This window comes from Prionailurus bengalensis, chromosome C1 (assembly GCF_016509475.1).
Source record: "Prionailurus bengalensis isolate Pbe53 chromosome C1, Fcat_Pben_1.1_paternal_pri, whole genome shotgun sequence".
Lineage (NCBI taxonomy): Eukaryota > Metazoa > Chordata > Mammalia > Carnivora > Felidae > Prionailurus > Prionailurus bengalensis.
Window position 1 is genome coordinate 99114231 of NC_057345.1, and position 288358 is coordinate 99402588.

The window sequence follows — 288358 nt, forward strand, 5'->3', positions numbered from 1 at the left end:
CGCCCAGGCCACATCTCCTGTCTATTAAATCGGAAGCTCTAGATACGGCCCCCGGGGCATCAGTGCCTTAGAAAACTCCCCAGGAGACTCCAGTGTGCAGCTAAGTTTGCAAGCCATTATGTTGGTCCCTATACCTCCATTTTCTCATCAAATGCTCCCAGGAATCTTTTGCTGGGAATATTCTCATCCCCTTTTCTACTCAACGGGCTTCGGTAAGTTCAGTGCCTTGCCTGGGATCCGAAGCTCTGCTCGGCTGTAAGGTGCCTGATGCTGTTTGCCTGGTGTCCGGCCTCGTGCCCGCATCCAGGATGGGCGTAACCCATGACGGGGTTCATGGCTGCACAGCCAGGATGTGATGGAGGCCTGGTGCGGACCGGGAGAGGAGCAGAGGTGTAGCCGAAGATGGCTGTGAGGGTCGGGCAGGGTGAGGAGGGAATAGGCGGGCATATGCCGGGCAGTAGGGAAACACTTGTTTTGGGCCACGGCCTCTGGGAGGTTCCTCTGTCTGCTCTGTGCCCTCACACAGGTGTGGAGCTCCCCCCGCATACTTGCCTGACCCCCAGCACTGGCTCTCCCTGCTTTGGGGACAAAGAACAAAGATCGCGTTCACAACACCATCGCTCTTGGGTTTGCTAAGGACTGGGACAGAGGGAGGGGCAGCTGTGTGGACGTATGATGCAGAATGACAAACCACACACCCTGAGCAATGTCCACAGATGTCAGCATGCAGGGGATGATGCCATCTGTCTGCCATTGGTGGGGCTCCTAAGTGTGGAGGTCTTTACACAACCACAGGTGGGAAGTTTGCAGAAAGCCAGCCCCGTGCCCCCCTCCAGCCCCTTGGGGACCAACGCTACGGCGGTAGGCTGTGCGTCAGAGACGTGCTCGCAGTTCACGGGAGCCAGCCCCGGGCTCAGTCTCTGCACCCCTGAGCTGGCCAGCCCTGCTTCGGGTGCCCTGCAGAATTCGTGAAGCCAGGGTCTCACCTGGCAGATCGCCCTCTCCCCCCGGTCCCACCCCACAGAGCCGTTCGCACACACAGCCTAAAGTACCACCACCTAAAGACTCGAAACACCGGAAATCGGAGCAACATTTCCACTTTACACAGGGGGAAACTGAGGCTTAGAGAATGGAGGCTGTTCAAGATGGCTTAGAATCAAGAACCCAGAATGCAGCCCGTCTGATTCAAGTCCTGGGAGCTCTCCACCTTACCACGTGCAGTTGTAGCGTCCAGGGACATAGCTTCCCACACCCTGGTATGGGTCCACCTGCACACAGCAGACGCACACAGCACTACTAGGGTCGCAGAGGTGGAACCTGACAGGTAAATGCTCTTCTCCCCTCCCACCCCTTGGGCTGTCTGCAGGGGATGTGTCCCTGGAGGCAGAGGCAGCATCATCTGAAGACACTGAAGCCGTCCCTCTTCAAAGGAGGTCCCTCTTCAAGGGAGGAGTTTAATAAACTCCATTTATTAAAAAGGCTGAGTCACTGAACTGGGTTGAACGAGACCCAGGCAAACCTCCCGCTTCTAGAATCGTAGCCTTTTGGGGTCCTGGGGCTCCCCTAGGGCAGCATTCTTGCAGACAGGAGACCTCTGCAGCGTCCCTAGTCCCTATGCATAGCCAAGAACATGAGCCCGGGATGGGGACGCTGGCCCCCCGCCTTGTTTCCCCATAGATTCTCAGAGTTCCTGTGCCCTGCCTGGCTTTATTTCCCCACCGCAAAAGGAAGGGTCAGGGTCAGAATCCTTTTCAGCTCTGACATGCTGAGGCCCATGACATTAAGTGGGCACCCCCTTCAGTACGGTAGCAACTAGCCACACATGACTGTTTACATTGACATTTAAATTAAACCAAAGGTTGCACTAGCCACAGTTCAAATGCTCAGAGGTCACAAGTGGCTAATGGCCACTGCATCGGGCAGCGCAGATACAGAACATTTCCATGACTGCAGAAGTTTGGTTGGATAAAACTGGATTCCAGACAATAGAAGACCCATGATTAAGAGGTCCCTGAATAGGCCAAAGGGAAAACAAGGAAATAGAAAGGGCCTTCTTCTCTAGAAGCACTTTTGGGTAGGAAGTAAGGGATCTGGCCTCTTAAAAAAAAAGTGCCGGTGACTAGTTAGGTCCCAGAGGCAGACAGAAGGGGGGCTGACCAAGGCCTCACTATGGCAAAGAGGGCTGGCATGCTACAGTGCCCTGCTCAGTGGGTGACAGAAGAGAGTCTGCCTAGCAAAGGGGCTTTCTCCTAAGCTGGCCTGGCCACTCACCATGTCACCCCCTACCCCCTAGCAACTGTGCTCAGGCCTATACCCCAGTACACACACACACACACACACACACACGTAGACACACACTCACCACCTGATCCCACCTTGGTGCTACCTTTGTGCCAGGCCTTCACCTCTTCACTCCTAGGGCAAACACAGACTCTCCCCATCACCAGACCTCTAATGCCCCCAGCAAAGTGGTAGGCTCAGGGACACCTGCTTGCCCACCGCCTGCCCCCAGACTCAGGACAGAGGGGAGGCTTTAAGAACTACTTAAAGAGGGGTGCTTGGGTGGCTCAGTCCGGTGAGCTTCTGGCCTCTGCTCAGGTCTTGATCTTGCAGTTTGTGAGTTCGAGCCCCGCATCGGGCTCTGTGCTGACAGCTTAGAGCCTGGAGCCTGCTTCGAATTCTGTGTCTCCCTCTATCTCTGCTCCTCCCCCACTCATGCTCTGTCTCTCTCTCTCCTTCAAAAATAAATAAAAACATTTGAAAAAAAAATTTTTTTTAAAGAATTACTTAATGACCCAAACTCAGTCTTGCTCAAACTCCTGGCCCAAGGAATGTCCAAACACTCCCATGCCCCAGAATGCTCGGTGGCTCCCCTCCTGCCCCCATCACCCTATGAGCCTGTGGATGTTGGGGGCTGAGCCCCTGAGGCTCCCTGCAGGAATGGGCCTTTGAGGTGCAACAGGGTCCCCTGGAAGAGCCTTTCCCAGGGGTCCCCAGACTAAGGGAGGGAGCAGGGACTCAGTGGGCGTGACTGAGCTGACCTCTAGGAGGGGCGGATCTCCAGGCTCTAGGAAGCCTGGGGCACCAGAAGGGCTGTCCCCCACCCTGTCCTGCCTCAGCCTGCCTCCAGGGCCCCCAGCCTGGGAGGAGGGAAGAGGCCACCTCACTTACTGCTCCCGGAGAGACCTCCGGGGGACCTAGTGGGGGCGGGTCTTAGGTGACCTGCTCCAGCGTCACCCTAGCCCAGAGCTCCAGGTAGTGCGGGTCCCCAAGGGTGACAGGGGCTGCTGGCTCACCCTCGAGGCTCACGGGAGAGGACTGGAGGGAGGTGTTTCCGCCCACTGCTGTCTCAGGCTTTTAGCAAATCAAGAGCTGCAGCCACCCTGGAAGCCTGAGCAAGTTCTGGCCAAGAGAGAGCAGGGCTGGCGATGTGCACCTGTCCCTGTACCCTTCCGGGCGTCCCAGGGGAGCATGGGTCCTGAGCGGGAAGAGGTTTGCACGGGTGGTTTGTGTATGTGTTTCTCTCTCCACCTCTCCTGTTCACTGAGTGGAGGCTCCTGTGCACCTGCCCCCTGTCACCCGCTCTGCGGGTGGACCCATGCCAGGGGCCCTGCGGGGCCCAGAAGCGCATAACTGGCCATCTCAGAAACCTGAGGAGACAGGAAGCTTTGAGGGAGCCCCCACACTCTCCTCAGACGCACACTGCCGCCCCTTCTCCAACCCATGGTGGAGAAGCCTCCAGGCCCAGACTTGTCCCAGCTGGGCCTCGATGCCCCACTGGAATTCTATTAGCACCTGGCCTCTGCCCGGGGTGGAGCCTTCCCCTCAGCTGCAGCCCCCAGGGGCACCCTCCCCGCTCCCAGCTGGGCACCTTCTCCTGCACACAGATGTGGGCCGACTGACTCTCCAGATGACCTACCTTCAGAGAAAAGACACCCTCAGCAGTTCACCAGCCCCTGGGATTGCCTGTGAGGAGGTAAAGATTCACTAGCTTTCAACCTGCCAATGCTTTTGTTGTTTCCCAGGGATTACTATTCAAGCAACCGGCAGAGGTGAAGGCAGCTTGAGTGTTGAAGCCTCGGCAGAGGTTGAGGGGCTCCAGAAAGGAGGCAGAGGACAAGGGGCCCTGGATGATAGGGTCCTTATCAAGGCCCTCCCTCTCTGAGTGGTCAGTCCTCCAACCACCCTCTGCTCTCCCAGAAAACTTCTCCAGAGCTGTTTTTTCCTCTTCACACAGCCCCTTCCCTCTCTCCTGGGACCTTGGATAATGCCTCCAGGAGACATTGAAAATAGAATCCTGGGGATCTCCTTCTGGGGAGACCCTGGTGGCTTGGAGCAGGTTGAGGGGAGACAGCAGGGGGAGCGTCCTCTAGCTTCCCTGGCAGCGGAGGTTGGGAGGGGGTGTGGCCTGCCCCTGGTGCCTGCTGGGTTGGAGACCTGAGCCTCAGGCAGCGGCTCCCAGGGTGCAGATGGGCCCTTTGGTGGGGAGGGGAGGGAGGAAGTGGGAGATCTGAGAGCTGGGCAATTTTGCCACCTTCCTCTGTCCTGAGCCCTGGGGGGATAGCTGCAGGCAGGGCCTGGAACTGAGTTTTCTCCCATTTGTGCCTCACTCAGTCCAGGACAGACTATGGGACTCCGGACTTGGCCATATTTCCCACTTTAGCCAATGGCACGACGGGAAATATGGCACAAAAAGAGGTGTGGAATGTGCTTGTGCTTTGGGGCTCGCTTACTTCCTGCTCTTTGCCTCCCTGAGGCTGCCATGTGAAAGAGTCCAAACTAGGCTGCCGGATGATGGAGCTAGGTGAGTCATCTCGGCTGAGACCCCCTGAAACCCCCAGACCAATCTAACATGGGAGTGAGGCCATCTGAAATCATCCAGCCCTGTCAAAGCTGTCCACACAAGAAGAATATCCCAGCCAACCTACAATCGTGAAGAAAAAATAAATGTTTTTTGCTTAAATAAGAAGAAGGAGGGGCGCCCGGGTGCCTCAGTGGGTTAGTCTGACTTTGGCTCAGGTCATGATCTCATGGCTAGTGGGTTCGAGCCCCGCATTGGACTCTGTGCTGATGGTTCAGAGACTGGAGCCTGCTTCGAATTCTGTATCTCCCTCTCTCTCTCTATCCCTTCCCCACTTGCACTCTGTTTGTCTCTCTCTCTCAAAAATAAACATTTTTGAAAATTAAAAAAAAAAAAGGAGGAAGAGGAGGGGGAACAGGAGGAGGAGAAGGAGAAGAAGGGGAAAAAGAAGAAAAAGAAGAAAGAAAAGAGACAGAGGAAGCAAGGAAGGAAAAAAGGAAGGATGGAAGGAAGGAAGGAAGGAACGTGGAAAGGAAGAAGGAAGAAAAGAAAGAAGGAAAATAGGATGCTAAGACCTTTGGTGTCTGGTCCAGAACATAAGGAGCTTGGAAGTCATTACTCCTGTTCACACCACAAAGAAAAAAATAAAAAAGATGAACAAATGGAAAAATCAACAACTTTTCTTAGACCCAAAAGAGAACTGAGGCCACAGTGCAAACCACTGCCTCCAAAATTAGAGAGACAAGACAAACAGGGAATCATAACTTACCGGAGCAGAAGCCTCCATGGGCACCAGTCCACGGCAGGGAAACCTGAACTGTAATTGACAAATTGCTGGAGGCTCAGTGTGGTGAACATGTTCGAAAATTAAAAACTACGGAGAGACCCAGCCTTGGCGAGGGAGGGGAGGCGGTGGTGCACACGCGTTTATGTTTTACCTCCAGGAGCTCTATCATGTTCTCACAGGGAAAATCAGGGAAAAATCTTCTTGTGCTTCCAGCAGTGGGAGAGCAAGATAGACGTTTGAAACACTACCAGAGGACTCTGTTCTTAACAAGGTCTGTACCAGAGCCTAACCACATGGGGTTTTACCAGAGCTTAATGGACCTGGGAGGAGGGACCTGGGAGAAGGGAAACACGGTTTCACCTAAGAAATCAGGACATGAGCATGAGCTAGGGTAGTGAGAAGGACTGAAAAAACACTTGCAAAGGTCACAGTCCAGGGACACAGGGTCACCAGGGACTAAGACCTAATCAGAGGACCACAGGAAACGTCCCCTCCCCCTACATCTTACCATCATTCACTAAAGACCTATTTACCTCATTCCCCTTCCCCAGTACATCACATCCAGTTTTCAGTAGAAAAATCACAGAGCAAACTAAAAGACAACAGAGTTTGAAGAGACGGAGCAAAGAGCAGAACCAGACTCAGAATCAGACTCCAAGGATTTTGGAGTCATCGGCCTGGGAATTTAAAATAATGATAATTAATAGGTTAATGACTCTAATGGGGAAAAGTAGACAGCATGCAAGAACAAATGGGTGATGTAGGTAACAATGGAAATTCTAAGAGAAAGTCAAAAGGAAATGAAGAATGCCTTTGATAGGCTCATTAGTAGACTGGACACAAGCCAAGGAAAGAATCCGTGGACCCGAAGAAAGTATCCAATCTGAAGAACAGAGAGGAAAGAGATATTATAAAATTAATAGAGCTCCGATCACCTGTGAGACAGCATAAAGGGTATAATATATGTGTCATTGGTATGGCAGATTGAAAGGATAATGAAACCAGGGCAAGTATATATAATATTTATGGATATTTTTATTTCTGTAATGCATGTAGAGAAATGTTTAAAGAAACATGTAAAAATGATGTTTCTAACTATAGTATTTGCTCAGCATGAGAACAGTGTTATATACATGAATAGAGGTGCAGAACATTCTATAATAAGTCCAGGTAAGATACATGGACTCCTAGAAATAGTTGTCTAAATACAACGCCGGCGGGGGGGGGGGGGGGGGGGGGGGGGTTGGCTGGCTTAGTCAGTGGAGCATGTAACTCTTGACCTCAGGGTTGTGAGCTTAAGCCCCACATTGGGTGTGGAGATTACTTAAAAATAAAATCCTTAACAAAAAATAAATGCAATGTCAGGTATATCTCCATGATTTTATATTTTATGTGTGTGTGTATACATATAATATTATATATATTATATATCTCTATTATATTTCTCTGTATATCTCTATATTATATATATTATATATATCTAACATATATAATATATATACATGTATATACTATATATAATATAATGTAGGTATATAATACAGAGATATATAATTGAGATATAATATAGATAGATATATAGTATAATATAGATATATATATCCTCTTGGTTCTATTTCTCTGGAATAGAGGAGAACTTCCTCAACTTGATAAGAACGTCTACAAAAACTCTACACAATACCTAATGGTGAAAAATTAGGTGCTTTCTCTTTAAGATCAGAAACAAGGTAAGGATATCCACTCTCATCACTCCTATTTCAGCATTATACTGGAAGTCCTAGCTAAGGCAATAAAACAAGACAAGAAAATAAAAGGTATACAGATTGGGAAGGAAGAAATAAAACCCTTTATTTGCAGAGGACATGATTATCTATGTAGAAAAAACCCAAAGTCAAGGAAAAAATCCTCCCAGAACTAACAAGTGTTAATTAGTTATAAGTCAATTAGTCTTATAGCAAGGTTGAAAGATATGAAGTTAATGCAAACCAGTAAAAAATGTACAAAAGTCACTGCCTTCCTATATACCAGCAACAAACAATTGGAATTTGAAATTAAAAACACAATACCATTGACATAATTGCCAAAAGAAAGAAAAGGAAGGAAGGAAGGAAGGAAGGAGAAAGACAGAAAAAAGAAAAAAAATAACAATATATGACGAGATCTACATGAAGAAAATCACAAATTCCGATGAAAGAAATCAAAGATCCTGGGCCATCTGGATAGCTCGGTTGGTTAAGCACCCAGCTCGTGGTTTCGACTTAGGTTTGTGAGTGTAAGGCCTGCATTGGGTTCTGAGCTGACAGTATGGAGGCTGCTTGGGATTCTCCCTCTCTCTGTCTCTCTCTCTGCCCCTTCCCTGCTTGCTCTCTCTCTCTCTCTCTCTCTCAAAATAAATAAATTGCTTATAAAAAGTTTTAAAAAAAGAAATCAAAGATCTAAATAAATGCAGAGATATTCCATGTTTATAGATAAGAAGACTCAATACTGTTAAGATGTTGGTTCTTCCCAATATGTTCTATATATTCAATGCAATATCAATCAAATTCTCAACACAATATTTTGTGAGATTTTGACAAACTGATTAAAAATTTATATGGAAAGTCGAAAGATTCAGAAGAGCCAACACAATATTGAAGAACAAGGTTGGACAACTGACACTATCCAACTTCAAGATTTACTATAAAGTGGCAGAAATCAAAGACAGTGTGGTACTGATGACAGAATAGACAAATAGGTGAATAAGCCAGATTAGAGAACCCAAACACAGACCCATACAACATAGTCACCTGACATTTGGTAAAGAAGCAAAGTCGATTCAACGGAGGAAGGATAGTCTTTTCACTAAGTGATGTTGAGTCAACTGGACATCCCCATGCAAATAAATAAATAAATAAATAAATAAAAGAAAACCATCAAAGCACAGACCTTATACCTTTCACAAAAATCATTTCAGAATGGATCATAGACTTAAATGTAAAACATAAAACTACATAACTCCTGGGGTGCCTGGGTGGCTGAGTCGGTTGAGCGTCCGACTTCAGCTCAGGTCACGATCTCACGGACCATGAGTTCGAGCCCCGCGTCGGACTCTGGGCTGATGGCTCAGAGCCTGGAGCCTGCTTCCAGTTCTGTGTCTTCCTCTCTCTCTGCCCCTCCCCTGTTCATGCTCTGTCTCTCTCTGTCTCAAAAATAAATAAAAGTTAAAAAAAATTAAAAAAAAACTACATAACTCCTAAAAGGTAAAAAAATGGGAAAAAATGAAAAAAAATGGAAAAAAATCTAGGTGATCTTGGTTTGGTGATGACTTTTTTGTTAAAACATCAAAAGCATAATCTATGAAAGAAAAATTTGATAAAATGGGCTTCAGTAAAATTTCTCTGCCAAGGACACTGTTAAGAGGATGAAAAGAAAAGCCACAGACTGACAGAAAAACCTTTACAAACTCCACGTCTGTTAAAGGGCTATAACACAAAATACACAAAGAACTCAAACAATCAAGTTATCCTTCATACAAAAGAATGAAACAGGACCACTTTCTTACACTGTACACAAAAATAAACTCAAAATGGATTAAAGACTTATTGAGACACGAAACCTAAAACTCCTAGAAGAAAACATAGGTAGTAATTTCTCTGACATCACTCATGCAATATTTTCCTAGATATGTCTCCTCAGGCAATGGAAATGAAATAAAGAAATAAACTATCGGGACTACACCAAAATAAAAAGCTTTTATTTTTTTATTTTTTATTTTTTATTTTAATTCACTACACAGTGAAGGAGACCAGCAACAAAATGAAAAACTTAATGGGAGAAGATATTCACAAATGATATATCCAATAAGGGGTTAATATATCCAAACTAGGTTTGGATGCAATTAACACTGAAAGAACCATCAATCCAATTAAAAAATGGGCAGAGTACCTGAATAGAGATTTTTCCAAAGCAGATACACAGACAGCTAATAGACACGTGAAAAGATGTTCAACATCAGTCATCATCAGAGAAATGCAAATTAAAACCACAATGAAATTCCACCTTACAGCCGTTAGAATGGCTAACGTCAAAATGGATGGCAAGGATGTGCAGAAAAAGGAACGCGGGTGCATTACTGGTAGGGATGTAAATTGGTGCAGCCACTGTGGGAAAATAGTAGGGAGGTTCCTCAAAAAATTAAAACTAGAAATACCATACGATCTAGTAATTCCATTATCAGGTATTTACCCAAAGAAAATGAAAACACTAATTCAAAAGATATATGCACCCTGTGCTTATCACAGCATCGTTTACAATAGCCAAACTCTGGAAGTGGCCCAAGTGTCCGTCAGTAGGCGAATGGATAAAGAAGCATATACAATGGAATACTACTCTGCTATAAAAAAGGATGAGATCTTGCCATTTGCAGCAACATGGATAGACCTAGAGAGTGTTATACTAAGTAAAATAACTCGGAGAAAGACAAATACCATCTGATTTCCCTTGTAAGTACAATCTAAAAAACAAAACAAAGGCAGAAACAGACTCATAAATACAAAAAATAAACTGATGTTTGCCAGAGAGGAGAGAGGTGGGGGTATGGGTGAAATGGGTGAAAGGGAGTGGGAGATACAGTCTTATGAAATGAATAAGCCATGGGGATAGAAGGAACAAGCAGAGGGAATATAGATAATAATATAATAGTGTTGTCAAATCACCATGGTTTACACCTGAAACTAACGTAACATTGTGTCGACTATACTTCAAGTTTTAAAAATGTAAAAGAAAAAAAATACAGGAAAAAAATGTCCTTCAATAAGCGAACAGGTAAACTGTGGTAGATCCATACAATGAATCGGTGCTAAAAAAAAAAAATTAAGTGTGAAGCCATGAAGAGACACGGAGGAAACTTAAATGCATATTGCTTAGTGAAAGAAGTAATCTGAAAAAGTTATATACTGGGTGATTCCAAATATATAATTCCATAAGATGCAAAACTGTAGAGACGGTGAAATGAAAAAAATCAGTGGTCACCAGGTATGCCTTTGGGGCAGGAAGAGGAGTACGTGGAACAGGGGAGGTTTAAGGCAGCGAAACTATTTGGTATGATGCTATAATGGTGGTTGGTTACATGTCCTTGTACGTTTACCAAAACCCATAAACTGCAGACTCTGGTTAATAATGATGTATCAATGTCGGCTAATTTATTGTAACCAATGCACCATTCTGGTGGGGTTGTTGATGGTGGAGGAGGCTGAAGGGGGTGGTGTGTGGGAAGTCTCTGTACTTGCCACTCTGAACCTAAAACTGTGATAAAACATAAAGTATATTAATTTAAAAAACTTAGAAATACCTCTCTGCTCTTCTTTTTTTATTATTATTATTTTAATAGGGAGATCTAGAGAAGATTGGACCCAACGCTTGGTACTCCCTGTCTGCTGCAATGTTGGGACCAGGGGGGCAATGAGTTCATGTAATGAATGAAGTCAGAGATAGTTAATTGCTTATTTCTAAGCTTAATAGTGTTAAAGATTATAACAGTCAGTTCTAGTTATGTGCAGCAGTTATGCTCTAGAAAGCCACCGTGAACATCAAATTTGTGAATTCTGAATCATTGCTCCTAGGAGAAATCTATATATGTGAACTATAATTTATGTGAGATATGAATACACATGCACATAAACATACATACACGCATATATCGCACATAGATTATAATCTTCAATCCTAAAACAACTCATCCTGGTAGATTCTATTTTCTTTATTTTACAAAAGAGAAGACAAGGTTCAGAGGTTTTCGGTGACTTGCCTGAGGCTACCAGTTTGGTTTCTTCTGACATCAAGCATGTCGTTCCAACACCAACCAATTCTCTAATTCTCCAATACCAACAAGTGTCTAACAATCAATTCACTTCTGACGCTAACTTCACTGAGTTAGCACAGACCCCAGGCCCCACAAATTAAGGATTAACTAAGAGTATAAGTATTATATAAGGATAATTCTTAAGAATTGGCCCCACTGCAGATGGCAGCTACAAATGGGGACCCCAGGAGGTCTACATTTCCGCCTGGATAACAACAAATTCGGGGATTCCCATGACCACCCCACTCAAGTTTGATAATTTGCTAGAATAACTCACTAACCCAGGAAAGCATTAGACTTAAAACTGTAACTTTATTACAGTTATCTCAGGAATGGGCTGAGATGCATAGGGCAAGTTTTGGGGGACGTGCAGAGCTTCCACACCCTCCCAGTACATCGATGAATTCATCAACCCAGAAGCGCCCCAAACTTTGTTGTTCAAGATGTTTTGTGTTGTTTTGTTTTTAAGTGGGCTTCATGCCCAGCATGGAGCCCAATGTGGGGCTTGAACTCACAGCTCTGAGTCAAGACCTGAGCTGAGATCAGGAGTTGGATGCTTAATTGACTGAGCCACCAGGCACCCCTGTTGTTTAAGGATTTTTACTGAAGTTTCATTATGTGGGCATGGCTGATTAAATCACTGCTGTTGGATGATTAGACTCAATCTCCAGCCCCTCTCCCGTCTGCAAGGGACTTGGGGCTGAAAGTTCCAATTCTATTCTCATGGTTGGTTCCTCTGGTGACCAGCCCCCATCTTGAAACTATCTAAAGGACTGCCAGGAGTCACTTCCTAGCATAAACTCAGGTGTGCTCAAAGGGACTTGTAACCAATAACAAAAGACACTCTATTACTCGGGAAATTCCGAGAGTTTAGGAGCTCTGTGCCAGGAATCTGGGTACGAAGACTAAATATTATATTATTATCATACCACACAGCCCTGCTAATAGATTCTGCCAGAGCTGGGATTCAAACCCCCTTCTAGCTGGCGCCAGAGATGGATTTTCTTGTTCCACGCTGCACTGAGAGCTGAAACAAGATGGCAGAGCGTTGCATTATTCAACTTCAGCTAGGTTTTCCTGTGTTGAGTGACACAAACTTTTTGCCAGTATGTGCATATCCACAAATGACCAGGAAAGCACCATGAATACTGATTGGATATTACAAACACATTATTAGCAAACGGGAGAGTTCGTAAATATGAGATCTGCGGAAAATGAGGGTTGAATGTATATATGTGTTTGTGTGTATTACGTCTGTGTGCATTTGTAGTCACCAAAATTTGAAAACCAAGGGATATCACATACAAATCTGGATTTCAACTTCTCTTGAGGTTGGCCTTTGGAGGCAATTGATTGGAATAGAGCACAACTACTCGCTATGGATGAGCCAGATTATGTTGTCCTACAGCTCCCCAGTTATAGTCTACGAAAAGGGGACCAAGTATTCACTACGCCAAACGATATGCCTTTACCTTTTGTTTTTCTTGCAGTAGAGTTGAAATAAATGTGGACTATGTCCTGTAACCACGTATCTACCAAAGGTGGAAAAAGCCTGAGAGAATGAGTGATTTTAAGAAAAATATTTTCTTACGTCTAGCTAGAGTCTCTCTTTTAGAGTCTGGCCCCTGTAGGCATTTGACTTTGCAATCCCTGAGTTAAGGAGCTGAAACACCTGGCTGACTCCACAGAGACTCTATCTCAGCTTCTCCCATCATTGCCCCCTGCCCTTTGCCGCACCATCGGCTGGGAAATCCAGAGGAGCTGAGCCATCACTCAATCTTGGGAAGCAATTTCGGTGCTCATGCCGGCTTCGGGGCTGGAGCAGCAAATGCCCTTTGCTCATTTGGCCACCCTCCAAAATCACTGGGCAGTCATCCACAATCATCCAGGGATGAAATCAGGGAGCCCTGGATCCCTATGGGACATATCGCAGGTCACAGATCGGAATGAATCCCGGCTCCGGTACTCAACTAAGTAAGTGATCTGGGGCAAGTTACTCGACCTTCCCATACCTCACTTTCCTCACCTGTAAAATGGGGGTGACAAGAGTCCCCACCACTTAAGGTTGTCATGAGGATTGTGTATTGATATTTGCACGGTGCGTCTAACACAGCACGACACTGTTCTAAGCACAGTAAGCACAGTGTTGGTGGTGGTTAAAACGCGGCTCCCTCAAGTGAAGTCCAAGGCCCCACCACCCCACCATCACCTGGAAACATTCAAGAGGCAAAGTCATGGGTCCTACCCATGAGTCAGGAAGTCTGGGGTTGGGGCTCAGGAATCTGTTTTAGCAAATGCTCCAGGTGATTCTGGTACATGCTAGCTTGAGCAGCATTGTTAGACACAGTTTTAAAAACAATGTTCTGTGTGGGGAATAGATTTTAAGGAGAATATAAGGCAAAAAAATGAGGTATCGTAAAACATGCCTTAAACTAAACTGGAGGTGCGCTGTATTTGTGTAGCATATCAGTCCTGTATAATAAAGTGTTTCTTAGGAAATGTATAATGAATAATGCAATTTTAGAGGGCAATGTATAATAGAGCACACTCATGTCCCATTCATGACCTAGGAAAGGCAACAATGTTTTTAGGTAAATAACTAAAAGAGCATTACATATAAAATACATATAAAAATATATGTATATGTGTGCATATATGTGTATATATACATATGTATATGTGTGTATGTGTATATATATATATATATATAAGTGTATATACATATACACACACATATACAGTTGGCCCTTGAACAAGGCCAGCGTTAAGAGCGCCACCCCTCCCCATGCAGTCAAAAATCTACACACAACTTTTGATTCCACCCAAACTTAACGAGCAACGGCCTCCTGTTGACTGGAAGCCTTCCCGATAACACAAACAGCCAATTAACACATATTTTGTATGTTATGTATATTATATATCGTATTCTTACAATAAAGTAAGCTAGAGAAAAGAAAATGCTATTAAGAAAATCACAAAGGGGGCACCTGGGTGGCTCAGCCGGTCGAGCGTCCGACTTTAGGTCATGATCTCATGGTTCGTGGGTTTGGGCCCTGTGTTGGGCTCTGTGCTGACAGCTCAGAGCCTGGAGCCTGCTTCGGATTCTGTGTCTCCCTCTCGCTGCCCCTCCCCTGCTTGTGCTCTGTTGCTCTCTTTCTTAAAAATAAACATGAAAAAAAATCGTAAGGAAGAGAGAATACATGCACAGTAATGTACTGTATACAAAAAAAATCTGCATGTAAGTGGGCCTGCACAGTTTAAACCCATGTTGTTCAAGGAGCGACTGTATATATGTTTCATCGGATTCCATCCTAAAGATCAGACAAGACTATACTCTCTTACCCCTTCACTTCCGAAGGGCACAGTTCCCTGGGGGCTGGTGTGAGACCCGGGACAGGGCACTGGAGTGAGCAGAGAGGCATATACCTAACTTTAGGAACATTGGCCCCCTCCCACCTAGGTCAGGAGAAAACAAGAGACCCCAGCTTGCTCTGGACTTTGAGCTGTCGCCCGGGCCCCCTCCTCATCCCCCAGGGGCCTAGAGGGAGAGTGTCCTAGGAAGCAGGAGGCTCAGCCCACTGGGGCAGGAGGGGTGTGTACCAGTGGGCAGACACGACTGAGGGGAAAAGGTTAGGAAGGAAGTATAGTCCTGAAGTCAAGGGCAGCAATTTCATGACAAACCAAGCCTAGGCTGAAGCTATGAATTAACCAGTCCTGAAAAGAAAATCTTCCTCTCTCGAACTCCAGATAATAATCTTCCTCTCTTGAACTTCTTCAACCATCGGGGACACAGATGGCACCCCGCTCTGCAGTGCCCTCCCTTCCCTGCTGGGTCCCACCTCACAGGCACAGTACCTTTCTTTTTCTTCCTTGATCTGGTCTCACATAAGCATTCATAAGAGGGGAAAGTCCCAGGGGGAAAAGCTATGGCCACTGGTACCTTTGATGCCTAGGTGTAAGCATAGGGTCCTGAATCTCTGGGGTGATGCCTTCGAGGCCCTGGATTCCCCCAAATCCGGTGTCTAAGACAAGGCATGGAGGGGTGCTTTCCCTACATGGAGGGTCACTGGCTCAGAGTACAGCTCTATGGGGCGTCTTCAGGTGCCTATGCTCTCCCCTTTCCCCTCTCCTAACCAACCCTCTCCTGGCCCCTCTGACCTTCTCCCACCCTCAGAAGCACACACCCGAAGTCCCTTTCTATCCAGAATGAGTCACCAGCCACTTCCTCTTCTAATCAGTCAACCATCTGCTGGTTTGGGATTGAAGGAGTTTTCACTCTCACATCTCGTCATCCAAAATATCTAGATGCAGATAAAGGCAGAGATAAATTCCAGTCACTGCAGCTTGACGAATGACTCAGACTCAGAGATCTTCACCACACAGGCCACCACCAGACTTTGGCCATGGTCTTCTTCTATGCCGAAGCTTTGGAGTTGCCAGTGTAGGCTAGGGAGAGGAGGCTTAGATCAATTTCCCAATTAATACCTCTGAGCATCGATATCGGCATTATACTCTTACCAACAAGGCCAGTGTGATACCACACCTGAACAAAGAGTCCTACTCAGTCATTAGCAATCAGTTTAGTCCATCATCATGTTACATGACCACAATGTCTCCCAGAGCAAGGCCACTCTGGTTTGCAGGCTTCCATTTGACCTTGGCAGGTTTGCAAAGCAAGAGTGGTCCCCGCAATACATAGCCTCTCGCCCTACCAGGAATCTGGGATAAACGAGCTAAGATATAATACCATTTCTTGCTCTGAGTCCCCTTTTTTTTTTTTTTTAAGTTTATTTTTGAGAGACAGAGAGAGGCGGAGTATGAGCAGGGGAGGGGCAGAGAGAGAGGGAGACACAGAATCCGAAGCAGGCTCCAGGCTCTGAGCTGTCAGCACAGAGCCCGACGCGGGGCCCGAACCCACAAACCGCGAGATCATGACCTGAGCTGAAGTCAGACGCTCAACCGACTGAGCCACCCAGGCGCCCCGCTCTGAGTCCCTTTTAAAGCATTAATGGAATATTGGATCTACCTCAATTGCCTACCCATTTACTCATTCCTTTACCCTCAACTACCATTCTTCTGTCTCTCTCTATTTGTACCCAAACTTCTCTATCCTTTTGATGGGCCGTAGGTCTGGCCTCTGTCCTGGTCTAGTTTGTTGGCAGAAATACTAGTCTAGCATATGCCTCCTTAATCCATCAGACGTGGGCTCAAGATTCCCCAGACCACCCTCACTTTTGACCAGCTGGCTCCAGACTGTCCCATACAGAGATCCCTCTTTCCTTCCCCACTCCTTGAGGCACACTGCCTGGCCATACCTGGATACCCTAAACCACAAAGTGTACAGTGGGATCCTTCCTTCCTTCTGGCCCCCTTGTCTGGGATTATGTGCTCGGGACTTTGCCTCCTATAAGCACAAATTCCTTATAGGAATTCACTGAGATGCCTGATAAATGCTCCCTTAACCCTTGAGGTTATATTTTCCATAAGATGCCCCAAAATATCCTTGCTCCGTACAAATGGAAAAATGTGAAGCCAACATTACTCTTGGTTATTTTCAGTTGCACTTTGATGGAAAAATAAGTTATTCTTTACATTAGGCCTTAACCTACAGCTATTCCGATTACATTTCTGAGAAACAGAGGGTTTGTGTGTGTGTGTGTGTGTGTGTGTGTGTGTTTTCATAGGCCCATTTTGTGTTTCCTTTTCTTTATCCTTAGACTAATATGACTGCCATATACATTTTAGGTTTCCAAGTTGTTTATAAGAACTGAAACTTTTTCCAGGAAAAAACACAAAGGTCTTTATGACTTGGCCCCTGCACTACAGCTCTCCCTGCCCCGCCCCACCCCCCCGCCCCGCTCCCCACCAACCTGTTCCTCTATTTACATTCCACAAGCTTCCTGTGTTCTCTTCCAGCTCCCCACCAGGCCTTCTGGCATCATGTTTGGGAACTCAAAGCCAGGGGAGAATGGACTCAGGTTTAAATTCTGATACTGTCACATATGGGCCAGGTGACCTTGGGTAAGTTTGTCAGCTTCTGTTCCTCATCTGAAAAAATGCAGATAATAACTGTACCCATCTCATCACAGTGCACCATCACTTCATATCCATTAGGATGGTTATTAGCAACAAATTTGAAAACAGCAAGACTTTGCAAGGACGTGGAGAAATTGAAACTTTTGTGCGTCGCTGGTGGGAATGTAAAATAATACAGCCTCGGTGAAATACAGTATGGCAGGTCTTCAAAAACATTAGAAATTGGTGTCCACATTTTTGCAGGTAATGCCAGAAATGCCACACGATCTCGCAATTCCGCTTCTGGGTATAAACAAAGGGAACCGGAAGCACAGATTCGAATAGATATTTGTACACGCGTGTTCGTGGCAACATCATTCACGATGACCAAGTGCTAGAAGTAACCCAGACAATCATCGCTGGACAAACACACACACACAATGGGGCATAGACACACAACGGAATATTACTCACCTTAATAGAAGATCAAAACCCTAACATATGGCAACGTAGATGGACCTTGAAGATATGCAAAGTGAAATAAGCCAGTTACAATAGGGCCAATATTGTATGGTTACACTCGTATGAGGTCCTGGAGTAGTCGTGTTCATGGAGACAGAAAGTGGAATGGTGACTGCCAGGGGCTGGAGAGACACGATAGGGAGGGTTACTGTTTAATAGGTGCACAGTGCCAGGCTGGGAAGATTGATAAGTTCAGGAAACAGACAATGGGGCCAGCTGTACAATAACGTGAATGTCCTTAATGGCTGACCTGCACACTTAAAAATGGTTAAAATTATAAATTTTATAGTATATGGCTTTTACTACGATAAAATTGTAAACTCTAGTAGCCATCTCAGAAGGTCACCATAAAGACGTAAAGCTGCAGAATATATTTGGCACGATGCTGGCATATCGCAGGTGCTCACAAACTGTTAGCGCTTCCTTCTTCTTTCTGGAAAGCCCTTATATCACTGTCAGGATAACTCCCACTCAAGTTCAGACTTTTAGAGCCCGTTTCAACTTTCACTGACTTTGTCATTTCGTGCTGAGTTAGTGTCCATCTCGAGCTCCAAAGCATATGCTTCCACGACTGCCCTGGCTCTCCTGTGGTTCATCCTTGATTTCTTTATCTGCTTTCCCCTCGAGATTCAGAGCTCCTTGAGGACAGCGTGTGCTGTTCTTTTCTTGTCATGGTACCTGTTTATCCCTCATACAAGTAAGAGAATGGTTGGGGGAATTGACAATATTTAAAGAGACCATTGCTGCCCCACTCCTTTAAAATAGAGGCTTTACGGGGCACCTGGGTGGCTCAGTCGGTTAAGCGTCCGACTTCGGCTCAGGTCATGATCTCGAGGTCCGTGAGTTTGAGCCCCGCGTCGGGCTCTGTGCTGACAGCTCAGAGCCTGGAGCCCATTTCAGATTCTGTGTCTCCCTCTCTCTCTGCCCCTCCCCTGTTCATACTCTGTCTCTCTCTGTCTCAAAAATAAAATAAAATGTTAAAAAAAAATTTTTTTTTTTTAATAAAATAGAGGCTTTACTTAACAGAACACCAGGGGGGAAGGGAAGGGGGGAAAAAAAGTTACAGAGAGGGAAAGAGGCAAACCGTAAGAGACTCTTAAATACCGAGAACACACTGAGGGTTGATGTGGGACGGAGGGGAAAGTGGGTGATGGGCACTGAGGAGGGCACCTGTTGGGACGAGCACGGGGTGTTGTATGGAAACCAATTTGACACTAGATTTCATATTAATAATAATAATAATAAATAAAATAAGATAAAATAGAGGCTTTACTTAAGTGTGAGGACTTCTTTTTTGAAATCAAACTGTTTCACGGATTCACTTCTGAACCACTAGTTAAATTTTTAATATTTGAGGGTGAATATTTTATCATGACCTGATACAATACAGTCTTATAAATAAGTACCTTTAAAACTGAACGGAGCCAACCCACAAAGTTTGGTGCGCACACAGATTTGAAAGGGCAGTGACTGCAGCTCCTGGCCTGTGGGGAGTGGGAGCAGGAGGGGGGCGGTCTGGGGCACGCCTGCGGGCAACCATGCCTCTAAAGGATGTGGCATTTTTCGAGAGAGTTGATGACTTTTAGAGTTTACGATTAAACCCTAAAGATGAATTTTAAAAAGAATATGATAAAGTGTTTCTGGCTTATCCTAAATGTGGGCATAAGAAATGAAGCCCATGAGAGTTGCTGGAGTCTTTGTCGAAGGAAACATCGTCGGATTCAGGCAATCCCAGAGCTCAAGGTCAGGGGTTGGAAGGCTTATCTGTCAAGCTGGGATCTGCTGAGAAAAAGAAAGCAAAACCCCATGGGGCGCCTGGGTGGCCCAGTCTGTTGAGCGTCCGACGTCGGCTCTGGTCATGATCTCGTGGTTCGTGGGTTTGAGCCCTGAGTCGGGCTCCATGCTCGTGGTGCAGAGCCTGCTTGGGATTCTCTCTCTCCCTCTCTCTCTGCACCCCACCCCCCTGCCACTCACTTGTGTTCTCTCTCTCTCTGTCTCTGTCTCTCTCTCTCTAAATAAATGAATGAACTTAAAAAAAATTTTTTTTTAAAGAAAGCAAAACCTTAGACTCTTATGAGCTCAAGTAAGTGCCCCCCTGGGAACGCAAATGGCCCCTTGGGAGATGGTCGATGCCAGCAAAGAAAGTCTATGTGGGAAAACTTGTCCACGTGTGCATTAATTTTCTCAGGCAGCAGCAGCAAAGTGCCACAAACAGAATGGCTTAAACAACTGAAATGTATCGTCTCAGGGTTCTGGGGGCGGAAGTACAAGACGGAGGTATGCGCAGGGGTGGTTGCTTCCGAGGGCGAGAGTGAGGCTGTGTTCCAGGCGCACCCTCGCCTCTGGTGGTTTTCTGGCAATCTTTGCCATTCTTTGGCTTCTGCCCCGCCGCCAGCCTCACTGCCTTCGTCTTCACATGGTGTTTTCCCTGTGTCTTTACCCATTTTTCTCTTTTTATAAGGACCCCAAGTCATACTGAATAAGAGGCCCGCCTGAATGACTTCTCCTTCTGCTCCTAATTACATCTGCGATGACCCTCTTTTTAAACAGTCACATTCTAGGTACTCGGGGGGCGAGGACTGCAACGTCTGAATGTTGGGGGTATACACTTAAACCGTTAACAATGTGTTGCTGGTTTAATAAACAAGAGTCCTCGGGAGACACTGCATTAGAGGTCCCTTGGGCATACATTCCTATCTCTTAGCAGCACCTGCTATCGCTTTTTTTATGAGATATCACATAATATTACTTTCCCAAGAATGATCTGGGAGAGCTGTAAGCATATGCAAAATAAGCATAAAGAGTAGATAATACATGTAGAGTAGAATCAGGCTTCTCCAGCAATCCAAATAGTCCCTGACAGACCAGCAGCATGTGAGTGGCAGAGAGGGGTGTGACGCAAGGACGTAGGAACTGTTTCCGCAAAGGGCAAGATAGTAAATATTTTAGGTTATGCAGGTTATAATGATCTTTGTTACAATTACTCAACTCCATTGCTGCAGCACCAAAGCAGCCATAACCGATCTGTAAGTGAATGAAAACTTCCAATAAAGCTTTACTTGCAAAATCAGAGAGCCAAGCCAGATTTGGCCCATGAGCCTTTGGTCAAGACCATTGCTTCCCCAACTGAATCCTCTGTCTTTTTGCTATTATCCCTTGTTGTCATTCCCCACGTCAGGCCACGCCCTCTCCCACTTTCTCCCCCCGCCTAACCCTCAGGGTTTTTCTTCTCCTCCATGCAACTTATCACGAAGGGTCTTCTGTCCTCACGGTGAACCCCCCTTTCAGTGCAAACTTCCATTTCCTTTCATCCCTCCCCCACTATGCAGGCTCATCCCTATAAAAGCATTTATTCTCCATCCCAATTCTAGCAGAAACCGACTCAGGCTCCCCACCGGACGCCATGCCCACAGAAGAAATAACACCAGCCTCCCGCAGGGCGATTTGGTACTGGGCTCGGGCCATGCAGTGTCTACATAGCCATATGCGCGCAGTATACGTGCAAAATCCTTTCAGATCATCCATCGTAATTTATGAACCTCGTTGGCGGCCTTTGTTCTGCTCTCACATGAGGCTCTGCCAAGTTTACAAATACTTGCTCTGAATGACAATAAATTAGGTCTCCCCTAATCTCTCACTCGGTAGATAAAATCTCATTGAGGCAACACTAGCGCTAATCCTTAAAGTTAACTGTTTTCTTGCTTGTTCTTCACACTCCAACCAAATGGATGTTGGCGTCCTCCTATTCATGGTTCATGGCAGCTCAACGCTAGAATTTTTGCCTCCCTGTGTCTTGAAAGTTGGAGGTCAACTCACTTGGATGCCTGCCTCTCACACTGCTCTCTTCTGTGAAGTCAAGACCACTGATAAAATCCAGACCGTTTACAGAGGGGCCTAAAGGAGGTCATTTCTCTGGACACTTGGCCGTACCTTCTTCAACAGAAGATGAATTTACCAGATGCAACAGAAGTGGTTCTTTTTCTCATGGAAGACACGATTGCTCTTTGTTTTGACGAGCCCTGAAGAACTTTTATATAAGGGACGTGTTAACAGTATATCATCTCATATTTGCTATTTCTCTGACTTCTTCCCTCTTTATTCTCTTCTGTAACCTACCAATTGCTTAATACGGTCTCAGGTACACAGGGGACAATTTTTCAATGTGTCTGCCTGTCGTCACTGCTTGTCACCAACCCATTTTTTCTTCTAAACCTAGGCAGCTACCCGATACTCACTCAACCGCTTCATAAATTTTGAGAAACTGGTCAGTCTGGGCTAGAATTATCTTAATAATTTTATGTTGTTGCTTGAATTGATAAGTGCCTAAGCAATCATTGTTTGTAATGGAGGGAAATGACCATGCAGTTAACAGGCTGACAATAAGATGTGCGGTGAGGGAGAATCACCTTTGAATTCTATTTTTTTCCCTCTTCATTTTCAAATATGTGTAGAGAGAAAAAAATAGGGGGATACAAAGGATAAATAGGAAAGAATAAGCAAGAAAGGATTCAGGGGGAAGACACAGGTGCCCAAGCAGGCCCCGTGCAGACAAGCAGTCTTTTTGTTCCATTTTCATTTTTCTTTCTCTTTTGTCACTCCTTTGTGTCTGTTTCCTCTTTCTCTCTTTCTCGTTCTTTTCATTCTCCTCTAATTTCAATTTTTTTTTTCAACGTTTATTTGTTTTTGGGACAGAGAGAGACAGAGCATGAACGGGGGAGGGGCAGAGAGAGAGGGAGACACAGAATCGGAAACAGGCTCCAGGCTCCGAGCCATCAGCCCAGAGCCTGACGCGGGGCTCGAACTCCCGGACCACGAGATCGTGACCTGGCTGAAGTCGGACGCTTAACCGACTGGGCCACCCAGGCGCCCCTCCCCTAATTTCAAATAAGTTAGGAAATGGAAGTGAATGGTTATGCTTTCTTTTCCAAAGATTATTCTAACCACTGGAATAACACCGACTTGTGATCTTCATCTTGAGGTTTGTACGATTCAATTACTAATAAATAAGTATTTCAGATACTTATTTGAGAATAGGATCTAGTTCTTGGATCCTTTAGCCTGCTGATTCCATGTACCTTAAGAGGTATAATACTAGGGGTGCTGGGTCGCTCAGTTGGCTGAGCGTCTGACTCTTGATTTCGGCATAGGTCATGATCTCAGGGTCATGGGATGGAGCCCTGTGTCGTGGGGTCCCAAGCCCTGCTCGGGATTTTCTCTCTCTCTCTCTCTTTCTCTCTCTCTCTTTTGCTCTGCCCCCTCCCCATTCATGCTCTCTGTCTCTCAAATTTAAAAAAAAGGTATAGTTCTAAATGGAAAATAAAAAGGTCTTCATTGTCAGAACAGAAGAAAGCAACGATGATTTAGATTATTTTGTTTCTTCCCTCTTTTTCCTCCCTCTCTCCCTTTCTCTGGTTACTCATACTCAGCTGTGTCACTCTGGTGACCAATGAGCAAGGTGCTCCCTTTGGGTGCCTCCTGGGGGAAATAACTTGTGGAAGTCACCTGTAACTTTCCCTGCGACGGGGCTCAGGCCAGGGCCTTGTATACAGCATGCTGTTCTCCCCATGAAGAGTGTTGATGGACTGAGACACCAGATGGCTGACAGCCTGGCCCCAGCAAATGTGTAGGAAAGATGCCCCCAGCCATGCCCACCGTCAGGTGCATGGACTTTGCACTTCAGAAGCTCTGGATTCAAACCCTGCCTCCAGCTGTTGAACCTAATGATCGAGAGAGCTTGGGCTTCTTGCTTCACATATCTGATTCCCAGTGTTAATGTGGCCTCTCTCTCAGGCTTCCTGTAAGCATCCATGAGATAATACCTATATGTAAGGCACTTAGCACAGCACAGGGTACATGAGAAAGAGTAAAGGGAATGGAGGGAGGGAAGAAGAGGACAAAGGGCAGCATCTAGGAGTCAATTTGGGGGCTGTATGGGGGAAATGATCCAAACCCGGCGCCACATATAAAGGCCCCAGAGGGAAAGTTGGGATTCGGTGCTTGAGCGAGGCTGTTTCCGAACTTGCTAACTACACAGCGCCATCTAGGGGCCGAGCACGCTCTGAGCAAATGGTGGTCCTGGCAAGGTCCTCTGACCCAACGGAATCCCCTGGTGCCTTTTAGCCCTTTCTCCCGCCCGCCCCCCACCCCGCCTGCCTCTCTCGGCCTCTCTCTTCTCTCCCACCCATGTCCTTTCCCACCCCTCCCTGTTTTCTTCCTCTCTCTCCTCTTCCTGGTACACTGTTTTTCACAGTGGGGTCCTCAGGGCTTTGGACAAGATGATGAATCTGTGGGAAGACGGGTAATGACCATTCCCAAACTTCTCTCATCCCTCCTCCTGTGCTCCATGTCCTTCACCCTTCTGGATGGCACCGGAAGCTCCTGATCGTGTTGCCATGCTGTTCCGGAGGCTGTGACGAGAGGCCACAGTGGTGCCATGGACAACAGGGTTTTTGGCTTCTACCACTGCAGGCATAAGGCTGACGCTTCACATCTGCGTCCCTTGGGCCTGCTTTCTCCAGGGCGAATCCCACTAGGATTTTTTTCTTGTTCTCTAAAAAGAGCAAGGACCCTGCCCAAAGAGCTTGCAGGCTGAAGGCAACAGAGTTTTCACTAACGATGAAAAAAAGAAAAAAAAAAAAAAAAAACAACATTCAAAAAGTGAAAGACTATTTTGGCCAACATTCAAAAAGTGAAAGACTATTTGCATATTATAAGACGTGCCAATTTCTATTCCTCATTCTAGAAGGCATGATTTAAAAACAATGCTGAATTATTTTTTTTTCGGAATACATTTATAAAGAGATTTTGGATTCAGTTCAGCATTCTCTCCACACCTCCTTAAATCTCTCTCATTCTTCTTAAGAGCTAAGATTTGCTTTCAAATCCCAACAAGTTGTGCTGGAAATAGCATCGAGTTTGTTCAACGTAAAGTGTTTTTGAAAGCTCAATAGGAACATTGTAACATGATAATGAATTTCCTGAAATGTCATTAGAATTCATCACTGCCACAAACATACCTGTTCTTGTGTTTCCCAGCTAATTACGAATGCCGACTTGAGCCTGGAGTGGGGAAGAACATTGAATATAAACTAATCGTGGAGTTTATTTTCCCACAACCAAATGTTATTAAGTGCACACTTCTGCTCGGATTGTGGCCATCAGTAAACTAAAATTTGTTTGGATTTTGCAAGTTGTCTAGTTCATGTAAGGAAGTTCGATGTAGCAAATCCTTTAAAATTCCAACAGTTCTGATTAAGGCAAAAATGCCTGAGGAAATGATCACCTGTGTAGACTGAGGACTAAAGAGAAATATAATACATATATTTCCTTCTTATTTTTCTCTTGCTGGTGATCATCTATTACACGTGCAATAAAACTACTCACCCATGTGATTTCTCTATCCAAAGCACCCTCTCCTTCCAATGTCTGACTAGAAAATACCTAATCATTTTTCATATCTCAGCCAAATACCACTACTAGGTAAAACCATCTCTTAATTCTGTGGAGCAGCCTTATGGAGCTCCTTCTCAGCATGCCCAGATAACTTAGGTATATTTAATTTCATTAAGGCAATGACATTATTATATGATAGTTTTTGGTATTAATGCCAATCTTCTCCCCGGTGGCAACTTCCTTTGTCCTCAATGCAGTAATAGCTATCACGCTGCACCAGTCTTCTGAGACCTTGGCATATATTATTAATTCATTTAAAACCCTTAGGGTAGTTTCTTGAAAGGGGATCCATGGAACCCTAGCAAGGTTGCTACAGGTTTCATACTGTATCTTGCCCACCTGTGTGTAAGTAAGGAAATAGGCAGACAGAATTTGACCCCAGCTGCAGGTGCTACAGTGGCCCATGAACCTACTGGGTTCTGCCTCTCCTGGTATAGTCCAGAAGCCCCTGGAAAACACTGTGTCAGACAATCACCCGTGGATGAGAAAACCTATGTGGAAGTTCTGGTTTCCAGAGGAAAAGTTCCAGCACTCTGTTGGAGTAGACAGATGATAGATGATAGATAGATAGATAGATAGATACATAGATAGATAGATTTGGGCACATTGGAGTGGAGAAGAGGAAAGTATGACTTTACCCTCACTACTCTTCCCCCATGGTGGCACAGCTGAGGAGCAGGAGAGACCCTCTCAGCCTGTGATTGATCCTGTGGGGAAAAGGAGAGTACATGGGCACCCAGCTTCCCCAGCTGTGCATACACTGCCAAAGGGGGTCATTTCTCTATCACCCCACCCAGGTACTGAATTGTGAGCTATATGAGTAGGAAGCAGGAAGAGGCAGAGAGAGCAGCAGATGGGACCCTCTGGGGATATTAAAGGGACACAGCTCCTGCTACTACAAATGGACTGCATCAACAGGCCCACCACCACCTGCTGAGAATGTCCCACTTGCAATCCCCCCCACTCTGGCCCAGTGGCCCCCCAGCACTCAGCATGCCTCACCCACACATTCGCTCAGCCTGTAACAGGCTCTCTGTGTATGCTACCCGCACAGACAGATATATAGGGAGCACATACAGAAAGCTGGCCCAAATCTGCAGGCCAGGGAGAGACCACAAATTTGAGCCTCAGTGCCATCTTTGGGAAGACAAAAGATAGACCATTAGCCCTCAGCCTCGTGTGTTGCAGAATTCAGAGAAGGCATAGAAGCCTAATAATTCTGAAACAAAGGGGAGCAAGAAGTCTGGAGGAGGTGTATCCATAGAAGGTATGAGACAGCCTCAGGATCCCTAGCAGGGCTGAAGAAAGATATACCTCTCCCAAAGGCAGTTAGTATAGACTGGAGGAGGCTATGCTACTTCAACTGTGGAAACAGCAACACAACACTCCAAGGAACATGAAAAGTCAGGGTAAAATGACATCGAAGGATCACAATGATCTTCCATTAACTGAACCTAAAGACATGGAAATCAAGATTTCTCTGATAAAGAATTCAAAATAGCTGCTTTAAAGAAACTCAATGAGCTACAAGGAAATACAGTAAGATAGTTCATCGACATAGGAAAACAATCCACAAACCAAATGAGAAGTTTAACAATGAGACAGAAATCATAAAAAAGAACCTCACAAAAATCCTGGAGCGAAAGAATACAATGAAAGAAACAACCAAACAAACAAAATCAACAGTGTCACCAGCAAGAATGGATCAAGCAGAAGAAAGAATATGTGAGATAGAAGACCAAAACCTTGGAACTATCCAGTCAGAGAACAAAGAAAACATAATGAAAAAGAGCAAAGAAAGCCTATGTGACCTATGGAATACCATCAAGAAGACCAATTTGCAAATTATTGCCTTTCCAGAAAGAGAAGAGCATGAGAAGGGGGCAGAAAGCTTATTTAAAGAAATGGTGGCTGGAAGTTTCCCAAATCTGAAGAGATTTGGATGTTCAAGTTCATGAAACTCATGGGTCACCGAACAAACTCAGCTTAAAGAGATTCTCTCCAAGACACATTATTTAAAACCTCAAAATTCAAAGACAGACTCTTCAAAGGCAGCAAGAGAGAGAGAAAAAAAGCTTATAATTTACAAGGGAACTCCCATAAGGCTATCCGTGGATTTCTCAGCAGAATCCTGGCAGCCCAGGAGAGAGTGGGATGATAGATTCAAAGTGCTGAAAGAAAAAATCTGGCAATCAAGAATACTTGACTCAGTAAAGCTGTCCTTCAGAAATGAAGGGAGAGAAGGCTTTCCAGACAAACAAAAGCTGAGGAAATCAACACTAGATCTGCCTTACAAGAAATGCTGAAAGGATTTTTTCAAATTCAAATGAAACCACACTAATTAGTAACATGAACACATTTGAAAATATTCAACACATTAGTAAAGTTAAACATATAGTCAAATTCAGAAAATTCTAAAACTGCAATATAGAGGAGTGTTAAGTATTTAACTCTAGTGTAAAACTTAAAGGAAAAGAGTATTAAAAATAAGTACAGCTCCAATCATTGTTAAGGAATACACAATATAGAGAGGTAAGTTGTGATATCACAAACATAAGAGGGGGGCACGTAAAAGAGTAGGGTTTTTTTTTATATGTAGTCGCAGTTAAGTTCATATCAACATAAAATAGGGTGTTATATCTATACGATGTTTTATGTAAGCCTCATGGTAACCACAAAGCAAAACGCTGCTGAAGATTTGCAAAAAATAAAGAGAAGGGAATCAAAGCATACCACTACAGAAAATCATCAGTTCACACAGGAAGGCAGCAAGAAAGGAAGAAAGGAACAAGAGAACTACAAAACATCCAGAAAACATTTGATAAGAAAGCATTAGTAAGGTCTTAATATCAATAACTACTCTAACTGTAGATTAACTGAATTCTCCAATCTAAATGCACAGAGTGGCTGGATGATTAAAAAAAAAAACAAAAAAACAAGATGCAACTATATGTTGTCTACACCAGACTCACTGCAGCTTTAAAGACACACATAGACTAAAAGTGAGGGATGGAATAAGATATTCTACGCAAGCAGAAGCCAAAAGAGAGCAGGGGTAGCTATACTTACATCAGACGAAATAGACTTTAAGACAAAAAAGTAACAGAGATTAAACAAAAGGTCATCATATAATGATCAAGGGGTCATTTCACCAAGAACATATAACAATTAAATATATATGCACTTAGTATCAGAGCACCTGATCTGAAGAGACAGTAATAGCAGGGAAGGAAAATTTTTCCCTCCATTCATAATAGTTCTTAGCTTTTCTCCACTCATCTTAGGCTGGGCTCTGTGTAAAAGACAGGTTAACAAGAGAAAATCAGACAAATTTATTAATATGTGTATCACACATGTAACATATGAGGGTAACCAGAGATGGTAACTCAAAGAAGTAGCTTAGAATTCAAGTTTATAGACTATCCTCAAAAGAACAATAAATGTGTAGAGAAATGATAGGACAAGGAAAGAGGTTTTTGGATTTCCAAGGGCGGCAAACTGTGGGAAGGTAAATATCTAGGTATTTAATGGTAGATAAAGGCTAGTTAGTAAAGTTTGTTATGTAGATCCCTCTGGTGCTTTCTTTAGGCTGATAAATTGTCCTTGGTGATTAGCTCTTGTCCTTCCTGATAAAGAGGGGAGAAGGGACACCTTTGAAAACTTATGTCCTGGGGCGCCTGGGTGGCGCAGTCGGTTAAGCGTCCAACTTTAGCCAGGTCACGATCTCGCGGTCCGTGAGTTCGAGCCCTGCGTCGGGCTCTGGGCTGATGGCTTGGAGCCTGTTTCCGATTCTGTGTCTCCCTCTCTCTCTGCCCCTCCCCCACTCATGCTCTGTCTCTCTCTGTCCCAAAAATAAATAAACGTTGAAAAAAAAAATTAAAAAAAAAAAAAAAGAAAAGAAAACTTATGTCCTGCTTTTAGGCAAATAGAGGAAGGACAGAGAGGTTTTTTTTTGTATCTATGTCTCAATTACCTTCGGCTCAAAATAATCCTTATGCCAAAGTGGCATATTTTAGGGTAACATGTTCTGGTTTCTTTCACTGCCAATAGCATAACTGCTTCTTTGAGCCCTGACTGTCACATACCATGATGATCACCCAGAGAGATAGAAAAGGCTCTAAGATCATCCCACTTTTGCAGACAAAAGAGCTAATCTCCTGAGCACGTGTAGGCAATGCCTGAGCAAGTCAGAACTACTTGGGAGGTTGTGAACGGAGTTTGTCTTCCCGAAAAGCAGGAAGCAACAGGACCAGAGAAACACCGATCGTCAATGTTAATGTTGCACCTGAGCTAGTGGACCTGACTGTGTGAATGATGTGAGCAGGGTTGTAGCACCTCATGCAGTTCAGGTTTCAGGTGTCTCTCCAAAGATGGAAAACACACAAAGCTTTTGTTTACCTTACAGAACACTGGACCACGTCCTGGGACACACCGTGTAAGTGTTGGTTGCTTTCGTGTAGCTCCTGTGTCATATGCACGGACATATTTCACCTAAGTAAGCCTACTGTGTCTGCAGCACCACATTTGATGATTTGAAGGAGACCCTGCAGGCCGCCCTCCTGTCTGAAGAACATGCTTCCCAATCAACACGTTGCCAACCCAAGCTTCCTTGCCTGAGCCTTGCTCCTCAGTCTGTGCCTTTCTCAGTCCTTGGGTCTGAGCCTGTGTGTCTCCACTTCCTCTGTCCTGTCTCATTTTCATCTCCCTGCTTCTGCTCTTTTGTTTGAGTAAGCAAATAAGCCCAGAAAGTAATGTTTAAGAGGCAAAAATTCTAAAAACAACCAAACAAAACTCCAGCTGCTGCAGTTTAAAGCTCATTAATGCTTCAGGGGAAGATTGCTGAGTGTAAAATGTATGCTGGGAACATTATTGGAGGGGAATTTGGTGATATCTATCAACATTTAAAATTTGTACACCCTGGGGCGCCTGGGTGGCTCAGTCAGTTGAGCGGCCGACTTCAGCTCAGGTCGTGATCTCACGGTTTGTGAGTTCGAGCCCCGCGTCGGGCTCTGTGCTGACAGCTCAGAGCCTGGAGCCTGTTTCAGGTTCTGTGTCTCCCTCTCCCTCTGCCCCTCCCCCGCTCATGTTCTGTCTCTCTCTCTCTCTCAAAAATAAACATTCCAAAAAATTTTTTTTCAATTTGTACACCCTTTGATGTCACAATTCCACTTGGGAGATTTATTCTGCAGATAAACCTGCACGAACGCGTATGGCTGTGTACAAAGACACGTCATCGTACCAACTTTACAAAAAATGTTGAAAGCAGCACTGGCGGAATGGCAAGTCAGCAACAACCGAAATGCCCATCAACAGGGCCTGTTAAAATAAATCAAAACGCATTCATCTATTAGATTACCACATAACCATGAAAATGAGGAGGTAAATCTGTATCTACTGATTTAGAAAGATAACTAAGATATATTGAGGATATTTTTTTAAATCAAGTTACAGAAGAATATCGTATATTCCTTTTGAGGTAAAAAAATTAAGGGTGTGTGTGCGTGCGTGTGTGTGTGTGTGTGTGCACGCTCATGTGCATATACCAACGTTTATTCAATGAACTCAAGAATTGTTCATAGTTGTTGTCTCCGGGAGTCAGACTGTAGGGTTGGGGATGATGGGGGTGAAGACTTGTTTTTCCACTTATACTCACCTGTGCTATTAGAAAATCTCCTCCCTTATGGGCATAATTTACATGTATAATTAAAAATACATGTACATACAAAATGTATAATTAATTCAGCAAAGTTGTGTAAATCATCTTCCACACCCCCACCCATTGGTGTCCATCAGCATGCTTAGTTACTCATAGTCAACCCACTCTTGGCAGTTTGAGCAGGAGGGATTTATTACGAGACCCCGGATGACTCTCAGAATTGTTGAGAGGGCTGCAGCATTGGGTTTCACATAGACTTCCAAGAAGGACACCTGGTGACACCGAATTGTGATGGGAGACCCACAGCCACCACTGTCCCAGGCCAGTGTTAAGCCCTATGCCTAGTCAGTCTCATGGAACTCATGCCAACCCGACTCTTGTTCCAAGCCGGACAACTCTGACTTCTGGGACCTACGTCACATGTCTGTCCTCTAGCAGCAAAGAAGCTAAGAAATATGAGAAATCAACAAAAGGTCTTCCTTGGGGAGACCGAATTCACAATATGGGAAATACCAGAATCTGGAGAGGTGCTATTTAAAAGATAGGGACAGTTTTGGGGGCGCCTGGGTGGCGCCGTCGGTTAGGCATCCGACTTCAGCCAGGTCACGATCTCGCGGTCCGTGAGTTCGAGCCCCGCGTCGGGCTCTGGGCTGATGGCTCAGAGCCTGGAGCCTGTTTCCGATTCTGTGTCTCCCTCTCTCTCTGCCCCTCCCCCGTTCATGCTCTGTCTCTCTCCCAAAAATAAATAAACGTTGAAAAAAAAATTGAAAGATAGGGACAGTTTTTAGGGCGCCTGGGTGGCTCAGTCAGTTAAGTGTCCGACTGTTGATTTCAGTTCAGGTCGTGATCTCGTGGTTGGTGAGATCGAACCCCACATGGGGCTCTGTGCTGACAGTGCAGAGCCCGCTGGGGATTCTCTCTCTCCCTCTCTCTCTCTGCCCCTCCCCTGCTATCTCTCTCTTGCTCAAAATAAATAAATAAAAATTAAAATTAAAAAGTAAATGATAGGGACAGTGGTGGATGACCCACGTCTGTGACACCATTCTGTAGGCTACCTCCACTGGGATCCAAGTCAATTAAACATATTTTATCAAAGGAAAAAACTTATTCTAAAATTGTGCTGTGTCAGATTGGAAGGGAATGATAGCAGTGAACTGGAAAATCTCTTAGTTGATCATTTACCAATTAAGTGTAGGGAGACCTGACAGAAATAACCAGGATTTCAAAGACCGCCAAATCCAAGTAAATCTTGGATTTAGATGGTTTTCTCTGAATTCTTGAATAGTAATAATAGCTACCATTCAATTAATGTTCATTGTATTTTAGGCACCATACCAGGGTCTTCATACAGAAGAAGGAAAGAAAAATTATTGTGAAAAATGTTGTGGCCTCCAACCTTACACCTTACCGTATCATTCAGGGTTTAGCCTGAGAAATAGAACCAACCACAGGTATATATTGAGAGGTTTATTACAAGAAATTGGCTCACACAATTGTCGGAGCTGGCGAGGCAAGTCTAAAACCCAGAAGGCAGGCCATTGGGAAGGGCAGCCTAGAACTCTCGGGCATGTGCCAAAGCTGCTATCCATGGGTGGGTGGGATTTCATCTTCAGACAAGCTTCAGTTCTGCTCTTAAACCTTTCAAATGATTGAGTCATAGCCACCTAGATTAGCGATAGGATTATCTCCCCTGCAATATCAGCTGATTATGGACTTTAATCACATCTACCAAATACCTTCACAACAACACCTACCTTAGTGTTTGAATAACTGGGGATTATAGCCAAGATAAATGCATGCCTGCTGCCAACCATTCAGCAAAAGACAGGGAACTTTTTATTTTGCAAAGATTGTTAATGGGTTTTTTTTTTAGCTATGCAAAGCATGCCGTTTGGTGCTAAGCTAGAATGGGAATCACTGGGAGAAGAAAGCTTTGTATTCATTTAATTCATTCAATTCACTCATTCATCCAATGAGTAGTTAGTGAATGCCTTATTGCACATTTTCCTTCTTGGTGCTTGGCATATATCTGGGAAATAAAAAAGACCAACATTCCTGTCCCCATGGAATTTATATTCTTCGTATAATAGAGGACTGGCGGTTTGGAACTTTCTTTTGGCAGTTGGAAGGGATTGAAATTTAGGGGCCTGACGTCCGAGAAAAGAACGAAGGAAGACAGATTCGGGGAGACGATGGGCTCCAAAACAGCAGCAGGTTGGGATCAAGGAAACGCTGACCCGTGAGAAATCCTTTTGTGCTGCTCACAGATGGCTGTTAAAAGACAGTGATCTCGAGTTTCCTGCTCTGTTGTATTTCCTAGAGAAAGATGATCATCAGAGCTTCTGTTAAAGTTAATGACATACCCCACCTTGGATTAGTGAAGCTCATTCATGGAGCAAACCGGTGCAGAGTAAGGCAGCAGCCACAGGGAGCAAGAGAGCTGGCAAGAGAACCAGAACCTGTAGGATATATATGTATATATCTACTTGTTTGTTTCAAGGAATTGGCATATGTGATTATGAGAACGCAATAGTTTGCTCCTTGGCGAATCACAGATAGAAACTACACTAGGTGGGCTTCTCACACAAAACTTTCTTTGCAGCCAATAAGATCACCAGGGAAAACTTCCAAAGCCATGACTCATCGAGCAAGGGTAAATGAGTTCCTCTTATTTAGGGTTAGGATTTAGACAGGGAAACTGAAGGGACCCCATGAAAACCAGCTTTGTTCACTCCTTTCCCTGCCTCTGTTCTTGCTAGGACCTGTACTCCCACCTTACACATGCCTCGTAGAACGCATAGTGTATGTCCTCCTTGCCAAGGTCAAGGCTTTAATGAACTCTTTGGAGTCTTCTAGCACAATAAGTAACATCTGAGGAGTGACCACACTCAGCAAGATCCCTGGCTCCTGGCATAAGCGACACATGGAGGGTACCCAAACACTCCTCTTTGTGTCCGGATTGCTGAGAAGACACATGTGCCAGACCGCCATCCTCAATAAAAACCCCGGGTCCCAAGCAAAGATGAGACTCACGCTCCTTTCCTTTCTGAGTCTCCCAGACATTCTGTCCATATCTCCACTCTCTCTATATCTTTAATAAACTGCTGTCACTTCCTCTCAGCTTGTACTTGATTTCTATCCTACACAAAGCAAAGGACCCTCTTGGTTGGTCCTGCAGGACCCTCTCTGGGTCCTTGGACCCGGGCCACTTGCATCATGATGAATTTTAGAAAGGGGGCCTTGTTACGGTATATAGAGGTAGGTCTAAGGTCACATATGCACCTTAAAGAAACATGCCTAGACATACATTGTATGATAGAAAAAAATAGGATTCAGTAGGCAGAGAAGGAAAGGTTAGGACCTGAGGTCCCTGAATGGGCAAAAACACATATTTTGGAACAATGCTGGGAGTGTCTGACCACAGCAAACCTTGCGGTTAAGGTTCCTCTTAAGAATGTAACAGACCCCACCTACTCCCCATCAGGTTTCCCTCAGGAATTTGACAAAAGACCTAACTAAAAATAAGTAGACCATAAACTGTATGACCCACAAGGAATGATGTGGCCACAGACCACCCCTTATACAATGGAAACGAGCCAATCAGGAATGGACAAGCCAGCACCTAGAGTTATCAAGCCAATAAGGGTAGGACCTGAGAAGGATCACAGGGGAAGGGAAGGAGGGGTGACCAGAACCTTATAAACCAAAGACCCTTGCCTATTGTCACAGGCATTCACTTTCGAATGTCTCCTCTCTGTAAAGAGAGCTTTCCTCCTGGTCTTACTTTCTGATCTTCTACTCTAATAAACTTTTGCCTGTTGCTCATTTTGTATCCACCTCTTCATTCTTCGAAGCTGCGAAGCTGCGAGACAACAACGAATCCCTCCCGGGTATTCTGGTGAAAAAAAGTCCTCCAACAATTGTATGTTCTGTAAATGAGGCTTGCGCTCCTCCTTGGACAGAGATTTTCGTATGACAATGAGGTAAAGATGACTGCCAGTCACTCCATGGGTCTCTCCAGGGTCCATTTGCGCAGGTGTGAATTGGGGGTTAAGGTAAAACTGGTCTGGGTGGTCTGGGCCACTGGAGCTCTTTGTCCGGGCAGTCATTATTGCTTGAGGGCAGTTTCGGTTTCTTTCTTGAAATGTGATGCCCCTCGGGTCTTTGTCTGAGTCAAGAGAGGAGCTGGAAAGAGGAGCTTAAGGAAAAAATGTGGGACAAAGATCAGAGGAGCTTAAGGAAAAATGTGGGACAAAGATCAGTGGGTACAAGCAGGTGAGCTGGAAAGGCCAGGTCTTGGGGTTCAGCCCGTAACAGGGGCTGACAAGTCCAAAACATGCTGAGCAGACCAGCGAACTGGGAACTCTCGGGACGGAGCTAAAGCTGCAGTTTTGAAGCAGAATTTCTTGCTCTTAAGGCTTTCAACTGATTGGATCAGGCCCAACCATATTATCCAGTTAATTCCCTTCACAGAAAGTCAATTGACTGTAGATGTCAACCACATCTAGAAAACACCATCATAGCAACACCTAGGTTCACATTTGATTGAATGACAGAGCACCATCACCTGGCCACGTTTGCATATAAAGCACACCGTCACAGGCAGGAAATCAAAGCGACCAGAAGAAGAATCCAAGGGCCCGGGAATCCTAGGGCAATTGAGAATGGACCTGGACCCTTGTGGAAGCTAGAGACAGCTTGTTGGTCTGTTAAAGCATTAAGGGGGGAAGAACCAACAACTTGGAAATGAACAACAAGATGACTGCGATGTCCTGACAGTGTCCTCCTGGAGCACCACGGAGCAGCAGCCCCACCCAAGCATTATCTCGTTCTCTGGAGGCATGTGAGTGACTCATCATTTCCTATGCATTAGGAGATTGTACAACTCTGGAAGGGTGGGTGTTACCGTGTTGAGAACGTGTCTCATTTTTTTTGCCCAGGCTTTTCCTCATTACATTTTATTGTCTCTCTCACAACTACTCACCTCCCTGGACTTTTGTGTCTAATATGAACCCCACGTCAGTTACATCACATAAGGGGTTCCAGAAGACATCGCCTCAAAATGTGCCTCTCTGATGTATGGATTACTCTGAGCTGGAGGCCACTGAGAGCCAGCAGGTGTAGGAAAAGCTGTAAAAAGAGGGCGCAAGTTTTCGTTTTGTAAAGGAGAGCTGCGTTTATAAAGGAAGTTTCAATTTTTCTGAAGGTGTCTCCCTATCAGATGAGGACAAAGTAGTAAATGACTTCACTGAAAGACCTTTTTTTACCATACCTCCCCTGCCCCTTCCCATAACTTGCCTCCCACTTCACTCACTTAACTGTCCTGAACCCCAAACCCCTTTTCCTTTGTTTTATCCTACGATGATAAATAAACCCGAGTTCTAACCACCCCTCTGAGTTACACATCTCTGTGTACTCCCATAGGCCACGCCCTGCACATGCGAATGAACTTCTGGGCTTATCTTGTTGATCTGTCTTTTGTCAATCTCATTTACAGGGTCTCGGCTGCATAATCTCAACTGAGTAGACAGAAAAAAAAATCCTTCCTCCTCTACACACAGAAATGAAAATGATTGCCACCCTGAGGAAAGATAATCCCTGAAGTTTACAGGGATTCATTAGCCAGTTGTCACTAATTTAGCAATCTTCTTCAAGTAGTCTTTCCTTCAGTGGCTATAAAAAGTCCTGTCTCTACTCCTTTGAAGAAGCTTCACCGTTGTGGTACTTCCCTCATCAATGTGTTCATTGGTCTTTCACATGTGCACATTCTAAATTATTTAATGTTTGTTTATTATTTTGAGAGAGAGAGATAGAGCACGAGTGGGGAAAGGACAGAGAGAGAGAGAGGGAGACACAGAATCCAAAGCAGGCTCCAGGCTCTGAGCCATCAGCACAGAGCCTGATGCAGGGCTCAAACTCACAAACCGCGAGATCATGACCTGAGCCGAAGTCGGACACTCAACTGACTGAGCCACCCAGCGGCCCCCGTGTGTGCACATTGTATATCTGGAGGAGAGTCTGAATATCTTGAGGGTATTTGGGGGATACTTCATCTTAGATAATTTTCACAGAAACCCAGAAGTTTAATGTTATTATTGCTATTTTAATAGATGAAACAAGAGCGATTCTCCAAGGTTGAAACTTTGCCCAGTACTGCGTAATAATATGTGGCGGAGTTGGGGTCTCCATTTTACTCTTCATGATGCTGTGTTATCCACCACTGAAAGGCAAGTGGAAGGGATTCCAGAACTCTGGGTCTTTACACTGCCTAAATCCCGTCTGTAAGATCCTTGGTAAGTAGTTGCTCCTTTCCATCCAACGGGACCATAGTAATTCACTTTGCTATGCTTTCTTTTCTTTTCTGGCCCGTCCTCAGTGTTGTCACTCGTTCCTCAAAACATCCCGGACTTCACATCCTAGACCCTGGACCTTCATCAGTTAGTGACTGTCGCTCTTCAGGAGTGGCAATCTTGAATTGCACATCATGATACACACACGTCATAGTAACCGGGGCGGTAAAGGAAACGTGGAGAACTATCAATCATCTTCCTTGTTACATAGAAAACATCCTTGTATTATTCGGCCTAAGACTGCATAAGCCTTCTTGGGAGTCTCCATAACTGATATGGATATTAATTTTGTATGCAAACAAAACGCTCCTATGCTTTTTCTGATTATTTGAATTTTTTCGTATTATTTACTTCACTACTTCTTATTTTCTCGTGTGGTTTGTTTGTTTGCTTGGCTGAGATGAAACAGAAATACGTGGCCCAGATCTCAGAAATCCACGAGAGGAGGGGAGCGGCTCGAAGCAGTATCTGTATTTATTTTAATTTAAAGAAAAAAGAGTATCTTCTTTTGCAGAGGAGCTAGGCTGAGGCGGCCAGCTGCAGAAGTTCCTAGAGGACAAAAGATATGGAAAAAAACAGACACCGACATTGGAGGGACATAGTCTAGGACATATATTAACGCAGACAAGAGCCGTTTGAAACTTTCCAACTGAATTTCTGCACCTTCCAAATAAAATATTGCAATGGCACAAGAAATAAAGCTGTATTTTTGAAAACAAACAAAACCGAATTTTGAAAAGAAGTCATCTGTGTTTGGTTTCACGAGGAATTGAATTGCACGGGGAGCTCCTTGCTGTGACAGCTGGAGGCGAATGATTGTAGGAGGACATGTAAATGTGACAGCATCATCTTTTTATACCAAGTACAGCCTGGAGCATCGAGCTGAGTCTATTAGACATCTTCTGGCTGCAGATGACAGAAACCTGTTCAAATGGGTCCGGTAGACAGAAGTTTCGTGAACCCGCAGGTAGAGCCCAGGGCGGCCCCTGACTTTCTCTCGGATTCTGGAGTGTCTCTCCCGCTGAGAATGGCTCCTTCTGCACTGTGGGTGGCACGATCAACCCACAGGCTCACATCCCTACCCCCAGAGAACTGAGACCCTCATGCCAATCCAGGGAAGGGCTCTCATTGGCTCCTCTTAGGCTCAGTTCCTATCTATCTCTGAACCACCTGTTTGTGGCCGGGGAAAGAGGGATCAAACAATTGGCCTGGCTCAGGTTACATGGTGACTTCTGAAACAACCAGTCTGGCCAGTGGGGTGGGATCTAAAAGAAAATGGCAGATTCTGTTCTTTTCTGGGGAGAACGAGTGTGTCTAGAACAAGGTAGGGAGCTGTTCTCTTAGGCATTCTGAATCACAGATATTCACTGGGCAGGGGCAACCAGTAGTCTGGAATATCATTTTTTTACTCATTAAAGAACACCAAATTGTTTTTATTTCAGAGTGAAAGCACTATTTATTTCAAACAATGATTCCATGTATCCTGTATGCCTAGTGAAGAGGTGTTAGCATATAGTCTTCAAGCACCTGTAGGAATAGAAAGGACTCATTGCTGTTTAGTAACATATCTACCTTTCACACCTCCAAGAGCTCTTGCTTCTTGGCAACCTCTGATTAAATTCAAGGTGATTGGACTGTCATATACATTAATCATACTCGGAGAGACTCATTTCCCCAACCCCCCCCCCCACTCCATTCCTTTGATCATGTACTTTCATTCACTCAACAAATATTTAATGACTGCCTGTTGTGTTCCAGTTGTCTAGATATAGGAAGATATATGGAGACAAATACAGCATGGTCCCTGCCCTTAAGGGCCACATCAAAAAGGGAATATTGGACAAGTCAACAGCCTGCTATCATACAATATGACAAGTGCTGTGATGGGCTACTTTTCACTAGCCTCTAGACCACAAGGAACAACCTGTCCCTTTGCACCTCAAAATACTTAATTCATGCTACTTACTGATGTCTACGTTTTTTAAAGCAGTGGCTAACTTTCATTTACAAATACAGAGAAGGATTTAAATGCAAAGGCCCGTGAGAACTGTTTTAAATTCCCACTGAGGTAAAATGACTAATCTTTATGTTCTTGCCTATAAGTGGGATAACCATGTAATTAATATTTTGGCCAGATCATTTCTAAGGGTGAAAGGGGGTGGGACCCAGGTGAGACACCAGGATGGCAGGCATAAGCTAGGAGGATTCTAGGCAAAGTGGGATGAGTGGGAATACGGAGGCCTTCATCGGAGCTGGGAGGAGCAGGGGAGAAACACATGGAGGAGGGGAGCCAAAGATCAAATCCCCCTACTTCACATTGTCTCTAATGGCCAATGGCAGAACCAGAAGGCTATTTAGGATGGCGGAGGCTGGTTTAACTTGGACCCATGTAGAAGCTCACCTGTTGACCATGAGTGGCTGAGCATCTGAGATGTAGACAGACCACAGGCCAAGACTGTGGATGATTTGGAAGTTGCCTGTGTGAAGAAGGTCATGTTAAGCCATCCCAGTCATTCACATTTGGAGGTTTATCTTCATGGAATCTGGTGGAGAGCAGTCTGTAACAGGGTGTGAGCCACTCAGGATAAGCCCGGGGCCTCAAGCTCTGGGCAGGCCCCATACCCAGGACATGCTTGCAGAAGGGAGACAGAAGATGGGGGAAAACAGAAGGGCTTGGGGCCCTGGAGAGAGCAGAAAAGCAGGACCAAGAGAGTAGGTGAGGAGTTCTGCAGACAAATTTCACTTATGTCCTCAATTTGCCCAAAGGGAGAAATCCACAGAAAAAAGAGAAGGGGTGTGGGGTGGGAGGCATGATGGAAACTTTGTTGACAGTGAAAACAGATAAGAGAGGCCTAAGTAGAAAATTTACGCTTTTATGAAACACCACAATATTCTGCTCCCTGGAAGTTAAGGAATCCGTGCTCTTTGCTGTCTAGCAAGTGAGAACAGAGAGTTTGTATCCCCACAGCTTCTGAGTAAGGCTGGGACACTGGTCAACAGGGATACTCCACGGAAGCCATGATTCTGTAAGCTCCTTACAGGTGGTCCCTTCAATGGCTGAGAAATGAGCTTTGGCTCATGAAGATAAATTATTGGAAGCAGGCTCTACTTAAACAATTTAACCGCATGCACTGCGTAAGATTCCAGGCTTTTATTAGCCAACAGGAAATATTCCTCACAGACGTTTCAACTGATACAATGTTCTGTTGCATCCAGACATGAGCTCTGTGACAGACACTTGGTATTTCAGAAGAGAGTAATTGTTCAGGGCAATCCGGGTGTCTTTTCCTGAAATCAGAGGGCTCCAGACCCACGTGCATTTCTCTTTTTTTCCACTCTGCTTGCCGATTGCATGAAGTGAAATTTGGAGCTCCCTGGCACCATGTGAACGCCTTGTTAAACATCGTCTGTTTTTTAAAACAGAAATTTTTTCTTACATTTATTCATTTTGGAGAGACAGAGCGCAAGTGGGGAAGGGGCAGAGAGAGAGGGAGACACAGAATCAGAAGCAGGCTCCAGGCTCCGAGGTGTCAGCACAGAGCCCGATGTGGGGCTCGAACCCACGAACCGTGAGATCATGACCTGGGCCAAGTCAGACTCATAACCAACTGAGCCACCCAGGCGCCCCTCATTTTTTTTTTTTTTTGATGTTTATTTATTTTTGAGAGAGAGAGAGAGAGAGCAAGCAGGGGAGGGGCAGAGAGAGAGGGAGACACAGAATCTGAAGCAGGCCCCAGGCTCCCAGCTATCAGCACAGAGCCCGATGGGGGGCTTGAACTCACAAACCGCAAGAGCATGACCTGAGCCAAAGTCGGATGTGCAACCAATTGAGCCACCCAGGCACCCCAACATCATCTGTTTTCCTCCGGCTAATAGCAACCACCGAGCTCTCCTTCACTGTGGAAATATGAAGTAGCACATTTCCTGCCCTTGTTTTTACGAGTCCTTTGGCTCTTCTAGGCTTTTCTTTGCTTCAGCTCAGCCCACAAACCAAAGTGAGTATCTGTTAATATCTCCCCAGACTGTTATTCAAGAAAAAGAACCACTTGGTATTAATCATGATGGCAGAACTCCCTGACTGACAGTCTTTGGTTCATTCTCGACGCTTTGGTGCCTGCACCACACTGCTCTGCCAGCTTTGTTAGTCCCAGAAATTCCCCGAGGACTTCGTTAGCAGTGCCAAGTCCAAAGTCAAATTCCACCAAAGATTCTTTTTTTTTAAAAGATTTTTTTTTTCAAAGTTTATTTATTTTTGGGACAGAGAGAGACAGAGCATGAACGGGGGAGGGGCAGAGAGAGAGGGAGACACAGAATCGGAAACAGGCTCCAGGCTCTGAGCCATCAGTCCAGAGCCTGACGCGGGGCTCGAACTCGCAGACCGCGAGATCATGACCTGGCTGAAGTCGGATGCTTAACCGACTGCGCCACCCAGGCGCCCCTGATTCCACTAAAGATTCTGATGAAGTGGGTTTGAGGTAGGACTCACACATTTGCCCTGGCCGATTCTAAAGTAGGTAAGGCACAGCTGAGCAGCAACCTTCAAAAAACCTTACAACAGAGGTGTCTCTTTCTTTCTTTCTTTCTTTCTTAGTGAAGGGGTTGGCTCATGGGGTAAATTCACTCATTCGTTCACTCATTCCTTTTTGTTACCAAGCACTTACTATGTGCCTCCTAACTTGATTTTCCATTTCCGAAGACTTTTCATTTCAATTCCATCGTCAGGTTTTACTTTTCTCCGGAGAACGGCCAAGGGCGAGGCTCATAAGAAACACAGTGAAGTTGGCCGCAAGAGTGATCACCCAGCTGTAGGCCAGGAGGTGGGAGGGATGACATCCAGGCAGTGGAAACCATCTGGGAGGGAACCAAACCCGATGATGCGCCTCCCCTAGGGATCTTGGCTGTTTGTCTAAGCCTCTGGAGGGAGGTCTCCCTGCCCCATCATGGGCTGCAGCCATTTCAAGCATCAGGAGGGAGTGGAGGCTTCCACGTGTGTGACCGGGAAGCTGAATAAGACCTTTGTCTGGAAAGCCAGTGGACCCCCTTCCATTTTCTTTACTGGGGTGCTGTGACCAACAATTGAGTACGTGACATTTGCTGTAACTCAAAAACTGTGGCGCGTGTGGAATGGGGTCTTGTAGATACTCCACATGAAGGCAGCCCCCCCACACGCTCAGGTCTCTCTGAGTGTTTCTGGGGAGTCACAATCCCTCAGTATAAGCACGAGCTCCATTTTAGGGCTGAGTTGGATGGAGACTCTGAGGGGGAGACCTCAGCCACCCCATGCTTGGGGCTTGCAAGCGAGCAGTCTTGAGATTTTGGTTGATTGGTTTCATATTTTAGGGTTCTTTTGCGGGGGGGGGGGGTGAGGGGGGTAGAATTTCATGAAGATTTGGTGGGGGTCGCTGGGGAGAGAGATGTCCCAGGGAGGAGGAATACTGTACCCCGACATCACCCTCTGACCTGTATTAGCACACTGGGCTGCCGTAATAAAACCTCATAGACTGGGTAACTTACAGACAGCGGAAATTCTCATTTCCCACAATCTGGAGGCAGGAAGTCCAAAACGACAGTGCCAGAATGCTCAGGTGAGGACCCTGTTCTGGGTCACAGGCTTCATGATGTGTCCCCACATGGCAGAAGGGGCAAGGGCGCTCTCTCTCGGGCATCTTCTATAAGGCATCGGTCTCATTCATGAGGACAGAGCCAAAGGTCTCACAGTCAAATTCCATCACGTTGGGCATTAGGATTTCCACATATGAATTTTAACATTCAGAGGACAACATGACCTCACATTTTTTAATGGTCCGTGACTTGTCTCCAAAGCAGACTTGGGCTAAGTCACATTCGTGTGTGTGTGTGTGTGTGTGTGCGCGCGCGCGTGTGTGTCAATCCTATGTGTTTGCTGGGGAAGGCAGTATATGAGTGACCGGGGTACACAGCATCCCCAAATCTGCAATCGGGTACCCAGTCACTCATCCGTGCCTTTTGTTTGGTTTGCCCCATAGGTGTGGAATTTTCAGGGTCCTGATCCTTGGAGTATATGGAGAAAAATGATTTCAGCTGGGATGAATAGTGATGCCAGACGATGAAAACCCAGGCAGGAGAGAGAAATCTCATGGCTGCTCTGGTCCCCCTCAGCAGCATAGCCTGTGCTCACCTACCCCACTGTGACAGGTGAGGATGTCCACGAGGACAGGCCACTCACATAACATGACATGCACAACAGGTGCGGTCCTGGGCACTGCGGGCTGACACCCAGGCTCTGCCTTCCAAGAAGTCTTGGCCATGAGTACCCATTCCAACCCTCCACTCATTGCCATCCCAAGTATGAACAGCGGCTCAGGAGGTTCTCCTGCTCCCCGAGGCGCTCTCTGGCAGGCAGGCTTACTGCCAGCTTTTTTTTTTGTTTAAGATTTATTTATTTTTGAGAGAGAGACAGAGTATGAGTCGGGGGGGGGGGGACAGGGAGAGAGGGAGACACAGGATCTGAAGCAGGATCCAGGCTCTGAGCCATCAGCACAGAGCCCCACGTGGGGCTCGAACTCATGGACCGCGAGATTGTGACCTGAGCTGAAATCGGACGCTTAACCAACTGAGCCACCCAGGCGCCCCTTACTGCCAGCTTTAATAGCACTATGGACTTGCAGGGCAGGACTCCCTTCTTGGGCATGTGACCAGTGCTGTCACTGGGGCCTTGGATGTACAAAGAAGGGCCCCAGCTTGGTTCAATGCTCTATCGTCACCATCTTGAAATTCATAGTGATGTTTGACAACAGGCCTGGAGATCACATTACCAGCCATGCTTTCAGGGCCAGGAGGATGCTTCTGGCTCTGCGGGAGTCAGGACAGGGTGGCTCCTACAACAGAGTGGCCTGTGACTCTCTCATAGGTCTGATATTCATCATTTGCCTCCTCCTAACTCCATCCAAGAAAAGGACAGAGGGGAGACAGCGCTGGTGTAAGTTATTACCCTCTCTGGTAGGTGATGGTGAATGTTGGGAATGAATGCACCTTGATTAGGAGAAGGGACAAGAATGAACCTCAAACAGGCATCAGGCCTAGGGGCAAGTGCTGCTCAAGGGGCAGAGGTCAGCTCCCAGCTTTCCATGACTGGCTCTATCAGTAGATTCTCTGTCCCCCGGCCTGGATCCTGGGGAGGCCTCACGTGGCTCATCCTCACCGGGCTTGCCTTGGGTTTGAGGTGCTACTGAGGACACAGCCTCTGCCTGCCACAGCTGCCTGCTGTGCCCTCACATCACCTGGCCTCATCATCCCAGGAAGGAGCAAGCTCATCAAACTCGAGTATGCTTTGGGTCTTTGCTGGTAACCAGTACTGGCTGCCATTTACTGAGCATTTAATACCTATCAGGCAGTGGGACTTGCTCCCATTTAATCCTCAACATGGTGCTGTCAGATAAGTTACACTCTTCTCCCAGTTCATGGATGAGGAAATTGATGTTCAGGGCACCATGTAACTTTCTAAGGTTGAGAAAGCTCCTATTTGATTCCAGGTTTTTCAGACAACAGACACCAGGCTTTTTCTCATTATATTTTATTGTCTCTCTAACATCTACTCACCTCACTGGACTTTTGTGTCTAGTATAAACCCTACATCAGTTACAGGTACATACACATGTGTGTTGGTCCAGTGGCACACCCAGGTGGATGATAAAAGAGGCCCACGGGTTATTATTCTCCTGTAAACCTGAAGAATCAGGATAAGAGAGTCTCCCGTCTCTTTCCATGATGTATTTACGCCTTGCTCAACCGTCTTGCTTATACCTGCTCAGTGAGGACCCTTGGTGGTGAGAGCCGTGATGGCAGCTACATCTTGAGTGCTCTTCCCTAGTGCTTCCCCAATTAAAACTCACAAGAACCCTGGGAAGTAGTCATTGTCATTGTTTCCACTTTCCAATGGTGAAATCTTGGAGAGATTAAGTGCCAAGTTCATACAACTAAACATGGCGGTCATTTATTGATTCATTTCAACAAACATTCTTTTTTTTATTATTTTTTTTTAATTTTTTTTTTTCAACGTTTATTTATTTTTGGGACAGGGAGAGACAGAGCATGAACGGGGGAGGGGCAGAGAGAGAGGGAGACACAGAATCGGAAACAGGCTCCAGGCTCTGAGCCATCAGCTCAGAGCCTGACGCGGGGCTCGAACTCCCGGACCGCGAGATCATGACCTGGCTGAAGTCGGACGCTTAACCGACTGCGCCACCCAGGCGCCCCCCAACAAACATTCTTAAAACACCTGCCGTGTGCCAGACCCCATGCCAGACACAAAAGTGAGCAGAAAGCAGCACAGAGCCCATCCTTACATGAGTCAGGATGGTCAGAGAAGGCTGATCTCAGGAGATCCCAGGTATGAACAGGAGTTGACTGGGTCAAGCAGGTATGGGACATGGAGGAAAGTTTCAGCTGAAGGACCACTGTGTGCAAAGCTTGTGGTAAGACACAGCACGATCTATTCAAGGAATTGAAAGAAGGTCAATGGGGCCGAAGTGGACAGAAGGAGAGGGTCATGGAGCGAGAAGAACCTAAAGAAGAAGGGGGCCAGGCCTTGCAATGCCTTTGAGAACTTTGATCTTTACCCTAAGATCAGTGGAAAGCCAGTGATGAGCTTTAAGGAAAGTGACAGGATACAGACTATAGCTTAAGAAAAGCAGGCTGAGTGGTGGCGAGCAGAGAACAGGCTGAAGAGAGCTAGAATGGAGACACATGGCCAGATGGTTGGCTATTTTAGAAGTCCAGGAGAAAGACAATGGGTTTGGAAGCAGTGGTGGAGATAGAAAAGTTTGAGAGAGAGTAAAGAGGTAAAATCATCGGAGTTGACTATGATTGGATGGGGAAGGTGAGGAAGAGAGAGCTTCCAAGGATTTGAATTCGGCTCTGTTAGTCTCCAAAGACTATACTTTTTTTTTTAACCACCAGCCCTTAAGCATTTGGTTGCTCAGGATTAAGTTCAGCTAGATATAACCAAAATCCCCAAAACCAATAGTTTCAATGAGATAAGCATTTATTTTTCACTCACATAAAGAAGTTTGGAGGCAATCCATCCATGACGAGTTTAGGGTTCTGCCATGTTAAGAATCCAGGCATCTCGTATTTGCTTGCTCGGCTTTCCTTAGCACACGGCTTCTACTTATTGGTCCAAATGGCATCTTGAATTCAGCCAGACCATCTGCATTCCAGCCAGTGGGAAAGAGGAAGAGGAGAAAGGGAATGTCTCTTCCCTGTCAGGTCATTTCTTGGAAGTCACATGCCAAACTTCTGATTACATCTCATTTACCAGAACTCAGTCAATAACCATGCTAGCTGCATAAAAGGCTAAGAATTAGCACCTTTATTTTGGGTAGTGACGGGCCAGCTTAAATTAAAGGGGTCAACTACTAAGAAGGAGGGGAGAATGGATGGCAGGCTCTACTACAACCACAAGCCCTGAGTCTGTGCAATACCAAACCCTGTGCTAAATGATGAAAAGTCAAAAGCAGAGACTCAAATATACTGAAGTAAATTCCCCTAGGTCTCAATTTTATGCATACTTCCATGTTCCATTTTTGTCCAGTTGTCGGACTGCTTACTGGTTTCAAAATGCCCATCTCGAATGAAAATGGTACAGCCGCTGTGGAAAACAGTTTGGCAAGACCCTCAAAAAGTTAAACATAGAATTACCCTACCACCCTATAATTCCACTGCTAGGTTTACCCCCAAGAGAACTGGAAATATATATTCATGCAAAAATGTATACACAAATGTTCATGACAACATTTAGAGCGGCCAGAAAGTGGAGACATCCCGAATGGCCACCAGTTAATGAATGGATAAACAGAAATGTTTATGTGTGTGTGTGTGTGTGTGTGTGTGTGTGTATACATATAAACATATATATATGTGTATATATATGTGTGTGTGTATATACACACACACACATAAGCCAAATACTTGTGCTTTTTTTGCCTGAATTTTACAATTTTTCTGAAGGTGCCCGTCATCACACATCACTGAATGCTGCTGTGTATTAGTTATCTAATGCTGGGTAACAAATGACACCATGTCTCAGCAGCTTAAAACAATGATAATTGAGGACCTCACAGCTTCTGTGGGTCAGGTATCCAGGAGCAGTTTAGCTGAGTGGTTCTGGCTTGGGGTTTCCAGAAGGGTCTCAGTCAAGCTGCCAGCCAGAGCTGCTGTCCTGGACACAAGACCGGGGCTGCGGGATGTGCTTCCAAGCGCTCCACTGGCAGTGGACTTCACCGTGAGCCTCTTCACGGGGCTGCTCACAATATAGCCTCCCCCCAGAATGAGTGATGAGAAAGAGAGAGAGAGACAGACAGAAACATGCCACCATGTCTTTTTAACTTAATCTCAGAATTGACATTAAGCACTTCTGCCGTATTCTATTGATCACACAGACCAACCCGGCACAGCGTGAGAGGGGACACACGGGGGGTGAATACCAGGAGGCAGGGTCACTGGGGCTCTCTGGGGGGCTGGCTGCTCCAGGGAGACAGCAGTACTCAGGCTGGACAGACCCAGATATCGGAAGTGACTCGACCAGAGAGGTTGAGTGATGTGAAGTGAAGTCCATGCTCCTCAGTCAGAGTGACACAGAGGAGGTCCAGCTGTGAGCGCTGCTCTGGGAGCTGCTCCTGAGGACAACATGTCCGAGGGCAAAGGGCACCAGACCCGGAATGAGGCCTCTCTGAGTCTGCTGCCCCTTCCACCCTCCATGAGCTTGGACAGACCACTGTCCCCTCTCCGGGCCTCTGCTTCCTCATTTGTAGAATGGACAGTGTGATCAGATCAGTGTTTTCCCATTAGGCTCTCTCTGCCCCCAGGGATCCAAGGATGTGCTGTCAGAGGAGTTCTGGGTGTGTTAGGCCCCCGTGTAAGGCTTCATGGGGGGAAAAAATAAAGGTATGTCACTGATTAAAGGTAATACAAAGAACAAAATGAGCTTGAAAGCCACTGTACTGTGTGATGCTCAAACTCCCCCACGTCTTCACTTTTGAATGTCTAGGTCTGAGACTCAGCTAAGCCCCTGCTACGGGATGGCTCTCAGTCACGCTGTAGGTATGCGAAGAATGTGCAGTTATGTTCCATCCTGTGCTTGGCTAACCAGAGGGAAATTGCCCTTGTATCAGATGCCACAATAATTGTCATTCAATCATTTTCTTATTGCCTGGAAGGGGAGTAATCATAAAGGAAGGGTGGTGTCGGCCCGGTTGACACGAGGCCAACAGATCCGGGTGGAAAGAGAAAGATCAGTCATCGGGACTTGTGGCTCAAGCAGAGAAGCAGGGAAGGAGTGTGGGGAGAGGCCTGGCTCTGAGAAAGGGCTTGCCAGAAGTCCTCAGTTCTTTTCTCCTCGCCTGGGATCACCTCCAGGATGGCCAAGATGAGCCAAGGAGGTCCTGGCTCACTTGGGGAATGTATGGAAATGACAGTGCCTTGGCCCCCGAGGCTGAAATACACTAGGGGTGGTGGCACTGGAGGGGACAGGGAGGGAAAGTCCCTGGAATGGGGGCAGCCTCCGCTGACTGCCTCTCCCACACAGGAATGTGGGCCCAGGGTTACCAGGCCTTCTCGTTTTTCAGGAGAAGCCAGAAATCCAGGTTTTTATGTGCATATAACGTAAAATGTCCCAATTTTTAAAATACTGTGAAGGCCAAACAAAACTTGTCACCGGGCCAGACCTGATCCAACGGCCACCAGTGTGCGACCCTGAATTCCAAATGAGTGACTCCGTTTTAACCAAAACACCAAGAAAATTAAATAAAAATTTCCATTCTGCTTCTGAGAACTTGGTCCCCTGGACTCATGTTAGTTGTACAACTATTCAGTGCCTACTGTGTGCCAGGCACAGAAAGGATTCTAGAATGTTCCCGTTTTCTCAACTCCTCTCTGACCACAGAGCCCCCCTTTCTCCCTTGCTCCATCTATTAGGTTCTCTGTATGTGGGAAAGTGGGAAGAAAGGAAATAGAAGGGAAGAACATCGGCCAGGAAGAAGTTTGCCATGTGTCTTATTCCACGAGTGGAAGGTAAAATTATGCCCCCAAGCCGCCATCTTTGTACCCTCATCAACTAGCCCAGAACTCATTACTATTTATTGAAAGACCCAATAACAATCACAGCATATATCCATTGATCACCTATATGCACGTATCCCAGTGGTAGTATTATCATCTTATTGGGCCATGAATTTTAGTCCTCACGACGTTTCCATGATGCAGAGACAGCTTTGAGAAAACTGAAGCCTACAGAGGCTAAGTAACCTGCCGGAGTTCATAGAGCTCTCAAGAGGTGGGGCTAGATTTGCAACGACGTGGATGGAGCTAGAATATGTTATACTAAGCGAAATAAGTCAATCAGAGAAAGACAAATATCATATGATTTCACTCATATGTGGAATTTAAGAAACAAAACAGATGAGCATATGGGAAGGGCGGGGGTGGGGGAAGAGGAAAGAGAGAAGAAAACCCCAAGAGACTCTTAGAGAACAAACTGAGGGTTGATGGAGGGAGGTGGGTGGGGGATGGGTTAGATGGGTGATGGGTGTTAAGGAGGGCACTTATGATGAGCACTGGGTGTTGTATGTAAATGAAGTAAATGAATTCTACTCCTGAAACCAATATTGCACTGTATGTTAACTAAAACTTAAATAATAATAAAAAAAGAAAAACAAAGATGTTAGTTGGGGAAAAAAAGGAGGTAGCCTAGAATTTGAAGCCAGGTAGATGAGCCTGACTCCAGAGCACACATTCTTCACATTGTACTGAATGAATCAATGAATGAGTGAATGAATGACTGAGTGAATAAGTGAGCTGAGATCCTGCTCGCCCTCTCCCTCATCCAGCAACCCCCAGCCCTACCCTGCCCTCCAACTCAGGGGCTGGTCCTGAGGCATAAAGACCTCAAGAGTCAAGAGACCAAGAAGAGTTACAATTGTGCTGATTTCCCAAAGGAATCTTGGGCCATCACTCTCCTTAGAGGTTCAGGCTTCTCCTTTTTGTCATGGGCCTCCCGGGAGCTGTCAGTGTTTAGACCTGCACTTAGCTCCCCTCCCCCATCCCATTGATACACTCCGACTCATTTGCCTTTCAAACACGCTGGAGAAGGGGAAAGCTTCAAGGAAGCTATAGGGTTTTTTTTCTGCATCAAGGAGGACTATTTACCAGCGCACTAGTTTGTTATTTTTTTCTGTACCCCGAGTGTGTAATCAGAGCTCATAATAGTGCTACTGTGTGGGAGGTCTAAGTTTCCTCCCGATTAAGCATCCCCAGATGTTGTAGATCCTGACACTTCATGCCTCCCTGCCTGCTTCCGTTCACCTTCCAGCCTCACTCTTCCTTTTTGCTCCAGCCAGGAGCTCAGCACCGCCCGCCTGCCCTGCGGTTGGCTAATCAGTCAACATTCCCCAACGCGGCAACTCAATGTCTGCCCCAAAGTCTGCTTCCTCCTTGATGTGGTCGAGTGTCTACGGTCTGCTCTGATTCAGAAATCTCTCTTTCATGTGAACCTGATTCCCAACTGCAGTTGGATCTCCTTGCTGCTTTTGGAAATCGCCAACAGCACTCCCCTGGTGCAATCAGAGAAGTCCCTGTGTGGTGCGTGCTGACCCGATGGCCAGACCAAGCATTTCTCCACATTGCAGTTAGTGAACTTGGGATTTCAGATGTCTGGATGAAGCCAGAAAACACTACGGTTCTCCAGATAGGTGCAATGTTTATTTTTGCAAAGTATCATGCTCAAAGGATACTAAGGAGAATCCAAATAGGGACCTCTCCCCCACCCCCAATCCACCCAGGACCAGTTCTGTGAGTTTAATGGCTCTGTGTCCTGAGGACTTTGGCCTTAATTACCCAGAAAAGGATACTGGGGGATCTTAGAATAACAAAAGACTTTGGAATCTGCAGAATGTGGGGTGTGGGGGGGGGGCACTACACGGTGGGGGGGCTACATTCTCACTCCGCCAAGGGCTACTTCTGGGATCCAAAGAAAAGTCACTGAATTTGGGGGCTTCATTTTCCTCACCCACAAAAATAGGAATAATAAGAACAAAAATTGCCTCACAAAATTATCGCGATAATTGAATAAATTAGCATATGCACGTGGATGTCCTTGGGACCAGTAGACCTTCATGAACTATCCTTTATAAGATTTGGAACCTTGCACAAATTTCTTCATGCCCTACAGCTCAGTTTCCTCATCTATACAATTAGGATTAATAAGAAAACCCCATAGTTTCAATGTGACAGTTAAGTGAGATAATCTATATAAATCAATTAGCAAAATACCCCACAGTAGTAAATGCTTAATAAATATTTGCTCTATTATTATCATCTTTACGTTAGGGAAATAATTGCTTCTGAGGTGGTTGGAAGTCCTTTAAATATATATATATATATATATATATATACACATATATATATGTGTGTGTATATATATATATATACATATATATATATATGTATATGGAATATTCTCCCTGAAATATTTTTTATTAATTGTGATACTTTTTACTAATTATCTTCACTGTTATCTGGATTCATTTGCAGAGTTAAAAGTGAGTGTATAGCCTAGGGAAAGTTCATTCCAGCCCCTGGCATAGTTATCAAAACTTCCCAGAAGAAAAGAGGAGCTGAATTAATGAGATGATCCTGTCCTGTTGGAGGTCCCAAAGTCAGGTGGCTGGGGGATGTCCTCTTTCATTCCAGTAACCAAGGGCGGAGGTGGGAAGGTTGCCACTGGCTAAGGCTTCAGGCAGTTTCCTGAGTCAGAAGCTGGATGACCAAGACACACATTTACCAGCACCCCAGAGCCCCACTAACTGTTTTCACTTCTGCTTCCCAGCACATTTCAGAGAGAGTTCTTTCTTTTGCTGGTCGGAAAGGGCATGGGGATACAAAGGTATTGAAATATTGGTGCAAGCAACACCGTGGACACTTCAGGATGCTTAAATAAGGCAGAGTTTACTCGAAGACTAACCACAAATCATTTCTGAGCTGGCCACAGATTTAGAGGATCCAGGTGAGGGATACCCACCTTCAGCAAGAAAACCGACTCTAGAATGCTGAAAGCCTGTCTTGGTCACCGAAAGCTGATGAAACAATATTACAAACTTGGTCGACAAACCACTAATTGGTTCAGGTTCTTCTGTTAATACCCGTTTACCTGAATGAACATTTACATTTGGACCCAATCCAGCCGTTCCTGCTACCAGATGGTTTATAGATGCGTGCTGAGACACATCTGAAAAGTAACATCTGGAAATCTTTGAATCACATTCTTCTTGCTAAAAGATCCCTAGGGGAACGGGGGCCTCAAAAAGAGAAAGATCCAAACTTGTAATGGATATTGCAAAGGTTAGGAGATAGTAAAGTTTTTCTGTCTTAATTAAAACTTGGAGAGCACAAAACAGAAATTGACCTGAAATTCTGATTGAAAAAGCATTAATGCCATATAAGAAAGAGTGTCACCTTTTGAATTGTATTGTGAAGATGTCATTTATGAGAGTGCCATCTTTAATCCAAGTTTATGAAAATGCCCCATCCCTCATTAGGTCAGTGCTCAAAACCATTTGTCCAACAGTGGTGACAGATTTGCACAGAACTTCTACACACGTGTTTGCTCCGAGGGGCCTGGAGCAATCAACCTTCCTGGGTCGTTTCAAGGTTTAATGAGATAATGTCCCTGAAAGTGCTTTGTAAAACGAAGGACACTTTATAAACTGTAAACAGCTACATTAACACATGATTAGTTCCTGTTGCAGACAAACTGTTTGACCAAAAGCATAATACAGCAAATAATTAAGGAGCAAAGAAAAGAGCAAAGGAAAATAGCTCCTGCAGGTACAAAACCACAGCTCAGTCTTTATTTTCAGACCAGTGATCAAACCACCAGATTTGAAGGATCGGTTTGCATTACAGACCTGGGGTGCGGGTAGGGAGGCGGTTCCAGTTTTTTTCTAACTTTGAAAATACACTATATAGAATAGCGTCTCAGTTTGGAACTTTCTTCCCTATTTGTGAGTCGCAGACTTTCTGGGGCCATGGGTTATTCCAAAGGGTCCATGAATCCTCATGCAGAGCCAGCCCTGAGGGTGGTCTGAACAATGTGCATATAGTAGGCCCTGGGAAATACTTCTTGAATGAATGAATAATCCATGTGATTCATATATATATATTAGTAGATTTCAAATTTTGTAAATATCATTGTGTTTTGATTATCTATTGCTGCCTAACGAACTACTCTGAAATTTAACAGCTTAAAACAACACTGATTTGTTATTTCTCGCGATTCTGCTCCTGGGCCGGCTGATGCTGCTGGTTTTGCCTGGGATCACACATGTGGTTGCATTCAGCTGGTGGCTGGGCTGATAACTCAGTTGGGGCAGTCAGGCCTCTCTCTGTCCCGTTATGGTCTTTTATGCTCAAGGAGGCTAGCCTAGCTTCCTCGCATGATGGCAGTCAGGTGCCAAGACGGCAAACTCAGAGGGTAAGTGAGCACTTACCAAGCTGATGCTGGTGTCTAGACCGCTGAGGTCTCTCTGGCCACAGCAGGCCACGCCATCCAAGTTCAGAGTCATTGTAGCAGGAAACTGAACCAGGAGGCTTGACCTTTGCCAACCGACAGTGTGACGGCGTACAACGCCATCATTAACTAATTATAAACTCATTTAAAAGGGTTACATAAAAGCTGTCGGTCATAATGCTTTGGTCCGTCATCAGAATGCTCATTAAAACTTCAGATACAACTCGGAGCCTCCACTAAGTTGTTTGACACGTTAAAGGGATCCTCACAGTTAAAAGAGATGGGACCCTCTTCTCTAAATAAATATACCATCTGCCAAAAATTTACAATATTTGGTCTTACTGGGGCACCGAGGTGGTTCAGTCCGTTAAGCGTCCGACTTCGACTCAGGTCGTGATCTCGTGGTTCCTGAGTTCAAGCCCCAGGTTGGGCTCTGTGCTGACAGCTCGGAGCCTGGAGCCTGCTTTGGACTCTGTGTCTCCCTCTCCCTCTGCCCCTCCCCCGTTCACACTCTGTCTCTCTCTCAAAAATGAATGAGCGTTAAAAAAAGAAAGAAAGAGGGGCACGTGGGTGACTCAGTCGGTTAAGTGCCCGACTTCAGCTCAGGTAGTGATCTCGCGGTTCGCGAGTTCGAGCCCCGCATCGGGCTCTGTGCTAACAGCTCAGAGCCTGGAGCCTGCTTCCGATTCTGTGTCTCCCTCTCTCTCTCTGCCCCTCCCCCGTTCATGCTCTGTCTCTCTCTATCCCAAAAATAAATAAACGTTGAAAAAAAAAAGTGAATTTATTACTGTACCTTTGCTAGAGGAATAAGATGGGGTGTTTGTTCTTTCTCATCCGGGACGGACCATATCGGCCTGAGGTATTCAGGTATTCAGCCTAGGGCTCCTATGGCTTTAATGTGGCAGAAATCAAGGATAAGCACCACAGGATGAATACAAAACCAAGGACAGATACCAGGTCAAAAGAAAAAAAATGCAACAAATCTTTCCCAAAAATGCAACACTGTAAAGCTGGCGATGGCTAGATATAAAACCTCTACATATTTTGAGATATAACTGACATACATTATATTAGTTTTAGGTATACAACATAATGATTTGATATTTGTATATACAAATACATATATTGATATTTGTGAAATGCTCGCTATAATAAATCTAATTAATGTCTGTCACCATACACGGTTACAGAATTTTTTTCTTGTGATAAGAACTTTTAAGACTTTCTCTCCGAGCAACTCTCAAATATGCAATACGGCATGATTAACTATAGTCTCCATGTTGTACAAGACATCCTCAGAATTTACTTATTTTTTTTTTATTTTTTTTTTTACATTTATTTATTTTTGAGACAGAGAGAGACAGAGCATGAACGGGGGAGGGTCAGAGAGAGAAGGACACACAGAATCTGAAACAGGCTCCAGGCTCTGAGCTGTCAGCACAGAGCCCGATGCGGGGCTCGAACTCACGGACCGCGAGATCATGACCTGAGCCGAAGTCGGATGCCCAACCGACTGAGCCACCCAGGCGCCCCAGAATTTACTTATTTTATAATTAGACGTTTGTATCTTTTTCTCCCTTCGCTCATTTGCCCACCCCACGCCGCTCTGGCAACCGTCAATCTGTTCTCTGTACCTATCAGCTTAGTTGTTTTTGGTTTTGTTTTTTGCTCTGCCTCATTTTTTTGGTTTTTACATTCTACATCTAAGTGGGATCACATGGTATTTGTCTTTCTTTGACTTATTTCACTTTGTCTTCACTTATTTCAGCATGATACCCTCAAGTTCCATCTGTGTTATCTGGCACTGCAGAGCTAATATTTAAATGGCAAGATTTCATTCTTTTTATATGGGTGAGTTTATTCATTTACCTATCGATGGACACTTGGGCCGCTTCTACATCTTGGCTATTGTTAATCACGCTGTAATGAACATGGGTGCAGACATCTTCTTGAGTTAGCATTTTCCTTTTCTTAAGATAAATACCAAGAAGTGGAATTGCTTTTTCTTCACTTCCTCGACAACATTTGTTATTTCTTGTCTTCTGATGTGGACCATTCTGACAGGTGTGAGGTGATACCTCATTGTGGGTTTGATTCACAGTTCCCTGATGTTCACTCATGCTGAGCATCTTTTTGTGCACCTGGCTCTCTGCGTGTCTTTGGAAAAATGGATATTTGGATCCTCTGCCCATTTTTAATCCGATCGTTTGGCTTTCTGCTCGTGGGTTGCACGAGTTCTTTATATAATTTGGATATTAACCCTTTATCATATGATTTGCAAATAATTTCTACGATTGCATAGGTTGCGTTTTCATTTTGTTGGTGGTTTCCTTTGCTCTGCGGAAACTTTTTAGCTTGCTATAGTCCCGCTTGTTTATTTTTGCTTTAGTTGCCTTTGCTTTTGGTGTCAGATCCAAAAAAGTCATTGCCGAGACCGATGTAAAGGAGCTTACTCCTAAATTCTGGGAATTTAATGCTTTCAGGTCTTACATTCAAGTCTTTAATCCATTTTGAGCTAGTTTTTGTGTATGGTGTAAGATAGGGGTCTAGTTTCGTTCTTCTGCATGTAGCTGTCCAGTTTTCCCAACACCCTTTGTTGAAGAGACTGTCCTTTTTTGTTTGACTCGGGGTGTTTTTCATTTCACTTTTGATTTCTTCATTGATGCGTTGGTTGTTTGGTGGCTTGTTGTTTCTTCTCCACATACTTGTGAGTTTTCCAGTTTTCTTCTTGTAATTGATTTCTAGCTTCATACCATTTGGGCCAGAAAAAATATGCTTGATATGATTTCGGTCTTTTTAAATTTGTTAAGACTTGTCTCGTAACCTAACATACGATCTATCTTGGGGAATATTCCATGTGCACTTGAGAAGTATTCTGTTACGTTTGAATGGAATGCTCTGAATGTCTCTGCTAAGTCCATCTGGTCTAATGTTAAAACTTCCTCTTTTAAATATTAGCTCTGTAGTGCCAGATAATGACTATACAGTGAGAAAGGCATCAACCAGGAACAGGAGAGCCAGCAGGGAAAACAGTTGGGTGAGTATATGTGCACACTGACCTAGAGAAGCTAGTGGTTATCCAACTCAAAAGAGTGAAATCAGAAGTGGAAATGTGAGTTTCCTGATGAACTGGTTATTTTTATTGATGGTCTGAGTCCGTGCTCTCTTTGAGCAATCAATTAGCCGGCTATATAGGCAGACCCAGATCCTTTCCCAAGGAGCCTCCCTATAAGGATGCTCACTATACATGTGGTCAGAAGGCAATGCTCTGGCTTATGGCCCGGCTGCAGATAGCATTGGTCCGGACTGCGAGAGGTTGCCTTTGGGCACGCCGCCACCAGAACGGAGCGAGCCGTTGTGCACACCTATCCATAGTGGCAGCTCCCTGGAGGGCCTCCCCGTCCCAGTCCACGGTTTTCTATGCCGTCCTGATGTTCCCCTTCAGATATTTCCAGCAGACCATTGTCTCAGTTTCCTTCTGTAGCCTAGAACTCCTTTCTAGTCTCTTCATTTCATCATTCTTTTCCTTATATACTCACTGTGTACGGAGTGGCACTGAGTGCAAGGCTCTATGCTGATCGGGGCTACACCGTAGAAATGTGGTTGGTTAGGGAAGCAGCTTTCCCAAATAGCCTCCACAAAGGTAGGAAGTGATAATCAATGTCACAAGTGATAGAATAAAGGATCAGATGAAGGAACTGTTCCAAAGCTCTCCTATTTCCACTGCTTGCCAGCTTTCTTAAGGGCTCTCTTCCCTCTTTGCTGGAACTCACTTCCCACCCTCTTGTCTTCACAGTCTCTGAGCCACACAACCACCCCTCTGGCTTTTTTTTTTTTTTAAATGTTTATTTATTTTTGAGAGAGAGACAGAGACAGAGCACGAGTGGGGGAGGAGCAGAGAGAGAGGGAGACACAGAATCCGAAGCAGGCTCCAGGCTCTGAGCTGTCAGCACAGAGCCCGACATGGGGCTCGAACTCACCTGCCATGAGATCATGACCTAAGCTGAAGTTGGACGCCCAACCGACCAAGCCACCCAGGCACCCCTACCCCTCTGGCTTTGGTACCTCACTCCCAGCCCTGACCACTCTCCTTCACTCCCAACCAGATTTTCAACTGTCCCTTAGATGTTGTTGTTGAAGCCTTCCAGGCTTCTCTCACGAAGCGTGTCTAAAACTGAACTCATTCTTCTGGAATCTACTGCCCCTCCCATATTCCCAGACTCCAACAATGGCTTCAAGGCAGTCATCTTGGATAATTGTGGATGCATCCTGCCTCTGGATTTCTGACTCTAATACCTGGCCAGGTGTCAGTTGCTTTACCCTGGAGATGCCTCATCCTCTCCTCTTCTTCTTGACTATTGAATAACCTGGTTGTCTTCTCCCAGTACCATCACACTGCCCTCCTAACTGAACCCCTGTTTCCATCTCTTTCTTCTCCAAATGAGCTTCTGCTGATTGGTGTTTTTAATATACAAACGTATGTATTTTAAATATATTAAAATTATATGAATAATTCTTAACATATCATTTAACATATATTACATTAAATAGATATTAATCATATCTCTCTTCATATATTAATTATTGTATTAATTATTGATTATATTATTTCTTGATTATATTAATATATAATTATATGTAATATATTAATTATATATAAAATATAATTATATTAATTCTTAATTGTGTAATAATTAAATATAGTTGTATCTATCTTCATATATATTATATATAAAGTTATATAATATGTAAAATATTTATTAAAGTTATATAGCATGTAAAAAATATATTTTTAAATATATTAAAATTATATGAATAATTCTTAGCACATCATTAATATATATTAAATTAAATAGATATTAATCACATCTATCTTCATATATTAATGATTGTATTAATTATTTATTACATTAATTCTTGATTATATTAATATATAATTATATATAATATATCAATTATATATAATGTAATTATACTAATTCTTAATTATGTAATAAATATAGATAATTCTATCTTAATATATATATTATATATAAAGTTATATAATATATAAAATATATATTAAAGTTATATAACATGTAAAAATATATATTATATATAAGGTTATATAATTTATATGAAGTTTTATCATATATAACATATATATTATATGTAAATAGTATACGTGATCATGTCACTTCCCTGCTTCAAAACCTTGTTATTGTGCAGAGCAAAGTCTGGATTTTGTGGATGACACAGAAGGCTGTCACAATTCGGTCTCACGGCTGATACATGAATACCTCCTTGCCTGGCCCCCTTGCACATCCCCCACCCACACAGATGGATACTCTGTAACTCCTCTACAAAACCTCCCTGCTTCCCAGGGGGGAAAAATATGTCAAGGACTCAAAACTGAGGAAAATTATTATTAGGAACACCTTTTAGGCAACGCTGGCCTCGTCTAGTGGGACCGTCTAGCTCTACAGGGGTTGCGTACCCTTGACTGCCTTTGACAGATTCGGCTACTTCACAGCTCTGTGGAATTCAGGGTTAAGTTGTAGAAAACTGATGCCATGCACATGTTTTCTTCTACAACAATGGGAATGGTCCCTGTCCATAACTGAGCAAATGAGTTTTGTTCCAGGGAGACTGTAAGTTACTGTATGTCAAATCTTGATTTAAACTGGTTTTCACATCCCACCGGTTCCCTCTTTAGTTAAAGAGTTCTATAATCTTTGATAAGGGTCCAATTAAAATTTCTGTCAGAGTCATGGATCTGCCATTTTGAAAGTAATGTTTCCGGGGTTTTGGTGATCATCCCCAAGCTACTACAGTGTGCTCTCCTCAGGGGGCAGGTAAGCTGCTTATAACACAGTGTGCCCCTCCTACACCTGGGGACCTACCAAATCTCTGGGATAACCCAAAGGGCTCCTGGGAAGTGGCAACAATTTGTTATTTTGCCTTGAAAACAGAAGGGGATGTTCAAAATAGTTAGGTTTGTTTGGCATGCTCCGTATTTCCTCACTAGTTCAACATTATTGTAAGAGCTGCATAAGAAGAATTATCAAATCATTAAAAAAAAACAAACCACTTAGCCTTCCTGAATTAAATTAGAACAGGTAAACTATTATGAATATAAATATTTTTTAAATTGTATGCTTTATGTGAAGACCCTGGAAATTTTTCACTGCATTCACTCTCAGAGGAAAACATTGATCAAATCCATGCAAAATGTACCCCATTTTTATTATCTTATATTCTGCTATTATCGGTCACTGTAATGATTGACCTCAGCCTTTCCATCTTTGTCATCTACAAATAATTTTTGTTTCACTTGGATGCTTGCCTGACATCTCTCTAAGAAGCTAGAGTTTGTGTCTTCATCTATACGATCTGAAGAGAAACCAGAGTATATGTGTGTCTTCATCTAAGAAGGAGTCAGGGACTTTGAACTATTGACACTTCAAAAAGTAGCCGGGTGGGTACAAGCTTCCAAGCTGACACTTCCTCGACAACTTCAACGTTTATTTATTTTTGGGACAGAGAGAGACAGAGCATGAACGGGGGAGGGGCAGAGAGAGAGGGAGACACAGAATCGGAAACAGTCTCCAGGCTCTGAGCCATCAGCCCAGAGCCTGACGCGGGGCTCGAACTCACGGACCGCGAGATCGTGACCTGGTTGAAGCCGGACGCTTAACCGACTGCGCCACCCAGGCGCCCTGACAACTTCAGACCACACCAGTCGACTAAGTGGGATTTCCAAGACTTGCTCTAGTCTGGAAGCAAACGGCTTCACGAAGACAAACTACAGACTGAAATCTCAGCAGCAGCAGGATTCTTGACATGGGGCACCTGGGTGGCTCAGTTCTTTGAGCGTCCGACTTCGGCTCAGGTCATGATCTTACGGTTCGTGAGTTCGAGCCCCACATGGAGCTCTCCGCTGTCAGCACAGAGCCTGCTTCAGATCCTCTGTATCCCTCTGTCTCTCCTCCTCCCCTGCTCTCACTCTCTCTCAAAAATAAATAAACATTAAAAAAAAAAGAATTATTGACATTATTATGTTAGATTGAGTGACCTTGACAAGGTATGCTTAATTGGAGCTTTCGGTTTAGAGTGTTGTTCATGCTGGTTTTATGTAATTTTTTTCAATGGATCTATCAGGAAACACTTTCTCTTCCTTCTTAAGCTTTCTCTAACCCTTAGTTTAGTAGACTCTGCTTTGAAACAAATTGTATTCAATTCTTATGGGTGCTCTCCTCACCCACCAACTCAGAAACTCATAGGGAGTCTCCTAATTTTTTTTATGAACGCAATATAGTTATTGCATAGGTTCAATAAAATCTGGCTTTTTTTTTTCACCAGCATATAATTGTGAATGCCAACCGTACAACCAAGGCCATGTCTGGTATGCCATATTTGAGAAAGATTCTCATTTAATCAGACATGGGAAAAGGGACATGTGGCATTAGTCCTACAAAGCTCTCTGTTAGCGAAATTGGGAAACACTTTGAAAGGAACAAAGAAGAGACACCTGGGTGGCTCAGTAGGTTGAGTGTCTGACTCTTGATTTTGGCTCAGGTCATGATCCCAGGGTCGTGGGATCAAGCCCCATATCAGGCTCCACACTGAGTGCAGAACCTACTTAAGATTCTCTCTCTCTCTCTCTCTCTCTCTCTCTTTCTGCCCCTTTCCCCTGTTCTTGTGCTCACTCTCTCTCTCTAAAAAAACAAATTAGAAAAGGTCAAAGAAGATGGCATGGTGTCCTCTCTAGTACTCGTGCTAGGTTATCTCCATTGTCATTATCTTTGAGCTATTTTACAACTCTGTATGTTGTAGAAATTAAGAATATATTGGATTCTTGTCCATGGAAAAGCAAATTGTAGTTGGTGAAGGTGAAATTGATGATTGCCCTGTGACTATCGGGTGGTTTCATGTAATTAAGCAAATTTATTTTGACATTCAAAGTGGTTGTAATGTCCTGAGCTTTCTCACATCAATAAGTCAGTTAAACAAGGGTCGCCTGGGTGGCTCAGTCGGTTAAGCGTCCAACTTCAGCTCAGGTCATGATCTCAGAGTTCGTGGGTTAGAGTCCCGCGTCAGACTCTGTGCTGACAGCTCAGAGCCTGGAGCCTGCTTTGGATTCTGTGTCTCCCTCTCTCTCTGTCCCTCCCCTGCTCATGCTGTCTCTCTCTGTCTCAAAAATAAATGAAAACATTAAAAAATAAAATAGATAAGTCAGTTAAACAACATGTTTCGCATGTGTTTATTTTATGTTTGTGTGAGTTGTGATTTTGTTTTTTGTTAAAAAAAAATCATCTTTTCACAGTTTTGGAGATTATCTAAGTCACATACTGGATTCACCAGACAGAACCCAGTAAATATCACCTCCGGAAGAGTATAGTGCACGGGGGACTCAGACCTGGGTGTATCTTTTCTCACTGACTGTTGGCCAACAGCCTTCTTCAGTTTCCAATTACGGGCCCTTTCCATAGAGCAGGTCACATCCAGGCAGCCACCCTCTCAGAGCGAGTGAGCCATAGAGGGGGAGAGAGCATCCGAGAGGGAAGTCACAGTCTTTCTGTAACCTCACATCAGGGTGACACCCCATCACTTCTGTCATACTGTCTTCATTAGAAGCAAGTCAGTAAGTCCAGCCCACACTCAAGGAGAGGAGGCTACACAAAGGCATGACTACCAGGAGACAGGATCACTAGTGATCCTCACAGAGACTATCCCAAGGACCTTTTATATAAGTGGGTTATAACTGTCAATTCTATCCAGATTAGAAACTGATACTGAGAATTTTTAAGACATTTATTGATTGGTTCATTTAAAGATAAGCAATGATAGGGGCGCTTGGGTGGTTCAGGTGGTTAAGTGTCCAACTCCAGCTCAGGTCGTGATCTCGAAGTTCATGAGTTCAAGCCCCGCGTCGGGCTCTGTGCTGACAGTGTGGAACCTAGAGCCAGCTTCTGATTCTGTGTCTCCCTCTCTCTGTTCCTCCCCCACTCACACTCTGTCTCTCTCTCTCAAAAATAGATAAACATTAAATAATTAAAAAAAAATAAAGATAAGCAATGACAAATGCATTGCATGTTAACAAAAATAACATCTTGGTATTATGATTAAAATAGTTTCCACCTCATGGACCCTTGAGAGAGAACTACCATCCTGATGGAGAAGAATCAGTTTGTTCCAGAATACAAAAAAGTTTAACAAAGGACAAAGCTTGGAAAGTTAAATGTATTTGTCTTGGTTTACCCACATCTGAAAAAACAAGCAAACACCAAAGCCATAAAATGTGTTAAAATTACAGCAAAGTTCATTCCACATTGACAGGCTTACTTTTCAGTTTACCGATTAATGAATCTGCCTATGAAAGACTATTCTCTACCTTCTTTATAATTTACCTATATAATAGAGATTCTGGGTCTTACCAGAATAATTTTCTGAATTCCATATTGACTTCATTAGGACCTCTATCATTTAAGGAAAAAAAACACGAGGATCTCCACTTACAAAAGAACTAAGATTCTCTTCAATCCCATATCACTTAAGTTTACTTCTAAATGTTTTGTCATTTTGACAGAACAGGGAACTAATACTAATTCTCAGTCAACCCATGATCCTACCTTAGACAACATTCCAAACCTCCTCTTACAAGTTTTTGGTTTTTTAAAAAAATTTTGCCTGATCAAAATTGGATCCCACATATAGGAAAAAATAAAACTTTCACTATCTTTCATACACCTAAAATTTCCTGGAAATTCATAACGATTTATTTTTTTACTTTACAAAAAGAGAAGTATTAGAAATAATTTGAGGGGCACCTGGGTGGCTCAGTCAGTTAAGTGTCTGACTTCGGCTCAGGTCATGATCTCAAAGTTCGTGGGTTCAAGCCCCGCGTCGGGCTCTGTGCTGACAGCTCAGAGCCTGGAGCCTGTTTCAGATTCTGTGTCTCCCTCTCTCTCTCTGCCCCGCCTCCACTCGTGCTCTGTCTCTCTCTGTTTTTCAATAATGAATAAATGGTAAAAAAAAATTTTTTTAGGAATAATTTGATTTGATATGCTTCTACTACAACAGTTGTATGGAAAGTTGTCACATCAGAAAAGTGACTTGGGGCGCCTGGGTGGCGCAGTCGGTTAAGCGTCCGACTTCAGCCAGGTCACGATCTCGCAGTCCGTGAGTTCGAGCCCCGCGTCGGGCTCTGGGCTGATGGCTCAGAGCCTGGAGCCTGTTTCCGATTCTGTGTCTCCCTCTCTCTCTGCTCCTCCCCCATTCATGCTCTGTCTCTCTCTGTCCCAAAAATAAATAAACGTTGAAAAAAAAAATTAAAAAAAAAAAAAAAGAAAAGTGACTTGACTCTCCCTGTATTAAATTTGCATAGGCAAAATGTTATTAATATAAATATTTTAGGAATTATAGGTTTTTGTGGGAAAACCCTGGGTATTTGGCAGTGCTCTGGCTGCCATAATGTTTTTTCTCTCTGGGATAACACTCATCAAAAACTCTGATGAAATAGTCTGTTGCATTTTCGTATACTTGTCAGAGTCCTAGAGGTGCTTTGCCTGAAAACAATAGTATCATATGGATAATGATTTTGCCGATCATTAAAATGTTTAATTGGCCACTTCTTTAATTTGCATAAAGCATATTCTAGGCCAGTGACTCTTAAGTTGGGATGCAGACTTATTCATGGGGTTTAAAAAAAAATACAAATATCTAGGCCCAAATCCATACTTATTATATCTCTTTACTTAATATTCTAAGGGGAAAAAATGTCTTGGCATTTGTTATATGTTAACCTCAAGATTTTCCAACCTTTATTTTTTATGCCATTGAAACAAACAAATTTCCTTGACAATTACATCTTCAACTTTATTAACATGCCATCGGATCTTTCACACTTGACAGTAATCAGTCATAAAATAACCACAGCCCTTAGGTCTGTGTTGTGGAAATAAACAGAAACCACCCAAATAGGAAGCAGCAAAGGCTATTCTGAGCTTGCTACAGCAGAGAAGGCATCCACAGTCACTTACGTGTTAGCTGAGACTCAAAGGCAGGCAGAGTGGGAAATCTCTATAAGCAGGAAAGAGGCAAGACCTTAGATGTGCCCTGATTCGAAGCTGTTGGCTCGGGGAAGCTGTGGATGAACTAACGAGAGCTAACCATGTGGGCATCCTGTGTGATTGATCATATTTAGGGCATCATGTCTGGCTTTCTCTAGTTGGCCCAAAGTTGGAAGTAGGGGCAAAATTTAGGGAAGCTTTCAGTAATTAATCACGTCTTGGCCATCTGGGGCCAATTGCTATAAAAGTTACCCTTCGGCTCCTTGAACAAGTTACTACCTATACAGTAGGTTGGCTCCCTGGGCTGGTTGCTGCAGGTTGTGGGTCAGTTCCACTTTTATCTGTGGTCTGCCTCTCATCTGTTAGGACATTTAGTCTCTCACTGTCATTTACAGGTGGCTTTAGTCTCACTCAGTTGCTTGCTTGAAGTCTCTTCTGTAAGCTACCGTCCAGCATTCGTGTCTTCGGCAAAGGACCGTCTCTGAGCCCAGATTGCAGGAAAGACTGTACCATGTACTATAAACTACTGACACTTCAAAGACCGGCTCTAGGCCCAGGCTTCTGTGCAGCATTGATCAGACAACTTTCAGGCCACAGTAGTGGACTGAGCCAGGATTTCCAGGATTCGTTTTAGTCCAGACACAGACGGCTTCATGAAAGCAGACTCCTAACCCAGGATCCAGCAGAATAAGAATGAATGACATAAGACCAAATAAACTGACTGAAAGGGCGGGCCTACGCCGGCTGACTCCATCTTGTTCTGTGTCCTTCACCTTGACCACACCTCCTCCCCTTGAGTAACCCCCCCCCCCCACCTGCCTAACAGGACTCGGACCCTTCCCCAGCCAATTGGCTGAGGCCACAGCCATTACCTCACCAACTGCCCCTAGGCCCCAATAAAACCTTTGTCCTTTTGAAACTCTCTCTCTCTCAGGTATCTCACCACTGCATCGGTGCAGGTAGGGGATTGAGCTCGAGCTAGCTCGAATAAAGGCTCTTTTGCTTTTGCATCGGACTCGGCTCCCTGGCAGTATTTGGGGATCACGAATTCTGGGCATAACACTGACGAGGGACATTTTTACGGTTATTTTATTTTTAATATCATCGGTATCATTTTAATGGTCTATCTTCCCTACAGATAAGAAAAGTCCTTTCTCTTTCTTCCTAAGCTTTCTGTCATCCCAATCAATTTAATAAACGACTTTGGTAAACTGAAATAAAACATGTAAAAACGTTGTCTGATTATCCTTGAACCCCAAACCAGAAGTTCTGAATTCTAAGTTTCCTTATCGTCTGTGGTGATATATTTGTGTAAGTTCCTGCCAGGAAAGATTGTACAGGCGAGACCTTAGCAGGAGTGGCACGTTTGAGAATAATCCTCACTGAATTAGGTGTGACCAGCCACTTTTAAGGAACAAGGGTTGACTTTACTTGTGGACCTAATGCCTACAAAGTCCTCCTGGGAATAGGAGTTTGGCTCCTGTTCTCACAGGTGGTAAAGAAGGTCACTTCCTGGAAAGCCCGGGACCTTAGCAAATTTGGGGGACCTTGAGAAGAAAAAGAGATTTACTTAAGTTCATAGGTACCACAGGTGGCCTAGTAGATAGAGCTTCTTGGGTTTGGCTTTCCAGCTTGCTGTCCACCCCCTCTAAACTTTCTACATCCACTTCTCCAACAGAAGGCTTCCTGCACCAAACCCTAACATTCTTCCAGGCCCAGCTCAAACACTTCCTCCTCCAGGAAGCCTTCCCAGTTCCTCCTTCCAGGCAGAAGAATCCTCCCTCCAACGTCCTCAAAGCACTTGCATGGTTTCACGATCTTGGCAGACCCAGGGCAAAGCATAGCACGAGGCACCACATAGAAGATGAAAATATAGCAAATGAAGAGAAGCGGTAACTCACAGCTAGGAAGAGATAGTGTGTCTGCACTGAGAATTCAAGAGATTAGATTTTAAAATCAGAGGTGGGAGGTCAGGTTTAAGTGTTTGATGCCTAAATGCTACTTCCTAGCAATACTGACCCATTTTGGGGGGGTCGGCTGCCAGACCCTGCCTTCCCTTCCTCCCTTCTCGGAACGAGGACATGAAACCCTCATGTTAAAAGCTTAGGAGACAGATCTGGTCTGGAATTCTCATCCTTTACTCCTAGGATTGCCAGCAAGTTCCTAACCTCTGTTAGCCCTCAATTTCCTTATCTCTGGAGTGAAAAACAACAACAACAACAACAATACCCATAGTGCAGGGTGGCTGATAATGTCTGTAAAACATGTAGCTGCAGCTCCTGGCAAGAAGTAAATGGTAGCTATTGTACCGTTATCATCCCTCCCTCCCTCAGGGATTCCCACTGCCTGTTATATTAGCAAGTTAATAAGCAGCCTGACCCAATTGTTCGCCCTTATCTTATTTGTAATCCTTAGTGGCTGCTTCTACTTGCCAAGGCTTTTACTTTGGGGGGCCAGGGTCTGCCTTTGTCATTGTTGCCCAGCTGGGTGTGTGTTTCTGGGACTCAAGCTCCGATGCCCCAGGTGACTGCCCCCAGCCTGGGAGTCGGTGCCTGGAGCCACATGCGCAGTGTCTCTTGTGTGTGTGTGGGGGGGGGGGGGGGGGGGGGGGGGAGGGGGTTGGCAGCTGCTGCTGAGGCAGGAGAGGCTGGCCTGTGAGGTGCGGCCCCTCCTGGGTAGATTGCAGCTGTGTGTTAGAGAGGGGCCAGCCCACCCACTTGCAGGAAGCAGGGGTTGGGGGGGCGGGCTGGGTAGTCCCAGGCCCTGGGCCTTCACAAACCTCTTCACAGCCAGACCAGAGTTTCCCCTCCTAATTCTAGGGAGGGGATGCAGGCTAGGACTCACCTCCACCTGCACCCGCATCATTTTAGGTACTCTGTGACCCTCTGGAGCAGGGCCCTTCACCATCTGAAGAAAGGCCCAGCCTGCTTCCATTTCTTGAAGCTTCCACTCTCTTTTAAAGAAATGGGTAGGGGCGCCTGGGTGGCGCAGTCAGTTAAGCGTCCGACTTCAGCCAGGTCACGATCTCGCGGTCCGTGAGTTCGAGCCCCGCGTCAGGCTCTGGGCTGATGGCTCAGAGCCTGGAGCCTGTTTCCGATTCTGTGTCTCCCTCTCTCTCTGCCCCTCGCCCGTTCATGCTCTGTCTCTCTCTGTACCAAAAATAAATAAACGTTGAAAAAAAAAATTTAAAAAAAAAAAATAAAGAAATGGGTAAAAGCCAAAATGGGATAAGAAGGGCTCTTTATAAAATTTTCATTAATGCTTTTTAATAAAGAAGCGTTAACGGAATGACTACATTAGGAAATAATATTGGGGTCACATTTCAGGTTTCCGGAGCAGGGGACACTCAGGCCCTCCCAGTTCTGCCTCCTCATGCCTTGCTCTCCTGTGCGTTTCTTTCCAGGCCGGCCGGTAGCAGTGGGCGGTGTGTGGTGTGCATCAGAGGGGCGTGCGCTGGTCGTAGAAACATAGGCTGATGCTGGGTCTTGTGGGAGACAGTTTCTTCCTGATCTGGGTGTGAGCAACGGACTCCAGTCCTTCCTTCATCGGCCTATGTGGCCTCGAAGCCAAACCAGCCCAATCCAGCCCAGTCCCCTGTTAATTGGTAAACGGTCATTTCTTTGCCCCTGGGATCACAGACTAGCCCCTCGCTGCAGGAGCAGACCCCGTCTGAGCCCCGAGCCCCGGGAACACTGCCGGGCTCGCCTGGCCTCGCAGACACTCACCGTGGCCCCGAGAACCTGAAGAGCAAGACTGAGGAGTGTGAGGGCACCAGGGGCAGGGAGGATGGAAAAAACAACCTCAAAGGCAATCAGGTAGGAACCAAGGCTCCCACTTCTGAAAAGCAGAAGTGAGGCCCCTTGGGCTGTGTGTTAAAAGGACGGCTTGGGGACAACGATGGGCCCAGCCCAGAGTCTGACTGGTCCCCAGAGCTAACCTATTGCCTGTCAGTCCCTGTAGCTGTCCTTGGTCTAGAGAAGGCAGCAAGAGAGCCCTTGTGCTGGTCCCGGGCCCCAGCGATCAGACTGTTGGTTCAGCTCCAAGCCACTGGGCCCAGCTATGAGAGAAGTTTCTGGAAGTCCCTCTGGACTGCTAAGCATATAGTGAGGACATGGAGAGCCAAGAGACCCTTTGCCCTGGATCCCCCTGACCACACCCAGGCTAATACGGAGGCACACAGTATCTCTTTGAACCCACACAAAATCTAGAAGACACGTGTTGCATGGAACATTGTTCCATGTTAGGCATTAAGAAACTTGCCCGAAGTGTCTACGGTGGAGTATGCTGTAGGGGTGGGCACAGCCCCCTCTAGCTCCAAAAGTCCTTGCTTGTCCCACTGCATCATGATGAACTTGCAAAGGGCTGAACTTTCCGTGTGTGTCTTCCATGGTCCCAGCTCCTTCTAGCTGCTTATTCTCTTCCAGTCCCACCAGGATCCTGTTCTGCCTTCTCCTCTCTGCTCTCTGCTTCAGGCTGAACTTCGCACCTGCATCAAAGGAGGCCTCTGCCTTCTGGCTTCCCACTGGGTTTGACCAAAGGGAGGCCCCAGTAGAGATCCCGGGGAGTAGAGACGGGAGGAAGCAGGGAGCAGAGATCCAAAGAAGGGGAGGTTGGGACATTTGCTCCCCTGGTTCCCTCCAGTCCTCCTACAGCCCCCCCCCCCCCCCCCCCCCCGCCTGAAGCCTTAGCTCTTATGCTAGACTCCAGTAATTGCCCCTCAGCTGCCCTTAGCCCCGGGGATGGTAATGGCTCACTTCCCCATGTTGCTGGCACTATTGTGGTCCTCAGCTCTCGCTGGTTTTCCATGAGCCTATAATCCCTTGTCATTGCTCCGTCATGAAACTCTCCTCCGTTACTCTCTTCAGGTGTGTCTTCTCCCCCACCCCCCACGGTCCCTGACTGAACCCTCCCTGGTTTGCTCCCATTCCTCCATTTGTGACACTCGTGCCTTCCCTTTCCAGGTGCCCAGTGCCGCCCCACCCCCTCCCTGGGTCTCCCATTCCTTCACAGTCCCCCTCCACCAATACTCCTCTGACACAGGAAGTGCAGCGGCCTCTCTGGCCATCGGGTCCAGAAGATGAGAACACGGAATGCCAGGCTGAGGCTTGTGGCTTTGAACAGGCGTGTTTGGGGATCTCACAGTTGGCCACACACAGACTGGAGGTCAAGGAGCCCAGAGGGGGTGGGGTCGGGGGGGGGCAGTGCAAGTCAAACACTGTGGAAACGACTCAAGGGCGAGGCACAGAGGGTCTAGGGTGAAGGCAGGAGGATGCTAGGGTGGTTCCTCATTCTGTTAGAGGCTTTCGAGACTCTGTGAGCCTACAGACAGAATGTGGGGCAGCAGGAGTGGGTGTTTTTGAGCCAGGATGTCAGAGACAACAGTGGAATTAACAGCTCTCAGCGATATCTCCTTCCCTACCTGTAACTTTAGCCTCTCCTGGGCAGACCTTTCATGGGCGATGGACAGTGTCAGGGCAGATACTCCAGTCAGATTGCTGCCTCTACCTTTCCTTCACTGTGAAGAAGTCCTGGCCGAAATCCTTTCACAGAATTTCTTGTAAAAAGTCCAGAGGAGCCTCTAACCGGCCCTTTTCCATTCTGGCTGAGGAAGCGTCATAACTGGAGATTTAGTGTGTGTTTGGTGCCATCTAGTGACCTAGGAGCCATCAGCCACCCTGCCAGAAACCACTCTCCTGTGAAGTCAGTTTGCCTTCTCGCTCTGCAGAGATGTTCTCAGACCCGGCGTGCGTGAAAATCACCCAGATGCTTGCTAAGCATGAGGGCCCCGGGGATCCAGGCCCTGAGGTTTGAATTTAGTTTGTGTGGGCGGAATCCAGGAATCTGTCATTCTAACTAGCACCTCAGGTGTTTGTGAGGCAAGACTCTGGCCCACACTTTGGGAACAACTTTCATGATGGACTGCATCTTCTAAATATCCTGTTTTGCATGGATAGTTATGTACATTCGCATGGTTTTAAGAATTGTGCTGACGACCCCTAAATCTGTATCTTCAGCAAAATTTCCCAGGTTTCAAGCTGGTATTTTTTGACTGGTTTGCATTATAAACAGATACACAGATTCAACATGGTCATCTCTGAATCCTTAATCTCTGCACCTTATCTCAACCTCCTCTTATTTGGGAGAGGATCAGTTGGTTTTGCTCGATTCAGGCCTTCAACTGATTGAATGAGGCCCACCTACAGCAGGGAGAGCAATCGGCTTTACTCAGCCCTGTTGATTTAAATGTTACACTCATCCATCTCGATTTCAGGGTTGTGAGTTCAAACGCCACTTTAGGTGTGGAGCTTACTCATAATAAATAACAACAAAGGTGCTAAATTTTAAAAAAATTCTTAAAAAAACCAATTCGGTCCAACATAAATGTTAAACTCATCCGAAACACACCTACATAGAAAGATCCAGAGTGTTTGACCAAACATCTGGGCACCTCAGGACCCAGAAAGATTGACACAAAAAAATCAACCATCGCGAGTCCAACCCTTGTCAAGTTGGCCTATCGCCTCACCTTAAACTATATTTGATCTCCAAATAAAGAAAATTAGAAAGCCATAATGCTACCTCACATGAGGCAAATATCCTACATTTTGTGTACAATTGAAAATACACTAAGTCCTTCCTTAGAAGAGGGGATAAAGTCCTTGAGTTATGTTTATTTTTCTCCCTGATATCATGTAAGTTAAATGCATGATATGAAATTGACAATACTTAGTTCCCCTCATCTCAAAGACGGCAGAGGAGTACAGGAACCCTATGCTTGCCTTGGCCCTCGCACACAGCTAGATAATATCAAATCATTCTGCACACCCAAGAAATTCATCTGAGCACTGCAGAACTAGCTGCACAACTAAAGGGAGAAAAGAGGCCACGTTGAGGAGGGTAGGAAGTATGGAGACATAATTGGGGGGGAGAAAAGAGTCACAGGTACTGAGGGAAGGGAGCCCCGATCACAGAGGTGGCGGGGAGAGAGAGAGAGAAAGAGCAGCACACAGGGGTTCACACAAGAAACACACTTCCTTCAAAATCATTGGGAAAACGAGAGTGGCTGATCATCGTGAGTTTTTGCAACCAGTGGAGCGCAAAGACTGAAGTTTTAGAAGTCCATGCAGTGGCAGGTGTAGAGTCCAGCGGGCATAGCGATGCTCCGGTGGGGAAGGAGGACAGAGGCCTGGGAGTGGAGAGCGTGGTCTGAGAATCCCCTGGGTCACATTGGGAGAGAAGTTCCCCCTCTTGGAGTGCATTTGGGAGAGACGGCAATGCCTCTCCGGGGACAAAAGGGCTGGCGGGCTCCACTGAGCTGTCCTTTTCATTAGCACAGGGGCAGAGACACCCACTGAGGGTAGCAAACCTGGATGCCAGCTTTTTGCTGCGCTTGACTCTAAACACCAAGCACCCGCATGTTCGTGTCTTTCTAGGACAAATCAGTAGCAGCCACAACATGGTGAGATCAGCACAGGTCCGTGCCACACCAGGTCCTTAAAATTTGGAGTTTTGTGGGGCGCCTGGGTGGCGCAGTTGGTTGAGCGTCCGACTTCAGCCAGGTCACGATCTCGCGGTCCATGAGTTCGAGCCCCGCGTCAGGCTCTGGGCTGATGGCTCGGAGCCTGGAGCCTGTTTCCGATTCCGTGTCTCCCTCTCTCTCTGCCCCTCCCCCATTCATGCTCTGTCTCTCTCTGTCCCAAAAATAAATAAACGTTGAAAAATAAATAAATAAATAAATAAAATTTGGAGTTTTGAAACTCAGCTGGAGTGCTTGAGATAAAACACAGGTGCCCTACACTGCCAGGTGGGCAACAGCTCAGATACAAACAAGGTGAAGGCAGGGATCTAAGGAAGGCCTGGGACACATGAAGGGAGATTGCTCATTCTTGTTTGAGGGCTTCCTGAACAGCGGTGGTGCAAACTCTCCCCTGTAGGGGTGAGACAGCTAGCTGATGCCATTTTTACCCCTACCCATCAGCACGGATGGACTTCAGTGAACAGCACAGTGCCCACAGTGGAGGCTTGAGCCGCTTACACCAAGAACCACCTCTCCTGCACTCTACAGGTGCTATTTACTAGGGCAAGTATGCTTGAGAACCAATGCAGCAGGCCCCTCTCCCACAAGACCAGCACAAATTCCCACATGCAAAGCTTCAGCTCTGGGGGAAATACAATCAGGCTTATTTTAACAAGCAGACCAAAGCACACCTAGTTAAAACCCCCCACACAGTGGACGTGGTTCAAACACTCTCCACTGCAGGCAACAAGAAGCTCTGCAGAGGACCAGCCTGAGGGAAAGAACAGCCAAAACACAACCGCAGAGTTCACACAATATACACCAGAAATACTTCTTGAGGTTAGCCCCTGGACTGCATATGACGTCTTCTTAATATAGCCACTCCTCTCAGGAGCAGGAAACAATGGGCTTTCCTAACACAGAGAAGAAGACAGAGACCTAGACAAAATGCCCTGATGGAGGAATTCATCCCAAAAGAAAGAACAAGCTCAGGTCATGGACAGGGGTCCAATGGAAACAGATACAAGTCATATACCTGATCCAGAATTTAAAACAACAATCATAAGGATACTAGCTAGGCTTGAGAAAAGCATAGAAGACACCAAATTAAAGGGGGGGGGGGGACCATGGCAAATATTTTTTTAATAATAAGCACATACTTTAACTACATGGTATGCCCCCCAGAATTGACAACAGTTAGAAAATAACAATTTTCTAGTTATGACCTCAACACTGACCCAAGAAGAGATAGGACCCTGGAAGAGAAGTTGAATCAGGAATTTTGATTCTCATGGGATCTCAAAGGAGGATCTCTACACACATGCTCCAAAAACTGGGTAGAAAAATAAGGGGAACAAATAGGATTACTCTTAACCCACACCTATACCGAAAGACCATTTACTTACAAGTGGGCAATGAAGCTTTACAAGGAGCAAAGCAGAGCCAGCTTCGGAGCCCTCTCTGGAGTAGAGAATTCAGCGGGGATTTCATGAAAAAGGCACAACAGGATTCGAGCAGGAACAGAAGGAAAATAGCCTCCACCAGAAAGTAACACCAGGAGAACCTTCTGTCCTGAGTGGGGAAATACCGATGGTAAGTTTGAGACCAAGTAGGGTCTCAAGGTCCTGAGCCTTGAGGACCTTAGGGAGAGGGGCATCCCTTAGAGGCTTGATAGTGAAAGGAAAGGAGAGGAAACATCTGAATTTCAGTGTCCTCGGAAACAGTATCACAAAATCAGAAGCCACACACCCTTCATTAAGAAGCTGAACTTCATTGTGCCAACTGAAGAGGGCACTGTTGAATTAAGAAACACAGCAAACTGCGCTCAGTCTGGGTGCCCACAAAAGCAGAGTCTGAGACCAGGTTTTGCGTGCAGGTAATCTGAGAAGATCTCAAGTAACAGGAGTGGAGCGTGAGGGCCAAGGTTACGTTATGGAGCTGATTCTTGCTGTGTGCTGGGCCCAGTCTTGCTGGGAACCCTCTGTGGAGCCCTGTAGAATGCAGAATCATCTGCCCTGGAGATGGAAGAGGGGAGTATTTATTTAATCCACTGGTTGAAATTTAATTGAATCTCATTGGTTCATGTTGCAGCCACGGAGATGTGTTGGTCAACGTCCTTTCGAGATTTCCAGGCACTCTGGGCTGGCAATGCGGAACCTGCTTGGGATTCTCTCTCTCTCCCTCTCTCTCTCTCTGCCCCACCCCACTTTTGCACACGTGCTCTCTCAAAATAAATAAATAAAACTTAAAAAAAAAAAAAGGATTTGGCATGCAGCTGTAAGGAGTGAGTACACTTAGCCAAAAGTCTCAGCTGCAGGGCCTCCGGGATCGGCCTCAGCTTCTGAGCCAGTCCTGCCTTTCTGGAGCAGCACCCAATTCACCAGTGAGCATGGTGGGGGTCCTAGGATCTTGCCATTTCTGCCCAACATGGGAGTCCTCTGCTGGGCAGCATTTGTTCCAGATCTCTCTGTGGGCCCAACGCTTTATCAGATCTGCCTCACCAACCGAGGCTCTCCCTGTCCAATCCGGCTTCCTCCACTTTCCTTTCACAGGTGTCTGATCTGCGGGTGGCATCTAGGGGCATTTCCTACCAAATTCTCCCCCTGCCCTCATTTTATCTTTCGGTAAGCCCATGCACCCCTCACTCTGTCTCGGCATCTGTTTCTTGGAGGGCTCAGCTGAACTGCCCCGTGGATGTTAACTCCCTTGGACTTCAAGCTTGTCACATGTCGGAGGACGGCCCAGCGCGCTCTTGCGGGCGCATCACAGGGCAGCAGCGGAGAAATCCCGGAGGAAACAGCTGGAGGTATTCAATGCAGCTGAGGCCAGGTGCCGTCAGTTGATGCCTGCGCCCAGGTGGCTGCCTCAAGGAATGACCAGAGCGACACAGGTGACCTGAGAAGATGGGAAGCCAGACGTCAAAGGTGCCTGATACAACCAGTCGCTCTTGGCACACTCACATGCATCCCGGACACACCGAACGACACAGCCTTCGTGTGCGGCCAGACTTCATACAGAAGATGTAGCAAAACAGAGTGCATGTTGCTGTGACTTCAGTGGGTCTAGGTTGCTTGCCTGGTGTGATGCTTCAAGACCCTCATCCTCGGGGGGTCGGGTTCCTGCTGGGCCATGGAAAGGCAGTCCGCGGGCCTCCAGAAGTACTTCTGTGCGGCAGGAACCTGCCTCCAGACCACCATGGCAGCTATAGGGCCAATCATCCCTCCCAATATATTTTTTTTTATGAAATTGATTGTCAAATCGGTTTCCATACAACACCCAGGGCTCGTCCCAACCGGTGCCCTCCTCAATGCCCATCAGCCACTTTCCCCTCCCCCCACCCCCCATCAACCCTCAGTTTATTCTCAGTACTCAAGAGTCTCTTATGTTTTGCCTCCGTCCCTCTCTGTGACATTTTTCCCGTTCCCCTCCCCCCCCCCCCCCGGTCTTCTGTTGAGTTTCTCAGGATCCCCATATGAGTGAAAACATAGTATCTGTCTTGCTCTGCCTGACGTATCCCACTTAGCACAATATCCTCCAGTTCCATCCACGTTGCTGCAAATGGCCAGATGTCATCCTTCCTCGTTGCCAAGTAGTATTCCATTGCATATGTAAACCACATCTTCTTTATCCCTTCGTCAGTTGATGGACATTTTGTCTCTTTCCATAATTTGGCTATTGTTCATCCCTCCCAATCTTGCAACTCCCTTCTTGGCCTGCTGCTCCGCTGCGAGAAGGAGCCCGACATGACCAGGTAGCAGCTATAGTTTTGTTTTATTGGAATCCTTACTGTGTCCTCTGGTGGAATGTGTATAATGCACCCTCCCCCCCTCCCCACTAAGTGAACAGCTGGCCAGGATGGGAGAAGGTTAGTCCCCCACTGAGCTTCCCCCATTTTCTAAGGGCAGCATTTTGGGGCTGCTCATATTTGGCTTGAAGGTAAGGGATTCCCCCCCACATGGGGGAGAGGAGAAAAAACTATAGCGTTCTCCACTCCTCCATCCCTTTCAGAATTTCCTGCCTTCCTCACTGATTTAATGCTTTCTCTTGATGGGCCCAACGTGGGCAAGAAACCTCTGGGCCAGCTCAGCTACTCCTTAGCACGTCCTGTGGGGATGGGTCCAGGGCCTCTCTCTAGAATCCAATGGTATGCATCATCCACTGCTTTTAGCTGTGAGGCTTCAGCAGAAATTCTGAGACCCCCATCAAATGTCCAATTCAAGATGAAAGTACAGTCAACCTCATAGAAATGGAAATCAAAGCAACAATGAAATATCACTCTTGACATACAGGGTTGGCAGAAATTATTACAAATAATCACAGGGGTGCCTGGGTGGCTCAGTTGGTTAAGCATCTGACTTCGGCTCACGTCATGATCTCACAGTTCGTGAGTTCAAGCCCCGCATCGGGCTCTGTGCTGACAACTCAGAGCCTGGAGCCTGCTTCAGATTCTGTGTCTCCCTCTCCCTCTCCCTCTGCCCCTCCCCTGCTCATTCTCTGTCTCTCTCTGTCTCTCAAAAATAAACATTAAAAATTTTTTTAAAAATAGAAAGAATAATCACAACCAATGTCAGACAGGACCTGGAGACACCCTGCAGGCTGCTGATGAGAATTTGGTTATCGATTTTTCTTTCCTTTTTGTGGTACAGGGAAAGAGGCTTTTGTACCTGGATGACACTAATTATAGTTCACTGTGTGTGTGTGTGTATGTGTGTGTGTGTGAGTGTGTGTGTGTTTAATCTAATATGCAATATATTAAAGTTTTAATTTTTAAAACCTAGTTTATCCTAAACCTCCAAATTCAACCTACAAATCATCCTGTTCTATTTACAAATTCAACAATTAAAAAGGATTTTCAAAAATCATTTCTACTGGCTTTTTGATCAATGCTCAACTAGCAAGTTTCACAGGTTAAATCCTTCTTAAACATTTACTCCCCCTTATTTTTTAATTAATCCTATTTCCTTAGACATTTGAAAATACAATCACAATTTAACATGTTGGATTCTTTTTTTTTTTAATTTTTTTTTTTTTTTGCAACGTTTATTTATTTTTGGGACAGAGAGAGACAGAGCATGAACGGGGGAGGGGCAGAGAGAGAGGGAGACACAGAATCGGAAACAGGCTCCAGGCTCTGAGCCATCAGCTCAGAGCCTGACGCGGGGCTCGAACTCACGGACCGCGAGATCGTGACCTGGCTGAAGTCGGACGCTTAACCGACTGCACCACCCAGGCGCCCCTTAACATGTTGGATTCTTCCAGGCAATTGAGACTCTTGTCATGGCAGACTTAACAAGGAAAATTATTCTCAGCAATTATTCTACTATCATAAATTAATAAATCGGTCTTGCAAATGTGGCATTTCAGATTCTCTTACCCATTTCAAACATCATAAAAACAGAAAAGGAGACAAAGCATATACAAGGCAGCAGAATGATTTCAAGAATTATTACAAATCCCACACAATATCACCAACCGGAGGGAATTTGGCGTCCATTTTTCCATTTTCTGTATACTTATTTGTAGAGCCGTCCAGGGTTAGAGATTGCTCCTTCAACCAAGGGAAACAAAATTACAGCCTCAGCTGAACGATCCTGTTCACGATGCAGATTGAAAAGTTGACCGATCTTACTACCTGGTGGGAGATGGGTCTCTCTTCCACGGCACTTGCTTACTTGCCTCATCGCCCACTTTTTCGGGAGTGCCGTGTTGACACAGGTGTAGGTGTTGAGCCGACAGGGGGTGGTCCCACAAGATAAAGGAACCTCATTCGTAACTCCAGGGTGGTGAGTCTGCACATCTCACACTTAGAGTCTGATCTCTCCTCCATGCCAGAATGAATGGAAAGTGCCATGCAAGCCCACCCCTCTAGAATGCATTCTTCCCATTTAAATCAAGCAGCTTCAATGGGGCGCCTGGGTGGCTCAGTCGGTAAGTGGCCAACTTCGGCTCAGGTCATGATCTCGCGGTCCATGAGTTTGAGCCCTGCGTCGGGCTCTGTGCTGACAGCTCAGAGCCTGGAGCCTGTTTCGGATTCTGTGTCTCCCTCTCTCTGACTCTCCCCCGTTCATGCTCTGTCTCTCTCTGTCTCAAAAAAATAAATAAACGTTAAAAAAATTTTTTTTTAAATCAAGCAGCTTCCACAACAGGCTTTCCTCTTTGTAAAAATGTGATTCTTGGTTCAGATAGTTCTCTCATATTCAGCCGGGGGAGTAGCAGCACAGTGGCAACACTCTTATTAATGAATCTTTCGGAAACAAAGCCCTTTCGTTTCAGAATTCGCCATGGTTGAAACACGCATACGTATACGCACACCTCATAAGTTACGTTGGCATGTTATATAGTTTAGCAAATTGTCCACTTAGCCCTTCCCTGTTCGTCCAGGTGGAGTCACAGACACACTCTTTGTGCCTTCACTTCTTTCTAGTTTCTCAACTTCCATGCCTGTCGTTCAGGGGACTGGACCCAATACTTGGCCACCAGGGGTGAGCCTGCACGGGCTCAATTAGCAGCCTCATCCTGCTGCTGCCTTGCTGGTCTGTACCCAGCCCCAGACTTCAGTGTCCGCGGTTTGCAGAACATTCCTCTAAAACACCAGAAGCCTCCCCTCGTCCCCAGCCTCCTTGGCCTGGACCCTCCCCTCCTCTATCAGTGTTTCCTCAAGGGTGGCCCACGATCACTCAACACAGAATCACGTGCAGTGCTTGCTCAACTGCCAAACCCCAGGCCACATCCCAGACATACTGGATCTCTGAGGACAGACACAGCAGTCTGCAAGTTTGAAAGATGACCCCATGTGCTGCAGAGTTTGAGAACCATGCCCTTGATCATTCTTGTCTATGCCTTCCTTGGACCAATGGAGATGGCATGCTGTTCCCTCCGGTGAACGACCTTAGAGTGAAGGCTCTATTGGCCCTCTGCCTGCGGGCATCACCTCTTACCGGCATGACCTTTGCAATGAGCTCTTTATTGGGGGTAATATTCAGTCAGTTTACCCAAATCCCAGCATGCCCTGTCCCATGGCTTGACTTCTATTCTTGCTTAATTTGACTTGACTCCTTTTGTTTTTTAATCTAATGATAATTTATTCCATGAGTGCCCCACTTTTAACAACTTGAAATGCTAATGACCCTGTGAAACTTCGCTCTGGGCTAAGTGAAGATTCCACAGCATCGGGATATTCTCTGAGAGGTTGCTCGTCACAGACTGATGGGTCTCAGGCCAAAGAACTACTTCTTTCCGTGAATCATAGAGCTGGAAGCCTGTAATGAATTATACAGCGGCAGTGTGATGCCCTTCCAGGCAGGGGACAGCCTCCTTTAGGAAAGGCGGTCAATTCTCTTAGGAAGATGAGGCTCTTCCTAAGGTTTGAGCTGCAAAATGAACAGTCCACTCAGCTGTTGTGCCGGCCAGGCTCCTAGAGAGCGAGTGTGGGCAGCTGGCTTCGCAAGGCTGCAGGTAGAACAGGGAAGCCCAACCTTTGCCCCCTTCCACTGATGAACAGAACCCCACGTCCATCCGGGTGGGCCCTCGCTCCCACTCTACCCAGCTGTAACACCTGCCTTGTGGGTTTTCACCATCCTATCCTCCCTGGCTTCCCCGAGCAGACAACTGCTAGATGGACCCACACCAGTTATTAATAGTTTGCTGTGTTACCTCGTTTTCGAATCTATCTGTCTCGTTATTCTTACCCTCTAGCTCGTCTCTGTGAGGTACCCACAGAATCTTAGAATGTCAGACCTTAGATCATCTGGCCCAGCTCCTTCTTCATGAACAAAGAAATGGGATGGAAGTCAGGGAATCGCCTGTAGAGGCACACACAGTGGTAGCCTGTGGGAGCCCTGCCCTCATTTCCAGAATCTTCTCTATACCCTCCTACGGCCATATCTGGATGGGAAGAAAAAGGAACAGTCCCCAAACACTGCCCTACCTCTCCTTGTCTATCGCCGTCTCCAGACTTACCCTCGCCTCTGCATGCCAGACCCTCATGTCCGTCTGTCCGCTTGACAGCTCCTCTTGTATATCCAACCAAACATGTCCAAAACTAACCTCTCCAAAGTTCCTATTTCAGGAACTGGCATGTCTGTTCTTGCAGTTGCTTGAGTCAAGACAACTTGGGGGGTCACCCTTGCTCTCCGTCTCTCATAGCATATCCTAGGCATCAGTACCTTCACTTTCTATTCAGAACCTGACTTTGCACTGCCTGCACAGTTAGGTCAAAGCCCCAGCCATCATTTCCTTGTATTGCAATGGCATCCTAGACAGCCTCCCTACATCTACACCTTTCCCCTGCCCGCAGTCTACGCTCTACGCAGCACCTGGGGTATGAGTGCGTCTATGGCTCTCCTCTCCTTCAGGCTTCCCATGGCTCCCATCAGGTACAAGCCATGGTTCCCAGCATGGCCCATGAGACCTGCCTGCCATGACACCCCCCGCTGCCCCACCTCTCCCATGGCTCCCTACTTCCAGGGAGCCACTCTGGCCTCCCTCTTCTCCCTCCCACTTGCCCAGCATGCTGCAGGCTCTAGACGGCTGTTCATTCTTCCCTGCTCTGCTGACTACCTCCCCACCCCCCAGCTTAGGCACTCACTCCCTCACTTCCTTCAGGCCCTGCTCAAATCTCTCCTCATGAAAGAGGCCTTCTGAACACCCTATACAGAATTTAATAGTGACCCTTCCCCCATGATCCCCTTCCCCTTGTTGTATTACTCCCCAAAGCACTTACTAACTGAAATACTTTACATTCACTTGTTATTTTTTATTGCCCTGCACATGGGCTCCATGACGGTGGGGGATCTGTCTGTTGCTGCTAATTCGCCAGTGTGTAGAGGGGTGCCTTTCATTGGTAGCTGCTCAATAAACATTTGGTGAGTGAATGGACAAACGGATGATTCTTGTGGTGGATGCTCGGTGGGGCACTTGACGTCCATTATCTCATTTCATCGTCTTGACAAACCCGTAGGGCAGGTATCGTTATGTCATTATCCTCCCTTTACCCTCGAGGAAATGGATTCTCAGAGGGTTAAGAACTAAAACCAAAGTGTTCACAGGGCTCATTGCTGGCAACTGGTAGAGTCAGGATTTGAACTCCGTTCTAATGGATTCAAGGCCCATGCTATTAACTTAAAATTGAACCAAAGGAATCAAACAGACTACCTACCCTTCTTAGAAAGATTAGCATTTTAAAGACTTGGGATGGAGAACACGGTACACTATTGAATCACTGATGGTGGGACTCCATACAGTCTGGCACTAGACCTTCCCGAGCCCTCAGCATTCATGGAGGGGCCTCTGCTCATCCTGTTTGCAGCATGGGGAGCCTCACCCACTGCCCGTCCGTATACAGCCAGCCTGGAAGAGGATTCTCACCACGAGCTGTCATTGTTACCCTGCTGGGCTAATTCTGTCTCGTCAGTGGCTGGACACCTGCATCTTACCAAGACATTAGCGCTGACAGATGAGGCACATCTCCAGGGATATTCCGAAACCACAATAACATTAGCAATCCCATGTTTGCCTGCCCCTCCTGCCCTTTGAGCACCCTCTGAGTTGTCTCCCACAAGTAGGCGAGTGTCTCTGCATCGTGGATGGATGGGGAGCAGGATGGGTGTGCCTGGGAGAGCACAGCTGTGAAGGTCAGTGGGGAAAACAGTGGAGAGCACAGGGCAAGGCATTCATCTGGACCCTGAATGCAGTGGAGATGCTCTCGTCACACCATCTCAGTGCCCCTTCACCCTGGATGGGGCAGTTCTTGGCCAGTGGGGCTTCGGCAAGCCACCGCGTCAGGCTTTTTGTTCTTCGTTGATCACTGGATTCTTGCCTCTGACCGAGGTGTAAACCACCTGTGACCCTCACTCCCTGGACAACTCCTATTCACCATGTGCTCTCACCTCCCAGGACCCTCAGCCTTTCTGCCTGTCCCATCCCAAGGAAGACCTCATACACTTCTCCTAGCTGGAGAGTCCCAGGCTCATCACCTACCCACGGAGGACCATAATCTCTCCAAGAGCTCAGTTTTCCACGCGTAACATGGGAGACTGACCTCTTCTGGCCATTGAGAAATAAAATGAATCTGATGATAAGAGAATGAGGCTTCCTTCCAGGATGAAGAAAGCTGGCAAGATTGTTGTCCTCACGCTGACAATGAGGAAAAGCTGGGTAAGCTACAAGATGATAACTTCTATGGAGCCCATGAGAAGTCTGCGTTCACGAGGCAACCAAGTAAACCAAACTCCAAAGAGGGACAGAGGCAAAGTGGTACACGCAGTGTCTCCCTTCGGCAGAGCATGGGAGACAGATGTGGCTGCCGAAGAAACGGGTAGGAAGTGAACTGAAATGTTAGCAAATTCTTAGAGGCCACAGGTGGGTCAGCGTGTCCGTTTGGAATCGCTGGGGGCCCTAGAAACTAGGAAAGCTGCTTCTCTGGCAAACTCTTCCTCATGAGTCTTCACTGGGCGCTCACAAGAAATATTGGGGGCAGGGAAGAAGACTGCCAGAGGCTCCTCTCGGACACAGGAGGGAAGAAGGTAACACATGGCTGAGGGAACAGGCACAGAGCCCTCCTTGCTTTCCCCTCCTTGCTTCCTCCTTGCTTCCTCAGCATTAAGCCACTGAGGGAGGGTTAGTGAACCTCTAGACCCAGGGCTTCTCAGAGAAGGTAGAAAAGCCTCCCCAGGACATAGGCAACGAACCGTTGCTGCTGGAAAAAAGAGTACAAGTCAAAACCCTCTACCCCCAGGGGACAGCAAGAAATACCCAGGGTCCAGACTTCTACACTGATTCCAAGAAGAAGCCTATCATACTGGGATAGAGCAGATCAACGAACAGAAGCGCAAGGGCAGAAGCAGACCCATGTGAATGCAGTCAACTCTATTTGACCAAGTACAAGAGCAACACGACGGACTCTTCAGGGAGTGGTGCCCGCACAACCGCACGTCCACGTGCCAACAGCTTGCTTACCGAGCTCAAAATGTAAAGATTTTAAGCCCAGAACTTAAAGCCTTTTGTAATGAAAAGGAGGAATTTTATTCGATCCTGGAATTTATGATTTATTTGACTTTCAGATTCTCACCAAGGCGAGAAAGAAACACAAAGAACACTGCAGAGGAATTCTTTTTTTTTTTTTTTTTTTTTTTTTTAAGGGAAAGGTAGGAAAAAAGAAAAGTGGTAGAGGATGGGGTGGGAAGCAATCGTTAATCAGAGACGGGAAGAGGGAATAAAGAAACAACAGAAAGAAATCTGTCTTAGCTATCTGTGACCAGCAAGAAATTCCTGACTGGGAACCAGAAGGCCTGGGTTTAGCCTCAGTCTTGTGATCGTGGGAAATGTCACTTCACATACCTGAGCTTCTGTAAAATATCTGCTTTAGAGGATTGCCAGGAAAATACCTTTAAATAATAGATTTAAAATTTTTGCGATGCCTGAGATGTAATTGAAGAAGACAACAAATCTTAATTTCTCCTCTCGGCCTGGTCGTTTATATGCTTCACAAATCAGCAAAGTTTCCATAGAAACTCTGTTTTAAAATTCAGGTTTTACTATGATTCAGGTGTGATAAGGCCAACGGATCAGGAGACAGTTGCCTTTGAAAAAAACAGTTCCTGGGGCGCCTGAGTGGTGCAGTCGGTTAAGCGTCCGACTTCAGCCAGGTCATGATCTCGCGGTCCGTGAGTTCAAGCCCCGCGCCAGGCTCTGGGCTGATGGCTCAGAGCCTGGAACCTGTTTCCGATTCTGTGTCTCCCTCTCTCTCTGCCCCTCCCCCGTTCATGCTCTGTCTCTCTCTGTCCCAAAAATAAATAAACGTTGAAAAAAAAAATTAAAAAAAAAAAAGAAAAAACAGTTCCTAAGAGGAGAGGACACACGGCACTGTGCAGGGTCCCATGGGGAGGTACAGGGTCACTTAGGGGGCAGAGGGATGGACAGAGAACAAGGCCCAGAGCCTCTATGGCTGTTTCACATGAGAAGGAGTGAGGCGGGGCTAGCAGGCTTAGGACTGGCTACCTTGAATAATGTCAGCAGGTTCTGGGAGGAAGGTCTGTCTCTACTTGACTGGTACCTGGTCCTGGGGTGATTAGGGCTGGTAGACAGTGGCCCAGAGCGTGAAAGCCTGATAAAGGGGGTGGATGGGGTTTGGGGTCTGGATTGGTGCTTTGCATGGGAAGAGCAGGGTCGCAGGGGGGTCTGCCAGCTCCAAGAATTAGCTAATCCTGGGGACGGGCAGTTCCCCAGGGTCAGCAAAGCCCCAGAGGTCAGAGCCTCGGAAGTACAGAAAACAGAAAGGCATGATTAATACAAACCCCAATCACGAATGTGGATTCACGGTGGTATCCTGCCATATGCCCAGACTTGCCCCCCCACCCACCCCGCCGCAGCACCCATAAAGACCGCTTATGAGACACGGGTAAGCAGTTCTGAGTGTGGGCCAGAAGCTAGGGCCTTCCTTCCGTGCCGAGTCGGCTCCACAGCCGGGAGGAGCCTGAGCTCAAGCCAGCAGTGCCAGAGGCTGGTTCAGGCTCCGGAAATAATGCCACCTGCTGTTAGTCTAAGTAATTAGCTTAACGCGGCAGGCAGGGTGTTATTCAAGTGTTTCTCATAAATAGGTAATGAATTACTGATGATGACTCCCTAGATTAAAAAACAACACTGAAGGAGAAACTTCCAGGCCCCAGAAGGTATTATTAGCCAGTTCAGCCCTGCCCACGACGGGCCCTGAGGACGACCCTCTGCACAGCCCCGGCAAGTGGAATCACTTCCGGGAACACCCAGAAGCACCGAGAAGGCCCTGTGCGCTGGCTGGGGTCTTCATCAGGCACTCTGCCCTGGCTCTGTCCTTTCACTGATAACAAAGCTGCCGAAGCAGTGCAAGGGGTGACTGTAGGCTTGGCAGGATCCTGCTTCTGAGATCAGAGCCCTCCCCGGCATTTAGTTCCCTCCCAGCCCCCGAGGTAATGATAGCCGTTGGGCCTGGGCGTGGGTCTACCTGCCCAGACTGGCACGGGCACCTGTCCCTGGCCCGGCTGCAGAGCCCGCAGGGCACTTGATCCGAGGCCACGGCTGCTTGTTTAGGCTCCCGTGGGCCCGGTGGCTTTACATGGAGCTCATCTGCTTTCTGGTCCACAGACTACACGCCCACGCCCAACAAAGCTACTTGGTAGAAAATCCCACCATTGCAACTACTTTTTCACGTTTCCATTGGCTGTCCTACCCTCACCTCGAACTCAGCTCATCGAAGACAACAATTCTTAGACACAGAAGAGACTTTAGAGAGCATTATGTCTGGGGTCTCCCTAAGGCCTTCAGGGTATGTGAGCCCACAGAAATCATTTGAAAAAATGAGGGAATGTGCATTTTTCTGTGGCTTCGACCCCAGCGGCAATCAGCTTCTCAAAGGCCCCTGAGGAGCCGTCCATACACCTCCTCTCCCAGCCTCCCAGGTTCTGTGAGAGCATCTTGCCTCCTCCTTCACGGAGAATACGGAGATGCCCTTGACCTCTTACACCCACCCTGTCTGATCACCTGTCTCCACCTACGCAAGACCTGTCCTTCCACCGGTCTTCCAAGTTACCTTTCCTTTCTTAATTTCGAAATGGAAGATTTCTTCTCCCTGGTCTATAAACAGGCTCCAAGGGCTTCCTCCGTCAGAACACAGTAACAACAACACCTGTCTCACCTCCGCCTGTCCCTGTCTTATCTCTTTGCTTCCCACAGTCTGCATCTCTCTACCCATTTCTTGCTCCTTTATCCACTGCACTGTCAACTGCACATAATCTCCAAAAACTTGATGCGTTGTCAGCAGCCTGTCTCCTCCCGGTTCTAAACCCACACTGCTTAAAAGCAGGGTAGCTTAGAGATTAAAGACGGGGCACCTTGGGGCGCATGGGTGGCTCAAAGGGTTAAGCAACCGACTCCGGCTCAGGTCATGATCTCACGGTTCATGGGTTCGAGCCCTGTATCGGGCTGTGTGCTGACAGCTCAGAGTCTGGAGCCTGCTTCGGATTCTGTGTCCCCCTCTCTCTCTCTCTGCCCCTTCCCCACCCACACTCCGTCTCTGTTTCTCAAAAATAATAAATACAGGGGCGCCTGGGTGGCGCGGTCGGTTGAGCGTCCGACTTCAGCCAGGTCACGATCTCGCGGTCCGTGAGTTCGAGCCCCGCGTCGGGCTCTGGGCTGATGGCTCAGAGCCTGGAGCCTGTTTCCGATTCTGTGTCTCCCTCTCTCTCTGCCCCTCCCCCGTTCATGCTCTGTCTCTCTCTGTCCCAAAAAAATAATAAATAAACGTTGAAAAAAAAATAATAAATACATGTTAAAAAAAATATTTTAAAGATCAGGCATCTGTGGCCAGCCAGTCTGGGTTCAGAGCCCGGCCCCGCCTGTGAGCGGCTGGGTGACCTGCAGCTTTCTTCACTTTCCTATGCCCGAGTCTTCTCTGTAAAATGTAGACGATACGATACTTTACAACGGTGAGGAAAAAATAAGACCTGTAAAATGCTAAGTGCGGTGCCTCGTATATAACGAATGCTCAGTGTGCTCTACTAACGTCTGCACCTACACACCCCAAAGGTACTGACATTTCAACAGGCCTAAAACTGAACGTACCTTTTTTCCTTGCACTTCTTCCTCCAGGCTCGGCATCTGCCTGGGATGACGGCATCTGTCACTTGGGTTCCCTGTGTCTCCCCAGCCTCCCGTTGGGTCTTCCTGCCTTCACTCTTTCTTCCCCAAACCACTCTGCACACCTCAACTCAGCTCAGTCCTATTCCTCTCCACGAAAACCCTCCAATAGCTCCCGACTGCCCACCAGATAAAGGCCAACTTCCAGGTTCCACCCCGTAAAGCCTTCGGAATTCTGCCCCCTCTTCCAGGCTGTGCCCACCCCCTCTCTCACTCACCCCAGCCCTGCTTCCTCCCTTATGTTCACTCCTTGCGGAACTGCTCGCAGGTGCACGCTGCCTTCCTGTCCTCCCCCCATGACACCACCGGCATCGGAGCGCCTCAACCCTCCAGATCTGAGTTCCACGCTGCCTCCTGCATAACCCCCTGCCCCACTCTCCAGCTCGTCGGCGCTGCACGCTGCCATCTGATACGGCCTCCTGGACATGCTCTGTCACACTTCTGTGCCTCGGCCCAGAATGTTGCCTCCCTCATTATCTGCCAAATACTCATCCATCCAGTTCTGCTCCCAGGGTCATGGCCAGGTGAAGCCATGCAGGCTGAGCTCCCGTCCTGGGACTGGCTCAGTCACAGCGCTCTCAGATGGGTTGCAAGGCTGTAAGCAGTAGCCTCATCCAGCAGCCTGGGCTCCTGCAGGACAGTGAGGTTGCGCATGCCCACCCACATCCCTTCTCTCTCTTCCTGCTATGTTTTCTCAGTAGTGCTTGTCATCATCTGACCCCAATACACATGTTGCTCCTTTGTCCATCTCTGTCTCCCCTCTAGAATATGTATTTTACCAGGGCAGAAGCTCGCGTCTGTTATGATGTATCCCCAGAGCCTAGAATAGTGACTGGCACATAGTAAGTGCTCAGTAAATATTTGTTGACTCACTGATCAGTTACATTACCTATCTTTGTATCCTTAATAGTTAATACATCGCCTGCCTTGTGGTAGATACTAAGTGTACATTTTTGAATGAATGGATGGATGAATGAATACTTTATGGTGTTGTTGCTAGCCTGTTTAAAAAAGTTCAAACACTGGAGTTAGATTCAAAGTTCTCTCTACCTTCTAATCCCGCCACTCAATATCAAATGTGCTGTGTTTAGCATGAGTGCTTATCTGCTACTGCCCTTGACTGTATCCCAGACACTCGTCTCTTCACACCCCTGTCCACACTCTAAACAGAAATACTATTTACACATTTATTCAACTCATATTTATTAAGCACTTGAGATAAGCCAGTCACCATTCCAGCCACTGTCATCTACCTTTGCCTATCCTACTTCTTTCTTTCCTTAAAGTAAGGACAAGTTGACCCTGACTGACCATCCAGGTCCCTGTCACTTCTCTCCTTAGACACTAATAGCCCATAGGTTAGCACCTCATCACTGGCATTATTAACCTAGATAAGATGTGGCTTTTTACATATGGGCCTTTTTCACAGAAAACATCTCTGTAAAGAATCGGCACTTTATGACATTTCAAACATTTTGGATGGAAATCTTTCAAAAAAATTCTTTTTACATTTTTTCCTGTCTTTTTTTTTAATTTTTTTTAACATTTATTTATTTTTGAGACAGAGAGAGAGAGAGAGAGAGAGAGAGAGAGAGAGAGAGAGAGCATGAACAGGGGAGGGTCAGAGAAAGAGGGAGACATAGAATCTGAAACAGCCTCCAGGCTCTGAGCTGTTAGCACAGAGCCCGACGCGGGGCTCGAACCCACGGACCGCGAGATCATGACCTGAGCCGAAGTCGGACGTTCAACCGACTGAGCCACCCAGGCGCCCCTCCTGTCTTCTTAGAGTACTGTATACAGAATATCCATCTAATCTTTATAACTCAGGTTCATCACTATTATTCTGTGATGTGACAGCGTGCCAAGAGAGGTAACTGGCAAAAGGGCAGGAATTTGGGAATTAAACAAGCTTCATAATGACCTTTGCAGACCCTGAGGTCTCCTGAGGTCATCCCCTGTTCTGCTTTGATAAGTATCTTATCTACGGTGGGTTTAGAAATCAGATGATGAAGTTTATCAGAAATGTTTGCAAACTAAGTATAGACAGTATCTAAGGGAGGATATGAGAGATTCTCCTACTCATAAAGTCTACCCACTTTAAAGCATGGGTTTTATACAGTCTATTGTGTTAATCAGAGGACTTTCTCCTGTAACTGCTGTTTCTCAGGTGTATTCAGAATTCTTGAGGCTGGATAAGGGACTTTTAAAAATTATGCCTTTGGTGCATTTAGCATTTTATGTACTGTATTCTCTTCTGTTGTTGACTATCTTTATGTACATGTCATAACTTTTCAATTAGATTGTTCCCTGGTTAGATTATAAACTTCTCAGGGTGTCTAGGTGCCTCAGTCAGTTAAGCATCCGACTCTTGATTTGGCTGAGGTCATGATGTCATGGTTCGTGAGATCGAGCCCCACGAAGGGCTCTGCGCTGACAGCACGGAGCCTGCTTGGGATTCTCTCTCCCTCTCTCTCTGCCCCTCCTCCCCACATAAATAAACAAATACTTAAAAAAAAGATTGTAAACTTCTCAAGGGCAAGTGGTATTTTATAGTCACTCATTTATTTGCTAAGCTTTTTTTTTTTTAAGCAACTACTATGTGGAAAGATCTTGGATGAAAATAAAGGTAAGACATGGTAGCTGCACATTATTAGGGAGCGAAATGCAAATAACCAATAGAAGCTAAGAAGGTAAGTGAAAAAATCCAGAGTGCTGTGTGAATCCAAATAGGGGGGAGGAATGTTTCCTGGTTGTGAGAACCGGAAAAGGCTTTGGTAAGAGGTAGCCTTTGAGCTGGATCTTGGCAGACAGGGAGAATTTCAGTGAGCAGCATTCTAGGCTTTGGGGATACCATGAGCATGGTCAGGAAGGGAGAAATACACACATGAGTTGGTGAAACATACAGTCATGCAGGAGTCTTGAGAGCACCCAACACGTTGTACCCCACGCCCCTACTTGAGTTTGGCACAAATGGAGAATTGAAACAATGGAGTGGCCGTTGGAACCCACAATTTTACCTTCACTACTAATTCAGGTTAAGTTGGAGGATTCAACGTTAGGCAAGAGCTAAATAGGCCTGATCCTCTTTAGGATAGAAAACAGAAGCCAGGGCAAGCCTCTAGGTTACACAGACCACCATTCAGCTCCTGACAAGTTTTCCAACTCTTACCTTCTACACTTGGATACTTGAGATTATTGAATTAAAACATAGAGTGGGGGCGCCTGGGTGGTGCAGTCGGTTAAGCGTCCGACTTCGGCCAGGTCACGATCTCGCGGTCCGTGGGTTCGAGCCCCGCGTCAGGCTCTGGGCTGATGGCTCAGAGCCTGGACCCTGTTTCCGATTCTGTGTCTCCCTCTCTCTCTGCCCCTCCCCCATTCATGCTCTGTCTCTCTCTGTCCCAAAAATAAATAAACGTTGAAAAAAAACAAAAAAAATTAAAAAACATAGAGTGGATAGCACTTAAATGCAAATTTATTACCTTAAAATAGAGTTTATTTTACACTGTTCCCCTTCCCCCCGAAAGCACATAGTAACGGTACCTAGATTTAATAAACTATAGTGAATTATAATCACTTCCCAGGAAAATTTAGTGAGGATTTGTGTATTTCATGGGGGCTATCCAGGAGCATCATAACTAGGAATGGAAATCCCTGGCCTGTTCTAACATTGAAGAGTCTATGTTTTAAAGATGAAAGACACATTTTTTTTAATGTTTATTCATTTTTGAAAGACAGAGAGAGACAGAGCATAAGCAGGGGTGGGGCAGAGAGAGAGGGGGACACAGAATCTGAAGCAGGCTCCAGGCTCTGAGCTGTTGGCACAGAGCACGACACGGGGGTCGAACTCACAAACCGCCAGATGATGATCTGAGCCGAAGTTGGATGCTCAACCGACTCAGCCACCCAGGCACCGCAAAAGACACGTTTTTATAAAGCTCTACATTTCTGCACCTGAGCACAGTGGATAGACAACTGGTTTTACCCATAAGAAGGTGGCTACCCGCGTCAGCAGCACCTGCCCTCTGGAGACAGGTGACAGGTTGGTGAGGGTGGGCAGATGTCCTGGGGTGGCAGGCTGGGGGTGGGGTTCAAGGTTGGCACTTTGAGCATATGATGTCCTTTGAAGAAGTGTGACATGTGGGAGAGACAATGAGGACGAGAGGGATGGGGCAAGAGGTGGTGAGGGGACAGTGTGGGCTTTGGAGCTGAAGTTCCCCCCCTCCCCCAAAGCTAGCTTAGGGTGGGCGTGTGTTTCCCCACACCAACTGCCCAGAGTGCTTCATTAGACATGCCTCTACACGAGAGCTTGTCACGTGAGCAACTTTGGGTTCCAGCCGGATTCCAGACTCTCCACAGGGATGCTCAGCCCTACCCACGCGACACAACTAAGTAAGAAGAATGCAGATATTCAAATAAACAGATGACAACTGTTCAGCACCTGCCTGGGCACCAGCCACTTTCCATCATCCTCCCCTGACGCTGCAAGGTTGGCATTCCCATCCTCTCACTTTCTGGACTGAGCCCCCCACCCCGGGGGCTGTGTGCCTTCAGAGGTGTGCTCTTCCAGCAGTTTCCAGAAAACTGGCTGGGGTGGGGATGGGGGGGGGGCAGTGACTGCTCTGTCAGAGGAGAAGGGAGAGGGTTGGCTGTGGGGGTGTGGGGGTGTATGGTTATTTGTGGGCTCATTTCCTGGGCTGTGTGTGAACTTAAGTGTGAGTAACGTGTATTGGTTGGGCGTATATGGACATTTGCAGCTCAGTACTTGGGATGTGTGTACATGAGTGTGTGTGTGTGGGGGGGGGATTGGGGTCAGTCCCCGGTCTGTGTGAATGTATGCGGGGCCCCGGTCAGGGCAAATAGGCTTGGATTTTATGCATGATTGTGAATATGTGTGTGTGTGCGTGCGAGTGTTCAAGGGTGCAAGTATGTTGGGGTGCGGGGTGGGGTCGAGGCCGGGACATGCGTTAACGATGTATGAATGAGTGAGTGAGCGAATGATTGAGTGAATGTGTGTGGTCAGTCCTTGGGGCCTGTGTGTGCATGCGCGTGTGTGAGAGTGTGCGAGCTTCGGGTGTGGAGCGACCGCGGGCGGGGAGGGGCCGGGAGACGCCGGCCGGTCCCGCCCTCCGCTGCAGGTGGGCCGGGCCCGCGGCGGGGCCGGCCGCGCTCGCTGCTCTTGGCTCGCGGCCGCGCCGGGCTCGCAGGGCTGGGCTCGGGCTGCGGGGCGGCGCCGGGACAGGAAGCGGAAAGCGGCAGCGCAGCGGCGGCGGCGGCGGCGGGGCTCTGCCTCTACGGGAGCCCAGCGCAGGCCGCAGAGCCGGGGCCGCTGTGAGCCGAGAGCGCGGGCGGGGGAGCCCGCACGGCCGGCGCGGAGGTGAGTCCCGCGGGAGGTCGGGCGCGGGGCGCAGAGCCGCTCCCCGCCGCGGGACCCCGCGCCCCGACCCCGGACTGGGACCCCGGGTCCCCGCCCTCCTCGCCTCCCGCCCGGGAGCCCGCTCCCCGCCTGCGCACCGCACCCGGATCGTGCCTCCGGGGTCCCACTCCTCTCCCGAGCCCGCGAGGTGCGCCCCTCCTGCCCCGGCCCCTGCCCCGCCGCCCCGGCGCTCCCTCCCCACGCCTCGGACGCCGCCTTCTGCCCCGGCCGCACTTTGGGGTGCGCCCCGGGGTGCGCGTTCCGGCCAGCCGGCGGGGAGTGGCCGACCTTCCCGGGGCACCCGGGCGGCTGTACCGGCCCAGCGGGGCGGGGGGGCGGGCCGCCCTGCGCTCCCTGGGAGTCGGGCGCGCACCGCGGTTCCCACCCTGCCGCGGGGCTCGACCCTGGAGCTGCCGGCCCCGGGCCAGAAACCGGCACAGAGCCGGCCTGTGTTCGCACCTCGCTTGCAAAACTGAGCCGGCCCCGGAGGCCTGGGGGGGGGGGGGGGCGAGTCCGGTTGCGCCCGGGAGAGCGCAACAGGCAGGTAGGAGTTTACTTTCAAAAACGCCGGGGTGGAGCAGAAGGCGTCCGGCAAGTCCCCGCCCGAGGTGTCCCCGTTGGAGGAAATCTCACCGCACCGGGGCAGCCTTCGCCACGGGCAGGACCTCCCTTCCTCCTGCAGCCTTTGAACTGCCCCAAGCAACGCGCCCAGAGAAGTGTGAAGCTTTATAAAAATTTAAACGCGTCGCCGGCGGAGGCAGGCGGGGGGCGGAGCCGTGGCCTGGCGGCCGGGAGGTGAGCGGCTGAGCCTCGGAGCTGAGAAATCTCTTGCTCAGTTTTCGCGTCTTCAAACCAGGTCATCAAGGCCCAGCCGAGGAGGTGTCGTGAGCCCGTTTAGCTCCTCGTTAAGAGATGTCAGAGCGCTTAATATTCTGATGATTGCGTGGCTGGCGCGTGCGTTCTGTTGAGCCCTTTGGACCAGGCTGTGGTTGGAAGTGCATATATTTTTAGACCTTTATGCCAAAAGCCCGCAAGCTGTAAAGAATCTGGCCGTTTTCACTGATATGTTTATGAATTTTACAGAGTTGCTGGAAAATATTATAGCTTGTGTCACCCATCAACAATGCTAATTAGCATTCTTCCTCCTCCGGGTGGGTTGATTACACAGCTCCTAGGCTTTTTAAAGTGACATGGCAGAAACTGCCTAAAACCAGGGAAAAGTAATTAGTCATTTTATGTAACTACTAATTAGAGTTTTTAGAGCTGAATTAAATCAGTGTGATCTAGCTGGGGCTTTGATTTGTGGGAGGAAACTGTTTTATTCTGCAGTTCAGAGAAAAGGACACTCTTCACCTATCCATGAGCCTTTAGAATTCCCAAACATTGGTGTCTGTCAAGGTAATTAGTGAAATTATTTGGTTGCAACTTAATTTGTAAGTAAAATGGCAGTATTTTGAGACGGCATATTTGCAAGGACTGCTTGCCAAGCAGTACATTTTTATTGTCTTACGTGTTTGAGCACCAGGACAGAACCATAAAGGAAAGTTTCCTTACCAAGCACCATTTCCGTGTCACCTTAGTCTATTGAAGAATTAACAGGCATTGAGTGAGGAAGTTATTCTCCCCTCCATCCCCCGATACACACAAACACCCTGTTTGTCACCCTAGACCTCAGCGGCATTTTTGGGTTACATGGGTGCTTATCCCATTGTATTTTAATAAGCAGTTTCTACCTTTGGACCTGCAGCTATTTCAGATTTTTTTCTTCCGGACTCTCTACAACGCTTGGGACACCGGGCCTGTGAGCAGGAGTTGAAATTGCAAAATTCTTTGTGGGTTATGTGTGGTTTGGGACAATTTATGATGGTTGCCTGCCCTCCAATGTGTAAATAAACAGTTCTGGTAATTGCTGTATTGCTATTCGTTTTCCATAGCTAAGTGCACAGGTTCTGGAATTAGATTCTCAGAGTTCAAGCCCTGGCTCCTTCACTTACTGTGACCTTGCTTTCCTTAACGGTAGCATGACATTAATATCTGATGTCCTTTACATTGTTGTTCTCAGGATTAAGTGGGATATTGCATGCAAATGATTTAAATGGTCCGCAACACATAGTAAGCACACAAGTAACTGTAGTCTGTTAAATTGTTATTGTCATGTGCTCTCTGTAAGGTAACTAGCTGTGGTTAGGGGACTAGCTGTGTGTGGGCATGTGATGTGGGCATCGTGCTATGCCATTTTCCAGAAGGTGGACAAGACAGGTTTAAATGGACCATGTTTCTGCCAGCGGCTTTGGTCTCGCCTGCAGCCTGATGAAAAGGTGCATGCTGCTGTCCCCATTAGTGCCTTTCTAAATGCCATTTATTGGACAGCAATCATTGGATTAGGCACCATGGGATTTACAGAAGAGGTAGTACTCATAAAAATCTGTTTTTTTTTTAATTTAATGTTTATTTTTTTAGAGATAGAGAGACAACATGAATGGGGCAGGGACAGAGAGAGAGGGAGACACAGAATCCGAAGCAGGCTCCAGGCTCTGAACTGTCAGCACAGAGCCCGATGCAGGGCTCAAACTCACGAACCGAGAGATCATGACCTGAGCCGAAGTCGGACGCTTAACCGACTTAGCCACCCAGGTGCCCCTAAAATCTATTTTTTGTAGCTGAAAAATCTAGCAGGGGATAAGGGGGTCACTTGAAAACAGATACCCATCATAGAACCCCAGACATGTTAACCATTCACAGCTCTTCAGAAATCCACACCCTGCTGCTGGGGGGTGTTCCAGGGGTAATTAGCCACTGGAGCCAAGAGCAGTTATTCGAGAAAGGTGAGTTGAAATCTTTGGCAAAAAGGGTAAAAAAAAAAAAAAAAATGAGGTTAACATTTTCTTTGCTTGTGTATAGTGGCCCAGAATTTATCAGAAGTCTGTTGTAATGAAAATATCAATTGGGTTTGTCACAAATGCCACAGGCCTTCTGACCCCCCCCATCAGCGACCTGGAGGGTGTTTTATGGTTTAGAGAGCACAAGTTCACAAGTTCAGCAAAATGTTTTGCAGGGCTTTGCCATACCCTTCCCACCCTCTCATACTTACAACCCCAAGGCCCTCCAGAGAAACCCACTGGAACACACAGTTTTTTCTCTGATCCCTTTGATAGTCACTTCCAACCTGGGACTAGTAAAAGGAGGCCCAAGGAACAGAATGGATGTCACTAAATTACTTAGCTACAGTTAACGGTGTTAGTTCGAGGTAGAGTAGCACTGGCCAAAAAATGTACACATAGTGTAATGCAATTGGTAGGGAAGTCTTGTGCCATACTAAGGTATTCCTCCTAAGGAAGAAGGTATTCCTTCCTTGGGGCGGGCTCTGTGCTGACAACTTGGAGCCTGGAGCCTGCTTCGGATTCTGTGCCTCCCTCTCTCTCTGCCCCTCGCCCGCTCACACTCTGTGAGCTTGAAAAAAATAAACTTAAAAAAAAAGATCTTAAAAAAAAAGTTAGGGGCGCCTGGGTGGTGCAGTCGGTTAAGCGTCCGACTTCAGCTCAGGTCACGATCTCGAGGTCCGTGAGTTCGAGCCCCGCGTCGGGCTCTGGGCTGATGGCTCGGAGCCTGGACCCTGTTTCCGATTCTGTGTCTCCCTCTCTGCCCCTCCCCCGTTCATGCTCTGTCTCTCTCTGTCCCAAAAAATAAATTAAAAAACGTTGAAAAAAAAAAAAGTTAATGGAGTAAACCCTTTAGCATGCTATGTATGATAAAAAGTAATATGCACAGTATGGATAAACACGATTGCACCAGAAACTTCTTTCCCTTGGATTTACTGCAGAAGGAGCAGAGTGGCTCTTTAAATACAGTGTGTGTCTCCATACCCCTCACAAGATAACTTTCTACCCTCCAAACCAGAGTTCCCGTAATTACTTCATAGCTGTAGGCAGAGCCGTTGATGTTTTTATAATTTCCTTTTCGTCCAGGTTAACTTATGTTTACCACTGTCATTACCGTAACATATTATTTCCCTCATATGATTTTCTGAACACTGTGTTTTTCTTTTAAGTAGTAGTCAGGTATATTTTATGTGGGTGAACTTGACTTTAGGGAAAGATCCTCTCTGAGGCCAGCGACCTTCAATTTGTTTTTAATAAAGCATGGCGAAGGGGGTTCTCTCTGACATTTGTGCCTGGGAATCCCAGAATTTAAGATGCTGCCATGCAGTCAAAAGTGCCCTGTGCACCTGTCCCAGTGTTGCCCTCCTGGCCTTCATGAGATGTCACTTGACCAGCCCTCACCCTGTCCTGGTGTTTGCCTCCGTCTCCCACCCAAGCAGTGCCTATAGCTGGTACTACAGGGGTGAAAGGCAGGAGGGCAGTGGGGGGGGGGGGGGGCGGGGAGAGGGGGTAGTCAGGGTGTTTGTGGGAAGCAGCTGAACGAGACTGCTGCTGATTTTTACTTACTGTGTCTGCAGTGAGATTGTTGTGTGAGCAAAAAGTTGGTGGTTCTGACATCACCACTAACCTAATCTCTGCGTTACTTTCCTCTTCTGTAAAACTGAGAATGTAAACTAGACAATGGCTAGGGTTTCTTCCACAGTGGATCTGTGGCCTCCACGGCCTGAGGTCTGCCACAGAAACCCTTACTCAGCACACATTTATTGATTGCCTGGTATATTTCAGGAGCTGAACAGACAGTAATGAATGTGGTCCCTGCCCTGGTGGTGCTTACAGTCTCCACTGGAGCCAGACATTAAGTAATCGTGCAATGTATGATTAGAAATTGTGACATAAAGGAAAAGTATAGGATTCTGTGAGGGGCCTCATGTAGACTGGAGGGTCCAGAAGGGCCTCTTGAAAGAAGCAGTATTTATTTATTTTTGAATTTTTTTTTCATGTTTGTTTTTGGAGAGAGAGAGCGTGAGCAGGGGAGGAGCGGAGAAAGAGGGGGGCAGAGGATCCAAAGCGGGCTCTGTGCTGACAGCAGAGAGCCGGATGGGGGACTCGAACTCACAGTCTGTGAGATCATGACCTGAGCCAAAGTTGGAGAGCCTGGTGCCTTGAAGGGCCTGGAGCTGGAGAAGGAAGAGTGCGGCCTGGGAGGTGGGCAGGGCCCACACACCAAATGAAGGATTTTGGTTTATGCCAACTGTCATGGGACACCATCCATGTGCTGGTTTCAAGCAGAGAAATGACCTCCACGTTGTGATATGAAAGATCACTCTGGGTGCTGTGCACCTGCCAGTGTGGGTCATCTCTGGGGCCAGGATGATAGAGGGACAGTTCCAGATTCCAGGATCCATATTTATATATATATATTTTTTTTATTTTGAGAGAGAGAGCGCGGGCATAGGCGCGTGCACAGATGTGCAAGTGAAGGGGGGGCAGAGAGAGAGGGGGAGACAGAGGATCCGAAGCAGGCTCTGCACTGTGAGCATGGAGCCTGATGCAGGGCTCGATCCCATGAACTGTGAGATCATGACCTGTGCTGAAACCAAGAGTCTGATGCTTAACTGACTGAGCCACCCAGACACCCCTATGTTTACACGTTTATATGACTGTCCTATTCAGGCCAGCGTAGCAGCCTATGAGTTTATTACCCCAGGAACCTGATTCCTTTTCATTACTTTATTATTTTCCTGATAAGGCATCCCTCTGACCTTATTTGAATCCTGCTACTTTCTTGTGCATAGAGGCAAACTGTCTCCGAAACGTACCATTGCAGTGATAAGCTTCGCCATGGGTGTTCCTGTGGGCTATATCGAAGCTCTTTCGTTGGCCCTTAAAATGAGTCCACCCGGGATTTTGTCCGTTTGCCTGCTGTTGCTCGTGCTTAATTCTTACTCAGATCTTGGACAAGAGTAGATCGCTGAAATAGAGACAGCATGATTTAGGAGAAAAGGCCCGAGCTCTGTGTAGACTGCATTCTGTGGGGAGACCTGCAGGCTTCGTAATACACGAGCCCTCTGTCCACAGAGCCTGGGGGAAGTGGGTGGCTGAGCACCAGGAGAATGACGGAGGCTCCTGAGGACTGACGTCAGCACTTAGTGACAGCAGGATGTGTGCGAGTCACAGGAAAGAGACTGTCAGAAGTGGCACCGGGCTGGACGAACAGCGTTGGTGCAGTGAATGTAGGAGATGTGCCCTGGGGATTCTTTCAGTATTTGTTGAGTACCTACCATGTTCAGAGTATCTTGGTGTAGGCAAATCATAGCTCCTGACTCCAAGGAGCTTATGCGAGAATAAATCCGTGGACAAAGAAGAAGAAAGGGCGAGTTTTGAGACTGAAGGGATAACCCGATGGGGGGAGAGGGAAGGCGCGTTGGAGAAATGGTAGCACCAGTACCATCAAGTCAGAGGCTGACGGGCAACAGAGAGCTCTGGGACGACAGGCTGGGGGCCGTGTGCGTGTGCTTTTGTCATTGCTGTGTCCCAGCAGCGCTTACCGGGGTCTCCTGTGGCTGCTTGCTAAATGCAGAGGTAGATGAATGCAGAAATGGGGTCAGAAGGTCTAGGGAAAGGAGGACGAGGCTGTGACCTTTGGGTTTGACCCACTTAGAGCTAGTTCAGTGGAGTGTCGAGGGAGGAGGATTGGGGTGACCGTCGAGAGGGAGGGAGTGGCAGCAGATACAGACCACCCCTTTGATGAGTACAGGCAGGACTTGTGGGAGAACGTGGACGTGGGTGCCGGTAGAGTCAGGTAAAGCCCTTCCCCAGAGGGCACTCGGGAGCCCAGGATTTCCTTTGAGGGACGGGCCTGGAGTTGTCCTAATAGATGGCTGGAGGTTTTAATGAGGACTTGGAATGACATCCTTGCGCGGAGGGAGGAGGGGAATGAAGCCTGGGTTGCCATGTGCCTTCCGCAGGGAGCCTGGTTTAATGCTCTCACCAACCTTAGGAGGAGCTCATGTGAAGTGGCCTCATTTTATGGGCGGTGGGTGAATAGTGGCTCAGAGATGTCATGACTGGGAAGCATGTACAGGACCAGCCCAGGTCTCAGGGCCTGGGTCACCTGCCTCTGAGACAGGCCAGCAGCATTTAGCCAGAATTAGCTAATTAGCTCCTGGTACTGAGAGGTTTAGTAATTTGAGGTTTCATAACCAATAAGGGAGTAAAGCCTGGGATTGGAACCCAGCTCCCGATACCGTATCTGTTGCCATTTTCAGATCACCCCTGGGAGAACAGTGGCTGGCTGATTTATCCCAGTTTGACAGATGAGGAAACTGAGGCCGACTTCAAGGCAAGCGGCCCCTCCCAGGGCATCCTGGACAGTGAAGAGGTCTGGCTAGAACCCATGTCCCCCCACTGCTCGCCTTGGGCTCTTGATGGCAGAGGAGAAATGATGAGTCCGGACACCCAGGCCCAGGGAGGTTCGCCCAGGGTCACAGCCCCTGGAAGTGAACGTGCCTCACTTAGAGCGAATGCTGAGGGCAGACTCATCCTAAGCGGTGTTTGAGGCTGAGGGCCTCTAGGTTTACAGGTTGTTGGCAGGGTCATTGTGGGGGGCGGGGAGGGCATTGGCATTTGCAGCTCCTTTGTTTTCTCTCCACACTTATCTCACTGGCTTTGTTTGCACTGGAAGGAGGGGCCCTGAATGGGCGGAGACCAGCTCTGGGGTGAGGGATACAGGGGCAGACAGACTTGTGGTTCTCAGGCTTCTAGAAGTCAAGGTTGAGCATGTGGGGCTCAGGAATGTACTTGGAAATGTTTCCCATTTATTTCTATTGCAATGCAATATCTAATGAATTTGGGGAAACACCCAGGAGCCGGCAACAAATAAATCACCTACTTCCATTTTCTGATGTTCCCTCTTAATCATCTTTACATAAGCCTTTTATATGATTGTAACTGTAACCCAGATTCAGGATGTATCTATAATCCTGCAGTGTGCCTTTTATTTATTTATTTTTTATTTAAAAAATTTTTTTTTGGGGCGCCTGGGTGGCGCAGTCGGTTAGGTGTCCGACTTCAGCCAGGTCACGATCTCGCGGTCCGTGAGTTCGAGCCCCGCGTCGGGCTCTGGGCTGATGGCTCAGAGCCTGGAGCCTGTTTCCGATTCTGTGTCTCCCTCTCTCTCTGCCCCTCCCCCGTTCATGCTCTGTCTCTCTCTGTCCCAAAAATAAATAAACGTTGAAAAAAAAAATTTTTTTTTAAAAATTTTTTTACATCTATTTATTTTTGAGAGAGAGGGAGAGAGAGCGCGAGCAAGGGAGGGGCAGAGAGAGAGAGGGAGACACAGAATCCGAAGCAGGCTCCAAGCTCTGAGCTGTCTGCACAGAGCCTGACATGGGGCTCAAACCCACAAACCGTGAGATCGTAACCTGAGCTGAAGTTGGACGCTTAACCAGCTGAACCACCCAGGTGCCCCTGTAGTCTGCCTTTTAAATTTACCATTATATTGTAAAACTTTTCATACTTCGTAATTATTTTAAACAGCTCTATGATTTTTCTTTGGGTGAATGAATCATGTTTTCCTTACCTATTCCTCTGCTTTGGGGGCATTTAGATGATTTCTCACCTTCCACTGTTACAGACGATACAGTAGTAGTTTTTCTTTAAAAAAAAAAAAAAATTCGTTCCCTAGGATAAATTCTCAGGTGTTTGGATTCCTGGATTAAAGAGACAAAAAACTTTTTCTCTCTTTTCTTTCTTTCTTTTTTTTTTCATTGGTTTTCAGCAACTGCAAGCAACATCCCTTAAAAGCTGCTTCCCTGTGTATTGTTCTTGGGACCAGCAAACTGGCAGTGGGGGCTGGGCACTGTCTAGGCTGTGGGATGGGAAGTCACTTCCTCCAGCCTGAACCCATGCAGCGAGGCTGTGGCCAGGAAATGGCCAAGGGCCAGGTCTCTCCCGGCTCTGGTTTGCCTGCTGCTGTGGAAGGGGTTTGGCCTGCCCTGCACCTGCCTCCCAGACACCCCGGGGAAGCTCATTGCTGCCTGGGCGGTGCATTTAACACTCAGACACTTCTTCCTTGCTCACTCTGTTCCGTAACGGAGACCCCAGAGGAGGTGGTTGCCGTCATTTATCTTCCAAGATCTTTGGGTTGCCTTTGACAGTAAATCTCTTTTTTTCTCTCCACTTTTCCTAGAATTTGTTCCTGTCGAAGAGCGGCTCCTGGATCTCCAGACCCTTTGCAGTCTTAGGAGGCGAGTAGGTGAAATTCCCTACCTCTGAGGAGAAACACTGCCCGCTCCTTCAAGAGCAAGCTCCCCATTGCTATGGATACCGAATCCACATACTCTGGATATTCTTACTATTCAAGTCATTCGAAAAAATCTCACAGACAAGGGTATGTAAGCTCTGGGTTGTTCCACATTTCCTTCTGGGGACACTGGCAGGTGGGTCCAGATTTCAAGACTCACTTTTCAAATGGCAAAGCCAGGTTGCAGGGCTGCTGATGGCTGGAGGTTCAGCCCACGGTGCGTGAGAAGCTGCTGGACGTTAAGGGCATTTAACTCGCATTGGGAGTAACTATACCACCAATGTATATTTTACAGCTGCCATTACGGTTGACGACCTTAAGTGTTCACAACTGATTTTAAATTAAAGTTTCTCCCTGCAGTGGAAACGTTTTCCATTTCTAAGTGCTTCTCATAGATGACAGTTCTCCCAAAGCTTTACCGAGAATGTAAATGAAAGTTTAAAAAAAAAAAAAGTGTTAATTTGTTGCTTTTTACCCAAAACTGCTGACTCATTGTCCACTAGGCATTTGCTGTGAGGTTAATGCACGAGGTGGTGGGATTGGCCTGGTGCCATATCTCTCTCTGACTAGTTTTCCCAGTGAACAGGCCCAGGTTATGAAAAAACGCCATCCGAGGTGATGGGGCCCTGTTGCCCTCCTCTGTGCAAAATGCACAGCTCTGCACTGGTGTTCCTAGAGCCTGCGGTATTCCAGACCTGCAGAATGTTTGGTGAGGAAAGGAACAAGGGAAGGTAGGAAGGAAGAAAGGAAGGAAGGGAGGGAGGGAGGGAGGGGTGCTACTGTAACTGGTTAAGAATACAGATGGTAAAGTTGTAGTGCTGTGTGCTGCCTCTTACTTAGACTCCTCACCTGTGAAATGGGTATAGCAGTACCCTACTTACAGGGCCAGTGAGAGGATTAAATTAGATTGTGCATGTAAAGCGTTTAACACAGCACAAGGTGGGAGGTCACTATCCCGTGGCCGTATCAATGCTGTTAATGGCCTTGGCATGTCAGCATTACATTCAAAGGTCCCAACTGGCCACAGCCCAGAGGTCCAGCTGTGGTCACAGCCCAGTGTGGGCTGGGAACGGTAGTGGAGGTGGTGTTTCCCTGACCAAGCAGTTCCTCATACAAGCAGCTGAATGCAGAGTGGGATTTTGTTTTGTACAACGGCAGTAAGATGTGTCTGTCTAATTGACTTACTCGTTTGTGAGCCCATTTGGATTTACACAGGCAGCGGGAGGTCTGGGAGGATATTCTCCAAGCTGCCCGCAGCGGTCACCCACAGGAAAGGGTCCAGACACGAGATGGTGACTGATGGCAGTTTTGTTTACGCTTTATCTTTCTGTACCCATTCAGTCTTCCCTAAGGGTGTGTTTCATAATTAAGAATATGAACGGAATGAAAGAATATAAAACAAAAATCTCCGAAGATTGTTTAATGACCCGAGACAATGTTTATGAATCTGTGTTATAAAAAAACAGAGGAGTCAAAACTTTGCACGTTACAATAGTTACATATTCTTATGAGAAAATGAATGGTAACATTGACGATGCTTGTCCTGTTTCTGAGTATAGGGTTATTAAGATTTTGATTGTTGTTGTTGTTGTTTTTGAAACCTCCATTATTTTCTAAATGTTCATGTGTTGGTCTTTTAATCCTAAAAATGTGGCGCAGGGATGTGAATGAGCTTGCCCCAGACCCTGGGTAAGCCTTTCTGGCAGCATGTGGAACAGAAGCCTGCTGAGTGAGGCTTCAAGTACCATAGATGAGCCCAGATCCCGAGAAAGTCAGAAACACTCTGGTGATCAGAGATTCATCACAAGTTTCAACCGCTGGGTACATGTACCAGACGAGTTCTAAAACACCAGAAACAGCTGTTTGGAAACATCAGATCTTTGGCTCTAACTGGAGAAAGCCATTCCCTTGTCAGTGTGCCAAGCTTCCCTTTTCCACATGGTGGTGACAGAAGTAGGAATTTAGGGTTCTGTTGGTGCTTGGAGATGAATCGGGGAAGACGTGTTCTGAGTAGGAACCATCTCTGGCCTCCCCTGCCTGTATGTGTGTCCCAACTGTCACACTTCAAGGCCCCAGGCTGTGCTCTGCTGTTTCCTCCGGCCTCTCAGGGGCCCCCCACAAATTGATACAGCAGTGCTCTCGTGGTGACTTTAAGAGACAATAACTTCCAATTAAAACAGCCTGCGGAATTCTTAGTGCCTTTTCGGACCCGTGCGGAAAGTCCTTGGCGAATGATAGCACAAGCTGAGGCTTTTAATAAAGCAATCAAGGAATGTTCCTGAATACCTATTTAGAAAAGCTCTGGGTGAAGGGATGGGGAAAAACAGCACCCACATGCGGTGAGTTCTCTGAGAGCCCTGGAGGGTGTGGTAATTGACGATGGGACCGAGCCTGTAGTCTGTGGATGGTGGATGCCAGGGAGTTCTTTGTCCGGGCGTAAAGAATATTAAGTGGTAATAATACCCCTCACTGGCGCATAAGCAAGCCCTAGACCCAGCCAAGGGTATTGTGTCCCCCAGGAGTGTCCCCGTGAAGGCTGCTCTGCTCAGGGATTTGTCAGAAATTTGAATGAAAAGTAGGAAAGGGGAGGGACCTTGGTTTTTGGTAATTTTAGTAGGCCCCTAACTCAGGAATAATGAAGTGTACCAAACTTGATATGCCCAGTGACTCGGCGATCATCTTTGGGGGACTGGCTGGGTTCCAAACAGATGACAAGTGACTCCTTTTTAACAAAGAGGTCAGTGGTCTGGTTTTGTGATGTCTGCTGTCTCCAGAGGGTGTCCAGTTAACTTGCTGGGAAAACGGTGCGGACTTCAGCCGACCTTGCCTTACCTTTTGCGTTCCTGGAGTTACATGTTACAGCTATAACAGTGATGCTAATGAACCCTTGGCAGGTACCTGCTAGGACCCTCAGGCTAGGACCCTCGTGTGCTGAAGTGCATTGTTCAAAAGAGGGCTGCCTGAGTGGTGAGGGAACTGGTGCTTTTGTTCCCAGGCCGCCCCAGAGTCGGTTTGCCAGGTGCCCAGCCCTCCCACCCGACTCCATGCCGACCGGAAGCGGCCAGCCAGCCCCACAGTCAGCAGAGAAAGGACAGGTAGTGGGTGGTGGTAGAGAAGGAAAGGGAGGAGTGACTGGTGGGGCCGGCTTTCCCCAAATAGAAATAGACCAACAACAGACACAGAGCTGAATAGTCTTCCCAGGAAATGCCGACTGTGGTGGGAACGGAACAGGAATTGATGGGGGTTCTGGCTGGAGCAAGGGCGTTTTACAGCAGCCCCCAAGGGCTCAGCTCTAGAGCCGCCTGAGTAAATGCGTTTGCACACACATACACACACGCAGGTACAGACACGTGCTGGGGCCTCCTGCATGCCGTTGCTGGTTTCTCCACCCTCTCGCCCGCACGCACACGGGACAGTTACACTGATCTGGACTCTGATGGGCAGATGCTGCATAGAGACCGACTCACAGGTGAAGACACCGGTTCCTGTGGCTGACACAGCTGCCCGGCACACCAGTGATCCACACCACTGAGGCGGAGCCGGAGACCCTCTCTGGCGTGCATGGCTTTGTCACAGCCCTCTTGTGGCATGGTGGCCTTACCCAGCCCCCTGCTTCAGTCTCCTGTTTCCACTCTTAGATCCCGCAAACAGCGGGGAGCCCTCTCCCGGAGTGCACTCGACACGGCATTTGGAGCCGTAGAGATGGACATGTGAGCACCCACTGTAGTGAGGCGGCCATCCTGCGGCTCGAAGCTCTGCACTCTGGACAGCACCAAACGGCAGTAATTTTGTTGGACTTCTCCATTTAGGACTGGCTCCGACACCTTCCCGGAGCGGTAACTCACAACCGGTGATTTTTGTAAAAGCCGTGTGACCACAGGCACCGGCCCGGTGTTGACGGACCCCGCTGCTGATGCTGTGTCCTGACACAACACACGCTGGCCTGAGCCTTGTCCCCAGCCTCATCCGCTTAACGCTATTTTAATAAAGAAGCCACGCTACGCCGCAACATCGCGCAGCCAGGCGTTACACTCACGGCTCCCATTATTGAGCCCCTGTTGTATACAGGCATGTCACAAACAGCCAGGCTGCCAGGCAGTCACCCCCAACAACCCTCCTCCTCAGAGCATTTGGGGGGAAGCACCTTGGGGCAAGTTTCCCTGGACCCCCGCATCTTAATCACCGGGGGTGCTGGTGACAAATGCAGATTCCCATTGTCTGCCTGCCAGAATTCCCTAGGGGTGGGGCCAGCGAATGTACTTAAATCCCATCCTGGTGCAGGTGTGGGAAGCACTGGTTTAGGGTATCTGGCTCTGGGGGATGAGAAACCTTCCCGGGGTTATCAGATAGTAGGCTCCTGTCTGGTTTACCTCAGATGTCGCCAGGGGAATGGTTAGGCTGTCACTTCTCCTTTGGGTGCTGCGGGGCCCTTTAAGAGCCGTGGGGGGTGGAGGTGGTCAGGTTGATGCCTGGCCCTAGAGAGGCTGTTTCCATCCCTGGGTGCCTCCCCACTTGCTCTCTGCCTTGGCAACGTTCAGGCTCAGCACTTGGCACTCAGTGAAAGAATTTTGATTTCCAGTGGAATTTGTGCTGTCACAGGATTTGACCCCTGGGACTAGTGAATAGATAGACGGGTTGGGGGAGCATGTGACTTGGCTGACGGCGGAAAGAGTGATGGATGGGAAAGCGGTTGGGGATGGTGGAAACACAGGGTGGAAGGGGAGGCTCCTGGGTCTGGCTGATGGAGGCCCTGGGGAGCGGGGGTTCTAGGCTTCGTCCACACTCTTCATCCTGAAGACTGCACAGGTGCGTGGGAAGGCTCTCCCAACTTGTTTTTTGTTTCGCACACCACTGGGTCCTTTTGAAGTGAGTGTCTTCGGCAGCCCAGAGTGTTGGACCCATCGCTTCGTGCTGTCCAAGTTCACAGTGCCTTTGTGGCCGCCAGAAGTAGCTCCACAGGCAGATTTCATGGCTCCGGTAGTTCATCCAACAGAGGGTGTCAGGATGAGCATTAGGAATGTTCGTGCCACCAGATCTGCAGATCAGCGCAGCGTAGCGGGTATGAGACGCGGTGGTGGGAGCAGACCTGGGTTCACATCCTGCTCTGCCGCTCACTACGACTTTGGGAAGTCAGTTAACCTCCATGACCCTCAGTTTCCTCATCTGTAAAACAGGGACAAGGCCACCAGCCTCAGACAGTCACTGTTAGGATTGAATGAAGTTAATGAATTGAAGCGCACCGTGAGGTGCTCTCTAACTTGGAGTGGGAGTGGAATGATTGGCACTGATGGATGCATCTCTAGGTAAACAGATTCTCTGCTGTTGCCCTCGTTACCTGGTTAAAATAAAACACCCAAGTTGACCAGAGCACGTGTATTTCTAGACTCTAATTTAGCAATAGATTGGGATGATAAGTTATGCTCTAGCAGTTGGAGATGCTGTCACTGAGAACTTCTGGGACCAAGAAAGCCTCCCTGCTCTTTGAAGGAAATAACCAATGATTATCCTAGGGAGGTACTGATAAGGTAGGAGTTTGCCCCCAGGAAGTCTGCATGTGATTTTGTTTGGTAAATGGTAGGTTAACAGGACACTGTGGAGAAGGAGTTGGACTGTGTATTAATAGCTCCTTTTATATCTCCTTCTTCGAGGCCCCTGTACTGAAATCTGCATACGTTATCTGTGGGGTATGATCATTATCCCCATGTCAACAGATAAGGAAACTGAGGTTTTCAGAAGTTAAATAATTTGTGCAAATCGAATAGGGGCAGACCTGAGATCTGACTGATGTCCCCAGAGTCTATGTGTGCAGTGCTCTGCCCTGCCTGGGGGGCCTTGGGAATGAGGGCAAGTGTTTGAGGGAGGACCGATGTCAAGGAGGCCCTAAAAGACCGGAGGTTGAGGGAGCTTACTCTTGGCCACCGAGGGGCTCCTTTGCGGGGGGCTCCTGAACTGAGTGTTCACAGACGGGGGTGGGAGTCCCAGTTTCTGTAGGTGGTTAATGGCCAGGTTGTGACCACACTCAGCTTCACACAGTAGTTGATCCCTGTTGTAATGTCAACATTGACCCGAGGCGGGGTGCTCTCACGGTTGCCCTGGAAGACCACCCAGGAAGTGCATCTGGGGTAAAATGAGGCAGCAGCCTGTTTTCCGTAGGAAGCCTGAACATACACACACATAGACAGTTGCACCCCTTGGCGTCATTTGTACTAGCTTTTTGTGTTCCTCTGGGTCCTTTGGACTCAGCCAGAGCCTACGGGAATGACTTTCAGTTTGAATTTCTAGGAATGAGAAGTAAATGCTTCTCTGTGCTGGTTTAGAATTTCCTTTCTTCTTGTGTTATGCGAAGGTGTAGGGTGACAGTGTGTCCCAGATTTTTTTGGACAGACCAAAGTGTAAACATTTTGCAGTGTTGCCCCCACAAGAAAGTCCTAGAAAATGAATTTAGGCAGATTGTAAGCAAATCAAGTCAGCTACAGAAATTCTAAAATTCACAGCGTGAGGCTTTGAAAAGGTGTATTTTCAATTCCACTGTTGAGGGTGGAGTGACAGTCTCTGTTTCGGGTCTTTGGATGGCGGGAGGAAAATACTAAGTTGGGAGTAAAAATGAGCTTATTCCTTGTAGGCGGGTGGCGTGGGTGGGTATTGGCTGCGTGCGTGTGTATATGTGTGTGTGTAGAATTTTTCTAAGCTCAAAATCAAATCTGCAATGTATTTTGATGAGAAGTGATTCACGTGGTATAAACGTGCTAGCTGATGATCAGTCATTTTTGTTTTTTTCAGGGAGAGAAATAGAGAGAGACACAAATCACCCCGGAATAAAGATGGCAGAGGGTCAGAAAAATCTGTCACCATTCAAGCTCCCACTGGAGAGCCCCTGTTGGCAAACGATTCCACTCGGACAGAGGAAGTTCAGGTAAGGATCAAAGGCAGTCTGTAAGCACACTGCCACTGCATCAAGACTCTTTTCAGTAAATGTTTTCCTAAGTCTTGTTGCAGTAGGTTCTCTTGGGTTTTTATCTTTATTTTTCTAGCATGATAATTAGTTTATCTATGTCTCGTGGTTTCTTGTTGGTCTAAGGACAGCCTGTCCTGCCATTGGCTGCCTTGGGGATTGTTCTGAAATGCGATTGGTTGGCCTGCTTTGACTATGGTGTTGAAAAGAAGCCAGCCGGGCTGATGACAGGGCAGAGAAAGGGAAAGTTACAGGCTGTCGTCTCCAGAGACTCGTTCCAAAGTGGAACAGTACGGGAGGGAAGGAAATGTCCTCTCTAGCAGCCCTGAGTGGCATGGAGAAGAAGAGGTTCAGAGAGCCCAGACTGACCGCTAAGAGATATATGAGATAAATCGGGGGCTGGACACTTAGATGCCCGGTAGGAAAACCTGGAAGAATGAAATAGGCCCTCAGTCACAGAGAAGGGACACACACATATCAGGCAGGCTGGGGGCTGAGCAGCAAACTGTGGGGCACCTCAGCGTCCGGACAGAGGTGTGGAGCGTTGGGGTCTGTGGCAAACTAGAGAATGCATTTCCTCTGTCAAAGGAGCAGCAGCTCCCCAGTTCTGGACACGTCTTACTGCTCAGGGGTGCAGGAATTCTGTGTTTCTGGGTGTACTGGTACTTAAGAAGAGCTGGAAATCAGGATTTTATGTGAAGTCACCCAGTTTTAAAATATTGGCAGTGGATTAAAAGACACCGTGTGGGTTCTTCTCTCTGGGTCCTGACTATCTGGCAGCCCGCCTGATTTAAATAAACATCTGAGCTGTACTGAGAAACACGCTTGCATACCTTCCACAGCTCTTGAAATACATGCATGTACAGCTTGGCCCCGAATAGACCGATGTCTGCTCACACCTGCAGCTGCACACATACGTGCATCTTTAAGCAGACAGAGGTGCTAAAATTGGGATTCCTCAGAGCACACGAGGTGCTCTCAGAACCCAACGCTCAGCTGTGGGATGAAGGTGGAGTTTGGCCAGTGATGAGTAAATGTCGTTAGTAGGAACGTTGCACTGTCTGCCACGGCTCTGGGAGGGCCAGAGGGGTGGCCTTGGCTGGCTGACCCTGAGATTGGACGCCCTTGAAGTGCTGCAGGGCGGCAGTTTCCTTCCGCATGTGGATTCCGCAGTGCTGGCGGCCCGCTGGGAGGACATTTCTTCTTTGCCGCTTCTCTACACCTTGGAGCTCACCGGGAAGCTGTTCGTGTTCACGCTAAGTTGATGTGATGGGAAAGGCCCTGACATGGGTTTTTGGAGGCGGTACTTCTCAGCAGCTCTGTGACCAAGGGCAGTCATGACCTTTGTGGGCCTCAGGCTCTTCAGATATCACATTTAGAGGATCTTAGATCCTTTCTGTTCTAAGAACCCCAAGCTTCGGAGGACGCTTCGGACAGCTACGCTCTTTAGGCACAAGGTGTACATCCATTCAGGGGATTTAGTTAGAAACGCTGGCTAAACCATAGCAGTGTGGTGGTCAACAAAATGACCACGAGACACTAGGAATAATTACTTCCACACTGATTATCAACTGAATATTAGGCCCAGTACACAACATGGAATCCAGTATTTACGTTTCACTCTTTCTAGGTGTTATAAAGTAAGTTATTTTGTGTAGGCTGTGAACTCACCTTATATTACAAGTTGTTGATTTTTTTTTTTAATGTTTGTTTATTTTTGAGAGAGAGAGAGACAGACAGAGTGCGAGCAGGGGAGGGGCACAGAGAGAGGGAGACACAGAATCCAAAGCAGGCTCCAGGCCCTGAGCTGTCAGCGCAGAGCCCAAGGTGGGACTCGAACTCACAAACCCACGAGATCATGACCTGAGCCGAAGTCGGATGCTTAACCGAATGAGCTACCCAGGCTCCCCACAAGTTGTTGATTTTTGACGTTGTGGCTATTTTTTCCTCTATATCAGTGATTTTTTTTTTCATTGAAGGAAATTTACCCACAGAAATGAACAGATTTCAAGTGTAGGGTTTGAGAATTTCAAACAGCTGAATAAACCCAGAGAACTTATACTATCAATACATACGTTTTTATTCCTCTACAAAGTTCTCATGTTCTCCCCAGTCAATTCCTGTCCCTACCCCCACCTCTCCAAGACAGACCCTATTTTGATTTCCACCGCCATAGATTAGTTTTGCCTGCTTTAGAATTTAATGTAATTGGGATCGTACTCTTTTGTTTGAGACGTTTTTTAGTCAGCGTAATGATTTTGAGATTTACCAAGTTCTGGTGTGTTTTAGCAATTCATCCTTTTTTATTTTCGCTGAGTAGTATTCTGTCGTCTGAATACACTACAGTTTGTTACCCATCCTTCTTGTGATAGATAACATTTGAGGTGTGCCATTTGGGGCTACTGTGAAGAAAGCTGTTAAGAACATTCTGGCACGGGTCTTCTTGCGGATGTGTATTTTCATTGATTTTGGATAAAACCGTGGGAGTGGCATTGTTGGATCATACAGTTCAACATATAGTGAAATTTGTATGACACTACCAGACCCGTTTTCAAGAGTGCTTGGACCATTTGGTGCTTCCCTCAGACATGTGTGAGAGAGTCTTGGTGGCTTTTGGCGTTGTCCTAGAGAGTTTGTGGTATGGGATACTTGTAACCTTCCAAGCCGAAGACCTGTTTGTTCATCGGTCAAGACCATTGCCACCGCCCACCAGTCCTTGTCATAGCCTATCTGTTCATAGATCGTGATTCTGATCATTTCTAGATCTAAGGTTCTTGTTCAGTTATGAGATCCCAATTCTTGCTGATTCAGCTGTCAACTTAAACTAGATTTTTCAAAGTTGGTGTCTTACGCATGAATTTCACCCAGCTTGTCCCTACATCAGACTGTTTTCTCCAAGTTAAATCATGTACACAAATCTCTGAGGCAAAAACCTCTTTGGAACCCCTGTGGCTTTTCATTGCCTTTGTCGTGAAGTCAGGTTTGCTTGCCAGCGAAATAGCAGAATTGTTTGAAAATCTTAACAAGTGGATCTTGGTAAAGGAAGAGACTGCTTGCTCCAACTGGAAGCTACCTCAGACTTTAAAAAGAGAGAGGAAAGCACAAAAGTCAGAGACACTGCAATAGTCTGGTAGTTCTGTACCCTTGATATTCCATGTGTCAGTGAGAATGTGTGTTTAGGGAGGAAGTTTTTTGGTTTTTTTTTTTTAATTTTTTTTCAATGTGTATTTTTGAGTGACAGAGACAGAGTGTGAGCAGGGGAGGGACAGAGAGAGAAGGAGACGCAGAATCTGAAGCAGGCTCCAGGCTCTGAGCTGTCAGCACAGAGCCCGATGTGGGGCTTGAACTCACGAACCATGAGATCATGACCTGAGCTGAAGTCGGATACTTAACCGACTGAGCCACCCAGGCGTAGGGAGGAAGTTTTGAGTTGTCCTGGCCATCCGTACTTGAATTTGCTTAGGTTGCTCGCTGAGAAACATTGTCACGGAGTGCTTGACACTGATACTTCTTGAAGAAAAAAAAAAATAGTTACAGGTTAGCTGTGATTTGTACATAGCAGTGAAGGTCGCTGGCTCTTCAGAGCTGCTGGGGGGTATTATAATACCTCACTTCCGGAAGTTGGACTTTGTCGGCCTTCGTAACCCAGCCATGAACTGAGGCGAGAACACAGAGTTTTCTTATGTTACGGGTGAGCCCTCACATGTCAGTCTCACAGCGGGATTGCTTATTGGGCCAAAAAGCCTCTCCGCAGATTCCAGCACGGGGGATGATAATCAACATGATAAGAATGAATCCCCCAACAAACACACCAAAAGGGTAGACTGCGTTTTCTCTGTTTGGAAAGGTCAGTATATGACCCCCTTGGAAAAATGCCAGTGAAAACCGTTCAGGTCAAAACTTCCTGTATTTGAAGACTTAAGCCTCCGTTTTCTGGGATGCCCGTGGGTGTGGGCTGGTTCAGAGAGGAGGGCCCTCCGTGGGCGCCGCGTGTCCAAATGCTTGCTTCGTGGCTTTTACCAGTGACCTGCCGCCTGTGGCTCTTCACGCTCCCTGTTTGTGTTCCCCGTCAGGATGACAACTGGGGAGAGACCACCACGGCCATCACAGGCACCTCAGAGCACAGCATATCACAGGAGGACATTGCCAGGATCAGCAAGGATATGGAAGACAGCGTGAGGCTGGATTGCAGGCGCTACCTGGGCCTCACCGTGGCCTCGGTCCTTGGACTGCTGGTGTTCCTCACCCCCATTGCCTTCATCCTGTTACCCCCCATCCTGTGGAGGGACGAGCTGGAGCCTTGTGGCACAATTTGTGAGGGACTCTTCATTTCCGTGGCGTTCAAACTCCTCATCCTGCTCATCGGGACCTGGGCGCTCTTCTTCCGCAAGCAGAGAGCTGACGTGCCGCGCGTCTTCGTGTTCCGTGCCCTTCTGTTGGTCCTCATCTTTTTTTTTGTGGTTTCCTATTGGCTGTTTTATGGGGTCCGCATTTTGGACTCTCGGGACCGCAACTACCAGGGTATCGTGCAGTACGCGGTGTCCCTCGTGGACGCCCTCCTCTTCATCCACTACCTGGCCATCGTCCTGCTGGAGCTGAGGCAGCTGCAGCCCATGTTCACGCTGCAGGTGGTCCGCTCCACCGACGGCGAGTCCCGGTTCTACAGCCTGGGACACCTGAGGTAAGGGCTGCTGACTGACATCTTTCTAGGAGGCCGCACGTGAGGGGTGAGGACAGGTGCCAGGACCAGAGTCTGACTCCTTCCCTGAGGTTCTGGGAAGACGTGTGTGTGTGCGCGTGTGTGGGGGGGGGGGGGGTGGGGGTGTCCCTGTCCGTGGACTTTCCTGACTGCCGGGTGGGGTGACACAAATGCTGCCTGTCATCCAGGCTGGAGTTTTGTTGGGTGAGCTCTCAAACATGGCAGCTCCCAACAGAGCTAGAGGAAGGATGCCTAGTGATGGCTGCTGGCCTTGCCTCTGAAATTGGCCTGTGGGCAGTGGACAGAGTGGCCAGCACCTCCAGGCTGCTCAGAATCGCTTATTGTTCCTTTATTTTCCACGCCCAGAGGCGTCCTGGTCTAGGCACTAAATTATACGGCCACCCTAGTGACCCTCCAGTAACGAATCAGGTGCAGGTTGGAGACCCTGAACTTGTGAGAGTTGAGTGTTTTGAAAATGTATGTATGTGGGACAAAGTTAGAAATACATTGAGATGTCATACTTTAAATCTGCGTATATAATCTACTTGGTGGTCAACTAAAAAAGCGGTGGTCGCATTTTATCTCATTTATTTTATTTTTATTTATCCCGAGGTAAGCGCTTCGTGTAGATTGTCACGTTTAGCCCTCACAGAACCCTTTGCTATAGGTACTCTTCATCCCATTTTTTTTTTAAATTTTTTTTTAACGTTTATTTATTTTTGAGACAGAGAGAGACAGAACATGAACGGGGGAGGGGCAGAGAGAGGGAGACACAGAATCTGAAACAGGCTCCGGGCTCCGAGCTGTCAGCACAGAGCCCGACGCAGGGCTCGAACTCACGGACCGTGAGATCGTGACCTGAGCCGAAGTCGGCCGCTTAACCGACTGAGCCACCCAGGCGCCCCTCTTCATCCCAGTATTACAGATGAGGGGGATTAGGACACTTAAACAATGTGTAGAAACTAGTAACGGCTGGCCTTCGTTCGCAGTCACCTAGTTGTCGTGAAGCTGGGCCTAGGTTAATGCCCTCATCATGGTATGTCTCACTTTGTGTGTATGGGACTATTTGTCTGTTTTCTCCCACCAACTGAGGAAGGGGCTGAGGACAGGGGCCGTGTCTCCCTCTCATTGCACCCCCAGTGTCTGGCCCCAGAGCGTAGCATACAGCTGGCACTCACAGGGCTCCCGGTGAATGGATAGCCTGGGATGACCGACTTGGCCGTCTCGTCGGGCTCTCCTGCCTCCTCGGGCGATATATGTTGAGGTGTGTAACCTGCCTGGCACCTGGTGAGCCCTTAGTTAATTGTGGCCATTATGGCCTCTGATCGTGCAGCTGGCAAAGCGGCCAGTATCGGCAGGCGCACCTTAGTGGATCTCAGAACAATGGGCTTTGTCGTAGTTCTGGCTGGGACACAGGAAGGTGGCCCAGCCCTGGTTTGCAGCTGGGCCAAACCGGCTCAGTGTTGGCACACACCCTCTTTCGTTCCTCTGGCTTCACCTGGGCCACCCCAGGCCTGGGCGGTGGGGGGGGGGGGGGGGGGGGGTAGCATTGGAAGCTGCTGCCATCCTGACCGGTCCTTGGAGGGAATTGGTGTCTGAGTCACACGCCCTGCACAGCAGAATCCTGTGTTTCGAGTCCTTCGCAGATGCCCGTGGGGCTCTGAAGGCAAGTAAGCCGCTGCTGCTTGTTCATCTCTGCTTTCTTTCCCCCTGTTTTGCGGTGGAGAATGACCAGCAGACTTGCATTAGACACCTGTCAGGTGCGCAGCCCAGCACTGGGGCTCCTGATGCGCGATGGCTACCTTCAGGGCTCTGTTGCGATGCTCCTGGGGCCCACGGACCCTTCCCAGTTGTTCTCACCATGACTGACAGCTGCCCAGCCTCTCCCTGCCAACCCTGAAGCCACTAACCCCAGCCCCAGGGAAACCCGAGCGTAGCACCTTGCCAGCGGCCCCGGGGCGGGGAGCGTACTGAGGGGGTGCCCTGGTCTTCCTGGTGGCTTCTCTCCGGGCCCTGTGTTTTCCTCCTCTTCCTGCCTTCAGTAAGGCCCTCTTTGTCCTCAGGTGGAGACCCTGCTTCTGGGGTGGAAAGGTGGCTGGGGAAGGGGAGATGCCTTTTCTACACGAATGCCTGGCTGCCCCGTGACAGCCGATCTGTGTGAGCTGGAGCGGGCTTGGCACCTCTCCTGCTGGCACCGTGTGGGCTCAGTCACCCGCCGACTCTTGGGCTAAATCTGGTCTGCGCCCAGCGGTGGCCGGAAGAGTCACGGGGCCAGAAATAGAACTTCTAAACCCTTTCGTAAAGTGTGGAAACGGGAGGGGTGGGGGAACCAGGGAGACAAAGAGCGAGGCTGGGAATCAGATCAGCTGATGTGCGCGGCCCTTCTCCCTTCCCTTTATGTAAAGCCTTCCCCGTGGCAATGACCTGATGGGCTTAGGTGCAGGGCCACGGTGAGTTCTTAGTCCTTGTTTTGTCCTCAAAGATGATTTTCTTGAATCGACTGAGCTATTTTTGACAGTTGTCAAAAGAATGCCTGTTCTTTCGTTTCTCGGAGCAACTATGCTCCTCGTTAGCCCTCACAAAAGGCACAGTGGCCCTGTTTGTTGGCAAGAATGGAATTATGGGCTTATTTGAAAACTTCCAGAAAAATAAAAGATTATTGTGGTACAAAGTGAGACGTTGTCAATAGACTAAGATATTACTAACGTTTGTCCAGTGCCTTGGGGATGACAGGGGGCTTTTTAGATGTCTGCTGTCATTTCCCTCTCTTGCCCTGCCAGGGTGGGGCAGGTGGTATGGGGCTGCCGCCCTCTGCAGAGAACCCAGGGTGCCTAGGTGGCTCAGTCGGTCTGACTCAGGTCACGATCTCATGGTTCGTGAGTTCGAGCCCCACATCAGGCTCTGTGCTGACAGCTCAGAGCCTGGAGCCTGCCTCACGTGTGTGTGTGTGTGTGTGTGTGTGTGTGTGTGTGTGTGTGTATGTCTCTCTCTCTCTCTCTCTGCCCCTCCCCTGCTTGTGCGCTCGCTTATGCTCACTCTCTCTCTCAAAAATGAATAAATATTGGGGCGCCTGGGTGGCGCAGTTGGTTAAGCGTCCGACTTCAGCCAGGTCACGATCTCGCGGTCGGCGAGTTCGAGCCCCGCGTCGGGCTCTGGGCTGATGGCTCAGAGCCTGGAGCCTGTTTCTGATTCTGTGTCTCCCTCTCTCTCTGCCCATCCCCCGTTCATGCTCTGTCTCTCTCTGTCCCAAAAATAAATAAAGGTTGAAAAAAAAAATTAAAAAAAAAAAATGAATAAATATTAAAAAAAAATTAGAGGGGAGCCCAAGCTGCAGGATCAGGGACCTGTGTGCCCTCCTGGGGGTCCCACCCCTCCCCTGCAGCACCCTGGGTCTCAGCACATCTGCTTTGTAATTATGCATGCACACCTCCCTGGTCACTTGTTTTGACCCCATTCTCACAACGAGCTGCTGACTTTTCCAGGATGTCACCAAATATTGGTAAGTTTTGATCTGACCACATTTGGGGAGAAATCCAGAAGAGAGACAAATGGCATTTGATATCACAATTAATATATTTCTCAGTTTTGAGCTCTTTTTTTTTTTTTTTTTTTTTAATTTTTTTTTTTCAACGTTTATTTATTTTTGGGACAGAGAGAGATAGAGCATGAATGGGGGAGGGGCAGAGAGAGAGGGAGACACAGAATCACAAACAGGCTCCAGGCTCCGAGCCATCAGCCCAGAGCCTGACGCGGGGCTCGAACTCACGGACTGCGAGATCGTGACCTGGCTGAAGTCGGACGCTTAACCGACTGCGCCACCCAGGCGCCCCAGTTTTGAGCTCTTTAAAGCCAAATACTGTGAATGTTGGAGCGTAGAAGCCAGTCGAATTGACTGAATCTGAGATGTAGGACAGCAGTTTACAGTGAAACCCTAAGGTAACAATCACCTGGTCCTTACCATGTGCCGAGCTCCTTCTGCGCTCCTAACAGAACTCATTTAATCTGAACAGTCCTGGGGGAGGCACCATCATCCTCATCTTCAGAGGAAGGAACTGCGGCACAGAAGAGTTAAGCCGGTTGTCTGCTTGTGATTGTGGGAGCCAGAGTTTGAGATCAGGCTGTCTGGTTCCAGAATGTTCTTAACCTTTGGATAGATGTGTCCATGTTCACATCACTGCTTTAAGAACACATGAACGAACTCATCAGCAATTTGGAGTTGCTCACCGTGGGCCAGGCTGGGTGCTGGCGATTTTTTTTAAAATACGTGATTCTACTGAACTCTCAGCTGCAGGGCTGGAAAGGAGAGAATGCAGAGAGGATTGCCAGAGATGTCCGGCTTGCGCTCTGCAGCCATTCCGTAGCCCATTGGTTCTTTTTGTTCAGTCAGTCAGCACTCAAAACCTGGACCTTGAAACCATAGCGGTAGGCAGCCGACTCCCCCAGCCACCTCGGGCTCCCATTCTCAGAGTCTGCTTGTTCTTACTTTGCATATAATTCTAATGTTTACTTACCGACTTCTGTACCTCAAACAAGTCCACAAGTAACACATTTCAAGGGAGAGCTGCTATAGGGAGGCATGTGAACATCAAGGAAAAGTGGTAGCCGGGAGTCATCAGCAGAGAGACTGGAACCACAAAAGCAGGTAGAACTCTTGCCTGTTGACAGTGACCCGTGTTCTGTGAGATATTCATCTGGCCGAAGCTCCGTTGGGCCTAATTCAGCGAGCAGGCTTTGACTGTGTGGGTTTCTAGGCATGCTTCATTCACTGACGTGGAGAGTATCTTATAAATTGGTGCCGACCCTGCACCTTTTTATCAAGGGTCTGGTTACTGACCATGGAACCACCTGTGCTTTAGAAGAAAGGATTCGCGGATTGCTTTTCAAACAGTGCAGGTTTATGGTCATGCATGATCGTAGCATTGCTGTGTTGAAAGGGGCGGTCGTGTCCCACCCCCCAAATTCATAGGTGGAAATGAGAAACATGTCACTGGGGAGTGGTGAAGAGACCATTTTTGTTATAAAGTGGCAAGGAACTTGGCTGAACTGTGTTCATGTTCTGGTGTTCTGTGGCAGGGAGAACTTGTGAATGATGGAATTGGATTTCTAGCTGAGGAATTTTTTTAATAGTTCTTTTTTTTAATGTTTATCTACTTAGCATGCATGCCAGAGTGTAAGCAGGGGAGGGCAGAGAGAGAGAGAGGGAGAGAGAGGATCCCAAGCAGATGCTGCACTGTCAGTGCAGAGCCCGACCTGGGGCTCGATCTCATGAACTGTGAGATCATGACCTGAGCAGAAATGAAGAGTCAGGTGCTTCGACTGAGCCACCCAGGAGCCCCGGTGTTTAGCTGAGAAATTTCTAAGCAAGGTGTTGAGGATGCAACTTGGGTCCTCCTTAACTGCTTATAGTAAAATGTGACAAGGAGATGTGTTGCAGAAGGGAAAGGTCGTTAAGCAAAAGGGAATCCAAACTTGAAGGTTTGGAAAATTTTCAGCTTACCCATATAGCAAAAAATGATGAAGTGGATACTAAAGAGAACAACATCAAGGGTGTGGTCACACAACTGCTTGATGTTTTCTAAAGTTTGTTTGTCTGTTTATGAAATCTCTACACCCAATGTGGGGCTCGAACTCATGGCCCTGAGATCTAGAGTTGCGTGCTCTACCAACTGAGCCAGCCAAGCTCTGTTTGATTTAATCAGGATTTGATCAGCCATTCCAGCAGAAGCCAAGAATAAAGATGGGAAGATGGGTTTGTCCCAGTAGTAACACTGTCACCTGGGACTAACGGATACAGAGAAGGGGGTGTAGAATGAAGAAAGGCTGAGAACATGTGTTATCCTCACGAATAGGGAGGAATGACCCCAAAGGTGATCCAGAGATCATCGGGCTGCCACTCCCACTACAGGCCCCAGGGCCAGGTTCCTTTTCCATTGGCTTCAGAGGTTGGGTCCCCCACTTGGGGCCACTGCCGAGAGCTGCTTGGGCAGGGCCAGCCCTGAGCCCCGAGGACACCGTGTTGAACCAAAGAGGATTGATTACCCTTAAGATCAAGACCTTAGGATCTAATGGAATTGGCCTTGCTAGGTTTTGGACTTGTCTGGGACCCATCAACCCTTTCCTCCAGTTTCTCCCTTTTGGAATGAGAATGCCTATCCTATCCCTATCTCATTAATATATTGGAAGCACATAAGTTGTCTGGTTCCACGGGTTCACAGCTGGAGTGGGATCTTTGCTTCACTGTAGGTTATACTTTGAGTCTCAGCACTTAGATGAGACTTTGCTCTTAGTGCTGGTGCCGGAATGAGTCAAGACCTTCTGGGCTGTTGGGATGCAATTGGCATATTTTGCATGGGAGAAAAACATCAATTTTAGGGGCCAGGGGTGGAATGTTATCGATTGAATTGTATCACCCAGAATTTATAGGTTGCAACTCTAAACCCTGTGTGGCTTTATTTAGAGATGGGGTATCTGAAGAAGTCATTAAGGTTCAGTGAGGTCATAGATCTGATAAAACGCATGCTCTTATAAGAAGAGACACCAGAGAGCTTGCACACACACACACACACACACAGAGACACACACACACGTGCTCTCTCTCTCTCTCTCTCTCTCTCTCTCTCTCTCTCTCACCCCTGTGCTCACGGATCGAGGAACGGCCATGTGTAGATATCATGAGAAGGTTGTCATCTGTAAGCCAGGAAGAGAGCTCTCACCAGAAACTGAATCAGCCAAACCTTGGTCTTGGACATCTGGGCTTCTGAACTCTAAGAAAATAAGTTTCTGTTGTTTAAGCCACTCAGTCTATGGTATTTTGTTATGGCAGCCCGAGCTAAGACGGGAACATGACACCGTGGTGACTCTTGAGCCCAGAGCCCCAGGAAACCATGGGATCAATGAGCACAGTTCAACCCTGATGAAACAGAGCTCATATTGTCCCTTCTCCGGCTCACGCCTGCGTCCTCACAGCTCGAGTGGGAGCCTTGCTTCTCTCGAATGCACTTGGGTTTTCTAGTTAGAAGTGAGAAAGCGAGAGTCTCTGGGGGAGATTAAGGTTATTCCAGTAATTCCAGGGCAGATCTACCTCCCCTTGAAATCCTAGGTCTGTGATCCTGGGTCAAGCGATATCCAAGCTGGTAATTACACCGCCAATCAGATTTGACCATCCCGCTGAGCTGTGGGCCCTCCCTCTCACATTCAAGACTGGCATCAACGGGTTTGGTTAGGACCCAGCACCATTGGCTGCAAAGCTGGGGAGTGTTTTTAAATGACCGCCGGGGGTTTTGGCTCATGTCATTTATGATCAAGGTTTCGTACACAGTTTTCATTTTTAGAGAGGTGTGTTTTGTTTAACTGCTTTTCATCGAAGACGTTTGCCAGTCCCCTAAAAAAGCAAAGGATAAAAATGAGTAAAAGCTGAGGAGCAGAGTGGAAAGGTTTTTGCTCAGATCTGTGTTGCTGTGGGAGAATTTGCCGTTTGCGGTTTGGCCCGGGGGTGCCTATTCGAAGTGGCTGTAATGAGGGTGTGAGACGCTGGACACTGCAGCCCTGTGTTTGGACAGCTGCCTCTTGGCAGTGGCCACAGCTGGGAAGGCTTCCCTCGCACAGTGTCTGCCCATAAGCCCTGCTCCAAGCCCCCGAGGGGCCAACCCTCACAGAGCGCAGCCACCGAATGGCCAAGGAGCCCGTGGATGCAGAACTGGTCTAGATGGCCTTCCCGTGGGGCCACAGGTGGCTAGGACATGCCAACACACAAGAAGGCGGATGGACAGGTGTCTGCGTTCCCTGTCCTGCAGAGCCACTGCCCGGCTCCGCTCTGTGCCCGTTTTGGCTCCGTCTCTGCCGGCAGAGGTCTAGTGGGCCAGGCTGATGGCCCTCAGAATTCCCGACTTTTCATGCTCTGCTCCCGTGGTCCTTCCCAAGGCCAGAGGTACTGAGGCTGAGAAATGGGAGGCTGGCTAAGAGAATGCCAGTCCGGCATCCCAGGTGGGTCTGAAGGTACCATAGTTCCTATCTAAATCTCTGTCTTAGCCCCAAGCAGGCAGTTGTCTTTGATGTTTATCTGGTGTGATTCAGCTCAGTAATTTGAAACGTTGAGAAAGCTGAATTTCCATCCCAGGCAGGGCCGGCAGGTGCGGCCCAAATTGGACCATGCAGGGAGGTGGCGGTGTGATGGGGTCGGTGCCCTGTCCCGGAAACAGGGCTGCGGACTCTTCGGGTAGACCATGGCAATAGCCAAACCTGCCGCTTACAGGGAGGCGTGTCTCAGGTTTGCCAGCATTTCTGCTGCGGGAAGGACCGCCAAGGGGACAGCCCGCCATGACAGGATCACCTCCGAAGGAGGTCTCAAGTGTTGATGCCACACTCAGAACCGCCCGCCCCGTGGATCATGGCATCATGACCTAAAAGGGAAACACGCGGGACAGCATTTTGTTGTCTGGCTCCTGAGACCAGAAGAACCAGGCCGGTGTATGTAGCCGTGAGCTACCTCTCGTCCTCCTAGACTCCTCCCAGGGAGGCAGAGCGTGGTCTCTGCACATGTTCCCGGTGTGGTCTGCCTGACATTCGGGAGGGTATTTTCCAGGGTGATCGTTTGTTAAGAGGGGGGACGTAAAGTGCAGAGAGAAGGGCCCCGGTGCTCCCCCAGACTGCACTTTGGAGGCCATTCCTTGGTGACCAGCTCCCTTTGAGCTGCTCCTGGCCTCTAGTGTCTCTGCCTCCTGATGGGGAGCCCCTGCAGGGCTTGCGTGCAGCCCCATTTGGTGCCTATGCCAGGGACACTTTCCAACCCATAAATATTGATTCAGAGAACTAGGTTTCTGCAGCTTCCGTGTGGCTGGGGAGCCCGCACCCTGGAAGGGAGCCTCCCTGGGCCGCGCCAGCGGGACAGGGCCCCAGCTGTGGGGCCTCTGTCAAGGTCGGCAGTCTGCCTCCCATCCCAGGATCTCAGGCAGCAATGTGTGTCGCACCTGGCCCATTGTGACAGAGTCCCTGAAAATCCAGGCTTGTGCCCAACTCTTTCTACCGTCCAGTCCAGGTCTGTCAGTAAACACAAGCCGTTTCCCATTTTCGCCCCTCCCTGTCCTCAAGTTCCAAGGTGATCATTGCCTGTTCCCTGTGTGGGATTCGTGTAAGCCACATCCCCAAAGGCAGTCTCGAGACAAACATTTTAATTAAAAGGCAGGAGGGCCCAGAGATGCAAACGCTTGTGTGCGCGGTTCCCAGGAGAGGTGGCAGCGGCACTGAGGGGCTAATTATACTCGCGTCTCTGGGACTCGGCATGAATATTGCTGCACACTGTCCTGACTCCTGGTCACTCCAGAGTCACTTCATCTCTACGTCCAGGCCAACAGCGAAGGCCACGCATCCAGGCTGCGGCCTTGCTGACTCTTGTGGGGAGAAGTTAGTCAGATAGAACTGAGCCCATCTGCCGGCTCGCCCACACTGGGAGTTGTCACAAAAAGTCGAACCATTTTAGCGTTTTCTCAAAGACCCCGGGTTCAGGCCTAAAAAGCCGTCACCGGATCAGGTACGCCTCTAAGAGTAGTAGGAGAGAGGGAGGCCTTGGTACCCAGGCAGCCTTTACTGTTAGCATCCTCTGGATCTTCCTGGCCGGCTCTCCCTCTCTCCTACCCACACACTCCCTCTCTGTCGCGCTGTCCCCCCTCACCGTCTCCGACCTTTGCCAACCTCTCAGCCTGGCCCTGCTCTTTCCCTGTCTCCATCCGTCTTGCCCTAAATACATGTGTTCACTTCCTAAAGCTGCGGTGGGACCACAGACTGGGTGGCTTAAAAGAGTTTTCTCTGTCCGTTCTGGAGGCTAGGAGTCTCAAATCTAGGCCCTGGCAGGGCCGGGCTCCCTCTGAATCCTTCCTGGTCTTCCTGGCTTCTGCTGGCCGTCCTTGGCACTCCTTGGTTTGCGTCCACATCAGCGCAGTCTCCGCTCTGTCATCACATGGCGCTTTCTGTGTGTGTCCCCTTTTCTTTATAAAGATACCAGTAGGACCTTAACTCGCTGTAATTACATCTGCAGGGATCCCATCGTGAGGTCCTGGGTACACACGTGGATTTGGGGAGACACTTCACCCCACCAACAGGGTCTCAAAGCTGTTCTGTGACTCAGCAGGGTGGCCCTGTCGCTGTTACTGTAGTTGTTTGGGAGGGTTGTTTCACACCAGCCTGCTTTGCCCACACCCCTTCCTCTGCCTGGAATTCACTTTATAGCCCGTTGTCCGCACGGCGTGGCCATCATCCATCATTTAACGCTTAGCAACTCCGCTTCGCCTCCGCCGCCGCAGATCTTCACCTGAAACCCTCCACCCCTCCCCTGGTCACAGGTTCTGTCACAGTCTGTGGGTCACCACCGATGGGAGCTTAAGCCTCTTAAAGTTCTTTTCACATCTGTTTCCAGGTCCTTGGGATCTAGCGGGTGCTCCTAATTCATACTAGCCTGTGAATGGTGTTGGAGAGACTGGTTGGTTGTTAGGATTTTTTTGAGTGTCAGCATCCTTAGCTGGCTAGTAGAGTAATGAGTACTTGCCCTGAAAGCAAGCCCTTGCGGATTTTGCTGTGACTGGAACCCTGCCTCTTCAGTGCCTTCCTGTCGGCACACGCCGAGGTAACCAGATTAATGGCAGCTGTCATTTACGTGGGGCACTAACATGTAAGAAATGCTTCCACGTTTTTCACGCATGAAGAAAGCTGTTTTTGTTGACAGAGCTAAAGGGAGCAGATGAATATTTAAAAAGAAGTGGCTAGGGGCACCTGGCTGGCTCAGTCAGTTAAATGTCTGACTTCAGCTCAAGCCACGATCTCATAGTTTGTGAGTTCAAGCCCCGCGTCAGGCTCTGTGCTGATAGCCTGGAGCCTGCTTCAGATTCTGTGTCTCCCTCTCTCTCTGCCTCTCCCCTGCTCATGCTCTCTTTTTCTCAAAAATAAATAAACATTAAAAAAAAAATTTAAGGGGCACCTGGGTGGCTCAGTCAGTTAAGTATACAACTTCAGCTCAGGTCACGATCTCACCGTTTGTGAGTTTGAGCCACGCATCAGGCTCTGTGCTGACAGCTCAGAGCCTGGAGCCTGCTTCAGATTCTGTGTCTCCCTTTCTCTCTGCCCCTCCCCTGCTCACTCACTCTCTCTCTCTCTCAAAAATAAATAAACGTGAAAAAAAATTTTTTTTAATTTAAAAAGAACTGGCTAAAACCTGCCTGAGGCCTCCCCACCTGGCCCTGTCAGGGGAGGGCCTTTCTAGCTGCCCAGAGAGACATTAAAGCCTGTAAAGCGCGAGGATCTCAGGCCGGCTGAGCTCTAAAACCTGAATATTTCTGATTTTATTTTATTTTATTTATTTATTTTTTTATTTCTGATTTTAATAGCATGTCTTAATTTAATTACGGAATCCACAACCAAATCCAAGGAAAAGCGAACAAAACAGGGAGCTCTCTGTGTGTGCATGCGTATGTGTGCATATTTGCATACACGCGTTTCTAGGCCTCGGTGCCCTTATTTGCGCAGGAAGAGAGTTAAAAGGGGGGAAGTTTATGGCCACAATTGTTTCCTTCAAATATTTGATGAGCTTTCACAAGAAAGGAGGGTTTGGGTGCAGAAGGAAGCGGTGGCAGGACCCCTGGGTAGAACTTAGAGGAAGGTCATTTCAAGGCCAAGTGAGAGAGAACTTTCTTTTCACGGAGAGGCTGGTTGCCGTCTGGGGCGCCATAAAGAGAATCGGTATGTGGATTGGGAGCTTGGCCTAGACGGACTTGGATTTCTTTGCTTCTTGTGTCTCTGCCTGGGTGAGCATGAAGGTTCTCTTCCTTCTGCGAAGAGTAACAATTTGTGATTCAGGGGCAGGGAAGCTTAGGTCGTGCTTTCACGCCCAGAGACCCACGAAGAATCGAGCCAGCAGCCAGCCTCAGCCCTTTGCTGCCAGATGCTCATTGCCCTTGGGAGCGGGACCGTTTGCATTCCGTGGCCGCGTGCAATTCACAGATGCTTTTCCTGCCCTTCCTTCGTTTGCTCTTCGGGACATCCGCACGCAGCCCTAGGTGCTCTCTGGCATCTCGGCTCCGGGGACCAAGAAACAGGCCCCGGAAGGGAAGGGACTGTACAGAGCTACAGGGCCGCGGGAACAGATTTGGGGTCTAGGCCTTCTGACTCTGAGGCTGCTCCTCATCCACAGCATGTGTCGTGGGCGCCTCCCGGGAGCAGGGCCCGGTTTGCAGGAGGCTGGGGTTGGCAGGAGACGCTGTGTAAAAACAGGCGGTAGCACAACTCTAGGGTCTGAGGCACTAAGGAAAGCTGTGCAGAGGGGATGTGTCCTGGCTTATTTCCTGTGGCAGCGCCCTGTGGCCTTGCTTCGGGCCAGGTACTTTGGAATGCAGTATCTCATTTAATCTTTCAAACATACCTGAAGGGGTGCCTAGGTGGCTCAGTCAGTTAAGCGTCCAAGTCTTGATTTTGACTCAGGTCATGAGCTCACGGTTTGTGAGTTCGAGCCCTGCGTTGGGCTCGCAGCCTCACTGGGATTCTCTCTCTCTGCCCCACCGCCACTTGTACGTGTGTGCGCCCTCTCTCTCTTTCTCAAAATAAACTGTACAAAGATTTCTTCTTCATTTATTTTAGAGAGAGAGCACACAAGCTGGGGAGAGGGGCAGAGGGAGGGAAAGAGAGAGAGAGAGAGAGCCTTAAGCAGGCTCTGTGTTCAGTGCAAAGCCTGATGCCAGGCTCAATCCTATGACTCTGGGATCGTGACCTGAGGTAAAATCAAGAGTCAAATGCTCAACTGACTGAGCCACCCAGGTGCCCCTAAATAAATATACTTTTTAAAAAAATACACCTAAACCAAGCAAGCAAGCAAGTCCTCCTTGAGAGCAAGAAGGTAGAGGTCTCTGGTTTTTCTCCCAACCTAAATGCCAGCTGACCTTAAAGTCTTGGAAAGCCATAGAATTTGTATTTGTCTCCACTGATATTTAAGCTCAGGAGTTAAGTACAGGTGTCACCAGACTCCAGTCAGATCCTGGCGTATTTGGATCTTGCCCTCTGTCCCTGGAATTAAAAAAATTTTTTTGTTAATGTTTATTTATTTTTGAGAGAGAGAGAGAGCACAAGAGCGAGCATGGGGGAGGGGCAGAGAGAGAGGGAAACAGAATTCGAAGCAGGCTTCAGTCTCTGAGCTGCAGCACAGAGCCCAATGAGGGGCTCGAACTCACAGACCACGAGATTATGACCTGAGCCGAAGTTGGATGCTTCACTGACTGAACCACCCAGGCGCCTCTGGAATTTTTCCTTTCCTTTCCTTTCCTTTCCTTTCCTTTCCTTTCCTTTCCTTTCCTTTCCTTTCCTTTCCTCTTTTCTTTTCTTTTCTTTTCTTTTCTTTTCTCTTTCCTTCCCTTCCCTTCCCTCTTTTCTTTTCTTTTCTTCTTTTCTTTTCCCAGTTTTTTTAATGTTTATTATTTCTGAGAGAGAGGGAGAGAGCAGGGGAGGAGCAGAGAGGGAGACAGAGGATCCACAGCGGGCTCTGTGCTGACAGCAGAGAGCCCAGTGTGGGGCTCGAACTCAGGAAGTTCAAGGTCAGAGAATAAGCGATAGAGCCGAGAGTCGTGCTGTCTGGGGCCAAAGCCCGGTATCAGCTGCTCTGTGCACACGGTTTCCCGCAGCAGAGATGCGGAGAACAGTAGCAAGCGTAGCTGTGTAGGACATTGATTTGGTTTGGGTTTGGGCCTTCAGATTCATCTTTCAAAAACGTCTTTCAGGTTCTTAGGAACTAAAGCACGAACTCTGCTCCCAGGTGTTTGTCTTTACCGCAGGGCACGGGCAGGGCGAGCCCCTTGTCTCTGTTCCCACGGCCGTCGTAACAGACGCCAGAGGCCACGACATGTCTCATTCCACTGTCTTTGTCCTGAAAAGAAAGTGGGCCAGTAAGGCAACATTGTCAGCAGTGAGTTTCACATTTAAAAGTGGCTGTCGAGGGGCGCCTGGGTGGCTCAGTCCGTCAAGCGTGCGACTCTTGATCTCGGCTCAGGTCATGGCCTCACGGTTCCTGAGTTCGAGCCCCGTATCGGGCTCTGTGCTGACAGGGCGGAGCCTGCTTGGGATTCTGTCTTTCCTTCTCTCTGCCCCTCCCCCGCTAATGCTGTTTCTCTCTCTCTCTCTCTCTCTCTCTCTCTCTCTCTCTGTTTCAAAATAAAAATAAAAAATCTTTAAAAAGGTAAATAAAGGTGGCTGTTGAATTGCCTCAGACGTGTGTGCTGACCCGTTGCGGGCCTGTCTTTCCCATGAGTTCAAGTTTGGGTCAGCCTGGGCCAGGCAGAGTAGAGGGGTGTGCTTTCGCTCTGGCAATGGTGTCGGCTCTTCTGACCCTAAATATTCCATCGTCCGTGTGGTCTGTCACATACCTGGCATTCCTGTCCGTGTCTTTACGTGCAGGTTCAAGGGAATTTCTGTGACAGTTCTGCCTATCACCGTGCTGTTTTCCACAAATCCGTGTGGTCTGTGAGCAGTTATTTCCCTGGATCGTGATCTAGGGGTGTATGTTGGAACACGATATCGATTGAGCTCAGCCTTCTCTATCTTGGGGGGGTGGTCCTTGCCGTGGGTTTTGGGTGAGGCCATGTCTATAATCTGTACATCAGCCTCCACCTGCCTATAATACGGGGTTTCCGCGTGAGGGTTGTTTAGTCAGATTACTAGTTCTCGGAATGTGACGGCGATAAGAGAGATGGCAGGTTTCTCACCAACTTGATTGTTCTTGCCCCCGCTCCGTCCCCAGAGACGGCTGGTCTGGAGACTGGGACTAGTTGAAAGATCTGCTTTTCTCCATCTCTGAGGCCCTTTTTGCCTTGGAAACCCCATGGTTTTATGAAATGCATGCTCTGGACTGATCATATGCCTGTTGGAATTCTGGGGTTTCCTACAGGAGCAAGATTGAGCCAATGAGTGGTATGTACTTGGGGGAAGTCATAGGAGGTGTCCCTTGCACACTGGGGACTTTGATGGCCTTGCTGAAGAGGGAGAGTAGCACGCTTGAAAACCCCACAGGTCCTGTGTGGTGGCTGTTGACGCTGTGCGTTTTAGGGACAGATCAGTGGTGACCAGAGAGTTAGAAAAGGCTTCCTAAAAGAAATTGGGCCTGCTTGGGCCTTGGAAGACCCCAAGTTTGGAAGATGGTGAAGGACAGAGGTGCAGAAAGATACTGAACCTTGACAACGGCCAAGGACAAGGGTGTTCCTGCATCCTGGCATTGTGGGCCATGGCTGAGGCCAGCACTGGTGCCCTGCAGGATGTCCCCTCAGTGGCTGCTGAATTGCTCTTTTACTGGAAGCCAAATGCCATATTAGTAGCATGTTACTTTTAACCTACAGTCAGTTATCGGACAGACTCAGTCCACGGCATGAATCCAGATCCAGAATAGACATGAAAAAGACCTTAGACTTTGGATTGAAATAGACCTCAGACTCACGTGCCGTAGCAGATTTCACTTAGCTGGAGCAGAGTTCCTCGCTTGGGTCCGCCAAAGCCCTTTTCCCTATTTATACCCAGGCTGAGGATGTATGAGAACAGAAAGATGATTGCCAGAGGCGGGTAGGGAGACAGCACCTAGGAAGGAATCTGATAGCCACAGTGAAGGCTGGAGTACAGAAGAGATGTGAAGAAACAGCCTTGAGTACCCAGCGTGGGGCGTGGGGACAGGTGGCCTCTGTCTCCTGTGGGGTCTGACATTTTCACGGGGCTATGTACGTGGCACAGCTCATAATTAACACATGAAACATTCATCCTGAGTCACCAACAAGGCTTAAGTCACGTATAGGTTACTGTCTTTAAAAAGATGAAAAAAGGCATATTGAATTTTTTTTTAATTTTTTTTTTTCAACGTTTATTTATTTTTGGGACAGAGAGAGACAGAGCATGAACGGGGGAGGGGCAGAGAGAGAGGGAGACACAGAATCGAAACAGGCTCCAGGCTCCGAGCCATCGGCCCAGAGCCCGACGCGGGGCTCGAACTCACGGACCGCGAGATCGTGACCTGGCTGAAGTCGGACGCTTAACCGACTGCGCCACCCAGGCGCCCCGTATTGAATTTTTTTTTAAAAGTTTGTTTGTTTTGAGAGAGAGCACATGAGCGGGGGGGGGGGGGCAGAGAGAGAAGGAGAGAGGGAGAACCCCAAGTAGGCTCTGCACTCAGCACAGAGCCCAAGTGAGGTCACGACCTGAGCCAAAATCAAGAGTTGGATGCTTAACCGTTGAGCCACTCAGATGCCCCACATTTTAATCCAGATTTTGCAAACATTTAAAAAAGATTTTCTTTTAATGTTTATTTATTTTTGAGAGAGAGATAGAGAGTGAGTGAGCCTGAGCAGGGGAGGGGCGGAGAGAGAGGGAGACACAGAATCCGAAGCAGGCTCCAGGCTCTGAGCTGTCAGCACAGAGCCTGATGCGAGGCTCAAACTCCCGAACCTCAAGATCATGACCTGAGCCGAAGTCAGACACTTAACTGACTGAGCCACCCAGGCGCCCCACAAGCAGTTTTTTGAAGTTGGGACTTCAGTTATGTGTTATTTTTAGTTATGTGGAGCTTTCTGTACCCGGCATTGCTAGATCTGTTGAGTGGTGCACAGACGGTTTTCTATGGACGAGGCCATGCACCCCTCTTAGAGGCATTTCTAACCTTCCCAGGGGAGTCCCTCAGCTCCTGTGTCAGCTTGTCAGCCTGGAGTGGGGCTGGCCCGGTCCATGGCTGCTTCTGGGAAACTCTGGTACCTCTGTGGAGGTGACAGTCCTGGGGAAGGCGAGCACTGCCTGACTTTTCCCTCTCATTCCGAACTGAACAGTTTTCCTGAGCAAAGGTTCTCGGGGACTCGGAGAGCCACACAGGTAACGTCAGCAGCTCCTTTCCCGGGTTCCCTGCCCCATCCCTGCACGCTCCCCAGGGCCGCCTGGGCTTTGGCGTAAGTGGGCTTCGAGGGAGGCTTGTGGACTTGCCCGGTTTGGAGAGTGTCTGCCCGCAGCCCTGTGCCAGAAGGAGGCAGGGCGTGGGGTGGGCACCCCGGCAAGCGAAGCCGTGCTGGAGCTGCGTCTGGGCAGGACATCCCTTCTCCAGGCAGCACAGCACGTTGTCTGTGGTTTCGGGGTAGAGAGGCTGGGAAATGGGGCCACCGGGCTCCCATCCAGCTTTCCCTCTCCTGCCTAGCAGGCCCTGACTGAGTTAGCGGGATCCCCTGGGCTCCTCTCTGCGGCCTGGCTGGACAGAAAAGCCAAACCCAGCAACCACAAGAGGGTTTGCTTTGAAGACGGGCCTGAGAATAGCCTGTGAGTTGCCCTTTAAGTTTTAAGTTTTGATCAGGGAAATAACTTTCAGCTGGAATCCAGGAGCCTAGGGATGTTTTCACCTTTCACGTGCATATGGTAGTGTGGGAGGAAATATTTGCACGCCAGCGTGTCTGTGTGCATGAACTGAGACACTGTGTGTGCGGGGACTTCTGGTCTCACCGAGCCCGGAGCCTCTGGAGAGACAGTGCACCCACCGGGAAGGGGGTGGGATGGGTGCTTATGAGGGTGTGTGTGTGTGTGTGTGTGTGTGTGTGCACACGCATGCACGCGTGATCAGGCTGCAGAGAGTCTCTGGATGGAGGGGTGGGGGTGAAGAAGTTCTTGCCCCGCTTTGGAAAATACCAGAGACAGCCGTCAAGGAGGAGCCCGGGTCGTTCTGAGCTGGAGAGCCACTGAGCAGACTTAAGACCTGTGACACAAAACCTCGGCTCAGGGACCCCTTGGCTTGCTCAGGGAGTCTGGACCTTCCCTGCACTCTTCCCTGCGCTCCCTCAACCCACACGTATTCCCGTCAGCTGTCACAGGGCTTGGGTTCTCTGTAGGGCTGGCTAACGAGTAGCCCCTTGCGTCCTGCCTTTGCATTCCCGGGGCTGGGCAGACGGAAGCACTCAAATGTGGAAGGGATATTGAGCGGCCGTGTGACTGGATGACTAGGGCTTTCAAAACGCGCATTTGCTCGTAGGACTCTGACTTCCATTATACAGGGCTGGTCTCGCCAGATTCTCCCAGCCTCCTGTGAGTGTGCCTGTCGAGGCTGATACTAAGCAGCAGCCGAGGGTAGACCAGTGATTGACTGAAGCACTGTTGGGATATAAGTGGGGTAGCGTTGCCATGGCCCTGCTATCAGGGAGGTTAGCTGATTGACTTCTGGATCGTTTTTAGACTCTGTGCCAAACAAGGGGAGCCGAGCCGGGGTTTGACAGAGTGTCCAGCTGATAGGTTAGGGGGCTATGTTGTCTTTCTGTGAAGTGCACATCCCTGAGCCACTCAGAGAGTTACAGTGGCCATCCAGGAATGGAGGGCAACCCTGTCCTGGCACCTGGGCTATTGTGAGTGACCCTGGTAATCTCACCCACTTAGCAGGGGCTAGGAAGGAAAATAAGCAGGGCAAGATAAAAATAAATTTGTGGAGTTGGTGTCAGCACGTACACTGTCCCACAGGGGCCACGTGTCGCAAGGAAAGAGCATAGGCTGGAGGTTTGTAAACCCAGATTGGAGTTCCAGCTCTCCTGTGTGCCGATCAGAGATTTTTTTTTTTTTTTAAGTTTATTTATTTATTTTGAGAGAGAGAGAGAGCACACGAGCAGTCGTGGAGCAGAGAGAGAGAGGGAGAGAGAGAGAATCCCAAGTAAGTTCTACACTGTCAGCACACAGCCCGACAGGGTTAGAACTCACAAACTGCAAGGTCATGACTTGAGCTGAAACCAGGAGTCCCATGCTCAACTGACCGAGCCACCCAGGTGTCCCTGGTCAGAGATTTTTGAACGACAGTTTTCTTACCTGGAATGATTGTGGGAGTCAGACACGACGGTATGCGAAAATCAGTGCTGTATGAACCCAAGTTTTTCTTTGAGGTGGTGAGTGTCCTGACCAAGAGCAGGTTCTTCTGCCGCCAGTAGGGAGCGTGGACGCCCTCCCTCCTCTGCCCCTGTACCTGTTGGCCTTACCTCTTCCCTGCTCCTAGGGGCCTGACCTTGGGCAAGGAGAGCCCTCTGCATATGCCTCTACTGAGGGCCAGAGACAGCAGAGGGCCAAGGGCAGAAGGCCTGGTAGACCAGGAAAGGTCAAGGTCTCAGCTGAGGGCTCAAGGGGTCTTGCTCCCTCTGAAACACGGAGCTCCAGCTGACCTGTGGCAGATAAGATGGAACCCAGAGGAGGGATCGGGATTAAGTAATATCTGCAGGCAGCATGCACTTATGTATTTATGTGTTTGTATTTATTTATTTTATGAGAGAAACAGCGTGAATAGGGGAGGGGCAGAGAGAGGGAGAGAAAGAGAATCCCAAGCAGGCCCCGTGCTGCCAGCCTGGCCACCCAGGCGCCCCACTGGAGCCGGCTTCTATCACGTGCCCTCTGCCCTGTGTGGTTGCAGTTGGTTCTGATTTCTAGAAAACCGAAAGCCCAGCCTTCCTTACAACAGGGGCGATGGGGCTTAGAGGGAGCCCCTGCACGGAGACCTGAGAAAGCTGAACCTACACTTGGTCCCTTCACCCGTTAGCCCCGCCACCGCCACCATCTGTAAGGCTCTTGACCCTTGTGGGCTCCTCGCTTCCCTCGTTTGTAAACTGAGAAAAACGGGAAAGTTCCGTGCAGCCTAAGCAAATCTAAGTTATAACTGATTCCTTTCTCAGCTGTTGTCTCGGTGGGATGTGGCTAATGACATAGCCCGGGAGAAGGCACAAGAGCCGCTTGAGGACGGAACTCAGTCTCACCTTTAAATTCTCGTCCCGGAGACAAACGGGGTGGTGAAACCCAGGAGCCGCTGCCAGTCTGCCAGGTTACCCTTGGTGTCCTGACTCCAGAAGAGGATTTTTTTTTTTTTTTTCATTTAGGACCTGCTTATTCAATGAAAAAGCATTGCATTAATTTTGCCCTCTTTTCTCAGTATCCAGCGAGCAGCATTGGTGGTTCTGGAAAATTACTATAAAGATTTCACCATCTATAACCCCAATCTCCTAACAGCCTCCAAATTCCGAGCAGCCAAACACATGGCCGGGCTGAAAGTCTACAATGTAGATGGTACGTGCCTTGAAATGGTGTCTCTCGTTGGTGGATCTAGGGAGCACAGTTTGGGCAACTCTTTAGCTTCAACCTTATGGTCCATCTGTTTGGTTCTCCCTCCCCTCAGTGTCCATCTCTATGGTACATTCTCAGTTCAGAACCATTTTTTTGCTTTGCTTTGCTTCTCTTTTTCCTTTTCTTTTTTCCCCCTCCCTCCCTTCCTTTCTTCCTTTTGTTCTTTCGTTCTCTCTCTCTCTCTCTCTCTCTTTCTGTAGGCAGACATACTTTCAAAGGAATGTTGATTTACAGCCCACACATGTGGGAGGTTCATTCATTTTGGGATTTTCTGATTGAAAACAATAGTGATGTACGTTTCCTGCATCCTGCTCAGAAAGCCGCTTTTGAAATTTTGGATAAGCTACCCACAGACTCAGCTCCCTAGGTCCATGGAGTCCGTAACTTTCAGTAGTTCAGGCATCTGGTGAGATACTTACAGGGATTTCTCAATCCTGGCTAGGAGCTGGGGCTGAGTGGGTGGCCGGAGGCCAGAGGCCAGCCTGGGAACGTCAGAGTTGCATTTCAGAGCTATCAGATGGTTAAGTGCAAGAAACAGGACACAGTGTCATTTCTTGCTCAGTGCCTTGGGTCAGGGCAAGAGCTTTGCAGACCCTATAAGAGGATCATATTGTTAACAAGTCAAGTGATTTATGGATGGTGTCAATTTTTAGTGGCGATATCCTCCCCATTTTTGGCGGGGGGAGGTGGTTTCATGAGATATGCACTCTGGTGGGATTCCCAGAGGGTTGGTAAATTTCACCTACTCTGAAAACTTAGCATAAATTCCCATGAGTGAAACCAAGTTATTAACTAAGTAGTTGATACAGAAGAAAGCATGTGATCTGCCTTGTCCTTCTGAAAAGCGAAGGTGGTCTGTGGGCAGCTGGGAACAGGGCCGCGAGTTCCAAGTCTGTATTAACAGACGGGCCATATTGCCAGACCTCAAGTCCTTTTTTTTTTTTTTTTAATAAACACTGTGACCACTGTGATATTCCAACATGGCTTGCTGTCCTGTGCGTAATCCGTGTCTCCGTGTCCCTTGGCTTTCTTTTTTCTCTGTCCTCATTCTCCCCATTGCGTGTCATTCTCTCTCGTTGTCTTGTTGCCGAAACGTGATGTTCCACATACCCTTTGTGGCCAAACGGAAACTTTATGTAGCCGATGGTGAGTAACCTCTTCAGCGGACTCCGTGTGTTGTTTTGCGCCAACGTTTTAATCATCTCCTCCTGAGTTCTTTCTCCATTTCCACTGATCCCAGGGGGTTTGGGGGAGATTTCCTTCCCCCAGGGAGCGCACTGAATGTGAGTACAGGAGGTCCTGTCCACCCTCCTGGGAAGCTCCTTCTGAGATTTGTGTATGTGCGGGTAGGCGGGTAGACGGTACTGACAGACCGAGGTACTGGCTTTCTGCTGTACTTTGCAGCCCCATGGCATTAAAACCGTTCTTCCGCCTCCACTGTCCTTCCCCAAAGGCCCCAGTAACAATGCCACTGGTCAGTCCCGGGCCATGATTGCTGCTGCCGCTCGGCGCCGAGATTCCAGCCACAACGAGTTGTATTATGAAGAGGCTGAGCACGAGCGGCGGGTGAAGAAGCGGAGAGCAAGGTCTGTCGCCCCCCACCCCACCCCGACATAATCCCCTGTCATAGTAGACTTTTTATTTCTTTATTTTTTTACTGCCGGAATGAAATCTCCATGTGTAAACGTGACACGCTCAAGCCTTAGGAGTATCTCCCGTCCCAGGGTTTCTCATACTTCGGCGCCCTCGGGAGGGCTTATTAAAGCACGGATCTGAGGGTCCGGGCCCCACCTGCAAAAGTAACTGACTTACTCTTCAGTGGGGCTGGAGTTGGGCCCAAGAATCTGCACGTCTTACAAATTCCCAGCTGATGCTGAAGCCGTTGGGCTGCGTGGCCCACGCTTTGAGGGGCCCCCCTCCTACACCCCCAGGCCCTTGTTGGTTTCCAAGTTCTGATCATGTGAACGGAAGCGGACAAAGTTGGTTTCCATCATGGATGCTGGGCCCCTTCCTTCCTTTTCCCCCCGAGGCTGCTGGTGTGGGTGGCTGGATCAAGGGGGATACAGCTCTGGTTCTTTGCAAGGCTGCTTCTGAACCGCCGGCCACCCCTCAGCGTGTGCAGAGCCCTGTGTGTGGCCAGAGTTTGAGTAATCTTGCAGCTCTTTTCCTGTAACCCTTCGTTGTGGAGATGGAAGGGTTGAAGCAAGGCCCCTGAGCTCGTTCGTGGCAGAATCGACTTGAGCGGTCATCCCCCCGTCCCAGGGCTCTTTCCTCTTCACCCCTCTGGCTCCCCTGCCTACCTTTCTCCCTCTGTCCCCTCTCAGCCATCTGGAGTGACAGCTAAGGAGGTGAGCCCTGGGTGAGCTGGCGGCAGGCCGGGACGCAGAGGCGGGCGGGGGCCCTTCCAGACCCTTTAGCACCGCTCTGCTCTCAAGCCTGCAGCGGGCCCCGTCCTGATGACTGTTCTGTTGCCCGCCAGGCTGGTGGTGGCCGTGGAGGAGGCCTTCATCCACATCCAGCGTCTCCAGGCCGAAGAGCAGCAGAAAGCCCCAGGGGAGGTGATGGACCCCCGGGAGGCCGCCCAGGCCATCTTCCCCTCCATGGCCCGGGCTCTGCAGAAATACCTGCGCACCACTCGACAGCAGCATTACCACAGCATGGAGAGCATCCTGCAGCACCTGGCCTTCTGCATCACCAACAGCATGACCCCCAAGGTGCCACCTGTCCCTGAGCCTGGGAGGTCCCGCTGTCGGGTGTGCCCGGGAGCGATATGGTCAAAGTCTTCTCTAAAGCACCGACTCATGAGAATTCATGACTCCCACTTAACTTTGTATTATCTGGGTGCAATTGGTTTTTGTTAAATGGCCCTTTGACAGCCTCTAGGTTCACGCAGAGGAAGGACTTTGACTTAGAGACAGTATAGGCAGTAGTTAAAGGGACTCGGCGGGTTCTGGAACTGAGCAGACTCCTTCTAACCTTCCTCCTCCACCAACAAGCTGGTCACCTTGGGCAAATGCTTCGATGGCTCTGTGCCTCACTTTCCTGCTCTATCCATTGGGGCTAATGGTTAATACCTACCTCATCGGGCTGCTTTGGGAACTCAAAGAGCTCGTTCATATGAAGTGCTTAGAACAGTGCCCGTCGTATGGTAAGGACTGAATAAATGACTGTTATCAGTGGAGGAAGGAATGCCAGCACTCTGTTAGGCGTTTTGGATGTCGTGGAGTTAGTTTTACTTGAATGGTGTTTTGAATTATGACGTGAGCATACTTTCAGGGATATTGCAGGAAACGGCTGTGCATCTCAGAGAGGGCTGTGGCCAAGGAAGCAGAATAGAGTAAATGACCTGTCACCAGACAGAGGGGAGCTCAGATCCCAGCTCCACCAGTTGATTGGTTGGTGACTTTGTAGAAGTCACTCTACATTTGTCTCCTCTTTTATAAAATGGGGACAGCGGCAGCATCTACCCGATAGGCCTGTTGTGTGAAAGTCATGTTAAATGTGGCAACACGACTTGTAAATCACAAGGTAGGGAGTAAATGAGCTTGGCATACAGTGCTCATGAAATGATTGGTGGCTTTTGTTCTAAGGGCCCGTGTACACGCATCGCCCTGTACGTGTACAGCGTGTGGCTGTGTTGTCACTCATCAGTAGCAACCGTCAGGAAAGCAATACAGAGATATTCAGTGGGGGTCTGTAAGGTTTTCCATTTCCTTTGACTCACTAATTCCTCTCCTAGAAAAAGTATTCAGCGCAGTCAGATACATACACAAATATACATGAAGGTGATTTTTGCAAAATAATCTGGAATAACTCCACGCCGGCCATCACCTAAAAATAGAACAGTGGCTTATAAATCACGGGATGTCACCTGTTAAAAATAGAAGAATCTTTGTTAGAATATTAAGTTACAAAAAACGGAATGCAAGAAAGTACGAGTATGATACATCTACACATGCAAAGTGATAGCTGATACCATGTGGAACGGAAGCCGTTTTCCTTTTATTTGAGATGTCTTACTGTCCTGGTTGCTTTCGTTTTTGTTTAAAAAATGTATACTTTTGGGGTGCCTGGGTGGCTTAGTGGGTTAAGCGTCTGGCTTTGGCTCAGGGCATGATCTCACAGTTTCTGGGTTCGAGCCCCGTGTCGGGCTCTGTGCTGACAGCTCAGAGCCTGGAGCCTGCTTCGGATTCTGTGTCTGTCTGTCTGTCTGTCTGTCTGTCTCTCTCTCTCTCTCTCTCTCTCTCTCCCCCTCCCCTCCGCTCATGCTCCATCTCTCTCTCTCTCTTTCTTTTTTTTTTCTTTCAAAAATAAACATTTAAAACAAAAATGTATACTTTTTCTGAATTAAAACTCATTTCACACTCTTTCTTTGTGTAAAAATCCAGGCATTAAAGAAAAATACAATGTGCAAAGGGAACTCTCCATTCTACTACCCTAAACTGTTCGTAGTGATAAGGAGTCAGTATGTATGCTTCCAGAGGGTGTGTGTGTGTGTGTGTGTGTGTGTGTCTGTCTGTCTAAAGTAGAAGTGGAAAAAAAAGCAAACCACAAATGGGAGCTTATGCACACACACGCACACACACACGCAGTTTGGAAACTTGCTTTTTTCATTTAAAACGATCCCTTGGCTGTTTTCCCATGTCCGTACCTTCCAGATCTCTGTCCTACAGATCTAACTCGTTCTCTTTAGTAGTTGCATCTTATTCCACTGAATAGCATGATTTGTTTAACCAGTGCTTACGATGCACATCTGGATTAAGATCTTTCACTAGTTTAAACCAGGGCTCAGCTGTTTTTGTTAATCGAGTTTTATTGGAACACAGCCACACCCTTTTATTTCCATATCGTCTATGGCTGCTTTCTCTCTCCACAGACTGAGTTGACCAGTTGTGCCAGAGTGTGGCTTGTGAAGCTGAAAATATTTACGTTAGAGAAAATGTTGCCAACCCCTGGTCTAAACAGGGTTGCAGCAAATATCTTTTTTACATGTCTTTGTGCATCTGTGTAACTATTTCTGAAAGATGAATTTCTGGTAGAGGAACAGCTAGATCAAAGGTACAGATCTTGCCAAATTGTCCTTCCTAGGCATGTTACTATTTTACACTTTTGCCTCTGAGATAGGATTGTTTATTTCTCCCACACAATTGGCGTGTTGGGTGTTACCATTCTTTTTAATCACTGTCCACATAAGAGGAAAAAAAATATTTTTCATTTTAATTCCTGTTTCTTGAATTATTAATGTGGTAGAACATCTTTTTCACTATGTTAATTTTCTATTAATATTTATTCTATAAATTATTAATTTCATTTCTCTAATTGCTGAGTTATTTCTTTTTCTCATGATTCATAAGAGCTGTTTCTTTTTTGTGAGAGAGAAAGAGAGAGAGAGAGAGGATGAGCAGGGGAGAGGCAGAGAGAGAAAGAGAATCTTAAAAAAAAATTTTTTAAATGTTTATTTTTGAGAGAGAGACAGCATGAGTGGGGAAGGGGCAGAGAGAGAGGGAGACAGAGAATCTGAAGCAGGCATAGAATCTGAGCTGTCAGCACAGAGCCCGACGCAGGACTCGAACTCACAAACCATGAGATCGTGACCTGAACCAAAGTCGGATGCTTAACCGACAGAGCCATCCAGATGCTCAGAAGGAGAGAGAGAATCTTAAGCAGGGGCTCAATCTCAGAAACCGTAAGATCATGACCTGAGCCAAAATCAAGAGTCGGACGCTTAACCGACGAGGCCACCCAGGTGCCCCCGTAAGAGCTATTTTTATATTAGAAGGATGTTGAGGCATGGCTGTACTTCCCGCCTTAGAATATAAGCGTACAGATCAGAAATAATATACTTTGCAGCAGAGTGAGGTATAGAAGGAAGGGGATGCACATAGAAACCATCCTGTGTCTAGGACCAGAGTGCTATATCCCCATATATCCTGTCTGAATTGCTGGCTCATTCTTTTCTTGCAGCTTAATCAGTGTATTTATTGATTTAATACACCGCTGAGCCGAATGTCACACGGGAGTCAGGCCAGTGATTATAAGCGCTTGGAGGAGGGTGTGTTCATGTGTCCAGAGGTTCAGGTGGTGGTCTGAGGAGATGTAAACGCCCAGGAGGAACAGTGCATGTGGACACCATTTGGGGCGGAACGGGGGCAGGGGGTGCTGTCCAAGAACTCCCAGGAGCTAAGGAGCTAAGCACTGTTGGAGCAGAAGGACAAGGACATGGGCTCTGGCATCCCTCGGACTTGCCCTGTGCACACTGGTCCCACGGGAGATCACCATCGCTCACACTGGTTGGGTTTCCCTTGTGCCATGCGATGGTTGGAGGTAATCTTTTCATCCCCACAGTGGCCCTGTGACTTAGGAGCTGTTACTCTCTCCACTTACAGGGAGGTTAAATGACTTGTCCACAGTCACACAACCTGTGAGTGGTACAGCACGCATTTTCAAGCGTGCAAGTATATCCTTTTATGTGTTAGGCTTACATTTCCCTGGTGTCCCTCGGGGCCAGCCCTTGCCCTGAGGAGCTGTCCGTGCAAGAGGAGGCAGGCCCAGCACAGGGACAAGTGGTGGCATGTGTGGTGGGGCCGAGCCTTGGCTGGGCTGGTGCCTCAGCGATGGCTTCCGGGCAGATTCGGATGCCAGCCACCACCACCCCCACCCCGCCCCACCTCTGGTTGGAAGTTGGCAGAGGGGAATGAGGACGTCCAAGGAGGTTTCCCTACCCAACAAGGTCTCCGTTGTGAGAGTCTGATGGGAATACAGTGTGATAAGCTGGGTTCCATCTTGGTTTGCTGGGAAACATTTTCATCGGCACAGGATGAATAGGCCCCTGGTGGCACTGCCGTGGGCGTGGGGTGATTCTTCCCTGATGGACTTTCCCCTCTTTTCCAGGCCTTTCTGGAACGTTACCTCAGCGCAGGCCCCACCCTGCAGTATGACAAGGAGCGATGGCTCTCGACGCAGTGGAGACTGGTCAGTGATGAGGCTGTCACTAACGGACTACGGGATGGAATCGTTTTCGTCCTCAAATGCTTGGACTTCAGCCTCGTGGTCAATGTGAAGAAAATTCCATTCATCGTACTCTCGGAAGAGTTCATAGACCCCAAATCTCACAAATTTGTCCTTCGCTTACAGTCTGAGACCTCAGTTTAAAAGTTTTATATTTGTGGCTTTATTACAAAAAAAAAAATATATGAGAGATATATATATATATGTATACCAGAGGGGCATCCTTTTTTATTCTTCTTCATCGCTGACTGAAACTGGCAGATGATAGACCAGTGTCCTTTCACCATCCGCACTTTATTTGGAAGGAAGCAGGGGATGTCCACCCTGGAAAACAGTGACTGACGACATCTGACTTCTGTGGATGGGACTTCTCTAGAAGCTGTTCCCTGGCGCTTCTGTGACAGCTGTAAACCAAAGCGGAGCTGGTGGCTCTCAGGAGCCTCGCCTTACAGCATCTAGTCCCCGCCTCTCGTCCAGGACCACGCCCTCCTGTCACTTCTGGTCCACCCCCTGGTAGAGCTCCCGGGGGACACATCTTTATTCTGTTCGCGGAAACCAGACGCGACATGTCCACATATGTGTTTGTGTAAGTAAACGTCCAGCACCACATCACCCACGGGAGCCACGGGCCGTTCAGGAAACGCCTGCCTTCATCTTTGTTCTTTGTTGCCTTAAGTGCTGCAGAGAGAGGTCACGACAGAAAATGTGCACTATCCGTTTACAGCTCTACGTGATTTTATGTTGTTCTCTCCCCCAAGGAGAAAACCTGCCTGTCCTGTTTCTGACCCAGCTTCCCTCGAGTTGAGCAGGTAGACCTTTCCTGACCCCATGATTGCCCACCCATCTCCCTCCACCTGCCCTCCCCTGCACGCACCACACACCGGCCAGGGAAGGCTGCCGGGACCTGGCTCTTCACGCGGGCTCGCAGGCTTTGTGCGCCGCCTCCAGTGGGCCCCGGGGATTGTTTGCATAGGGAAGCGTAGAGTGCCTACCAGCTAGAACACAGGGCGAGCAAGCCTGCTAGGCTGTCCCTCCCAGGCTGCAGTGGGAGCCCCTCCCCTCCCGGTCCTCTTCCCGGCTGCTCATAGGGACCAGGCGGAAGACTGACACCGGGACTCAGGGACTGGCAGGTGCAGCTCAGAGCCTCTCATTTCCTGCGGAGATGAGTCCTCGCCAAAGCTTCAGAGCCGGCTGCCCTGCCACGGGAGACCAAACAGTGCCCGGCGCAGTGACAGCTGCTGCTGTCCGCTCCCTGCTTTCTGACCACCATCACTGTGCAACTCGTCACTTCTGCCACTTAGCACCAGGGAAGGAGCTGCTTTGGCCCTGGTGCTGGAATTTCTTGTAGTTATTGGGAAAGTGGGGAGAGGGATTGGGTAAGCGGCCGAGCTTGGGAGAAGGAAAGGGAGGGAGCCAGTCTTAGGATCCCGGGCCATTCATCTGTGATCGGTTTCTGAAATGCCGCTGGTTTCAGTGGGCTCACCCCCTGGCCAGAGGGAGCAGCCGCCGCTTGGGGGTGGGGGTTGTGGCAAGCTGACCCGGCAGAGGCCTGCTGTAAGGGAGCCCCTGTCTGTGCCTCCGTCTGCCTTCCTGTATCACGGCAAACCTTTACAAAGTATTTGGCCTTGCTTTTCCCAGGAAGTTGGGGGTATTCAATCACCTCGCTTTAGAAAAGGAGAACGCTGTCGGAATGTTCTCTCTGTGTGTGTGTGTTGGCACATACCCTTACTGGGCTGTGCGTTCCAAAAGTGGTGCAGTATTTGTGTATCATTTTTGAACATCACAATTGGCTTTGGATATTGGTAACGCACCTGTACCTGAAAAAGTAAACAGCATTCTCGAATCAACAGCCTTCCGCTCGAAAAGATAAGTGTTGGAAAAGCAGAAAGGAGACACCAGTCAGTGTGGCCTCGAGCCAGGATGTGCTGTGTCACTACATGGTTCTGTTTATGAAAAACACATACCATGTAACCATGGTGCTTTTTTCCTAGCTGTTGCCTTTAGGTCCTTTCAAACTGGACATTCCTTATGATATCTTTCTCAGGAAATCTATTTTGGGAGATGGGGCGAGGAAAGGTGTAAGTGGATGAGACTTTGGCTGTGCAGCAGTTCTAATGTCCCAGGCTAAGGGTGTCAGAGGCTTCTGCATCAGGGAGGGACACAGCGGCTAGAGACACCGTAAGTCCGTAGAGTTCATATACAGGACACGTAGTTCGTAATGACACTGTTCATCAACGTTCTAAAATACTGTGCCTCCGACCCGATCTTAAGTCCCCAGCCCAGGAGTTACGTTGGCGTCACTGCCTTGGTGCATGTATTCCCAGCAGGGTGAAAAAGGGTTTAAATTAAGGAATTTGTTTTCTCTCTCCCCTCCCCCCATCCTCCCTCCCCCCAGTCTTTGCATAGGAGAATGTCAGCCTTTCTGAAATTATTGTTTCGGTTTTAAATTGGATATCGATTTTTGACACTGGCTTCGTATTGAGTCCCCTTTGAAAGAAGAACAAAATAAAATGCAGGATCTTTGGATAAAGCCTTTGCACTTTCAAAACCTTAATAACTCGAGTTGCTGGTGCAGTGGGAACATTGTAAGTGACATTAAAGAGATTGAAGGTTTCAGAAAGCTGCGTCACACAATCGAAAACGATGCGTTTTCATTTCAGTCCATGGAACCAAAAGGCTATTCTTTTTAAAAGAGGGTAAACTGCCTGAGGGCTAGTAAAATATAGGTGACTTCACATTAGAGGAGTCAGGATTTCATTTGCCTTAAATGTTTATAGATTTTCTATAACTTTCAGCGTAAGGTATTAAAACATGAATGTTCAATGTGAGGAGTAGAGGACCCCGATGAGGAGTGCGTGCCTGAGATCACTCTGTTCCCTGCTGCTGTTTTAACCAGTGGGTAATTTTTGTTCTTCGGTGCCTACTTCTGATGGTGATTATAATTTTCAATCGTCCACGAACTGCATGTTACAGTTAAAAAGTCTGCATTCCTAGAGGGGGAAGGAACTCTAAGGCTTTGTGGTTTATTCATCCTCTGCGTTATCGGTTAAGTCAGAAGCCAGAATACTTAATGCTGAAGTTCACAAAGCCCTTGAGAAAATGCTTGGCCAGGTTTTTGCCTGGCTCTCATCGTCTTCCCTCTCTGTCGTTCCCTTTCACATCTACGGCCAGGAGAAACTCTGTGCAGAGGCGGGTGGAGGTAGGTGGCCCTGGGGGGGGTGGGGGGGGGGTGGGGAGGTGTGTGTGTGTGTGTGTGTGTGTGCGCACATGCACACATGCAGCATTGTGGCTCATTGCTAGAGTTCAAGCGCCTTTTCAGTGTGTGGGGGGGGTGATGAGATGAGGTGTCCCCCTCCCCTCTCACCCTACTTATGGCTCCCCTTCATTTTGCGTGCATGTGTTTAGATACAGCTGTATCTCTGTGGCAAGTCCTCTGTCGAGATGGTAGGAATTAGTTACCCTGACTCTCTAACCCCCACCCCTGGCGCCTGGGGAAGTGAGTGTTAGTCACTCCACAAAACCAAGAGAATCGGGCCCTTGGTTCACACGCCCTCTGGCTGGGCTCTGTGATGTAGCGTTCCCTAAATGGGGACGCACACTTGTTTGTGGGTATGTGTTTCCATATCTGTGTGCATTTCTCTTGAGGGTAATTTACGAGACAGGCGGTGTCTGGTTTATATGTTAGCCATCTGAACATCTGTGTTGTCTATAGATGGGTTAGTTCTGTCAGCAGGTAATTGATGCGTGTGTTTGTATGGATGAGTGTCTTGAGGGTGTCTGTGTTTCCCCCATACCCTATGGTGGAGAGAGTTCCTAACAGCACCCAATCCTTCAGAAGGCTTCTCTAAAGTACGTTATTTCTCCCTTGGCTCCTATATTCCTTTCCATCACTTATACTGGCTTCTCCCCAGGAGTAAATGGCTTTAACATAAAAGTGTCTTCTGGAAATTTTGATGTCCTGCAGACAATCCATTAGACTCTCTCCTGCCTCAGGACCCTATGACCTGAAAACAGTAAGAAGCAGAGAAAGAAAGGTCAAGCTTTCTGCTGCTCCAGGTTCACTACCTTGGAAGCCTTATTCTATGTTTCTGAATATAACTTAAAAACTGAGCTTCATAAAAAAAGATAAGACTGATTACTAAAAGTAGCACAGAAATGTTAACATAATATTTAAATAGTCCAGCAGCGATCCTGCGATTGTAAAGTGATGTAAGTATTTCTGGGTAGTGTTTATGCTTTATGGATCTTGTTACAAAAAAAAAATAATAAATCACTACTGTGAATTTACTATGAAACCTTGTGATCACATTCCATCGTTAATAAAATATGAGTCGTTCTTAAGCCCATAGCACAGTTCTTAAATGGTATTCAGGGCAGTAGTGAATCAAGGTAATTTAGACACTACATTGAAGTTGCTGTATTGCACTTTAACCAAGTTGATGCCTAGAAAATTAGATTTCAGGTCATGTTTTTGACAAAACATATTTTGGTCAGACAAGGAAGAGAAGGGTGCCGACACTGTGTCTCAGGTATCACGTCAGGTGCTGTTCTAGAATGGGAACTCCTTGGATGCAGGGTTATCTCAGTTTAACAGGTGAGAAGGAGGACAATCAGGGAGGGAGGGACCAGTCTCACGTCTCATGGCTAGTGAATGGGATTTCAAATCTAATGTCTGATTCCAGCCCCTCGCTCTCTGTACCTCGAGGTGTGATCTAAATGATCTGGCATCTGGGAATGTGGAGGAGGGACCTGAGGACACTTGACCTTGAATCTGAACCTGGGGGTGAGGGTTCCTTGGAGGTGGTGGAATCCCTTCGATTCTTTCACTTTGTACCAGAGCTGTGGCCCCAGGGGGAACCTCTCTATGGTGCTGGCATGTTTCTTGCGATTTCTAATTGAAAGAATGTGAGAATGCCCCACCCCCAGGAAAACCAGCACGACCAAGGTGCTGTTGTTCTGGCAGCCACCCTTTGCTTTTGCCCCTCTGGCCCTCTGCCTCCATCCTGCTGGCTTGGGCAGGTGGGCAGCGGGCGGACCAGGCTTCTTCCTGAGCTGAGGAAGCTTCTCGCTGGTGCTCTGCTTCACCTGGTTAGGGTGGGAGAAAGACCACCCACAGGCCCCACCTCAGGAGCTCTGGAACTGGGGGTCCCTGGCCTCCCCGTGACATTGGTGCTCTCAGCAAGCACTTTGCACCCCACCCTTTTTCCCCACAGTTGCCCTCAACAGTTTTAACAGAACCGATGAAACAGAACTCTGGAAACGCAGTTTTCCTCTCTTCCGATGCCTTTAAGTTTTGTTCCTTGGAGTACAGACTACCTTTTTCTCTCCTGCTGTTTGCTTTCCGTAAAGGACAGGAAAACGAAGATGGGGCTCTCATTTCTCAGCATGGCTGCTCCTTAGGGATTGGCACAGATTTCCAAAGGGTAGAAAAGAAACTGTAAAACTGCTAAATAAAATAGAATTTGGGGACTCTGTGAGTCTCCCTTGCCAGGCCTTGTCCCATTTTTATTTAGATAATCCAGTTTGCTTTGTTTCACCTGTAAAATAAATCTCTTTTAATGGGTTGTCTTAGAGTTTCCCTGATACAACAACAGATCTCTAACAGCCGAAGCATTAAGTGAAAGGTTACTTCCAATATGGCACTAAGGATCTACAATTACGATGTCTCGCAGCTTGAAAACACCAGTGGTTTGACTTAGGGGAATAAAAGCACTCTTACCTTGAGCCTGGGAGGGGTGGGGCGCAGTGGGACAAATGTGATAAATGCCAAGGCTTTGGTCTTCAGAGTGTCTTTGGCACTTCTTTTGGCACTGAAATAAGTTTTGCATACAGATATTTGAATGTACAGTTGTCTGGTTTTGTGTTTGCTTATATTTATCGGAGTTTGCCCATGTAACATGAGCTTTCATTCTGAAGGAGCTGGTCATTTAGGAGTCGTTAAGCCCCCCAAAAGCCCAAAGCCTAGGAAAGCTTCATCTCTGAGGACCAGAGACTGTCGCTCAGGGAATTAGTGATGGGACCCAGGCATGGGATCTGTGGGTGACAAGTCTAGTTTGACTCACGTCATAGGGAATTCAGATCGTTGCACACTGTCACCATTGCAGGGGCCAGGTAGGAAGAGGTGCCCCTCTGTCATAGAAACAATGGAATATTCGCTTCATGTGGTTCATCATTCTTCAAGAAAAACGATCGTAAAATTCGAACTCTGGTGGTAATTCCTTATTTTTATAATGGATTTGCTGTAGGGTTATTTAAATAGCAAACTCCCCTGAGGTCCCTAAATTATGACATTACCCAAACTTGATGTCCAAGCAGTCGTTTGTGAGTACAACTGTTGTGTACAGTACAGGACACTGGCCAGAATGAGAACGGCTGGGTCCTGACTCATGGGGGTGGTGAACATCACTCACCTGGTGAATGACCACTTACTCAACAAAGACTCTAGAGAGAAGGCCAGCAGGGCCGAGTCAGGTCTTCAGAGAAGTTCATTTGCCAACAAATTGCTTTTGTATTGAAAGAAATTTTCACTTGTGGATCTACAACCCGGAAGATTCCATGACAAAACGTTCTGTCTGTGTCTGAGGGAGCCAGAATGGTTTGTGCAAAAACGGGGCCGGGGGACTTTGCGTTCTTTCTTGGTAGTTGATACTGTGCTTTTTGTAACCGGGAGGGGGCAGTTTTGCTAATCAGTCTCTGCTCTCGTCACCACGTATGTATGAGAACTTCTGAATAGGCTCTGATGAGGCCTTTCGAACATCTAAATGAATGGATCAACCAGCAGTCATCCGCACGAGGACACTTACACACATGCACAAGGTGTATCCTAGGAGATGTCTTCTCATTGTGACATCTATCAGTACCAATGTTAGTGTTTACAGCTGACACGGTGTACCTGGCAGCCAAGTCATTTGGTCCCCTTTTGGGTCCCACCCCCAATCCCAATTAACTGTTAAAACATTTTACATGTTGCATTTTTTTATACTGTAAAACTTGAAAAATAAACTGAACTCCCAAATTGTATTTGGCTTCTTTTTTTCATGTGATTATTTCAATCTAAAAAGTTGTTTGGTGTTTTTTTTTTCTTTTTTTAGGGAACATTTGCGCTCTTGTATGATTTTGATACCCTCTTAAAAACACGTCAAGGTTCTGTGAAAACCAAGACAATTATAATGATAGATTGAATGAAATGTGGATTGCCACTGTAATGAAAACTATCTGTTGTGATCATTTTATGCTCAAGAGAATGTTTTCAAATGAATAGATAACTGAACATTAAAATCGTAGGCTCTAAACATGAAGATCAAATGGGCCTTTTGAATAAATCAGCAAGTGAAAAAAGATCCTGGAGTTAAGTAGGGAGGAAGAAAAGTGTCAGACCCTGGATTTGTTGGGGGAGGGTAAATATTGGATTGTTTTGGTGAGTGGCTTGGTAATTCAATGTTAATTATTGAGGGATTTCAGATAGGTAGGTCTATTTAAAAGGAACTTGATTATTTTCCAAAGAAATGTTGGAACTTGCCTTCTGCTACACTCAGCTACTTTTTACCTGGATGGAATGCTGAGAGCACACAATCAAATTCTCACCTGTTGCATGGACAGGGGTCAGAGAAAGCAATTGATTTGAAGATATTCACTGTATAGATTATTGACAAATCCTGTTTCTCTGGGCCATCGGCCAAGACGTGCATACTTTATATCTGCACAAGCAAACCCTGCTGGAGAAAAGATTAAAGTTGCCTGCAGACATAAGCCGAAGAGTCCTCTCTTTTTCATTCACTGCCCATTCTACTGCTATGGAATTTTGGAAGAGTTTTGAGAATATCAGATGATAAACTATCAGATTACGGAAGTGGAGTGAGAGATACCAGAATGGCACCAGTTAAGTCACTACCTGCACGCCCAGTGCCGGAGACCGGGCTCACCAGCAGTGGCGTGACATGGGCATTGTCCCTGCTTCCGGAGAGACTTGGCAGTTCCCTGCTGGTGTCAACGTGTCACGCAAGCATCTTCTGGTTATACAGGCTAAGGTTGACCTAGAAAAACAAAAACTGCATTCGACTTTTGGGTATGTTCTCTGTATTTACAGTTGAATGTGTTACTGAGGTTCTGAGAATTTGTACTATTTCAGACAAGATGATGATGCATTTGTAGGACTGACACAAGCTTCTTTAAACATTTTCCTTTTCTAGCTTTTTGCTCAGCGCTCCCATCTCACCCACTCATTTCTGCCTTCTGTGATCCGCATGTGTGAACAAGCGTCAAAGGGCCGTTGATTGAATACTTGAGCGAATGAGTGAATGAGAACACGATAGCATATTCAGGGCTGAAGCTACCAGCCACAGTCTAATCACATGTGATTATTTTAAGGGAATCATTGGTGTTTTGTAGGGTCCTAGGGTTAACCTTGAGCATTCTAGCCATCGCTACTCTGAAGAGTTCAGACTGTTAAAATGCCAGATTAATTCCAAAGAGGTCCTTAGTTCACCTTGCAAGCATGTGGGTCTGCAGATGCATTACAATAAATGCGCAGTCAGGTGGCTGTGGTTATCCTGTTCCCGGAGAGTGGGGTCTGGGATTTCTGCTGCCATCCCATGCCGCTTTGCTTCCCGTCATGGTGCCTGTATTTCTAGGTGACTGTGCTTACCTGACTAAAGAACTTCACACATCGGGGGGCACCTGGGTGGCGCAGTCGGTTAAGCGTCCGACTTCAGCCAGGTCACGATCTCGCTGTCCGTGAGTTCGAGCCCCGCGTCGGGCTCTGGGCTGATGGCTCGGAGCCTGGTGCTTGTTTCCATTTCTGTGTCTCCCTCTCTCTCTGACCCTCCCCCGTTCATGCTCTGTCTCTCTCTGTCTCAAAAATAAATAAATGTTAAAAAAAAAAAAAAAAAAAAGAACTTCACACATCGGAAGCTTCCTCACTGAGCCAAAGAGTTCCTGTGTTCGTATTTTATTATTTTATTTTATTTTATTTTATTTTATTTTATTTTATTTTATATTTTATTTTATTTTATTTTATTTTATTTTATTTTATTTTATTTTATTCTATTTTATTCTATTCTATTCTATTCTACTCTATTCTTTTTAGCAGTTGGCTCTCCGAAGCAACACTGAACAGATGACAGCATTGCCAAAAAGTCCCTGCATGACTTTGGATAATCACCAGCATATTCTTAATGGTACTAATAGCTTTTGATAATCACTAGCACATTCTTAGCGGTGCTAATCACTGTTAAATTAGCTTTGCGTAGGGCTTAGAGAGTACTTAGTCAAACAAGTTTATTAAGTACCTATCAGAACTTAGGCACTGAGGATAGAACAGAATTAGACAAAGTCTTTTCCCCAAGGTTGCTTTCAAACGAATAGACGTACACATAAAAGCATAATAAATTGTAGTTTCTGTAAGAGAACTTTACACAGGGTGCAGTGAGGGCTCAGCAGATGAGGTGGCCAGTTAGCTCCAAGAGTCACAGAAGAGTCATAGGATGCACCCTACTTTATACTTAAGGTAAGATAGTTGGGAGTTCGCCAGGCAGGCACAGATGGGAAAGGACAGGCATTCCAGTAGACGGAATAGCATGAGCCAAGGCTTGGAACTGTTAAGCAGCCAGGAAGTTTCCACAGACTTTAGCTTCTAAGAATAGAGGAGGCAGGTGGTCGGGAAGCATCATGGGAGATGAGGCTGATAAGGTGGATAAAAGGCAACACACATAGACCTTGAGTGTCCTGCAAAGGAAACTGGCCTTTACCAATTACAAAGGTACACCTGACCCCGTAGCCTGTTGCCAGTGGTGCTGATAAAACAACTTCTGATAAAACAACCACCGGGCGCTATAATCCCAAATGGGGCATGTGGGTGCCATAATTCCAAGACAGACACTCCATGTAGGCAGCAGAAATCACCCCATCTCGTCTGATGCTTTCCTAATCCAGGATCCCAGATCTCGCCAGCATCAGTCAGTGCTACTCACACTTTGCTTTCTTCATACGGAGGCAAGACACTTCAAGGACTTTGGGTTTTACAAAACCCATCCCGTTTCTCCTCCCCAACCTCCCACGACACATCCCAGCTCAGTCAACGACCTTTCCATTCATAGCTCACTCTTTGGCTTCTTCTAGTCAGAAAAAAAAAATTTTTTTTAAACACCTACTGGGAATAGAGAGCAACTGAATTTTAAGCATGTGTGTGACATGATCGGTTTTTCATTTTAGAAAGATCAGTTGATCACAGCACTCAGGCTGGGTTGGAGATGGGAGAGCAGTTGGAACCCTGCTGTAACCCAAGTAGGAGATTGTACAGCCTCAGTTACACAGCAGGGGTGGGCGCAGAGGAGAGCCCAGGACTTGCTCCCTAGTTGATGCAGAAGCAGGACACAACGGAATGGCTGTAAGATTTCTGGCTTGAACACTGCCAGAGGGGGATACCTCTTCCCCACTCCTCTGCTTCTATGAAGAAGGATCATTTCCTACGTGCTGCTGGCCTTTTGCCTAAACCTTACTCCTGTCCTGAGATAGAGCGAGTTACCTGGTTAGTGGGTAACAGACCTTTGTCCAGATTTCTTGGGGTGAAGTTCTTGGGGGTGAAGTTAGTGTGGAGGGTCTGGTTTTTTTCTCTTCTCCTCCATCCTCGCCCACTGAAAGGCAATGGCCTTGGTCCTCTCTACAAATCTGATTCCCTTGGGGAGCCCGCAGTTGGAGGCAGGAAGCTTGGGAAGCCCATTCTTCTCATATCTAGTCTCCAAATTGCCACTCTTCTGTAATAATGGTGATTATTAATTATTATTATTAATTACTAACATTGCACTGCTGACTTCTTGACCTAATTTGGGGGAGATCTTTAAAGCCCCCAAACTGCGTTGATCTTAGGTGCCTAGGGGACCTCCAGATGAAGCTGTCCAGGAGAGATGGTTGGGGTGAAGGGTTTGAAAACAGGAGAGCCTGGCTAGAGACACATGATGCTGGTAACCACAGGCTGAGTGAGATCACCTGGGGGAGTGGATGAGCCGTGGTTCCTAGCCTTGGCTTGTGTCAGTCCCCAGTGACTCTAAAATGTAGATGGTCAGTCTCCAGCTCTGTAGATGACACATCAGGGTGTCTGGGCTCGAGACGGGCATGTGTGTTTTCTAAATAAGCTTGGAGGACAATATTCTGCTGCTCGCTGAGCAGGGTGGAGAATCCCGGTGGGAGTGGGAAGTTGGAAGGCAGAGCCCCAGGACCCACCAGCACTTACGAGGGGTGAGTATGTCTGCATGTATCAGGATTGTTGATCAAAAGCTACTTGGTAATGATCTATGACAAATGACATTACTAGTATGGGCTTCCTGCATTATACACACTAGGGCCTGGACAGTACACAGCCTTATTGTGGAAAAGATCAGCTCATTTCTAGCTATGAGATGTTACTTAAAAAAAATACACTGAAAATGATTGTGCATTCTGGATAGCACAATGAATTTTTTCCCCGACAGGATGGCCAGAACTTGCAGTTCTAATTAACCTCCATTTCAAATATGGGATAAGTTGAGTACGGCCTCCAGGGAAGGAATATCTTGGCCTAAGCAGCGAAAAGAATTGTGGAAAATTCACTTGCGTCCATCTCAGGACACTATCCAAGGAAAAGAACTGGGATCCTTTGCTTAATTTAAGAAATTTGATTTAGTTTAAATCCTTGATTTCAGTATAAAAATGAAGTTATATTTATACTCCTTTAAAGTGTGTGGCCCTGGGAAAATTCCTTGGGCCCTCTGAGCCTTCGCTTCCTCATCTGTAAAATGGGGAGAATAAGAACTTTGTGAGGATTAAATGACATAATACATGTAAAGCGCATAGCATCGTGCTCCAGGCACATACCAAACATTCAATAAATACCAGCTCAAGAGGTTTTAGACCAATAACTAAACAGCACTGCTACATACAAACGGTACTAACTTAACACTCAGTGCTTCTAACATGGGAGTACCACGACATGATTTAGACTTAATGCATGTTACTCAGCCTCCAGGAACAGGGAATTTTTCCTGGGCTGGAGAACAGACCACTTTCATGACAGACCACATTCCTTGACTACTTGAAAGATTAGCTTCAAAGATTGCTTTGAAAATTTACCTCCCCAAGAGCTTATTAGAGGTGTGGTTGGGTCTGGCTGGGTCACAACATAGTCCAGCTTGGGAAGTGTCTGCCTTGCTTTGTAAAGGGGAGGCCTTGTAAGCATTGTTATCCAACAGCGCTGGGGAATGATACGTATTCTGGTGAATCAATCATTCACCCACCAGTTCAAGAAACGAGCGTGTACTTTGTGCTGGATAAAGTGCTAGTTGCTGAGGATACAAAGATAAATAAATTCCTTGCTTCCAAGAAGCCTACAATTTAGTGAAAAGACAGGCACATAAATATGTGTTACAATTTAAATGATTTTTTAAGTTCATTTATTTATTCTGTGAGAGAGAGGGAGAGAGAGAGAGCACAGGAAGGGCAGAGAAAGAGAGAGAGGGAGAGAGACAGAATCCCAAGCAGGCTTTGCACTGTCAGCACAGAGCCCAGCATGGGGCTCGAACCATGAACCTGAGCCGAAACCAAGAGTCGGATGCTCAACCGACCGAGCCACCCAAGCGCTCCTATGTGTTACAATTAAGGACAATTTCCATGGTTTGGGGTATGCACAAAATTCCATGGTTGCAGAGGGGAAGGCAGCCCCTTCAGATCACCTTGACAATTGGATACACAGTGATACCACTCTTCCAATATGGGACTCCATGAAGAGGAGGAGAAGTTTAGGGGAGAAGGTAATGAGTTGGGGTTTTGCCATGTTGTTTGCATTGCTTGTGCAACATCCAAACCAAGATGAATGGGGTCTAAAACTAAGAGAGTGGTCAAGGTTAGAGACCCAGACTTGGACGTCATTAGCCCATAGGTGGTAGCTGATGGGCACGGATGATAGTACCTTGGAAGAAAGTTAGAGTCAAGAGATACTGTGAAACACTATCATTTAAAGGGCAGGCAGGGAAAGAGGGGCCAGAAAGGAAAACAGAGGGAACAGAGAGGTAGGACAGGAACCAAGAGAGAATGAGCAGGATCAGGAAAACCAAGCGAGGATTTCCAAGATAGTCTCAATATTTTCAAAGTATAAGTTTAATGGCAGTGTTAGTTGGCTACTATTCCATACAAGGATTACCCTATTTCCAAAGCATTTGCACCGTGTCTTACACGTGTTAAAAGATTGAGAAAATAAATTAGAACGTTATAATGCACACTTACTGCTAAAACTATCAAGCACAATGTAACTTCTAGATAGTTTTGAAGGCACTTTGGGATTCTCTCAGTGCCTGAGGGCGCCATTATGAACTCTAGCTATTGTCCTGTGCAAGTGTGGGAGGGCTGACAAATGGAGCATTGGTTGACTTCTAGGTAAACCAACTTTCACTCCCCAAGGGAAGGCTCACTAGCAGCAACAGAGAAGGGTATCTAGATCCCAGTTCAGACTAGGAAGCCAGCTGACTCAATCAGGGGCATGAACCCAGAAGAAAAAATTAAAAACCTGTAATCCTCCCACTTTCCCCACCCCCTTGTGCATAGTGCAAGATTTGTCGTCGCTAAAGGGAAGTTCAGAAAGCAAATCTACCTCCGATCCCAGATCCTAACGTACTAGAAATGATGGTGATATCTGTACACATGGGGTTCAAGGCCTCCCGGTAGCTATCCCAACACTTGGATCTGAGTTCATAATGGTCTCACCTACATTTGAAAGAATCAGTTTAACTGATTTATAAACTCGTTTCTAAGGCTGAGCCCTCCCTAAGAGAGAACCTCTTGCCTTGAGGAGGGATCCCCACTGATGTTCTAGGCACGGGAGCCAAATGGATTAATTGCGGGTCTCCCTGGGCTCAGACTGTAAGGTCACTCTATGCTCGGAGTTTGCCAGCTGTCCATTCTGTTACGGTCACATCAAAGACAACAAGTAAACTTGAGTAGCAGTGTCAGGGGATTGTTCGACCAGACCACTGGATTCCGGCACTGCTACGACCGCTGACGGTCTGGCAAAGAACAAGAGTTTTTCCAAGACAATCAAGACAGTCCACATGGCAATAATTCCCCCACTTGTTCCTGCTGAGTGGGATTACTGGGTTTAGAGGCATTTGCTGAATGGTACAGCTCCTGATGAGAAGGGGTTGGGGAAAGGGATGGGCAAGGGAGAAGGAGCTGGCGGGCGGAGGCCAGGGCTGTGTGCTGTCCCCCGCCGTGCTGTCTGCATGGTCGTGTAGCTGTGATTTTGCTTTTATCAGTCATCCGGGGTGGGGGCTACTCATCATCATCATCGCTGTCATCATTATCCTCATCAGAATTGTCGTCATCATCGTCATCGTCATCCTCGTCATCATCCCTGTCATCCTCATCTTCATTGTCGTCGTCTTCAGTGTTTATCTTCCCGGAAAGCACATCCTCGATCCAGTCTTCCAGCTCCTCAGCTGTGGGCAGGTCGTCATCATCTGGGATCTCCATCCAGACGCTGTCGGCCTGCAGCGAGGGACCGAGGGACCGAGGGACCAAGTGAGTGAGTGAGTGAGTGCAGGAAGGACGAGTCAGACCAGAGGGGTCCAAGCAGCCTGGCTCAGTTGTCAGGGACGTGTGCACACTGTTAAATGCGAAAGCCTCAATGCAGAACACTCTGGGTAGTATCGCACTTGTGCAAGATAAAAGGAGGTGTGTGTGTGTGTGTGTGTGTGTGTGTGTGTAGTTTGTGCAGAACGGTTCTGGGGAAGGAGGAAGAGTGTGGAGGCAGGGCTGTGGAGGGTTGGCAGGGGAATGGGCGGAGCCCAGCATGCTGAGACTGGCAGCTGCTTCAACCCGGCCCCTCCTTAAGATGCCACCTCCCCCCACCCACACACCCCGAATTTCTTCCTTGCTTCTCCACCCTGGAGTAGTTCCTCCAGATCCCCAACACTCCCCACCCTAACCTGCCTGCTCTCCTTATCCCAAGCATTAGGTTGTTACTGTGGAAAGTGCTTGGGATGGGGAGGCAGGCCAGGATTGGGGCGGTTTCCAGGGGTATTGAAATCAAGTATTATTATGAATTGTAATTATGTTTGCACTGGTTTTTTTTCCCCTCTGATTACATGAGCATATCTACAAGACACCTATTTAATAAGAACAAACATGTATATAACATTTCTGGTAGGATGGCCATGAAACCACTTACCAGTGGTTCCCTCGGGGAATGGGAAAAAGAAGAAGGTCAGGGCAGTGGGAAATACTTTTGCTTTTCACCTTATCGTCTGCTGTTTTACTTAAAAATGTTTTAACTTGAGCAAATTTTCAAACTTGTTTATTATTATTAATTTAAAAGGCAGTTTCGAAAATAAATAAGTGCAGAATTCCCCAGGTGACCAGACGCCCAGCAACAGGGTAAAAGGACATTGCTACCTGGGCCCCATTCACAAGCATTTCCACCGCCATTAATTAGGGCTCTAATGACTTCTCTGTGACCATCTCTTTCTGTCCATTGTTTGCCCATTATCTGTTGTATCTGTGCCCCCTTCTGTTTTTTGTGTGTGTGTGTGTGTGTTTTTTTTTTATGGTGGAGTTGTGTCAGACATCTGGGCTGAGATCTAAAATTCCTCATGCTCTGCCAGTCCGCCACACCAGCTTGCCTCCCTGCCCTCAGTTCAATGGCGCCTGCATGGTGAGAAGAGGCCCCCTCTTCCTATGTGATCATCCTCCCCTTCTCCTGTAGCCCCCTTGCTGATCAGCCACTGTGCAACGGAAGCTTCATGTGTGGGTTCTTTTGCATTAAATCAGTTTGTTGTTGTGCTTGGGGAGAAAATTCACAGGAGAGGTTACTCGGGTGGAAAGCTCCAAATAGTAAAACAGGACAGCTGGCCCTGTAAGCAAGGAAACCTGGCCATACATTTCCAAGGAAGTGCCCATGGAAGCGAATCATGAAACCATAGATTAAGACTGGCTCAGACACTAGGCTTGGGCCACACCGGCAAGTTTTTCATTTCAGGACAGGCTAGACTCGTATACGTGGTGGCCCAGTCAGGACAGGACAGTCTGAGGGTGCCTGAGCAAGCTTTCATGGGGTATACTCACATCTGTCACATTCACCACCCCAATCTGTGGCTTGAATAGATCAATCTTGAAAGTCTTTTCCCAATAGGCAACAAGCTGAAGCAACAACAAAAAAAATGAGATTAGACAGCAGACAGAGGGCATTCCCTGTTAAAGCCACATTTTGTGGCTGGACCCACCTGCCATCCCATCATCATAGGTCGCCATTGATTAAAGGTCTCCAAAACATCTGTGGGCACTTTGAAAACTGAAGACTTGGCCTCAGCCCTCAAGCACTTTAAAGAAGTATGAAAACAAGATGTTATAACACAAACTATGAAAACATGTAATATAAAATCTTCCACAGCTGTAAGGAAGAATATTACAGAGATGGTCTGACGTTGATTCCCAAATTACTTGTGGCTCTTTTATAGTTTATGTGTGGCGAGAGAGCCATTTTCCCCCACTTCTCTTTCAGTGGCCCGTTTAAAAATCCCTTACCTTGCACTACTCTGATCCACGAGGTGGCTGGGAAGGTAGTGAAGTGCCATCCAATTAAAAGGGTTGGTGGCAGGGGAGGCGTACGTTGCCAGGCTTGGGATCCACATGGACTAGACTGGGGGGGACTGAAGGAGTAAGGGGCCGTGGGGCTAAGACAGTGCAAATGTTCAGTGACAGAAAGTCTCCAAGGCAAATATATGGCTTGATGGGAACGAGGGATAGTCAGGAACCTGGATGTCGGGACAGTCTAAAGATTTCTCCTTTGTAAAAACCAAGATAAACAAACACATTGGGCAAGTCGGGAGAGCTGCTGGCCACCTGCAAGCCTGCATAACAAAACAGTCTGGGTAAGCTAGAAATACAGTCTGGCAGAGGCTAACTAAAAAATGTCATAATATCTAGGATCTTAGGAGGCCATGACTCTGTTACGATTACCCAGAATGATGACAGTGACCTCAGGTGTCAGGAGAGTCTCTGCCTTCGATTCACTTACTCTGTATGTAGGGTTGGGTTTCAGGACCCTCAAACTCATGAAATCCCCTCCATTTTGACTATTTAATCATGATATGATCCGTCGTGTCCTATGCAACAAATGGTAATTTCGGGAAGAAGACAAGTTATCGTTTATAATCTAATGATAACTAAACGTGTACTGGTCACCAGCAGCTGGCTCATCCTAAAGCCCACTGACTAGCAGACAAAACTTTGGCATCACATAGTCCTGGGTCAGGATATCACGTCTACCGCATAGTAGCTTCAACCTTGCCAGCTGTTTTTCTTTTCATCTGTCAGACAGGGATTATGATAGTCCCTACTTCATAGTGTTGTCGGGAGGATTAGATGAGATGGTCCGTGTGAAGAATTTACTATGGTTCCAAGCATACAGTAGAGTAAATTAGCTACATCCATGATCACGACCACTGGGCTCGTGTGCTGTACGAATTCTGTTTATTATTCTCTTTAAAAGTAAGCATAACCCTCTCTCTCTCAAATAAAATTTGAAAAAATTGGCTCAGGGTCATCATTGAAAAAATGATCCCAGGGTCGTGAGATCGAGCACCCCCATTGGGCTCCACGCTGAGTGTGGAGCCTGCTTGGGATTCTCTCTCTCTTTCCCTCTGGCCCCTCTCCTTCTCCCTCTCTCTTTCTGTCTCAAACAAATTAAAAAAAAAAATAAAAATAGGCATAATCAAGGTTTTATGGCCGTTGATCACTGACACCAGCAAGAGTTTGGGACTTTAATTTTCTTATACATTCAACATGTGCTAGATACAACAATGCTAGGACCTGGGAGAACACAATGCATGTGGCAGATGGTCTTTGCTCTCCAAGAACTTGCTCCTTCTCTCCATGAAGTTCTTAACTCCATGCAAAATGTTCAGGTCTGATTTTAATTTCTTAGTAACTCTGGTTCCCTTGGAATGACACTTCCCCCTCCCCCAGAACATGAAGGAGGCGATAGCAAGGGAGGTGGTGGGATGGGGACAGCAATGGACGTGCTAGCAGAAGAAATTCACCCCGCTCACTCGCGTGGGTGGGCCAGAGGAACCCCTGGTCTCCAGGGAGGTGAGTGCTGGGTCTAATCGTGTCAGTGCGAAAGTCAGTGTTGCCCCAGTGGCCAAGGTCTCCCACACCGGATGGGGGTGGTCATCGTGTTTCTGCAAGTGCGTCTCCTGATTCACACCCTGCTTCGTGCTCCCGGGGCTCACACTAAACACAAGCATGAGACTGTGAAGGTGACCGCCAAAGGTGCCGGGGTCTGAGCCACTCACCAGAGGAAAGTCATCCGGGTCAATCCACACGATGCTCAGGTCAGGGTTGTCCGTGTTGTCCCTGGCAACCTGTTTCAGGATTTCCAGGAACTCGTAACCATCTGAAGCAGGATTCGAGAAGGCTGAGTAACCCCAGCACAGACATGGCTTCCAACACCAAGAGCAGGGAGTGTGGTTTTTCCACGAGGGTTTCTTAGGCCTATTTGGTGCATACCCTTAATTATAGGATTATTCTATAAAATGAGTCAGATGAGAACTCCAGCCGCAAAGCAGCTTCCTCAAAGGAAATGATAAAAATTTTAAATAAAAAAATTAAAAGTTCACAGGGAAGTGGCTGCTTCTTAACTCAAAGCTGGGCTCCATTGGCTAATCTGCACGTGAAAACTGACCAGGCTGGAGTCAGCAAATACAATCCCAGATCAGAGGAACCCCTGCCTGGTCCTCGGTGCCCTGTGCCCTCTTTGGAAACCAGTAATTTGCCATCCCTGAGTTCTACATACCAAGAACATGTAGCCTGGATGCTTAATTTTCTACAACCTGGAATTTCTAAAACTTTCAAACTATGCTTCTGATTTACAGCTGGTTTCATAGCTTTGAGATAGCAAATAGGGTTTCTCTTCCTCCCTCACCATTTCCTTGTATGTCTGCCTTCCCCCAACCAGGCAGCAGCATTCATTGCCCCCAGGGGAGGGATGATTCATAAGAAAAGCAGAGACAAGCCTCGTGAGCCTCAAGAACACAGTTTTTTGGTTTTTGGTTTTTGGTTTTTTTTGTAATAAAAATAAAAAATTAAGCCTAAACCTTTAAGGACTGGGAGCATAAAATTTATACCAGAAACAAAAAGTTTTGGAAGAATGTTTAGTAAGAAAAAGCACACCCTAACCCCACTACATCCCCACCCGACTCCAAACTAGAAACAAAGAGTGGAGACTCTGGGAAGTATCTGAGAATGAGCTCTGTGCCTGTGCGTATGTGTTTGCGCATACGTGTTTGTACGTGTGTGTGCACAGATGTAAGCTGGTGTGTACATGTGTGTCCACACACAGAAACTCCACACTTCCAGGGAAAATCAGAGCATAGGGGCCTCAGGCTTTGTTTCAGAATGAAACTCAGGAAAATGGAAAGGCCCCCGAATCTCCTGGAGGACCCCTCAGTGCAGGAGCACTGGGGCAGAAAGGTCTGTCCCGAGGCCCCACCGAGTTCTCTGTGGTTCTGAGGAACATGGACGATGCCACAGTTGGGATGGACAGGACCAGAGGTGACCTGCTGGGAACAAGGGCTGGAGACCATAGCCGACACCGACCAGGTGAATAGTGCACCTGTCTGTGCCCCCGGGAAGCGGCAAGACCCCAGACCTCTAGGGATGGTGGGGTGAGGGTTGGGGTGGGGGGCATCGATGATCAGACCCAGTTCCCACTGGGTACAATTCAGGTTTGGTTCTAGACAATAAAGTTCCATGTCTGGCCTAGCTGATGTGTGGCCTGAAATGTACACCCTCTCTATCAGTAACTGGCCACCTGCCTCCTAATTCAGTCTGGTAACTGCCCTTTCATTGTAAATGTTTCTTCTTGTGCTGAGGTCCCAGGCACTTTAACAAGCCTCTACCCTCTCCAGGAGCTCTAGCCTTTGCTTGGTAAAGATTTTTCTCTGCCCTTCCTCATCTCCAATACATTCCAGGCAAAATGCATGCCATCCTTAGCAATTCAGCTCTGAGTGGGTGGAGTCACTCACACTGTCACTAGCTCACACTGCTAACTGTTAGATTCAGACTGGGCCCCCTCAGGCCTTGCTATCTGGATAGCAGAGTTATGGCTAGTAGCCAAGAGGCCGCAGACTCTTCCAGCAGAGATATGCTCTGCCTGGGTGATTTTTCCACCTAGTTTCTGAATTCCAGGTCTCCCTTGATATCCAAAAGTAGAACGTTCCTATGAACCAAAATGCTGTAAAGCCAAGAAGCAATAACATTTGATAAAATCCAAAATCCTCTTTGGATTTCTCTTCATTAGCAAAAGCAGGTATTAACACAGGACTTTTGTAAAAGCAATGTGATGTAAAGCAAATGTTCGGTTAGCGAGGGAAACCTGGAGATCACGAGTTACCTTCTAGGACAGACCCTTGTGAGGAATAGGGCCGTAGGCTTTAGAGTTCATTGTCATTGTGGGGATTGGATGGGGTTGGGTCTGGGGATATTACTCCTGGTGCCTGTAGGAGAGGCTGAGAAGGTCGAGCACTGAGTATTATGATACATAACCCACAGATTCCCTGTTCTGTGGCACAGTTCTATTTCCTGATATCTGGACACCACGGATCTCCCTTCTCTGGGGACAGAACTGTGCCACAGAACAGGGAATCTGTGGGTTATATATCATTACACAGACCACAAGGGGGAATTCTCCAAAAACACTTCCCATGACTAGTTTCAGCAGCCAGAAGGAAGTACTCTGGAAGGTAAGAATCAAATTTAAAAGTGAATTTGAGGAGCACCTGGGTGGTTTAGTAGGTTAAGTGTCTGACTCTTGACTTCGGCTCAGGTTGTGATCTCACGGTTTGTGGGATCAAGCCCTGCCTTGGGCTCTCTGCTGATAACACGGAGTCTACTTGGGATTCTCTGTCTCCCTCTTTCTGCCCCTCCCCCACACTCACTCATGCTCTCTTGCTCTCTCTCAAAATAAATAAACTTTTTTTTTAAAAGAAGTGAACTTGACAAATCAGAAATTCACAAAGAGGATGAAATTCAATGACACAGACCCTGATTCAAGTAGAAACTAAACTCGAGATACAAAAGATGAACTCACATAAAGGGAGGCAAGAAGCCAGTTGGACACTGCATTGCAAAGGGGCAAGGTTGTCACCAGAACTACGACTAAACAGGGGCGCCTGGGTGGCTCAGTCGGTTGAGCGTCCGACTTCGGCTCAGGTCATGATCTCACGGTCCGTGAGTTCAAGCCCTGTGTCGGGCTCCGTGCTGACAGCTCAGAGCCTGGGGCCCGCTTTGGATTCTGTATCTCCCTCCCTCTCTCTCTCTCTCTCTCTCTCTGCACCCCCCCACTCATGCTCTGCCTCTCTCTGTCAAAAATAAATTTAAAAAAAACTTAAAAAAATACGACTAAACACACAAGATAGCACTATAGTTTTCTGATGGAAAACCCTACAGAATGTTGGAATAAATACAAAGAAATGCTATGTACAGGAACCTTTTCTATTCTACATGCTAGAGCAGGCTTGGAGATAAAAATAAAAAAACCGAAGGAATAAAAATTGGGTTCTGCAAGAAAAATCAAATGGACTGGAGTTTTTACATAAACAAGAGAAGTGAAAAATTTGGCTTAATGCTTATTTTTAGGAATATAAAAGATTTTTGCATCTATAGAGGAGTAAGGAAATCTCAGAAAACATTCACAGTAATAAATGGATAAATGAGGTTGACATTAAAGCAAGAGAAACCTCATCCAGATCCAAAGGCAGCTTTTTGACTTTCAGGATGACGAATTCCATAATGGTCATAATCCTTCTCCTCCCTGGACATTTTCAAGAATAGAACAGACGGAAGGAGCTGGCATGATGCTTAAACACACGGACCCTTGGGGCAAACAACCTTGGTCCAAATCCAGGTTCTGCCATTTTGAGTGTGACTTACAGCAAGTCTTGGTTCCTCATCTGTAAAGATGCGATGATGATAATCATAGTACCTGTTTCATAAGGTGGTTGTAGGTTACATGAGTTCATACCTCTAAAGCACTGAGATGGTGCGTGGCACATAGTAAGCTTTAGTCGTTATTCCTAAATCATCTGGATTCTTCTGCTTGAATACAAGGAATTTGACCATTCATCTCTCCATTCAATGCATCGGTAATAAATACAATGATCTGGGCACAAGTGGTGGGTAAGATACAGTCTTGGCCCCATGCAATAGAGAAGACAGACTCATAGGAAGTTACACAGGGAGACAGTATGTGATGGGGTGGTTCCTTCCGGCCCCTGTTAATGACTCTATGACTGAAGGCTTCAGGGTGGCTGTGCCAGTAGGTGTAGCTGTGAGAATCTTGCCTCAATATGTGGGTTAGAGCAAGATTTGTCTTCTTTGTTCTAAAGTCATTAAGCTAACTTGGATATTCCTGATTCAAGGTTCACAGCCTGATAGATACATTCTCTCCCCTTTATCTCAGCCTTGAATGTAGACCTGCTGGAATGGATTCTCATGCATCTGGGAAAGCTGGGTTAAGGTAGCTAGATTGGTTTCCCAGGCATTTAGTTGCTAAAATTCTAAGTTACAAGTTCAATTTCCTCTTAGGGACAGCTTCTGTTTCTTTGTAAAACAGGTGTCCAAGCAGGTGTCTTGGGAAAGGGAAACAGCCATGATGGACCCTCCCTTTCTGACCAGGAAGGCAGGTGTAGGAAGCCATATTTCACTTTTGTTATTCAATGTAAAGCAGAAGATGAGCCCACAATTGGAATCACATGAATAAATAGGTGGATTTGAAATGAATAAATGTTTACTTCATCAGTGATGCACTAAGCTTAGAGACCTTGTAAGAGTGTGGCTGTATATCTTTAATTGTTTTTTTGGTTGGGGCGGGGGGGGACAGAGAGAATGTGTGTGCAGAGTGGGCGTGTGTGTGCATGGGTGAGGGGCAGAGGGAGAAGGAGAGAGAATCTCTCAGGCAGAGCCTACGAGGGGCTCAATCTCACAACCGTGACATTATGACCTGAGCCAAAATCAAGAAGTGGATGCTTAACCGACTGAGCCGCCCGGGCACCCCCATGTATCTTTCAGAAGGAATAGTCCACGATTTTTTTAAAAGCTAGATTTAAAAAAAAAAGGAGGAAATATTATTCTGTGCTTTTGGGGGGCCAGTAGTTATTTAGACACCAAAACAACTACAGGACTAGTCTCTGCATTTAATCTTCACATCTGGTCCTGATGGGGTTAGGAAGATCTTAGTATCTCCATTTTAAAGAGGATGGAATTGAGACACAAGGAGAGTATGTGGCTTGCCCGGCGTCACCTGAGAGCAAGGGGCAGAGCCAGGACTGTAACTCAGGTTTTCGGGCTGCACGTCTAGAGCCATTTCCGCTGTCGTTTTCCCTCTGAGAGTTCGGCACTCCTGCCAAAGCTGTTGCCATCTTCTCTCAAAGTTGTGCCTGAGATTTGCAAGCTGAGTGTGAAAGCTTCAATAGTAGGGAAGCACGGGGCTCCAGGAAACAGCATGGGGGCAGCGTCCTCTGGAGCAGGTGGACAGGGCCGCGCCCCCTCTTCCTCCCAGCCCCAGTGTGTTTGGTTGGCTAACTCAGCGGTGTCCCTGAGTGTGACTGGAGTCTCAGAGATCGACCTAAATAAAGAAGAGGGACCTGGCACTGTGAGAACTGTGACTCCCTCCCTGCCACACAGGCTTGGAACCTGACGTCCCATGACCCAGCGCTGAGGGCCAGTGTGGAGCCAGGTTTCCCACGGCAGGCGAGAGGCCTTTGGGAATCACAGCTCTGTGGGAGGGGAAACTGGTGATTATGCTCTCCTCCTCCCAGGCAGGGAGGATCTGGTGGGAATGAGGCTGGACCAAGCCCTGGGGGACAGTCCCAGCCGTGACAGGAGCCAGGGCTCTGTCTGGCAGAGACCTGTGTATCTCAGAGCCAAGCCCAGGGGCTGGGGACCTGGATTTGAGCCCCAGTTCGACCACTTCTTAGCTATGTGACCTGGTGACGTTATTTAAGTTCTCCATACCTTCGTTTCCTCATCTGTACATCAGGGAAGATGATAAGGACCATACCTAGTACATAGGGTTGTGATACATGCACAGTTAGCACTTAGCAAGAACCCCAAATGCTAAGTTCGATAAATCAGACTTGCATTTAGAAGCTCAAATAAGCAGTCAGCATGCCCACTGCAGACAACTGGTCTCAAAAGCATTTCGTAAGAACCTCAGGTGGTTGCAATCCGGTTGGAACAGGGCTTGGAGACGTTCATTCTGGGGCCAATCCGCGCCTGCACACGGCAGCCCGTCCTTGCGTTTCCAGCTTGTTAGTGCGAATATTCCCTGGGCCCTTGGAGGATATCCATCCAGCATTCGCTCATGTAGAAACGCCAGTCTGCGAACCTTTCAGCAGGTGTTATAAAGAAGATGTCAGCCTGATGCAGACACATCTAGGGGCGGCAGAGGAGAGGCGTTCGTTTTCAAACCTGTCAAACTGTGGCTCCGGGGGCATCTTGAGCGCAGGAGCAGGAGAGGCTCTGGAGGAGGAAGACGGAGCCGCACACAGGGCCTGGGATCTGGGGCGAGAACAGAGCGCCAGACGTGTCCTTCCAGGGCCCAGAGAGCAGGCTCTGAAGTCTGGGAACCAAGCTCACAGCTGGCATTGTCAGGACCGGTCGGAGAAGAGCCCTTGAGGGACCCAGATCACTAGGATAGACGGTCGTATTCCAAATCTGGGAACATCAGTGGACAGCGGGGAGGACGGCTGACCTCCCTCCTTTACTTGGCACTCTCTTCTCACTTCCCCCTTTCTCCTGCCCTCCCTGCCCACCCCTCCCTGCCCCCTCCCCATTTCCACGCTCCAGCTGCATTGCGCATGCTCAGAGGCCGTCTAGGGCCAGGTGGCCCGGCAGGTAGGGTGCTCAGCTGCGCCGGCAAGAAATCGAAGCTCCTGTGTCTGCTCTGCCTCTGGCCATGTGATCTCGAGCACACACTATGGAACTTCTCTGTGTCTTTCACATGGTGGAGGTGGAGGGGGTTGTGAAGGGCAGCAGAGAGGAAGGAGGGCGGGCTGAGTGATCACTGGAGGCCACTGAGGTGGTAACTGGGAGGGGCCCCCAAGTCTGCAGCAAGGCCTTCCTGTGAAGGAAGCCAGACAGCTCATTCCTGCTCTGCTTCCCCCAGCAGGCCACCCTGGCCTCAGCTTCCTCAGTTGTAAAATGGGACGCCCGCGTGGGGTTCTGTCTCATAAGCAGACAAGTGATCATGACCATTTATTTCATCATAATCAGGACGGATTCGGAGGTCAAGAAAGCCTGCTGGAATTTGAATCTTGGCTTAGATACAGCAAGTGAGTTGGGTCATTTAACTTCTAAAACCCGCTTTTCTCATCTGAGCTGGGTTGACAATAATCGCACATATATTGAAGCGTGGCTTTGGGGACCGGATGAGGTCATCTCCGTACAGCGCGTTTCCTCAAGACTGTTAGCTCTTTAAGGAGAATCGTATGCACTTCCTGGATGTATGATCGTTCTTTGGCCAGCGGGTAAGGATTTGGTTGGGGCAATCGGCCATGTACAGCTTGTTAGCAAGAGCAAAGGTATATGAGCAGCCACTGTCTGGGCAGGAATGAAATTCCTAGTCCTGCAGCCAGGCCCCTCAGCCCCGGGTTACACATCAGTGACCTTCGGATAATGACTGACTAGCCACACAGTCTGGACTTTCGCAGAAAAGCCTTTCCCTTTCCTAGGCCTGAGTGGGCCAGGCCCTCCCTTGATGAAAAAATCTGCTATGAGACCACACGCCCCCTCTTTCAGTGCATTTCTTCCCGCTTCTCAGTAACAAGCCCAAGCTTGGGCTCCTTTGGGGAAAGACACAGCTTCGGGCCCAGGGATATTTGTGCAGGGAGGAGGTGAAAGTAGTTTCAGGAGCTTGATTCATTACAGCAGCAATCTCTGTCAAACAGGTTCCTACAACTTCTTGGAGGCCTCTTTGTTCCATTGTTCCGAAGAGCCAGACAGGCTTCCCCCACCATCCTGGAAGGGAGCAGGTGGGGCAGGGTGGGGGTGGGGAGGGAGGAAGCCCCCCCACCCCCACCCTGAGTCTGGCCAGCACACTGCTGCTGATGGCAATTCCATCTCTGTTCACACAACACCAGGAATCCGACTCTGTTTGATTATACCTTGTAAACCCTGGGCAATTGGCTTCCTTTGCTATTTTCTCCTCCAGGGGCAGAGGGGTAGCCAGAAACTGTGGAGAGAAGCTGGAACCATTCGGGCTTTTCTTTTTCAGTCAAAGACTAGATATCCTGGGAGAGTTTTTTCAACTCTGCAAGTCAGTGATGGGAAAACTGAGACAGAGTGGACGTTCAGAACTTTTAATAAAAAAAAAGGGAGGAGGAAACCCTCAGATAATTTGGAGCATACATTTGGTCTTGATACAATGCAACAGTGTTTGGCCCTAACACGGAGTGAATTACTGATGCATGCATGCTGCATAATGGAGAGCCTCGAACACATTAGGCCAAGCGAAAGGTGCCGGGCGTAAAAGGCCACAGATTACATAATTCCACTTCTATGACATGTCCAGAATAATCAAATCCATGGAGATAGAAAGTGGAGTATTGGCTGCCCGGGGCTGGGGGAGGAGAAACGGGAGCCACTGCTGATGGGCGTGGGCTTTCCTTCTGAGGGCCTGAAAACATTCTGGAACTAGATAGAACACAGCTTTGTGAATATATTAAAGCTACACCGAATCACACACTTGAAAAAGGTGAATACTGTTGGGGCGCCCGGGTGGCTCAGTCGGTTAAAGCACCCGACTTCAGCTCAGGTCATGATCTCATGGCCCGTGAGTTCGAGCCCCATGTCGGGCTCTGTGCTGACAGCTTAGAGCCTGGAGCCTGCTTCGGATTCTGTGTGTGTCTCTCTCTCTCTGCCCCTCCCTGCTCCCACTCTCTCTCTCAAAAATAAATAAGCAATAAAAACAATTTTTTAAAGTGAATATTGTCATGTAGGGATTATCTCTCAAGTTTGATTAAAAATTGTATGATAACAACATTTAAGTCTCAATCTGTAAGAACTGCGCAGGTTGATAATGTATTAACAGCATGGCAGTGGAGTCTTGGGGCTCAGTCTTGGTCAGTCACGTGCTGATCTGATCACCTCCCGACAGCTGTTTATTGAGTATCTACTATTCGTCAAGGCACTGCACAAGGACCAGGTAAGCACTGATGGCCAAGACCATCTCTGGCTCCCTCATGACCTACCACTAATTCCTTGTGCCCTCGTGGGAAGTTTGCTCAGCTTCTCGGAGCTTCCTGGTTGTCTCTATGAGTATACAAGAGGCCCCAGGCAAAGGCCACAGTCCTACATTGCCTGGAGCGGCAGTTCCCAAACCCAATGCTGTGTTAACTAACTCACCTCGGAGTTCTGTGAAATTACAGGTTTCTGAAGGTCCTGTTATAACCAGCCCCAGGTGGCTTTGGTGCTTGTGCTTCTCTGTGCTGGCAGGTTTGGAATCCCTGCCCGGGCACCTTATGGCCCAAGGCCTGGCTGTTTAGCCATCCTAAATGAAATTCTCTGCCTTCCCTGGTTGCAATCTGGATTTGCCAGGTCTCCCCAAACACACTTCAGAATGTCCACTCACACTTTCCCTTTGGGGACGATTTATCTCACAGGGTATTGCCAAAGAGACCTAGCATTTTACCACCAGCAATATTGATTTTTCCTGCACTTCACTCTTCACGGATGTGAAAAAGAGTGAAGCCAAGGGGCATCTGGGTGCTCAGTCGGTTAAGCGTCTGACTCTTGATCGCAGCTCAGGTCATGATCTCACGGTTGGGTTCTGTGCAGACAGCACTGAGACTGCTTGGGATTCTATCTCTCCCTCTCTCTGCCCCCGACCCCCACTCAAAATAAATAAATTAATTTAAAAAAAAGAGTGAAGCCAGGAAATAGTCATCCAGGTTCCCAAATAAAACCAAGTTACTCATCCATTTATAGGGTTATTTTGCACTTGAGAAATTAACTGCTAGTTTTGTCCAGTTCTCATTATTTGAGGGAATATTTTCTATGAAGTTTCCCAAGCACATACAGGATTTTACAAACCAAAGGGTACATTTGTTGTAATTCTAACATAGGATTGTTATTTATATAGGCTAGATCACAACACTGGTAAATAAACTTAATGTGAACAGAAGTTCTCTCTCTCTCTCACACACTCACACGCACACACACACACACACACACACACACCCTGTAAAGCTAGGATGTTTTCATATCCTCCCCAGTACTCAGTGCTCCTTCCTAGTTTGGCCAGTTAAGCAGAACAGAATGAAGTTATGATTCATCCACATCCCTTAGCCACCAGCACAACTGAAAATGAAGTCCTACGTAACAAGCGACCACCAGGGGGTGCCCAATATCTTGCAGTGGCCTTGCAGACAGGAAGTGAGGGAAGAGAAAGGAATGAGGGCCTGCAAAGGTGAGAAGGCAGATCTTGCTCAAGGTGCAAAGGGGAAGATTGGGGGTTTCCTACCTGGGTCACTCCTCTCTGCAAAGGCCACAATGTGGATCCCATTCAAATCATCTTCCTGGAGGAGAAAAGAATCAAAGGTTACGCTCCCAGGGGGAGAGATACTAAGGAGCAAGTCAGAGACAGACAGGGAGGCTGGAACGGAAATGGGCAGCGGGAAGGTGGCGGAGGGGCAGTGGACACGGGGGCCAGGGGAACAGAGGGGCGCACAGTAAGGAAGGAAATATTGACGAGCAACTGGGAGGAACACGTGCTGTTTGATAAATGGGTTTGCGAGACAGGAAAACACCACTACACACATCAGCACTGACAGGGCCTCACTCCCATGGGCTGCTGGGTCCAGGAGAGCTGCAGTAAAAGGCACAAGGAGGAAAAACGTGAGTCTGGCCCGTCAGGCACTCTGAGGGCAGCAAGCACTCTGCACCTAGCTCAGTAAACGCCGTTGTCGGCCTGTGTTTCGAGAATTCACCGCCAGAACCAGTGATTAGGGGAACTTCTGAATGCTGCTGATGGACCCTGCAACCGGCCGCAAACTGACAGCAGACAGGACTCTGAGGCAAATTAGGACGTGGGTCTGTTCTGTTCACACAAGAATCTACAAGCATAGGGTTTCTCCGCTAACACACCTCCTGTTGAAGAACCTTTGTAGTCAGTAAGGGGCACCTTGCTGACGTTGACTTTCCAGGTTTCTTTCCTTGGGGTCCTTTCTGCTTGAGTCCCAAAGCTTGCCGAAGCAGTAAAGGCCTGTAACGGATTTCTATGAGTGTCGGGGGCTGTGGGAAGAGTGGATGTGGGAGCTAGTGAAAGCTGAGGGTGTGACACTGACAAGTGGGTGTGGCTGTGGAGGCCCGGGGCCAGGCCAAGAATCCAGCAGTTATTTGACATCTGTGGGCAAGTGGCACTCCATGTTTCTACATCCTGGACAGAAAGGACCATACATACACCTGTGTCTCCTTCGCATTAATCCACCCCATCCCATCCATAGCAGGAGCTTTGGAGGACCCTCTGTGATGAGAACCGTGATTCCCCAAAAAACACGGAGAGGAAGATGTATAAGAAGGAGGCACTGGGGACAAATCTGAGTGAATACTAATGAAAGGGAGTCACTGGGCACCCTGGCTGTCACACTAGAATCATCCTATAGAAAAAACTCCAGGCATCTCAACCCTCCCATGATCCTCTGTTTTCATTTCAATTGATTTTAATGCTGGTGCAATCCTATCTAAATGCTAATTTTTTTCCCTTTGAGTTTGGAATGGACAAAACCTCCAAAAATTCTAAGAGAGATTAAATGGAAAATATTATTGTTAAAAACAAGAGAGTGGGCCTGGGCTTGGTCAGATGCCCTGGGGAATTGAATTGCACGGATATATACGTGTGTGCGCGCGTCTGTGTGCAAGTTTATTACACAAATCCGACAGCAACCAGAAGGGGAGTCTGAGGTTTGACTGTTTTACATTTGCTATTATCGCCAAAGAGAATATCCTGATCAGTTCTCATTAGGCGATCCTGTGTCTCTTGTCTCCTGCCATCAGCTGGAAGTGAGCAGTATTAACTCTGTGGAGCAGGCTTCATTTCTGTGTGTGCTTCTGGAATGCATTTGGAAATTGGTTTTGGAATTAAGAATCTATATTTGTTTGCTAAGAGTCTGCTCATAATATGCCTGTCACTCCCCAGGCCTAAGACGGTGCCTGGATGGCGGACTGATGGGGCTCAAAGATTCAGCACACAGCCCTGTGCTTAACACTTGCAAAGAAGCGGGTGCATGCTGGGTGCCAGATATTTTCAGTAATAAACTCACAGAGCGAGAATCCACGGGCAAGCCTAGAAATCAGGGTTGCTCAGTGAGAACCCAACATGCATGAGTGAGGAAGGACCAAGATGGCCACCCATACAACTGAGACCACCCAGGGGCTTTCTCCGAACCCCACAGCCTTCGCTCCAGATCACCCATTTGGTCTTTGGATCATATTGCCTTGGAAACTATCTTTTTAATAGCACCAATATTCCCTTCCCAACCAGATGGCAAGCTCTCGCAGGGAAGGGATTATGCCTTGAAATAACAATAGTTAAAACGGCCACAATAGTATCTGCCACTTGCCATTTTTTGTATCAGTACTTTGTAAGTACATTATTTTGAAATCGCAAATGAAAGTCTTATTCCTGTTTAGTGCTTAAAGAATTGAAGTGACTTACCTAAAGCCACAGAACTAGCATGGACATGGCTGGGATTCCAGTCAGTTCTGTGTGGCCCCACATGCTTGTACTTTCTCACTGAAGGAGGTCCAGAATAAGCCACTGTGGCATAAAAATTACTTTGAGCCGAAGGCATATGAATTCCTGAAATCCTTTACCTACCTAAAAACAGAGCCGCCCACAAGAATTCAATTGTCATCAACCCGCTCCCCGAAAGTAGCTCTAATTTCTCAGATAGATATTATCACAAAACTATCAAGTCTCCCATCTATTCCCCAAGGGCCCATTTCTCTTTCCAAAAGAGTCATTTGTTTTTCCATAAGTTCTCTTTTACCTCAACCTTCTAACAGGTCACCTATTCTCCCAGAACTGCCCCCTGCCTCTTCCATTTCCAATTAAGATGCTAAGCCCCTTCTTGAGTCACATTTCCTTGTAAACTTCCATGCATAATCAGTTATTAAATCTGTTTTTTGCTCATGCTAATCTGTATTTTGTCAGTTTAATTTGCAGGCCTTCAATACTAAACATAAGAGGGTAGAGGAAAGTTTTCTTCCTTGACATCACCTAAAGCAGTAGAATGGGTTCCATGAATCTGTTGTCCCCTGTAGGGTGTGTAGGTGTTTCAAACTCAGATTAGTGACTCTTAAGTTAAAGGAGGCTGATAAGGGGCCTTTATGTAAAGTGACTGAGCCCCAGATCCCCCAAAGAACTGGAGATCTAGAATTACTTTGGTGAATACTTTACTCTGAATTCTCTTTCACTTTGTATGTCCATCTGTCATAGCATCAACACACTGGACTGGTTTATACATTTTGAGACTGTTTCATTTGCTCAACCTTGAACTCCTAAGGACATGACAGCAATGTTCATTTTTACAACCCCTGTGCTTAGCACAATGTAATAGGTTCTTATTAATGCCCATTGACTTAAAATAAAAAAAAAGAATATGGTGATCAGAATCTTAAACACTTGTTGAAAAATCTACAAAATATTAGATTCCAAGAAGAAACTAGTTACCCACCAACCAGATAAATTAATTACAACTGTTCCTGTTTTGCTCTGTTTCCTTCCAGGTTCTGTTGAAGGTTTAGTACTCTTGTTGAGTGGAGAGATGCAAAGGAAAAAACATGCACTTAAAACAGAAGACTCCCTGGTGCAATGGGATGCTCCAGGGGCTTATCTGGAAGTTTCTGCCCCACCCCCACCCCTTTTAGAAGTACTACTTTGTTACTGCCACAGACAGAGGATTATTTTCCAAGGAACTATTGACTCCCATCCCTGTGGGCTTTTTCCCGGGACTCTGACCACTTGCCAGCATGGCGAGCCGGTTGGAAGATAAAGTGTCAAAGAGGAAGGACACGTCAGCACTCAGTTTGGACCACCTTGCCCCACCTTGATATTCTTTAAATATTCTAAACAAACAAATAGCTATTCGATTTATACACAGCAAGTATTGCTGGCCACCAATTTCTTTAGTAATATTCAATTCTGTGTTTTTTATGGCTTGCTGCTTTAAAAACCCGCACAGCTGGGGAAAGAGAAAAGCCGCTAGGTGCTCTAGCTTGACTTAGTTTTTCTATCTTATTTAAATATTTTGCAATGTCTAGGGAAGTGGGTGGTGAAGTTAAAGACTTCCAAGTTCACTAACTGGTCACTTTCTCCAGCATCTGTAGTTTCATTTGCTGCAGCCAAGTGTCCCATGGAGGTGCTGTTCTTTGGAGCAGAGCTCTTCTAGGTGGGCAAAGGTGGACGGGGAAGGTGCATGGAGGGTGGCTCCCCAGAAATCCCTCTGACTTCTCCTTTTTAAGGATGGAAATATGATGCTGGAAGGGTCTGTCCTGGCTTCCCGCCCTAGATGGAGACTTGGGGTTGGTTAGGTCTGGTTATGGCCTCTGGGGAAGTCATGTGGATTTTCCATGATGGGGTGTAGGAAAGAAGGAAACCAGTCTAGCTGCCCTTTCCTCTAGCAGGTTTAATACACAGCCCTTTCCTGATTAGAAAACTGAATATGTAATAATGTAGAAAATACCAGCCGTCATTGTTATATCATAGCAAAAGGCTGTAACGTACCTTTTTCCTTAAGTGAAAAGGAAGCAGAGAATGACTTCCAGTGAAGCCAGACAGTGGAAGGGTCTTTCTGAACATCTGCCTCTGACATAATGAGAAGGAGCATTTCTACTGGGCGGTTTGGGATGGCAGGGTGTTTGTGGTCAGGGGGAGGGGCAGGACACAGGCTCTTGTGCCATAGCACGTGGTGTCTTGGGTGTGATATGCTGTGTCAGTGAGAAAAGGCTTGAAGGCAGGGCATCTCTTAGGGATGAAGAAAATAAAAAGAACTAAGAATAAAGGCCATAGCACAATAGAACAGTGAGAATCACTCTCAATTTAAAATGGTACTTTGTGGGGGCCCCTGGGCGGCTCAGTGAGTTAAGCATCCAGGTTCGGCTCAGGTCATGATCTTATGGTTGTGAGTTTGAGCCCCGTGTCAGGCTCTGTGCTGACAGCCTGGAGCGTGGAGCCTTCTTCAGATTCTGTATCTCCCTCTCTCTCTGCCCCTCCCCTGCTCATGCTCTGTCTCTCTCTCAAAAATAAACACTTTAAAAAAAATCATAATTAAAAAATAAAATGAATAAAATAAAATGGTACTTTGTGGGGTGCCTGGGTGGCTCAGTTGGTTGAGCATCCGACTCTTGATTTCAACTCAGGTCATGATCCCAGTGTCAAGTGATCAAGCCCTGAGCTGGGGTCTGTGCTGAGCATGGAGCTGCTTAAGATTTTCTCTCTCTCCCTCTGCCCCTCCCCTGCTCATGTGCACTCTCTTGCTTTTTCTCAAAGATAAGATGAGATGAGATGAGATGAGAGGAGATAAATAATAAAACGAAATAAAATAAAATAAAATAAAATAAAATAAAACAAAATAAAATAAAATAAAATATAAAATGGTACTTTGTGTCATGAAAGATAAACATCAAGAGCCTATTTGGGATTAAAGACAACTTAGAGAAACATAACAACAAAGTATGAATGTGAGATCCAAGATCAGATCCTGGGCCAAGAAAAAAAATATATGTATATATATATATATATATATATATATATATTTTTTTTTTTTTTTTTTTTTTTTGTGCTATACAGGGCACTAGTGAGACACTGGTCAATTTGAATAAGGTCCATAGATGAAATAGAATTTTACTAATTTCCTGATTTTGGTAAGTATACTGTGGTTATGAGAGAAATTCCTTGTTTTTAGAAAACGTCTGAAGTATTTAGAGGTAAGGGGAGTTGTATCTGCTACTGACTCTCAAATAACTCAGCGGGAAAAAAGTCTATATCTGTATCTGTCCAGAAGTGTGTGATAAAGCAAAGGAGATAAAATGCTAACATTCGGGGAATCTGGTAAACAGATCATGGAATTCTTTACATTATTTTTTGTAAGTCTGAAATTATTTTAAGTAAAAGGTAAAAATGTTTTTAAAGGAATATTATTTTTAAAGCACTGTTATACGCTTTTGTTATTTTTAAGTCTTGTCACAAGACCTCCTAAAGGTTACATTTTTGAGGGGCGCCTGGGTGGGCTCAGTCGGTTGAGCGTGCGACTTCAGCTCAGGTCATGATCTCACGGTCCTTCCATGGGTTCGAGCCCCGCATCGGGCTCTGTGCTGACAGCTCAGAGCCTGGAGCCTGTTTTGGATTCTGTGTCTCCCTCTCTTCCTCTGCCCCTCCCCTGCCCATGCTCTGTCTCTCTCACAAAAATAAATAAACATTAAAAAAAAATTTTAAGGTTAAATTTTTGAAAGGTTTAAATGTTAGGAAAATATGTTGCCAAAGCACTGGGTTGTTCTTAAATAGGCCGCTCCTCCAGACGGGATTATTTGCTCTTCTGTGTCCCATGAAATGTTTGCTCTGCCCTCAGATGTACAAATAAGTTACCAGGCAGTAAAACACAAAGTGTTAAGTTACTCCATGGTTCTGTTCATCTGTCACTTTGGGCTCTGAATTAAAGAATAAATAAATAAATAAGTGCCTCCATATTAATTCCTTTCTCCTCCCCCAACAGCCCCTGACAAAATGGTGCCTTATGGGGACATGGCTTCCTCTAGGGGACTCTACTAAAGAGAACATGAGATTTGGCTCCAAACGATCTAAACTGAAGTCCCAAGATCTAATGCTTATTAGTTTTGTATCCGTGAGTGGTTAACTTAATCCACATGACCACCAGTTGCCCCATGTAATATGACGTTAAATATGACCTGTTCTACATTACTCTTTGGAACTGTTGAAACATCCAGCTTAAGAGGATACGTGCTTTGAAAAATGCTCCACAGACTTTGGTTGTTATCGTTTAGGGAATTTTGTGTAAAGCTGAGGTAGGAGGGGAGGTGCACCTCCATGGCCGTCTTTCAATATCTATCTTTTTGACCCACCTGACGCATCATCTATGACACAGACCCAGGGAATAATCTGACTTAGCGCTTTCCAGCGCCTTGAGTTGACATTTATGAAAAGGGCTACCGTTGACCGGCCAAACACCTACCACGCTCTGGGTTCTTCGCACTGCTCGTCCCTAACAAAAAACCCTGATTTGAGAAGCAGAAACTAACTGAAGCTCAGAAGGATAACATAACTTGATGCAGGATGCAGACCTACCAGGTAGCAGATTCTGGATTTGAACCCGCGTCTCTATGACCCCCACAGCCTGAGCTCCTTCCATTATATGACCCTGGGTCTCTGGTTGCCAGTCAACAGAAGCCAGTAGTCACTGTGGGAAACCAACTCAGAGATGGAGTAATCTTACCTAGTGAGTGGTACCAAAGACTCTTCAACCGGGTCCATGGAGAACTGGGCTTTAATTTAACTTAATTTAAATGTTGTCCACGTTTCAAATACTCCACCCTCCAGACATCCATTCCAGCACAATAAAACTTGGTTTAAGTTTGGGGACTCCCCTCTTGGGGAATATACTCGTGTCTAAAAAGGCAGAAAGGGTTTGCCACTTTCTTACCCATGTTTCAAACATATCTTCTGGGCGCAGGCGACGTAAGGTGGGTCTGAAAAAAACAAAGGTGAGCTTCTTTGAGGAGGGATTTCCAAGGCAGACGCTGCAGCCTCAGCCCAGTGAAATGTACAATGAGATGCTGGTTCATCTGCAAGGGCATGAAGGGGGTGAAGAGCTCTAGAAATCTCCCCTAAGGAGACAGAGCTGTTCTACCCTGCTTGGTCACACACAGAGCTGAGCCTGAAGCTCCCAGCCTTTTCACAGACCCATGTGATCCAAGGATTACAAACAGTGGGTCAGAGGGCTCAGGCTGGGCTCATTCCCTGGGCAAGAAGCCATTTCCTTCCCCATTGACAGGGGACACTCCTGAGAACCCAGAACAGGCCCAGAATGAAGACACCTGGGAGAGAAAACAAAAGTCTTGGTTTTTCCAGCCCAGAACTGCATTGTCTTGTCATTGGGTCATCACCCAAAAGCTCTTTAGGGATGTTTAGGAAGAACAGGCAAAACTCTATTTTGTTCATGGTTTTATGTCTTTCTGAATGTTGGCAAATAGCGCTGGGCACGTTGATATTTGCTCCTCCAAACGCCACCTCCCTGTGGGGACCAGGATGACCAGGTGATGCAATCATAATGCTCCAGGTTCAATGAACAACGTGGGCACATGTTGGAGAAGGTGGGTGGTGAGGCGGTGAACCCACCACCATGTTCCATGTTTCAGTATTGTCCCTCCCTCAAGAGCAGGGGTCAGCAAACTAGAGCTGGCGGGCAAATCTAGCCAGTGCCTCCTGTATTTGTAAATAAGCTTTTATTGGGAAACAGCCACACCCATTCGTTTACATGCTGTCTACAGCTGCTTTCACACTACAACAGTAGAGCTGAGTATTACAACAGAAACCATCTGGCCCGCAGAGCCTGAAATATTTATTCTCTGGCCCTTTATGGGAAAAGTGGGCCGATCTGTGCTACAGTGACTCTAAATCGTATCAAATATTCCTCTCCCAGAAGTTCTGTGTATAAAATGTTCAGCCATGGCTAAGCTACTTAACTACTCGTAGCCAAATTCCTTGATCTGTAAAATTGGGATAATACTAATTACTCCATAATGTTGAATGTTAGATAAATAGTTTCCATAAGCACTTAGTGTGGTATTTGGTATTTGGCGGTCACTAAATCTCTTCTGTTATTATTGTGGAATTTGACTTGTATCTTACTATGACTTAGGGGGGATTTGCTGATTGTGGGGAGGTGGTCTAACCCCATTTGCAGGTGTAGACCCATATTTAGAAAAGGTAGCAACATCCCTGCCCAACTGATCAGTGACCAACAAAGCCATACTACTGACGTCAGTTCTACTGGGGCAGGAACTCCAGGTTGTTGTTCTCGGGAGGCCCACAATGTTAGGACCAAGAGGTTCGTCTCCCTTCCCCAGACCCTAGACCACCACCACCTCCACCACCACCACCACCACCACCACCCCGTATCCCCTGCATGCCATCTGGGGCACCTTTGGTGCTCCTTGACAAACTCCACGAGCTCCTCTTCTGTGTAAGGTTTGTCGGGGATGGCAATGGGCTCTTCCATAAATGGCTCGTAGAAGTCAACTTCATTCATCTTCAAGGATAATTTCTTTGCAACCTGTAACATTCAGAAATCCAACAATAGTTTCCTTAAATGCCAGTTTAGAGTGGTAGTGGGTTGCCCATCTGTAAGGAGTGCGTGAGTTTTCTGGCAAAGACATGACAGTGTTCTTTACAGTTTTAACTTAAATGTTGAAGTAGTAGAGGGGTGCCTGGGTGGCTCAGTCGGTTAAGCGTCCGACTTCAGCTCAGGTCATGATCTCGCAGTCTGTGAATTCGAGCCCTGGGTCAGGCTCTGTGCTGACCGCTCAGAGCCTGGAGCCTGCTTCAGATTCTGTGTCTCCCTCTCTCTCTGTCCCTCCCCCACTCATGCTCTGTCTCTATCAAAAAATGAATAAATGTTAAAAAAATTTTTTTTAATGTTGAAATGGTAGAAACTCATCGCCGATGCTTAGCTCAACTGACTCGAGAAGGACCGATAGGAAGGAAAAAACCTATCTGGCAGATGAGGTCCAGGCAGGAGCAGGGAGCAGTGGGAATAAAAAGTGTGAAGTCTAATTGCACAATCGTCATCACGCCACTGTATTTGCCAGGGCTGGGGGAAGAAGCAAATGTCAACAGAGCAAGCTCAGTGTTCTGGGATACATGGATTTAACTGAACCAATTTTGATAGCACAGGCAATTGATGGAAACCATTTAGAGCATACAAGTACTCAGAATCAGAGGTCAACCCATTAATCCGTCCTCAATCAGCTCCTACCCCCTCCTTTCGATTTAGGCTGAAAGCACTGGCCCTAGGGTTCTCTCTCAGTGCAGGGCTTGTCCTATGGGTTCTCAGGCTCTGGGAACTGCCCGCTTTGTTGCCAGCCAGAGGGTGACCAGCCATCCTGGTTGGTCCAGAGTGGAGGGCTTTCCCAGACTTCAGACTCTTAGTGCTAACACTGGGCTAGTACCCAGCAAGCCAGGGTGAACTGCTCACCCTCTACCAAATAACAAGCTCGGGGAGCCAGCCTGTAGCCCGGAAGACATCGGTGCTCTTGATTAAAGTGGCCGCACGGTCTGCTCTCAGGGCAGAATGGTTGCTGTGTTCGCCTGCAGAGCTGCTGAGCTCAAATCTCTTTTTGTGAAATGATTTGAGAGGCCTGGAATGTGCAACGCTTTGTAGAAAATCAAATGCCATTCTTTTCTGGTTCAGAGCTGTGGTCCAAGAAAGCACAGGGATGAACAGTGGTTCCCTTGAAACGAAAGAGGAATTGCCTAAGAGCTGACGCCCTGTGGTGGTAACCGATGGTACAGAGGCCCCGGGCAGCCGTGACTAATTGGGGAGGGGGAGGAACTGGGTATTACATAAGCTGTTATACAAGGAGGGCCATTCTGAGCCAACACTGGTGTCCCTATGGCTTCTGTCATCAATTGCTATTAATTCCAGGTCACTATATTCCAAAAGACATTTCTTAGGAACTACAGTCAGTCAAAAGAGATTTATGGTCATGTTGATTTTGAGGGACAGGGAAGTGTGGAGTTTTTTCTTACTGATACCCCCTCTTGTACGGGGCCGGGGGTGGTGTGGATGATGGGGTGGGGAGTGTAGGAGGGACCCAGCAACCACACAACCAGTGTCTGGGTTTTCAAACTGTTGTTTACAAAGCTGGGCCCGTCAGAGAATGGGCTTAAAATGACACTGGATTCTGGGTTTCTGACTTCACTTACTACATATGTTCACAACCAGGGAACTGTGCTTATAGGAAGTGGGAATTGACAGGACGCAGGAAAACAGTAATAGTAGCAAGCACAAGGGGTGCTCACTGTGTCGGGCCCTCGTGCAAGGTGCTTTCTGTTGAGTCCTTTATGAATCCTCACTTGGATTGCTGAGGTGAGAACCATCATTATACTTATTTTACAGATAATGAGCCAGAGGCACAATCTGTGTATGCAATTTGTCAAGATCACATATGTGGAGGGGGATAGAGCCTGAATTTAAATCCAGGCAGTGTGTGTGTGTGTGTGTGTGTGTGTGTGTGTGTGTGTGTGTCTGGTCCGTGAGTGCCAGTGTCTGGCTTTGCGATGTTAAGATCATGAACGTAAAGTTGGATTGTGATGTTCTTAAGTTTCAGTCCTGGGAAACCCAAACAAAATTTTGCAGATAGTCACCATATCCCCGCCACCACCACCACAGAGTGCCCCGCTCTGTATCCCTGAGAAGCCCTTTCTTCCACTCTTGCAGTGGTATCTTGGATAGTAAGCCTGCCATCCTTAGCTCTTAGATTCTCTTGCTCCATTTGCTCCAGAGATGTTGTGGCTTGGTTTAGGATCAGGATGCGTAGATCAATCAGGCCCAAACCTGTGGGCCAGGTAAAACTCCCCAGGGAGCTCTCTGAAAACACACATTCCTGGGCCTGGGCACAACCATAAAAAAACACCAACTTCTAGATGTAGGGCTCAGGAATCCATGATTTTAAAGGCTCCTTGGGGGATACCAATATGGACAGCGGTTGGAAACTACTAACTCCCAAATCTACATCAGCGGCCCTGACATCTCAGTGTCTTTATGGTTCTCTTACTCATATATTTAATATAACATATTTATTGGTTTGTTTATTTACTTTCTGTCTTCCCATCTTCACCTCACCTCCTCCCCTGCCACATTAACTCTAAATTCTACAGGGACAGGAATCTGTTTTGCTCGACGTTGTGTTCCTGGCATCTAGAAGAGCTTCTGGCACATAAAAGGCACTCAATAAATATTCTCTGAATGAGAAAATGAATAAATAAATGAAAGCCATCTCTAGTTATACGTCTTCCCTGCTTGCAGAAAGAGAACTCATCAACCCCATCCTTATGTTGCTCGGTAGATTCTTCTTCCTAGATTCCCTAATGTTTTCAGTAGCTTCAAAGTCTTTGCTGTCTCGAAACAGAGACTTGCAATCTTATTTTTGAGTCTTCTCTTGGCTTTCTCTCCCTCACCTCAATAGTGGCCAAGTCCTCTTGTCATCTCGACCTCTGCCAGTTGGCTTTTCGTCTTTGAGACTATACGAGTGCCTCCTTGCCCCTGGACTCTCCTGACTTCACACCTCTACAAAGCACCTCTGCTCTAGTGTGTCCCTCTGGGCTGCCATGCTGTCTCAACAAAAGGTTCTTCCAGCTCCCTCTTCTTCACTAGCGCCCCGTGCTGGACACCATTGAGGCAGCTGCTGGGAGCAGGCAAGCCTTCTGGACTTCACCATCTTCTTCTTGTCTTGGGCTCTGTCTCCCAACTGATGGGTGCAATTTTCAAGCCCCAAGTGACACTGAGTCCTCTAAGTGTGACTGCTTTTCTGTGTCCCATGTAGAGGAAGACAGAGTGTCTTTCTCTTTTTAAATGTTATAAAATCCAACAAGGCTATGTGAACGGGGACACTTATGACTCAGTGTCTTACAGAGTTTTGAGTGAAGAGGTTTCTGAGTTTTTAATTATAGCCTGACCTCACCTTCTTCATGGGCCACAGACACGAAGCCATATGGTTAGGCTGGGAGGCACGTCTGAAAACAAAAACTACCCTGAACACAGCGTTGGGCCACCCTTCTCAGAACTGAGGCTTTGTTGCTTGGCCAAGCCCGTCTGCCTGGTTCTGTTCCCTCAGATGATTTCTTACCCAGGAGCCACGTCAGTCACTGCTGGCCTATCATAAATGAACATCAATGATGTATTCAGTTTAGGCTTCCCTGTACGTCCCCTTCTCTCTAAAATTATCTTCCAACCTCCATTTTCCTGGGCTTAGATGGCTGCCTTTTATGCTCAGCAGGACTAATATTTGCTGAATGTTTACCATGTGCCAGATGCCAGCGAAGTGCTTCACATGTATTGTTTCTTTCTCTGATGTACAGTAAGTAGTATATGGCATTGACTTTGAAGTCAGGCTGAGCTGAGGTTATATCAGGCTTGACTACTTACTCACTATGTGACCATGAGCAAATCACTTAATCTCTTGGTGCCTTGGTTTCATTCTGTGTTGACGGAGAATACTAATCCTCCCTTTATAGGCACGTTGAGATAATCGAAAACAGCTATGTGAAGCTCTCAGTACAAAGCCTGGCATGTAAAAAGTACTTAATAAGTGATAGTTACTCTTCTTCTTGGCATTCTTGCCCAAGATCTCTTTGGGCTCTAATGCAACCAGTTACGGTACATTTTCTTCAAGTTTAGGTTACAAGACTCAGATTATAGACTCTCTTCTGGATCCTTTTTAATCCAGAATTTTTATCCATAGAGGTGGTTCAATATACACATATACAAAGATTGAATACAATCTATTTTTGTCATACTCCTTCCCTGCTTCAGCACCTACAGGCTTCCTTACAGGCTTCCTCTTGTTCTTCACAGAATACTTGAACTTCTCATAGTATAAAGGTCCATCAGAACCCCTTCCCCCACTACCTTATTCCTCAGTAGGCCACTCTCTGCCTAACTTTTACTTGAATGTGATCAGGATTTAGTCTGTCCTAGATTTATTTGTTCTAGTAAATATGGTGATTTAGGGTTTTTAGTTGGGGTGTGTGTGTGTGTGTGTGTGTGTGTGTGTGTGTGTGAGAGAGAGAGATTGAGAGAGACAGAGAATCATATATGTGGAGGTGTGGATGTGAGTGTGAATGTGTGTATTGAGTATAACTAGGTAAGTGTGGTGTGGATTTGAGTGTAAGTGTGTGTGAGGAGGTATGTGTTATATTTGTGTGTTGTGTGAGTGTGTGTGTTGTAAGTGCCTTGTGTGTTGTGTGCTTACGTGTGTGGTGTGTTATGTATGTGTGTTGGGTTTGTTGTATGTGTTATATGTGTGGTGGGTGTTTTATATGTGTGTTATGTATGAGTTTTTGTGTTATGTGTGTCTGCTATGTGAGTGTGGGTGTGTGGGCATGCACTCTGAATCTCAAGGGCAGGTACAGGGTATTCTGCTTAAGTGTGTGGTACCAACGAAAGGGCAGGGGTTTGGGGCGTAGGCAGGGATCGCAGCACTACCATTAATTCACTGGAGACCTTGGTTATTACTGAATCTTTCTAATTCTGTTTTGTCATCTGGGACGTGGGACTTCTTACCTTTCAAAGTTGTTGAAATGATTAGAGATCACACAAATGCAATATTGCAAGTTGTACTCAACATATGGAAAGCCCTTGATAAATAGTAGCCATTGGAGTCAGAACTCCAACCACAGTAGACCCCAAATAAACTACCCATTGATTCGAAGTCCCTCACATAGGCCGTTCTTTGGCTTATGAAAGCACTTGCCACATCCAGAAAAGAAAGAACTGGATTATAGACAAGTACATCAAGGACTTCTCTTGGAGATGTAGGCAACTTACTGAAGCGCGCGAGGCTCCAAATGACCAGTGGTCCTCCCCATTCCATCCCATCCTAACTCAAAAGAGCGGGGAGCATGCAACCCTGGGAAGGGGGAGAATCGCTCTAAAAACAAGGAAGCAGTGACCGGTGTCCTGTCACACTCCGCTGATGCATCTCCCACTCTTAGTGATCGAGGTGGCAAAGAGTGGTCCATCACTTTTCATGGACTGTTTTCAGAAATACTCTTCGATCCTCTGGATTTATCATCTTTGTACCCCTCTCCCATTCAAAAGTGATGTCCTGCCATATATCTAACACTTCTGGAGAAAGTATTAATGGATGGAGGATGGTTAATGTTTCCAAAAGAAGAAAACAGTAGTGTAAAGTTCAAATTTTAATCCTACGTGCTTACAAAAGTATTTAAATCGGGGTTTCACAGGTACTTACCCCTTTGTCGAACGTAGCAAAAAATTTGATGTAAGGTTGGAAGTGTTCAGCTGCCTCTTCAAAAGCCTTGTAATCTAAGAGGGAAGAAGATCAAAGAAAGAGACCTTTTCAAGATGCACACTGCAGACATTTCTTTCTTTAAATAATGTCGAGAAAGTGGGGGGCCAATTAATCCTGACTGGATAATTATTCAGAAGATATTATTTAGATAGATAATGATTCAGTACTACTTAAACCCACAATTTCCCCCCAAGGAGTTTGAATTGACTGGTATTCACTTGAGCTAAAGAAGAACCCTTTACCACATTTTTATGTGTTTTTGGGAATTGGTAAATGGGAAGGAGAAAATGGAGGAAACTCAGAGAGGAAGGAAAATAGAATATTAGACTCTAAACCCAAGGAAAAAGTTCTTCCACTCAAACTCACCACTAGTTGTAAGTGTGCCTTCTAGAGAGTGCAGCTTACTATAAATGAGTGCTAAGAAGAAAATCCACCTTAGTATGTAAAGCAACCTCAATTAAAGATGACATCATGCAGGTACTTTAAACTTCTTAGCAGGAATACCCCTTTTGGTAAATCCTCATTTTTCTTTCCCTCTCATTAATGTTTTATTTTATTTTTGAGAGAGAAAGAGAGAGAGAGAGTGTGAACAGGGGAAGGGCAGTGAGAGAGGGAGACACAGAATCCAAAGCAGGCTCCAGGCTCCAAGCTGTCAGCATAGAGCCTGACGTGGGGCTCAAACCCACAGACTGTGAGATCATGACCTAAGCCAAAGTCGGATGCTTAACTGACTGAGGCACCCAGGTACCTCTCTTTCCCTCTTTTTAAGTTTTTGTTTTTATTCTGACCCCTTGGGAGGATGATTTAAAATTAATCAAGCCTATGCTTGACTCTGGTCCCAAACGTGAGTCCAAACTGGTCAAGAGAGGCATGAGACACATGAGGATGGCCATACTGTGCCTTACTACATCGGGATAGCTACCTGGCAAATACACTGGTCTTTCAGCCTTAGAGGTGAAGGTGATGGTGATGGTAATGATGGTGGTGGTGGCTCTGCATAATGTCTATAATCCTGAAAAGTGGTCATCCTATGATTCATTCTTAAGATTAGCTTTCTCCTATTTTGTGGAATCCCCTGTCCCTTAATCATTACAAGCATAGGCTTTGGCTAGGATTCTAGGAGCATGAAGACTTTTCTAATAGTCAATCAAAAACATTTCAAGAATAATACTGGCTCAGGAAACACCAAGATATAAGACAAAGCCACTGATCTCAAAGGCTCACAACCCAGAGAGGGTATGGATCCTTAGAGAATCACAGTGCAATGTGGTTGCTAGAATAGAGGTAAACACAATAAACACAGATGGGGGGGTTGAAAAATTTACAAGAATGCCTGTACAGACTGATACACATTCACACAAACCCACCCCCATAAAAGTAACTGGGTAGCCAGAAAATATATCCTATAGACTGATAGTTGGGGTAGAGAAGGGGGTGGAGGGAAAGAAGATGGGTGGGAGGTCTGGAGAATGCACAAAGAGAAGGTGGGAGAGAATGGAAGTGTTTAAGCTATACTGAAGTCATTTATGTGTATCTAAAGCTGCTGTGGGCTCCATCAGAATCCTCCTTCCCTGACCCCCTTGTCCCTGAAGAATCTCTCCCCACTTCCTTAACTTCTACCCTGATGGAAAGAATGGCCTAAACCTGTGTCCAGAGAATTCCCTTCTTCCCCTAGGGAACCAGTTTATATCCCTTTTAAGATGAAGAATGTTGGATAGAGCAAGGCAAGTCCCCAGGGTGGTGCTTCAAACTGTGGCTGAACCTTTAACCTTGCCCAAACAGCAGCTGTCTTGCAGGGAACCTGGTCTAACCGCCTGCTCGGTCTCACCTCATGTGGTCCCAGGTATTCCTGCCCTCACGTCCTGTTCTGATGCTAACCAGCTCCATCCTGGCTCCTTCAGACTGACCCTCCAGTTTCCCCTTCTGGAATAGGCTCCTCAACATTCAGCCTTCAACCTCCAGCTTACTGCAGCCTTATCTTAGCATTTCCTCACCTTTCTTCCCATCTCTCAGGGGTTTCTGTTCTGAGTATTGTACCACCCTCCCCCGCCCCCGCAAGCTCCAGATTTCCCCCAGTTTGGAATTCTTAACATCAGCTGAATTCCCCCCAGAGAGTTCCTATCATGCTCTTTCAACACTAGCATCCATAGCTACATGTTAAAGCCAGATGTGAACCTTCATGTCCAACTTCCTTGGTAGATGTAGCCCCCCAGTTCTTCCAGGTCCTTTCTAATTTGGTCCCAAATCACTTAGGACCCTCTTCTCCCAAGACCATTCCAGTCTAACTATGTGTGAAACCCCTCCAATTCTCCATTGTCCCTCCATCGTTCTTGCTCTATAGGATGGCTTGGGATCATTTGTAGAGCCAATGCTCTTGGTGCCATTAAAGTTCCCTGACCAATCACCCTCAAATTACAGCAGAAATACAGGACTGCTTCCCTTGGTGCCTTACCAACTCCTAGCTTCCCCATCCATGGACTCCATCCTCTTTTGCAGGGCAAGAAGAAACAAGAGATGTGGATGCCTGATAGAACGTCGTGATGCTTTCAGTCAGTGTGTGGTAGCAACCGGTGCGTCACAACAGCCTTGAGAGACATACATTTTCTTGTGGTGATAAACTTCCTACGTGCTTTCCACAACCATTCAAAATTCTACAGTAGTTAGTATTATATCTGAAAGTCATGGCTCCCTCTGTAAACTTCCTGTATTCTGGAACAATTATCTGCCAAAGACGTCAGCAAGCATCACAGCTAAGACAGCCTTGGAGAGGTCACTCCCCTGACTTCCTCACTGGATCTTCTCAGGTGTTGTGATTGTGACCAAAGTCCACGTTTGTTCATCATCAGTGATGTTTTTTGGTTTGTGACACTCTGTAAAATAGTCCATTTTTTCGGTTTTGATTTAATATACTCCAATGTTTGTATTTTCTACTAACATCAATGGAATGAATGTATGATTGCTCTTTTTTACTGTGTTCATCATCATCATAATCAGTATTATTAACCTGGTCTGGTATCAGGTATTCCTAAAGACAAACCGTGTCAATTTAAAGATAAAAATTCAGCCTTACAAAGGAGATTGAAATGGCTCACTAGTGATTTTATTATTTGAATCTTCAGGGGGAAAAAAATGGTAAGACCAGGAGAGCAATATCTGTGTATTCCTAAGGAAATCCTTCATCATTATTTTCAAATATGTAATATGGAAAACTTTGAATTTGAAATCTATTCAGATTATCATAAGAATATTCCATTTATCGATGAAAAAGAAAGTAATAGCCATGAGGGCTAAAAGAACGCTCACACCTTGGGAGGATAGTTTAGAGATTAGATTTCCTGAATTCTGTTCAGTGGTGAGAAAAGACCACTCATCCATCAAAGACAAAGCAATGACCATTGTCCTATCATTTGCCACCATCCAAAGTCTCTTGTCAACTGTGACCATCAAGAATAGAAGAGATCATTTAAACCCTTCACGGGGAATAGCATGTTGCTGTTTCAAAAGCTATCTCAAAAATCTAAAAATATTTTATTTGAAGGATTTATGCAATGCAATATTCGATAATTTTTCTCTTCTATTATTATTATTATTATTATTATTATTATTATTAGTGGTAACAGTAGTAGTATATAAAGAAAGCAAAAGAATGTTTTGTTTTGTTTTGTTTTTCCACTAAGTCCAAATCCTTTCCAGTTTACTCCTATGGGCTGTATAAGCATTCCCACGTTTTGTGTGTGCCATGGCGTGAAAAAAGTGTGTAAGTCTTGAAAGTACAAAACAGTGTTTAAGTGTGTCAGCTATAAAGTCAGATTCCTAGGACTGACATCGTGGCTGTACAGTTTATTTACTAGCTGTGTGACAGTGAGTTACTTTAACCTTTTTGTTCCTTTCATTTCCTCATCATTAAAATGCGGATAATACGGTAACCACCCTACAGGCTAGTCATGAGAAAGAAATGAAGGCATCTGTATGGAGCTCCTGGCATAGGCCTTGGCCCGTGACGTGTGTTTATTAACGGAAGCTGTTTTTGTCAATTGGTTTAGTAGGGAGAATAGGAACTGGAAGATGTGCTCTTTATCCCAGTCTGGGCCTGGCCTCCCTCCTTATCTGCTATCCTGAGCTTAATGGAGGAGAGAGAAACAGAGGACAAAACAAACGGAGGGGTGGGGACAGAAAAGGAGAAAGTGAAATAGAAGGAAATTAAAGAGAAAGAAGAAGGGAGTAGAAAGGGCACCCCCACAGTAGTCAGCATCTAAAAGAAACAGAAAAATCGAAGTGAAATCACCCAAAGGACTGCTGGGCAAACCTCTTTGGCTAGCCACCTTCTGCAGGCACGCTGCTAAGGAGGGCGAGTGGAGAGGCTTTTATATAACACATGAGAAAACGGTTACGTTTGGTTACGGGAGAGGGAAAATAGGTAGGTTGTTGGTGCAAAGACCAAGGATGCCAGCTGGCAGACGGGTAACAGCTTTGCAAAGGATTTTCAAAATATTTTCAAAATATTTTGGACTTTCCAGAAACATCATAAGCAGCCCTCCTTTGCATGTCCCCCACGCACTAATGCTACCATGGTTATGCCCTCTCCTTCTATCACTCTCCTTCTCTCCACGGCTGAGACTTCAAGAAAAGGATTACTTCATTGGGTCATGCTGCCAAAGCTCTTTGGAAAGAGGTACTCCAGTAGTAGCCTTGCTGGTCCCTCCTCTTCCTGATTCCCACTCTCTACCCTCTCACCCCCGTATGGGTGGCGGTAGCGCTATGAGGCATTCCTGTGCCCACCCAAAACCTGACCACAACGCATTCAAAGGGATTATACCCAAGGGTGAAGCTGTGCTGTTGCAGGGAGCCTTGGTGGTCAGCTGTGGGGTTGGCCAGCAATTTTCCACACTGTGTGGCAGCTGCAAAGCCCTGCCTACTCAAATTTTCCTCTAATCCTGTCCAAGTGACTGAGAAGCTCTCTAGCCGGTGACCACAGGAGGGGCTAACATCAGGGAGAGAGAGCCCGCTATTTACTTATTTTAGGGGAGAGTCCCACTGGTAGGTGGCCAGGTGGAAAAAGGGGAGGGAGACTTTTCTCTCTTCTGTAAAGCACTCACCTCCCTGCTTCAAGATCAGGGAACATGGCCCCAACCTTAATGCTCTTCCAGCATCCTTGCCTGTTTTGCATAATTCTTGGACATGGGTCCCACCCATGGCAGAGGGTGCAAGAAAGATTCTCCCTCCAACCCACCCAGCACAGGATATGCTGATAGCCCATCTTCTTTATGGGCGACATGTGACATATCTGGTTGGGAATCTAGGCTTTAGACTCCCAGATGGGGCTGACAGACAACTTACACTCCGAGTCTTCACTCTTGAAAAAGCCAATGAGCTTGATGTGGTCCTCAATGCGTTCAAAGGCTTGGACTTCCAGTTTGCTGTTGATGATCTCCACGGGATCCTCAATTAGCTAGAATGCCACACAAACACGTGTATGAAATATGTTCCAACAAGAGAACTGTTCCTTCCTCAGTTGGGAAATCAGGCACACATGTAAGCTACTTTGGCAGGAAGCTGTGGACCCCATGCATCCCCAGTGAGCACAGCGGCAGCGCCTTCTGAGGAATGGACTTAACTCAGGAGTAGGTCGGCTGGGCAATTCTGTCTCCTCCTCTATTGAGTTTGGAATAGTCTGTGACTCAATTCTGGCCAATGGCTCTCGGGGTAGATTTGCTAAAAGCTTTGGGAAAGTTCTCCTTTCTTTTAAAGAGAACAAAGGAAGCCAGATCCTCCCCGCACCCCCGCCCTTACCTCCCATTGCATATGAATGAGATGTGAGTATCAGCTCCTGCCACTGGCTTTCTTGTAACCAACCTGAGAAGAGTCAGCTGGAGGACAAAACCAACACTCTGAAAAGCAGACTACCTGTGATTTGTCAATAAGTCTAAAATCTGCCCTCTCTCTGTCCTTCCATTTGTGCTTCTAGGTAGCTGAATTTGGTTTCCATTACGTGCATCTAGAAGCCTCCACTTGGCTGACAGAGATGGGCCAGTGCTGGGTTGACCCAGAGTTTTCTGTTGCCTCCTTCACATTTTTAGGGCTTGTAGGTATGGGTCCATGAGAGAGCCGAGAGACTCTTGGGTGCTTTTTTGCAGGAGGTGGCCTTCAACTCTCTTTTGACTCACTCTTTCTGGTTTTTTTTTTTTTTTTTTTAATTTTTTTTTTTCAACATTTATTTATTTTTGGGACAGAGAGAGACAGAGCATGAACGGGGGAAGGGCAGAGAGAGAGGGGGACACAGAATCGAAACAGGCTCCAGGCTCTGAGCCATCAGCCCAGAGCCCGACGCGGGGCTCGAACTCACGGACCGCAAGATCGTGACCTGGCTGAAGTCGGACGCTTAACCGACTGCGCCACCCAGGCGCCCCTCTTTCTGGGTTTTTGAGGCCGTGAGGAAAAGGCCACAGGCCACTGTGCACTAGCTGGTAGATAGGAAATCACCAGTATAGATGTCGTTTACCTGTACAGGTATCTATTTGAAAGCATTTGACTTCACAGCTATTATTGAAAGTGTGAGTTTGTTTATGGATAACATATTTTTATAATGTCTGTTCCTCTATCTGCCTGAGCATATGGATCTATAGTGTCGTGCTTCTGTGGCTGAGAGGGAGTATGATATCGGGGGCTCATTAGTCCTGCCACCCTCAGCTGATTGTTATTCTGTCTCTAAGTGATTACCCATCTCTCTTTCCCACTCTCTCCAGAAGCCCTGGAGCAAAGCCAAGGGGGCGTCAGGGGCTCCTGGTGTATAACTGCTAAGAAAACTAATGTGTTGCCTACACGATCCCGATTAGTGACCCTCTGGTCACTAATAAAACAGTTTCTAAGGTAACTTAAGGGCCAGCTTCCCAGTAGAAAATAGCACTGTGAAGTAGGTACTCCCAGGTTTTTTGTGAAGCATGAGGAATCTGTCTTAGACCAGGGCAGATTATCCAGCTTCTCTGTTTTTACTTTGGGGTTTTACATCCCCCTGTAGTTGAACCCAAACAGCTCCAAGCAGGGCCACTGTGCATAAATGCTTACGTCCAGGAGAAACTCCACCAGGACGTCAGCTGCAAATTCGCCATCAAACTCAATTGTGCGATCGCCCTTAAGAACATACAGACTTCCTTCTTCATCAAAACCTGGAAGAAACAAAGAGTCCCCAAGACAAGGTCATCCTGATGCAAGAAAAATCATCTCCCGGGCTGAAGTCTGGCTCAAGATCTATGGAGCTAGCATTAACCTCAGGATCAGTTCCCCTTGAAACCACCCCTGTAAAGGACACCCTAAGTACACATTTAAATTGAAATAGTCAAGAACCAATGGCCCCACCTGGACTTTAACTTGATAGAAAAATCTATTCTCTACCCTACCACTGCTTTCATTTTCCAAATATGCTGCCAACCTCATTCTCCCTATAAAATGTTTCAGTGCCCACTTGACTCCTTTTAGCCGGGCATTCCAGTCCCTCCATGACCTAGTGCCAATCCTACCCTTCACATTCTCCCTTGGGTAGACCCGCTCTCTTTGTGTGCTTCCCTCCTTCTTGTCCTCATGCTGATGTGAAAGAGTGTGTAAAGGAAAAGTCACAGAGTGTGGTTCTTTACACAGATGTTCTCCTGGTTCCTCAAATTTGGAGTGACCTCCAACCCTGCTCTCATCCTGGTCCGTTCCTTTGGATCTCGGCTTAGGACTCATCTTTCTCAAGAAGACCACTCCAATCTCTCTCACCACCATTACTCTTCTCTCAGCTTCATTTACAGGTACTCACTGGAACAGTAAGGTCTCCAAAGGCAGGACCACTGTCACCTTGGTACCCCCAGAAGCTTGCACAGAGCCTGGACACATCAGGCACCCCATAAATGTCCGTGGCCAGAATGAGCGGCTTGCTTTTCTATCGTGGCTGAATTCTGCACATCTTTTCCCAGTTAGCTGATAATGCTGCAAGGGAAAGTTCTGCCTCTTCTCTGCCCTCCATTGCTGCTGGCGTAATGCTATGCACTTTAACAAATGTTCGCTGGAAAACTATGTTTCCCTCCAGGAATGCTAAATAACTCAGGCTGGCATTTAGTCTAACTGCATGGCATCCTTAATTCCTTAGACAAATTGTTTTCAAACTCTCTATTAGCTGGAGAATGCTTTCTCCAAAGGAACTCTCCTGTAGAGCCTCTAGAGAAGAGGAGGCTGGCCCACTGCCTGCTGTGTCCCAGGGCACATCTGAAAAACCCCAGACACATTCTGGAGCACCATTTGTAAATCTAAAGGGTCAAGGTGTCAAGTATCCTTGAGGCCAGCAATGACCAACAACAACGGGTAACTTGGGAACATCAGCCAGTATCCTGATGTTGGAGTTTTCTCTGAGTGAAACCAGTTAGGAGACTTTTGTAGTAGTTCAGGCATAGCCTGATAGGAAACCAAACTCAGGCAAACGGAAGGAAGGTTGATGAAGAAAGAGCAGGTTCACAAAATACCACTGTCCTGTAAACTCTGAGAGCCAAACAGTCCAAAAGAATCTGCTCCAATTCCTCCAGGCTGAATGTAGAGAAAAGTTCGTTTAGATTTTTCAAGCTCTGTCCACTTGAGGATACCCACTGGTCCACTCTTATAAAAGCTTGTCCAGCATTTGCCTCCCACCGCCCTAAATTCTTAGATCACTGGAATACTAGTATTTTCCCCTAATTAAATTTACTGGAAATTCTCTCAAATTCAACTTTCCATGAAAGCAATGGGAAAGAAGACTAGGGTATCAATAGAATCTGGGGGCAGAGAAACAAGTCATTAAATTGCTTTTGACTAGGGAAACAGTTTAACATACTCTGTTCCCCCAACCAAAGGGGGAAAATATTCCTTAATTTATCCCCAGGGAAAGAGATACCCCAGACATTCTTAATAATCTGCTATCGTTTTATAACCATGAGTTCTTCTTTGTGTCTAACCTAAATACAATCTCATAAAATTTAAATCTTAAAAAAAAAAAAAAAGCTGGTCTTCTTGAAAATAAAATAGAGAACAATTGTTTGTAATGCTCTAAGATAATGAACCTTCGTGTACCTGAAGCCACTAATCTTTCTCCCCCCTGCGTTTACTACCCCAAATCCAATTAACCTTTCTTCAAAGGTCCTGTTTTATAAGCTCCTGCTATATTTAAATAGCCATTCTTCACTGGTCATGCAGAAAAGGCAAAATGGGCAGTACATGCGTGTGGGTGTTGGGAAACCAGAGGAGCTACCCATATTGTCTCTCCTTGGGATTAGGGCTGTGAGCGTCTTAAAGTGCACTTGAACTTGAGCGTGACGTATTGACACAAGAGATCACAACATGCACCGTGTGGTCACTTAACCATGCTGTGTCTAAATCCTCCCTCTCGCCCATAATGATAATGCCCAGCTGGGGTTTAGCTTTACATTTAGAAACCACTGGGACCCCAGGGTCACTACTATTGACGTTATCTTGTGTTGGCTGCTTCAGCCAAGAGGTAAGGAAATAATAGATGATGGAAGAAGAGATTTGCTCTCTTCCAGAGAGATAACCATGGCAGTGAGATGAAGAGGCTAGGCTTTTAGCCTGTTCTAGGAGCTGAAAAGAAAGGTTTGACTTCTTTGATGTCAATTTCTATGGTGATACAAAGATATATTTGATGATTCATGTGAAATCATTCAATTCAAGATATATTTGATGATTCATGTGAAATCATTCAATTCAATTCAATTCATTCACTACTTTCACGAAACTCATCCCCAACCCAAGACTAAGGTGTGCAGAATTGTTTTGTATTAATTGAAAAATAGTCCAGTTACCATGCAAGAAGAAATGAAACTGTACTTTTTTTTTTTTTTTTTGCAAGACACATTTGTTTCTTCCTGGTATGCCTAAAGAAGTCCCACTTACCCAGTTTCTTGGCAAGCTTGGCTTCTTTCTTGGCATCCACCATCACAAAGCCTATATCTTTATGTTCCAGGACCTGGGCCACAAGCTGAAGGGAAAGACAAGCCAGACAGTAAGGGGACCAAGGGCAGAAAGATGGTACAATATGTTACGGGATAATATTCTGACATAACGACAAGAAGATTATCCTCCATATGTCCTGTTACTCTGACCAATTCAAGCAGCAACAAAGAGATTCCATGCCATACCCCCAGGAGAAGGATGGTTTAGCAGAATTCTGAGAACCTAGGAGAAAAAATATGAGGACCAGACCTAAGATACAGGATTTGGAAGTACATCCACTGTCTCACACCCTCTTCTGCCCTTGAGGTAGATCAAGTTTGAACTGAGAGAAAGAAAAATCAAAAAGGAAGCAAGGAGTATTTGGACAGCCGCAGGTACATGACAATGGGCCCAGAGCCCTTCCCTTGCCACCAACCGAACATGGAGTCAGGTGGGGACACAAGATATCACAAGGTACACTTTGTGGTCACTTAACCATGCCTCATCTAAATCCTCCCTCTCATCCCTGAAAAAGCTGAGGAACCTTAAGATGAAGGAGACCTGTATCCCCAATACTCAAGCATGATCCTTGGGTTCCTTCAGCCCCTGGGCTTGTGGAGTTGAAATGCCCACCGGGTGTATCTGGCCAATAGACCCAAGACGGCTTCTGACGCTTTCCCACAGCCCACTGAGAAAAAGAACCAGTAGAGTACCAGAATGGAACCATCAGCCCCAAAAGTGAAAAGGGTGCAGCAGGGTCCTAGGTGGACAGATGGTTGGACACCAGCACAGGACTGGCATCATGTGAATCTTCCTGAAACTCAGATTTAAGGAAGCAGGGAAACCCTCAACTGACAGAGATCTATGTCCTGCCATCTGGTGAATGGAAGCTTAAATAGAAACAGTGAAGGAGATACTAGAGAGATCATGAAACATTAATGTCACTTTTCTTTAAATTAAAAAAAATGTTTATGTATTTATTTTGAGACAGAGAGTGAGAGCCAGAAGGGGGCAGGGAAAGGGGGAGAGAGAGAATCCCAAGCAGACTCCATGCTGTCAGCACAGAGCCCCCACATGGGGCTCGATCTCATGAACCGTGAGATCATGACTTGAGCCACAATCAAGAACCGGATGCTCAGGGACGCCTGGGTGGCTCAGTCGGTTGAATGTCTGACTTCGGGTCAGGTCATGATCTCACGGGTTCGTGAGTTCTAGCCCCGCATCCGGCTCTGGAGCCTGCTTCCGATTTGGTGTCTCCCTCTCTCTTTGTCCCTCCCCCCTTCGTGCTCTGTCTCTTTCTCTCAAAAATAAATAAACGTTAAAAAAAAACTTAAAAGAAAAAAAAAAGAACCGGATGCTCAACCGACTGAGCCACCCAGACACCCCTTTCTTTAAACTTTTTAAAAAAGGTAATTATAGATTAATGTGCAATTCTAAGAAATGATACAGAGATCCCTTGCACCTTTTACCCAGGTTCCCCCAAAGTAACATCTTGCAAAACGATAGTGCAATATCACAAACTAGACATTGGCTTTAATGTAGTCAAGATACAGAACATTTCCATAACCACAAGGACCCCTCATGTTATCCCTTTATAGTCACATCCTCTTTCTCCCAAACTCATCCCCTCCCTAAAAAGATTTCTACAACCTTTTCATTTGAAGAATGTTACCTAAGTTCAATCACATAGTATGTAGCCTTTTGGGAGTAGTTTCTTTAACTCATCATATTTCTCTGGAGATTCATCCAGATGCTTATGTATATCAAAAGGTCATTTGTTTTTTATGTGCTGAGTAGTATTTACATGGTATAGAAGTATTACAGTTGGTCAATTATTCATCCATTGAAGGACATCTGGGTTGTTTAAAGTTTGGGGCTATAATGAATAAAGTTGCTATAAACATTAACGTACAGGCTTTTTGTGAAGGTTGGTTTTCATTACTCTAGGATATATGCTCAGGAGTGTGGTTTCTGGGTGTAGCAACTGCATGCTTAATGTTTAAAGAAACTGCCGAAGTGTTTTCCTGAGTAGCTGTACCACATGACATTCCCACCAGCAACGCAGTGATGAGCTGTCTCATTCTTCCACCTCCTTGCCAGAATTTGGAGTTGTCACTATTTTTAATTTTACCCATTTTTACAGACGTGTAGTGATATTTTGTTATGGCTTTAATTTGCATTTCCCTAATGTCTAATGAGGCTGAACACTTTTTTCATGTGCTTAGTTGACATCTATATGTCGTTCTCCATGAAATCCTTATTCATGTCTCGGCTTATTTACTAAACAGGTTGTTTTTGATTGTTGAGTTTTGAGAGCTCTTTTAATATTAGTCCTTTTTCAGAGATGTGGTTTACAAACATTTCTCCCACTCTGTAGCTTATCTTTTTATCCTCTTGATAGGGTCCTTCACAGAAGAAAACATTTCAATTTTGATGAAGTCCAATTTATCGGTTTCTCCATTTATGGATTGTGCCTTTGGTGTTAAGTCTAAGAACTCTTTGTCTAGCCCTATATCCTGACATTTTCTCCTAATTCCTTTTCTAAACATTTTATAGTTTTAATTTTACTTTTGGGTTCATGAACCATTCTGAGCTACATTTCAGTAACGTGTGAGATTTATCTTGTTCTTTTTTGTTTTTTGGCCAGCACCATTGTTGAAAAGGCCATCTCTCCCCCATTGAATTGCTTTTACACCTTTGTCACAGATCATTTGACACAATTATGTGGATCTATTGCTGTTTTCTCTCATATGTCTGTCAATATCACCTGGCCTTGATTACGGTAACTATATAATAGCTTCTGAAGGTGAGTAGATTGCCTCTTCCCACATGATTCTTCTTTTTCAAAATTGTTTTAGCTAGTTTAGTTCCTTTGCATTTCCATATAAACTTTAGAATAATCTTGTCTCTAATTATAAAATTAATAATTATTAATTATAAAAAAAATATTTCTAGGATTTTCATTGAACCTTTTTTTTTTAATGTTTATTTTTGAGAGAGAGACAGAGCATGAGCAGGAGAAGGGCAGAGAGAGAGAGGGAGGCACAGAATCTGAGGCAGGCTCTAGGCTCTAAGCTGTCAGCACAGAGCCTCACATGGGGCTCAAACTCACAAACCGCAAGATCATGACGTGAGCTGAAGTCAGATGCTTAACCCATTGAGCTATCCAGGTGCCCCTGCATTGAATCTTTAAATCTGTGTATCAGGGGCACCTGGGTGGCTCAGTCGGTTGAGTGTCTGACTTCAGCTCAGGTCACGATCTTACGGTTTGTGAGTTCGAGCCCCGTGTCAGGCTCTGGGCTGATGGCTCAGAGCCTGGAGCCTGCTTCCGATTCTGTGTCTCCCTCTCTCTCTACCCCTCCCCCCATTCATGCTCTGTCTCTCTCTGTCTCAAAAATAAATAAACATTTAAAAAAAATTAAAAAAATAAATCTGTGTATTAACATGGGAAGAAGTGACATATTTACTATGTTGTCCTCCAACTCAGGAATATGGTATGCCTCTCCATTTATTTAGATCTGCTTTGGCTTCTCTCATCTGCATTGTGTAATTTTTAGCACACAAGATGTATGCATGTCTTGTTAGATTTATACCTAATTATTTAAATGTTTTGAGTGATTATTAATAGCATTTTAAATTTTGGTGGTCATGTGCTTATTGATGGTAAATAGGTATATAATTGCTTTTTCTATGTTTATCTTGTATCTTGCAACCCTGCTGAATTGTGATTAATGCTAAGAGGTTTTTGTTTTGTTCTTTGCAGATTCTTTTGGATTTTTCTATGTAGACAATCACGTCATTCACAAAGAGGGACAATTTTTTCCCCATATCTGTATGCCTTTCTTTTTTTGGGTTTCCTTATGGCACTGACAAGAGCTTCCGGCATTATGTTCAATAAAAGTGGCAAAAGCAGACATCTACGCCTTGTTCTCAATCTTAGGACTTGGTCTACTTTTCCTTTCCGTTCTATCAGTTTTTGCTGCACACATTTTGCAGTTCTGCCCCTTTGTGCACATCCCTTTAGTATTTCCTGTTTTCTCTGTGGAGTGATCCTGGATCTATTTGGCTCTGCAGTTTGTGCTGTAAATCCCTCTACTTCTTCTTCTGTGGTTGCTTCTCTCATTTTCTCTTCATTCCTGCATCTGCCTTCATTTTTCCCGGCATCTCTGTCTTTTCCCTTGGATTTCCTTTCCTCTTATAACTTGTTTGAGGGCTTTCTTTGCCTCTTCACTCTTCCTTGCCATTTTCTTTCTTTCTCTCTGCTGCTAACTACTTCTGTTCCTTTAAAGCTAAGGATATTGGTGGGAAGCACAGAACCTGCTCTGTGGAGTGTCCCTGGTGACCAGGGGTGGAGGGGCAGACAACAAATGGCACCACCTGCCCCGAGGGCAGTTTTCTCTCCTTTCTTGGATTTTGGCTGAGAATAGGGAAAGCAGGCTTTGGATGAAAGACATCATTATCAGTGTTTATGTTATGACTCATCTTGAGCTTTCCTGCAATACTTAAACAGGCTAATATTTCTGGAAAGTCACTTGGCTTTAGCCTATTGCATTCAATTCATTAGACCAGGTCGTTTTTGAAAGAGTTTTCTGGTTTTCATTATAAGCCACTCTGTCCTACTTAGTGCCATCAAAATGTTGATTTAAATGCCCCCTTGTCTATCATGCAAAGTTAATAATGATACTATTAAGTTTCCCTACTCCTACCGCAGGAGCCGTTAGCAGTGGCTCTTAAAGTATGCATGCATTTAAATCACCAGTTAAAATGGGGCTTCCTGAGCCTCAGCACCAGAAAGTAGAGAACAGAGTTGGGTGGGGCTCAGAAATTTACATTTTTACAAGCCACACTACCACATCTCATGATTCTGACACAGCAGATTTCATACTACTCTCTAGAAAGCACTGCTATAAATGATTGTCAGTTGATCCAAAAGTGATACGGTGTAATTTTTTTTCACCTGTGACCCTCAGGCCCACGTGTGGCTCTGTTGACCCCTCTACCTCAGGCATAGGAGAGACATATTAATAATAGTAAGAATATAAGAGATTAACTATGAGAATGAAACAGAAGTTTTAACTGACCTCTCCTAGGTATATGCCACCATGTTTTGTTGGGTTTTAGGCCGATGCAAAAACCCAGGCATGAAAAGCATGGCCTCCAATTACTTTATTGATATTTATATGTGACTTTTGAACCTATATGAGTGAGAGGTGCTATCTCAGATAAGCTGAGTTCTGTTTCTTGGGTTTCCTGTTTAACTAAGCATAGCCGGTCACTGTCCTAGGATCGGATGGATGGACAGAGCCGGCACTCACAGATGGGCCAGAAACCCGTGCTAGCTGAGACCTGCCCACCTCTTCCTTGGCACAGTCCCGACAGTGTCTGTCACTCTCGCCTCCCACCCTGATTAGGCCCAAAGCCTGCCCACTTGAGCTCTGTCATCGCTCCCATCAACCCTCGCAAGCACCCCTCATGGGCTGAGCCAAGGGTGGCCGGGGCTGGCAGCAACCCAAGAGAGAGCAGTGAAACTGGGTTGGGGGAGAACGTCTGTGGTGAAAGTCCGGGCCCCCCTGGGCTGAGTCCTGACATGACCCAGTCTCCCCAGGACCGAGAATCCCTGCCAGGCTGATGGGGGCTGGCTGGACATCGTTTGCCTCTCGCACTTGGCAACATCTTGCGTCGCCCTTGCTCCGATCCTAAATCTCCAGCTCATATGTTCCTTTCCCCACTCTCCCGCAGCCCAGCTCACTGCGCTCTCTCAGCTGCTGCCAGCCTTGGCGCCCCTGGCTGTAAAGCCAGCTCCAGGCTCATCTTTCACTCCAGCCTCCTTTCTGTGAATTCCAATAGCCCATGGCAGGGGCGTGGCTCTCTGACACTTATTTTGCAGTCAGAGTCATGTCTAAGTCTCTTCTGTTTTGTCCATCTCTCCTCCCTAAGGGGAAGGACCCCATTTTGTGCCTTGGGTCTCTCATCTAGCTCCTTAGAGATACTCGGCATGCTTTGGATGAATGGATGGATGGGCCCATGCACTTCGTAAGTTCAAAGGACTTCTGAGCCAAAGTGGGAAGAGGCAATTGTCACTAATTACAGTGATTAAGAGTTACAAACATGAGGAAGAGAAAAAAATAGAGTCAATATGTCTCCTAAATTCCAAGAAAACTGGAATACTCTCATCCCATCTGACTGCAATTTTCTCCTGTTGACTTATCATCTTTCCCCTACTGGTTTTGTTAGTTTGGTTGGTTGGTTACTTCTCTGTCGTCTGTCCTAGAGACTGGGGTCATCTCTTATTGGTTGGCATATGCAGTCCTGGGCACTGGTGTAATGCTTATTCTTTCCAGAAACATTAGGATTTGCTTTGACCACAGATGATTCTATTTTTTTAAATTTAATTTTATTATTTTTTTATTTTTTTATTTTTTTAAGTTGGCTTCACACCCAGCACAGAGTCCAACACGGGGCTCAAACTCGACCCTGATATCAAGACCTGAGCTGAGATCAAGAGTCAGACGCTTAACTGACTGAACCGTGCAGACACCCCAGATGATTCTTTTGAGTACAAAACTAACTTCATAAAAAAAAAAGTTGTACTAAATAATATGCACAATTCAGTGTAAATAAGCATATATGATAGTATACCCTTTCTCTCTAACTTTATATTGCATTGTATAGATATTTATTACACCAGTGTTACCTCTGTATCGATGGAATCAAAGTAGATCTCATCTTTAAATGAATTAATGAGTCTCTTCTTTAAATAGTTTATCCCAGTCATTAAGAATACAGCACTTGGCATCAGCGACCTGGATTCCTGACTTGGCCCTACGTGCTGTGACTCTGCTATAAAATATGGATGATTACAGCCTATTTCACAAGGCTGTTGTAAAGATTACATGAGATAATGCATGCAAAGTTGTTGACACAGCTTTGGGCATGCGGTAAGTGCCAAATAAATGTTATATTTTGTTCTTAATATTATGACAGCTGGATAAGGTTCTGGACCTTGTGCCAATTCCAAAGGATCAAAGCCGAATGGACTGGAATGGAAAGAAAGCAAGAACTATGAATTGAGGACCTGCTATGATCAAGGTACGTGCTAAACCAAAGTGTGTAAGACACGTTAGAGCATCAAGGGCCGTGTGATTTCATTAAGGGAGAAGCTAATGAAAAATTACCTGGTAGGTACTAAAGAAAACAAGGGTTATGGAGACTTAGAGCTTGTGAGCAAGGACGTCAAACCATGCAGAGCCTAGTGGGGGCTGTGATAAGCAGCGTGGATTTACCTTCCACACACTCAGAATGAACTCTCAAATCCCTAACGTGGCCAACAGGGCCCTGCCCAGTTTGCCCTGCCTGCCTCTGCAACCTCATTTGGGGCCACTCAGCCTCTCACTTAATACCCTCTTCTTCAGTTCCTCAAAACGTCAAGCTGTCTCCTGCCTCAGGAGGTCTTTATACAGGGTATCCTCGTTCAGCTGTGTCCCCACGCCCAAGGCTGGGCACCGGCCGCAGCTGTCTGCCAGAAATGCCTGGTTCTAGTCACACAAAGGCACGGAATGTGCCCTGCTTCCACGCCCCCACCCCTCTTCCAAGAAGAGCCTTTCCTTCATATTTCACCAACTCTTACTAGCCTTTTTTAAAAAATTCTTTTTGTTTTTATTTTTTTTTTAATGTTTTATTTATTTTTGAGAGAGAGAGAGAGAGGCAGGGGCAGAGAGAGAGGGAGACACGGAATCCGAAGCAGGCTCCAGGCTCCGAGCTGTCAGCACAGAGCCCTGATGCGGGGCTCAAACCCATGAACTGAGAGATTACAACCTGAGCTGAAGACGGGCACTTAACCAACTGAGCCGCCGGGCACCCCTATCAACTTCTACTATCCTTGAAGTCTACACGTAAATGTCAGTTTCTCAAAAGGCATCCCCTGACCCCCAGTCTGAATTGGGTGCCTTCTGTACTCTTGTCCAAGGAAGCCTGGGCTTCTCCTTCATACCTCTTTCTCAGTTCATAAGCATACCTCAACCTACACAATCATTCGTCTATACCTACTCATTTGATAGCCTGTCAGCTCTCTGTCCACCTCTGCTTTTCTCCCCATACTCTCCTCAGTATAGTACCTGACCAGAATGGATCTCAAAAAACGTTAGTTCCTTGCTTTTGGTATGATCTCATCTAAATGTAGAATCCAAAAACAAAACAAAACAAAAAACAAAACTGAACTCATAGATACAGAGAACAGATGGGTAGTTGCCAGAGGTGGGGTGGCAGGGAAGGGGGTGGGTGAAATGAATGAAGGGGGTCAAAAGGTACAAATGTCCACTAATAAGACAAATAAGTCCTGGGGGTGTAATATAGAGCATAATGGGTATAGTTTTATATATATATATACATATATATATATATATGTATATATATATATATAATACATATTTACATACATATTATCTATGTTTATATTATATATAATACTGTATTGTATATATATATATATATAACTATATGTATACAATACTGTATTGTATGTCTGAAAGTTGCTAAGAGAATAGATCGGAAAAGTTCTCACAAGGAAAAAATTAGCAACTATTTGTGGTGATGGATGTGTTAACTAAACTTACCATGGTGATCGTTTCACAATATATACATGTATCAAACCATTATATTGTATACCTAAATCAAATACAATGTTATATGGCAGTTATATCTTAATAATAATTGTTTCATTGAATATTTTCATAAAACAAAAATAAGATATACTGAAGTCATCTGGTTACATTAACTGATGGAAGTGTTATATTACTGAATTCATCTGTAAAATGAAGATATGATAAACACTGCCATACTTTTCGCCTATCATTTAAATCCCAAATTCATAGGATATCACACTCAACTCCTGATTTTCAGGAAAATCTATTTATACAGCCAAAATCTGTTCTGAAAAGTAGAATGGTTACTCTCTTTTGTATCCGCACATTCAATGTTACTATTTCACATCCATATTGCACATGAAGTAACCTATAAATTGCAATTTTAAGGGGCTATGGTAGGTACCATCTTTACAATATGGTGCACAAATTTCTAAATCAGGCACTTTCATATGGAAATTTCATAAGGAAATTTCTGACTTTCCTTGAAATATCAGAAGAGCTGGAACTACATCTCTACCTTTTAGTAGATAAAAACACCATTTGTTTTTAAAGTAAATGAATGAATGAAAGAGGAGGCTGCTTGGAAAAGGAGAGGCCCACTAGACTTTGAACAAGGAGGAGTGTGTGGATAGGCAGAGGAGAGCAGCGAGGGCATCTCAGGAAGACAAAATGGCAGAAGTGGAGGTTTGGAGATGCAGACGTGCAGAGTGAGTGTAGAAGAGGCTGACTTACTTGAACAGAAAGCTTATTTGAGGGCACTGAATGGAGTGGTGTATTTAAGGTACATGAGAGAAAGAGTGTAAAGGATGTGAATATTAGGACGAGCAGTTCTGAGTTGGGGGTGTTTGGGTAAGAGAACAATATGGCTAGTTTGAGCTTGAGGAGGGTTGATTTGAGGGCATAGCCCGGACAGACAGAAAGAAGAGTGGAAAGGAAAGGTGACCAGCTGAGAGACTGATGCCATTGTCTGCATGGGAGATGACTGATCTCAGACTGAGGCAGCAGCAGTGGATGGAGTGGTGATGCCACAAGCGAAGAGTCCATCAGACTGGCCACTCTTCCATGGCTTTGGAGAGAGAAGGGAGGGAGACCACACAAAAAGAGGAGGCAAGATGACTCCAGGGTCTCCAGCCAGGGAACGGGGTGAAGGACAAAACAATGGCATCAGGAGGGCATGCCAGAACCGGAGGCAGGGTTCTCAGCTTGGATTTAGATGCAATGTGTTCATGGCAAAGTCCAGCCAAGAGCTTGAGGTGCCAAGCTGGCGCTCAGGGGGAGAGGGCCCAAATGGAGTGGTGGAGGTGAGAGGTGGAAGTTTAAGGGTGGGTGGCATCTTCAGGGACAACAGTGGGTAAGGAAACCACAGGGTCAAAGACTGACCACCTCATAGGAGGCAAGAGCAGGAAGAGAGAGGAGCCCGCTCTGGAGGTGGAGAGGAGTGGGGGGCAGAAATCAGAGAAGACAGGGAGCATAGTGACTCCAAAGTCATGAGAGGAGAGTGGCTTGAGAAGAAGCAGATGGTCGGTTCGAATATTGCAGGGAGGAGTCACGGACAGTAGGACCACCATGAGGTCTCCTATCAGGACTGGTAAGTCACTGGTGACCTTTTAGAGAAGAGCTGGGCCAGGAGCCAAAGCACTGGGAGTTAAGCATTTGAGTGGGTGGCAAGGACATGTTAGAGCAGGTGTGGATCACTTGTTTAAGAAATTTGCCCATGAAAGGTAGGAGAGAGTGGCACAGCAGCACTGGGGGGCACGTCGTGTGGGGTATGTCCCGTGGGCCTCAGGACAGCATATGTGGAACACCAGGGCCCCATATTTGTCCCTCCAAGTCCAGTCCCTTTGTGGCATGCCTCAACTCCAGGGACAGATTGAAGAAAGCTACATTCATACTGCATTTCATGGTCAGAGGGAAGGTGGGGAAGGCATGGGGTAACAGAGGAAAGACAGTGGCTCCATTAAAGGGAACTGAGTGTGTGTGGGGGATACCTTATGCAAAGTCAAGAATTCGAAGAAAAGGGAGGACTGAGGAGCCTGGGGAAAAGTATCACTGATCTTTGCTCCAAGTGAACGTCCCTCAGGCCAGTCATTAAAAATACCCTGGCTGCAATCCTGTTCTTCCCATGTAAGCCAAGAAGCAAACTGTTTTCACCCACTGTCCCTGATACCATCTGGCAACGTGTCAAGCAATTCAACAACTGTGTGTCCTCCCTTGAAACCGGAGAGCTGATGTTTATCCCCGGTAATCTCCTGTCACTTTCCACCACCCTCAAATGAGGCCCGGGCTATGTATAGCTGGGCATTGCACGTGATGTCTCCACGCGGGGGGCAGGCAAGGGAATGGAACAGCTATTTTATGAGAGTGAAGTAAATATTGGGGCCTGTTGGGGCTAGAATGGGTGGCCTCTGATTATTGGGGTAAGAGGGAGGCTGTTGACTGTTTTATTGGCACTGTGAGGCTCTCACTTTGCTCAATGCCAGGGAAGAAACCCAAGGGCCAAGGCTGTGTGTTTTACGCTCTACCATGTTGAGAGCAGTATAGCAACTATAATAAAAGTATCACCCATTGGGTGTTTGTTCTATGCTCCAAGGCCTTGCATGAATTATCTTATTGAATCTTCCCCAAAGCCACATAAGAGTAGAAGTTTGCAGATGAGGAAATGGAGGCATAGAGAGGTCAAACAACTTGCCTAAGGCCACACAGTGCTTAAGTAACATAGCTGGGTTCCCAACCTGACACCGTGGCTCCGGAGGCCCGGCTCTCACCCATTACATTCTACTCCTGCACCTGGGTCTTAGAGAAACCCAGGCTCCAGTCATCAGCTGTGAGACTCTGAGCAGGTCACAACTTCTCCCATCTCAACTTTCTAGTCTACAGATGAGATCTCATTCTTGTAGAGGTTACATGGGAGCAAGTGCTTAAGGAAGGTTTGTTCCCTCTAAAGTCACCTGGGGCAACACCATGACATTGAGCTGGTAGTTAGTGAATCCGAGCCCACATCAGCATTACTTGGAGGAAGGTCTCGTGAAAACACAGATTTCCTGGGCCCACCTCAGAGTTTTTGACTCATCAGGTCTGGGGTGGGATTTGTGACACGCACTTGCATTCATGACGAGAAATGCATCCCTGGTGACGCTGATGCTGCTGGTCCCAAGCCCACACGTTGAGAACCACGGCTTACAATGGCCTCTAACCTATAATCACAATCTTTTATCACATAGTATCTTGCGATGTCCATACAGACTGAATGAGAAAGGCCAGGTTTTTTCCTTTTCACACTAAAAACATTGCTGCAATGGAATTTTTAAAAAAAAATGGCTTTGACTGACATGGGACCAGGCCGCGCCCTTTAACCTTGTTCTCAGTGGGGTTCTGTTGTGCCCCAGAGGCTGTGAAAATGACATCTGGCAGTCCCGGACCTGACCTCTTCTGGTAGCTCCCTCCTCAGCCTGCCTTAGAAGGGAGTCCCACAAAGTAGTCACTATGTTCTGGAAGCCAAAGAGACACCAGCCCTTTTCTTTTTAAAATTTTTTTAACGTTTTTATTTATGTTTGAGAGAGAGAGAGAGCACAAGCACAAGAGGTGGGGGACAGAGAGAGAGGGAGACAAGAATCTGAAGCAGGCTCCAGGCTCTGAGCTGTCATCACAGAGCCTGACGCAGGGCTCGAACTCATGAGCCATGAGATCATGACCTGAGCTGAAGTTGGACGCTCAACCAATGGGGCCCCAGAGACCAGCCGTTTTCTAACTAAAACTTCCATAGTTTGGTGCACCTCATCCCAAAACAAACAAACACACACACAATGCAAGAGGTGCTTCAGCTGACGGAGAAGCTTCTTCCTAAAGATAAAACAATGAGCAGACCAGGAGCTCTTTGACTTGTCGCTCCCAGAGCGCGTGGTGAAAAGCAGAAGAGAAGCCTGTTGCTGCCTGGCTGAACCGTATCAAATGTCTGACCAGTGTCTGTTCTGCTAGCATCTGCTAATGACAACAAATAGCATGGATATCCAAAGCGTGGGGACAGCAATATGCTCTCACGTACCCAATAGTTTCAAGAACAGCCCTTTGTTGTGCGCCAAACATGTGCCAGTCGCCTTACACATCCCCTTGTTTCTCTTTGTAAGAGCTCTGTGCTGAAGGTATTGTGGTTTCTAATTTTACAAAGGAAGGCTGGAGGAGTGAAGTGACTAGTGCAAGGACTCCAACCAGGTGGGTCTAACTCCGAGCTGTGTGCTTCTCTGCCAGGGGATATTGAGGGCTCCCGTTTATGTGTTGTGTCCACTTTTTTCTTTGAGTCTGGGGATGCTCTCATTGTCTTCATAAATAAATCGGGTGAGTGTGGTCAGATCCGTTTGGTGTCCTGAGCCAACTTGGCCTTGAGGTACAGGCAGGTGAGCATGTGAGGGAGTACCTGTTGGCTCGCCTGGCCCGCCTCCATGCCCAGCACACAGCAGATGGTGAGGAGAGGCCGGTCTGGCGTGGGGCACCGGGCAGCAGGCAGGCACTCCTGGAACAGGCTCTGCGGGCACTCAGAAGCGGGTCTGGCCGGCCCAGCCCAGCACGCTGCAAGATGGCGCACTGGCCATCTTCCTGCATGGCTGTCCAAACAGAAATGGCTTATCTGGATAAAATCACATCCAGTTTTCAGAAGAGGGAGCCTCTGAGGCTTTTTTGTACAGACTCAGTACTCTGGACGGCTGGCTTTCTTGGTGGAAGAAGTCATTTTAGATGCTAAGGCCGAGCTGTCAATTATACAAAAATCCTCCACACCAACCACTGAGACTCAAACTACAGGAGAGTGGGGCTGCTGCTTTTAAAGAAAAACTGAGTGATTCTGAAACATTTTATTTTTGACTTTTTATTTTACTGCTTTATCTTATGATAGTTTTATAGTGGTGACTTTCATGGTATCTCACGTCTCCATTTAAACATGTTTAACTTTGGGAGAAGGTCTACCTAAGGGATTTGATGGCCAGACTTGAGTAACATAGAGAAGAAACTTCCAGTGGTTTAGAAGTTCTGAGTCAACAGTGTGTTTTCCATTTTGTGAATCTCTATTCCATCTCTATATGAAGGAAGAATTTCACTGTCGTCAACTCAAGCCATGATCTTATAATAGCACTTCTGTCTTTCCAACATCTGCCCCTGGGAAGTGCACAGCAAACTCTCATCAAATATTTGGGCGGCACTTGGGCTCTAAGGAGATCTGCAATTTAAGAGTGGGCATGGTTATACATCGTGGGAGAGAGGACTGGCTTTATGTGAGGGTTCGTTCCCAAAGCCAAACCAAAATAAGCCTGACCTCATCCAGTTTTACAGAGGGCAGCAGGTGCAAGTTTGGAGAATGCCATTTTTGGGCAGTGAACAGTTGGAAGAAATACCTGAATCCTGTGTGTGTTGCTATTCTCTGCCCACAGTTCCCACATCATTCCATCTGTAGATTTACTCGACTCCAGCAACTTAATTTTGCCTTCCTCTCCTGGGGTTTAGGAATGCAATCATGGGGACATTTGCCAGTGCTAAATAGGTTTGAAGGCAGGGTCAGCCTCACAGAGCCCAGAAGTTTCTGCCCATGCTGGATATATAGTTGGGACTGAGAGTCCCATGGTTTAAAAAAAAATCAGTTTTACCCCTATGTCAGTGGGATTAAGCAAAGATGACAAACAGGTCCCTGAATCTGACAGAGTCAACCTAATTTTATACTATTCCACTCAATGCTTTTTTGGAATAAATTTAATGTTAAAAAGAGATCAAGGACAAATATATTTTCAATATAGGCAACACATTTATAATTGCTTGCCTTTCCCTCTCTTTCCATCCATCCATCCATCCATCCATCCATCCATCCATCCAGTGTTTTCTGGATTTTTATTAAATCCCAAGTAGGTGCTAAGCATTAGCCCATTTGCTCACACTGGTCATTTTGGTTCAACATAATCCAATTGTACAATTAAATGTTGCTCAAGCATGGGTGAGAATCCAGAATACAAGCTAAAGACTCTTGTCCCTTTTTAAGTTGGCCTTGCTTACAAACACAAAGCAATCCCTTTCAGCTATTCCTTGGTTTAGAGGAAGGAACATGTCATTTGGAACCAAACAGACATGAATTCAAATCCTGATACATGCTCTGCCATTTTTTAGCTTTGTGACCTTGGGCAGTCTACTTTCAGGATCAGTTCTTTGCACATGATGTGAACAAATGTTGTTAAGCGTTAAGTAAAGTAACATATATAAAGCGCCCATACTGGGTACGCTTCACGGTAAATTCATAACAAGTGTTATCTCCTTTCTCCTCCTTCTCTTCTGTTCACTTAACATTCACTCAACAAACACCACTGAGTGCCCACCATGAGTCAGATGCTAATGTAGGTGCTGGCATACAGCAATGAAGAGAACATTTTGCCTCTGCCTTTGTGGATTTTACATTCTCTAAGGGCGTCACACAACGGGCACCGTGCCAGCCAAGCTCTATGGAGAAAAGACAGAGTAGGGAAGACAGGTCAAAAGGAGTGCTCAGAGAGTGATCTGTGTAGGAGGTCAGGGAAATAACTTCTTTCATAAGATGCCATTTAAGCAAAGAACTAAAGTTCTTTGAAGGTGAGTTCTTAGCATTAATGAAAGAACATCTCCTTAACTGTAAGGGGCCATGCCATCTGCATTTTGTAAGGAAGCGGGTATGAATATTTGATGGATCAATGAAAGGGTGAATGTTTCTCTTTGGGGAGCCATGGGCTAAGTTTCACATTATAGAACACTCACGAGTTTGCTGTAACCAGTTTTCTCATAGTTTCCTGTTAAACATGGTAACACCTTAGTATCCCCTATTCTCTAGGGTTCTCTGATTTGTCATTTCTTGGCAGAAAAGGGCAATGCAACACAGCAGCCCAATAGATGTTTTTCGTCTTTCTGAAGGTAAATGCTGGACCCTGACTGAAGATTACTTTCTGATCTGACCTTAGAAAACCCTGTAACTCAAAGGGAAACCTCTCAGGTAGGGTAAGGCTTCCCATGAGCCCAGTCATCCCCTTTTAAGGAGGTCCAAAGTGTGAATCACTGTCAGAGAGGACAGTGGGAGTGCATTGGGAGGGTTGGGTGAGATCCAGAGCAGATTTGAATCCCTACAGCCCCAGTAACCAACTTATCCCAGCAGTTCAAACCAGAGGTGTGCTAACTGGTCCAATAGCACTGGAGAGAGGCAAGAGACAAAGGGTCAAGCAATTACAACACGATTCTGGTCATCTAGAAAATTTCTCTAACCCAAGAGGCCAGTACTATGCTTTGGAAACTTTAACATGCCTATGAATCACTTGGGAAATGCCATTTAAATGGGACCAGCACCCAGGTGATGTCACTGGAACTGCTCTGGGTTCTACATTTTGAGCATCAAGTCTCAAGTGCCTGTAAACTTGGCTGCACGCGAGAATCACCCAGGGAGCTTTTAAATTCTGTAGTACATAGATATCATCTCTTACCTCATCATCAATGAAATCAGGATCTGGGGGGAGAAGACCCAGGCACCAGTGTTTTTAACAATTCTGTGGTGATTCCAATATGCAGCCAAGGTTGAGACCTATTGCAACCGGCCAAGAACACGGTCTAAATTTCGAGCAACAGGTGAAGAGAATTAGCAGTTGATAAGCACTGGGTATATATTTCAGACCCTCAATTAGGCATCCTACATAGATGAACCTCCTAAACAGTAATCAGCATAACCAAATAATAATACCTGATACGTGTACAGCTTCTTATAATGTTATGAGAAATTTCCATTCACCTGCTTTCATTGAAGTCTTCTCATTCACTGATAGAAACTACGCGACTGGTTTAGCAGAGGAGCAAAATGCGGGGCTCATCTGTGACTTGCCCTGGATCCAAAAGCAAGTGTCAGGGAATTTCGGCACTCTGAACTCCAGTTGTCTGCTTTTCCTGAGCATGGCTCCCTCAACTGAGGTCAGATATAAGGGGACGGCCATGCTCAGAAAGCGCACACGAGAGTCACGTCAATGACACTGGGCGCACTGGCGGGTCTGAAGAGGTTGTGCTCCCAGCCGAAGATATTTCACCGATGTGCAAATCGATTAGGAGACTAGGTTCTGAATAGAGAAGGGAGCTCGGTCTGTTAGGGACCTTGGTAGAGTCAGAGCAGCAGCAGCAAGAGATTTGCTTAAATAGTGGCAGAACCCAGAGGCCGACATGGCCCAGGATTCTGATCCTTGATTCTGCTACAGATGGTGGAACCGGCCTCCCCCAGCCCCACAGGGCCTCATGCATAATCTGTGCCAGAGTCACCATCTAAAATTATTGGAAAATAATCTGCTTACCAGTCCTGGAAAATTGGTCATAACAACAGGCTGTCTTCTTCCTGGTGGATAGGCCATTTCCAATAATTTTATGTGACCATCCTGCAATCAATATCTAAGAGGGCCCAGGGCAAAGCCACTGGGCAGGTTGTATGCGGATGGCAGCAACTTTCATGTGGTGAGTGGAAGTCGGACTTCCATAAGCAGAAAGAAGAGAAGGTCCCCAGAGGGGGACACAGAGGAGCAGCCTCGGACCTCACACCCCAGCTGAGGCCTGTTGAAAATAACAGGAATACCAAGTCAACCTGGCATGAAACTACCAGGATGGTGTGGCTGTTCCTGCAGGACCCTGGGCTGCCTGTCCTAGGGACTGCCTAAGGGACCTAGCTCCCCCTCAGCAACTGAAGCGGTTTTCACTGTTCACAATGAGGAAGGCACAGCTCGTTCATCACTCGTTCACTGGCTCATTTGTTCATTTATTCATGCTAACGTTACTCAGAGTCTGGTAAGAGCAGTGGGTATTTGGTGAATTAATATTTCTGTTCAGGGATTCACGATACTTATTTTCATGTTCCAAATCGCTCAGTAACTTGCCTGAGAAGATCCCCCAAGGCTTCACCTAATCCAATAAATATATATCGGTTATGGGTTGGCCTGTTTGCATGCGCCCACAAAACACCTGTACACACTTAATAGTATCAGCTTTGAACATGAGGGGTGCCTGGGTGGCTCGGTAGGCTGAGTGTCTGCACTGTGACTGAAAATGTGGAAGGGGTCTAGTTAATAAACGGTGTTGGTGAAGAGGCTTAGTGCATCAGGCACGGACCTGGCAAAGCCCGGGAGAGCAGAGGGAGAACTGAACATGGGGAGGGGGTGCTTCAAGAATCTATGATCATGGGCAAGCCACTCGTCCTCTCTGGGGCTTAGCTGCCTACGAAAAAGCAACATGGCACCGTGTCATAAATCCCGAGCTCTCTGAAAGTGGCCTGGTGTCCTCAGTCTGTGAAGTGATAGGGTTAGGCTGGGGCCGTCTAAAATCGTGACTCAAGAGTGGAGTGTGGACTGCAAGTTGCCGGTATTTGTGGGTTTTTTTTTTTCAACGTTTATTTATTTTTGGGACAGAGAGAGACAGAGCATGAACAGGGGAGGGGCAGAGAGAGAGGGAGACGCAGAATCGGAAACAGGCTCCAGGCTCTGAGCCATCAGCCCAGAGCCTGACGCGGGGCTCGAACTCACGGACCGCGAGATTGTGACCTGGCTGAAGTCGGACGCTTAACCGACTGCGCCACCCAGGCGCCCCTCAAGTTGCCGGTATTTGTGAAGTACTTCCTGTTTGCCAGAAGCTGTGCTCTTGCCAAGCCACCACCCCTGTCTCCATGTCACCAACATGGAGCCCGAACGCAGAAGGGCATCTTCCTTGGGAACGGGGCCCCAGGTCTACCTGACTCGGAAGCCCATGTTAGAGCGCACCACTTCTCAAGTATTTCGACCCAAGACAGATGGGTGATGTTGGAGGACTTTCTGTGACACCCTTTCTAGAGCGCGTGATAGCAGCAGTAACTTGCACGGCAGTTTCAAGGGAAAAGTAGAAGCAAGAAACAAAAGGACAAGGGGGAATCAAAATCACCGGGCACGTCCTCCTCCTGTGCCTGAGTCCGGTGAGGCTAACAGAATCTGGCTGCTGTGGTGTAACTCAGTTATGGTCTGGGCTGAAGCTGAAGGAAACAGCATACAGCATGGCAACTCCCTTTATAATTGTGTTGACACCTCAACAGGAAAATGGGGGAAAGGCACCAAAAAATAATTCATGGGAGAAAGAAATATAAATGGCAGATAATTTTATGGGAACATTCCATCTTGCTAAAAATCAAAAATTTTTCATTAACACTACAATGAAAACCTCAACAGACAAAGATTTTTAAAACTGAAAATTGTGTCAGCATCCCCAAATGGACAACTTATCTTAAGAATATGCATGGTCATACCATGGAGTGCTAGGCCGCCAGCCTTAACATTGTTTGTCAAGAATATTAAACTCTTAAAAAAAAAAAAGAATATTAAACTCTTTCGTGACACAGAAATACAATGTACTGAAGTGAAAAAAGCAGGAAACAAAACTGTATAATTGGTATAAACCCACTGAAAACTGTACGTTTACATATAGACAGAAAGTATGGGGGGAGAAATCTATCAGAACGTGAACCGTGTTGCTTTCTGGGTGGATGCTTTTATTGCCTTCTTTTTCCTTTTCCATATATTCCAACATTTCTAAGTGAGCATGTGCTATTTTGTGGATAAAATGCCCAACCAGGAATCGGGATTCCCAGCTGCCTGAGTCCTGTCACTACAAAGCCACGGCTATGAAGTAAAGGTTCAGAACAATCTAGATGGTGTTCAAAGAGAACGTTTCATCGAACATGGCATCCATTCAGCCAGCCTCTACAGAACTTCTCTATAGAACTAGCTACCACGCACTGCCCCTGGTGCCCTCCAGAGCCAGACCCCGGCCAAACTGGAAGGAAGTTTGAGCTCGGTGTCACCTGGTGACATTTAATTTGCCCTTTTTCTGCCCAAGCTTTTAGTGACTTTCTATTCTTTCCCTACTCCTCTTCCCCCTTGTCAAACCCTGTTCCCGCATAGGACTCAAACGTGGTCAGGTGCAGGTATAAGTGACTGGCAACATTTTAAACGACTGCTACTCTCCGAGGGGCTTAACTGTGTTTGGAGAAAAATCTTCCCCTAAAGGAATGAGACCCTCATGGGCAAATTTTAGGAAAATCGGGTGGGAAGTTCCCTGAGGGCTGTCAGAATCCTTGCTCTTGCGGTTCCCCCCCCCAGCCCTTGCTTATTGGCCTGGCAAATTTTCCTCGTTGTCACAAACCAGTTCTTCCTTGTTATACCTTCCGTGTCTCTCCTGGGAAGCAGGGCCCTTGCTCTTTGTGCTCTGGGAGTACCTTCTAAGTTGCTCTACTCTTAACAGTGACCCCATTGCACTATAGTTTTTTATTTGCCCTTCTTCCATAATAGGTCAAGAGCCACCTGAGGGTCTCATTTTCCTGTGTCCACAGGATCTATCCCAAGACCCAACCTCTAAGTAACAGACAAATTGATTGATCAGCATTCAAGACCCTCAGTCAGGGAGTGACCTGCTCACCCTGTGGAGGGGGATGTTTCTGGGTCATTTTTCTTGTCATCCCTTAGAACGGCGGGCAAAATATACACATGACCATAGTTCCTCTGGGTTTTTAGCAGAATGGGGTGGCCCTTACATGACAGGTCATGAGCTCCTAATCCCTAAAGATGTCTCAGGTGTTTCAACTGGGGGATAGCAACTCATAACTGCAGAATGAAATCAACTTAATAGGTTGGAATCAATATATATTTTTTTAATGAAGACAAACAGAATAGACTAGAACAGAAAGAATAAAACAGAAGACAAAAGAATTTTGTTAAAAACCCAAGTATTTCTCCAAATAATAATCAGTATTGTCCCATGAAATCTGTGTTTCCGTTGTGTATGTGTCCCTGAGAACTAGGTTGTGGCGAATTACGACACAGAGATACCAGAAGCCACCTTCCTGAACTGGCTGGAGGAGAGGAGCCAACTGTCCCCTGCACTGTCCACCCATGGCTGAGACCTCACTTCCTGTGGACATTGGCTGGGGGCTGCGTCCTTGCCTCTTATCCCCCTAAAGCCACCGCACTGGAACAGGCAGCGTACTTCCCTTCATGCAGGTCTCAGGTCCAGGGAATTCAGAGGACAAAATAACTGTTTTGACTATGAAGAAAATGTAGAGGCTTAAGTCACTCTCTTTCTACCCATGGGATTCATGGAATCAGTTTTGTCCTGGACTCTGAGAAAGAGCCTGCACCTGACAGGTACCCCCAACACCCCCAAAACCTCCCTCCATTCCCACCCCCCCACTTCCATCCTCACTAAGGGAGCATGGTCTCCTGCCTGGTCGGGGCATCTGCATAAGTAGTGCCTCCCTCCAGGGCTATGCGCTTCTCAACCGTGAGTGTGATACAGCTGGCCTCACCAGGTCTGGGCCCGCGGCAGAGCAACTCTAAGGCAGACTCAAAGCGATCCTCAACAGAGTATCTAGCAGCTAACTGAACACTGTCTCATTTGGTTCTAGCAATATTGCAGTGCAGGGGCTAAGACCACCTTTGCCTGCACTAGTTGGGTGACCCTGGGCAACTTACCTTCTCTGTGCCTCAGTATCCCCCTGTAAAAAGGGGATGGGAACTGTACCTGTGTCACAGAAATACTGTAAGGATTAAACTAGCTAACATATACAAAGTGCTTAGAACCGTCTCTGTAAACAGTAAGCATTCACTAAATCTTAATTATCGTTACATAATTACCTCTTAGGCCTGTATGATGGTTTTTTCTATATTTATAGATGAGAAAATGAGACCCAGAGGAATTAAGCAACCTGCCCTATGTCATGTGCCCAGGAAAGTCAAAGCTAGAATATAAATCTAGATCTCCCAACCCCAAGTTCTGTGTCCTTTTCCCCTAAGGATGCCCACCTCAGCTTTAGCACCCTGTAGGGCATTAACTATGTCTTATGGGTCTCTGCCAGGCACTCTTGGATCAAAGGGGCGTGAAGGGATGGTGAGCTCAGGGGAAAGTGCCTTCTCAGGGCCCTAGGTCTTTGCAGGAGATACATTCTTGGGGGAGAGTGTGTGTACGTATGTGCATGTGTAGGTGTGTGTGCACATGTGTTTTAACATGATGGGGCATCAGAAATGGGAAGTCATTGCTTGTACTGGCATTCTTTTTGAGTTCCAGGCTGCCAGACAGTGATGAGCATACAGGGTAGGATCTTTATGCCTTCAATTAACTTTTTCAGTCTCTCAATAACTGAGTATGGCAATTTGAGACAGAGACAATGATATGAGCGAGGATTTCAGGGGCTGAGTAGCAGCTATGCTATACGTCCTGGTTTTTTTCCAGCCTGCAATGTTCCCATAGGTAGCACAAAGATCTAAAAACTGTTCCTGCTTTCTCTTTGCATGCAACCCACAAGATGAACGTCCACTTGCAGCCCCCAGGATAAGCCTGAGACAAAACATAATGGTAGTGGTGATATTTTCTAAACGCTTAGTTTTTTGTCAACCTGAGCTCTCTGTAATGACCAGACCGCCACATATAAGTGCTCTGAGAATAGGTGCTTGTATGATGATCAGGAGACACTTAGGATTCTGAAGTACTTTAAAGTATCCAACATATTTGACTATATGTCACATGGTTTTCATGGAGTTTATTTGAATCTTTTTTTTTAAGATTCAAATCTATACGAGTTTCATACATGGTAACTCTTGTAATCACAATATTTGATTAAGCTGAGCTTTCTGAGGTGCTAGTTAACAAGCTGCTGTAATTCTCAAATGTCTCTTTCCACAGGTTTGTGCCTGGGCTGGGCAAGGGGCTGATAAGGGATCTTGGTGACTACTAGAATTCCTGGCACTCACAGGTGCTCCTGAAGTGTAAGTGACCTTACACTGTCCAGGAGGCGCTGCAGGAATTGGCCCTGGAGCCCTCACCAAGGATTAGAGGATGGGCCCCACAGTGCCAGGCTTAACAGACAGGCCATGTAATGCAGATAAAACAAGAACTGACTTCAGCATCTGCCCTGAACTCACACCAAGAACTTTCTGAGGCAAAAAAAAAAAAAAAAAAAAAAAAAAATTCCTGTTAATTAGCGAACGTGCAGCTAAAGATCTTCACACATGTACACTGTGCAATGTTGACCGAACCCAGATCACAAAAGACGAAGATCACTTAGTGACATCCCCCGGCTGACCCATGGAGAGAAGCAAGGTCAAAAGCCTCCTGTCTCTCCAGGATTGCGGCAAAAGTTCAGGGAGCAGAGAGTGGGGAGTTAGCACACCGAATGAAACCAAAATCGTCTCTGAATTGCATTTCACCAAGCCACTTAACCAAACTTTTAAAATTATCTCAGAAAAATAGTTGCTGGGACTATTGCCCTTGAAAACTCAAGAGGACCATCACGGGACAGATTTTAAATCAGACCCATGCATTGTGCAACACATTCGATTGTCCCTATTTTAGGAGTCAGGCCCCACCCTGCGTTGTTCACACACTCCAGCTTTCCAACAAAAATATCTTCAGATTCACATGAGACTAAAATGCAGCCGGACTTCAGGACACAGTCTCCGCTCCTGCGTTCCCACATCCCCAGGCCGCTGGCCAGCCCGTGCTTGCTGGGACAAGGTGGTCAGCATGCCCCCTGCTTACCTCCAGCACAATTTCTTTCAGTTGGAACTGTTTCTGCGCGACTTTGTCTGAAGACACGGGCTCGTGGTAGTAGAGGCAGAGCAAGTCGTATTTCTTCAAAACCTGCTTGAAGTTCTTCTCAGTGAGGCTTACCACGCGGTCCTTGCCGTCATACGTGGGAAAGTTGAGTCCCTCTTCTGCCCTGCAGGAGGACAGCAGGTAGACCCCCACGATGAACAGGTGCGTTCTCTTCATCTGGGAACAGTTTTCGTTTCACTGTCCCAGAAAAACTGAGGGCAGGAAAGTGGCCGGAAGACTCTCAGAGGTCTGGTTGCAAGAAGCGGGGGAGCAGAGAGGCAGATTTGGTCCCTCCTCTCTATCCCTCCTGGGCCCGGAGGACCAACTCTCCACTGCCTGGGCTCCAGCTACTAGTACTCCTGGGCACAGGACACAGGCGTGCGGAGACTGAGGGCCGGGCCGGGCCAGGCCCCAGATACCTCGCATAACTGGGCCCAGCCCCTGTCTCATCAGGAACTCCATTTTTAGGATGCAGTTGTCTCAGGCTAAAAATAAATCATGCAATGAATAAAAAAAAAGTTAGATATGACACTGTTGAGGGATTCGCTGATACAGTTTGTCAGAGGGGTAGCAAGGGAGGAGGCAGGAGGGAAAGAGGAGAACTCGTGCACAAGGAATAAGGAGGACAGCAAGGTCAGGGAAGAGAAACTCAAGAAGGAGGGAGAAAAGATGAGAGGGGAGAGAGATGGGACCGTAAACGAGACAAGCTAGTGGAGACGTCTGCATGTACACAGGGCCACCCAGGCCTCGGAATCGTTCGATTAAGGAGAGAAGTCAGCCTGTCCCCTCTGGGTGGGCTGCCTGTCCCCCTACCTACTCACTGCTCACACAGTCCAGTCCAGGCGGACTTCACGTTCTGCACCTGCCTTTCCCTGCCCCCCATCCTCTCTTCTTGGGAACACTGCTAACACCAGGAAAACCCATCTCCATTTTAAAATAAATTTAAAATACTTTAAATAAAGTAAAAGTTCAACAGTCTTCCTCAGAAACTCTCTTAGATTAAACTCTCTTAGATTATGACAGACCATCTCTGTTATATCTCTTTTTTTACCTTAACCCCTAATGTGTCATTTTTGTCCCTTTCCTCTTCATTAAAGACAGACTGGTACACAGAGTCTGGAAGTTGGACAGATGACAGCTCCAATCCCCGTTCTGCCTTTTAATGGCTGGATGCACTTTGAAGCGTCACTCACTCTCTCTGGTTCTCAGTTCCTCCCCCTGCCTTGTCACATGAGGATAATTATGACTATATTGTAAGGTTTGGAACACAGAGATGGAAAAGCATTGTACAAAGCAGGTGCATGGTAGCTATTATACTTACTTCATTCTCACTGGAGATGGTGGAACACAGGTTATTATAAGACTTGTCAGTTTCTAATAATAGTGGTTTGTGAATCCTTTCCGGTCCACTTTCTCCTTGAACCAAGCAGGCAATTGGGGCAGAGTTGATAAGCGCTCATTTTACAGGTGAGCTAACTGAAATTCGGAGAGATCAGCAACTTGTCTGAAATAGCCTTCCTAACTGCCAGTGTGAGGATTCCAGGTGCTGCTGGCTGCTTTAACTATGACTCAGGGCAATTTCTTAAGTGGTTCCTCGACCATCCTTTCTGGTCAAACAACAGCCCAGTCATGTCTTTCCACTCTTTAGAGTGGTCTATGGCTCTTAAAATTTGGACCAAAGTTTTGTCTTCCTTTGGTTGGAAAATCAGCTTTGGAAAGAGTGAGGGCTCACTCATGCACAACATTTACAGAGGATTGAAGGAAAAGAGGTTTGTCACCCTACTCGAGGAAGACCAGGCCCCTCCTCTACATCCGGAGGGCCTTATGCTGAGAAGTAGGGTGACAAGGAGCTGTCAGGGCACTTTCATGTCCAGGAAGCCAGGACCTTGGAGAACCCATCAGTGAAAATGTGAAAACCTTCAGTTCTTTCTAAAGGTGAATTCTCTCTGCTTTTAAAAATGGAGACAAAAATAGCCATTCTAAGGCGTGGTTAACTTTCCAGGTCATTGGCAAGCACCAGAGATCTCTGCTTTCTTTAGAAAATTTCCCAGGAACAAGATTTCCCAGTGAAACAATGTATGTCTTGTCTTTTCCAGGTCAGTTTCCCAAACCTGTTCCCACTGTCTCAATCTCACGGGGTTACCTTTATTTAGAATATGCCCCACTTTTCTTAATATGAAAGGTTTTTAAAATTTTACTGAAAAATTTGGAAATATTTAAAGTCAGAGTCTTTGAATTTCTTGACTTGAAACTGATAAAAAGTACCAAGGAAAAGAAATACATTTGGAAAATGTAGTTTAAGCCTTCAAGTCTGGCTTCTGACCAACTGCATGTTAACAGAAAGAAGCTCTAGTGTGGAAAGTTCCAGTCCCCAGATCCTGGACTCTACTGGGGGCTTCGCAGCCCAGCCCCGAGGACACATGTTGTAGAAATCAGGTTTCTCGCTGTCCACGGTCTATTTTTTAGGTACCAGTCATTTCTCTGGCTGCTTTTATTTTCCTCTTTTTGTTTTTTCTTTGCATTCTTGCTCACCAGCCTTAATTAATTCATTTTGTAAACAGGGAATGCTTCTGGACATTTCTGAGTCAATTTTGTATCTATCTACGAAATCAGCCCTCTCATTCGGGTTTTAGCTGCTGCCCCAGTCAGTGTGTCACCCCTCCACACTCCTAGTTTGTGATTGTGCAGAAGTGTGTGTATCCTTATGTGCCTGTAGCAGTATTTTCCTTTCGTTTTGTTTAAACCGGAAGGGATAAAACAAACAAAAAAAATGCAAATAGATGTTAATTATTATCACAATGCAGGCCCGTTGTTCTTGCCAGTTCTCCACTTTGTGAGAGGGCCCTACCTACAGTCCTTTAATCTAATCTAACCCCTTTCAATTCTTTATTCTCGTCAGGTGCCAGAGTGATTTTGCATATATTATTTAATTTGATCTTTACAATAATTATTTCACAGATTAATCAGGACTTGAAGCCATGGTCTTCCCTCCATTTGTTAATTATATTTTTATTGGGCATCTTCTACTTACCAGACACTTCTCTGGGTACTGGGGATTGGTCGCTAACCTGATTTTACGTGAGTTTATAACCTCGACAGACGATGATCAAACAAGCAAAACGTAAACGCGGGGTGTGCGCACGCATGCGCAAGCCCGTGAAGGTGTAGGTGCGCGCATGCGTGTAAGCCTGCGCATGCGCGCATGGTGTGTACGTACGTAAGGGCAAGTAGAGGCACATGCTCTGAAGAACAACGGAGAACAACGGGGAGTCCGAGACCGTGGGTAAGTGGAGGCACCTTTGGACGGGTGGTTGAGGCAAACTCCTCTGGAAGGGGACGTGGGAGCAGAAGACAGGGGAGCCGTGAGCAGGCCGCCCAGGGGGAGGGCGTGAGCCTCCATGCTCCAGACCTGGGGGACTCCACCAGCGGAGGGCTGTGTCCGCCTCCCCCTTCTTCCGCGCTCAGACTGCACCTCCCAGTGAAACATGTGGATGGGATCTCACCTGCACTGGAAGGTCTACAGGGCAGAGACCCTGTCTGAACGACCCGGAGGCAGCCCAGCGAGAGCTTTGACAGGCGACAGGCGGCCGGGGGACCTGGGTTTGGGTCTGGTCTGACGCAGCCTGGCAGTGCGACCTCGGTCAGGACTCCCTCCCCTCTTGGCCCTCATATTTCTCATTTGTGGGGGGAAGGGTCAGACTCACTGGTCTCCCCTGGTCCCTCTTTGGCTCTCAAATTTTTAAATTTGCTGAGGCTCGTAGAGGATTTTCTTTTACCAGGATAGGCCTTGGCACAGCCCTCAGGTTTGAGAAGTTTGATGACTGCCTGCGGAGGAGGGTTTGATGGGCGTGACTCTGGACAAGTCCGGGCTTATCTTTCTCCCAGGACTTCACTGCCTCCAAAGGTCCCTTTTTTGGCTAAAATACTCCACCCCGTGGATAAAGCGGAGCATGGCATCTTTCTTTCTTTGATCAGGTTCTTCCCTCCCACTGGGCTGGGCCAGTGGCCCGCCTGCTGGCCTGATAGTCCCAGAAGCACTTGTGTCTAGGGCCCGGTGCTTCCCGCTCTCAGGCTTCCTCTGGTGGATTGGAACAGGCCTGAATTCAGGCCGTCCCAGGAGCCTTCTGCCCAGCACCAGGAAACTCCTACTAAACAGCACCGAGCAGAAAAAGACCAGTGCTGGTTGAAAAAGAGCCCCAAAGTTTACCAGTAATAAGTGCAAGTTGTAACTAATGACACGTCGTCAGGGAAGCGCCCAGTGTAGACCCCTGGCTGACTCACTGACCTTACACAATAGTTCTCCTTGGAAACATTTCTACCCTGGGGATTTGTTTCCCCCAGGTAGAATGAGCCTTAAAGTAGCCGTATAGTAGCATATTATTGTTAACAGTAATCCTCAAAATCAGCCTGGCCTGTCACAGTTCTCACTAAATAGTCATTAAGTAAATTGGAAGCACTTAATTTGTGCTAGGCCTTATTTTAAAGTACTTTACAGGGGCACCTGGGTGGCTCGGTTGGTTAAGTGTCCAACTCTTGATTTCAGCTCAGGTCATGATCTCATGGTTTGTGAGTTTGAGCCCCACATCAGGCTCTATGTTGACAGTGCAGAGCCTGCTTGAGGTTCCCTCTCCCTCTCTCTCTGTTCCGTGCTTGTGCTCTTTCTCTCTCTAAATAAATAGGTAAACTTTAGAAAATTAAAAGAAAAAGTACTTTACAAATTTAACTCATTTAGTCTGAATGCTATGAAGTTGGTAATTTTAGTATCCCCGTTGAACAGATGGGTAAACTGAGGCACTGGGAGGTTAACTATAGGTGTAACTATCCCCATTTGACAAGGGGGGGAACTGAGAATCAGAGAATGAGTGATCCTCGAAAGTTTATTCAGCCATTAAAAGGCAGATTGGACAGAAACTCTCATCTGTCCAGCTTTCTAGACCCTGTGCCAGTCATTTACGAGAATGTATGGAATCACATATTATCTGTTCTTTATTTTTTTAATCTGGCTTCTGCCACTCAGCATAATTATTTTTTTTAGACTTGGTCATGTTGTTGCATATATTAATACCTCTCATTTTTATTGCCAACTAGAGTTATATTGTATCAGTATACACAGTGTGTTTATCCATTCCATATTGGTAGACATTTGGGTTTTTTTCATACATAAACCCTTAAATTTAGGTCTGTGATTTGAGTTAATTTTTTAATAAGTAATGGTGTGAAGTATATCAAATTTGTGGTGTTTTGTGTGTATGTGTATGCGTAAGGATATCCAATTGGTTTTGCACCACTTAAAAAGTCTGTCCTCCACTGAATTACCTTTGCACCTTGTCAAAAATTATGGGGCGCCTGGATGGCGCAGTCGGTTAAGCGTCCGACTTCAGCCAGGTCACGATCTCGCTGTCCGTGAGTTCGAGCCCCGCGTCAGGCTCTGGGCTGACTGCTCAGAGCCTGGAGCCTGTTTCCGATTCTGTGTCTCCCTCTCTGCCCCTGCCCCGTTCATGCTCTGTCTCTCTCTGTCCCAAAAATAAATAATAAAAACTTTAAAAAAAAATTAGTTTTATGTATACCTATAAGTCTATTACTGGGCTCTGTTTTGTACCTTTGATCTGTTTATCTTTTTAAAATATCGATACCACATAGACTTGATAATTGTAGCTTGGAGTGTTTTGAAATCAGAGTAGTTACCTTCCAACCTCCTCTTTCAAGTTGTTTCGTCTTTTCTAAGTTCTTTTCATTTCCATGTGAACTTTAGAATGAGCTCATCAAGTTAAAAAAGCTCATCAGGATTTTGATTGTGTCAAATGTATAAATCAATTTGGGGAGAACTGACATCCTTACAATACTGAGTTTTTTGGAACATGAATGAACAAGGTAGATCTCTCCATAGATTTAGGTCTTTAATAATCTTTCAGCAGTGTTTTGTAAATTTCAGTATATTGTCAGATTTATTTGCAACTATTTCATGTTTTTGATGATTAAAATGATAAACTTTTAAAATTTTGATTTCCATTTTTTGTTGATAGTATATAGAGATATACTTGGCTTTTGTATATTGGGCTTGTATCCTATAAACTTGCTAAACTCAATTTTGAGTTTCTGGAAGCTTTTTTTATGGACTCCACTGCATCTTCTGCATAGTCATGTCATCTGTAAATAGAGATCATTTCATTTCTTTATTTGAAATTTTGATGCCTTCTTTTGCTTGCTTCATTGCACTGGCTGGAACCTTCAGTACCATGTTGATAGACATGGTGAGAGTAGATATCCTTGCCTTGTCTCTGATCATCTGAGAAGAGAATTCAGTCTTCCAGTATTAAATATGACAGTAGCTACAGATTTTTTTTATAGATGCCCTTTATTAGGTTGAGGACGTTCATTTTTTTTTTTTTTTAGTTGGCTAAGAATTTTCATCAGAAATGGATATTGAATTTACTTTTGGGGATAGGTGTTGAAAATACTTTTTCTGCATCTATTGAGATGACCATATGGTTTTTCTTATTTACTTTGTTGATTTGGTGAATTACCAAATTGATTTTCAACGTTAAATCGACTTTGGATTTTTAAGATAAACCCCATTTAGTCATGATATACTGTCCTTTTTATAAATTTTGGATTAAATGTACTAGAATTTTGTTTAAAATTCTTGCACCTTTGTTCATGAAGGATATTGGGCTTCACTGCTTTGTGAACATCCAGATTGCACATCTGTATTTTCCTTCTGCCCCAAAGGACTCCCTTTGCCATTTCTGTGGTATCAGTTTGTTAACAATTGTTTTAGCTTTTGCCTGTCTCTAAATGTTTTCATTTTGCTTTTGTTTTTGAAAGATATTTTCATTGGATAAAAGTTCTAGGCTGTCAGTTTTTTGTTTTTGTTTTTTGGTTTTGTGTTTTTTTTTTTTTTTTTTAGTACCTCAGAGTTAGTCTGGTGTCATCTTGCTTGCATTGTGCCCTACAAGCAATTGCTGTCATCCTTGTCTTTGTTCCGTTGTACATAATTTACTTTTTTATCTCGGGCTTTTCTTAAGATGGTCTTTTAATCCTTAGTGTTATGCCATTTGGTTCTGACTTGCCTTGATTTAGTGACTTGGTGATTTAGTTTTCTTCATGTTCCTGGTGCTTGCAGTATGTTGAGCTCTTTGGAACTTTGAGTTTATATTTTTCATCTAATTTGTTACATATTAAGCCACTATTTCTTCAAATATTTTTCTGCCTCCTCCCCTCTGAAGAACTCCACCCATACAAATAGAGTCACTTGGGTTGCCTCACAGCTCACTGATGCTCTTTCCATTTTCTAAACTTCTTTTTTCTGTGTTTCCTTTTGGATAGTTCCATTGCTGTGTCTTCAAGTTCACCAGTCTTTTCTTCTCCAAGATACAGGATTTGTTAATCCCAGCCAGTGTGTTTTTCATCTCAGATATTAATAGCTTTCATTTCCTAAAAGTCTGGCTTCACTCTTTTTATGTCTTCCTTGAATTACTTTTTTGAATACATGGAATACAATTATAATAATTATCTTAATGTCCTTGTCTGCTAAGTCTAACATCTGTGTCATATCTGGGTCAGTTTCAATTTTCATCATTATGGGTCTTATTTTCTGCTTCTTTGAAAAAGCCAAATATTTGACCTGATGCCAGACTTTGTGAATTTTATCTAATTGGGTGCTGTGATAAGTCTTCTTGAACTTTGTTCTGTGATGAAGTTAATTTTTTTTTGGGGGGGGGGATCGTTTAGCCTCCATTATAGTCTCAGTGTTAAGGTATTTTTTTTGGCAGGACCAGAGCAACACTTGACCTGAGACGGCAGGATTCTTCTGAGCAGTCTACCCAGTGTCTCACCATTGCGAGGTTTTTCAGTTTGGCTAGTGGAAACTGGCCTTCTTAGGCCATACGAGCACTAGGTGCTGTACCTCCTGTCTCATGTGTTCTTTTGCCTAGTCTCATGTGTTCTCCTTCTATACATGCACTCATCAGTATTCTGCTCAGGACTTGAGAAGGGCCCTCAGGACTTGACCTTCATGGTTCTCTCTCTGTGCAGCTCTCTTCTCTGCTGCAGCGGCCTGTGAACTGTGGCCTTCTTGCCAACCTGGACCCTCAGCTCCTCCTCCTCAGGGCAGAGGCCCTGCCCTGGTTATCCTTCCCTGTGCCACCACCTAGCAGCTCTCTCTGCAGGCAGTATATTGGGGCAGTTGTAAGGCTTACATCATTGGTTTCCTTTCTCGGGGATCACACTCTTTCATCGCCTAATGTATAGTGTCTCAAAAACTATTTTTTCCGGTGTTTTTATGGATTGTTTGCTGTTGTTTCAGGTACAAGTGTAAACTGGTCTTTGTTACTCCATTTTGGCTGGAAGCAAAAGTCTTGGAAAATTGAAATTAAGCTATGGGCTGTACAAACAAAATAGACAAAAACTGTTTTTATGATGTGATGTTGATCATTCTCATAGTTTGCAGTTAGCTCATTTAGTTTTTGTAATTTTTTTTAGTTTGTTTCTAAATAGGAGAGCTAAAGCTAAGATTATGTTAGGATGCAAATAAGAAAAACCCAGTGCAAGCTGGTTTAGCTTGTTTTACTGAAGTGGGGAGGGTTGTAGGGTTGGTATGATTCGTCTGCTTGACAGTGTCATCAGGATCTCTTCTGTTTCCATCTCTCTGTTCTACCTTCTCGTGTCTTCAACCATATTCTTATGGGCTGTGCCTGGTTGTTAAGAGATGATTGCCAACAACTCCTGGGCTCCATGTTTTCTCTTCCACTTCCAGGAGGACAGTGTGAGTTCTTTCCCCCCAGAAACCACCAGGAACCATCTTCTCCAATTTCTGAAGTTAAAATTAGGTCATGTCCCCACTTCTGAAAACCAGAGTCCAGGGGATGCACTTATACTGAATCACTGAGGCTCTGGTGGGATCAGCTTCCCCCAAAGCCCTGGACTGCCAGGAAGGCGTCATTGTCCAAAGTCAGAGAGGAATGGGGGGAAGCAATCACAGTGTCCACCTGGGTGAGTGCATCAGGCTGTTTATAAGCTCTTTGGGACCAGTAATACAACATAGTAGTCTCTTTAATCCTAATAAATGAACAGTTAAATTCATATGATAGTATATTTCAGACTCTGACTTTAGAAACGTTGGCTGTATCTGGATATGTGAATTGGGATTTGGGTTGAATAAAGTAAACTCATGGATTTATGAAGATACATTTGTAGAATTAGTTAACATTCATATGCTTCCTCTTGTGTCTTAGCACCAGTGTTCCTTGTATTTTTTGTCTTTGCACAATAATGTGTTGTAGGCACAGGTTAGAAAACATGATGACTAAGAGTAAAGATAATTGAAAGCTCTGCAGTAGCCCAGACTGCTGTGGCAGCTGAGTGATAATCTGAGTGCCTGAGTCAGGAGCTGGCCTGTCTGACCCCACTAAGGGCCATGTGTACTCCTATTTAATTGGAGGCTCTCAAGCAGTTTTATTTTAAGTGGCAAGATATTTAAGTTATTGTTTTGGGTACTTATAAAAAAAAAAGGAATCTTTGTGCCGTTAATGTCATGAACACTTGAACACTTGGAACACTGTCACAACCCACCCCTCCCCCCCCCCCCCAGCTGACAAGTGCTAGAATAGATCATCTTTAGGGCTCACCATTTGCCAAACACTGTTCTGAGTGCGTCACATACAACAACAAATATATATCCTCAGATACATCATGAAGTAGTCCCTGTGATTATCCATAGTTCACAGATAAAGAAACTGAGGCACAAAGAGATGAAATTCCCTTGCCCAATGCTACGCAGTAGTAAGCGATGAAGCTAGAATCTGAACAGCTGGGATTGATGCTCTGGACGGTGTGTAATTAACCACTACACTCTGTTAAGGGCTTGGGGCAAATTTTTATGTAAGTAATGGCTTTTTGCTTCACAGTAAACCAACATAAATATGGGATTTTGAGCAGAGGTCCCTGTATTTGACACTGAACTCTGAAGTCAGGAAATGTGATTGCTAGTGCCGTCAGTTTTTCTAAGGTCTAAGTCCAGAAGGCCAGATCAGTGGTTCTCAACCAAAGGCAATGTGACAACCCAGGAGCTGTTTGGCAGTGCCTGAATACCTTTTCAGTTGTCTCAAGTCACGGGGAGGGGATTGGCGTGTACTGGCACCTAGTGGACAGAAGCCAGTGATACATGAAACTTTCTACAATGCTCAAGACAGGTCCCCACAACAAGGAATTGTCTGTTCCCAAAAAGTCACTAGGGCTAAGGTTGAGAAAACCCGGGCTAGACCAAAAGATTCCTGCTGATGTGCTGATCGAGACTCCCTCCATCTGGACATTACCCAGCATTGTGGTCTTTGTGACTTAAATAGCAATGGTCTTCATCTTGCTCACAGAATCTGAAGAGTATGTGAAGAACCTGAAGAATTGGTTCCTTGTTTGGTATGTGAGCACTGGCTTTGCCTCTGTCTCTAGCCTCACGGCTTATTGTACAGCTTGTTGCTCTTTATAGCTCTGTCTCCTTGCCTCACAGGCTGCAGGATAAGTTTAGACCGGGAAAGACACCCTGTCCTTAACTGTTCCAAGACAAGCCCCCCCAGCCTGCCTGGTTCTTTACCTTTCCTGTGGCCCTTTGATTAGTCCTTCCACCTGTCCTGTTTGCTGGGTCCTTTGCTGGTAGCCACCCATTCTCTGAAACTCCCTGATTATCCCCATTCAGGACACAACCAGCCTGCTAGAACAAGATGCTGAGTGTGTGTGAGATGTTGTCCTGTGGAGAGTTCTCAAGTGCTGAGGAGGGTGTGGACACATGACCAAAGAGGAACGTGGGGCAGAGCCTTCTGCTGTTGTTGCGGTGGCACCCTGGGACTTGTGGGCTCTCAAGAGCAGGAATGACATCCTCTAGATCATCATCTCAGCAGTGGTCTGGGAACAGGCCACTGTACCTTGCAGTGTATGGTCTGGACTTGTAGCATCCAAAAACATTCCTCTGCCACTCCTTCCGAACGCAAAGGGACTGCTAATCCTTCCTCTGACTCATGACTAAAACCAGCTTCCAAAGCGGTGAGGTTCTAAAACTTGAAGGAGGGGCCTCATGGCCACAAATACCTCTTCCATCTGTTTGCTGCTTCAACAAATTCCTGCCCATTCAGTGAGCATTATCACTCAATCCCATTTTATAGGTGATCGTTCTTACACTCAGAGAAGTTAAGTGACTTTCCTGTGGTGACACAACTAATAAGCTGGATGGTCCACATCTACGTATTTCAAACTCCCTACTCTGTGGTAGGTTGTTCTAAGAAATTCCATAGCCTTATTAAGTACTGGGAAGGACCAGTCAAATTATTTAAGGGTCTAAATGACAAGAGTATGTCCCAGTAAAAAACTCAAATGGAGCTTCTAGACATGAAAAATAAAATGTCTGAAATAAAAAGTATACTGGATGGGATTAAAAACAGATTAGTCATTGAAAAAGACAGTAAAAAATCAGGAATTAGAATAAGGGGAGGGATGAGTAGGCAGAGCAGAGGATCTTTAGGGCCGTGAAAATACTCTGTATGCTGTTATAATGATGGATACGTGTTATTGTACACTTGTCCAAACCCACAGACTGGGCCACACCAAGAGTGAACCCTAATATAAACTGTGGACTTGAGGTGACTGGGGGTGTCAGTGTAGCTTTGTTACTTATATGTACCACTCTAGTGGAGAGTGTTGATAACTGGAGAAGTTATGCATGTGCAGGCGGAAGGGGGGGATGTGGAAGTTATCTGTACCTTCCCTTCAATTTTGCTGCGGAGCTCAAACTGTTCTAAAAAATAAGGACTTTTAAAAAATACAGTGCTAGAAAACCTCTTTGATCTTGGCCACAGCAACTTCTTACTCAACACCTCTCCAGAGGCAAGGGAAACAAAAGCAAAAATGAACTACTGGGACCTCATCAAAATAAAAAGCTTCTGCATGGTGAAGGAAACAATTAGCAAAACTAAAAGGCAGCCAACAGAATGGGAGAAGATATTTGCAAATGACATATCAGATAAAGGGTTAGTATCCAAAATCTATAAAGAACTTATCAAACTCAACACCCAAAAAACAAATAATCCAGTGAAGAAATGGGCAAAAGACATGAATAGACACTTCTCCAAAGAAGACATCCAGATGGCTAAGAGACACATGCAAACATGCTCAACATCACTCATCATCAGGGAAATACAAATCAAAACCACAATGAGATACCACCTCACACCTGTCAGAATGACAAAAATTAACAACTCAGGCAACAACAGATGTTGACAAGGATGCAGAGAAAGAGGAAAGAGGATCTCTTTTGCACTGCTGGTGGGAAAGCAAACTGGTGTGGCCACTGTGGAACACAGTGTGAAGGTTCCTCAAAAAATTAAAAATAGAACTACCCTACGACCCAGCAATTGTACTACTATTTATCGAAGGGTACACAAGTGCTGGTCCAAAGGGACACATGCACCCCAATGTTTATAGCAGCACTATGAACAATAGCCAAAGTATGGAAAGAGCCCAAATGCCCATTGATGGATGAATGGATAAAGAAAATGTGGTGTATATATATATACATACAATGGAATATTATTCGGCAATCAAAATGAAAGAAATCTTGCCATTTGCAACTATGTGGATGGAACTGGAGGGTATTATGCTAAGTGAAATTAGAGAAAGACAAAAATCATACAACTTCACTCATGAGGACTTTAAGAGACAAAACAGATGAACATAAGGGAAGGGAAACATAAAAACAGGGAGGGGGACAAAACAGAAGAGACTCATAAATATGGAGAACAATCTGAGGGTTACAGGAGAGGTTGTGGGAGGGGGGATGGGCTAAATGGGTAAGGGGCACTAAGGAATCTACTCCTGAAATCATTGTTGCACTATATGCTAACTAATTTGGATGTAAATTTTAAAAAATAAAAAATAAAACAAGTTTAAAAAATGCAAAAAAAAATACAGTGCTAGAAAAAATTGGATATTTATAAGGGAAAACGGACCTCAAACCTCACTTGATACCATACACAAAAATTAAATAGACTTAAACATAAGAACTAAAAAATAATAGTTTTAGTTATGTGGGGGAAAATATTTGTGTCTTTGGGTTGGGCAAAGATACTATTAAGAAAATAAGAGCCACAGACTGGGAGAACATTTTTATAAACCCTATATCTGATAAATAACTTGCATTCAGAATATATAAATAACGCTGACAACTCAATAATAAAACAACTCCACAATAACAACCCAGTTGACAATTGAGCACAAGATTTGAATTGGCACTTCACCAAAGACAGGTGAATGGCAGATAAGCACATGAGAAGGTTCTTAACATCAGTAGTTGTTAGAAAAGCGCTTAACAAGATCAGTAAGAGATCACTACACCACCTGCTAGAATGTCTAAAATTAGAAAGACTGATCACACTAAGTGTTCGAGAGCAAATGGAACAGCTGGAATTCTATATTCCTGATATGCATGCAAAATCGTAAGTGCACTTAGGAAAACCTTTATGTGGTTCCTTTTAAAAAATGTACACTCACCATAGAACACAACAGTCTCCTAGATATTTATCCAAGACAAGTGAAAACTTACGTCCACACAGAGACCTGTATACAAATGTTTACAGCAACTTTATGCATAATAGTCAAAAACTAGAAACCAAAATTACGAATGAATGAAAATTTGTGGTGTTATTCACGTGATGTATACTATGTTTCATCAGTAAAAAGTAACAAACTACTGATGGATGCAATAACATGAATACATCTCAAAAGCATTATGCTTAGCAAAAGAAGCCAGATACAAGACTACTTACTGTATGATTCTATTTAAATGAAATGCTAGAAAAGTCAAAACCGTAGCTGTTAGTTTTCTAAGAATTTTATGAGATGATTATTAAACACTACCAATATTAAAATAATATAAACTTACAATTAATTTACATTAAGCACAAAGTTGGTAAATACTCATAACTCGTAAACTTTCTGGGGCTCCTGAGTGACTCAATCGGTTAAGCGTCCAACTCTTGATATTGGCTCAGGTCACAATCTCACGGTTGTGGGATCGAGGCCCACATCGGGCTGTGTGCTGACAACCCAGGGCCTGCTTAGGATTCTTTCTCCCCGTCTTTCTGCCCCTCCCCTGCTTGCATTCACTGTCTCTCTCAAAATAAAATATGTATTAAAATTCATAAAGTTTCTAATTATTTTACTACAGTTTATTAACATATATGTTCTTGAGATTAGATCTGTTGTATTTGTATGGTGGGAATGCTATGGGAATTCTGTGTAATGTTGCTGTATTGCACACCTCTTTCCAGCTCTGCATTCAGTGACTGTCATGCTGAGAGCAGGAAATTGACCATGGTGGGAGTAATTACACCATGGAAATTGACAAATGAAAAATCAGGGTTTTGTTTGATTCTTCGTTTTTCAAGGGAGCAGTTTTAAAACATTTTCCAACACACCACTGAAGGTACAGACAGGAGACCCTTTCTCCTGGAAAGGAAAGAATGTACAGGTTGGAAGAAGAGGCCTTTCTGGGGGAGTTTGAATTTGACCTATCCCTTGAAGAATGGCGAGATCGTAGACCAGCTGAGAAGGAAGCAAAGGGCATGTTAGGCAAGGGAGACAAAACAAAAGGCAAGAGACAGCCTAGTTTGGCTGGAGTGGAGGCTGTGTGCAGCCTTAATGAGCAGTAATGCTTAAACACACAACGGACCCACACTGAGGAAGGTTCAGAATGGCAGATACAGTGGACATCTGCTGTTTTTCTTTTCCTTTCCTCTTTTCTTCCCTTTTCGTAACAGCCACATTGGAGCCAGCCATGTGGCTCCGGTGGATTCCACCCATCACAGAGGATACCCTGCTTTTGTCCTGAGCAGTAGATCCCAGGGAGGGATGCCCAGCCTAGGACGGTCCAAGCAGAGTCTTCCCTTTGATGTCTTTTAATGGACATGGTATGTCAGTGGGTATTTTACTCTTGTCTAATTACTAAGCTTGAAGAATGACTGTCCAGAACTGATGCTGCTTACTTCAGGAGGTGATATTGGGATCAACACATAACAGAAGCAGAGATAGAAGGAAGAGAGAGAAGTTTTGAAAGTTGCTTTTAGATCAGCTCCCCCTGTCCTTGAGGTTGGATATGTGAACCAATAAATTCTCCTTTTTTTGCCTAACATGTATGAAAATTTGTTTTTTGTCCCTTGCAAACAGACATTAGTGAACAGTTCCCCGTGATCAGGATTTTATCATGTATTCTTTTTTTTAAATTTATTTTATTTATTTATTTGAGAGAGACAGAGACAGCACAAGTTGGGAAGGTGCAGAGAAAGAGGGAGAGAGAGAATTCAGTAGGCTCCTCACTGTCAGTGCAGAGCCCGACGTGGGGCTTGATCTCACCAACCATGAGATCATGGCCAGAGCCAAAACCAAGAGTCAGACGCTTAACCTACTGAGCCACCCAGGTGTCCCTGTCATGTATTCTTTATTCCTGAAGACCTGAATTTATGTGTATAAGAGCAAAAAGGAAGGGCCCAAACCTTTCACAGACAGGTGTCCTACTGCTGGGAGAGCCTTAATTCCCACCTTTTATGCAGTCTTAGAGGGCATTCTTGCAAATGAGGTGATCTCTCCAGCTTGGAACAGGAGGGACCTTTGAGGTCATCTAGGGCAGGGGTTTGTTTTGGTTTGCAGACTGTGTCTTTTCAGCTGTTGGCTTCCACAGTGCCTCATGGATTGTTAAGGACCCTATAGAAAAGTTTTAGGCTCCCTGCTCCAATGAGAGGAGCTTTGATTTTTTTTTTTTCAGTTTATTTATTTTGTGGTGAGGAGGGGCAGAGACAGAGGGAGGGAAGGAATCTGCACTGTCGGCGCAGAGCCCGCCACGGGGCTCCATCTCCTGAACCGTGAGATCATGACCTGAGCCGAAATCAAGAGTTGGACACTTAGCCAATTGAACCATCCAGGTGCCCAGCAGCTTTGCTTTTTTCTATTGAGTTCATCTTTAGGCTTTATTTGACAAAAGTCTTCCACAGCTTAAAAGACAGGAAAGCAAAGCAAAGGGATCGAATCCAGTTCTCTAATGCCCTTATGGGAAAAGTGAGGGTGATGGCCTGTCCGAGACATACAGCCATCCAAGTGGCAGGCCCAGCATTGGGGCCCACAGGCTCTGGCTCCTAGGGGGACACTGTCCTGCCTGACTTGCTGGGTCTCTTAGACTTTGTTTCCACATTACCCCACGTGAATTCTTCTAGAGCCAGTACCCTGAGGTCAGTGTGCAAAACACCAACGTTCACATCTGCCCCCTATTTCTAAGAAATGTGTGATTGCCTAGGAATACAAAGTCTGTGAGGGAAGACGGGGTTAGAATGCATTCCCATTGAATGCAGTGCACTGCTTTACAGCATCTTCCATTTCTGAGCACTTCACAACAAAAATGATAAATCACAAATTAGAATCATACCTTGTACAGAAACCACATATGCAGTCTAAAATAGACCAAGACCTTGAAGGTAGGTGGTCGGTCCTCTGGTCACCTTCTGCACACAGCTGGAACCCTCCCTGCCCTCTCTCATCAGTAGTCCCTTCACTCCTTCTCTAGCACCTTCAGGAGCAGGAAGTGCAGTACATCAGAAACAGCTGTTTCATTGGCAGACAACTCAGGTTATAAGTGCTTTATAAGCAGATAAAGGTTAAATGAATTTAGTGAGGTTAAATCAGTTGAGATTGAGCCTGAATCCGCTTCTAAATAATGTTTCCCCTTTTCCCTGATTTGACTGGAAACCATATGCAGCCAGTCCTGACCCCACCAAAGCCTGACAAAAGGTTATCCCGTACTTTGACGTTTTGATACACCTAAAGTAGCAATTTCATTCCCTTCATTTCCTAGAAGGAACAGAATGAGGTTTCCAAATCCTTTGCTACTCAGAGTGTGTTTGATGGACTAGCAGGTCAAAACCTGGGAACTTGTTTAAAATGCAGACTCAACCCACCCCAGGCCCAGTGAATCAGAATCCATATTTTAACAAAATCCCTAAGTGATTCCTCAGCCCATTAAAGTTTGAGGAACGCTCTTGCAAATTGCAACCACTGGCTATAAGGAAGAACGGGGAGAGGTTCTGGCTACCCTCTGTGACACAGAGGTTGACCTGCGTTTTGAGTGTTAGTGACAGATCCTGACCGTCTCCAGCACTCCCTCTTAGGGACCAGTGTGGGAGTGTTTATCATTTCCAGAGTTTCACTTTCTAAAATAAAAGTGTTGGTTAACTTCACTTGCCCTAGCTGGACATGAAGACATGCCTGAAACCTGGTGTGTAGGGCCCTGCCTTGATGGTTGGAGCAACTGGCAGTACTTATGGAGGCCTGTCTTGCTAATGGCAAGTCAGCTGGAAGCATTTTGGTTTAGGATGGATAGCACGTTGTTTCTACCATGCTGTAGCCTGACATGTCATGTACACTGAAACTGTTTTCTTACGAACTCAAACCCCAGAATCCTCCAAGGAGTGAGCAGAGAAGAATGCTGGAAGGAGAATCCATGCAAAGTGTGTGTGTGTGGGGGGGGGGGGGTGACTACTGAACAAGAATCCTTAGAAACTGTTCCCCTGTGTTTCACCTCACTTGGGATTCTCACCCTGGGGTCCTTCAGTTCCATTTAAAATTCAGGCTCAAGGGTAGACAAAAGTGTTTCTCCTGGTTCTTCATAACAGCTGAGACAATCTGACATTTTCAAAAAGAATTTAACTAAACACTAAGGGAGAACAAAAAGGAAATAATAGCAGACAATACAAATAGTGAGTTTCCAGAGCACTAGTTTCTGATCCTAAAATAACCACATGCCGGTCTTAAGGATGGTGTAATAATTTGCATTATTGTTAAGCAAATATTCATTTCTTACCCTTCCCACTGTGTGTGCAATATACATCCTTGTCACATTGGTGTTGACTTTCACCATGTGACTTTCTTTGACCACTGGAATGTTAATAGACGCAACATGAACAGAGGCCTTAAATGTGCTTGCATGGCTTGCTTTTGCATCCAGTGATCTGCCGTGACAAGGACATGCCTTGGGTAGCACTGAGTCTTCAGCCTGGATCTGAGCATGACACATGGAATGGGCCTGAACCCAACCTGAAGCCAGGAGCCCTGCTTGACCCACAGCCTGAAGCAAAGCCTCCCATGTAGCCCATTCTAGATCAGCTGAATAGCAGAAAAACTGTAGACCATGAGCATAAATGCTGGTGTGGTGATGCACTGAGTGCCGAGCTGACTTGTTTTTCAGCATCATCGTGACAATAGCTGACTGATACGGATGATGCAATGTCACAGGCCCTGTCCGGAATCCCTTCCGTGGAGCAAGTCCTGCCCATCTCACTGGCTGCTACCCACAAGCTATAGCAGAACCTCTTGACCTTGTTCCTGTTACCCAGACAGCAGGGTGAAACACAGGACCTGCCTCCAGCCCCCTTTGGAGGGTGACATTTACCATCCTACTCAGGCAGAACCTCTCCCTCATCACCCACCTCCATAGTAGAAAGCAGCCTTGCCTTGCAGCTAGCCTGGCCCTCTTCTGTTGACCTAGAGTATAAAATGTCTGAGCCACACAATAATTGATGCAGTGAATAGTAAGACCTACTGCAATTGCAGAAGCCTTTTTTTGCCCACCTGTCCCAGCAGCTTGGAACGCTCCTCTTTCCCTTCCACATGGAGTGAACCCTACTTGTCCCCTCAACTCTCAGCTCCGGTGCCACTCTCTCAGGGGCCTTTCCCGACTGGATCAAGTCCCCCACGGCCAATCCCATAGCTCCTTGCTTCTTCATGGCACTCAGAGATGCCGTTTTACATTTACTCGTGGGAAGATTTGTTTAATGGCTGTTTGCCCCCCAGACTATAAGCTTCAGGAAAGCAAGGGTAAGCTTCTGGTTGTTTTTGCTCACTGCAAACTCCGTGCACAGCATGTACCTGGTATTCCAAGTCCTTAGTAACTACAAATCGAGTATAGCAGCCTCATTCTCCCTCTAAGCCTCAGAAATGCCCCTTTCCTAGGCAGTTATTTGATTTCTGGGCTTTCCTTCCTTCCTCTAGCACTTTTTATCCCACAGCTCATGAACTTTTACATGGTTCTCTCCTAATTTCAAGGTCCCTTCCAGCCCCCTAAGGACACACACATGCAGGAACAGAAATGGGATCTTCAATCCCAAAAAGATCTTACCATCTGAATCTTGGATGTGAGGGCACATTCCTCTCAATTACAAAAGAGGGAAACTGAGGCACATTGTTTCTTCCAAGTTTACTCGGTCGGCCATTGGCAGGCTGTTGACAGGAAATTGGTTCTGCCCCTTTGGTTGTCACTGTGGGCATAAATTGTTTTCCTCCTCTAACGATGACTTTGGCACCAAATACCTTTGGTCTGAAACGCTCGCTCCTCATTAAGCAACCCTGGCTTTAGAGGGTCTGCGGGTTGAATAAGGACGGATTGGGAGCCGTCCACTGGCCAGGTGTTTGGTAGCAGCTGCCACTTGCCTTCCTTTGTTTTTTTCCACCATCACTGGTTTGAACCCTCATCGAGAAGGCCACTTTGTCCGGGACGGGAAGGTAATTTAGTCTCGCGTCTGTTTGGCAGCTCCCTGATTACCAGCTGAGCCTGATTACACAGTCTGTGTGCCTGTCCCCAGGACAGACGTGCTGCTGCCATGCTGGAGGAGGAAGGTGGCTCCAACTGTGAAATTGCATTTTGGAATCTCACTTCCAGTGCTTCTCTGTGGCTAACCCAGACCCAGTTCCCGTGGGGAAAGGGCTCCCAGTCCCAAAGTTAATTTCAAAGCTGCTTACTTGCACTCACTTTCTCTGTCCAGCAGGGGGTCCTAGTGGATAGACCAGGCTCTCCTGTCTCTAGACCTGTCTGCCCCTTTCCTTGGATTCCCTGGAGCTTCTTCCCTTTCTCCAGCAAGAACAGCTTCCATTCATGAGTTAACAAGTTTAAAACACTCAGCAAATATTTATTAAGGACTTCTGTGCCAGGAACCTGAGGTGTAGGTTGAGTAAGACACACTTCTGACCGCAGGAGCCCTCACAATCGAGATGGAGACAGCCACGCGGCCTGTTGGGAGTTACAGTAGTGGGAACGCAGTGGAAGAGATTGGTTTCCTCAGAGAAGGGATAGAGCAGAGTAGTTCCTGGGAAGGCTTCACAGAAGTGGCACCATCTTGGTGGGACCTTAAAGGGAATGAGATTTTGTTTCTAAGTGAGGAAGTAATGGCAGGACGGAAGGAGCGTTGTGAGTGACACGCAGAGGCATGAAAACCCCAGGTGTGTGAACAAACAGCGTGGGTAACCAGTCTGGTGGCGGCGGGGTGGGGGGGTGTTGGACGAAGGTGGGGGTGTGCCTGTAGGAGACACTGTGAGGAGCCGGGGCAAGAGGAGTGTGAAAGATGAGAGGCTGGAAGGTTGGGCTGAGATCAGAGAGTGACGGGGGCTGTATGACAAGCTGGTCCACCGTGAGGCAGGCGGAGCCACAAACATGGGTGCCTGTTCAACATGGAGCAGGTAGGTCATCAAGCTTCTGCAGGAAAAGATCACTGGTATATGGTAGATTAAAGATTTTTCCTAGAAATGCCAGTTTCTGGAAGATAAAACACGTGCCATAAATAAACCCAGGAAGATTGTTTTTGAAAGGCCATTTGATAAAGGGGCATTAGGGATACATTGTGAATAATTGTCAAACAAAAAGCTGTGGCTGGCATCCTTTGAGCACTTACGGTGTACCAGACATGATACAAGCACTTTATGTATATTTCTTTCATTTGACCCTTAGAACAACATGATGAGGCGGATACTGGTTTCCCTGTTTGGTAGTTGAAAGTGCCTGGTAGTTGGTAGTTGAAACAATGGGCATTTGGTGAGTCAGGCAGTTTGAAGCAGATCAGTCTTGACTCCAGGGATGGTGCAGTAACTTACATGCTCTTTAGGAGACAGCCAGAATCCTAGGTTAAGGAATGCCAATTTTCTATAGGCATTTGGGAGCCACGGAGGGTTCTGAGCAAAGAGGAGATCTCCTCAGTTGACGATGACTTCTCTGCTGAGCACATAGGGACAGCTTGCAGAACTTGCAGGGGCAGCACTTCAATGAATGGGGCACTAGCAAAGGGAGGCCAGGCCTGTGGGTAGCTCTTCCTGACGAAAGGCTTTGTGTACATCTCAGGAGCCAAGCTGCACAGAGTGACAGGCTCTGAGGACAGAGGGCTGCCTGTGCACATCGAAGAATGGCACGGACCTGGTTGCCTACTGGTCTTTTTAATCATCCATATGCCTTAAATCACCCCTCAGCAGGAGCACATGCAATTATGAAGGCAAAGAAGAGATCCTAACTTAAATTCCCTATGTCTTCTTGAAACTGAATTCAGCAATCTAAAGACCATCTCGCAGACCTTTACCTTGCCAGTCCGAACACCCAAAATGTGTGGCGTTCCTTAATAAGCAGGGGTAAAACTTGACCACTGCCAGGAAGCTCTCAGAATTCCTGCAGCCTGAGATGCCTTTCACCTGCTGCAATGGAGTTGTTGCCCTGGGATTCCCCATTTCACTGCTTTCCAGCCGCCTTTGTTTTTTTTTCTGACCACCTTTCCAAATGAACCTCTGAATTTCATTCCTGCTCTTCCTGGGGTCTGCAAATCCTCCGTAATGAGTAGCCATCTGCAGATTTCATTTTTATTCAGCCTCCCCTCCCCCTTCAGATTGGTAATAAAAATATTAAATAGGACTAAAGCCAGTGCTGACCCCCACGGCGCCCTGCAAGACAGCCCCCCTTGGGACTGGCTGCCTTTTATCACTGGCCTTTTTTCCCTGTGGTTGTTTGGCCAATTTAGAGCCATCTTCTCTGCCCTCAGCCTGGTCCATCTGAACCGATTTTGAAAATAAAAAATATTGAAAGATATTCCAAGATTTTCTAGTTGAAGTCCAGATCTGCATTTTTTTTTTCTATACAGCAGGAAACAATTATGGTATACAACAGAGTTCTTTTTTTCTTTTTCCCTAACAGGATATTAAATATCAGCATGTTTTGATGTGATCTGGATAGTTGACAAAATGTTTTATTTTCAACAGGTTCTTTTGAATCCTGTGTTCCTGAGTTAACAATTGCTAATAAGGAATAGAAATTCTACTCAATTTCTCTTTTTGATCACAAACTCAGGCCTGGAGCATTTTGTGCTTTGGTTTCTTTGGGCATAAAAAAAAAGTAAACTGGCGAATTTGTGTTCATAACAAACTCCAAGGAAATATTTGATAGCACTACAAAGGATTGTTTATCGCCTAGAGATGCTTGTCTTCTGATACAAATATTCCCCTGTGTTTGGGGGATCCCACCAAGAGACATGCCACAAAATCCATTTAATTGAAAAAAAAAAGACTGTTTTTTCTTTTTTAGAAAATAGACTTTATTTTTTAGGGGAAGTTTTAGGCTCACAGGAAAATTGAGAGGAAAGTGAAAATTTGCCGCATACCTTCTGCCTGCACACACGCGTCGCCTCCCCCACCAGAGCAGTACATTTGTTACAGTCGTTGAATCTACATTGACACATCATTATCACCCAAAGCCTATAGTTTACATTAGGGTTCACTCTTGGTGGTGTACATTCTGTGGGTTTTGACAAATGTATTTTGACAGATGTTTTGACACGTATCCATCATTATGGTATCTCACAGGATATTTTCACGGCCCTAAAAATCCTCTGTGCTCCACCTACTCAGCTCTCCTTCTCCCCAACCCCTAGCAACCCACTGATCTTTTTACCATCTCCACAGTTTTACCCATTTCGTGTTTATTCTACACATTCCACACCTTTAGAAGTCCTAGAAGAGTCAAAGTAGCGTCCTGCTCCTTGGGGACTGCACTCTGCATGTATGAATGTGCTATGAAATATAAATGCATCTGTTCCTGGGCATTTTCTTTTTTTGCTCGCCCTCCTGAGACCTAGGGCTCGTGGAGTCAAAAGCCCATGTGGTAGCATCTGGCCATGAGAAGACATCTTTTCAGGCTCTGTTTATCTTTGCCTCAGTACCCTCATCATAGTAATGAGGATGGACGGAGATTTAAAAGCAAATATGATCTAACAAATAGGCCAGACCACTTTCTAATCCAGCATCCAGAACAAAAGATAGCACTTCCCGGCATTAGCTCACCAGGGGGGAAACACCCTCAGCTCTTTCTGGAAAGCCTTTTACTTTCTCTCAAGATATATATGTATCTATTTCTTAAAGTCTTTTATTTGTATAAGGACCCCGGAAGAGAGACCTTGAATACTTGGACCCATATTCTTAAATTTTTTTGTGACATTTTTCTTGGTCAAGAGCTTTAACAAACAAGACCATCCAAACTAGAAACCTTAATAAAAATTTTTACACTACAGCTGAACAAGAGAGCATGAGATAATAGGAACCCCACCATTCTCAATATATTTAAGCTCTATTCTATAGAGAGAAGACGTGATAAAGGGGGAAAGGATTTTACAATTCACAGAACACCATTATATTTCATCACAAATATATTTGTACTCAAGATATCACCATAGCTGATAAAGAAATTTCTGAAAATACTATATTATATATACTACATATAATAGATGGATTTTTCTATACACGTGATATTTGCTTGTGTTATATAGACACATCTTTTTGAGAATGTACTTATAAAAACGTATATAAACATAATTTTACTGGTTAGCAACCTCATTGAAATGGTGATGTGGGCCCTGGGCCTGGCTTTCTTTGTATCTCAGTACATCAGGTCTCAATGGCAATAGAGTGGGAGCTGTCCCGTTTCAGAGTCCCTGAAGCCCAGGTTTGTGTTTGTGTATGGGGAGAGTTAATGAGAACAGAATGGCTTTCTTTCCCTGCTTCCCCAATCCCATCTGTTCAAACAAAAGGCTGAAAGGGAAAGAGAACGGAGACCCTGCTGGTCAAGGGGGGAGGAATAATAACACATATCCTTGGGCAACATTTCAGCACATGCAACCCTTTTATACTGTGCTAAAGCTTTTATTCAGACAAAAGGAAGTCAGGCCAATGTAGGTTCCCTTTTAAAAAAATCATTATTAAAAAAAAGTACATTAGGCCCAAAGGCTAGTTGGTTTTTTTTTTTCAGTGACTGCATTTGTAAGTGTAGATTAAAAAATGGAAAATATGTAACGAAGGAGAAAGCAATTTGGTTGTAGTGAAATCTGCTGTGTAACCCACGTGTGTAGGGAGCTGTAGAAGACCAATTTTACTTCGCATGAAGTTCAATTAACAGTATCACAAAAGGAGTAAAAGAAGGCACTTTCTGGTCTTCCTAAGGAGAGTCTATGAAAATATTATAATTTCCAGTGGTGAACAAGAAAACACAATGCCCTGTGCCCCTCAGGTCAATGGCTTGTCAGCAGAAGCCCAGCAAGGAACTCACTGGAAGGTCAGAGCTTTCCCTGGAGCAGTTCATTGAGCTTGACTGGCTCCTAAAGATGGCTTCTAGAATACCAGTGGGGCACCTCGAGGTATTATTTTATAAGGTTTGTTGATACACAGTGCTACTTAGCAAGGCAGAAGAAAAGGCTTTCTGGGGATTACTCCACTACATATAGGTCTAAGCTACTGGGCGCTACCACAGAGGGGAAAGCGAATTTGCCATCAAATGATTAATTTTCGTGTATCTGTACTATAAACCTTATGTGTCAATAAATCAGTCCTCACAGTAGCTGTGTTGCCATCATGTACAGACAGCCTTATCATTCTTTTGGAGGTGTGCAAAATTAATGCTATCTTCTCCTCTCGAGTTAACTCAGATGCTATCACTCCAGTGACAAGAAAGATAAGAGATGAAGAGATTCACAGAGATTGCCAAGGAGTGAAGAGGTCTAGGTCACTATATATTTGGGAAAAGAAGGAGACCACATCTTCAAAATACTCACCAGGGGTGCCTGGGTGGCTCAGTCAGTTAAGCATCCGACTTTGGCTCAGGTCATGATCTCACGGTTCGTGGGTTTGAGCCCCGCGTTGGGCTCTGTGCTGACAGCTCAGAGCCTGGAGCCTGCTTCTGATTCTGTGTCTCCCTCTCTCTCTGCCCCTCCCCCCACTCACACTCTGTCTCTGTCTCTCAAAAATAAATAAATGTTTAAAAAAAAATACTTTTCCAAAGGATAAATAAGAGAAAGGAAGAGAAAAGGCAAGTATGAGTGTTAAGAAATGTCATGTTCAGATCTCCTGCGAATTGTGGATGGCTGAGGAAATTTCATAAGGAAATGCCGTTAAGAATCCCTAATAGGCTAATAGGGACACACCAAGGTATAGAGAGCTAATTCCCTAGAAGGTCTACCGCCTATCCATGAAAGGCAAACTAGACCTAAATTCTAAGGGGGCACAGACTCTGAAAACGAGACATTTCCTACAAGGGAGCCTTGAAGGTTAGTAAAGCACAAATTTAGCCACTCTTGGTCATCGTGATGGCAATATTTTCTCCTAAGCGTTCCTTTTCATCAAGTAGGCAACATTCAATTATGCATGCAAATGGCAGAGAAAGCAGGGAAAAGGCAGTCCAAAGCAGTGATTGATCAAAACCGTATTATCTGGCTTTCACCTGCTTCATATTATTCTTTTTTACAGTGCATTTTCTTCCCTCATTATTTATTTTTGCTTGGGCTAATTTTAAAATGAGTTTTTATTCCCCAGGTACTTCGGTCAGTGTTGGCCCAGAATGAAAAACACACCCCTTATAATCCGCGGAGGATGTAATCCACGACATTAATAACTGGTGAGCTGAATGCATTTGCCTACTCCATTTCCCTCCTCTATCCCTAAAGGAAACGAGGAATATAAATATACCTACTTTACAGAATAGATGAGTTTTTAAAGGTTTGGCTACAAAAGGAAATTTTTGGGTAACAGAATTAGATTTTGCCATGGACGTTCATCAGAAAAGTAAAGCTGTGTACCAGATAAACAGTCTTGTTCGAGGGGATAATGGGAACCATACTTAAAAGATAATAAGGCTTTAAAGATCACACATTTGAAGGAAAGGTGGTCAAGGCTACCCGTTGGGGTGTGGCTACCATTATACCATCCACGCCAAGTCAGAAGAGAAATACAGTGTGGTTGGTACAGACTCCTTAGTTAGCACAAGGTCTCCTCTGCCCCCACCCCCAACCCTACAGTTTCAGGCACCTTTAAGGAATGTTTGGCTCATTTTTGCCATCGTTTTGGGTAAGGTTGTCACACAAGTACGTGGGACCCCTTCTCTCTACCATCCTTGACAAAGTGCGCATACATTTAGAATGAGCGGCTGTCTTCTGTGCATTTGACTTCAACTCGGATACATGGATGTATTCCATAATCATTCACTGTGAGGAACTGAACAGAGGCTGCAAGTGATTTGGAAAGGCTGGCGCCCAGGTGCATATGAGGGAGCAGATGACACGGTCTGCCAGGTTTGAGGCTTGGATATTTATTTATCCTGAGGGCAGTGAGGGGCTTCTGGAGGTGGTAAACAGGTGACTACAGCAGTAGTGCCTCTCTTCTTTATCTGGTGTAACTTAACTTTTCCTTATTAAATGAATGCGTGGCATTAAGAGATTCCTGTAAAGAAGCAGCGGACAAGCAATCAAGAGAATGGTGGGACCAGATCGTCTACTCTTGGCCTGAGCTCTCAGCCACATTTTGGGGTAAAAACAAAATGGATATACTTAGCTCTGACAAGAAGACAAAATAATTAAGATTTGTCAAGACACTTTGAAATACGGGTTAGTAACATTAACTACAGGGTACAATCCATAGGCTTATATTGTGTTTTCATGAAATGAGGTATCTTTTTGGCCAAGTCTGCCATGAAAATCTAATGGGGAGAGGGGTCAAAAGGTACAAACTTCAGTTATGAAATAAATAAGTCCTGGGGATAGAATATATAGCAGTATGGTGACTATAGTTAATAATAATGTATATTTGAAAGTTACTAGGATCTTAGAAATTCAATTGCAAGAAAAAAATGTGTAACTGTGGGTGATGATGGATGTTAACCAGACTTACTGTGTTGATCGCTTCAAAATATGTATGAATATCGAATCATTACGTTGTACACCTGAAACGAATACAATGTTATATGTCAATTATACCTCAATTTAAAAAAAATCTAGTGGGGAAATAAACCAGGCATAGAACTCCCAACTCTGAATTATTGCATCGTGAGTTGTTTGTTTGCTTTTTAATGAAGTATATCCAACTACGTTGCTCTCACTAAATGTATCGTTATGAATGATAATATTAAGAGTATAAAGAGTTTTTATGCCATTGATAAAGTAAGATAATTTAGAAGTATTTTACCTCATCTTTGTTTTTTTTTCTAGTTACTGTGGCTGTAGAACACATTGCTCCCAAACTTAGCAGTTTAGAGCACCAACAGTATTGATCCCACTTACCATTTTACAATGTGGGCAGAGCTCAGCAGGGATAGCTGGTCTCTGTTCCACATGGTGTCACCTGGGTCGGTTCAAAGGCTGGGACCTACATCATCCCGTCAGGGAGTTGATGGGGACTGTCAGCTCCTGTCTGCCTGGGCCATCTACCCTTCTGTTTCAGCTCAGGGCCCCCAAGGCACACATCCCAAGAGAGAAAGAGCCAAGCAGAGTGGTATCTCCTTTTATGACCCTGTCTAGCTGGGGTAGCCACAAACTTGCACCCAGGTTCAAAGGGAGGGAACACAGACATCACCCCTCAACGAAGGAGTGTCAGAAAGAATAGGTGGGAACAGAGGATGTTGGTAATAGCCATCTATGGGAAATCCGGTTTTCCAATTGGTCATTTTTATTATCTTGCTGTGTTTTATGTGCTTTACACAATACGTCAGTATATGTTCACATTTCACCCGTAACCATGTATATATTTATGAAATTGTCCACATGTTTTATAAATTAGGGCACATGATAAAAATCATTTGAAAACCCTTAATTAGAGGATTGAAGGCAAATAAAACATTGTGTATTTGCATAGCATGGCAGGCACTCAGCATATTTTAGCTTTTGGGTTCTTCCTCATCAGCCTTTAGATTAGCAGAAAGGTTAGTACCCTGTAAAAGCAGTGTTACTAGGATTCCTCACCTTAATTAATCTCTCTTTCCCCTATATTCTGATGGTATACTACGCCTTTGGTGCCACATTTCTCACTTTTTTTTTTCTCATTCAAGTTATGTATGTAGATATATAAGACCAAGTCTTACTCAGCTCTGTGTACCCAGAAGCTACTAGGATGCTCTGTACATGGTGGGTGTCCCCTCCTCAAATACCGAGTAGAATGGAGTTGCCAGAGATTTAGGACCTTTCCTCCAGGGAGGAAGGTGGTGGTAGGAGAGCTGATTAGCTTAGGAGAGAAGGGAGAAGGGATGTCTGATGTCTGTTCCTCTGACCAACAGCTCTCGCTATCATGTCCTATATGTCTTCCAAGCCAACTCTGAGGGCCATAATAGTGGGGCAGAGGAGAATGACTAGGCCCTTAATCCAAAGAACAGTAAATAGCTACTTTTCACCTTTGGCACAGTTGCTGAGGTCTCTGATCCCATAGCTCATGGCGAATGGAAATAGGTACAGATTATCAGTCATGACATGTGTCACTGACTGAATAAAACTTTGAGCCAATTGATTCTTGGCTTCCTCATCTGTAAAGGGGTGGAGTTGTTTTCATAAGTTCTCAGGTGCCCTGCAGCCCAAAAAAGTTGTGGTTCTTCAAACCCTTGAGGTATGGTTCTGTGTGGGTGGTCATGATGGTGAAGTAAAGGTGCTGATCCTGAATCCTGGTCAAGGCATGGTGCTGTTCTGCAGGCTTGTGGCTTAATGAAAACCATTGAAAATACAGATTATTCCCCAGTGCCTAGCATAGTACCTGGCGCAACGTAAGTGCTGGAATATTTATTGAGTATGATATAATAAAGAACACAGCTGGTCTTTGTCCCTGGTTCCTGGCACAGAGTTTCAAAAATCCTTGGAATTTCCCATGTGATAGTAGAGTCTTTTATTATCCTAAGAGCCCCTTTGACCATACCTGAGTTTATGCTAATGAGGTGACTCTTGACGGGCCTTAAATAGTTTCAAGGGAGGGACTGGTTATGTCAGAAAAACCAAGACATGGTTATGATTAGAGTATGGAACTTTCTTTCAACCCCACCCCCTGACCTCTGGGGCGAGGAGCAGGGCTGGAGATCGAGTTCGCTCAAGCGGCCTGTGATTTAATCAGTGGTGATAGTACAGTGAAACCCCAGACAAAAACTGAAAACCGGCGCTGAGGAGAGCTTCCTGGTTGGTGAAGAAGTGGATGTGCTGAGAGGGTCACATGCCCAGAGAGAGCAAAGAAGTTCTGTGCCTTTCCCGCAAGAACTTACCCTATGTACCTTCAGTGTTTGGCGGTTTCAGAACTGTAGCCTTCAGTCATTCTAGTGAATTGTCAAACCTGAAGAGGGGCTGGGACATTGGAACCCCTGAATTTGTAGCCAAGTCACACACAAGTGCAGGTATCTGGGGATCCCCCTTGCAACTGGCATCTGAAATAAGGGCTATCTTGGGGACCTTGCTCTTTATCTCGTGGGATCTGGTACTACGAGTAGTTAGAATAAAAGGACTTTACCCTTAACTTCTTGGGTCTGTGCTAACTCTGAGTAGTTAGTGTCAGAATTGAATGGAATCATAGGACACCCAGTTAGTGTCAGAGAATGGTGTTGGAACATAGTAGGTATTTGTATCAGTGATAATAATGACGTTAGTGAGCACTTACTCTGTTCCAGGCGCTCTTCCGAGTGCTTTACATATGTTACCTCATATGACCCTCATGACAAAATGGTGAGACAGAAGACATTATTATCCCCATTTACATGTAGGAAACTGAGGCACAGAGGTGGTAAGTAATTTCAGTGTCATGCAGATGGTAAATAGCAAAATTGAGATTTAAGCCCAAGCAATTTGGCTTTAGAGCCCACATCCTAAACCACCACCCCCACAGTCTCACTGTTCAGCTCTCTTTTCTGCACCCTCAGGCAGCTAGCTGATGCAAAACTAAAAGTCAGCCTTGAAGATGTCGGGCATGTCTGATGGCCAATATTCAGAAACATGGAAAGGATTTCTTTTAAGACACTTTATAAAAGAGGCTCTCATGTAGTTGCCGGTTCCCTGAGAATTGAAATGATGCCACATGCCTCATCTCAACTCAGATATTAAGTGTGAAATTCCTCAGACCCTATTAATCAAAGCAATCACCAGAATCAATATTCATTAAACAGCCATGTGCATGAACAAAAGTTAATCACAAAGAAGGCATAGACACTGCTCCCAAGTTGGCTGTACCCAAAAGGGAAGATATCACTAATGGAGACAAACCTTCCTTCCTGTCTTGGGTAAATAGAGGGTAGAAGGGACTCCCACTTATCTGGATGGATTTGAAGCACTCCACATCTGCCCCTGTGCCCTCCTCATATCTCTTCATATGTAAAGTATTTTCTATTCGGAGGACAGAGCAAGACTAGATTAATAGCAGGGCTGGTGACCCCTATCTGTAAAGGGCCTTGGCCTCTCATAAAAATACTTAATAGAGTTCTTTCCCTTTAATTGCATGCCACAGTCTTTGGGGGCCCATCCATCTCTATGGCTGCTCCAGGCACTGGCCTCCCTTTGTATGGTGGTTCTGCCTAAGTGTGGAATCAGCTGATGAGGCCAGGGGTCCCAAGGCAGTACACCATCTGGTCAAGGTCATGGGTGGCAGATTACCAATTAGGAAGCATGGCAGGGAGGATGTTGTGTGGCTTGGGGCCAGGAATAGATGGTGGATCAGCCATTAGTAAGGGAACCGGTGTAGGTGTTGCAACAGATTAATACACAAATCTTTGCTCCCAGGGGATCCTGCATGAAATCTTAGATTTGGTCACTAGGAGCTTTCAGAGGTGGGTAATGAAGCAACTTTATTAAAAGATGAGCACGCGCTTAGAGCAGTGAGTCTCAAATTTTAATGTGCAAATGAATCACCTGGGTGTTTTGTTAAAATATATTTTCTGATTCAATGGGTCTGAGATGGGCCTGAGATTTTGCATTTATAAAACACAAGAGATGTTGGTGCTCTGGGCCAGGGACCACTCTTTGAGTAGCAAGGTCTTAGAATACATCTTACCTGCTTCTCTCTTCTCTTCAGAATACCTCTTCTGCAGTAATCAACATCATTGGAACCTGGTTTCCATAGATGTGCCTTCTACCCAAGTCCTTAGATTAAATGAGGTCCCTCTCATATGTTATGTTGAATAAGAAAGACCTGGTTTCTACACTTTATTTTTTCTTTTACTTCTCATTTTCATTTTAATTATACAAATAATGTGCGAATATATCTGGAATATTTTAGCCAGCTCAAATATCATTTAATCTGAGAACCCTTTTAAGACTAAGAACCATGATACCATTATTATTCTCAATAAAGGTAATAATAATTCTTTAATATCATCTAATCTCTAATTCATGTTTAATTTCAGGTAATTTTCCCCCAAATGTCCTTTTATGGTTTGAGTAAAGATCTAAATGATCTCTACAAAATTATATTTGGTTGGTTTGTATCTTAAATTTCAATTTATCTTCATCTCTAATAGCTCTTATTATTAACCAATTATTATTAGTATTAATAATAACAATTATTATTATTATTTTGGAATTCATCCCATTTATTTGTTGAAGAGACTAGATTATTTGCACTGTACAACTTCCTTCGTTCTGAATTTGTCCGATTGCATCCTCTTGGTGTCATTTAACCTGTTCCTTTAACCCCTGTATTTCCTGTTATTGGGTAAAGCTGACTTAATTAGATTCAGTACTTTTTTTTTTTGCCAGTAATACTCCATAAGTGGTGCTATGTGCTTTCTACTCTGTCACATTGGGAGGAACGTATGACAGATTGTTTCACTTTTTGAGATGTTAGGATTGATTGGCCACTGGGTTCAGATGATGTTAACTTGACTGCTGTGAAGTCCACCATCAACCTTTTGTGCCTGGTGTTAGCCTTCATTGATGACACTTGTCTGCACTCTGTGCTTCCCTATCACACCACTTTATTTATCAGTTTTCTCTGCTTTATGGTGGATCCGTTCAAGGCAGAATTATGTCTCTCTCTTTAGCCCCTAACCAAGTACCTGGCATATAGTGGGTACCCAATAAATAATTATTGACTGAGTGAATTCTGCCTCTAACATCTCCTGAGATCAGTGGATGCCTGCCAGAGATCGGCTCTCAGGTTACATCCTTTCTAGAAGGTATGCAGGACTTTTAAAGGCTTCATAATATCAACGGCATTCCTTCTAGCAAGGCTGCCACTTTTGAGTTTGATGTCATGTCAGAGAAAAGGTATTTAAGACATCACTGGAGTTCTCAGGCCCCCTGGTGCCACAGAGGAGGTAAGGAGAGAAAAGGAAGAGTCTTTGTCAATCTTTGAGTCAAGAAACGGGTTTGGGGGTCAGACATATGGTCACAGGCAGAGACTTCCTGAGGGACACAGAGAAGGGCTTGCTTTGGGAGAGAACCAAGGGATATTCCAGGCAGCAGTTTCTTACGTGACAGTGTGCTCATTTGAAGCATGATAACCTCTTTTCAGAGTGGAGGAATCACTGATGCTCTCATTGAACTTTTTTCTCTTTCTTCAGAATGTCTTTGAATTCAACAGCTTTTGTGTGGAACAGTTCCTCCAAACTGTTCAACTTGTGCAGTGATAGATGACCTTTGAGCTTTTTTAGTACATTTGTTTTTTTCTTTAAACTTTTAATGTTTATTTATTTTTAAGAGACACAGAGAAACAGAGCACAAGTGGGGGAAGGACAGAGACAGAAGGAGACACAGAATCCTAAGTAGGCTCCAAGCTCTGAGCTGTCAGCACAAAACCCGACGCAGGGCTCGAACTCACAAAGAGCAAGATCATGACCTGAGCCGAAGTCGGACGCTTAAGCGACTGAGCCACCCAGGCGCCCCATTCTTTAGTACATTTGTGACAGGGAATAAGGGGTGGGGGGTTGCTAAAATATCCTAGCTGAGGGGGCAACATCTTAGCTTTTGGAGACTGAAGGGGAAACCACAGCATGTCCAGTAGGAGGAGCCCTTATCAATAAAGATGCCACGGTATTTTAAGATGAAGAGGAAATGCCGAAAGAAGGTCGAAGATGGGCAGTGGTTCGATTTAGAACGTTCAACTTTCCGATGGGGCAAAAGCAATATGTATTCAGTAGAAATTATACTTTGGACTTTGAATTTTGATCTTCTCTTGGGTTAGGGATATGCAGTAGGATGCTGGAGCTCTCAGTTGGCCACATGATCACGAGGGTGAACACCCATTGCACTGATAGCCATTCTGCATGCAGCCATTCTGTTTTTCATTTTCAGTTCAGTAGTTAGTAAACTACATGAGATAGATATTCAATACTTCATTATAAAATACACTTTATGTTAGGTGATGTTGCCCCACTGTAGGCTAATGTAAATGTTCTGAGCATGTTTCAGGGAGGCTGGGCTAAGCTATGATGTCCAGCAGGTAGGTAGGTTAGGTATATTAAATGAATTTTTTGATTTAATGATATTTTCACTTTATGATGGGGTTTATCTCAATTTAAACCCCCTTGTAAGTCAAGGAAGGTCTGTATCAGCTGAGGTCCTGAAGTCACCGCCTAAAAGAAATATGTGAGATTAAAAGAGAAATGCTAACTTCCCAGGTTCTTCCCCTGTTTCTCTCTTTCTCTGATTCACAAGTTTAAACTTTAAATGAGTGGTTCTCAACTGGGGATAATTTTGTCCCCCCCACCCCCGCCAAGGGGCAGTTATCAATGTTGGTGACATTTTTGGTGATGAGGACTGTGGAGTTGCTACTTGCATCTGAAGACTACAGGCTGGGGACACCACTAAGCATGCTACCATGCACAGGACAGCCCCACAGCATAGTATTATCTCGTCCAAAATGTCAGTAATATTGAGGTTGAGAAACCCTTGCCTTAAGGCAGTCTTGTCTGTTCACCAGTTGTCCCTTTCAGTGGTACAAACTCTCTGGCTCTTCAGTTTAGTGTCTTCTAACTGAATTCCTAAATTCCCACTCTCAAATTCCTTGGAGTCTTTCTTCAGAGTTATCCAAGGACTGGAATATCCAGGAAGTTCTGGAATCTTCAGTCAGGTGTCCCAAAATGCGTTTCTTTTTTACTAGCCAAATATCTGCCCCTCATGCCCATCCCAAAGTACTGTATTCCTCTTTGTGTGCGTTTTTTTAAAACTCTGTTTTTCATACCTCATATTGTTTTAGGAAATAGAGAACAGAAATAGAGAGAGCAACTAACGAAACAAATGAAAACATCTCTGGTTTGGGCGCCTGGGTGGCTCAGTTGGTTAAGCGTCCAACTTTGGCTCAGATCGTGATCTTGTGGTCCGTGAGTTTGAGCCCCGTGTCGGTCTCTGTGCTGACAGCTCAGAGCCTGGAGCCTGCTTGGGTTCTGTGTCTCTCTCTCTCTCTCCCCCTTACCCGCTCACCCTCTGTCTCTCTTTCTCTCAAAACATTAAAGCAAGCAAGCAAGCATCTCTGGTTAAAATATATATTCTTTCTGAATACTCCCTATGTTCTCTATATCAGAGTTAAGGAAGGTCCCCCTAAGGTCCAGTTAATCAGGGCCTTTGGGGGACCACTTGTATTCAAAATTAAGAGATTAACACTTGACAGGAAAGGCTAGGACGTTTTAACCTTTGCTGAATTGAAGAGCAAAAAGCTATGGCATCTCTAGCATCACTGAGTTACCTTAAATATTTGGATGAAGGTAGTTGAAGACCCAAGTGATAAAGTTGGGAGACTTACGGAAACTCTCAAGTTTCTAGCTCTTTTCCTTTAAATAAAGGGTTGTTTCTAGAATCTCTTCCAGCTTCAGACTTGGAGTCATTGTCGACTCTTAGGAACAGGGGGCTAGACTGAAAGTAGTCAGAAGAGACACAAGCTAAGAGGGCAGGACTAGTTGGAAATAACTTCTAAGCAGATTGCAGTGGAAGAGGAGATGGTAGCAGAAGGCATACTTTCCTCCTTTATGTCCTTCTCTGGAGATTGTTGTCTTTTCTTATTCAGGATCCTGGTCATACACGGAATGTGAGATCTTGAAAACACCTTAATAGCCTGCAGTGGAGTGCAGTGTATCTCCTGACTCAAGTCTCCACCCTCACCTAGTAATGTTTCCTGTATTGAGAATGCTGGAAAAATTCCTAACCTTCCCTCAACAGCTGGGGTCTGGCATCCACCTTACGTGCACGAGCAGGATTTGGATTGTGGAAGTGAGGGAGGGGCTGTCGTCTTGCTCCAGTGGTTGTTGTTGCTGAGCAAGGTCAAGGACAGAGGGAAGGCCTGCAGCAGTGTCATTCTCTAGCTTCCTGACGTAGAAAGGTGGTTTGGAGGAAGTAGCAGAGGATGTAGACCCTTGGTTAGCAGGCATGGAAGTACAGACTTGAACTCTATAGTTCTAGTGTGGGCTTTCCAGAACCCAGCCTAGAATCCAGTCTTCTAGCCCTTCCAATAACTTGCTACCACTGCGTTTCTTGTATTAAGTTCCTTTCTGCTTACAGTACCCATATTTCTGCTGTCCACATTGAGCCGTGCCTCACACAAGGTCATAAACAGGTGAAGAACCTCCTGTCTTGCTTCCCACTGATCTAGGTGCAGTACTGAGGGCCCCGGTGTACTGGAGAGAGGGAGATAATGAAGAGGAAGCTAAACCAGGACGTGGCAGGGCCTGGGGAGATGCAGAGTGGCTTTACAAATGTGTATAGGGATGTATTCTGAAAAGTCATTCATTTAACTGAAATACTGTAAAAAAGTTCCTGATGCCTAGGCTTGGAGTTGAAGCCAAGAATGGGTTTGGACTGCAAGTTGAGCAGAAATACATATTGGTCCAGATCCTTTTCTGGATAAATGTGAAGAGAAGGTGGGTGCCACTCATTCGCAACATCTCACGTTCTGTCAACAAACCGAGCAAGCGGTAAAGTGAGGAGGAAGGTTGCGCACAGAAGGCTTGTATTCACATCAACTCGAACCTCAGATTTCCTGGCTGTAGATCATACACATTGCTGAGAAGCTTAGTTTCCCTGTTGTATCACAGCATGTTATCCGAATAACCTATAAATTTACACCATAGTGATGTATTATGTTTCTAGGGCACACTGTAGATTCTCACATCTGTTGTTCAGGGCAAATTCTCTTTTACAGAATCTGGAAATTGCCGGCAGTTTTGACACAACTATCTGGCAAAAGAAACAAACTGGAGGGGCAGAGGGAGGATATTACACTTTTTGCAAAAGCTGAAAACAAAAAGGTAAAATGCTTTGTTGGATAATAGAGGTCAGAACCAAAGCAAGCTCCTAGAGGCCACAGGGAGAACAGCAGAGCGACCCTGGATTCTGGAGAAGCTGGGAAATATTCTCCCAGCGTTCCAGGTGTCCTTGTGCCCTCTGTGTGGTACACAAAGTATTCCACTTAGGTTGTTTTTGCAGGACCTGACTGTAAAGTTGCCTCCTCTGGGGTGAAATACTGGGTTTTGGGCTGTGTGCTTTTCTGCTGTCACCCCTTGGTGGGATGTGTCAGGGGTACCCAAGACCAGCCTCAGGCTCTGTGGTTTGTTAGAGGAACTCCCAGCATTCAGGAAAGCTCTTATACTTGTGGTTAGAGTGTATTACAGTAAAAGATTAAAATCAGCAAAGGAAAAAGGCATATGGGGCAAAGTCCAGCAGAAACCAGGTGCAAGCTTCCAGATGTCCAGTCCCAGTAGAGCTGATGGGATGTGCTTAATTCTTCTGGTAGCAGTGTGTCAGAACATATGCGAAGTGTTGCCAACCAAGGAAGTGCACCCCAGCCTTGGTATCCAGGGTTTTTATTGGGGAGGGGGGGTCTGTCATGCAGGCATGCTGTGCTGTGTGGCTGACCTCAGCTACTCAGACTCCATCCCCAGAGCAAAATAGGTGTTCACCACAAATCACATTGTTAGCATAAACTATCTGAACAAACTGCTAACATATGGCCCAAGACTTCGGGCATACAGAAACACTCTTATCAGGCAGAATATTCCAGAGACTCTAGAGCTCATCTCCCAGGAGCTGGCCAGGGGCCATGCCTAAATCACGTGTTTCTTGGGAATATGCAGAGCTTGAGAGACTCAATCCTCCTGAACTAACCTTTTCCTGCATGTGGAGAGGGTTATACCCTCCCTTGGCTGGTGGCTCCAGGACTGAAGCCTCACTCCATAGATACTTAGCACTCCCCCAAAAGCAGTGGTTTGGGAACCACAGGTATCCACACAGGCTGTGTGCATTGAACATAAGGATTGACTGGTATCCACCTACCTGCAAAGAGCCATTTAGAGTGGAAAGCCTGCTGGTGGAGGAAGCTGAGGACATGAGGCATCCTTGAGGGTGCCCCAGCCCTTTGCTCCCATCTGGAATACTTACTAGGAGTCCCTATGTTACTCGTAAACATTTTCCAGATCTTTTTCCCACTCCTTGGCCTCTCTGTTGTCCCAAACGTGTACCAGTAGCCTCCTCCCTCAACTTCTGGCCCCCTGTCTCTTCCCCTCTGCAGCCTGAGAGAGCTTTATTAAATATAAGTCTGCCCTTCAGTGGCTACCCATGTCTTGACTCTGAGTGGAATGTTCTCTTTCCCCTACTCTCCAGCCTCTGCCTCCTCTGCCTCTCGTCTCTGCCTTTGGCAACCCAAGTTGCTTCTGGTCCTCAGTTCAGAGTTCATCATTTCTCAGGCAGGCCTGTGCATTTGCACCAGCCCTACTGTCTGGAACACTGCTGTCTTCTCACTTCCTCACCTGAACCCAGCCACCCTTCTACTCCTTCCAGATTGAGCCTACATATCACCTCTGAAAGTCTTCTTCAGTTCCCCCTTCACCCCCACAAGCCAGGGTAGCTGCCCTCCCCTGTTTGCTTGTCTGCCTCCCCTTCTAGACTGTTCTCACTGAGGGCAAAGATGGCGTCTTGTTAATTTTTTTATTCTGACTACCCAGCACCCTCCCTACCACATAGTAGGTGCTCAGTAATGGCATAATATATGAATAAGTGAGTGACTGGACTAATAACTGAATGAATAGATGTGAGCGCGAACCCAACTTGAGCCAGACACATCTTGCCCGCCCTGTGAGAAGTCGATCTACCGTGTAGGCAGTTTCACGCACCAGCCAGAAGCATCGACTTTGCGTGCGTGCGTGTCTCAGCGCTGCCCCTTAGTAGCTGTGTGAGCTCAGGTCGGTTACCTAATCTCTCTGAATCTGTTTCATTATAGTAAAGCAATATAGTGATACTTTGAACATTAAGTGATCTGAGGCCTGTGAAGCGCCCAGTACGGGGCCTGCCACATAGTTAGTGCTTCATATAGGGAGGGCTTTTATTGCTCCCACTTCATTTGCTTCCATGTCCCATCTGGTCTCCCACCTGGACCAAGTGGAAGAGCCCTCATTGCTATAACTTTCCTGAATTTCCAAGACTCATGGTCAGCGGGTGGGAAAGTGTCTTGTTCTCCTGAGACTGGGATGTTAGTGGAGAGGTAGGGGAGCTAAGTCTTGAGACTGCTGGCATTGTTTACCTGGAGCCTTTCCTTCTAGATCTGGTCACTGGTGCCCTTGACTCCAGGAGCTAATCGACCACCAGGTCCTCTGATTCTACCTGCTCAGAATTCTAATGCCAATTGTCATTGCTGCTGCCAGTAGGCTTGAACTCAGGCCCTTCTCCCTGAGCTCTAGTCCATTGAAATCATGTCCTCTCCTATTGCCTCTCCCCTAACCATTCTGCCCCTGACCCATCCCCAAACTGCTGTCCCAATTCACCGTCCTCAGGGGGCCATCATGAAGGCTAAGTAGGTGAATGGCTGTGAAGTGTTTAGTGGGATGCCTGGATCACAGTGAGTACTCCATAAAGGGTCGGTATTATTAGATCTGATACTATCATTCCTCTGCTTGAAAGCCTCCACTGGTTCCCCACTGTGTACAGAATGAGCTCCACGTTCCTGAGCACAGCATTCAAGGCCCTCAGTGATCAGAACTCCACCTACCCTAACCCTTTTCAGCTTTGTCCTTGTCTTACACCACTGCTGCCCTATGGAATACCTTTTCCTATTTGGCCTGTCGAAACCTGCCCACTGAGGCCCAGTGCAGATACAATTTCCATGAAGCATTTCCTGATTCACTTGGTTGTAATTAATCATCTTTTCTTTTGGACTCCCATAGGGTGTAATTTATATTTCCACTCTACTCCTTTTGGCTCTGTGTTTGCTTTGGTTAATCTGTCACCAGATTTCTTTCTTCCATTCAACTAGAGGATAAACCCACAAATTGTTAGCTGAATTGTTGACTATAGGAGATGTTGGCACCTGGCGGTAGAAAATACCTGGGTGGGGACAGAGCACGTGTGGGAAACAGCTGCAGGAGAGGCTGTTGGAGTTGAATTGAGAGAAGGTGTGTGGGGGCAATACGCCAGGGCAGCTTGTCAGGGCGACCGTGCTGGCTTTCTAGGTGCTGGAGATACACGGCAGCCAATGGTCCTGGGAAGGCGTCTGCTCTTTAGAGAAGATGTGGACCTCATCTGAATGGAGTCAGATTAAAGATTAGCCAGCTCCACCACTCCGTGGGCCGTGCTGCCTCAGAGACACAAGACCGTGGTGGCACTCCCTCCTCTCACTAAGGGGTCACAGAGTTGAACACAGGCTCCAACCCCACAGTTGGCCGGCAGGCAGGCGAAGGACAGAGTGAGAGGGAGGGAAACCTCTCTCTATGCACCCAATGTCTGGGGGGTGCGGCGGGTGTTTCCACCTGCACATGGCTTTGAAGGGAGTCCTCTGGGCCTGTGACGGGCAAGAGAGGCTAAGTCTTGGGGCAAAGGAAAAACGTGTCCAACTCATCCTCTGTCACAATTCTGTCTCAGACACAAAGCTGCTCCCTCTTTCTTGCTGGCTTTTCTCTTGTTAATTCTTTCTCTCCTCTTCTTCCTCGCGTGTCTGAGTCACCTTACGCCACCTTGCCTTTGGTAATTGTCCCAGTGCCCAGACAGCAGCTTCCTCGTTCCAGGCTAATGTTCACAAACATAACTTAAGTAAGTATGTGGTAATCCCCGATGACAAGTATCAGGAAAGCCACATAAGCGGTGTTTCTATCACACAGGATTTGGGAATGAAGGATCAGAGATGTGACTGTCCTGATACTGACTGTGTCTACACTCTCCCATCACAGTTGGGGTGGTAATGCAAAATGCACCATTTTCTTACTTTGGCTTTGGTCGACGTCCATAGGAAATTATCACTGTTTTACTTGATTAGCTTTTGATGGACCACTTTTCTGGAGAGCTAACATGTAAGGTGCCCCATGAGGCCCAGGGAGGGGTTCGTATTGCAGAATGTTTCTCTGTTCATGAAAGAGGGCTGTCCTGTGGCACTCTCCACTCTCCAACTTTCTTTGCTTTTATTCCATAACACCAAGCACACCTCATAATTCTTTATCTCGTAGGTTCACCACAGGAGATGTGGTGGCCAGCAGACCTGAGAATCCAGCCTACTCAATAATCATATTTCTCATGGTAAATCTAAAACTTGGAATGTGCCTTGGGAGAGAAAGGAGAGAAATGACAGGAGACTGGAGGTAGGACTACATACTCGTCTCCTGTTCCCTGGTCCCACCCTCTACCCGTCAGTTCACACGTATTCTTATCTAAATGAATAAATGGAGAGCCCTAAAGAGTAAAGATAAAAGCACAAAAGAGCAACCATTGGCCAGACAGGAGCAGGTGGAGTGGGGAGAAGCTTTGCTGAGAAACCATGGAAGGATTTGAGGCAGGTTGTTGATGGAGCCTGAGGCTTTTTGAGGCCCTAACTGGGGGAGCCTCATCCCTTACTCCATCGTCTACCACTGCCTGTGATTGGAGATTGAACTCAGACAGCCCACTTCAGTAGTTTATAGTCTACTTCCTGTTCCCTAGTATGCATGAGTAATCAAATCAATTAACCCCTGGATTTTAATAAAAAGAAAAGAAGTCCCTCTTGGGGCACAGGGATCAGATGGAAAACACAGAAAGACAGCTATAATCTAGTTATTCTTTCCTCACCCCTGGTGTGGCATGCTGCCGCCATGGTTGGAGGTTGTTGCTCGTGAAGTGGTGAGCAACTTTCCGTCTGCTGTGCAGGGGGAAAACCTCCAAACTAGAGCTGGGTCTCTGGGTGTCTGATGAAAGGAAGGCAGCAACCCAAGTTTGAGAGCTCAGATTGTTTAGGGTGTCTTCCTTTCCATAGCTGTCCATTAAATACTCCTATTCCCATCGTCCTCCAAATCATCAAAGTATCACTGGTAGACCTTCCCTGTTAACTCCTGTTAAGGTGGACAGTGCCTTAGCTCTATACACCTTATTGACCCTTCTTCCCTCCTACAACATAGTAACATTACTGTGGTTTAATTTCTCTAACTTCCGTAAAAATAAGTACACCCTTTTCTTGTTTTGTCATTTCTGATTTCTTACTTCATGAAGGCTAATAAAAGCCCTACACTTCTAAAAAAAAAAAAAAAAAAAAAAAAGCCCTACACTTCTTTCTGCTCTTCCTCACCGTTCTATCCCTCAACTATAATCAGACATGCTTTTTCTTTTGCATTTCCAAAATTGGCAACATTCTGTTCCGTAACTGTTATGATGTCTGCCATAATTTGTCAATAGCTTTATTCTGTAAGGTAAAAATCAATAAACCAAATAGACCTGAATCTGTGAAAAAAATATATGTTCTTGAACAGGAGGCCTCAATATCATAACGATCTTTTCTTCCTAAGTTAGTTTATAGATTTAATGCAATAATAAAAATACCATCAGACTTTTTTTTAACAGAGCTAGATAAATTGATTATAGAGTCCACTTCGAGGGAAAAAAGCACTAGCAGTTAGAAAAACCAAGAATATTGGGGCCAGATTGAGGGCCTAAATCTACTAGATATTAAAAGCACATCACAAAGCTTCTCTAAGCCTTAATAAAAACAGGATGGTATTTGCCCATGAATAGACAGAACGAAGAAGAAAAGATTTTATAAAATACAGTAATATTCAATTGCATTTGGAAATTTAGTGTATGATTAAGGAGAAATTCTATTAGGGACACGCACATTTAGGATTATGTCTTCTCGGTAAATTAACCTTCTTAACTTTATGAAGTATCCCTCTTTATCTCTGGTAATAGTTCTTAAATTCTACTCTGTCTGAAATTAATATAGTTACATCAGATTTCTTGTGGTCGCTGTTTGCATAGTATATCTTTTTCCATCCTTTTGCTTTTAACCTTTTGGGACCTTGAATTTAAAGTGCGTCTGTCTTTGAACTTGTCATTATTTGAGCTAGGAGGGGGTTGGGGTTGGCTGCAATTTCAGATATTTTCACCTTTAGATTCTATTCTGATAAGTTTCGAGAATGCGGTCATTGTGAAAATGCACAGAACTGGAGGATTTCTCTGCCTACCAGCCTGTCCTTTACTGGAAAAAACTTGGAGAAAAATCCCACTTCCAGGAATCTGCCTGGAATAAATAGTAAATATGCACTGGCAGAAATACCAAATGACACACGCACAAAATTATATATTTACTATATAAAAAACTAAAAACAACCTTAATGTCCATCAACAGGGAACTATCCTATAAACTATGAAACATCTGTGCAAAAGAATATTGTGCAGCTACAAAGTGGCATTATCTAGGAATGGAATGATTGAGTTATATGCTTAAGTGTGTTTAGTTTTTGAAGAAACCAACAAGGTTAAAGTCCACACAAATACTGGTACATGAATGTTCATGGCAGCTTTATGTGTAATAGCCCAAATCCGGACATAACCCAAATATCCATAAGCAGGTGAATGAGTAAATAATGTGATTTATCCATTCACACTGGAATACTTTGGAATCCATTCACAAAAGGAATACTACTCAGCAATAAAAAGCAACAAACTACTTACTGATAATAGCAACCACATGGGTGAATGGTTAAAATCATTGTGCAGGGTGAAAGAAGCCAATGAAAAAAAATACATATTATTCCATTTATATAAAATTCTAGAAAATGTGATCTGATCTATAGTGACAGGAAGCGAATCAGAAATTGGTTGGGTACAAGGGTCACAGAGGGATAAATGACACAGAGGCACAGGGACACTTACAAGAGCAGGAAAAGTGTTTGTTAGCTTGACTGGGGTGCATTACATATGTAAAAATGGATAAAAGTTTGTATTTTAGGGGCTCCTGAGTGGCTCAGTCAGTTGAGCGTATGACTCTAGATTTCCACTAGGTCATGATCCCAGGGTCATGGGGTCAGGCCCTACATTAGGGCTTAAGATTCTCCCTCTCTCGCTCTCTCTCCCTCTGCCTCTCTCCCCCACTCGTGCTTTCTCTCTCAAATTAAAAAATAAATTAAAAATAAACATTTGCCGTTTATTATTATCTTTTAACTATACCTTTAAATTTTTTTCTTCAAAAGGAATGTGAATATTTCTATGTTTTCCTATGGAGTGATGTCCAGGATACATTAAATGAAAACACGATATGAAAAGAAGTACATCTAGTATGCCACCATTTAAGAAATTGAAAGATATGGTATCTATCTGAAAGATATGGTATCTATCTGTATTTATATGTTTATTTGCTTACATAAAAAAGTAAAGGATAAACTGTAAAAGCAAGTTTTCTATAGGGAGAGGAAGGGAGTATAGTAAGAGGTGGTGATGGAAATATAAGGTCAATTCTTTACATATATCTAGTTCTATAAGTAAAGCTATTGAAACATGTAAATAGTCTACATGATTCTAAAACAAAATTAAATTTACATAAGCAATTCTGGAAAATTGAAAGCAAAACGAAGCAAGTTATCCCAAATATAAACCCAGTTGGTGGGTGGTATTACCACGCAGAGAAAAACTACTTCAAGTAACTTTAACCATAAATATGATTATGTATCTCTAGTGGTATATACCTTAAGAAAAAAAGAATGGCCAAAAAAAAATTCTTAGAATGTTTCAGTTGTATTTTTCATAGTAGTGTTGTTTCTGCTATTCTGTATTGTGTTTTTAATGTAGGATAAAGCAAATAAATGAGTAATTATATTTTTGTCATTGAGAACTGGTATATTCAGCCTAGAAGAAGGAGATATAAAATTAAAAAGGGCAACGAAAAGCCCTATATAGTCTTGAATTTCAATTGGAAGTAATGACTTATCCTAAAGCAAAACAAGCAAACAAAAATATTTTCTAGCTCTTTAAACTGTAGGGGTGTAGTAATAATGACCTGGCCAGTAGTAATGAGAATCCCTGTACCCAGACTGTGATCTTATAAGCACCACCGGGCACTAAATAGAACTATAGCATCTTGGAGGAAAGGCTGGTTTAAGAGCTAGGGAAAGATACATATACAATGTTGCTAGAACATTCTGCCAGGTCAGAAGCAAGAATATTGTGAAATATACTGAGGTCATGTCAAAAGCATATAGAAGACAACCTGAAAAGGCTCTCATTGGTCAAGGATGGGGCAGTGTATTTTTTTAAAAATTTTGTTTAACATTTATTTATTTTTGAGACAGAGAGAGACAGAGCATGAACAGGGGAGGGGCAGAGAGAGAGGGAGACACAGAATCTGAAACAGGCTCCAGGCTCTGAGCTGTCAGCACAGAGCCCAACGCGGGGCTCGAACCCACGGACCGTGAGATCATGACCTGAGCCGAAGTCGGATGCTTAACTGACCAAGCCACCCAGGCGCCCCCAGTGTGATTATTAATAAGGATAATAACTGCAAGGAATGGAAACGCATCAACTACTTTAGATCCATGATTTCATAAACATATTTTTACAACACAATAAAAATTCTTATTAGTCATCTTGGTAGGATGCTAGAGAATTAACTTGTTAATAAAAATGGGTAAGTAAAGTGAAAGAAACAACAATTTATCCTATCTTTCCTATCTGAGCTATGCTTCAGGTTAATCAAATGGTTGATGACAGGAAGTTTATCTCTACAGAAGTGTCTCAAATAATAAATGAAGAATGACAGAAGTAGAAGACCCAACTAACAATGGCTAATTAATGACCATCAAAGACTGCTAATATCACAAAAAGAGACCAGCTAACCTCCTAAAGGAAGTATACACCACTGCCTAAAGAGCAGGCTAGCCAAAAATTCAAACCTGAATCTGGCCAAACTGCTGGATCTACTTCTAATTTATAGAAAATGCAAAAGATGAATGATAACAAATGGAGATTAATTAGAAAAATCCAGATCGCAAGAAACTCATTGAGAAAAACAATTTGGTTTCTATAAAAAATAAATAAAATAAATGCAAGAATGGAGGGAAATCCTACAAATTAAGGAGACTTGAGGGACATATCAACCAATGTTTAAAGCTCATTTGAAAGAAGAATTATTATTTAAAAGTAAAAACTGAACTATTTATGGATGTAATGATATAATGACTTGGCTATATTTCCAAACAATATAGGAGGTGAGGAGAGGAAGAAAATATCAATGAAATAAAATTTGCCATGAGGTGGATCACCGTTAAAGCTGGGTGATGATAGAGGCTCATTGTTCTACACACTATTTTTGTGTATGTTCTGAATTTTTCATAATAAAAAATGAAAAACAAACTGCAAATAACACATTTTATGACCGTGAAAATATTAATCCCAGCAAAGTTGAATAGTGTGCTATGGTTTCAGAGTCCCAGTCTGTGTGTCTCTCAAATGTTTCTCATGCCAAACAAATGTAATAGATAAAAACATAAATAAACAAACATAGATACTCTTTTTTTTACAGTATACTAATTATTAATTTTTTGGGGTTACGTTTTAATGTTTTATATTTGGGCCATGTCTTTCTTAACACATTTCACCTTTCAGAATAGATCCCAGATTTGTTCTTAAAGTCCACTGACTTCTTGATTGTATTTGGGCTGGTTGCCTCATATTTGAACTTTGACATTTTAATGAAGCTTTGTATGTTTTCTGACATTTCTAATGACCCTTCTAATTGCTTTAGCATAGTCTCAAGTTTGTTTTTCCTCAGGTATCAAGTGTATGGTGTCTCTTTTATAATCAAAGGCATCCCTCTTGACATCTTCCAACTTTCTGCTCCAAGCTGGATTATTTATTTGCTTTCAGGGTTAGCAGTACCATTAACCATTGTCATCTGGACTTGGCTGCTTTGCTGTCCTCAGTAGGACCTCTTCTTTGTTTTATATTATGTTTTTTGGTTGAAGCTCTCACTTTTCCTGCAGTTATGTATTCAAATAATTCACTTAGAAAGGATATGTGGAAGGCAAGCTTTCTGAGGTCTTGCATGTTTAAAAAAGATTATATTCTGTCTGTACACTTGATTGATAACTGGGTTGGATATAAAATTCCAATTTCAAAATCTTTTTATCGTCAAGTCTTTGAGAGTATTGCTTTACTTTCTTTTGACATAATATAGTTTTTTAAAAATTTTTTTTAAAAATTTACATCCAAATTAGCATATAGTGCAACAATGATTTCAGGAGTAGATTCCTTAATGCCCCTTACCCGTTTAGACCATCCCCCCCTGCCACAACCCCTCCAGTAACCCTCAGTTTGTTCCCCATATTTATGAGTCGCTTCTGTTTTGTCCCCCTCCCTGTTTTTATATTATTTTTGTTTCCCTTAGCTTATGTTCATCTGTTTTGTCTCTTAAAGTCCTCATAGGAGTGAAGTCATACGATTTTTGTCTTTCTGTGACTAATTTCACTTAGCACACCCTCCAATTCCATCCACGTAGTTGTAAATGGCAAGATTTCATTCATTTTGATTGCCGAGTAATACTCCATTGTGTATATATACCACATCTTCTTTATCCATTCATCCATCGATGGACATTTGGGCTCTTTCCATACTTCGGCTATTGTTGATAGCGCTGCTATAAACATGGGGGTGCGTGTGTCCCTTCAAAACAGCACACCCGTATCCCGTGGATAATGCCTAGTAGTGCAATTGCTGGGTTGTAGGGTAGTTCTAGTTTTAGCTTTTTGAGGAAACTCCATATTGTTTTCCAGAGTGGCTGCACCAGCTTGCATTCCCAATTATATTTTCTTTTGACACAATATAAATCTTGTTCTTTTGTAGGACATCTTTTTTATTCCTGAAAACTCTTAGGAGTTCTTCTATATCTTTGAAGATCTAAAATTTCCCAGTGATGCCTTAGATGCGGTGTTTCTGCATTTATCCTGCTCAACACTGATAATATAATAATCACAATGAAATAAAATTTACTCATTATATGTTGAGGATTGTTGGAAGTGCTTTATATGTATTATCACATTCAACAACCCTGTGAGGTAGGTATGATTGTTTCTCCCACTTTACGTATGAGAAAACTGAAACAAAGAGAGGCTATATGACAAGGCCTTTTTAATTCAAATAATGTTGTATACTTTCATCTATGGAAAATTTTATTGTATTACTTCTTTATAATCCCCCCTTTCATTTATTTCATTTTTTCTTCTGGAATTACTATTTTAGATCTCCTGAAATGAATCTCCATATTATTTATTTTTTCTCTTATATTTTCCATATTTTTGTTCAATGTCATAAAAGATGGCCTTGTTTTTATTCCCTAATACTTCTTTTTTTTTTCCTTTAGGAAATACATTGTTTTATCCCCCAAAATTATGCTGTTCTCTGGTTTTCCTGTGAATACCTTTATTAGTATAATCTCTCAGAGATACTCCTCAGGGCATTTTTAAAGTTATTATTTTCGGGGCGCCTGGGTGGCTCAGTCGGTTAAGCGTCCGACTTCGGCTCAGGTCACGATCTCGCGGTCCGTGGGTTCGAGCCCCGCGTCGGGCTCTGGGCTGACGGCTCAGAGCCTGGAGCCTGCTTCCGATTCTGTGTCTCCCTCTCTCTCTGCCCCTCCCCCGTTCATGCTCTGTCTCTCTCTGTCTCAAAAATAAATAAACTTAAAAAAAAAAAATAAAGTTATTATTTTCTTAATTATCTTTGTTAATTCTGATGTCAAATTTATTTATCTTAGTGTTTCTCTTTTATGCTGTAGCTGTCCTTCAAATGTCTGGTGGTATTTGGTTATTTGTACATATTTTTAAATGAGGAAGTAAAAAGGTTAACCATGAGCTCTATATATGTGGGTGATACTTGTTGATCGTTGGACTTTATTTCAAAGTTAAGTGGTGAGAATTTCATATTATATGAAATTTGGACTATTTGGCCCCATAAATGACAAAACAAAAAAGAGTTTACTTGGGCTCTTAGCACCCATGTGAGGTAGTTCTTTTCTAAAGAAATTGAGAAGAATCTATTTTTTCCTAAAAGTGCATGTCTAGCTACCTTTTCCCATGGTGGTAGGAGTGAAGGTGGGAATGGCAGGCAAGTTCATTTGTTCCACATTTAAATCTTTAATCACTTTCTCAATGTTTGACTTCACTTCTCACTCCCAACCCTCATTATGTCTGCTATTCACAACTTGAAACCTTCAGAACTTGCTGGACACATCTCTGACGAAGTCTGCTCAGCACATAGTTTAATTAGGCTAGGGTTTCCCCAGTTCTGCTCATCTGTCAGCATGCCTCCACCTTCTACCAAGTGTGTTGAGATTATTCTTTTGCTGATACCTTGCCTACTGTTTTCTTCATTGTTTTGAACTTACACCTATGTTTATTCTTTTACTATAATTCTAATGGGGCCTTGGAAGAAAGGAGATAAAATGTGAGATCAGTCTGCTCTCTTAATCTGGTTGCTCCATGACTCGTTCTTTTTTTTTTTTTAAGTTTTTATTTTAATTATTATTAGTTAGCATACAGTATCATATTAGTTTCAGGTATACAATATAGTGATTCAGTGATTCCCTACATCACCCGGTGCTTGCTCCTTGACTCATTTTATTCATTCTCAGCTAAAATATACTCAATATCTAAACTTTAAATATTATTTTATTAGTTTTTTTCTTAAGCACGGAGAAAATAATTCTGTAGAGATAAGTGTTCACTTACCGACCAAAATCTCCCATACTTTAAAAAAATCCTAGCCCCTCCTCAAGTTTAATCATTATTAGAATAGTAAAAAATGGGGTGCCTGGTGGCTCAGTCAGTTGAGTATCAGACTTCTGATTTCAGCTCCGGTCATGATCCCAACCAAGGTCATGGGATTGAGCCCTGTATCTGGCTCCAAGCTCAGCATGGGATTCTCTCTCCTCTCTCCCCCACCCTCTCCTCCACTGAAGCACTCTCTCTCTCTCACTCCCTCTCTCTCTCTTTCTGTTTCTTAAGAAAAAAAAAAGTAAAAAATATCTTCAACATTTATCAACATGTGAGACTCTCCCAAAGGTAGAGCCTGAAATCCCCCATACTCTGTATTGTGGGAGGGAAAAAGAGAAGAAGAGAGTGATGGGGAAGGTGGCAGGGGGGGAGGGCAGAAGGGGAGCAGTGTTAACTTACTACATCTTTGTCCCCAGTAGTGGGAGGGGGAAGCTTTGGCAGCTTTGGCTCCTCAGTCTGCCTGGATGTCAGGCAAGCATCCCAGGACTCAGTCACCCCTAGACTTGGGATTTGGGGGTTTTTTTGGTCAATTTGATAATCCATTTAGCTTAGGAACTAAGGAATAGGAGCTCCAATTTGAAGGTATTATATAGGAAAGATGTTGATTTTGAATCTGTTAGAGAGGGAGATGAAGAAAGACACAATCTAGAAGACGATTTTTAAAAATAGGTACATCCAAAAAAAGCGTGTGAAAAAAGTAAATTAAAGTTACTTTTACATGGCTTATTATTGTTGAAAGTATGCCCACTTTTGTGAGTAATACCTCTTTTCCCAACACTCAAAAACCATATATAATAGATTTTAAAACTTTATTGGGACTTCATGTCACCTGGGTCATTCTACAATCCAATAATTTTCTTGTTAAAAATTTGCCCAGCTACTACCTTGTGCTAGGTCTATTTCCCTTCATGATTCTGGAAAATTCATCTGTAACAAACCTTCAAGTTTCTGGAAATTTTCAGGATGCTAATTTTTAAAAGTTGGGTTTAGGGATATAATTTGCATTCAGTAATATTTGCTCTCTTTAGATGTATAGTTTGCTGCATTTTATATAGTCGCATAACTACCACAATCAAGATATAGACTATTTCCATCACCCCAGAAAGTGTCCTCATTCTTTGCAGTCAGTCTCCCCACCATCCCAAACCCAAGCAACCACTGGTCTTACTTCTGTCTTTATATCTTTGCCTTTTCTAAAATGTCATATGGATGGACCAATATGGTGTGTAACCTGTTGGGTCTGACTTCTTAGCATAATGTTCTTGAGAACCACCCGTGTTAATGTGTGGATGGTTTATTCCTTTTAATTGCTGCATAGTGTTCTGTTGTATGGTTGTACTGTAACTTGTTTATCCATTCACTGGTGTGTGGACATTGGGTCCTTTCCACTTTAGGGCAATTATGAATAAAGCTGCTAAAAAAATTTATGCATATGTCTTTGTCAACATACGCTTTCATTGCATTTGAGTGAATACCTAGGAGTGGAATTACTGAGTCATGTGGTAAGTGTATGTTTATAACAGATTGCCAAATTGTTTTCCAAAGTGACTGTACCGTTTTGCATTCCTGCTTGCAAAATATAAGAGTTCTAGTTGCTCAGTATCCTTGCCAGTACCTGGTATTATAAGTTTTTGTTTTTAATTTTTTAAGTTGTCCTAAGAGTTGTGCAGTGATATCTCATCATAGATTCCGTTTTTATTTCCCTAGCAACTAATGACATTGAGCATCTCTGTGTGTGCTATTTGCTATCCTTATCTCTTCTTTGGTGAAGTGGCTCTTTAAATCTTTTGCCTACTTGTTTCCTTTAATGTTTGTTTATTAACTTTATTTTGAGAGCGGACGAGAGAGAGTGTGCACATGCACATGTGCATGTGTGAGCAGGAGAGGGGCAAAGAGAGGGGAAGAGAAAATCGCAAGCAGGCTCCTCATGGTCAGTGCAGAGCCCAACATGGGACTTAATCCCACAAACCGAACCCAACTGTGAGGTCATGACCTGAGCCAAAATCAAGGGTCCTGCACTCAACCGACCGCGCCACCCAGGCCCCTCTTTTGCCTAGTTTTCAATTGGGTTGCATGTATTCTTGTTGAGTTTTAAGAACTCTTCTGTTTCTGATTCTGTGTCTCCCTCTCTCTCTGCCCCTCCCCCGTTCATGCTCTGTCTCTCTCTGTCCCAAAAATAAATAAACGTTGAAAAAAAATTAAAAAAAAAAAAAGAAAGAAAGAAAGGGGCGCCTGGGTGGCGCAGTCGGTTAAGCGTCCGACTTCAGCCAGGTCACGATCTCGCGGTCTGTGAGTTCGAGTCCCGCGTCAGGCTCTGGGCTGATGGCTCAGAGCCTGGAGCCTGTTTCCGATTCTGTGTCTCCCTCTCTCTCTGCCCCTCCCCCGTTCATGCTCTGTCTCTCTCTGTCCCAAAAATAAATAAACGTTGAAAAAAAATTAAAAAAAAAAAAGAACTCTTTATATATTCTTGGTGGATTCTAAACATCGTTCTGAACACCTTACCTCTTTCAACATTCCCTTGAAGAAGTTGCTATTGTTACACCCATTTCATACACGATAAAAACAAGGTATAGAAAAGCTAAGTGACTTACCCTAAATCTCATGGCTAGCAAGTAGCCGTGCACTGGGATTTGAAACCAGGTGTTTTGATTTTAGAGGTCTTGCTCTCACCAGTGGTTTTAAACTTTCTGTAAGAAGCCAGATAGGAACTATTTTAGGTTTTAAGGACTATAAATTCGGTTGCAACTACTTGATTCTGCCATTGTAGCTCAAGGGCGGTCATAAACAACAAGTAAACAAGTGGGTGTGGCTGTGTTCCAGTATACTTTTATTTATGTACACTGAAATGTGAATTTCAGTAATTTTTACATCCATGAGTATTGCCAACCCTTGATCTAAACCATACTTCACTGCTTTCTGTTTGAACTACTTACATTTTCCATTCATATGTCCCCAAACCCCAGTCTTTTTTTAAAATTTTTTTTACTGTTTATTTATTTTTGAGAGAGCAAGAGACAGAGTGGGAGCAGGGGAGGGGCAGAGAGAGAGGGAGACACAGAACCCGAAGCAGGCTCCAGGCTCTGAGCTGTCAGCACAGAGCCCGACGCGGGGCTTGAACTCACGAACCGTGAGATCGTGACCTGAGCTGAAGTCGGATGCTTACCGACTGAGCCACCCAGGCATCCCCCCAAACCCCAGTCTTAAGCACTTCTGCAAAACATTTATCTTCTTGTCTAAAAAATGTATATTCCTTTTAGCATGTAGGTACTCAGTAGATACCTGTTGAATTGAATTCAAATAGCTGAATTGAATTGGCATATAGACGAGGTAACACAGTTCATTCCTAATCCTCTCTCCAGCTATTTTTTAAGTACCTTCTCCAAGGCTGTTGTTCTTTATATGTCCTCCACAATAAGGAATTTATTATATCCTCTATAGTAGTGGGTTTTGTGATTTCATAATCATTTGTCTTCCTCTCTGGCAATTTCTGTGTCAAACCCTCTTTAACAGTTGGCAAAGCTTTCCATGATGTTCTTTTAGTTTATTATTCACATATTAATTGAGGGTACATCCTAGGTGCTTATGACTCAGTGGCCAATAAGTCAGATTGCCTGCCTTCAAGTAGCTCAAAGCCTAAGGGAGGAGTCAGAAAAATAAATAAGCCAGTACAGTGTAGTGACATCAGTGATATGACAGAGGCTGGCACAAGGGGTTATGGGAGCATTTAGAAGTCTCCCGGCTTAGGGGAATCACAGTCTACATTAGTTGACCCTTGCTAAGTGCCTTGCATTTTGGTATTGTAAGCCATAACCTCTGGAGGCAGGGATGGAGGGGATCTTCAAAACCAACTTTGGAATCACCTGTTCACTTTCTGAAACCTCCTCTTTACCCATTTTATGACTTTCAAATGTAAGAGGCAAAAACATCACCTGTCTCCTGATCCCTCTAATCGTATTCAGGAGCTTTGTATATATTAAAAACACATTTTGGCTTCTCACTGCATCATTCACTCTTACCTGGGTCAGAAAGATGACCAGCAGGTCTGGAACCCTGGTGAATTTCCACTCAAATATTGATACCTGCTCTGAAGGGAGAGCAGACCTCTGGCTGGCATTGTCAGGCACGCTGTCCGGATCAGCAGATTTGCCCGTGGGTCTCCTTGAGACTGGTTTTCTGTAATTTGCCATTGCCTCTTAGTCTTTCCCAATTTGGATCTCAGGTTGTGGCTTTTTCCTTTTTTTTTTTTTTTTTTTTTTTTTGTTTTGTTTTGTTTTGTTGTTGTTGTTGTTGTTGTTCACAATGTGTTCTTGGCCGAGATGCCTTTCTCCTTATGTTTATCAGTGGTTGGGAATATTGTTACCTGCGGTTATGCAGTTGATACCAGTACTAATGACCACTGTCTGTGTTAGTGTTTGTATTGTGGTGGGGGTTGGGGGGGGGGAGGAGAGGAGGGCCCTGAGGAGGAACAAATTGCTGTATTTGGAAAAGAAAGGCAGAATGGGGTGGTGTGAGTGTTGGGAGAGAAGGGTTTCCAATCACTGGCTTGTTATAGACACCATCTTGAGATTATTTCCTCTTTTTATAGTCATAATTATTATGTGAACGTTTTGCATATTGATTGTACCTCTGTTCGCAGGAGCTGGAGACTGTGGCTTGTTTCTGCAAACCCCATTGTGCTTTTAATTCCAGAGGCCATCTCTTAGTATCACTATCTCTTTGAGGGGCAAACCACCAAGAGATCCAGGCTGTCCAATAGAAAAGAAAGCCTGATAAAAATTCCCTTGTTCTTTGTACTAGAAAATAATTTTAGCATCACATTCTGTCCATCTGGACATCATTAATATTGTCAACCACTCCCTTCAGTAGCCTTTAATGTCTAAATAATTACTCCCTGTGGCCATAATCCGACATGATGTCACTCCCCTCCTGATTTGCATTTCATAGATAACAGACAGCTTGGGAATTGCAGGGGGCTTTGTGAGCTGTTCTGAAAGCCTAACACTTACTCCCACCATCACCTCGATCACATCATGTCCCCTCCTCTAAATCTGTCACTGAACCGCACAACCTCCCCCCCCCCCCCATCAATTACCCTTTTCCTTCTGTTACACCATCCCAGGTTGTGCCGATACCAAGCTCATCATCCTGATTGATAACTGGAAGTGAAGTTGACTACTCGGGACACTTCAGTGCTTTTCTGAACGTGGGCATCTTGACAGGAAGTTCAACTCTTCATCCTGTGGGATAACCACTTCCCCCACCATGCGGATCACTTTTCCACTTTGCAGTCCCACCTCTCTGCAGGTGCACAGCCACCCGCCTTGAGTAAGCCTCGCATCCCAGCCCAGACCACTGCTCCAGGCCTGTTCACGGGTGTCTTCCCGATCACCCCCTTGTGCCCTTTACCACCCAGACACCGGCAGGCAAAGCTGCCTGTCACGGAGCCAGGGGGGAGTGAGGCCAAGGTGCAGGCCATTAGGAAACAGAAAACTGTTCTCTTTTGGAACATTTATTTATTTATTTATTTATTTATTTTTATCTTCTCACTTAAGTTTTTCCCTTTCATTTCTCTTCTTCTTCCCCCATCACCCCGCAATCTCCCTTCTCTCTGTCCCCTGACCAACTTTTGGTGCCTCTCTTTCCAGGTAGTTATCTTGCTTCTCTGTGTCCAGGTTTGGCCTTTGTCTACACAATACCAAGCATCTGGATATATGGTAAAAACATGCTGTCAAGTACCCAGATGTTTGGGAACATCTGGGTATTTTGGCAACCAGCAGCAACAACAGCTGCATAATGGAATTCATGTTTCCCTTTTCAGTCATCACTTGACATCGGGTGGACAGAGTCTCACCAGCCACAATCTAAGCACAGCCACTCGCTGCTGGCAATTCTGTTTTTCATCTCACATGGGGAATTATCTCTGTCAATCATTTTATTGTCGAAGAAAAGGGGAAGAAATTTGTCTCTTCTTGGGCCTGCAGTACATCATCACTCTATGCCTCAGTTCTTTTCTTATTGAAAGAGCTAGTAGGAGCTGACAATTTCTTTAACCTTTCCTACCCCAGAGGCAGGGAGAGAGAATAAGGCATGTGAAACGCTGTTTTCGCCACACGAGTCTAGAGAATCTGACAAGAACTTGTTTCCTATTAGAGTCACTCTCTCTGGTTTGAGATCTCCCCCCCCCACCCCCACCCCCCGCCCATTCTCTCTTACATTCTTTGTACCACTCTATCTACAAGAGAAAGCAAAATGATGGTAGTGTATTATTCCTGCCCACAAAAGGCCCACATTATCTGTTTGTATTTTTCTCAGGTAGCTTAGAATAACACTGCTCTGCCCCAGCGGGGCCTTCAGTAGAGGGATGATCTCTAGAGGCTGCCTCAGACAGCCAAGTGTTCATTGTTATCTCTGGTTAGACCTAGCAGCCTCAGTCCCCTCCAAAGGGTTCCTGAAGCTGTAGGACATCACCACGGCAGGGTGGGCGTTAACTCTGGCTGCAGGACAAATCCCGGCAGTGTGGTTCAGTGGCTGTGCCCACCCGGGGCTATAATCAGGGTGGCGCATCTAGGTCTGCACATGCAGATTGGCGCGGCTTGATTGAAGAGTGCACTCGTGAGCGAGCCACTTTCTAGACCAAAAGATTAAGGCAATGGATGTGTCGGAGGTTTGTTTTCAGGAGATGGGACGGAATAGAGACACAGACCCCAAGTCAGTGCAGTCAGAAAATACGTCAGTCTATTTAGTGAAACCAATTCCAGGGTGAGTGCTCGCTGGCGCCGCGTAGACGCGGCCTGAGTGGCAGTGGATCTCAGAGGGTCAGCAAAGAGCCACGGGGTCGTGAGCCTACGCGGCAGCCCCCAGGGACACAGTGTCATCCCCACGCCACGTCCCCTGCGGTGCTCGCTCGCTCCAGGTCCTCTTCGCCATCCTCCCGCAGCCAGAGCCGATTCTGGCTCTCTGTTCTCCTGCAGTGAGGCCTCTCCCCTCTCCCCCTCTCCCCACTCTCTGCCTCCTTCCCTCCCTCCCATCCCCCTCCCTCCACCTTCTCCCAGAGGAGGTGACAGACGGGCCTGTAATTTGGTTCCATTCGCTCGACTGGAGCAACACCTGCCCCCCTCCCCTGGGACCAGAGGGTCTCATCCCAAACCCTACAAGAAGCCAAAGACAAATCCGGGCCCACATGCAAATACAATGACTCCGGGGACAGGGACACAGAGCCTGCAGCACACACCCCAGCCGCCAGCGTCCTGGCTTCTGCCTGCAAACCGAGAAAACCAAACACCTCTTGAAGTCCCAACTACCAAAAAAATCACCCAGAACTTTAATTGGGGTTTCAGAGTTTTTAAAAAATTAATCATGAGCTACTGTAGTAAGTACCATTTCCTCTTGCTCACACCACAGGCCAGAACTAAGTGCCTGGCATCAGGGGATCTGGACAGCAAAGTCCAGAAATAGAACTAGATATGAAGAACAAGGTGGGGAGACATGAGCAGGTGTGTGTGTGTGTGTGTGTGTGTGTGTGTGTGTGTGACTGCCGTTGGCCCGTGGCATCTGTCACACCAAGGACGCAGTAGACGTGCGATTCCTGGGTGGGCTCATTTTCTTTGTGCGAACCTTTAGTGTCTGCACCTGCCTGTCTTGTGGGAACACTCGTTTCTGTTTCCACTGACTCAGAATCGTGCAAGAGCACTGACCACAGAGGCTTTCTGACCACTTCCCAAAGTCTAGGTGTTGTCAAGGTCACCCTGCAACCGTGACTCCTTGTGGACCTTTCCCAGGCTTGGCCTGGGGCCATGCAGCTTGATGCTTTCAGCACCCAACTTCCCAAAGCCAAGCTCAGAACCACACCCCACACGTGGGCCCTAGCCACCTGCTCCACACTAGAGGGCAAGTCCAGTGGGCTGGGCCAGTGTCTGCTCCAGGGCCCAGGATGCTTAAGAGAAAATGTGTTCTTTCAATTCCTGTAGTTTTGGGTGGTGTTTTGTTTCCCACCAAAAAAATAAACTCTTGTATTTTTTCCTTTTTCTCTGTTTTCAAAGTATAAGGTTTTGAATTTTACTGCCCCAGCCCCAGCTTCATTTTCCATTCAGAGCTTGCCAGCCGTGTGACCTTGGGCATGTGCCTTAATTTCTCTGTGTTCCAGTGTCTTCATCTGTGATTTAGGAAAAATAAGGGCTCCTAAGTCACTGACTGTTGGGGGACCACGTGAGTAATCATCGAAAGTGCCCTGCCCAGGGTAAGTGCTAAAGTCTGTGCACTTCTTGCTGTTTTGCTGTTAGTCGCGGGGCTACAACCCAGGGAGGACAGTGTGGGCTGTCTGAGAGGCTTCTAGGCAGCTCTGCTGCTGACAAGGTAGGAGACTGTGGCTGAGCCACTTAAGCACTCAGGACATCAGCTGGCCATACCTCTGTCCTGGGGGCCTGAAGGACTCACAGAGCCAGCATATGTGACAGACTTTGTGAGCTGGAAGGACTGTGCTGGGGGCATTTGTTGCTGTTGTTAATAATCCTCAAGCCTCTGCAGATGCTGCTGTCAGGGAGGGCTCGCAGGTCCTCACTTCTAATTCCCCAGAATTCTTCCTTCTCCAGAGCTCCCCCTCACCCCAGTTCCCAGCCAACAGCTAAGAGAATCCACCTGGTTTTTTGTTTTTAAGTCTTTGAAATCTGCCTGAGTTGGGCTCTGGCAGTGTTGTCTTTTACCCTGGGTTGTAGTTAACCAGCCATCACCCACTAACTACCCAGGTGGTACCCCCACAGCAGCTCCTGTGTTAAACTGGCCAGTTCTTGGGCATGTCCCTCCATTGACAAGGCAGGGAGAGGGTGGTAAGAGGGGCATTCATGGTGTGTGTGTGTGTGTGTGTGTGTGTGTGTGTGCGCGCGCGCACGCGCGTGCACGTGTGAGAGAGAGAGGAGAGAGAGTGCCAAAATTAAGAATTTTTTTTTTTAATTTTTTTTTTCAACGTTTATTTATTTTTGGGACAGAGAGAGACAGAGCATGAACGGGGGAGGGGCAGAGAGAGAGGGAGACACAGAATCGGAAACAGGCTCCAGGCTCTGAGCCATCAGCCCAGAGCCCGACGCGGGGCTCGAACCCGTGGACCGCGAGATCGTGACCTGGCTGAAGTCGGACGCTTAACCGACTGCGCCACCCAGGCGCCCCAAGAATTTTTAAAATAGAGGACCATCAGGGGCACCTGGGTGGCTCAGTTGGTTAAGCGTCCAACTTCGGCTCAGGTCATGATCTCATGTTTCCTGAGTTCGAGCCCCGCATCGGGCTCTGTGCTGACCGCTAGGAGCCTGGAGCCTGCTTCAGATTCTGTCTCCCTCTCTCTGCCCCTCCCTTGCTGGTGCTCTCTCTCTGTCTCTCTCTCAAAAATAAATAAACATTAAAAATAAATAAATAAATAAATAAATAAATAAATAAATAAATAAGTAAATAAGTAAATAAATAAATAAATAAAATGGAGAACCATCAGAAAGACGATCCAACTGGCTGGAGCAAAAGATAATTCGGAAAGGTGGGTTATGCCAGCTGTAAAATTCCCCCCAAAAATGTAGGTACTCACTGATGATATTCAGAAAATACTGCTAATTTGTTTCACACTAATAATGGTAATTTAGTTATGTTAAAAGAAGGTCCTTATCTTTTAGAGATATTTACTGATGTATTTATGGATGAATGATGTGATGTTTGGAACGTGCTTCAAACAGCCCAAAGGGGTAGGGGGAAAGTGTGGATAAGAGTATAAATGAAATGTCATCATATTAGAACGCAGTGTACTATGCCCTTTGCTTTTGTAGATGTTCTTAAACTCTCCATTAAGAGTGGTTTTTAATGTAGTTACTCAGAAAATTCATGCTGATTGATTTTTACTCACCAGGCCCCAATCACTCACTCCGGAACTGAGGCAGCCTCCCCGCATAGCAGACCTCGCCTGCCTCCAGCGCAGCTCACCTCCCACTGCTCCAGGAATGACCCCTAACCCTCACTACTTTTATCCCCTAGGAGAGGACTCACCAGGTACTGCTCCACAGACTCAGCTCCTTCCCTTGAGTGCGTCTGACCTCCTGAGCCTTTCAGGCAGACTGATCCCCATGTCCTTTCCCCTCCCAGTTAGCCCATCTGGACCCCAGGAGATCCTGAGAGAACCTCCCCTTTCCTACATCCACCACTCTTACACCTGCCCCGTGATTCCCGATATCCTAATATCCTGTCCCTTTTTCCTAGTGTCTTTCTGGAATGATCATCAAGGAGGTGAGGAACTTCCTTCCTGATCTGGAAATACTTAGCAAAACTGGACAGGAAATTCCAACAATTCCTCTCTTCATTACCTCAAAAATAATTTAGTTGCTTAACTTTCAAAAAGCTCACCTGCTGTAAGAGCCATTATAGTAAGTGCTGCTGAGCCCTTAACATGCACCGGACCTGTTCTAAGTGTTTTACATGAATTAACTCAATCTTCCTAACAATGCTACAGGGTAGGAACTGCTATCACCACCACCACCCCCATTTTACAGGTGAAAAAACTGAGGCAGAGAACTAAGTAATTTGCTTCAGGGTCACTGCCAGGGAGTGGAAGAGCTGGGGTTTGAATACAAGCGTGCTTTGTCAGAGCCCGAGCTCCTGACCACTCTGCCTGTGATAGCATCAGTGCTGAGGGCAGAAACCACGATGAGAAGATAAAAGGCGTGGGACAGGCCTCGCACATGGGGTGGCGCGGGGGCTTCAGATGTATGCGTCACTTGTAATGTCTGCATTTATGTTTCATTCCATCGCATGCTGTTTACTTCCCTGTAATGTTTTCTGTCTTATAGGACAGGGATTTTTGCTGTCTGACCTCTTGTAGACCTAGCAGTGTGTCCTATGCACATGAATACAGGTGGTAGAGACCACAGATCGTTAATACACTCATGAACTATTGATGTATTATTTTTAGTTTCTCCTATACAGTGTCCTATGCATACTATAAATGCAAAGTAATGGTAATAGTTCGCATTTATGCGGCACTTACTGTATTCTTGCTCTTCTGGCAAGCACTCTACAATATCCTGTGGAAACCTCATGATATGCATTTTAGATAGATGCATATATTGTCCCCTCCTACACATCTGAAAACGACAGCTTGAGGAGGTATGGTAACACATTCCACATCACACATCTAGAATGGGTTGGAGCCAGAATCTAAACCTGGCCCCAGACCCCTGGGTTTCAAACACAGGGATAGGAGAAACAAATTCTGGTATAAGGTTTGTGCGTGGGACTCAGGGAGCTGAGTGGCTAATGCTGCCCAAAGAAACCGAGGAAAGTGTTGTAAAGTGGTTACATTTGAGTTAGGTGACAATGGAATGATTGGAAGTTTCTGGGCAAAAAATAAGAACGGAGGAGAGCATCCTAGGGAGAAGGAGAGCGAGTACAAAGGCACAGATTATAAAGGACCAGGCATCTCCAGAGAAGAGAGGAAATCTGAATTTGGCAGGAACATTTAACCTCAGGGAGAATGGCTGAAGATGATGCTAGAGAGTGTCTGCAACAAGCTTGTGAAAGATTTCTATGCCTGGAGAAAAAACTTGAGCTTTATTTATAAGCAATGGGAACTCAAGGAGAGCTTTCAGGCAGGGAATGGCAGGCTATCTTTAAAAGCTGTTTCTCGGGGCATCGGGACAATGGACCTCAATGTGCTAAGGAGTGTGGGTGGGGTAGACTGAAGAGCCAGCCCCACCGTGGTGGTGAATAGTAATGTCGCAGACAGTGTCCTCCTCCAGGAGGAGCCTGTCTACAGCTGCCACCTGCCTGCAGTGTCTTCCTGCAAAGTAGAAAGAGGCTCCCCTACCACCCGACGGCTTAGTCCCAAGCCCAGGCACACGCTGAACTTGGCAAGCAGGGCACAGGCTCAGTCTTAGCCTCCACGGGTCCACTGGGTTGGGGGGCCTGCACTCCTTAGGCGTTACCTGAACTGGAGCTTCTCCTAAGCACATGCATGAGAAGATGGGGTACAAGGGCCAAAGGTAGGGTGTGTACATGGCACGGCCCCCCTTTAGCAAAGGAAAACCACTGAGTGTGACCCCTAAAGGCAGGCACTTGGATAGACCGACAGATGTGGTTTCGTGGCCCTGAGAAAGTTATGTAATTTCTCTAAGCCTCAGTTTCCTCAACTTGTTAAATGGAAGTACCTACCTCAATGAGTTATTGTGAGGATTAAAAGAGCTAAGAATGCACGCAAAAACAGGATGTGAGGGCGATCTGGCCACGACATCTGTCACCCCATTGATCACCAGGGTTGATTCGGCTGATCTGGCTGGCTAGGCGGGGGTCCCCTTCCTCCCTCACCGCTCCACATGTGTCCCTCCGGAAGCGCGCTCGGTCGAAGAGGACGACCTTCCCCGATAGAGGAGGACTGTTCTTCAGTCAAGGGCATACGAGTAGCTGCGCTCCCCTGCTAGAACCTCCAAACAAGCTCTCAAGAATGCACACAAAGGTCTTGGCGCAGTAAGCGCATAGTTCACACTGACTACACGTTAGCTGTTAATATATCTACCACACCAACAATGAGCGAGAGCCCGTCCAGGCCTGGGAAGGGGTATTGGCTGTACATGCACTTGAGTTGGCTGTCCCCTGCCCCTCATCCCTTGCTACCCCAGACCTCAGTGGGAGGAAGACGGCAACCAGAGACAGATAGCAGTGACAGGGACTGGATACACCACAGCACTCCTGAGGTGGGCTCTGTCTGCTTACTTCATCCTAACAGACACGTGGTCATAGGGCGGGGCCACGGGAGGAAGCCCCAAGAACAGGATTCGGAGGGGGAAACAGGCCTTCCGTCCTCCTCCATCCAGCTCCATTTCTTTCCATATACACCCCCTGTCCTCAGTCTGCTCTTCCTTTCCTAATCTGTGCCACCACCCGTACTCTCTGCCACTGGCCCTCCCATTATCCTCCCCTCCCCCCTGCCCGGGGAGGGGTTTTTTGCTCAAGACTTTTGCCCCTTTTCTCTGGATGTCTCTGGACAGTGGCAGAAGCGAAGCAGTCATCTGGGCATAGAAATACCCAGCACAGGTGGCCTCGTCAGCTGGGCCAGGTGGCGCTCAGTTTTCTGGGGAGCGGCAGTGCACTGGCCAGTTGGGCAGCTGGGACAGAGGGCAGAAGGTGAGAGAAACATTGGGAGGAACTGTGGTCCCCAGCGTGTCTAGGGAGGGAGCGAGCTGGGGGTGAAGGACAAGGCCCCTGGCAGTGGGGAGTGGCGAGAGATCGGCTTGGGCTATTTTGGGTGGCTTGCGCACAAGACACGTTAACAAGATGTGAGAAGACGGCCCTCCAAGTAGCAGTGATCTTGGAAGCGGCTGGTTAGGTGGATCCAGGTGTCTGCCTCTTCTGAGAGGCCTGCCCTAACAGCAGTCACAGGGCAGCAATGCCCTCAGCTGCCGTTCTCAATTTACCCTGCTGTATTTTTCTTCACGGCAAAACTTGAAATTAAATATTGTTTACTTGTTGTCTTTTCTCCAGTAGACTTGGTCCCATCTGTTGCTCTTTTCATGGCATCTAGAACAATGCTCAGCACACAGTAGGTCCTCAACAAATATTTGTTGAATGTAAGATTTGAATGATTGCCATCATTCTACAGACAAGAATTATTACTCCCTTACCTGTGGCTGAATACATGTCGCGGAGTCCCTGCTACATGCCAGGGATGAGTCAGTTACCTTCTGGTGTAGCAGAGCACGACAGTGCTCCCTTTCTCTTTGGAGGGTGCTGAGCTGCCTTGGATCTGAAATTGCACAATCCTCTCCTGGCCTCACAGGGGCCGTGTGCCTGGGAAAGGATGTTGCCCTTTGCCCTTGGTTCATGTCCGCCTTACTTAACACCAGAGGTGAGGGCCGTGGTCTGGGAAGTGAGTAAAAAGATCCCCCCCTAGCTGTCAATGGGAAGTCTGTGTAGGTCAGTTGGAAATCGAGCTCATAAACCAGGAAAAGGGGGCTGTCAGAAGGTTCTGGAGGTCAGAAGTTGACTCCATTTCTTGGCATGGGAGCAGAGCCAATTTTTCTGTCATACAAGAGAGAAGTGCCATGAGGACTGAAACTGTTCCTAGAGGGGGGGAGACCTCAATTCAAACACTCAGTCCAAAGACACCATGTCTGGAGGCTGGAGGAACCAGCCCCTGCTGCAGTGGCCAGGACTTGGTCCAGGTACAAAGCCAAAGCAGGTTCCATTCTTTTTCATGCCCTAGAAAGTGTGTTCTTACTATGCACCTCCATGTGAAGAAGAGAATGAAGTCTCACTTACTAGGTATCTGTGAACTTGACTGTAAGATACCTGGGTGAAAGGTGAAAAATGCTCAGAATCCCAGATATTTCACAGACATAAAACGAAGCATCCACATAATTATAATTTTTACTTGGCAACCAGAGATTTGGTGTGATGTAGACTCATGGTTCATAATATTCTACACGTGTGTGTGTATGTTGTACATATGTATAGAGTTTTAAAGTTATTCACATGTTCTGCTTATACACGGACTATTTCACATTTTTATAGGCTTTTGTAGATGACATTCTTCACATCCCAAGGTTGGTCCAGGACTTAGTTTTTTTTCTTGTTTGCAGGTGTCATGTCTGGATTAGATGTTCGAGTGCTACAATGTACACCTTGTTCTTAACAAGTGCCACGAGGACTCAGTGTCATCATCTTGGGGTCTTCTTACTGCCAGTAAGTAGCCGTGTGATTTAGTGTAGGGCACGTAAACTCCCTGTGCCTCAGTTTCCTAAATCAAATTTGAAGAGGTTGAGTTAATTACTAAGACTCCTTTTAGAGCCAGAAAACCCATGATTAAATAATATTTTTCTGTAAGCATTATAATTTATTCCTCATTGGGAGGAACATGCTCTGTGTCACCATCACATGTAGGACATCTATAGATGATCAGTATCCAAGTTTAGGAAAAGTATCAAATACCTCAGTACATAAATTTGTTAATGTTTGGGTTGTTGGGGGTTTTTTTGTGTGTATATTTTTTAATTAGTTCCTTTCTGAGGATTGTGTCCATTAAGATACTTCATGCTCAGCCAGTATGTTTATTATTTTTCAATAGTATGCTTTAAATAAAGGAGAGAACTTTATTTGATACCTTTATTTATATGCAAAACAGCGCACCATTCATGAGATATGAAAAACTCGTCAGATAGAAACCAGGTTATATCTATTTTCACTACAAAATATTGCATTATATAAAGCAACAGAGACACAAAAAAACCCTGAAAAAGACTAAAATCTTTGGATAGCAGATGTGTGTTTTTTTTTTCCCTTGTCTCTAAAATACACTCCTTGTTTTAAGAGTTTCACAGCTGAGAACATGAAACATTTTCAGGTTATAGACTTTTCTTTTTGGTTGTCACAGAGGAAAGTAGTTTTGAAATCTTTTTTTTTTTTTTAGGAAAATAACTTAATTTCCTAAAATCATCCCACGCACAAACAGCGCACACACACACACACACACACACACACACACACACACAAAGAAGCTACTGTCCTTATAAACAGTTTGTAAAGTACTTTTCAGACATAACTACACATAAGAATAACAACACTTACTTTTTTTAAAAAACTATAATAGTGAAGTGCTAATGTTGCTGATCTCACAACAAAAGAACCTTTTCAAGAACAAACATCTTAATATATAAAATATGTTTAGAAACAGGGAGAAGTGGGAAATTTGTTATACAAGTGCAATATAATTAGAGCAAAAAAGAAAGACCACAGTATAATCTCAACAGACACATAAAAAGTTAGACATAATTATTCCACAGGAAAAATTGTAAACACTTGACTATAAATAAATTGGCACAGAGTATCCAAAGTAAAATTATCACCACTCTGAAAAATAAATGTCTTGAAAAAAATACTCTACTCCTTCTAACATAAATAAAAATAGGTTGTCTTTTGCTAACTGTACCTATGGGTCCACATGTTTAAGGTCACAAATAGATGTTTTTGGATATATAAAGGGGCACTTCGCCTGAAAAAGCAATCAGATATTAAAATTTCCATTTAAATATGGATTCTCCTGTCTACATCAGTGTCCTACCTTGGGGTTAAAATCTCACCAAGATCAAATCTTCCCACAGTGTGTCTGTTCTTAATCTATCTTTTAAGCTTACCAATATTCAGGGTTTGTCTATTTTATTTGGATCCTAATATAATCTTCCCTTCCACAGCAGAATGGAAACTTTCCTGTTCCACCGTTCTGTGCCTTAAATCTCTACACTGGAGGAGAGTCCCTCCCACCCCCTCCAAATGTTAGGTGATTTGTCAATTAGAAAAATCCCAGATAGTCTAAAGTTAGGAGGCTTTACTCTGAGCTTCTGAGCTCCTGCCCTCATTCTTTCAAAACGTGAAGATCTGTGGGAGATAAATGGAGAACTCAAAGCCTCCAGTGAGCTAAAGCAACTACCTTTAAAGGGATCCTAACACACGGAGGGGAGGTTTGGAGGCTGTGCGTTGCGGGTGCCTCGGGGAGGCTCGCCTGGAATAATGCCCCCTGCAAACCCGGGGGCTCGCCAGACAACCCCACCTTCCCGAGTTGGAAACCTTCCCTCGACTCCCCGCTGACCGGAGAGAGCTCGAACGCGTGGCAAGCTTCTTCCCGCGTCCAGGCCTCTCGCGGCGGCTGTCCGGCTGGGCGGCCCTCTCGTCCACCAGCCCTGCGGCTGCCCCCCGGGGCCGGTGGCGCTCCCCCGGCTTCCGGACAGGCGGCCTCCCGCCGCGCCCGCGGCCCTACACGTCCAGGACGTGGTTGAGATAGGAGATGTAGCAGATGGCCAGGCGCAGGATCTCGATCTTGGAGAGCTTCTTGTCCGGGGGCAGCGTGGGCAGCAGTTTGCGGAGCTCGGCGAAGGCCAAGTTGAAGGCCTCCACGCGGATGCGCTCGCGGGTGGCGTGGGCCGAGCGGTACTTGGCGGTGGCGCGCCGGCGGCGGCGCTTCTCCTCGCGGCTCAGCTGCTGCGGGTGCGGGTAGAGCGCGGCCCGGCTGCCGCCCTTGCCGTCGCCCTCGGCCTCCTCCACCGGCTCCAGGTCCGACACGCTGCCCAGCACCTTGGCCTCCGCGCCGCCCAACGACTCCGGGTCCGAGTGCGCCGAGCTGGGGTGGTCCGAGTCGGCGGCTTGGTCCGGACTCAGCATCATTTTGGAAGCTGAGGGGGAGTCAGAACATCAATCAATAAAAGGAAGGGTCTTCCTTGGATCCGAGGGAGAGCGGGCGAGGGCCTAGCGGGCCGGCCCTCGGCGCGTCCCGGGTCTCCTCCCCACCCCAGGCGGGCGCGCTCGGCGGAGCTGGCCCCGCGGGCAGGCAGCGCGCGGAGAGGGGCAGACCCGAGGGCCCAAGCCGCGCGCCTCCCCGCGCCGGGGCAAGCGAGGTCCCGGCTGGGCCCCGGCCGCATCCCGGACCCGACTCCTCGGCCTGCGGGAGGCCGAGACCGGCCTGTGGGCCCGGCCCGGCCCGGCGTGGAAGCGGCAGGCCCAGGAGGCTGCGCGCGCGTCCGGTGCCTCCTTCTGCCAAAATACCGACCCCACCAGGCCGCCTGCCTTCCTTCCCCTTCCCTGACAAACGAACGATGCCGAAAGGCTACCACTTCTGGAGTATACGCGGGGCGGGGGGACGCCGTGGGCGCCCCGGCCCCGAGGGCCTTGGACCAGGCAGCCGGAGGCCGCGGCGCCCGCGGGCCTCGCACCAGTCTGGGGCGTGCGGGACGGCCGCGGCCGTGGAGGGCGCCCCGCGCTGGAGGGGAGCCCCGGTCACTAGTGCGGACGGAGGGCAGGCGGCCCGCTCCGTCCCCCTCGCGCTTCCCCGGAGAAACAAAGCAATGACTGAACAAACGCGAAGGCTCCTTTCTCCGGAAAATTGACCCTTTTGCCCTCGCGGCCCCCCGAAGCACCATCTGTCACGCAGACAGCCACACACATCGGGGACCTAGGGACGCGGCGACGTGGCAGGAGACAATGCGCCCAGCAGCCGGCCGACCACCTCACGGGGAAAATGCCGCCGGCGGGGTAGTGGCGGGAGGGGAGGCTGGGAGGGAAAGGGAGACCCGGGGCGGGAGGACGCGACCCGAGCTTCCTCTCCAAGGGCCAAGCCCGGTGCTGGGGAGGGAGGGAGGGGTCGGAATCGAGAGCCCCGCAGCGACCCCGGGGCGGCCCGGCCCAGGCGGAGCGGGGCTGTGCTCAGCTCTCCTGGAACGACGCCTTCCCGGGAAGGCCGCCCCGCCGGGCTCCTGCCGGGGCCTCGAGCTCCGACACCGACCGCGCGCCTCCTGGGAGGGGGCTGCCCACAACCCCCGGGGCTCGGGTGGTCGGCGGGGGGGGGGGGGGGTCCGGCCTCCAAGAAAGGGGCCGGCACCTGCGGGGCAGCGCGCACCGACCGCCGGCGCCAGTGGGAGAGCACCAGGCCGCGGGCCCCGCGCGTGCAGCCCGAGAGACGCTCGCCGCGGGAGAAATCCGTGGCGGCGACGAGTCGGAGGGCTTGCTTCTAGAGAAACAAAAGCCAGGGAGGTGAGATCCTCTCCTCGCGCCGCGCTCGCCCAGGAGCGAATGTGTCTCCAAGCTGGCTCGTACTGCGCTGCGAGGAAAGCGGGTCCTCGAAGGCAAAATAAAAACAAATGCTCCAAGTGAGCTACATGTGACTCCCTACGGGCTTCTCTCGGGTACGTTTATAAAGGAGAACAACTTGCACCTGTACATTCGGCTTGAAAGGGCATAAATAAATTGGCACAGTAAGCATCGACATAGTTGTAGTGCGGCTAAAAAGTTCCCGGGTTGCCTTCAAAGCATGCTAAATTCTCCTCCAGATATCTTTTTAGAATAGTCACAAATAGCATGTCGTGCATACGTCCATTTCACAATTAGCTGAAGTACATCTATGAAGACGGTATGAATAATCTAACTTAGTTCCAAGGTGGGGAAAAAAAATTACTTAAAGGAGCCTTACCTTGTAAAAGCCTTCTCGATAATCTTTTCTCCAATCTTTTAGAGTTACAAATCCCAAAGAATAGAGGGGAGAAATTCCGAAGTATATATTAAAAGCAGCAAATATTTACTACATTCGAGTGTGAAAAAGCAGCTGTCATCTCGCTGGTGTCCACAGCGAGGGACGATAGTGTCTCAGGATGTGGACGATGTAAATGATTGTTCACTTAGTTGATAGACCAAAAATGCCTTCTCCTTTTAATTGTTCTCAAACATTTCGGGAAATTCGTTGTTGATTTTTTTTTTTTAAATGAGGTGTTGAAAAGTCTCGTGCCTTTTTTCCTCTTCTGGGTCTCTATAAATAACAAAAGAGATGCAGAGATAAACACAATCACATCAAAGGGCTGATTCCTCCACTTTCTAATAGTGGAAGAATCAATAAGAAAGATGGTTACATTAGATAAGATCCCGCTCCTGTAGGACTCCTTTCCTTCCCTTAATACCGTGGAGAAGAAACTGGGAAGAGCAAGGCAGAGATGCGATCTTCCTCAGAAGTGATTTTTTTTTTTTGAGATAAGGCTTTGTTCAGCTGATGTCTCCCCAGTTCCCAGGAACACAATACTGTAACTCGGGGGCTAAGCTTGCCTCTGCCTCTCTCCTCATTTACTTGTAGATTGTATAAACAGGCACCTATTTGCAGTTTCAAAGTCTTCCAAGGCTTGCTAACACCTCCCACCCCCACCCCCTCCTTTCTTTACCTTATAGCAAAATACATATAGTCTGGCTTGGAGACGCTTGGAGAAAGGTTCGTGGAAAGTGAATGTCTCCCGGAGTAACAGTGACAGGGACGCGGAGAAAGACGGGAGAGGGTGGGAGAGCCGGAGCAAAGAGGCAGAGATGCGTGTGTGGCTTCTTGGCTCTCCTGGTACCAATTGATTCAGCCTGGAGATGGTGGAAGAGATAAAGGCTTAAGAAGGGGGATGGAATTTTTTTCCCCTAAATTGATATTTAATGGGAAATCCTATTGGACAGAAACCTGGACATGAGTCACTTAATTGGACTTGACATCTGTCACAGTGTGGGAGTTTTCACAGCCCAAATATTTTAGCAGATCAGATTCCCACTGAATCTGTGCCATAAAATATAACAGTTGAAAGCAGTCCATGATAGAAACCTTAGCCTCTAAACAGAGTCTCTAGCCATTATCAGACTATTTCTCTTTTTCCGATTATTGATGCAGTCTTTAAGTGCAAATAAGCAACATATTGACTGTGGAAAATTTCTCCTCACATATTAGAAAACCGGCATCTTCCCCTAATGTTTGGGAAAGTATTTGTGTCCAGAACATGAAAATATATACTATATATGGTACTATAATAAATATATTCACGTATGTAATGACCAACATTTATTAGTGATCATCAGAAGATATTTGATCAAGACTTGATGAAGCATATTCATGTTTTTGAAATATATCCTGCCACTGGACTAATTTTCCAATATGTGGTTTAAAAAAAAAACACAAAACCCCTTTCAATAGATTAAGTCATTGGTGGAACTGGGAACAGAATCCAGGCATTGTAATTTCAGAGAGCACTCTAGGAGACCATCCTACTTTCCTAAACATGTTTGTTTTCCTCTTTACCCATTCATTCATTCAAGTCAAAGTCTGGCATATTACATGTGTTGATTATTGCACTTCATTTTTGCTTATTTTACCATGTGAATATTTAGCGTAGGGGCAGTGCATTGGGCCAGGATGTAAACACACACAAATCACCAGTGTATTGCAGCACATTATGCCTTTGCTATACCCAACCCCGTGGCCCTGAATTTATATGCCTTATAACAAAAGGGAAAATCTAGTTCAATTACTTGGCCACTTTATAAAGACACTGTTAGTCTCCATCAACTAAGTATTATTTGCAATCATTTTGGCTTTTTTGATTGTGTAAGCTTAAAAGAAATAAAGAAATACTGTAGCCTTATTCTCCATGTCAATAATTCCCTGGGGGAACATTTGTGGAGAGAGGACTCCTCATTTTTCCTTCTTTTTCAATTTTGCACTAAAAACAGGTTTTATCATCAGGGGAGAGGATTGATCAGCCTACCCCTGGGAGTGACCCTCATGGCTGCCACCAGTCCTGTTTGCCTTTGCACACATATTTCAGCCTATGGGAGATGCCTGGACCGGAATGGGGTGGGGGTGGGGAGAGTAGGAAGTGTCTCCAAGGAAAATGGGCACCAACACTTTCCAGCTTTGCCTCTGCCCAGCCCCAGCACAGAAGCATGTTTTAGATATCCCCAGGACGTTTCAGCAGAGGCAGAAGCCAGCTGCATTTAGGTGGCAGTGGAAAGAGGTGAGTGGAGGAACTCCCCAAGGTGTGAAGATGAAGGGAAAAGGGAGGTTTCCCCACTCTGGCCAAGCATCCACACATAGCCAGACCTGTGCACCCAGATGCGCACCCACAGATACCTGTAGTCTCACCCCCTACTACTCATGTAATCTGGCTGGCTCTGTTAGACTGCTACACATTCAGACTGACAAAGTGAAAAACCTGGTGAGTCTAATCACCGTAGCTCATGAGACCATTGCTGCCGTGGGAAGCCACTGGTACCTCTAGTTACCCTGGTGTTGGAGGAAGGAAGGAAGTGGGGGGAACATACCAGGGCAGGTCAGATCCTGCCAATGTGTGTATGGATCCAGATACGTTCTTTTTTACATTCAGGCTTACCGATTCCATACTGACAGCCTGCGTGTACATAAAGCCCTTGTAAACAGGTACACGCTTAGACTCATACATAGCCATGGCTGGATGCACAGTTATGGTCACAGACATGAATTCACTCTCACATACGTGTGCATTCTCTCTTCCAGGAAAGCCTCCCCCTCTCCTACTGCCACCTTTGCCTTTTCTAAGACCTCCCTAGCACAGATGGTCCCTCCTTCTGTGCTTCATAAGCACTTTTTTTTCCTATCCCCCTTAGAGATTACATATCGTACACGGTGATTCTCGGTTTCCATACCTGTGTTTCCCACTAGGCTGTGACGCTCCCAGGGCAGGTCTGTAGCTCATGGCCCCAGCACGGATGTCTGAGTTTGACACATTGTAAGTACTCAGTACTATGGTGAATGACTCTGTATGTACAGAGGCAGCTGGAGTATTTGTAACACAGAAACATTTCCATCAAAAGACCCTTAGTTTCATCTGTGTTTCCTCCCCTATAAAAGTGAGGATAATAATCCTACCCTCCTCACTTCACAGGCTGGTTATGAGACTCACCGCATGTGAAAGTATCTTCTAAAATACCAAGCATCATACAAATGAAGATACTATGGAGTATTAAGAGTAATATTACCTAATATTACCTAATATTAAATCAGTAGGGAGGTGGCAAGCAGTGATTTAAAAAGCCAGACTTCCTGGC

The 288358-nt window shown here is 46.1% G+C and overlaps 3 protein-coding genes across 3 annotated transcripts; 1 reads left to right on the forward strand and 2 right to left on the reverse strand.

The window, feature by feature from the left end:
* Positions 1 to 92338: 92338 nt before the first annotated feature.
* VANGL1 (VANGL planar cell polarity protein 1) lies at positions 92339 to 147589 on the forward strand. Its single transcript, XM_043575929.1, has 8 exons — positions 92339 to 92570; positions 101679 to 101879; positions 108573 to 108705; positions 112818 to 113425; positions 133371 to 133504; positions 135015 to 135147; positions 136041 to 136275; positions 140453 to 147589. Exons 2-8 carry the CDS (start codon positions 101809 to 101811, stop codon positions 140711 to 140713), a joined length of 1575 nt encoding a protein of 524 aa, XP_043431864.1. The 5' UTR covers positions 92339 to 92570; positions 101679 to 101808; the 3' UTR covers positions 140714 to 147589.
* Positions 147590 to 153672: 6083 nt separating this feature from the next.
* On the reverse strand, positions 153673 to 217355 carry CASQ2 (calsequestrin 2). The gene is made up of 11 exons (XM_043575930.1): positions 216856 to 217355; positions 193607 to 193691; positions 190760 to 190860; positions 189035 to 189146; positions 183638 to 183711; positions 177806 to 177936; positions 176305 to 176350; positions 169110 to 169164; positions 158884 to 158984; positions 156653 to 156727; positions 153673 to 155077 (listed from the first exon to the last, which is right to left on the reverse strand). The coding sequence occupies exons 1-11, from the start codon at positions 217087 to 217089 to the stop codon at positions 154862 to 154864; spliced, it is 1230 nt and encodes a 409-aa protein (XP_043431865.1). The 5' UTR covers positions 217090 to 217355; the 3' UTR covers positions 153673 to 154861.
* Positions 217356 to 281087: 63732 nt separating this feature from the next.
* On the reverse strand, positions 281088 to 287177 carry NHLH2 (nescient helix-loop-helix 2). The gene is made up of 3 exons (XM_043575931.1): positions 285688 to 287177; positions 284952 to 285284; positions 281088 to 283161 (listed from the first exon to the last, which is right to left on the reverse strand). Exon 3 carries the CDS (start codon positions 283151 to 283153, stop codon positions 282746 to 282748), a length of 408 nt encoding a protein of 135 aa, XP_043431866.1. The 5' UTR covers positions 283154 to 283161; positions 284952 to 285284; positions 285688 to 287177; the 3' UTR covers positions 281088 to 282745.
* Between the last annotated feature and the right edge of the window lie 1181 nt (positions 287178 to 288358).

Coding starts and splice junctions, on each gene's coding strand:
- VANGL1 (XM_043575929.1), top strand. CDS start 101,809: ATGGATACCGAATCCACATACTCTGGATATTCTTACTATTCAAGTCAT. Junction 113,426..133,370: donor TACAGCCTGGGACACCTGAG/GTAAGGGCTGCT, acceptor CTCTTTTCTCAG/TATCCAGCGAGCAGCATTGG. Junction 136,276..140,452: donor CCAACAGCATGACCCCCAAG/GTGCCACCTGTC, acceptor CCTCTTTTCCAG/GCCTTTCTGGAACGTTACCT.
- CASQ2 (XM_043575930.1), bottom strand. CDS start 217,089: ATGAAGAGAACGCACCTGTTCATCGTGGGGGTCTACCTGCTGTCCTCC. Junction 190,861..193,606: donor CAAGCTTGCCAAGAAACTGG/GTAAGTGGGACT, acceptor TGTTTCTTCCAG/GTTTTGATGAAGAAGGAAGT. Junction 189,147..190,759: donor TGGTGGAGTTTCTCCTGGAC/GTAAGCATTTAT, acceptor GTGGCATTCTAG/CTAATTGAGGATCCCGTGGA.
- NHLH2 (XM_043575931.1), bottom strand. CDS start 283,153: ATGATGCTGAGTCCGGACCAAGCCGCCGACTCGGACCACCCCAGCTCG.